The 286,433-nt window shown below is 38.7% G+C and overlaps 6 protein-coding genes and 1 long non-coding RNA gene across 18 annotated transcripts; 6 read left to right on the top strand and 1 right to left on the bottom strand.

Moving 5' to 3' along the window:
• The first annotated feature begins 39,161 nt into the window (after positions 1 to 39,161).
• Positions 39,162 to 48,665, top strand: LOC104110009 (uncharacterized). Of its 12 annotated transcripts, XR_011415307.1 has the most exons (10): positions 39,185 to 39,523; positions 41,144 to 42,807; positions 42,902 to 43,213; positions 43,297 to 43,402; positions 43,486 to 44,040; positions 44,132 to 44,548; positions 44,861 to 45,576; positions 45,673 to 45,774; positions 47,692 to 48,074; positions 48,378 to 48,665. XR_011415307.1 is itself a non-coding variant. In XM_070199648.1 (6 exons), exon 1 carries the CDS (start codon positions 41,027 to 41,029, stop codon positions 41,942 to 41,944), a length of 918 nt encoding a protein of 305 aa, XP_070055749.1. In that variant the 5' UTR covers positions 39,162 to 41,026; the 3' UTR covers positions 41,945 to 42,807; positions 42,902 to 43,213; positions 43,297 to 43,402; positions 43,486 to 44,040; positions 44,132 to 44,262; positions 44,323 to 44,548. The 12 variants fall into 12 exon arrangements, 5 of the variants coding, with proteins under 5 accessions (XP_070055749.1, XP_070055748.1, XP_070055746.1 ...); XR_011415308.1 differs by lacking the exon at positions 41,144 to 42,807 and having other exon boundaries at positions 39,198 to 39,455; XR_011415306.1 differs by having other exon boundaries at positions 39,198 to 41,453.
• Positions 48,666 to 96,440: 47,775 nt separating this feature from the next.
• LOC138908903 (uncharacterized) lies at positions 96,441 to 102,700 on the top strand. The gene is made up of 3 exons (XR_011415305.1): positions 96,441 to 100,085; positions 100,429 to 100,496; positions 102,331 to 102,700. It is a non-coding gene; the product is annotated as an uncharacterized lncRNA (long non-coding RNA).
• A 16,142-nt stretch (positions 102,701 to 118,842) lies between these two features.
• Positions 118,843 to 261,033, top strand: LOC104107399 (defensin J1-2-like). The gene is made up of 3 exons (XM_070199644.1): positions 118,843 to 118,857; positions 259,915 to 259,985; positions 260,660 to 261,033. Exons 2-3 carry the CDS (start codon positions 259,922 to 259,924, stop codon positions 260,827 to 260,829), a joined length of 234 nt encoding a protein of 77 aa, XP_070055745.1. The 5' UTR covers positions 118,843 to 118,857; positions 259,915 to 259,921; the 3' UTR covers positions 260,830 to 261,033.
• Positions 223,719 to 224,093, top strand: LOC138909352 (uncharacterized). Its single transcript, XM_070200546.1, has one exon. It carries the CDS (start codon positions 223,719 to 223,721, stop codon positions 224,091 to 224,093), a length of 375 nt encoding a protein of 124 aa, XP_070056647.1.
• An 8,881-nt stretch (positions 261,034 to 269,914) lies between the features above and the next one.
• On the top strand, positions 269,915 to 271,113 carry LOC104099318 (defensin J1-2-like). Its single transcript, XM_070199643.1, has 2 exons — positions 269,915 to 270,065; positions 270,739 to 271,113. The coding sequence occupies exons 1-2, from the start codon at positions 270,002 to 270,004 to the stop codon at positions 270,906 to 270,908; spliced, it is 234 nt and encodes a 77-aa protein (XP_070055744.1). The 5' UTR covers positions 269,915 to 270,001; the 3' UTR covers positions 270,909 to 271,113.
• Positions 271,114 to 274,227: 3,114 nt separating this feature from the next.
• Positions 274,228 to 274,654, top strand: LOC138908902 (defensin J1-2-like). The gene has a single exon (XM_070199642.1). The coding sequence runs from the start codon at positions 274,300 to 274,302 to the stop codon at positions 274,465 to 274,467; it is 168 nt and encodes a 55-aa protein (XP_070055743.1). The 5' UTR covers positions 274,228 to 274,299; the 3' UTR covers positions 274,468 to 274,654.
• A 4,338-nt stretch (positions 274,655 to 278,992) lies between these two features.
• LOC138909351 (uncharacterized) lies at positions 278,993 to 279,768 on the bottom strand. The gene is made up of 3 exons (XM_070200545.1): positions 279,634 to 279,768; positions 279,376 to 279,567; positions 278,993 to 279,076 (listed from the first exon to the last, which is right to left on the bottom strand). Exons 1-3 carry the CDS (start codon positions 279,766 to 279,768, stop codon positions 278,993 to 278,995), a joined length of 411 nt encoding a protein of 136 aa, XP_070056646.1.
• Positions 279,769 to 286,433: the final 6,665 nt, after the last annotated feature.

The raw sequence follows: 286,433 nt of genomic DNA, 5'->3' as shown, positions 1-286,433 counted from the left end.
TATAATACATCATATTATCATTTTTGGGCTGATTTTCATGACATCTTGAGCGCGAGAGACTGGAAAGGTTAATGACTGAGTGAGGCCGAGGGCCTAATTATGAGGATATTTATGGATCGGGGTGCACGCTGCAGCATGTTTCATTGATTTATGCCATGATTGACTTGATATAGCGCTTGGGCTGAAGGAGCCCATCCGGAGTCTGTACACACCCCCGGTAAGCGTAGGTACCTACTGAGTACGAGTGCCGAGTGTTGAGTAATTCTGAGGAATGAGTGATTGTGAGGAATGAGTGACTGTGAGGAAAGAGTGAATGGGAGAACTGAGTGACTGTTATTCTGAGAGGATGCATTGATTTCATTATTGTTGCATTTAAGTTGTCATATATCATTGTTTTGGAAATTTTTTCTAAAAGGCATTTTCTTCTGTCTCAGTCAAATTTGAAATGAAATTTCTATGAAATTTAAAAAATTGAACTTGAGAGCATGGCTACCCTTTTATGTTGGAAAGTAATGTGTTTGGACTTAGCTAAGAAACCCGTCACTACTTTCAGGTCCTTATTTAATATTGTTACTTAGTGAGTTGGTTGTCATCATACTATACCCTGCACTTCGTGTGCAGATCCAGGTGATCCTGGACACAGTGGATGTTAATGTTTTCACACAGTTGATTTTTCGGAGATTCAAAGGTAGCTGCTATGTTTCGCAGATCTTGTCTCTCCTTCCCTATCCTTTTGTTTATTGTATTTTGTCTCGGATTATTACAGACCGAGATTTCCAGACTTGTAATTTATAGATGCTTATGTACTCAGTGACATCAGGTGTTGGGAATATGTTTTACCTAGTAATTGTGGGATTTTCTCTTAAACTTAATTATTATTTTTCTAATATTTAAAAGAAGTTATGAGTTATTGATGTTGTTGGCTTGCCTAGTATCGGGATAGGCGCCATCACGACATGTATGATTTTTGGGTCGTGACAAGTTGGTATAAGAGCCTAGGTTATATATTTCTCAAGTCATGAGCAGGTTTAGTAGAGTCTTGCGGATCGGTGCAGAGATGTCTGTATTTATCTTCGAGAGGCTGTCGAACCCTTAGAAAAATTTCACTTCCTTGTATTCTATCGTGCGGAATTGATTCAGCTTGAAACATAACTCTTTGAATTCATTCCACGTATTTGTGTGCGCATGTGAGCGCTCAGTATCAGCAGTGTATCGCTGGCTTGTGATTCCATGAACAAGGTTCGAGATGAGTATTCTATGTTTTGTTGATGCTCCATTCTGGAGTACTTGAGGCCGGAGTTAGACCGCAGCTTAAGCTCGGTAGTTTCGGTTGTGAGAACCTGTGCAATTGGATTTATGTGTTCGGTAGTATTTCTATAAGTGTAATTTGTGGCTCGATGAGTGGTTGAATGACTATATGATAAGTATTATGTGAATGCAGGATGTGTTTATATGGGTTGAATGAGACAAATAAAGTTTACTTGTGACTCAAGAGTTTGCTATTGGGTACTTGATTCCTGTTTTGATGTGACGTACAATCTTGAGTTGTGAGTGCGTTGAGGGATCTGTCATGCTGTTTAATTATGGAGCGAAGTAGATTTTTATGTCGCGTTGATGAGTTCAAACTCAGAAATATTAAGTGATTCCGTGGTAATCGTGGTTGCGAAAGGGTATAACAATATGCCAACTTGAGGCTAAGCAGATGGGTTATCTCCTGCGGGGTAATCTACGTAGGTGTGTTCCTTATAATATTGAGTGGAGAATTTCTTTTCTACATCTAGGCGTATGTGTTGAGATTTGAATTTGAATCTGGTTGAGAAAGTTGACTTCACTATCACGAGAATAAATGCGAACTTAGCGGATGATTGAGGTATTTTATGGTGGGTGTTGCGTAAGCTTGAGAAGAATTTTCGTTGAACTGACTGCAATATTATGGTAGTAATAAAGTATGGGTATTGTGAGTTATTAAGTGTTTTGTTGTATGGCTTTGAGCCAAGTGGGGGAGCCTACTATTGACAATTCAATTTCATGGATATATGTTAAATTTTAGTTTTGGTATGAGGCATACTTGTAGGTTAGTTATGACTTGCAGAGGTGGAGATCAAGGATGACTCGGGTACGGAAATTTCTGCATATGGGTTACATTGCACTTTATGAAAATATATAAATTATGGAATGATTAAGTTGTTATTTTGAAGAATATAGTGCGCATGAAGTATGAATTTGATTGGTCATGTTAAGGCAAGGTTACTTCTTTGAGTGTTGATTGTGCTAAAGGAGCACGTGTCTTTCGACCCGTTTGGGCGGAGCAAATTAGATTTGAGTAGAGTGAATGATTCTCGAGAGGGTTCTAATGGATTCAAAATGTATATGTGGAAATTAAAAATATTTCGAATTTGTATATCACTAGAATCGGTTACTTATACTGGATGGTATCGGTATGTGCGATAATTCTATTTGACTATGAATTTTATATTTCAGTATAAGAAAGGAAAGAGGAACAATTTTAAATTCACATAAGGTCCTTAAGAGTGGGTGTCTCAGTTGTTGTATTTATGGATATGCTTAAGAAGAATACAATGGTTTATGGGACTTAGGGCAGTGCAATTTTATGTTAGGATGTCTTGTAGTGAGTTTTGGGTAAGGATCGTAGCGTTATGACAAGGAGAAGTATCAACTTGAGGGTAATTCAGAAGAAACTCAAAAAAAATAGGACAACTAGGTAGTAGGCTAGAGCAGTATGGTAATTGTATGTTCGCTTCTTTTGGGATAATTGTGATGTGGTGAGACTTTACAGATGTTTCGGTGGCAATATACTTGGATTTGGTGACCTGCATAGCTTGGTGGAGTTAGAGAAATTCGGTTTTGATAGCTTGGTTATGTGCAAATGGATTTGAAAGTGTTATTAATGGTTTCTACCATGGTTTAAACTAGATATTTTCTACCGACGTGGGAGACATGTTGTGCATTGTGAATTCCTCATGGATGAGAGAAAATATAAGGTTTCTAATTGACTGGGTATGTAATATACTGGTGACTCAGAGTTAATAATGAGATTTGTGTGCTTGTCACATGATGGCAATAATAGATATGGTGTGTTATGCGGGATTAAGACTTATATTTACAAGGTGGCAGTTCATTCTGGAAATCAAGACCACGAATTATAGACAGAATGATCGATTTCATATGTTTAAACGGATATTATAACTACTCAGTAATCCCTGAGAAGGGTGTGCATTACAAAAGGGGCATTGTGTTTTGACTTTCGGAAGTCATTGGTATTGCGATGCTCACCTGGTTAATAGACTGCTGATATTCCAATTATCTCTATGTGGAACGGGAGGAAATGTGAAAGTATTCCTCATGGGATGATCGTGCGTGAAAGATGTGTTAGTCATTCAAGTGCTGGAGCTGGGACCAATCACGGTGATTCCTATGTTCTATGAATGTGGAGACTGGGGGTTCTCAGAAGCATATTGTTTCAGGTTGCGGCCTGTTTGAGGTGAGTATTTTATTTTAACTCAGTGGAGGCACTAGTTTCCTTTGTGATGACTATGCGCTACGAGTGCGTATATATATATATATATATATATATATATATATATATATGTGAGGTTTGAGCCCATGTGCGAGCATCGGGGCAAGTATTCAGACTTGGGAAAATGTTTAGACCATGATATGCCTAGAGTTGACGGTAAAGCGTAAAGTTATGACGTTTCTCGTATTCGTACCCTTTGTCGAGAACTATCTGGGCTACACTTGAGGTTACAAAGAGGCTAATTCCCTTAATAAATTGGGTAGTTACTATTTCTGCATTAACTTGCCGATTTGAGCAGTGATAGCACATTTTGCACCTGCCTACTATATGGCGTGTTATTTATACCAGTCCAGGATCATGTGAATCTTATTTTATGTATCATTTACATGTGTACTTGATTGATTGCTCTTGTATGATATGCCGGGACTGGAGGCATGTGACCATAACATGTGATTTATATTATTGGCAAGTGAGTTGTCCGTGCAGATCTACATATTGGTATCAATGACACATGAGTTGTCTGTGTCGCACGCGAGTTGTCCGTGCAGTGAATGGGAATTTTATTTCTTTGATAATTTATCTGATTTTATTGCTTTCCTTCCTCTACGATAAAAATTACATCAACGACGTATTTAAGGAATTATGTACATGCGCCTACGGTTATCCTCTTCACAAAATTTGAGAAGTTGGTTGTAACATTGTAGTTGTGGTGGTACTTGTTGAACTTGCAATACGGTTCTCTTCCTTGAGACATCTCCCATAATTAGGTACACATATTGCGCAGTTGTGGCTGGAGTTATATTGATGTGGCGTGTCTGTAGGATAGTTGTGTTTAATAGTATAAGGTCATTGGACCTAGAATGGGTACTATCAAGTTTGATTACGGTATATTCGGGAGGATAATATTGAAAGTCAGCTTAGAAAATGATTATGGTTCTAGTTGGGGAGAGAGAACTTCATGACTTGCTGATCTGATAAGGGGTCATGAGATTTTCGCGTGTTTCTTTCATTATCAGCAGTGTACGAAGGTTTTGGAATGAGGGTTTGATTGATATGGGGTTTAATATCAGTACCAAGTTGGTTTTAGAGTAGTTACTGTGATCGGAAATGGCGCTACGAGTATGCAAGTGGTGTAGTATGTAATGTGATTGTATCAGTGGTTATGGTTATTGCTCGATGCAGCTTGTTCAGACTTATACAGTGTGACAATGTGAGATTCGGGTCCTGTAAGAAATTCAGAATGTTGGAAATTGAATTCCAAGATTTTCGGGCTAAGGTTAAATTAATGATTTTCAGTTATGTTGTGTTGTTAGGCTTACATAGAATATGGTGACGTGGGATCACCCCAGGTATGTGCGTGGTAAGGTGGAATAGTGATTCAAAGGTTTAGGAACAACTCTTAGAACGCAATTTACATCACAGTTTTGGATGGTAGTACCGCAAGAATTAGGTACACAGGTTCAGTTGAGTATAACATTTCACCCTCAGACGGACGGGCAGGCCGAGCGCACTATAGGATATGCTAAGCGCTTGTGTCATTGATTTTGGGGGTTCTTGGGATCGGCTTCTGCCCCTCTCGGAGTTTTCTTACAATAACAACTACCAATCGAGCATTCAGATGGCTCCGTATGAGGCTTTGTATGGGAGACGGTGTCGGTCTCTGGTGGGTTGGGTTGACTAGGCTATTGGGTACTAACTTGGTTTAGGATGCTTTGGAGAAGGTCAAAGTGATTCAGGAACGGCTTCGCACGACGCAGTCTAGACAGAAGAGTTATACCGACAGGAAGGTCCGTGATGTTTCTTACATGGTTGGGGAGAAGGTTCTGCTCAAGATTTCACCCATGAAGGGGGTGTTGAGGTTCGAGAAGAAGGGCAAGTTGAGCCCTCGGTATATTGGGTCGTTTGAGGTACTTAAGAAGATTGGATAGGTGGCTTATGAACTTGCATTGTCACCTAGTCTATCGAGTGTTCATCCAGTGTTTCATGTATCTATGCTCCGGAAGTATGTCGGGGATCCGTCTCATATTTTGGATTTTAGTACAGTGCAATTGTACGGTAATTTGACTTATGATGTGGAGCCGGTGGCTATTTTAGACCAGCAGGTTCGAAAGTAGAGGTCAAAGAACATAGCATCAGTGAAGGTACAGTGGAGAGGCCAGCTAGTCGGAGAAGCTACTTGGGAGATTGAGCGGGAGATGCGGAACAATTATCCACACCTATTTGAGACTCCAGGTATAATTCTAAGGCCGTTCGAGGACGAACGTTTGTTTAAGAGGGGGAGAATGTAACGACCCGAACGGTCATTTTGAGTATTACAACCCTGTTCCCCCATTTACTGCTCAATTTATGCTTTACAGTTGTTTTATGACTTAACGGGTTAATTGGTTTGGGTCTTGTGAGGTTTTGGAATGATTTGGAACTCTTAGTTCCAAGGTTTAGAACTTAAATTGAAAAGGTTGACTGGATGTTGACTTGTGAGTAAACGACCTCGGATTTGAATTCTGATTATTCCAAAAGCTCCGTATGATGATTTTGGACTTAGGAGCATGTCCGAAAAATTATTTGGAGGTCCGTAGTGGAATTAGACATGAAATGGCGAAAGTTAAATTTTTGGAAAGTTTGACCAGGGAGTTGACTTTTTGATATCGGGATCAGAATCTGATTCTGGAAATTTGAATAGGTTAGTTACGTCATTTATGACTTGTGTGAAAAAATTGACGTCAATTGGACGTGATTTGATTGGTTCCAGCGTCGTTTGTTGAAATTGAAAGTTTCAAATTCATTAGGCTTGCATCTATGTGATTCATGTTTTTGGTGTTTGATGTGATTTGAAGGCTCGACTAAGTTCGTATGATGCTTTAGGACATGTTGGTGTATTTGGTTAAGGTCCCGAGTGTCTCGGGTGAATTTCAGATGGTTAACAGATCAAATTCGGACTTAGAAGAAATATGGAAAATTTCTATCTTCTGGTGTGATCGCACCTATGAGAAATTGGCCGCAGGTGTGATGCCGCAGATATGGCTCATGTTGCACAGAAGCGGGAGGAGGGCGCAGTTGCGGGCGGGCGCGTAGGTGCGAGGGAAGTTTCCGTACTTGCGAAGGCGCAGATACGGTCCAAGGCTCGCAAAAGCGGAGGCATTTGGGCTAAATGACTTCCGTAGATGTGAAAATATGGCCGCAGGTGTGAAAGCACTAGGCAGTGTACAAAATAGAAGGGTCCGAGAATTTTTGACATTTCCAAAAGTGGGTGAGGCGATTTTTGAGCGAGAAATTAGGGGCAATCTTGAGGTAAGTCACTTGTGATCATTTCTACTCCATAATATGGAGTTATCATTGAATAATTCGACTAGATTACGTGTTTTGAAGTGTAAAGTAGAAATTTGGGCCTAGGGATTTGGAAATAAGATTTGATGATTTGGAGGTCGAGTTGACGTCAGATTTTGGTAAATTGGTATGGTTAGACTCGTGATTGAATGAGCTTTCGGATTTTATAACTCTTGTTGGGTTCCGAGATGTGGGACCCACGAGCGATTTTTGAGCTAAATTTTGGATTTTTGTTGGAAAATTAGTATTTTCTTATGAAATTAATTCCAATAAATTTTATTGACTAAATCGAATTATTTGTGGCTAGATTCGAGGCGTTTGGAGACTGATTCGCGAGGCAAAGGCATTACAGAATAAAGAATTACACGGCTTGAGGTAAGTAAAAATTCTAAATTTGGTCCTGAGGGTATGAAACCCCAGATTATGCGTTATGTGATTGGTTTTGAGGTGATGTATATGTTAGGCGACGGGGGTGTGGACGTGCACCGCAGGAATTGTGACTTGGTCAAATTCCATGAAATTGTGTAGTTGAATAATCTGTTGATACCTGTATATTCTCTATGTGTTAGAGAAAATTGAGCTGAAACTCGTATTAAAAATCATGCTTAGACATATGCTGTTATTATTAGTACCCACTGAGGTCATTTTTGTGGTTGAATTATATGTTAAAATTGTAATTTCACACTCAGTCATATTCATTCATTTCATATCATATCTTATTCTCTGTTGCTATTTATAATACATCATATTATCATTTTTGAGCTGATTTTCATGACATCTTGAGCCCGAGAGACTGGAGAGGTTGATGACTGAGTGAGGCCGAGGGCTTAATTGTGAGGATATTTATGGATCGTGCTGCACGTCGCAGCATGTTTCATTGATTTATGCCTTGATTGGCTTGATATAGCACTTGGACTGAAGGAGCCCCTCCGGAGTCTGTACACACCCCCAGTGAGTGCGTGTACCTATTGAGTGCGAGTGCCGAGCGCTGAGTGATTGTGAGAAATGAGTGAATGTGAGGTTGGAGTGAATGGGAGAACTAGGTGACTGTTACTCTGAGAGGATGCATTGATTTCATTATTACTACATTTCAGCTGTCATATATTATTGTTTTGGAAAAAAATTTAAAAGACATTTTCTTCTGTCTCAGTTAAATTTGATATGAAATTTTTGTGAAATTTTAAATGTTGAGCTTGAGAGCATGCCTACCCTTTTAAGTTGGAAAGTACTGTATTTGGACTTAGATGAGAAGCTCGTCACTACTTTCAATTCCTTATTTAATATTGTTTAACTACTGAGTTGGTTGTACTCATACTACACCATGTACTTCGTGTGCAGATCCAAGTGATTCCGGACACAATAGGTGTTGATTTTTTCACACAGTTAATTTTTCGGAGATTCAAAGGTAGCTGCTATGTTTTCCAGACCTTGTCTCTCCTTCCCTATCCTTTTGTTTATTGTATTTGATCTCGAATTATTATAGACCGGGTTTTCCAGACTTGTAATGTATAAATGCTCATGTACTCATTCACACCGGGTTTTGGGAACATGTTTTACCTAGTAATTGTGTGATTTTCTCTTAAACTTAATTATTATATTTCCAATATTTAAAAGAAGTTGTGGGTTATTGATGTTATTGACTTGCCTAGTATCAGGATAGGCGCCATCACGACATGTGTGATTTTTGGGTCGCGACAATATTTGAGTCGTAGGGGCTAGTATCATGTTTAAGCCATTCTGCTCCTTATTTCAGCTTTAGCAATTTATATTTTAACGTGTTTTCCCTACCCTTTTATGTGATCTCCATGTGTTCATGTTATTCTTTAGTTGAATATATAGCATATGCGTTTTTAACTAGTTAGAGAAATTAAGACAGGGAATTGCTTGTAGAGCCGGAAGTTTGGATTGAAAAATAAAATAAAATTAGTACTACGGTGTTTATTGTGTATTACTCGCTTATACTCGCTAGGAGCATGCTTAGTCCGGTAACACTGGGTATGCAAACTTTAGGCCCGTTTCTTTCGAGGTTAGAGGATTTTCCTTAGTTCGTTATTTTATAAGGAGAATACCCCGAAGTACATGTAAATGAAGGTCAAAGACAGGACGATACGAGGAAGCTAGAATAAAACTTTAGTATTTTTATTTCTTCTTTTATTTTCTTTCATTTAGGTGGGGACAACTTCAAACATCTTATGTGTTTATTTTCTTTTTGTGTGTTTTATCTCAATTAGAATATTCTTTAAAGACAACTTGATCATGTATACAACCGTACTTGTTTATTTAATTTTAATTTTTAGTTTTTAATTTCTTTTAATTTCTAAATATATTTTTCTTTGTACATTATTTATCTTTTATTTTTCTACCTTTATTTCTTGTGAGTCCATGTAAGTGCTCGTATATTTTATTTCTTATTTATTTTATTTTCTTCATTTAGCGTAACTATATTATTATTCTAGTTTTTGAAACTACACCTAATATTAGAAATAACGAGTTATAAACAAACTTGGTATATAATGAGTGATGTCACTAAAGTAGAAATTTATTGTTGAAATGGGGTTATAAACTTATTATGTTTGCTAATATTAAGTTGTATTGGAACTTATTTTTATTATGTTGGAATTTGACATATGTTAAACTATTTTTTTATTTTAAAATTATGTTATATTTATGTTTCCAATTTACTTGTTTTAGTAGTATTGGCTTGATATTTTACATTGCATGTTACTCATTTTTTAGTTAGAATTGATAGATTAGTTTTGTCAAATATTTAAATAATGTTATGTCATTATATTTATAAATATTAATTTATTTTATCAAACATGCATTTCATAATGTTTTTACAAAATGTATGCTATTAGTTTTTATAATTAATTAAACTAAATATTTTTGATTTGGAAAATATATATCAATTATTTTTACAAAATTAATTATAAATATATAATTACTAATTAATGTATATTAAAGAAAAAATATGCATCTTAAATACCACATATAATATCCTTTATACTTATAAAAAATTGTCACGACCCGAAATTTCCACCTTCGGACTGTGATGACACCTAACATATCACTTGTTAGGCAAGTCAATGTTAGAATAATATTATCTATTTTTAAAATAATTTTTATATCATTAATAATCAAGGAAACAAATGCGGAAGCAAAGTTTGAAATATAGTGAAATAATCCATAAAAATAACGGTGTCTAAATACCATCCCAGAATTTGTATCACAAGTGCACGAGCATCTAGAATAATTAAAAATAAAGGTCTGAATAAAATAAAGCTGTCTGAAAATAAACACACAGCCAAAGTAAAATAGACGGGGACTTCAGAACTGCGGACGCCATGCAGTTATATCTCAAGTCTCCTCTGGTAGCTGAAATCCGAGCAAGTCTATGGTACGCTGCTGGGACCAACTCCAAAATCTGCACAAGTAGTGTAGAGTATTGTATCAGTACAACCGACCCCATGTACAGGTAAGTGCTGAGCCTAACCTCGACGAAGTAGTGACTAGGCTAAGGCGGTTTACTTACATTAACCTGTACGCAATATTAAAGACAACAACAAATAATAAAAATAAAACAGGTAACTCATTTATAATAATTGAAGCCAACTCAACAGTCATAATCCATTATTATTTCAACCAATTCTGTTGCAGCGTGCAACCCGCTCTCACAATATATTCACATTCATTTCTGTTGCAGCGTGGAACCCACTCTCACAATATATTCCTTTTAATCAAGTCTGTCATATATTTATTTCAATCAAGTATATATATAGACTTTTAAATAAGTCTGTTGCGGCGTGCAATTCGATCCCCCAATATTGACTTTTAGATAAGTCTATTGCGGCGTGCAATCCGATCCCCCAATATTGACTTTTAAATAAGTCTATTGCGGCGTGCAATCCGATCCCCCAATATATATATATATATATATATACTTTTATTTCCGTTGCGGCGTGCAACCCGTTTCCCCAATATAATCTTAAATAACTCATAAATGTAATAAAATTTACTCCAATAAACACTACATCCAATGAGAAATTATTAAGTATCAAGGCACACAATAATTATAATTTATTTATGAACCAAACAATGACAAATAACAATTTATTATGAAAATCATAGAGAAAATAGACAGTTTAATATTTAATATACTAAATGTCAAGTAACAATTAATGAACATAATTCAAATAAGTATGTAGCAATTATTACAGGAATTTAAGAATTAATATTTGGCATAGAACAGGAGAGAAATAATTATTATAATAATTAATTTATAATTTTAAATAATTTATGATTTTTCAAGTAAGCAGACAAACAATTAATTTGACGACGTACAGACACTCGTCACCTCGCCTATACGTCGTTCACATGCAATTCACATAACAAATCATTTAAGTGTTCTATTCTCTCAAGTTAAGGTTAACCACGACACTTACCTCGCTTAGTAAATTCCAACCAATTACTCAACCACAACTTTTCCTTTTAAATTTGACTCCGAAAGCTTCAAATCTATTCACAAATAATTTGATATATTCAATACTAATCATAGGAATTAATTCCATAAGAATTTACAAATTTTTCGGATAAATATCCGAAATTTATTTAAATATTCGATAGTGGGACCCACATCTCAAATCCCGAAAAAACTTGGGAAATCCGAACACCCGTTCCTCTACGAGTTCAACCATATAAATATTATCCAATTCCGATATCCAATGGATCTTCAAATCTAAATTTCTCGTTTTTGGAAGATTTTAGAAAAATCTGATTTTTCTTCCATAAATTCACGGATTCATGATATAAACGAGTATGAAATTATGAAATATAGTCAATATAGGATAAGGAATACTTACCCCAATGTTTCCCGTGAAAATCACCCAAAATTGTGCCTTAACCGAGCTCAAAACGACCAAAATATGAAAATAATTTCGGACTCTTCGATATATACACTGCCCAGGCATTTCCACACCTGCGGTGCCTGGGCTCCCACATGCGAGAAACTCTCGCATCTGCAGAAAAGGGTCTGCCAGCGTATGTCCGCATCTGCGAGATTTGGTGCGCATCTACGGACACGCTTCTGCGAGAAGCTGTCTGCTTCTGCGAATGTGCGGGTGCGTGCAGATTTTCGCACCTGTAGACTTTTGTCCAGCCACGCTCGGACACATCTACGATCGAAGGCTCGCTTCTGCGAGCTCGCACCTGCAGTAAAAAATCCGCAGGTGCGATTATAATAGAAGGCAAAAATTCAGATTTTGTTTAAGTCCAATTTTTGATCCGATTTCAATCCGTATCACTCTCGGGGTACCCGGGGACCCCGTACAAATATACCAACAAGTCCAATAATATAATACGGACTTACTCAGGGTCTCATATCATGTCAAACAATGCTGGAATTATAATTCACACCCCGATTTGAACTTTGAGTTTTAAACTTTTCAATTTGTAAATCTCGTGCCAAAACATATTAAATGAATCCAGAATGACTTCAAATTTGGCACACAAGTCATAAATGACATAACAGAGCTGTTCAAATTTCCAGAATTGGATTCCGGCTCCGATATCAAAAAGTCAACCCCGTGGTCAAACTTAAAAATCTTTAACCTTTAAATTACTAGTTCCGTTAAATGGTCATAACTTGAGATAGGGACCTCCAAATTAAATTCTGGGCATACGCCTAAGTTCCAAATCACGATGCGGAGCTACCAGAACTGTCAAAACACTGATCCAGGTCCGTTTCCTAAAAATATTGACCAAAGTCAACTCAGCTGAGTTTTAAAGCTTTATTTCACATTTTAATCCATTTTTCACATGAAAACTTTCTGAAAAATTTTTCGGATTGCGCACGCAAGTCGAGGAATGAAAATGGTGCTTTTTGAGGTCTTAGAACACAGAATTACTTATTAAATTTAAAGATGGCATTTTGGGTCATCACATTCTCCACCTCTAAAATAAACGTTCGTTCTCGAACGGAGTTAGATAAGAAATACCTGAGCTAGTGAATAAGTGTGGATATTTACTCCGTGACTCGGACTCCCAGGTAGATGCCTCTACCGGTTGACCTCTCCATTGCACCCGAACTGAAGGATAACTCTTAGACCTCAACTGTCGGACCTGCCGGACTATAATAGCCACCGGCTCCTCCTCATAAGTCAAATCTTTGTCCAATTGGACTGAGCTGAAATCTAACACATGGGACGGATCACCATGGTATTTCCGTAGCATAGACACATGGAACACCTCATGAACCACTGATAAACTAGGTGGTAATGCAAGCGTGTAGGCTACTTCACCCACCCTTTCAAGAATTTTAAAGGGTCCGATATACCTAGGGCTCAACTTGCCCTTCTTTCCGAACCTCATTACACCTTTCATAGGTGAAACCCGGAGCACTAATCTTTCTCCAACCATGAATGCAATATCACGAACTTTACGGTCGGCATAACTCTTTTGCCAACACTGAGCTGTGCGAAGTCGATCCTGAATAATCCTGACCTTATCCAAGGCATCCTATATCAAATCGGTACCCAACAACCGAGCCTCTTCCGGTTCAAACCAACCAATTGGCGATCGGCATCACCTTCCGTATAATTCCTTATATGGAGCCATCTGAATGCTCGACTGGTAGCTATTATTATAAGCAAACTCCACAAGTGGCAAGAAATGATCCCAAGAACCTCCAAAGTCTATAACACAAGCGCGGAGCACATCTTCCAATATTTGAATAGTGCACTCTGACTGTCCGTCTGTGTGTGGATGAAATATTGTACTCAACTCCACCAGCGTGCCTAGCTCAAGCTGTAAAGCCCTCCAGAAATGTAAGGTAAACTGCATACCTCGTTCTGAAATAATAGACACGGGCACACCGTGAAGGCGGACAATCTCACGAATGTAAATTTCAACTAACCTCTCTGAAGAATAGGTAATTGCTAGTGGAATGAAATGTGCTGACTTGGTCAACCTATCCACAATGACCCAAACTGCGTCAAATTTTCTCAGAGTTTGTGGAAGCCCAATAACAAAATCCATAGTGATATGCTCCCACTTCTACTCAGGAATTTCTAATTTCTGAAGCAAACCACTAGGTCTCTGATGCTCGTACTTAACTTGCTAACAATTCAGACACCGAGCTACATATGCAACTATATCCTTTTTTCATTCTCCTCCACCAATAATGTTGCCACAAATCTTGATACATTTTAGCGGTACTTGGAAGAATAGAATACCTGGAACTGTGTGCTTCTTCAAGAATTAATTCACGAATCCCATCCACATTAGGCATACAAATACGACCTTGCATTCGCAGAACCCCATCTTCCCCCACAACAACCTGTTTGGCATCACCGTGCCGCACTATGTCCATAAGGACAAGTAAATGAGGATCATCATACTGCCTCTCTCTGATGCGCTCATATAGAGAAGAGCGAGCGACTGTGCAAGATAGAACCCCACTGGGTTCTGAAATATCTAACCTCACGAACTGATTAGCCAAAGTCTGAACATCTGCAGCTAATGGCCTCTCACCAACCAAAATATATGCAAGACTGCCCATACTCACAGCCTCTCTACTCAAAGCATTGGCCACCACATTGGCCTTTCCGGGGTGATACAAAATGGTGATATCATAGTCTTTCAACAACTCCAACCATCTTCTCTACCTCAAATTAAGATCTTTTTGTTTGAGCAGATACTGAAGGCTGCGATGATCAGTAAATACCTCACACGAGACACCGTAGAGGTAATGCCTCCAAATCTTCAATGCATGAACAATGGCTGCCAATTCTAAGTCATGAACAGGATAATTCTTCTCGTGAACTTTCAACTATCGCGACGCATATGCAATTACCTTGCCATCTTGCATTAATACTACACCAAGCCCAATGTGAGATGCGTCACAATATACCGTATACGATCCTGAACCTATAGGTAATACCAACACTGGCGCCGTAGTCAAAGCGGTCTTAAGCTTCTAAAAGCTCAACTCACACTCGTCTGACCATCTGAACGGGACACCTTTCTGGGTCAATCTGGTCAATGGGCTTGCTATATATGAAAACCCTTCCACGAACCGACAATAATAACCTACTAAAACCAGGAAACTCCGGATCTCTGTAACTGAAGTAGGTCTAGGCCAATTCTAAACAGCCTCAATCTTCTTAGGATCCATCTTTATGCCTTCTACCGATACAACATACCCCAAAAAGGCATCTGAGTCTAACCACAACTCACATTTTGAAAACTTGGCATATAACTGATTGTTCTTCAAGGTGTGAAGCACACTTCGAAGATGTTGCTCATGTTCCTCTCAACTGCTGGAGTACATCAAGATATCATCAATGAATACAACCACAAAAGAATCCAAATAAGGCTTGAACACCCGATTCATCAAATCCATAAATGTTGCTGGGGCGTTTGTCAACCCAAATGACATCACTAGAAATTCGTAATGCCCATACCGAGTTCGAAAAGCTGTTTTAGGGACATCAGATGCCCTAATCTTTAATTGATGGTAACCAGAACTCAAATCGATCTTCGAAAATACCTTGGCACCCTGAAACTGATCAAATAAGTCATCAATTCTTGGCAGCGGATATTTGTTTTTAATAGTGGCCTTGTTCAACTGTTGATAGACTATACACATCCGCATTGAGCCATCTTTCTTCTTTACAAATAATACTGGTGCACCCCAGGGTGAGACACTGGGTCTAATGAATCTCTGGTCAAGCAAGTCTTGTAATAGAAATGGGCTGAGTGCTCGAAGCCAAATCAATACAGAAGTCAATATCTCTGTCGGGTGGCATCCCCGGCAGATCTGTAGGAAATACCACAGGTTTAAATAAATTAAACTCTCATAAACTAGATAGAAAGTCAAAAATCAATACGGAAGTTCCCAAAACCAGGGTGTCACTGAGTACATGAGCATCTACACAACACACGTATGATAATACTGTCTATTAAAAGTTGAAACTAAATACATAAAGCTGAAAGATAGGGAGGGAGAGTCAAGGTCTGCGAATGCCAGGAAACTACCTCGAAATCTCCGAATGATCAAAATGCTCATATAATCCACACCCACCGTGTCCGGTAATACCTGGATCTGCATACAAAGTGCAGGATGTAGCGTGAGTACTACCAACTCAGTAAGTAACAAGATTAACTATTGGACTGAAACTAGTGAGGAGATAATTCAATTACAAAAAATATAATACAGGAAAATAGACATGCTTTCAAGTTCGACATTTAAGGCCAAAACAATTAATTCATGTCAACTTTAATTAAAACATGATATAATATCTCTCAAAAACTACATGACAGTGATATATACCAGTTGAAGTACACAATAATGAAATCAAGTGCATATTCTCAGAATAACAGTCACTCAGTCCTCCAATTCACTCCAACCTCACAGTAACTCATTCCTCACAGTCTCTCAATTCTCCAGTCGCTTGGCACTCGTGCTCGACACTCGCACTTAATAGGTATCTGCGCTCACTGTGGGTGTGCAAACTCCAGAGGGGCTCTTTCAGCCCAAGCACTATAATAAGCCAATTGTGGCATTAATCAATAAAATATGTTGCGGCGTGCAGTACGATCCCAATAAATATCCACATAATCAGGCCCTCGGCCTCATTCAGTCATCAAGCTCTCCAGTCCCTTGGGCTCTCAATAATCATGATAATCAACCCAAACAATGATGATATAATGTATCAATAAACAACAACAAAGACTGAGATATAATATATAAGTAAAACCTGTGACTGAGTAAAAAGTGGCAATCTAGCAGATAATTCAACATGTAACACGACCTCTGTGGGTCCCTACAGTATCAACACATAGCCTACGCATGATTTTTTAACATGATTTGCAGCTCAATTTCTATAACACATGGAGAATATACGGATTCCAATAGATTATACAACTATATAGTTCCATGGAATTGACCAAGTGACAATTACAATTGTGCACGCCCACACGTCCGTCACCTAGCATGTGCGTTACCTCAACACCAAGTAGATGACACATAATTTGAGGGTTCATACCCTCAGTACCAAGTTTAGAACTATTACTAACCTCAAATCATGAAAATCTCTACTCCAACACGTCCTTGCCTCACAAATCAGCCTCCAAAATGCCTCGAATCTTGCCACAAACAGTTCGATACAATCAACACGGGCTAAAGGAATCAATTCCATAAGAAAATACTAAGTTATTAATCAAAAATCAAAAAGTCGACCCATGTCTCGGAAATCAATTAAAATCAGAAAATCCGAAAAAGCATTCAACCAAGAGTCCAACCATACCAAATTTACTAAAATCCAACACCAAATCGACACCCAAATACCCAATTTTAACTCTCCAAATCCCTTGCCTCAACTCCCAAAATGACACTTCAAAACCACACAATCTACGTGGGGAATTCAATGGGAAAACAAAATTATTGAATAAATTTAACCACAAGTGACTTACCTCAAGAAAGCCCTCAAAAATCTTCCCAAAAATTGCCCAATCATGAGCTTGAAATGTCCAAAATGAAGAGAATCTTGGAAACCCTTGAATTTAAACACTGCCAAGTGCTTTCGCACCTGCGGGCCAAATATCCGCACCTGCGGAATCGCTTATGCGATAGAATTTCCGCTTCTGCGGAAGCCACTTAAGTCCACAGGGTACGCACCTGTGCTCCAGGTTCTGCACCTGTGGAAGCGCTTCTACAGCCCATGATCCGCTTCTGCGAAGACAGCCTACGCCCCCTTTCTCCGCATCTGCGGAGCCTTGCTCACACCTACGGGTTCGCAGATACGGATGAACCCTCGCTCCTGCGTCCTATCCCAGGCCAGTCCATCCTAGCCCCGGACCTGCACAACATGAGCCGCACCTACTGCATCCCACCTGCGACCAAGACCCTCGCAGGTGCGATCACACCAAAAGGCTCCCAGCTTCAACAATGCTCTAAGTCTCATTTCCGATCCATTAACCATCCAAAATCAACCTTAGGCCCCCGGAACCTCAACCAAACATACAAACATGTTCCAAAACATGATACGAACTTAGTTGAGCCCTCAAATTACATCAAACAACATCAAAAACATGAATTGCACCCCAATTCAAAGCCTATTGAAACTAAGGAATTCCAACTTCTACAAATGATGCTGAAACCTATCAAATCACGCCCAATTGACCTCAACCTTTTCACACAAGTCACAAATGACACCACAGACCTACTCCAACTCCCAGAACCTCATTCCGAGCCAGGTATCCATAATGTCCACTCTCGGTCAAACTTCTAAATTTTCAACTTTCGCCATTCCAAGCATAATTCAACTACGAACCTCCAATTCACAATCCGGACACATTCCTCAGTCCAAAATCACCCAACAGAGCTAACAGTACCATCAAAACTCTATTTTGGAGTGGTTTATACATAAGTCAACAACCGATCAACCTTTTTAACTTAAGCTTTCAACCTTGAGACTAAGTGTTTCAATTCATTCCGAAACCTCGTCGGATTTAAACCAACTACCCCGACAAGTCACATAACAACAATTAAGCAAAGAATGAACAGTAAATGAAGGAACGGGGCTGCAACTCTCAAAATGATCGGCCGGGTTGTTACATCCTCCCCCTCTTAAATAAATATTTATCCTCGAACAGGTCTGGAAATGTACCTGGAGTCTCAGATAGGCATGGATATATGCTCCATATCTCCTGCTCGGTCTCCCAAGTAGCATCCTTAACTGGCTGACCTCTACACTGCACCTTCACTGAAGCTATGTCCTTTGACCTCAATTTTAGAACCTGCTAATCCAAAATGGCCACTGACTCCACATCATAAATCAAATCACCATCCAACTAAACCGTGCTGAAATCTAAAACATGAGACGGATCGCCGACATACTTTTGGAGCATAGAAACATGAAATTCTGGATGCACACTCGACAAACTAGGTGGAAAGGCAAGCTTGTAAGCCACCTCTCCAATCCTTTTGAAGTACCTCAAACGGCCCAATATATTGAGGGCTCAACTTTCCCTTATTACAGAACCTCATAACACCCTTAGTGGGTGACACCTTAAGTAATACCTTCTCCCCAATCATAAAAGCAACATCACGAACCTTCCTATCGGCGTAACTCTTCTGTCTAGACTACGTCGTGCGAAGCTGATCCTGAATCAATTTAACCTTGTCCAAAGCATTCTGAACCAAGTAAGTACCCAATAGCCTAGCCTCACCCGAATCGAACCAACCTACCGTGGATCGACACTATATCCCATATAAAGCCTCATATGGATCCATCTGAATGCTCAACTGGTAGCTATTGTTGTAGGAAAACTCCGCGAGTGGCAGAAACGGATCCCAAAAACCCCTGAGATCAATGACCCAAAAACTCCAGGTACACAAGTGCGTAGCATGTCGTCCAATATTTGAATAGTGCACTCTGACTGTCCATCCGTCTCAGCGTGAAATGTTGTGCTCAACTTAACATGGGTCCCCAACTCTCACTATACTGCTATCCAAACTGCATGCCCCGATCTGAAATGATAGACACTGGCACACCGTGAAGGCGAATAATCTCGCGGATGTAAATCTCAGCCAACCACTATGACGAATAAGTAGTCTCAACTGGAATAAAGTGCGTGGACTCGGTCAGCCGATCCACAATCACCCAAATAACATCAAACTTCCTTGAAGTCCATGGGAGCCCAATAAAAGAACTTTAATGAAAGAATCTACAAGTATTTCAAAAGTATCAATTTACTATTCAGGTAAAAGTGAATACCATTTTAAAGACCCTTTTTTAGAGTTTTGCCAAATTTCTTTAGTAAAACTAATTATATCTCATGCGGAGCCAAATCATTCCCCTTCACAACTGTGGTGTAAGTTGTTAGATGTTCCTGTGGATCCGATGTTTCATCATACTTTGGAATATTCGGCATTTTGAATCTTTTTGGAATCAACTCCGGAGACGCACTGAGTTTGAATGACAATTGTATATACTTCATAGAATCTAGGCCCTTTAGGACAGGAGGTTCTCCCGGAATTCGTTCTATCCGAGCATGAAATTCTTTAGAATTTTGATCCATTCGTGCATTTATTTCCCTCATAAACCTCATGAGTTTGGCTTTAAGAGAATCATCTGCATTATTTTCATTTTCAGATCCACTACTAGGTCCACTTAGTTGATTGTTGTTTCTTCAAAACTTCCCCCGATAATGGTGTTACCGATTCTTGGTGCCGTTTGATTTATAGGGGCACCGGTAGGGACTCGAACTCCACCATTTGAATTATTTATGTAACGATCCGATCGGTCATTTTGAGCATTTGCACTTCGCTCAGTGATTTGAAGTCTCTAGTAGCTTCATGTGATGTATTATGACTTATGTAAATTATCAATTTTAGTTTTCAGATATTTTGGAATTGATTTAGAAGAATAATTTTCAACTAGGAAGCTTTAAGTTGTTAAAGATGACCAAGTTTGACTTTTGTGTATTTGACTCCGGATCGGAGTTTCGATGGTTCCGTTAACCAACATGGCCTGCTGTGGTGTGCAGCCTGATCCCATATAAACTTGAATTTTGGGGTATTTAACCCTGAGAACTATGTTATAAAAGATGTATTGAGGTGACACACATGCTAGGTGACGAGCGTGTGGGCGTACACTGAGAAAATCATGATTTTAGTCAACTATTGGACTATGACCAGACTTGTTTTATTGTTATATATTGTTACCTTAATATTCTCCCTACTTTTTTATTATATGATCTTTGAATCATGTTAGAAATCATGTTTAGTATATACGTTTATTCCGTTGGGACTTACTAAGGTCATTTTTACTGTTGAGTTATTTGCTTAAATTGCAATTACATATTCATTCATTGCATATAATATCTCATTCCCTGTTATCATTTGTTGTCACATGATGTTATCATTGTTTGGGCTGATTGGCATGAGATTTGTGAGCCCGAGAGGCTGGAGAGATTGATGACTGAGTTGGGGTCTGAGGGCCGGAGTGTGAGTGATATTGATGTTATCGGGCTGCATGCCGCATCAGGTTTTATTGATTCATTATGGGATCGGGCAGCACACCGCAGCAGGTTGAGTGATTCATGATGAGATGGGGTTGCTCACCGTAACATATTTTTTTTTCTTTATGATGGGATCAGGCTGCACGCCGTAACAAGTTTTATTTATTCATGATGGGATCAGGCTGCATGCCGCAACAGGCCATGTTGGCTTATATTAACGCTTGGGTAGGATCCACCCCTCATGAGTCTGACATACCAACAGTGAGCGCATGTACAGTACAGTGTTGAGTGATTGATCGTGATGAGTGGGAGTGCGAGACAGTGAGATTGAGTACTCTGAGAGTCTAAGTACATGATTTTATCATTGTGATGCATTGCATTTGACATACGTACATACTTGACATACACGTATATAGATGCATTTCCTCATGCTATACGATTTTATTGACACTTCCCATGCACATTGACATGTAGGCATATAGATGTACTTTTCTCATGCTTTCTAAGAATGAAATATCTTATCTGTTGTTGAAAGTTTTTGGGAAAAATCATAGTTTTCTGATATACTCATATTTTGGTGATTTCGATGAAAGATTTGGGTTTTAATGTTATACCTGAAAAGCATGCCTGCTTTCCGTAACTGTGAATGAGTTGAGCATCATATGTTTGAATTGTTACTTGTAATGCTTTTATTATTTGGTTACGAGTTGTTCTTGGCTATTTATGTTGGACTTTGACCATTTCCAAGCTCGTCACTACTTTTAAACTGAGGTTAGGTTTGTTACTTATTGAGTACATGGGGTTGGTTGTACTCATACTATACTTCTGCACCTTGCGTACAAATTTTGGAGCTGATGTTGCTGCGTATGGAGGGAGTTGCCATTGTTGATGTACCTGCGTTCCGGTTACAACTGCCTCTTGTACTTGGTAGCTTTAGATTTATAAATCTATTTATGTATATTTCGAACAGATGATGTATTTATTTTATACCAACTTTGTAAACTCTAAATCTTAGAAGCTCATGATTTGTACTACCAATCCTTGGGATTTTTGTATAAAAGCTCAGTTATTTCATCATTTATTTTCTCAGTAAATCTCATTTGAATTGGATTGTTGCTAATTGGCTTACCTAGCGGGTTGGTTTAGGTGCCATCATGACTAGTTATATTTTGGATCGTGACAAGTTAGTATCAGAGCTCTAGGTTCATAGGTTCTACGAGTCATGAGCAAGTGTCTAGTAGATTCTTGTGGATGGGTATGATGATGTCCATACCTATCTTCGAGAGGCTACATGGCATCTAGGATAAACTTCTTGTCTTTCTTTCCTTATCGTGCCGCATTGATTCATCTTGAAGCGTATCTCTTTGAATTCCTTCCACTCACTTGTATGCGTATGTGAGCGTTCGATATTAGTTGTGCATCAACGACTTGTGATTCCATGGATAAGGTGCGAGATGCGTTTTCTGAGTTTTAGTGATGGCCCAGTCTGGAGGACTTGAGGCCAAGTTTAGACCGCATCTTAGACTTGGTAGTTTCAGTTGTGTGAGCATGTGTTTTTAGGCTTATATGTCCGATAGTGTCCCTATGCGTGGAATTTATGGCTCGATGAATGGTTGGATGAATGCATGGAGGGTATGACATGATTGCGGTATGCGTTCAAATGTTCTAGATGTGGCGAGAAGAATTTGCTTGGGATGTGGAAAGGACTATATGATGCTTGAATTTGTTTGGATGTATTGTACAATCTCAAGTTATGATCGTGTTGAGGGATATTTCATGTTGTTTATTTGTGGAACAAAGTAGATTCTCATTTTTTGTTGATGAGTTCAAACTTAGGAAGATTAAGTGATTGCATAGTAGTTGTGGCTGTACAAGAGTATAGGGAGATGTCAGTTTGAGGCTAAGTAGGTGAATTATTACCTGCGGGGTAATCTACGGATGTGTGATCCTTATGATGTTGTGTTAAAGGTTTCTTTTCTTCCAGTGGGTTATATGTGTTGAGATTTGAGTTTGGATTGGTTGAGAAAGTTGACCTGACTGCCACGAGGATGAATGTGAGCTTAGCAGATAATTTGAGGCATTTTTATAGGTTGTGTTGCAGGAGCTTGTGAAGGATTTTGTTGAATCTCACTGCGGGATTATGGAAGTAATAAAGTATGGGTATTATGAGTTATCAGAAGTTTTATTTTATGGCTTTTAGCCAAGTGGGGGAGTCTACCATCAGCAATTAGATTGCATAGTTACGTGTGGTCTAAGGCATACTTGTAGATCGGTAATGACTTGCAGATGTTGGTGTCGAGGATGACTTAAGCAAGGAAATTTTTGGATGCGGGATGCATTTCCCCTTATGGATATACAGAGGTCTTGGAATGGTGTAGGGTGTTGTTCATGATGAATGTAATGTACTAAGAAAAGGTGTTAACACGGTTTCTTAGAGGTGTGGATTACTTCTTTGGGTGTTGCCGTGCTAATGGGGCATAGGTCGTTAGCCCCTTTGGTCGGTGCAATTGATATTTGAGCAGAATAGATGACTCTCGATAAGGTTCTAATAGATTCAAGATTTATACACGACAATAGAGAGTTTTTCGGATTTGTATATGGCTAGAATTTGAGATTTGCATTGGATGGTGTCGAGGCTCGCGGTATTTTGATATCATTATGGATTCAACATTTCAGTATCAGGATGGTAAAGGAAATAACTTTAGATTCATAGAATGTTTCTTTAAAGTATGTGTCTCGATTGTGGTACTTTTGGGGTGTTTAAGAGGGAATACAACAGCTTATGGACCTTAGGGCGGTGTGGTTTTATACTAGGATCTCTTGTATTGAGCTTTGGGTTAAGGATGGCAGTGTACCGGTAAGGAGGAGTGTAACTTGATGGCAATTCGGAAGGAATTCGGAGAAATAGGACACCTTGGTGGTATATTGGATTAGCATGGTAATAGAAATGATCATTTTTTGTTCTTACGATGTGCCGAGGCATTACAGGTGTTTTGTGGAAATATTATTGGGTTTGGCGGACCTGCGTGACTTGGTGGAATTAGAGGGGTTCAGTTCTAATGGTTTGGTTATGTGCAAATGGGTTTCGAAGTGTTCTTGATGATTTCTACAACAACTTAAGATGTATATTATCTACAGGTATGAGGGGTATGTGGCGTGCTGTGAGTTTCTCCTGGATGGGATCAAGTGGAAGGTTTCTAACTGATCGGGTATGTATTCTACTTGTGACTCAGAGTTGATTATGAGATTCTCATAATTTTCATATGATTGCATGATAAATGAGGTGTGTGGTGTGAGATTGGGATTTGCATGTGCAAGTATACAATTCAGTTTCAAAAGGAAGGTCATGAATTCTTAGACATCATGGGCAGTTCCGGATGATTATATGAATGCTATTACTACATATTATTTCCTGAGAATGGTGCACATTTCAGAAGGCGCATTGTGTCTTGACTTACAGATGCTTCATTGGTATTGAGGTGCTCGCCTTGTTGATTGACTGCTGATGTTCAGATTTTGCTCTGTGGCACGAAAGAATTATGGAAGTATTTTTTGTGGGATGATTGTGTATGGGAGATGTGTTATTCATTCGAGTGGTGGAGTTGGGATCGGCTATGGTTATCCATGTGTTCTATGGATTTGGAGACTGGGAGTTCTTAGAAGCAAATTATTTCTGGGTTGCGGACTGGGAAGATGTGGCCAAAGTTAGCTAGATAGTGATACGTGTTATGGTTAGATAATTGTGGACTTTTATTTATCCATTTGGGGATGATCGAAGTTGATTTGGGGCCCATGGGTAGGCCCAATGAGGATGTGCATTCTACACGGGGTCAGATTTGTTGACTCAGAACTGCTAGTGTTGAGGGGTGGGTCATTCGGTTAGAGTTGAACTTGTTTGTGTTCTAATAGGTTCTATGTGATACTCCTATATACTACGAGGGGTTACGATTAGTTGGTTACATGTATACATGATGTGTTTCTTTCATCATCAACAATATACAAAGGTTTTGAACGAGGTTTTAATTGATATGAGGCTTATTACCGGTACCAAGTTTATTTTTAAGCAGCTGGTGATTGAAAATTATTGCTACGAATATGTGAGTTATGTGGTATATCATATGATTTCATCTTGGATTATCGTTGTATCTTGATACAACTTGATCAACACAGTGTGCAAATGCGAGATTCGGGTCTTGTAAGGAATTTAGGATATTGGAAATTGGGTACCAAAGTTTTTGGGCTAAGGTTGAAGTAATGGTCTTTAGTTATGTTTTGTGGTCAGGCTTACATGGATTGGGGTGGCGTGGGATCACCCCCGGGTATGTGCATGGTAAGGTTACACAGTGATTTGACGGCTTTGGAATAACTCTTGGCACGTTCGAGGATGAACGCATGTTAAGTGGGGGGAAATGTAACGACCCGTCAAGTCGTTTTGAGCATTTGCACTTCGCTTGGTGGTTTGAAGTCCTGAGTAGATTCATATGATGTATTATTACTTGTTTGAATCGTCGGTTTTGATTTTCAGGTGTTTCAGAATTGATTTGGAAGAATGATTTTCAACTAGGAAGGTTTAAGTTGGAAGAGTTGACCAAGTTTGACTTTTGTGTATTTGACCCCAGATCAGAGTTTTGATGGTTCCGTTAGGTCCGAATGGTGATTTTGGACTTGGGCGTAAGCCCGAATTTGTATTTGGATAGTTCTAGAAGGTTTCGGTACTATTTAGCAAAAGTTGGCAATTTGAAGTTTTGGAATGTTCATAAGTTTGACCGAGAGTTGACTTTGATGATATTGGATTTCGATTGTGGTTCCGGGAATTGGAATAGCTTTGTTATGTCATTATGGACTTGTGTGCAAAGTTTGAGTTCATTCCGAGTTGATTTGATATGGCTTGACACGAGATTTGGAAGTTCAAAGTTCAAAAGTTTATTAAGTTCGATTTGAGGTGTGATTCATGGTTTTGATGTTGTTATGGATTATTTGAAGCCTCGAGTAGGTCTGTGTTATGTTATGGGACTTGTTGGTATATTCGGACGGGGTCCCTAAAGGCTCGGATGAGTTTCGGACGAGGCTCAGATTGTTTTTTATCATTTTGGCTAGGCTAGTTTAGTAGGGGTTCTGGTGTGACTGCATATGTGGAGCTAGAATAGGAGTTCACAAATGCGGAGGACTCAACGAATCTGTGATGGCGCAGATGCAGGCTTCTGAGTGCAAGAGCTGGACGTTGCGTAAATGTGCGAACTTTGTCGTACATGCGATGTCGCAGAAGCGAATATTTTGTCCGCATGTGCTAGGATTAATTTTTCATCTGTTTTCGCAGAAACGCATGTCATGTCGCAGAAGCAGCTCATTTATCGCAGATGCGAAAAGGTCTGGGCAGAATAGTTTAAACTCGAGAGTTAGTGCATTTTGTCATATATTGAGCTATAAACCTCGGATTTGGGCAATTTTCACCACATGAATTAGGGTAAGTATTTTATATTCGGTATTGATTTTATTCCGTGATTCCATCTTCGTCTTTGGCTCTTAATTGATGATTTCGAAAGATAAATTTTTTTTTTGGGGGGGGGGGGGGTGGGTTGTCTAAACTTTCATAAAGTGGATTTGAGTTTTGGACATCGATTCGAAATCAGATATGAGTGAAACTAGTATGGTTAGATTCGTAATTGAATGAGTTGTCGGATTTTGTGAGTTTTGTCGGGTTGCGAGGTATGGGCTCGGGTTTGACTTTTTGGTTGACTTTAGGCTTTTGATTAAAGATTCAACCTTTATCGATTGCGTTTGTTTCCTTTGACATTAATTGATGTTTTTGAGTTGCTTTTGGCTAGCTTCGAGTCGTTCGAAGGTCGGTACGCGCGGGATGACATTTCTAGAGTACTGTTTGGCTTGCTCGGTATTGGCTTCGGCTTGTTCGAGATAAGTAACATATCTAAACTTGGATTTGAGGATTATTTAACCCTGGGAAGTGTGTTATAAAAGATGTATTACGGTGACGTACATGCTAGGTCACGAGCGTGTGGGCGTACACTGAGGAAATCATGATTTTAGTCGACTATTAGACTATGATCGGACGTGTTTTGCTATTATATCTTGCTACCTCAATGTTCTCCCTATTATTTTGATTATATGAGTTGTGAATCATGTTAGAAATAATGTTAGAAATCATGCTTAGGCTATACGCTTATTCTGTTGGGACCCATTGAAATTATCTGTCACGACCCCAATTTCCCTCTGTAGGATGTCATGATGGCACCTAGTCTCTAAGACTACATAAGCCTAATATTTATGCAGAAATAACTGAAATGATGATTAAAGCCTCAATAACTCAACAACTAATATAAAGGAAACTCCGCAACTCAGTATATACAACTTCACAAAACCAGCCGAATACAAGTCACAAGCTTTATAAGATGGTACTAAACATCCCTATACATGAGTGTCTATAAAAGGATACAAAAATAAAATAGTGTAGATAGAGGGGAACTCCGAGGCCTGTGGACACCGACAGGTATACCTTGAAGTCACTAAACTGAGCTCACCTTACTGGTTCCTAGACTGGTAGGAGGTACCTTGATTTGCACAAAAAGATGTGCAGAAGCGTAGCATGAGTACACCACAACGGTACCCAGTAAGTGCCAAGCCTAACCTCAGTAGAGTAGTGACGAGGTCAGGTGAAGGTCCTACTGGAATAAATAAGAAATAGAACGAGTAGTTAATAGTGTAATGATAATAACAATGGAAATGAAACAAGTAAGGAATATACCATGATTAACTACACTGACTAAAGACTAATAATGCATCACGGAACAAAACAAGGGATGTGTCACGACCCAAACTAACCCCTGTCGTGATGGCGCCTATCGTGGACCTAGACAAGCCGACTCATTTCCAAAACAAACCAATATTTTTATTTCAAAGATAATTTCAATGCTATTTAACATAAAAAAAACCTTCGTAAAGGAGTACAAATCAAAACAAAAGTGTGAAAAAGAAAAGCCCGACATCGGGGTGTTACTAGTCATGAGCATCTACTACCATTTATCTGACAATATCAAGACTAACATAGTCTGGAGAATAGCTAAATACAACTAAAGGAAGATAAGAGGGAGAAGAGCAGGGGATGCGATCGCCAAGCAGCTACCTTGCTATCCCCGAGAAAATCTGCAACCAGAATAATCAATAATCGCTACCGTGCCCAACTACACCTGGATCTACACGCAAAGTGCAGGGAGTAACATGAGTACGCCAATTCAGTAAGTAACAACAATAAATAAAGACTGAGCAGTAGTGACGAGCAATAAAGCATATCAAGTTCATATCACAAAATTCAGTAAAATACAGCATGCTTTAAAATCAGTGTTTGAATCAAATCATCTCGTTTAAACCCGGTTCCAGTAAAAATCATTTAAAGATATTTTTCAACAATTTTTCAAACAAAGGCTCAATGCAAATGTTAGCAAAAATGATGAAATCATAAACAACCCCTCGGGCAAAACATCACTCCTATACAGCCCCTCGGGCAAACCTCACAGTCACTCATGCCTATCGGGCATACCTTACAATCACTCTTGCCACTCGGGCATACCTCACAATCACTCATGCCTCTCAGTCACTCAACACTCAGTAGGTACCTGCGCTCACTAAGCGTGTGTACATACTCCAAAGGGGCTCCGTCAACCCAAGCGCTATATCAAGCCAAATCATGGCATAAATCACTTAGGGCCTCAGCCTATATCGAACATGCTACAACGTGCAGCCCGATCCCATAAATATCCTCACAAATCAGGCCCTCGGCCTCATTCAGTCATAAACCTTTAAAGACACTCAGACATTTCAGTAAAAATAGGGATTCAACCCAAAACGACTTTTATATGCATCAAAATAGAGTTATAAAACTGAGTTATGCAGTAAATAAGTACAACCATGACTGAGTATAGATTTTCCAATCGAAAGCAGTGAGAGAATAGTAAGAAAAGGCCCCTAAGGGTCTAAATACCACTGGCACAAGGCCCAAAACATGGCATTCAACCCAATTTACATAAACTCTTTCTAAAACATATAAGTATCATATAGTTTCAACAAAATATGCAACTTCTCGTTGCTATGGGATGGACCAAATCACAATCCCCAAAAGTGCACGCCCACACACCCCTCACCTAGCATGTGCGTCACTTTAAAATAGTAAAATGATACGAAATCCGGGGTTTCATACCTTCAGGACTAGATTTACAATCATTACTTACGTCAAATCGGTCAAATCTCTACCCCACAATGCTCTTGCCTCTGGGCTCGGCCTCCAAATGCTCCAAATCTATTAACAATCAGTACAATACCATCAATATATGCTATTGGAATGAATTCCACAAGAAAAACTATCAAATTAACCCCAAACCCGAAATTGGCTCAAACCTGCCCCCCCCGGGCCCACATTTCGAAATCCGACAAAATTTACAAAATTTGAAAGCCCATTCACTCACGAGTCTAGTCATACCAAATTTACCAAAATCCGACAACAAAATCTCCTTCAAAACCTCAAAATTCCATCTCAAGAACTCTTCCACTTTTCCCCCAATTTTTCACCCTAAATCACAATTTAGATGATAAAAATCAAGATATAATCATGGAATTTAACTAAAACCAAGTGAGAAACACTTACCCCAATCTACTCCCTAAAAATCCCTTCAAATATCGCCTAAATCCATGGTCTCTAGCTCAAAATATGAAAAATGAATCCAAACCCTCGATTTTGGAATTTAACCCTACTGCCGAGTTTTTCCTTAATCGTGATCGCGGAAGAGTCCTTGCGATCGCGGAAGAGTCCTCGCGATCGTGAAGAATAACTTCGCCCCTTCAGAAATTTACTCTACGCGAATGCGTAATACCTCACGCGAATGCGATGCACTAACTGCTCAAACCTACACGATCGCATCCTACCTCACGCGATCGCGTAGAGAAATCACCTCACCTCTTCACCAGCTCGATACCTCTACGTGAACGCAACACTGGCCACGCGTTCGTGAAGCACAACTTCACACACTCACGTGATCGCGTCCTAAACTCTGCGATCGCAGAGAAAAACTCGCCTCTGCCCCAAATAAGCCTACGCGATCGCGGACTTGAACACGTGATCGCGTATAAGGAAACCAGAACGGTCATACCAGCAGATCAGCCATTTCGCAAAGTCCAAAAATGATCCGTTAACCACTCGAAACTCACCCGAGGCCCTAGGGACCTCAATCAAACATACCAACCAATCCTAAAATACCATACGAACTTATTCGAATCTTCGAATGACTCAAAACAACATCAAAACACAAAATTTCCCTTGGATTCAAGCCTAAGAACCTCTAAATTTCCAAATTCGGCAACGGATGCCGAAACTAATCAAACCACGTCCGAATGACCTCAAATTTTGCACACACGTCACAAATGACTCTACGAACCTACTCCAACTTCCAGAATTCCATTCCGACTCCGATATCAAATTTTCCACTTCCGACCGAAATCTCCAAATTTCCAACTTTCGCCAATTCAAGCTTAATTCCACTCCAGACCTCCAAATTACATTTCGGTCACGCTCCTAAGTCCAAAATCACCTAACGAAGCTAATGGAACCATCGTAATTAAGTTTCGAGATCGTTTATATATAAGTCAACATCTGATTGACCATTTCCAACTTAAGCTTCTACTTTTGAGACTAAGTGTCTCATTCCACTCCGAAACCACTCCGTACACGAACCAACTAACCCGGTATATCATAATATAGCTTAAGAGCATAAAGGAAATAGAAATGGGGGAAATGGGGCTATAAATCCAGAAATGACCGGCCGGGTCGTTACATCCTCCCCCTCTTAAATAATCGTTCATCCTCGAACGGGTCTAGAAACATACATAGAGTCTCGAATAGGCATGGATATCTGCTCTGCATCTCCCGCTCAGTCTCCTAGGTGGCCTCATCCATAGGCTGGCCTCTCCATTTCACCTTCACTGAAGCTATATCCTTTGACCTCAACCTTCGAACCTGCTAATCCAAAATAGCCACCAGCTCCACATCATAAGTCATATCACCCTCCAACTGAACCGTGCTGAAGTCTAAAACATGGGAAGGATCTCCAATATACTTTTGGAGCATGGAAACATGAAACACTGGGTGCACACTCGACAAACTGGGTGACAGGGCAAGCTTATAAGCCACTTCCCCTACCCTCTGAAGCACCTCAAAAGGCCCAATGAACTGGGGGCTCAACTTGCCCCTCTTACCAAACCTCATAACACCTTTCATGGGTGATACCTTCAGTAAAACATTTTCCCCAACCATGAAAGATACATCACAGACCTTCCTATTCGTATAACTCTTCTGCCTAGACTGCGCCGTGCGAAGTCGCTCCTGAATCAATTTCACCTTATCTAATGCATCCTAGACCAAGTCTGTACCCAAGAGCATAGACTCACCCGGATCAAACCATCCAACCGGAGATCTACACCTCCTCCCATATAAAGCCTCGTACGGAGCCATCTGAATACTCGACTGATAACTGTTATTACATGCAAACTCTGCGAGCAGCAAGAACTGGTCCCATGAACCCCCAAAGTCAATGACACAAGCATGCAACATGTCCTCCAATATCTAAATAGTGCGCTCGGACTACCCGTCCGTCTGAGGGTGAAAAGATGTGCTCAACGCAACTTGAGTACCTAACTCTCGTTGCACTGCCCTCCAAAACTGCGATGTAAACTGAGTGCCTCTATCTGAAATGATGGAAACTGGGACACCATGCATGCGAACAATTTCTCGGATGTAAATCTCAGCCAACCGCTCTGAAGTGTAAGTAGTACCAACTAGAATGAAGTGAGCGGACTTGGTCAGCCAATCCACAATAACCCAAATAGCATTGAACCTCCTCAAAGTCCGTGGGATCCCAACTACAAAGTCTATGGTGATCCGCTCCCACTTCCACTCCGGAATGCCTAATCTCTAAAGCAAGCCATCCGGTCTCTAATGCTCATACTTAACCTGCTGATAGTTGAGACACCGAGCTACAAACCCAACTATATCCTTCTTCATCTGCCTCTACCAATAGTGTTGTCTCAAATCCTGGTACATCTTCACGGCACCCGGATGGATGGAATACCGTGAGCTGTGGGCCTCCCCAAGAATCAACTCCCGAAGCCCAGCTACATTAGGCACACATACCTAGCCCTGCATCCTCAACACGTCATCATCACAAATAATCACATCCCTAGCATCACCTCTCCGAACCCTGTCCTGAAGAACGAGCAAGTGGGGGTCATCATACCGACACTCCCTGATACAGTCAAAAAGAGAAGACCTGGAGACCATACAAGCCAACACCCGACTCGGCTCTGAAATATCCAATCTCACAAGCTGGACTGCTAAGGCCTGAACATCCAATGCCAAAGGTCTCTCTACTACCGGAAGATATGCTAAACTCCCCAAACTCTCTGCCCGGCGACTCAAAGCATCGGCCACCACATTGGCCTTCCCCGGATGGTACAAAATAGTGATATCATAGTCCTTAAGAAGCTCCAATCATCTCCGCTGACGCAAATTAAGATCCTTCTGCTTGAACAGATGTTGCAGACTCCAGCGATCAGTATAGATCTCACGATGAACTCCATACAAATAATGATGCCAAATCTTCAAGTTGTGAACAATCGCTGCTAACTCAAGATCATGGACATGATAGTTCTTCTCATGGGGCTTCAACTGGTGCGAGGCATAGGCAATCACCCTACCCTCCTGTATTAAAACACAACTAATGCCTATCCTCGAGGCATCACAATACACGGTGTAAGAACCTGAAACTGATGGCAGAACTAACACTGGAGTTGTGGTCAAAACAGTCTTAAGCTTCTAAAAGCTCTTCTCACACTCATCTGACCACCTGAATGGAGCACCCTTCTGGGTCAATTTGGTCAAGGGCGATCCAATAGATGAAAATCCCTCCACAAAGCGATGGTAATAACTAGCCAAACCAAGAAAGCTCCTAATCTCCATGGCTGAGGACGGCCTAGGCCAACTCTGCACCGCCTCTATCTTCTTCAGATCCACCTGAATACCCTCACTCTACACAACATGCCCTAAGAATGCTACTGAACCGAGCCAAAACTCACATTTGGAGAACTTTGCATAAAGTTTCTCCTCCCTCAATCTCTGTAATACAATCATCAAATGCTGAGCGTGCTCCTCCTACCTACGAGAGTACACAAGGATGTCATCAATGAATACAACAACGAATGAGTCTAGATAAGGGTGAAATACACTGTTCATCAAATGCATGAACGCTGCTAGGGCATTGGTCATCCCAAAAGACATCACTAAGAACTCATAATGGCCATATCGGGTCCTGAAAGTCATCTTAAGAATATCTGAATCCCGAATATTCAGCTGGTGATAACCGAACCTCAAATCAATCTTGGAGAACACCTTCGCTCCCTGAGGCTGGTCAAATAAATCATCAATACGAGGCAAATGATACTTGTTCTTGACTGTGACCTTGTTCAACAGCCTGTAATCAATACACATTCTCGTGGAACCATCTTTCATCTTCACAAATAGAACCGGTACACCCCAAGGTGACACACTAGGCCGAATAAACCCCTTTATCAAGGAGTTCCTAAAGCTGTTCTTTCAATTCCTTCAATCCGCTGGTGCCATATGATACAGTGGAATAGAAATGGGCTGAGTGTCCGGCACCAAATCGATACCGAAGTCAATATCCCTATCAGGCGGCATGCCCGGCAAGTCTGCAGGAAACACATCCAGAAAATCACGTACCACCGAAACAGAATCAATGACATGAGTCTCTGCACTAACATCCCTCACAAAAGCCAAATAAGATAGGCAGCCCTTCTCAACCATACGACGAGCCTTCAAATATGAAATGACCCTACTTGGTACATAATCTATAGAACCGCTCCACTCAACCCTCGTAAATCCCGGCATAACCAATGTCACCGTCTTAGCGTGACAATCTAGAACAACATGACATGGAGATAACCAATCCATACCCAATATCACATCAAAGTCAACCATACTGAGCAACAAAAGGTCCACTTGGGTATCCAGAACCCCAATAGTCACCACACATGACCGATATACGCGGTCCACAACAATAGCATCGCCCACGGGAGTAGATACATGAACAAATAAAACTAAAGACTCACAAGGCATATCCAGAAAATGGGCGAAATACGAGGAAACATATGAATACGTGGAACCAGGGTCGAATAATACTGAGGCATCTCTGTGACAAACTGAGACAATACCTGTAATCATTGCATCTAAAGCAATAGCATCTGGTCTAACAGGGAGGGCATAGAAACGGGCCTGGCCACTCCCTGATCTGCCTCCCCCTCTAGGGCGACCCTAGTTGACTCACCTCTACCCCGAGCTGATTGGGCGGGTGGTGAAGTAACTGGTGCTGAAGTCGAAGGCTGACTCCTCTGCTAAGATAGACCTCCATGATGATGAGGACACTTCCTCCACATATGCCCAAACTCCCCACTCTAAAAAATACTCCCTAGTGCTGGTGGCGGAAACTGAAGGAAACCCCTAGCACTGGGATAACTGGTTGAAGAACCTGTCATAGAGGAGCCCTGAACTGGTGGAGCACGGGATGAACTCTGAGCTGGAAGGGCACTAAGTGATGAGTGGCCCTGATGAGAACTGTGAGAAACCATGTCCAGATGATGCACCACGGTGAAATGGCCGAGCTGACTGAGCTTGTCTGAAATGACGACCTCTACCGTGCTGAAACTGACCCCCAAAATGAGCACCACTGAATCCACCCTGTCCACGAGTCCTCTTGGCCTCCCTCTCAACCCTCTCCTGACCACGAACCATCTCAATCTATCAAGCAATGTCGATAACCTCATCAAAGGTAGCACTAGACACCCTCTCTCTGGTTATAAGTAACTATAGCTGAAAAATGAGACCATCAATAAACCTAATGATCCTCTCCCTATCCGTGGGAACCAACCAGATCGCATGACGGGCCAACTCGGAGAACCACATCTCGTGCTGTGTCACAGATATATCACCCTAGCAAAGCCGCTCAAACTATCTGCGCAGCTCCTCTCTGCGGGATCAAGGCACGAGCTTCTCCAAAAAGACCACGGAGTACTGCTGCCACGTAAGGGGTATTGCGCCAACGGGCCTACGTCTCTCGTAAGTCTCCTACCATCTGAGTGCAGCCCTGAAGAACTGAAAAGTAGTGAATGAGACCCTACAAGTCTCCAAAATACAAGCAGTATGGAGTATTCTCTGACACCTGTCCAAGAAGTCCTGAGCATCCTCTCTCTCCGTGCCACTAAAAGGTGGTGGCTGGAGTCTCCCAAACATCTCCAACCTACGCTGATCATCCTCAGGCATAGCAGGAACCTCATAATCTTATGCAGCTGCAATCGGCTGGGCTGGTAGTGCCTCCTGTGTCTGAAGTCCCTGAACAACCTGCTCGGGTGTGCGAGCAATGAGAGTCTGAGTGCCTCCCCCAGCCTGAGAAGTGGTTGCGGCCGTCGAGATAGAGACCGCTTGAGCAAGGCCGGTACACGCTGTCAGAATCTGAGCTTGGGCCTCTTGAAGGCATGGACTCACAATAGGCATAGGTGGTGCCTGAGCTGGTGCATCAACAACTGGAACATGTTCCTGACCTGGGACAATTGGTGGATCTGCAGGTACTGCCTCGGCTGCTGTACGGGCTGCACCTCTGCCCTTACCATGACCTCTAACGCAGCCTCGGCCTCTCGCGGCCCTAGCTGGTGGTATTGGTGGCTGGCTCTCCTGACCGGTAGCACAAATCCTCACCATCTGTGAGAGAATGAAACAATAGATGTTTAGTTACTAGAATCAACAGATTCGCACGACAAGAATTCAAGGATGTGGAGTTTCCTAAAGGTTCTGCAGCCACTCGAAGATAAATACAGACGTCTCCGTACCGATCCGCAAGACCCTACTAAACCCGCTCATGACTCGTGAGGCCTATGTAACCTAGGCTCTGATAACAATCTGTCACGACCTAAACTAATCCCTGTCGTGATGACGCCTATTGTGGAACTAGACAAGCCGACTCATTTCCAAAACAAATCGATATTTTCATTTCAAAGATAATTTCAATGCTATTTAACATAAAAAAAACCTTCGTAAAGAAGTTCAAATCAAAACAAAAGTGCGGAAAAGAAAAGCCCGACATCGGGGTGTCACTAGTCATGAGAATCTACTACCATTTGCCTGATAATATCAAGATTAACATAGTCTGGAAAATAACTAAATACAACTAAAGGAAGATAAGAGGGAGAAGAGCAGGGGATGCGGTCGCCAAGCAGCTACCTTGCTATCCCCGAGAAAATCTGCAACCAGAATAATCAACAACCGCTACCGTGCCCAGCTACACCTGGATCTACACGCAAGGTTCAGGGAGTAACGAGAGTATTCCAACTCAGTAAGTAACAACAATAAATAAAGATTGAGCAGTAGTGACGAGCAATAAAGCATATCAAGTTCATATCACAAAATTCAGTAAAATACAGCATGCTTTAAAATCAATGTTTGAATCAAATCATCTCGTTTAAACCCGGTTCCAATAAAAATCATTTAAAGATATTTTTCAACATTGTTTCAAAAAAGGCTCAATACAAAGGTGAGCAAAAATGATAAAATCATAAACAACCCCTCGGGCAAAACATCACTCATATACAGCCCCTCGGAAAAACCTCACAGTCACTCATGCCTCTCGGGCATACCTCACAATCACTCTTGCCACTCGAGCATACCTCAAAATCACTCATGCCTCTCAGTCACTCAGCACTCGGCGCTCACACTCACACTCAGTACGTACCTACACTCACTGAGGGTGTGTACATACTCCGGAGGGGCTCCTTTAACCCAAGCTTTTTATCAAGCCAAATCATGGCATAAATCAGTCAGGCCCTTAGCCTATATCGAACATGTTGTAGCATGAAATACGATCCCATAAATATCCTCACAAATCAGGTCCTCGGCCTCACTCAGTCGTAAACCTCTCAAGCCACTCGGGCATTTCAGTAAAAACAGGGCATTCAACCAAAAATGACATTTATATTCATCAAAATAGAGTCATAAAACTGAGTTATGCAGTAAACAAGTATAACCATAACTGAGTATAGATTTTTCAATCGAAAACAGTGAGAGGATAGTAAGAAAAGGCCCCTAAGGGTTCAAACAGCACTGGCACAATGCCCAAAATATGGCATTCAACCCAATTTACAGAAATACTTTCTAAAACATATAGGTATCATATAGTTTCAACTAAATATGCAACTTCACAGTTGCTACAGGATGGACCAAGTCACAATCTCCAACAGTGCACGCCCACACGCCCGCCACCTAGCATGTGCGTCACTTCAAAATAGTAAAATGATATGAAATCCGGGGTTTCATACCCTCAAGACTAGATTTACAATCGTTACTTACCTCAAACCGGTCAAATCTCTACCCCGCAATGCTCTTGCCTCTGGACTCGGCGTCCAAATGCTCCAAATCTATTCACAATCAGTACAATACCATCAATATATGCTAATGGAATGAATTCCACAAGAAAAACTATCAAATTAGCCCAAAATCCGAAATTGGCTCAAACCCGCCCCTAGGCCCACGTCTCGAAATCCGACAAAATTTACAAAACTTGAAAGCCCATTCACTCACGAGTCTAGTCATAACAAATTTACCAAATTCTGACAAGAAAATCCCCTTCAGAACCTCAAAATTCCATCTCAAGAACTCTTCCACTTTTTCCCAAAATTTTCACCCTAAATCATAATTTAGATGATAAAAATCAAGATATAATCATGGAATTTAACCAAAACCAGGTGAGAAACACTTACCCCAATCAACTCCCTGAAAATCCCTTCAGAAATCGCCTAAATCCGTGGTCTCTAGCTCAAAATATTAAAAATGAGTCCAAACCCTCGATTTTGGAATTTAACAATGCTACCCAGATTTTCCTTCATCGCGATCGCGGAAGGCGGAAGAGTCCTCGCGATCACGGAAGAGTCCTCGCGATCGCGAAGAACAACTTCGCCCCCTCAGAAATTAACTCTATGCGAACGCGTAATACCTCACGTGAACGCATAATACTAACTGCTCAAACCTACGCGATCGCATCCTACCTCACGCGATCGCATCCTACCTCACGCGATCGCATAGAGAAATCACCTCACCTCTTCACGAGCTCGATACCTCTATGCGAACGCCGCACTGGACATGCGTTCACGAAGCACAACTTCACACACTCACGCGATCGCATCCCAAACTCTACGATCGCAGAGAACAACTCGCCTCTCCCCAAATAAGACTACGCGATCGCGGACCTGACTACGCGATCGCGTATAAGGAAACCAGAAAGTTCATACCAGCATATCAGCCATTTTGCAAAGTCTAAAAACGATCCGTTAACCACCCGAAACTCACCCGAGGCCCCCGGGACCTCAACCAAACATACCAACCAATCCTAAAATACCATACGAACTTAATCGAACCTTCGAATCATTCAAAACAACATCCAAACACCAAATTGCCCTCGGATTCAAGCCTAAGAACTTCTAAATTTCCAAATTCGGCAACCGATGCCGAAACCAACCAAACCACGTCCGAATGACCTAAAATTTTGCACACATGTCACAAATGACTCTACGAACCTACTCCAACTTCTGGAATTCCATTCCGACCCCGATATCAAATTTTTCACTACTAACCGAAATCGCTAAATTTTCAACTTTAGCCAATTCAAGCCTAATTCCACTCCGGACCTCCAAATCATATTTCGGCTACACTCCTAAGTCCAAAATCACCTAACGAAGCTAATGGAACCATCAAAATTAAGTTTCAAAATTGTTTACACATAAGTCAATATCCGGTTGACTTTTTCCAACTTAAGCTTCTACTTTAGAGACTAAGTGTCTCATTCCACTCCGAAACCACTTTGGACCCGAACCAACTAACCCGGTATATCATAATATAGCTTAAGAGCATAAGGGAAACAGAAATGGGGGAAACAGGGCTATAACTCCCGAAACGACCGGCCGGGTCATTACAAGATGTTATGCCAAGGAAATGAAACAACCAAACACAAGTGAAACAATAGAGAAGTATCTACAAGAGTTACTATCGAGGTAGTGCCTCGTAGTATCAAATCACAAAATAATTTACAATCTTTTCTTATATCACCGTGGGAGAATTCACTACAAAAAAGGGTCAAATAGCGGCACTTAATTAGCAGCATTCATCGGTAACTCCCGCAGATTGTATCAAATTGTGGGACTTTCTCTAGCTGATGCAATTAATTATAATTTAGAGGGGGGATGGGGGATCTGGTACATTAAAAGCAAAAGAGCGCCAAGCTTCCAATTTTTCCCACTATATTTTTGTTTTCCTTCATTTGTTTCTCCCCCAAAACTTTTAGACCTCATTTTGCTTTCCCACTTTCCCGTCTCTCTCACTCTCTCTCTATAGTCTCCAAGCAGCAGCCTCTCTATTACAGTATTGAAAAAGCGTAGCAGTCAAGTTTTTCCAATTACAGTAATTTCTTCTTTTGTTTATTTGCAATTTGTCTTTCATCTTCTCCGATTCTAATTTTGTGTAACCAGGTATTTTTGTATTTTGTAAATTGCATGTGGGTTTTCACTTTATTTTTGTGTTATTTTGGGTATTCTCTGTTGGATTTGAGGTTTATCTATTTATTTGGAGTTTTTGGTTGATTTGGAGTTTCTATGTTGATTTTATGCAATTTATTAGCTTGATTTCTCAATAAACCTAGAATTTTCTGGCATGCAATCTGCTTTATTGCCTCAATATCCTAATGTATTTTTTTTATGCTTCTTTTTTCATGTTCTGTAATGTAAAAAACATTCACCAAAAAATTGATTTGTCTCTGTGTTTTTCAGTTTTGGTAAGCTTTTTCTCCATTATTTCTTTAATTACTGCACTGGTATGCCTAATTATAACCTTCATTTTACTTGATTCTTACATGTATGTTCATGGCAGATACCTAGGCACATGTATGTATAATTTTGGTTTTGTGATGATGCTCTATTTTTATTTTTCAGTTTGTTAATTAGTCAAGTGGCATATTTTTGTATAAAATGAGAATGAAGTTTTACTCTTTCTCCTTCTTGGTTTTAGATAGATTATTTTTTAGCATTACTATATTATTTTTTAGCATTACTATATTACTATATTATTACTTGTTAGAATATGCTAACATCTATTTTAACTCTATTAATCTCATCGTGCTTGATTTCTTTTCTTTTCACCGCTTCTAGAAAATGATTGTTTGTTTGTTTGTAAACTTTTGTGTTTCTATTACTATTTACATTTGTCATTTAATTTACTAATTGCGTCGACGAGCTTGCTATTTAATGCAAAAGGCTTGTTGTAATGTAGTCAATTAAGGAAAAATTAAGTAGCATGTTGTAGCATTCTCAGTTGATCTTATCATGCTAGATAATTAGTAGAACATTACCTTTACTTTTTGTTGTCTTATAAAGTGTTAAAATATGTCTCTAATCTTATGGCTTTGAAAATCTTGTAGGTAATATTGTTTCACACTAATCGTTTTTTCAATGGATAAGTCTTGGACTAGAATGTCGAGGAACACACATGAATATTTGCTTGGTTTGAATCAATTTATAGAATTTGCATTTAAGAATGGAGCTATAAGAGATATAATAAAATGTCCATATCCTAAATGTGGCTTTAGAAAGTGGAAGACTAAAGATATAGTATTTGACCATTTAGTCTGCAAATCATTCCCTCAAAATTATGTCACTTGGGTTATGCATGTGGAAATGAATGTGGTGCACAGTTCTAACAACATAGAGGTTACCAGTGATACAATACCTCCTGAAAATTCTATAGAATTATTGATTAATGAAGAATTTGGGGGCTTAAGATATGAGAGCATTGATGTAGGTCCGTCACAAGTAGTGAGAGAAGAAGAAGTCTTAAACGAAATGCCAGCTTCATATAACAAAGACTTTTTTATTTGCTTAGAGATGAAAATCAAGAACTGTACGAAGGGTCCAAGTACTCAAAGTTAAGAGTTTTTGTTAAAGTTATATCACATAAAGTGTTTGTCTAGGCTAAGTGACATGGTAATGACTATGCTACTATATCTACCTAGGGATGCATTTAAATTTGCAAAAATCCCTAATTATTTTTATGAGGCCAAGAATACCATTAATAAGTTGTGTCTTGATTATGTTAAGATCGATGCTTGTCCGAATGACTGCATGTTATGCTGGGAAGATGATATTGATAAGCAAAAATGCAAGTATTCTCACACTTCTAGGTGGAAGCCTGATAAGAAAAGCAACAAAATTTTTGTGTCTGCTACAGGTAAGAAGAAGCAGTCTGCTACAAATAAGAAGCAAAAGAAGAAGCCTGCAAAAGTTCTGCATTACTTTCCATTAAAATCAAGGTTACAAAGATTGTTCATGTGTTCTAAGACGGCAGAGCATATGAGATGGCATGCGGAGGATGGTAACAAAGATGGAATCATAAGGCATCCTAGAGACGGTGAGGCATGGAAGAGGTTTGATACAACGTTTCCTGAATTTTGTTCTGATCCTCAAAATGTTCGATTAGGCCTAGCTAGTGATGGTTTTAACCCTTTTGGGATGATGAGTACTAATTATAGCATTTGGCTAGTGATTTTGGTTCCATATAATCTTCTACCTTGGTTGTGTATGAAGCAACCAAATTTCATCCTCTCAATGATCATTCCAGGTCCATGTACGGCGGGGAATAATATAAATGTATACCTGCAACCCTTTATTAAGGAGTTGAATGAGTTGTGGAGTGAAGGTGTGAAAACTTTTGATTCATCAAAGGATGAAATGTTTAGAATGCGAAAAGCTCTTATGTGGACAATCAGTGATTTTTCTGGATTTAATATTTTATCTGGTTGGAACACACATATCGGTTTTGCATGTCCCTCTTATAATTTTGATACAGAACCTTGTCGACTTCGGCATAGTAGAAAGTGGTGCTTTATTGGCCATCGTTGATTTTTGGCAAGAAATCACAAATTTAGATTGATGAAGCTTTGCTTTGATGGAAATGTGAAAGAGAGGACCCCTCTAAATAAGTTATCTGGGTCCGACATTTTATAACAAGTGAAAGATATTGATATTACATTTGGAAAACCAGCAGAGTTGAATGATAAAAGAAAAAGAAATAGGCAAAAGAGTGTTGGGGAAGATGTAACTCAGCAATGGAGAAAAAAACCATATTCTTTAGTCTTCCATATAGGGAATTCAACTCATTGCGCCATAATTTAAACCCTATGCATATTGAAAAGAGTGTGTTTGATAATATTATATACTCTTTGCTAAATGATAAGAAAAATCAAACGATCATGTTAAAGCTCGAAAAGATCTACGAGATATGGGTATAAGGCGTGATCTTTGGCCAGACGAGAAAGGTGATTATCGGCTTACTGCTTTTACAATTCCAAAAGAGAAGAAAGTAGCTTTCCTAAAAACTTTAAAGAATATCTCAATGCCGGATGGTTACGCAAGTAGTATATCTCGTTGTATTGATCTGGATCAAAATCGAATCTTTGGATTAAAAAGCCATGATTGTCACATAATTATGGACTAATTGTTGCCGATTGCAATTCGTAATGTGCTTCTAAACCACGTTGTAGTTTTGGTAGAGTTTTCTTCCTTTTTAGACATCTTTGTCTGAAAAGCTTGAGCCTCTCGGGCCTAGAAAAGCTACAAGATTGGATTGTAATCACTCCTTATCACCTGGAAATGTTGTTCCCTCCATCATTTTTTACTGTAATGGTACACTTAACTGTCCATCTAGTGGATGAAGTAATACAAGGTGGCCTAGTACATTATCGGTGGATGTATTTTGTTGAAAAGTACAATATTTCTTTTTTGAAATTATTTTAATCGATCTTGTAATATTGTTTCAATGTAAATAGTTGTTCTAATACGATGCCTTTTTTGTTACAGATTCTTAGGTCATTTGAAGTCCCTGGTAGGAAATAAAGCACAAGCAGAAGGTTCTATAGCTGGAAGTTACATAGTTGAAGAAGCTCTAACTCTTTGTTCTCGGTATTTTGAGGATATTTAGTCAAGAGTAAATAGGCCTAAACGTGTAAGTGATGAACCAAATCATAGCAAGGCTTCTGAAAGGCCATCTATGTTCCCTCAACAAGGTAAATTTGTTGGAGGCTCCACAACATTCCCCATGACTCCTTTGGAGAAAACTCAAGCTCATCGCTATGTGTTACTCTATTGTGCTGCAGTGAAGCCATCTATTGAGTAAGAAATTTAATTTTATTTGATATATGAAATAAGTTTTAAGAGTAACGTGAATTTAATTAATACGTATAAATCTTCTTTAGTGAATTTAGGCAACACATCAAAAGCAGTTCAAGAGGGCGAAGACCTTCAACAACAGAGGTATAGAGAAGAGTCACTAAAGAGTTCTCTGATTGGTTTCCAAAGCGAGTGAGTGAATCGTATTAGAATGTGTTTTCATAGCTTTCTTATTTTAATTTATAAATTTTGACAAAATTATTTGTTGTATTTAGATTATGAATCCAGATATATCAGACACAATATCTGATGATATGAAGTTCTTAGCACAAGGTCCAGCGCCAAATGCAAAAAGATTCACGGCTTATAACATTAATGGATTCAAATTTTGGATTTTGTCTAGAGAACAAGGATTGCAAACTCAAAATAGTGGAGTTTTTCTTATTTCTGACACTTATTGCATTGCATCTAATGCTGATAGAAATGCGAGGCAAGCAGACTTACCATATTATGGGAAGCCGGAAGATATTATTGAGCTTAATTATTATGGCTGGTTCAAGGTTGTGCTTTTCAAATGCCAGTGGGATGACACTACTCGTGATAGAGGGTTCAAAAGAGATGTTTGGAATTTTAATTGTGTCAATTTTTCTAAATTGATTCACACCGGTGATAGTGAGGATCATGATCCTTATATTGAAGCATCTCAAGAAAATATGGCCTATGTTGATGATGAAAATGATGAGGATCATGATCGTGATGTTTTGTTTCATCTATGATAGTTCAATGTTTATATCATATGTTGAAGTGATCATAAAATATTCTATTTTTTGGTAACCTGTTCCTAGTATTTATTTTATTGTTCTCAGCATATTGATTGTATCTCAGTATTTATTTAATTTGCTTATCTTTTCTTAATTACAGATATAACGAAGACCAAGCATTGGCAGAACTTCAAAATGTCAAATCAGGGGAATGCACAACCAGCCCCGTCAGTTCAGGCAACAACAAAGCCGGCTTCGTCGGTTCCATCACAGTTTGGTTCGTCAGTTCAGGCAACAACAAAGACGGCTTCATCGGTTCAGGCTACATCACAGTTCGGTTTGTCAGTTCAGGCCACATCACAATTGGCTCCGTTGGTTCAAGTCGCATCACAACCGACTTCATCCTTTCCGTCCGCATCACAGCCGACTTCGTCCTTTCAGACCGCATCACAATCGACTTCGTCCTTTCAGGCCGTATCATAGCCGACTTCATCAGTTCAGGTCGCATCACACCCTGCACCATCTAGAAAGCATATTGAACGTGAGTCGATGCAACATTGGACTGTAGATGCTATAGGTAAACTTTCTTCTTCTTCTTCTTCTTTGCTAAAAGTTCCCAAATTGCTGCTGGTTTATTTTTAAATTTTTTTTTTCTTCTTCTTCTTCTTCTCTGCTAAATGTACCCAAAATGTTGCTGGTTTATTTTTAATTTTCTCTTATTTTTTCCTTTTTATCCTTCTTCTTCTCTGCCAAAAAATTCCAAAAGGGACTTATCACTTTTTCTCTCTTTTAACTTCCCACAACACTGGTACTAATGTAAAGTAACATATATATGTAATTATTTTTTTCTGTTTGTTTAAACTTGGCTTTTTTTAAATTAAAAATTCAGAAGAAAATAGGAAGAGGCTCAAAGTGAAAGTTAGGGATGTTCTAAATTTATCTGGTGAAGAGCGCATCGTGCTTGAATTCGATTACCTGGACGAACCATTTGGAGAAGCACAAGGCCTTCTTGCTGGCTTTTGTGGAATTTTGGCAACTGACTTCTCCTTATTTCCAATTCTCTTTGAGAAATGGTCAGATTTACCTATATCATACTTCGACCATGTATTTGATCTAAGTGTAAAGGTATAAGCTCTAATTCTTTCTGCTACACGTCTATTTTATTGTTGGACTTCATATTTGCATGTAACAGATAAGCTAACCAATGTTTTATTCTTGAAGCAACGATTTTGTTTAAGACAGTCGAGTCAGTTGCACGAGGTTATGTTTATAATTCTATTTGGAAAAAGTGGAGCGCGGATAGGCTAAACTTGTGGAGAGCATTCTATCCACTCAAAAGTAAAGCTCAGATTATGGAAAATATTCCGGCTGGGATTCCACGGGATCAGTGGACTTCGTTTGTTGATTACCATTTTAAAGAAATAATTTTGGTATTTATTTAATTACTTCAACTTGTATGTTTGATTATATTTAGTTATTTGTGTGATTGGCTTTCAAGTATTTTTTTTTGTAAGGAAATGTGCAAAAGGAATACTGAAATTCGAAAGAAACAAACATTTACATATAGGTGGCTCCAAACCTAACTCCAGAAGAGGGGCTGAAATGGTGAAAGATGTTAATTCATGTCATTTTACTTTAATTATTAAACTAACTTATGTAACTATTCCAGTTAAGTTATTCCGTTGGTTATTTTATTTATAGATGGTTGAGACTAGACGAAGGCCTGGACACGCACAACTTTATTTTGATACTCATAAGAAATAAGATGGAACATATGTGAATAAGGCGGCAAAGGAGATATGTGTAAGTTTGTTCTTTATCTTTGTGATTGTTGAAGGTTATTTTTTCTTTTTGGGTATGAAATCTAATATATGTATCTGTCTGATTCACTATTATTGTGTGTGTCAAAAGTACCAAATTGTGTTATAAATTGGTCGCAAATTCAGTTGGAATGTGCATTATGGTCTGGCACTTATTCAGTTGGAATGTGCATTATGGTCTGACAGTTATTCAGTTGAATCTCCCTCATTCTACTTTTCGGAAATAGCATCTCTCTATTCATCTGTCTTGTGGCTAATTCAAGTAGTTTCAGCTTCTTCCAGACTCTATATATGGTATTCCCATGAATGTTCTGCTCCCATATGTCTTGAACAACACCCTTTGAATTTTTCATGTTGCAACAGCACATTGAGTAATCGAAATAACGTAGAGATGTATTATTTAGCTATATTAGCTTCAATAATAATTTTGGTATGGTATGAGCATTCTAGATTGTGGTAAAATGCTTCCAATCTACTATACATTAGAAACTATTGGTCATTACAGAAAGCTCAATCTATTAAACTATAGGTTCTCTCTTCTGCATCTCTTTTATTACTCTAAGAGTATTAACTCCCTTTCCTATTGATTTGGCCAAGTTCAATATCTTGTATACGTCTTTGAAAGTTGATGGTGTCTGATTATTTTAGTCCATTCAGTCTATTATGTACTGAGAGGATAATATTAAAATCTCCTACAATAAGAAAGGATTCATTAATCATAGTACCTATCTGATGTGATAACACAACAAGAATAGCTCAGAAAAAAAGGAAATTTGTTTCAGAAGAACAAGAGACAGCCAATTGATTTCTCTTGTTCCATAAATATTAATTCACCATTAATCTGTTTTTGTGTATATTTCCTTCATTTCCATATTCTTGATTCACTCAGCTTCTTGCATTGAGGTAAAAAAAACTCCTTTTCTTTTTTATTGATTCTCTGTATTGGTTTCTTATGAAAATAATGGTAGTAGTTCTTGAAATTCTGTTTTTTGACTAGTTGGATGCATGATCTGTGTTTTGCAAACATATTCTTTTCTTAATGTATGTGTGTGTGTGTATTATGATCATTGTTTGAAATGGGGTGTCTGAAATTTTGTGTGTAATATATATTATGATATAGTTTATGAGGTGTTTAAGATGTTAGAATTTTTTTTTTTTGAAATTTGGTTCTTGTAGATTCTTTTTTGATATTTACCGATGGGTTGTAATGTCAAATAAGTCGTACACTTTTGTTTCTTTCTTTCTTGTTTGAAACATTCTCTGTTTTTTCTTGGAAATAACATTATCTTTTTGACCAGTCCAATTTTTTGTAAATCTCTTCTATTGTTTAATTATTACTAGTACAAGAGTTGGTTTCATAGTATAAAGGGTATTAGTACAGCTGCATAATTATTACTAGTACAAGAGTTGGAATTGCTGTGTGAATCCGTGCATGTATTGTGCCTTTAGGCAGATTACCCTCTTCACTAACAAACTTCATTACATGCTTTTCCCAGAATCTTCCACTACAAAATGCCTTCTCCCCTCTGCAAATATAAAAAGGAAAGGAAACAAGTTGTTAGTGTATGTTTAACTATTTACTGCTTCAGCTTGTGCAGCAATAATAGGTAGTTCCGCCGCAGAGTATTAAGTACTGATCTTGCTTATTCAAATGCAAAAGGAGTCAGTAAAATGAACTAGACCACCATATAGTTCTAAAAAATCATCATGTATCTTTTAAGTTCATTTTACTTACAATGAGACCTATAAGGATGAAGTTCTTTTTTGGTGTTGCTTTTGTATTTAGGTGTATTTTATAGTTTTAAAGTATCTGGCTTGATGCATTTCAGCAGCTATCTCTTTTTTGCTTGTCTTAGTGTGTATTTAGTTACTTATTAATATTGTGATAAATAATATTTAGGAAAAAATTGAACTTGCTTTGAGCCAAAGCACGGTGGATGAGTCTGGAGTTTCGCCGAATGCTGTTGTTGTTAAAGTGCTAGGAAAAGAGCACTCTGGAAGGGTAAGGTGCTTAGGATTAGGAGCTGTCCCAACAAAGTTTTTAAACATGCAAGACCTCGTTTTGGTGGTATGAATGCTTTAAGTAGTGATGCTTCATGTTTGAACCATTGCTAAGAGAACTTCAATAAATTGTTGAATGCTCACAACCAAAGCCAAGAGAACTACAAAGAAATAGTGAATTCACACAAACAAATGACGAATGCTTTCAAGGCATATATGATAATGAAAGAAGGGACAATACCAGAACAATTTACGGGGTTCTTTGCTTCTCCTCCTACAATGGTAAATAAACTTCTGGGTTTTTTTTCAACTGATATTATTTGCATCAGGAGCAACTGATATAAAAAAAACTAAAGATCTTCTTTCTCCGCACTTCTTTAGTGGATCGATTGTACTTTATTCATGTTGAAACTTTCTTGTTTCTGAGATTATAGTTATGTATGTGTACTGCTGAATTCCTAGTATCACGCATTTTAAAATTTTGACTAGTGAATAAAGTATGGAATTGGTTCAGATTTTTATTCAAGAAATAGCTCAAGTTATAATTAGCATTCAAAAGATCTTATTGTTTTATTTTGTTCGCAGCCAACAGATGCAACTAGTGGATCTCTATCACCCATGGACGCAAGAAGATCATCTGATGGCAGTAATTCAGGTGACAACAATTGAAGTTCTTTATAATTGAATATTAGATAATTAATTATGACAATGTAATTACGTGATTGGAGCGGATGTTAGAATGGCTAGGGTGAATATTTTATGTTAAAATTTAGTTTGAAAACTACTGAATTACTTTATATATGAAAGTAACACTTTTGTGATGCTAAATATGTTGATATTTCTAAGTGTTGATATATATATCTTTTTTGGTTAGATTATGGTGTGTACAGGTTCATAAGTAGATAATATTCAAAGTTCAATATTTGTAAAAAATGCAGTAAAAGAAATTAATACGTTCAATGAATTGCGTGGGTTTTGACCGCCGCACTTTTTGTATTGTTAAATAATTATTTCCTATGTTGCACAGGTTCAGACTGCCGGAACTTTTAAAAAATATAAATTTTTTAATAATTTAATAATCAATTTACGGTGGTTGAACTACCACAAATTAATTACTGCTAATTAATTAATGCAGTCGCGGTAGAACTACTGCAATTTGATTGCGGCGAGCCTTCTTGTAGGAGTTTTGTGAACCGCTGCAACTACAAATTACGGGAGTTACGGACCACTGTAATTTGTAAAAATAACTGTCGCAATTTGGCTTTTTTTTATAGTGATTGCATTTATTTTTGAAAATCATTTTCCCAAAATAGCTTCTCGCGTTTTAGATCACCTTATCACACCGCGTGGCCTCAAATAGTTCTCCTACTAGCAACACGCATATCAAGCCCACCTTATCTCATTGCATGCGTTTCAACCCCAAAACCTTATACAACCGCATGCATATCAATATCACAATATATCACAAATCGCACCTCAAGTACCTAATATCGCAACTTGCCAAGAAACCAACAACAATAGTGCTTTCACAACAAGTATCTCATGGCTCAACCATAACATGCACAAGAGTATCAACAATAATAACCGAAAGTGAGTAACTCAACAAGAATAGTGTTTCTCAACTCTGTAACTTTGCCTCAAAGTAAATTACAACCTTTATAACTCAATACCAATTTCAATAACAAGATACTCCAAGAATGACAACTTCAAATAAAGAATTCACGGTTAAATAATGAATAAGGAATGAAGGAAACAACAACTTCAACTAAACATGTAGAGCGATTAACAAGTAAGAGATAAGACAAGTAGAGCATGTGAAGATAGCCTGATGATGTAACATGTTAAGGTAACTCAAATAAGGAATGAAAGGAATCTACATAGCTGACATGGGTAATTTTCATATTTAGCCCGTGCACATACTTGCCAACTTGCGTACATGGCTTTCACACATCAAAATTATCACGAACAACACCAATCCTAAGGGCTAATTTCCCCACACAATGTTATGCAAGACACTTACCTCAAAACACACAAACTTAATCCACTAGTAGGTCTTTCCCTTGATTATCCAACTCCGAATGACTCGAATCTAGCCAAAATAACTTCATACCATAAATATAAACTATAGGAAACTATTTTTAACAATAAAGTTACGATCTTTACACAGAAAGAAAAAGTGAAATCACAAAGTCAATCAAGGCCCGCGTCTCGGAACCCGACCAAAATTATAAAATTCGAACACCCATTCGATAACGATTTCAACCATATAATAATCAATCAAATCCGACCTCAAATCGCCTTCCAAATCCCAAAAATTTTAGCCTAAGAAGTTTCACAAATATTTTTCCAAATTTCCAACTCAAAACACTAATTAAATGATGAAAATAACAATAGATTCGTGTAATATAGACAAAACCGATTTAGAATTTCTTACCCCAATGATTTACTTGAAAAACTCTCAAAAAAGAACCACAAACTGAACTCTCTAGGTCCAAAAATGGATAATGAATCAAACCCTCGAACTTAGGCCTTTTCTACCTAGTGAATCCGCATTTGTGGTCACCCAGTCGCATATGTGACGTCGCACCTGCAAAACATCCATCACAGGTATGGTTCCCACTAAAGTCCAGAGGTTCTGATTCTGCGGACAACTGCTCGCACCTGCAATCCTCCTTCTGCGGAGAAAACAACTGCACCTGTCGTCCTGCCCCAAAGCCTCTCTCCAAATTCTGCTTCTGCGGAAGACAAGTCTGCGCCTGCGGAGGCGCACCTACGCCCAAGTGTTCGCGCCTGTGAGCCCAGACTTGGGCAGCCTACTCGAGTTCTACGCTTCACCACTCGTACCCATGAGTCCTCACCTGCGACCAATCCCTCAGCAGGTGCGATTACACCAGAAGGGCTGATGCTTCAGCAACATGATCAAGTCCAATTTTTTTATCCAGTTTCAATCTAAATCACACCCGGCGCCCCAGGGGCCCCGTCCGAATATACCAACAATTTTCAAAATGTATAACGGGTCTACTCAAAGCCAAAAATCATATCAAACAACATCGATTCTACGAATCGCAACCCAATTCAAGTCTATGAAACTATGAACTTCCGATTTCCAAAACAAATGCCGATTCATACCAAAACAATCTCAATTGACTTCAAATTTTGTACACAAGTCATAAATGACATGGCGAACCTATTCCATCTTCCGGAATAAGAATCCGAACCCGATGTCAATAAAGTCAACTCCTGGTTAAACCTTTCAACCTCCCAAATTTTTAACTCTCCAACTTTCGCCAATTCATGATGAAACGACATACATACCTCCAAATCAACATCCGGACATGCTCCTAAGTCCAAAATTACCATACGGAGCTATTGGAACTGCCAAAACTCCATTTTGGAGTTATCTATATAAAAGTCAAACTATGGTCAACTCTTTCAACTTAAGGCTCCAACTTAGGGACTATATGTCCTATTCCACTCCAAAACTCACTCGAAACCAAAACAAAACACCCCCGACAAGTCGCGTAACCACAGTATAACATAGAGGAGATAATAAACAGGAGATTGTGGCTAAAATAATCAAAACGACCGATCATGTCGTTACATCATCTCTGTTGTTGAGTTATTTGCTTAAATTGCAATTACATTCTCTGTCATATTCATTCATTGCATACCACATCTCAGTCTCCGTTATCATTTTTTGTCACATCATGTTATCAATTTTTGGGCATATTGGCATGAGATTTGTGAGCCCGAGAGACAAGAGAGATTGATGATTATGTTGGGGCCTGAGGGCCAGATTGTGTGTTATAGATGGGATCAGGATGTACGCCACAACAGATTTTATTGATTCATGATATGAAAGAGATGCACACCACAACAAATTTTATTGATTCATGATGGGATTGGACTGCATGCCGCATCAGGTTTTATTGACATTCATGACTTCACATGCACATTGACATGTAGACATAGAGATGTACATTCCTCATGCTATCTGAGAATGAAATATCTTATCTGATGTTGAAAGTTTTTGGGAAAAATCATAGTTTTCTGATATACTCATATTATAGTTTACAAAGCTGGTGTGAAATAAAAATACGCCATCTGTCTAAAGTATACATGAATAAATTAAAAATTCTAAAGCTACCATGAACAAAAGGCAACAATGACTGGAACGTAGGTACATCTTCAGATTCACCTCCCGTGGTACGCATCTACATCAATTATCAAAAATCTGCACGCAAGGTGCAAAAGTGTAGTATGAGTACAACCGACCCCATGTACTCAATAAATAACAAGACTAACCTTTGGGCTGAAAGTAGTGACAAGATCTACATGTACAGTCCATTATAGAAATAACAATACAGAAATGTAGGCATGCTTTAAAGTTCAACAGTTAAACTCAGTACAAATAAAATAGATCAACTCTGAATGATATGAGGAATATGACATCTCTATATCTACATGCCAATGTACATGCTGTATGTGATGCAGCTCTATGGAAAATCTCATACACTCACAATCTCAATCGGTCAATCAGTAACATTCAGTCACATCTATATAAGGTCGTATATATACACATCAACTAACAATTAGTCAATCAGTATTGTATAAGGCCAATTCAGCCTAGGGGAAGATCCATCCCCAGATATAAATGATTCGGACAAGATCCATGTCCAGGGAAGATCTCAAAATACTCAATCACTCAGTAATGTATATGGCCAATCTAGCCCAGGGAAGATCCATACTGTATATATACACATCAACTGACAATTAGTCAATCAGTACTGTATAAGGCTAATCCAACGTAGGTGAAGATCCATCCACGTATATAAATGATTCAGACAAGATTCATGTCCAGGGAAGATCCATCCCTCAATATAAATGAACCGCACTCACTGTGGGGGGTGCAGACTCTAAAAGGGCTCCTTCAGCCCAAGCGCTATAATAGCCAGATCCATGCATAAATAAATAAAATATGCTACGTCGTGTAGCTCCATCCCATAAATATCACTCAAAATCTCCAGTCTCTCGGGCTCTCAGTGACATGAAAATCAACCCGACATGATGATATGATGTATCAATGAATGACAACAAAGACTGAGATATGATATGCAAATCATAGATGTGACTGAATATAAAATTGTAAATTTAAACAAGTAATTCAATAGAAATAAGACCTCTTGTGGGTCCCAAAAATATTGGCACGTAGCCTAAACATAATCTTTAACATGAGTCTCAGCTCGATTTCCTCTAACACGTGGAGGATATGTTGGTAATGACATGATTATTTGATTATGCAACTCCACAGAATCAATTAAGTCACAATTTATATGGTGCACGCCCACACGCCCGTCACCTAGCATGTGCGTAACCTCCAAACAATTCATAAAACACGAAAATCAGGGATTCGTACCCTCAGAACCAAGTTTAGAAGTGTTACTTACTTCGAACAAGCCGAATCTACTGCCGAACAAGCTAAACAATACTCCGGAAATTCCATTCCGCGTATATCAACCTCCGAACAACTTCCTATCTCCTCAATTCCAAGCCACACGATTAGAAACTAGTCAAACAACGTGCAAATTTATCAAAATATACTCCAATGCTTACAACTTAACAATTTATAAATATTCCCGACTCTTCTCGAAACGTCAGTAGTGGGGCCCACGTCTTAAAATCTGACAAAACTCATATAATCCGATAACTCATTCAATTACGAGTCCAACCATACTAGTTTCACTCAAATCCGACTCTGAATCGACATGCAAATCCCAAAAACACATTTTATGGAGTTTCTACAATTTTTCCCAAATTTTCATCTCAAAATACTAATTAAATGATGAAAATAATGATATATTCATGTATATTAACCAAATCCGAGTTAGAATCACTTACCTCAATGAATATCTTGAAAATCCCACAAAACATCGCCTCAAGTCGAGCTCCCAAAGTCCAAATATTAAATATTACTCTAACCCCCATTTATAAGGTACAACAATCTCATCTCCCATTGTGCTAGCCGCACATGTTTTGTGCGGTCCGCACATTGCAAGTTCCGCGACCGCAATCCATAGTCCGCACATTGCAAGTTCCGCGACCGCAATCCATATTGTGTGGCCGCATTTCAGCTGCCACTGCACTACTAGGCTTCAGTAAATTGACCACAACTTTCGTTACAAATGTCCAAATGATGAATGGTTTAACTTTCTGGAAACGAGATTCAAAGGACTAAAACTTTTAATTTTTGATTATATCCAAGTTTCTTATATATTAAAAGATATAATCTTCGGAATTCAGACCATCAAACCTGCAGATTCCCCTTTCTGCGGCCGCAAGAGGATTTCTGCGGTCCGCACATTTCTTCTGTGGTCGGCGCATTTCCTCTGCGGTTCGCACATGAGGCTTTGTCACCACTCCAAATTTTACACACAAATCATATATGATATAACGAACTTACTGAAATTTTCGGAACTACAATCTGAACCCGATATCATCAAAGTTAACTCCCGTTTAAACTTATGAACATTCCAAACCTTCAAATTTCAAACTTTTGCCAATTGGTGTCGAAACCTTCTAGAAATATCCAAATGAAATTCCGGGCATATGCCCAAGTCCAAAATCACCATTCGGACCTAACGGAATCACTAAAATCCCGATCTGAGGTCGAATACTAAAAAGTCAAACTTGGTCAACTCTTCCAACTTAAAGCTTCAAACATCAAATTCATTATTCCGAACTAATTTCGAAACACCTGAAAACCAAACCGACGATTCACACACGTCATAATACATCATATGAATTTATTCAAGACTTTGAATAGTTAAAAGGAGCTTAAATACTCAAAACAAACGGTCGGGTCATTACATTGTCCCCCCAATTAAACATACATTCGTCCTCGAACGTGCTAAGAGTTGTTCCTAAACCTTCAAATCTCTATTCCACCTTACCACACATATACTAGGGTGATCCCATGCCACCCTATTCCATATAGGCCTGACAACACAACATAATTGAAGATTTTACTTTAACCTTAGTCTGTAAAACTTAGAACCCAATTTCCAACATCCAGACTTTCTTACAAGACCCGAATCTCATATCTACACATTGTATAAGTCTGAACAAGCTATATCAAGAAATAACCATAACCCCAGATATAATAACATTACATACTACATAACTCGCATACTCGCTGCACTATTCCCGATCACAGTATCTACTCAAAACCAACCAAGTACTAGTATAAAACCCCACATTCAACAGAACCTCATTCCAAACCCTTCGCACACCTCTGATAATGAAATAAACATACAGGAACTCAGAACCCCTCACCAGATCAGCATGACATGGAGCTTCCTTCGTTCAACAAGTACCATAGCCAGTTATTTAAGCCGTATTCTAAATTATTCTCCAACACGCCGTAATCAAACCTGATAGTAACCATTCTAGGTCCAATAACCTTATATTATCAAACATAACTATTCCACAAACATGCGACACCAATATAACTCAAACCACAAATTGCGCAACCTATGTACCCAAAAATGGAAAATGTCTCAAAGAAGAGAACCATTTTGCAGGTTTAACAAGCACCACCACAACCGCAATGCTATTAGATCATCATATATAGTAGAACCAAGAGACACGAATCTAATAACGGTAACCAGCTCTCCTAGAGCACATATTAACATCAATCGCACGGACAACTCGCGTGCTATAGTATCAATATCTGGACTGGCAGGACAACTCACGTGCCAATAATATTAGTATATGGATCTGCATGGTCAACTCATGTGCCAATAACATAATCGGTCTAGCATGGTCACATGTCTCAAGTCCAAGCATATCATACACGAGCAATCAAATAAGTACACATGTATATGATAAATAAAATAAGACTCTTATGCTCCTGGAATGGTATAAATAACACGCCATAGAGTAGGCATGTGCAATGTGTTCTATCACAACTCAATTCGGCAAGTTATCGCAGAAATTGTAATTACCAAGTTTATTCAAGGAATTAGCCTCTTTGTAACCTCAAGTATAGCCCGGGTAGTTCTCAATAAAGGTACATATACAAGAAATGCTATAACTTTATGCTTAACAGCCAACTCTAGGTATATCATAGCCTAGGCATTCTTCCGAGTATGAATACTTGATCTGACACCCTCACATGGGCTCAAACCTCACATATATGCACACTCATAACGTGTAACTATCACAAATAATTAACGCAACTATTGCCTCCATTGAGTTTAAATAAAACACTCACCTCAAACAAGTCGCAACCCTGAAACAATATGCTTCTGAGAACTCCCAGTATCCAAATTCATATAACACGTGAATCGCCGTAACTGATCCCAACTCCAGCACTCGAATGACTAACACCCCTTTCATGCACGATCATCCCACGAGGAATACTTCCATAATTCTTCCATTCCACATAACAATAATTGGAATATCAGTAGTCTATCAACCAGGTGAGTACCACAATACCAATGAACATCCATAAGTCAAAACACAATGCGCCTTCTAAAATACGCTCCCTTCTCAGGGATTACCGAGCAGTTATAACATTTATCTAAATATCCGAAACTGACCATTGTCCAGAATTCGTGACCTTCCCTTTAGGAATGAACTGCCACCTTATACATGTAAATCTTAATCCCGCACAACATACCACATCTATCATGCCATTATGTGACAAGCACAAGAATCTCATTATCAACTCCGAGTCACTAGCAATTTACATACTCGGTTAGTTAGAAACCTTCTTTTTGCTCCTATATAGGAGAAAATCACAATACACAATATGTTCCTCATGCCGGTAGGACATATCCGGCTCACAGTATGGTAGAAACCATAAATAACACTTTGAAATCCATTTGCGCATAACCAAGCTATCAGACTGAATTCCTCTAAATCGACCAAGCCACACAGGTCACCAAACCCAAGAATATTGCCACCAAAACATCTATAAAACCTCACCATATCATAATTACCCCTCATAAATACCACAACCGAGACACCCACTCTGAAAAGACCTTATGTGAACTTAAAATTATTCTTTTACCTTTCTCATATAGGAATGTAGAATCCATAGTCATACAGAATTACTGCAAGTTCCGGCACCATCCAATGTAAATCTCAGATTCTCTCCACACACAAGTCCGAAAAAATTTTCAATTGCTATATATAAATCTCAAACCCATTAGAACCTTTTCGGGAGTCACCCACTTTGCTCAAATCTAAATTGCACCGCCCAAACAGGCCGAAAGACACATGCCCCATTAGCACAACAACACCCAAAGAAGTAACCCTGCTTAGCACCACAAATCAAATTCATACTCCATGCACACTACATCCTTCACAAATAACAACTCACTTATCCCATGAATTTCATATATACTCATAAAGCGCAGTATATCTCGTATTCAGGATTTTTCTTACTCAAGTCATCCTTGATCTCAATCTCTACAAGTCATAACTAATCCACAAGTATGTCTCAGACCAAAACCAATACAACACATAATAGTACAATCAAATCGTAGATAGAAGACTCCCCCACTTCGCTCGAAGCCATATAACAAAACATATTATAACTCACCATACCCATACTCTATTAATGCCATGCTACAACAATGAGATTTAACCGAATTCTTCACACGTTTATGCAACGTAGTCCGTATAGTACCCCAATTCATCTGCTAATCTTGCCTTTATTCTCGTGACGGTTAGGTCGACTTCCTTGACCATTTCAAATTCAAATCGCAACACATAGAACCTACTGATAGAAAAGAAACTCTCTACACGTAAGGTTCACCCATCTGTAAATTACCCCGCATGTGATAATCTGCCTGCTTAGCCTCAAACTGACATCTCTCTATACCCTTTTGCATCCACAACAACTACGTAATTGCTTAATCTTTCTGAGTCTGAACTCACAACAAGACATGAAAATCTACTTCGTTCCCCAATTAATCCACATGAAAAATCTTTCAACACACTCATAACTCGAGACTATACGTCATACCAAGACAACAATCTAGCACCCAATAGTCTTTTTTACATCTCAAGCAAACTATTCCCATCACAATCAAACCATCTGAACATATTCTGCAGTCACATCATGCTCATCATATAGCTATCCACCCACTCATTGAGTCACAAATTCCATTCTAAGGGATGCTACCAGACATATAAGTCTAAAAGCACGAGCTCATACAACCTAAATCCCCCGTGCTCAAGATACAGTCATAATCCAACCTCAAGTCCTCCAGACTGGCCCATCATCAGCACACAGAAATCACATCTCCCACCTCATCCATGCAATTCACAAGTCGACGATGCACGACTGATACCGAATGCTCACATGCGCATACGAATGCGTGGAAGGAATTCAAAGAGTTACGTTTCAAGCTGAATCAATGACGCACGATAAGGAAGGAAAGATGGGAAACTTATCATAAATTCCATGTAGCCGCTCAAAGATAGGTATGGACATCATCATACCGCTCTGCAAGACTCTACTAGATACTTGCTCATGACTTGTAGTACCTATGAACCTAGAGCTCTGATTCCAACTTGTCACAATCCCAAATCCAACTAGTCGTGATGACACCTAACCTCACCCGCTAGGTAAGCCAAATAACAACCATCCGATTAAATTAATATTTAACTGACTCTAATATACTTTCCAAGGACTGGTAGTACAAATCATGAGCTTCTGAGATTAGGATTTACAAAGCTGGTGTGAAATAAATATACGTCATATGTCTGAAGTATACATGAACAGATTAAGAAATCTAAAGCTACCATGAATAAGAGGAAGCAATGACTGGAATGCAGGTACATCTTCAGATCCAGCTCCCGTCGTACGCAGCTACATCAGCATCAAAAATCTGCACGCAAGGTGAAGAAGTGTAGTATTAGTACAACCGACCCCATGCACTCAATAAGTAACAAGACTAACCTTTGGGCTGAAAGTAGTGATGAGCACTACAGGTACAGTCCAATATAGAAACAACAATAAATAAATGTAGGCATGCTTTCAAGTTCAGCAGTTAAACTCAATATAAATAAAATAGATCAACTCTGAATGATATGAGGAATATGACATCTCTATCTCTACATGCCAATGTACATGTTGTATGTGATGCACCTCTGTGGAAAACCTTGTGCACTCACAATCTCATAACACTCAATCACTCAGTACTGTATATGGCCAATCTAGCCCATGGAAGATCCATCCCGTATATATACACATCAACTGTCAATCAGTCAATTAGTAGTGTATAAGGGCAATCCAGCCTAGGGGATTATCCATCCCCAGATATAAATGATTCAGACAAGATCCATGTCCAGGGAAGATTCTCAAAATGCTAAATCACTCAGTATTATATATGGCAAATCCAACTCAGGGAAAATCCATACAGTATATACACACATCAACTGACAATTAGTCAATCAATATTGTATAAGGCCAATCCATCCTAGGTGAAGTTCCATCCCTAGATATAAATGATTCAGACAAGATTCATGTCCAGGGAAGATCCACCCCTCAATATAAATGAACTGCGCTCACTGTGGGGGGGTGCAGTCTCCGGAAGGGATCATTCAGCCTAAGCGCTATAATAGCCAGATCCAGGCATAAATAACTAAAATATGTTACGGCGTGCAGCCCGATCCCATAAATATCACTAAAAATATCCAGTCTCTCGGGCTCTCAATGACATAAAAATCAACCCGACATGATGATATGATGTATCAATGAATGACAACAGAGATTGAGATATGATATGCAAATAATAGATGTGACTGAGTCCAAAATTATAAATTTAAACAAGTATTCAATAGCAATAAGACCTATGTGTGTCCCAAAAATATTGGCACGTAGCTTAAACATGATCTTTAACATGAGTTTCAGCTCGATTTTCTCTAACACGTGGAGGATGTATGGGTAATGACATGATTATTTGATTATGCAACTTCACAGAATCAATTAAGTCATAATTTTTATGGTGCACGCCCACACGCCTGTCACCTAACATGTGTGTCACCTCCAAATAATTCATATAACACGAAATTCAGGCATTCATACCCTCAAAACCAAGTTTAGAAGTGTTACTTATCTCGAACAAGCCGAATCCGCTGCCGAGCAAGCTAATATGTCACGACCCAAAATTCCACCACAGGCGTCGTGATGGCACCTAGTCTCTAAGACTAGGTAAGCCGATTTCCATTACATTTCGAAGCCCCCCTTTTTTTTATAATCAAAACCAATAGAGGAACAAATATAAATGTAACAACCTCCCAAGACTGGTAGTACTGAGTCACTAACTCTAACCGAATACATAAAATAATCTCAAGGATCGAATACTCAATACTGTTTGAATAATAAATAACAGTACAATAAAATGGAAAGACTCCAAGGAACTGCGACGACCAAGCAGCTCTACCTTGAATCCTTACGATCCCACTCTAACTCTGTCCGAGTCCGATATCCCCAATACCTGGCTCTGCACAAAAGTGTGCAGAGGTGTAGTATGAGTACACCACGGTCAGTACCCAATAAGTATCAAGACTAACCTCAGTGGAGTAGAGACGAAGTACAGTCAAGACACTCACTAATCTAATAACATGTGCAATATGATATACAAAATAATAGAAAACAAATAGCAGCGATAGCAACACAAATCAACTAGTGATTTAAACAGCAAGGCAATAGGAATACCGCAAATATTACTCAAACGAATAATAAATACAGGTACAACCAATTAATTAAGTCCTTTCAATATACATCTTTATCTATAAGTTTTTCAATAAAATTCTCTAGAATATAATCCTTTTCAATAAATATATTTCGAATATACTTCCTTCAAATAAATATCCTTCCATTATAAATCTTTCAAATAAATATCTTTCGAATATAATTCTTTCAAGTAAATATCTTTCAAATATAATTCCTTCAAATATACTTCTTTCAAGTTATTATCTTTCTAATATAATTCTTTCAAATAAATATCTTTCTAATATATTTCTTTCAAGTAAATATCCTTCCAATATAATTCTTTCAAATAAATATCTTTCAAATATAATTCTTTCAAGTAAATATATTTCCAATATAATTCTTTCAAATAAATATCCTTCTAATATAATTCTTTCAAGTAAATATCCTTCAAATGTAATTCTGTCAAGTAAATATCCTTCAAATATAATTCTTTCAAATAAAAGTCACCTTGTGACACCTCATTTAACTTTTCTGGCGTGAGAAATATATTCAACGTATCACATCAAATGGCACGGCAATTCCTTCGTGCACTTGTCTCATTCTCACCCAATACATATATGTAGATAAAATCAATTGGCACGGTAACACCCTTCGTGTATTCATATCTTTATCACCGTGCATACATATAACATTACCAACTAGGTGGGAGAAATACCAATAACAATAAAAAAAATAACGTGGAGGCACACAGGAAGCAACAACGACTACAAGTCACATAGAAAACATACGTGCACAATAACATCTCAAGATAACGGCATGAATGTATATACATCAAAACGATATCACAATATAATGTATGTCTCTCGTCCCCGCTGCACGAAAACACCCTTCGTGCCACGAATATATTATAATATAAAAATAATTGCACGGCATCACCCTTCGTGCTTTTACTCTCGTCCTCACCTGATAATATAAATGAAATAGCAGGGCATCACCCTTCGTGCTTTACACTCTCAATGGCACGGCATCACCCTTCGTGCTTTACACTCTCAAATGGCATGACATCACCCTTCGTGCTTTACACTCTCAAATGGCACGACATCACCCTTCATGCTTTACACTCTTCCTTACCAAGCATATGTATATCATTAACAAGCAAGGTAGGAAGCATAAATAACATCAAGGAGAGTGTTTAAACCACAACACGATACAACAATTCATGTCACAATTTTCCACTGACCACAACCAATTTTCAAATATGTAGTAGAATCAATAAATTTCTCAACAAATAGCCCAAGGCTCCACACAACATATAATAAACCTCAAAACAATCAACAGAGGTGGAAAATACTCAGTATAGGGCAACACCTTCATTAATCCAAATTCTTGATAATTATATTAACTCCTCAATTTAAACTTATTAATAAATGTTTGCAGATAAGGATTCCATCATGAATTTAATTCCAAGAAAAATATCAAGTCAACAAACACACGGAATTCACATAAAATCCAAGTGACAATAACACCAAATTATTATATAAAATACAAACTTGACAAATAAGGAACAAGGCGTGATAATTCAAGGATTTACTAATGCTAACAATTATCTAATTTAATACATAAGAATGCCTAAACTTTTAAACCAATAAAATTTGTACATATAAGCCCGAGTACGTACTCTTCACCTCGCGTACACGACTTTTCACATTTCACAAATTGCACATAAGACTCGATGCATAAGGGGTAATTCCCCCACTCGGGGTTAAGCAAGAAACTTACCTTATTGAAGTTATGCCGATATTCCAAAATCGCCTTCTTGCTTGAATTGAACTCCTGACAGCTCAAATCTATCTAAATTAATTGTACCACTTCATTAAAATTCATTGAAAATAATTCCGGATAATAAAATACCAACTTAAAATTTTATTCTAAAAAGTCAGCCTCGGAACTCGACAAAAGTTTTACGAAATCCGAACACCCATTCCGATACGAGTTCAACCATACCAAAATTATCAAATTCCGATAACAGATCGCCCTTTAAATCTTAAATTAAAGTCTAGAGGATTTCTACTATTTTCAACCCAATTCACTAATTTAGTGATAAAAACAATAATAGATTCATGTAATTTAACCAAAATCAAGTTAAGAATTCTTACCCCCAATGTTTTCCTTGAAAAACTCTCGAAAGATCGCCTCACCCGAGCTTCCTTGGTCCAAAAATGGAAGAATGAGACGAATTTGGACTTTATTCTGCTGCCCTCGCGTTCGCGATGAACAAATTCTCCAACAACCATTTTCAAACTCTTCTCAGACAGTCTCTAGTATAATGGTCATAATATTTTGTACCAAAACTCCAAATGACAAATGGTTTAACTTTATGTAAACTAGACTCAAAGGGCTATAACTTTTATTTGTTGCTCATCTCCTCATTCCTTATAGATTGCGAGATATAAGCTCCCAAAGTCAGCCCTGTGCAACAAAGATTTCCAAACTCTTCCCAGATAGCCTATAGTTTATCCACTATAACTTTTGGTACACAACTCCAAATGATAAATGGTTTACTTTTCTCAAAACTAGACACAAAGGTTTACAACTTTTATTTTTGGATCATCTCTAAATTCTTTATAAATTGCGAGATATGAGCCTCCAAAATTAGACTATTGCAATAGAGATTTCCTTCTTCGCGAACGCGAAGAACAAAGTCCCAGCAGCAAAATCCTTCTTCGCGAACGCGAGAGGCTCCTCGTGAATGCGAAGAACAACACCAGAACCAACAACCAGCAACATCAAGACACCCTAACTTGGTCCAGAACCACCCCGAATCAAACCCGAGGCCCCCAGGACCCCGTCCAATCGTACCAACCAGTCCCAATACATAACATGAACCTACTCGTGGCCTCAAATCACATCAAACAATATCAAAACCACGAATCTCACCTCAAATCAAAATCTACAAACTTTGAACTTTCAAATTCTATATCTTATGGGAAAACACATCAAATCAATCTGGAATGACTTCAAATTTCGCACACAAATCATAATTGACATAACGAAGCTATTCCAATTTTCAGAATCGGATTTCGACCCCGATATTAAAAAGTCAACCTCCGGTCAAACTTTTTAAAAATTCATCTTTCGCCATTTCAAACCTAATTCCACTACATACCTGCAAATAATTTTTCGAACACACTCCTAAGTCCATAATCACCATACTGAGCTATTGACATCTCCGGTCAACTCTTTACCTTTAAGCTTCTATATAAGGATTGTTCTTTTAATTTAATTCTGAATCTCCAGTAATTCAAATTCGACCACACCCGTGGGTCATAATACATATTGCAAAGCTGCTTGAGACCTTAAGTCACTGAACGTGGCATTAATTCTTAAAACGACAAGTCGGGTCATTACAAAACAATACTTCAAAAATTCCATTCCGCACGTATCAACCTCCGAACGCCTTCCTATCTCCTCAATTCCAAGCCAAACGATTCGAAACTAGTCAAACAACGTACAAATTTATCAAAATATACTCCAATACTTATAATTTAATAATTTATAAAAATTCCCTACTCTGCTCGAAAAGTTGGTAGTGGGGCCCATATTTTGGAATCTGACAAAACTCACAAAATCCGATAACCCATTAAATTACGATTCCAACCATACTAGTTTTACTCAAATCCGACTCGGAATCAACATTCAAATCCCAAAAATTTGTTTTATGAAATTTCTACAATTTTTCCCAAATTTTCATCTAAAAAAACTAATTAAATGATAAAAGTAATGATATGTTCATGTATATTAACAAAATCTGAGTTAAAATCACTTACCCCGATGAATTTCTTGAAAATCCCACGAAATATTTCCACAAACCGAGCTCCCAAAGTCCAAATATGAAATAATACTCTCTCTCTCATTTATAAGGTACAACAATCTGATCTCCCATTGTGCTGACTGCACATTCCAAGTTCCGCGATCGCAATCCAAATTGTTCGGACGCACTTCAGCTGTTACTGCATTACTAGGCTTCAGTAAATTGACCATATATTTCGCTACAAATGTCCGTATGATTAATGGTTTGACTTTCTAGAGTCTAGATTCAAAGGTCTACAACTTTTATTTTTGGATCATTTCCAAATTTCTTATAGATTAAACGATATAAGCTTCTGAAGTCAAACTAACAAACCTGCAGATTCCCCTTTCTGTGGCCGCAAGAGGATTTCTGCGGTCCGCACATGAGGCTTTGCCTCAGCACTCGAAAATGTGCCCCCGCACTCCAACTATTCCCAAACATCATTAGAGTGGCAAAATGCCCAAACGCGTTCAAAACTCGCCCCGAAACACATCCGAGCTACTCGGGACCCCATCCGAATATACCAAGAAGTCCCGTAACATAACACGGACCTACTCGAGGTCTCAAATCACATGTAACAACATCAAAATGACGAATCGTACCACAATTCAAACTTAAGAAATTTTTAAATCTTTCGATTTCCAACACTCGTGCCGAAACGTATCAAATCAATCTAGAATAACTTTAAATTTTGCACACAAGTCATAAATGACATAACAAACTTAGTAAAATTTTTGGAACCACAATCTGAACCCGATATCATCAAAGTTGACTCCCGGTCAAACTTATGAACATTCCAAACCTTCAAATTTCCAACTTTCTCCAATTGATGTCGAAACCTTCTAGAAATATCCAAATGAAATTCCGAGCATACGCTCCCAAGTCCAAAATCACCATCCAGACCTAACAGAATCCTCAAAACCCCGATCTGAGGGCGAATACTAAAAGTCAAGCTTGGTCAAATCTTCCAACTTTAAGCTTCAAACATGAAATTTATTCTTCCGAACTAATTCCGAAACACTTAAAATAGTTGAAAGGAACATAAATACTCAAAATGACCAGTCAGGTCGGTACAAATTAGATTAGGAATGAATTTACTCAGGACAACGTGGGCTTGGCCCTTGTAGAGTATAAAATGCGGGATGCGAGGCTAAGATGATTCGAGCATGTGAAGAGACGCGCAAATGCCCCAGAGAATGTGTGAGAGGTTGGCCTTGGCGAGTCTTAAGAGAGGTAGAGGTAGGCCAAAGAAGTATTGGGAGAGGTGATATACAACCGAGGACATGGCAATTGATAGGGGATGTGGAGGTCGAGAATTAGGGTAAATGATTAGGTAGTCGAGCATTTTACTTGTCCATACCAATAGAACTAGCATTAATCTTGTATTTCCTTATTCGTAATTTTCTATTACTATTACTTGTTGTTTATTTCGCTTCGATGTTCATGTTGGATTGTTGGTATTATTTCTTATTGCTACTGCTTCTTTTTTCATCTTCCTTTGAGTCGAGGGTCTATTGAAAATAGTCTCTCTAGCTTCTCAAGGTAGGGGTAAGATCCGCATACACACTACCCTACTCAAACCCCACTTGAGAGATTACATTTATTATGTTATTGTTGTTGTTGTTGAAATGAATGAGATACTTCTATTTTTAGTCAAATATTTTGTTTTTTAACCTTGCGAATGAAGAATTTCATGATATAGAACATCTTTTCGTTTAATAAACTTTATACAACGCAAATTCCGATTAGTGTTAGCAAATTCCGAATACATAGTTGATTTTAATTAAAAAAACATAACAATGACTCTTTTTGGTAAAAACATTGAAAAGGAAGAGATAAAAGTATACATTTATGGCTAGGTTAGGTACATGCGTTAGCAGTGGCAGAGACAGGATCTCCGCGAAGGGGTTCAAAAAAAAAAAAAGTTAAAAACAATTGTAGTTAGTGAGAATTGAACCTATGACCTTACAAAAATTTTGAAACCCCTTACCCGTTAAGCTACACCTTTGAGTTGTGTCAAGGGGATTCAAAACTTAATATATAGAGGTAAATAACAGATTTTGCCTTATATATACAATATTATTTTTCGGCGAAGGGGGTTCGGATTCCGCCCCTAAATCCGCCCCTAGTATACATATGACTCTTTTCTAGACAAAGAAAAACATAGACATCCTTTTCTTTGGGTATATAGGTAACCTTTTCACGTATGCTAGTACATCATGTGACTCTTTTATGGAAAAAAACATATATAACCTTTTAATTTTATGGTATATGGTAAGTCCACAGGGCGGAGCTGAAGCATTGAATACGCTTCTCGGGAACCCAGTAACTCTTACGTAGATCCTGTATTTATATTAAGAAATTTACTAAATATTTGTAAATATGTAACTGTGAATTCAATTATTATTGCATATTAATTTGAAACTACGGTAGGAAACCATAAGTCTCAAATCCTGAATCCGCCTCTTATGTTAACCTTTTTAAGTAAGTTAGTACTATACAACTCTTTTCTTGGAAATAACAGAAGATGTCACGACCCAATTTCACCTATAAGTCGTGATGGCGCCCAACACTACAGTTAGGCAAGCCAACCAATAAATTAAGCATATATTGATAAAATTTAAAATCAAGAAAATATAATAAAACCCAAACTCTACCAATGTATGTACCAAGATCTGGTGTCACAAGTGTATGAGCATCTAGTAGATTATACAAAATCACAAATATTGTCCGAAATAAAAATAGACAAAATGAAAAATACACAGAGAGACACTAGTAGCTGCAGAATGGCTCAAAAAGACAGCTCACCACTATGTCCCTGGATAGCGTGGGTGTAAGACAATAGGTCCCCCACTAGTACTTGCCTCAGGTCCTGCACAAAAGGTGCAACAAGTGTAGTATGAGTACGTAAACAACATGTACCCAGTAAGTATCAAGCCTAATCTTGAAGTGGTAGAGACGAGATGGCCTACTTTGACACTCAGTATGGGGCAATAATAATAATTGAAATACAACTAGGATATTTAAATCAGCATGATTTACAGAATTTACAATAATTAATATAATCAACGGAAATAATCAAAATTCTTCAAATGCAACAATTCTCAATATATTAATTCAATTCCTTCAATTCAAATAATTTTTAATTTATCAATTAAATATCATTTTCAGGAATAACAATTAATTATTTAACAAGCAAGAATAATAATTCATTAAATTCCAAGAATTTTCCAAATTATCAAATAGCTTCGCAAGCTAAAATAAGCTATTAAAGTATCGTGTAATTATTATTATTATTAAGCATGATTTCTGCTGAGGACGTACGGCCCGATGTAGAGTGTCGTGTACATTGCTGAAGGACGTGCGGCGCGATCCATAGATGCATCTATCCTGCCGAGGCGTTCGGCCCGCTCCATAAGAAAGGAGGACATTTTTTTATGTACCTCCGAAAGGAGAGTATATTTATTATGAGATAAATTCGGGAGGAAGAATAATTTCTTTTAACAATTAATTAATTTAAACAGAAAATCAAACATATAAATTTTCCATCCTTTAATATTTTGATCTAACAATTCACAATATATATATATATCAAATAATATTAATTAAACAAGGAATATAATTTACACAAGTAATTCATGCTTTGAGTCATAAACTACCCGGACTTTAGCATTGATAGTAGCTACGCACGGACTCTCGTCACCTCGTGCGTACGCAACCCCCGCAATTATCAATAAATATTCAATTTAATCCCTATGGGGTAATTTCCCCCTCACAAGATTAGACAAGAGACTTACCTCGTCTCAAAGTCCACTTTCGATTATCGCGTCGCGTAAAATTCTCAATTCAAGGCCGAAAAATTCGAAACTATTCAAAAGTTATATAAAATAATTAATATATGTTTAATATTTCGAAATTCATCTATTAAATAAATTATCCTATCCAAAATGGTAAAATTCTTAAAATTCACCCCGGGCCCACGTGCCCGAATTCTGGAATTTTTCAGATGGAAACGTTACCCATAATCTCAAGAATTCAAATATATAATTTCTACCCAATTCCATGATTATTTTCGTGGTTAAAATCTCATTTTTTATTAAAAAATCTAGATTTTTCACCTAAACCTTTGATTTCTAAGATTTACTAGTTATAATCTACTTATAATCTATGTATTTATCTCAAGGGGTGTAGAATTAACTTACCTCCAAATTGCTAATTGAAATCTCCTTTCAAAAGGCTCTCAAATCGCCCAAACATGGAACAAAATGGGCAAAAGTGGTGAATTCCCGTTCTTTTAAGCTTTCTGCCAAACAGGTCTTTCGCACCTGCGGAAGTTGGAACGCATATGCGGTTCCGCACCTGCGGAAAAATCCTCGCATGTGCGAGTTTCACTTGCCCGGCCAATTCTCGCATTTGCACACAATGCTTCGCACCTACGCGTTCGCAGGTGCACAAATCGTCCGCATCTGCGGTGGATTGCCCCTTCCCATTTCTGCTTCTGCGCTCAAAATCTCGCATATACAAGTGTTGTGCCTACGAGCTTCTGTCGCATCTGCGAATGTCGCACCGGCGACTGGCCAAGCGCAGGTGCGATTCTGACAGTAGCTGGGAGCTTCAGTTTTGGCTCCCAACTTCCAACTTCGTCCGAGCCTCGTCCGATTGACACTCGGGGTCCCCGTTACCCCTGCCCGAATATACCAAAAGGTTTAAAATCATAAAACGGACTTGCTCGAACTCTCGGAACGTGTAAAATAACATCAAATCTAAGAATCACACCCCAAACCAAATTGAATCAAACTTAAGAACTTCAAGTTCTTCAATTTACTTCCAATACGCCGAAACGTACTTAAACTATCCGGAATGACACAAAATTTTGCGTGCAAGTCTTAAATCACTATACGGAACTATTCCCAAACTCGAAATTCCAAACAGACTTCAATTTCTCAAAAACCTACTCCAAACTAAATTTAAATAACTTTAAACCTTCAAATAGTAAATTTGTACTATTAAGAGTCAAAACGCTCTTGGGTTATCCAAAACCTGATTCGGACATACGCCCAAGTCCGAAATCATCATACGAACCTATTGGAACCGTCAAATCCCGATTTCGGGGTCGTTTTCTCAAAATGTTGACCGAAGTCAAACTTGTCAATTTAAAGCTAACTTAAGGAACCAAGTGTTCCGATTTCAACCCAAACGCTTCCAAATCCCGAACCAACAATCCCCGCAAGTCATAAATTAATAAAAGCATGTTCGGGGAGTTTTATTTTAGTGAACGGGGTTCTAAAAGTTAAAATGACCGGTTGGATCATTATATTCTCCACCTCTTAAACAAACGTTCGTTCTCGAATGGGTTTAGAATAATACCTGGAGTGTTAAATAAGTGTGGATATTTGCTCCGCATGTCCTCCTCGGCCTCCCAAGTCACTTCCTCGACTGGTTGGCCCCTCCACTAGACCTTTACTGCAGAAATTGTCTTGGACCTCAACTGACAAACTTGTTTATCAACAATGGAAAATGGCTCTTCTTCATAACCCAAACTCTGATCTAGCTTAACTGTGCTGAAGTCCAACACATGTGATAGGTCAGCATGATACTTCCGAAGCATAGATATATAGAAAACCGGATGAACTCCCGATAGACTGGGAGGCAATGCAAGCTTATAAGCAACCTCTCCAACTCGTCTCAACACCTCAAATGGGCCTGTAAACCTTGGGCTCAACTTGCCCTTCTTTCCGAATCTCATAATCCCCTTCATCGGCGAAACCTTCAAGAGAACTTTTTCACCTACCATAGAGGATAAATCACGCGCTTTCTAATCCGCGTAACTCTTCTGTCTGGACTGTGCTATACGAAGTCGCTCTTGAATCAACTTTACCTTTTCCAAGGCATCCTTTACCAAATCAGTACCATATAACTTAGCCTCACCGGGCTCAAATCATCCGATAGGTGAACGGCATCGACGACCATATAAAGCCTCACATGGAGCCATATCGATGCTGGATTGGTAACTGTTATTATAAGAAAGCTCGGCCAAAGTTAGAAAAAGATCCCACTGACCTCCAAAGTCAACCACACATGCCCTGAGCATATCCTCCAAAATCTGAACTGTCCGCTCTGACTGCCCGTCGGTCTGTGGATAAAAAGCTGTGCTGAGCTCTACACGAGTCCCTAACTCACTCTGTATTGCTCTCCAAAAATGTGAAGTAAACTGAGGGCCTCTATCTGATATGATGGAAATTGGCATACCGTGCAACCGAACTATCTCCTGAATATAAATCTGGGCCAACCTCTCTGAAGTATACGTAGTCACAACAGAAATAAAATGTGCCGACTTGGTCAACCTGTCAACAATCACCCAAACTGCATCAAACTTCCTCAAGGTCCGCGGCAACCCAACTACAAAGTCCATGGTGATGCGTTCCCATTTCCACTCTAGTATAGTCATCTGCTAAAGTAGGCCACCTGGCCTCTGGTGCTCATATTTAACTTGTTGGCAATTTAGACACCTAGCTACATACTCAACAATGTCCTTTTTCATTCGTCGCCACCAATAATGTTGCTTCAAGTCACGATACATCTTAGTAGCACCTGGATGAATAGAATACCGAGAACGGTGTGCCTCCTCCAGGATCTTTTTCCTCAGTTCATCCACATTAGGAACACACAGACGATCCTGGAGTCGCAGAACACCATCTGCACCAATAGTAACTTCCTTGGCACCACCTCGTAGTACTGTTTCTTGAAGAACCATTAAGTGTGGATCATCATACTAGCGAGCCTTGATCTGCTCAAATAGTGAAGACTGAGCTACGACACATGCAAGAACTCGGCTGGGCTCTGAAATATCTAGCCGCACAAGTCTGTTGGCCAAGGACTGGATATCCAAAGCTAATGGCCTTTCTTCTGCTGAAATGAAAGCCAAACTACCCATACTCTCTGCCTTTCTACTTAAGGCATCTGCAACTACATTTGCTTTACCTGGATGATATAGGATAGTAATATCATAATCTTTTAGTAATTCCAGCCATCTGCGCTGCCTTAAATTTAGGTCCCTCTGCTTGAACAAATGCTGCAAACTGTGATGATCAGTATAAACTTCACATGACACCCCATAAAGATAATGCCTCCAAATCTTAAGGGCGTGAATAATCGCAGCTAACTCCAAATCATGTACAGGATAATTCTGCTCGGGGGGTTTCAATTGACGTGAAGCATATGCAATAACTCGCCCTTCCTGCATTAATACACAACCCAAACCAATGCGTGAAGCGTCGCAATACACTGTATACATTCCCGAACCGGAAGGTAACACTAACACTGGTGTTGTAGTCAATGTTGTCTTGAGCTTCTAAAAGCTCATCTCACAATCATTAGACCATCAGAACGGAGCACCCTTATGGGTTAATTTGGTCAAAGGTGATGCAATAGATGAAAGGCCCTCCACGAACCGGCGATAATAACCTGCTAAACCCAGGAAACTCCTAATCTCAGTAGCCGAAGTGGGACGATGCCAATTCTGAACTGCCTCAATCTTTTTGGGATCAACTTTAATACCTTCACCCGATACAATATGTCCCAAAAAATGCCAGACTCTAGCCAAAACTCACATTTAGAGAACTTAGTATATAACTTTTGTTCCCGCAATGTCTGAAGCACTACTCTCATATGCTGCTCATGTTCCTCCTTGCTGCGCGAGTAGATCAAAATGTCATCAATGAAGACAATGACAAACGAATTAATATATGGCCTGAATACCCTGTTCATCAGATCCATAAACGTTATCGGGGCATTAGTTAAACCGAAAGACATTACCAGAAACTCATAATGACCATATCCAGTACTGAAAGCAGTTTTTGGAACATCCGAATCTCGAATCTTCAACTGATGATACCCCGACCTCAAGTCGATCTTAGAGAACACCCTAGCACCCTACAATCGGTCAAATAGGTCATCAATACGCGGCAATGGGTACTTGTTCTTAATAGTGACTTTTTTCAATTGGCGATAATCAATACACATCCGTATTGTTACATCCTTCTTTTTCACAAATAATACCGGTGCACCCCAAGGCGATACACTCGGTCTGACGAACCCTTTGGCTAGTAACTCTTCAAGTTGTTCTTTCAATTCTTTTAATTCTTTCGGATCCATACGATATGGTGGGATAGATATAGGCTGAGTATCTGGAGCCAAGTCAATACAAAAATCAATATCACAATCAGGTGGCATACCTGGAAGATCTGAAGAAAATACATCAAAGAACTCTCGAACTACTGGCACTGAATCAATAGCTGGAGTCTCCGCAGTAGTATCCCGAACATAGGCTAGATAAGCCAAACAACCCTTCTCAACCATGTGTTGAGCCTTTACAAAAGAAATAACCCGATTAAATGAACTAACCGACGAACCCTTCCACTCCAGCCTAGGAAAAGATGGAATAGCCAAGATAACAGTTTTGGCATAGAACCGAGCTGGAGCGCCAACTGGCTGGCCTCCACCTGGCTGACCTCCACCTCTAGGAGGACCCCTATCCACCTGTCCTCCACATCTTGGTGGTCGGACTACTGGTGAAGCAACTGGTCCGGTAAGCATAGGCTGGTGACCCTGTTGTACTGTTCTACCCCAAAGCCTAGGGCAAAACCTCCGCATGTGACTGGGATCCCCGCACTCGTAACAACTTTTCAGTGCAATGGGTTGCTGACTAAGTGTCTGGCCATGGGGAACTGAATACCCACTGGGAGGACGCTGAATAGCTGGTGGGCGATAGGAACTCTCTGTATAGCACTGAGATAAAGTCGCACTGGAGCACCTCGAGGAGGAGTTGGTGATGGAAATGGGGGTCTACTGGACTGCCCCTCACGAACTGACCTCTGCCCACAGACGGAGCACCTCTGAACTCTCTAGAGTACCTGAACCACTTACCTCTCATAATCTGCTCTCGGCTCCACTGACGCACACCCTCAATCCTTTGGGCTATCTCCACAACTCGCTCATAAGAAGTACCCATCTCAACCTCTCGAGCCATAGTGGCCTGAATACCAGTATGTAAACCGGCTACAAACCTCCGCACTCTCTCTGCCTCAATAGGGAGTATCATAAGTGCATGGCGAGATAATTCAGAAAACCTCACCTCATAATCAGTCACTGACATCTGACCCTGCTGGAGCTGCTCAAACTGAAACCGTAACTCTTTCCTCTGGGAGGGTGGAATATACCTGTCCAGGAAGATAAGGGTGAACATGTCCCAAGTCATAGGAGGAGAATCTGCTGGTCTGCCAAGAGCATAATACTGCCACCATCAACGGGCTCTACCCTTTAGCTGAAAAGTAGCAAAGTCAACCCCATGAGATTCCAATATCCTCAAGTTGTGCAATCTATCCCTGCAATGATCAATGAAGTCCTGTGGATCCTCATGTCACTCACCCCCAAAGACAGGAGGATGTAGTCTAGTCCATCTGTCCAATAATTTCTTAGGATTGGCGGCTACAGCTGGCCTGGGCTCAGGTATAGCTACTACCACTGGCTGGGCTCCACCCACGGGTAGTGCACCCTGGGTCTGATATACAGCAGCTGCCTGTCCATGAGTCTGTGCGGTAGGGGTCTGTGCTCCCCTGCCCGCCTGAGATGTGGCTGGGTCTACCGAAAATAAACTGGCTTGAGTCATATTTTTTATGAACCGCAGCATACGACCCATGACATCCTGAAATCCCGGTGCAGATGTGAAATCCACTGGAGCTGGCTCTGCCACAGACACCTCATCCTGCTCTTTAATAATTGGATTCTCTTCTGGACCCACTGGCGGCATAACTGGAACAGTCCTGGGACATCCTCGCCCTCTACCACGGGCTGGAGCCCTCCCTCGGCCTCGGCCTCTGCCTCTAGCAACTGGGGGAGTAGCTCTTCCCTGGTTTGGAACTTCATTCGAGCGCGTTCTCACCATCTGTGAGAGAGAATAAGAGAAGGATATTTAGTACAACATTAATTGCACGATGGAATATGAAAAAAGGTAATTTCCTAACACCCTATAGCCTCTTGAAGATAAGTACAGACGTCTCCGTACCGATCCGCAAGACTCTATTAGGCCTGCTCATAACTTGTGAGACCTAAGTGAACCTAGTGCTCTAATACCACGTTGTCACGACCCTATTTCACGAATAAGTCGTGATGGCGCCCAACACTACAGTTAGGCAAGCCAACCAATAAATTAAGCATACATTGATAAAATTTAAAATCAAGAAAATATAATAAAATCCAAACTCTACCAATGTGTGTGCCAAGACCTGGTATCACAAGTGTATGAGCATCTAGTAGATTATACAAAATCTCAAATACTGTCCAAAATAAAAATAGACAGAATGAAAAATACAAAGAGAGACAATAGCAGCTGTAGAATGGCTCAAAAAGACAGCTCACCACTATGTCCTTGGATAGCGTGGGTGTAAGACAATAGGTCCCCCACTAGTACTTGCCTCAGGTCCTGCACAAAAAGTGTAGCAAGTGTAGTATGAGTACGTAAACAACGTGTACCCAGTAAGTATCAAGCCTAATCTCGAAGTGGTAGAGACGAGATGACCGACTTTGACACTCACTATGGGGCAAAAATAATAATTGAAATACAACTAGGGTATTTAAATCAACATGATTTACAGAATTTACAATAATTTATTTAATCAACGAAAATAATCAAAATTCTTCAAATGCAACAATTCTCAATATATTAATTAAATTCCTTCAATTCGAATAATTTTTAATTTATCAATTAAATATCATTTTCAGGAATAACAATTAATTATTTAACAAGCAAGAATAATAATTCATTAAATTTCAAGGATTTTCCAATTTATCAAATAGCTTCGCAAGCTGAAGTAAGCTATTAAAGTATCGTGTAATTATTATTATTATTAAGCTCGATTTCTGCCGAGGACGTACGGCCCAATCCAGAGTGTCTTGTACACTGCCGAGGGACGTGCGACGCGATCCATAGATGCATCTATCCTGCCCAGGCGTTCGGCCCTCTCCACAAGAAAGGAGGACATTTTCTTATGTACCTCCGGAAGGAGAGTATATTTATTATGATATAAATTCGGGAGGAAAAATAAATTTTTTTAACAATTAATTAATTTAAACAGAAAATCAAACATATAAATTTTTCATCCTTTAATATTTTGATCTAACAATTCACAATATATATATATAAAAAAAAGAATATATATATATTAAATAATATTAATTAAACAAGGAATACAATTTACACAAGTAATTCATGCTTTGAGTCCTAAACTACCCGGACTTTAGCATTGATAGTAGCTACACATGGACTCTCGTCACCTCGTGCGTACGTAGCCCCCGCAGTTATCAATAATTATTCAATTTAATCCCTATGGGGTAATTTTCCCCTCACAAGATTAGACAAGAGACTTACCTCGTCTTAAAATTCACTTTCGATTATTGCATCGCATAAAATTCTCGATTCAATGCCGAAAAATTCGAAACTATTTAAAAGTTATATAAAATAATTAATATATGTTCAATATTTCAAAATTCATCTATTAAATAAATTACCCTATCCAAAATGATAAAATTTCTAAAATTCATCGAGGGCCCACGTACCCGGATTCTGGAAATTTTCGGATAAAAACGTTACTCATAATCTCCAGAATTCAAATATATAATTTCTACCCAATTCCATAACTATTTTCGTGGTTAAAATCTCATTTTTTATAAAAATCTAGGTTTTTCACCTATACCTTTGATTTCTAAGATTTACTAGTTATAATCTACTTATAATCTATGTATTTAACTCAAAGGGTGTAGAATTAACTTACCTCCAAATTGCTAGTTGAAATCTCCTCTCAAATAGCTCTGAAATCCCCCAAACATGGAAGAAAATGGGCAAAAATGCTGAATTCCCGTTCTTTTAAGTTTTCAGCCAAACAGGTCTTTCGCACCTGCGGAAGTTGGAACGCATATGCGGTTTCGCACCTGCGGAAAAATCCTCGCAGGTGCGAGTTTCACTTGTCCGGCCAATTCTCGCATTTGCGCACAATGCTTCGCACCTGCGCATTCGCAGGTGCGCAAATCGTCCGCATCTGCGGTGGATTGCCCCTTCCCATTTTCGCTTCTGTGCTCAAAATCTCGCATATGCGAGTGCCACGCCTGCGAGCTTCTATCGCATCTGCGAATGTCGCACCTACGACTGGCCAAGCCTAGGTGCTATTCTCACAGTAGCTGGGAGCTTCAGTTTTGGCTCCCAACTTCCAACTTGGTCCGATCCTCGTCTGGTTGATACTCGGGGTCCCCGGGTTCCCGCCCGAACATACCAACAAGTTTGAAATCATAAAACAGACTCGCTTGAACTCTCGGAATGTGTAAAACAATATCAAATCTAAGAATCACACCCCAAACCAAATTGAATCAAACTTAAGGACTTCAAGTTCTTCAATTTACTTCCAATACGCCGAAACGTACTTAAACTATCCGGAATGACACGAAATTTTGTGTGCAAGTCTTAAATCACTATACGGAACTATTCCCAAACTCAAAATTCCAAATGGACTTCAATTTCTCAAAAACCTACTCCAAACCAAATTTAAATAACTTTAAACCTTCAAATAGTTAATTTTTACTATTAAGCGTCAAAACGCTCCTGGGTTATCCAAAATTCGATTCGGACAAACGCCCAAGTCCGAAATCATCATACGAACCTATTGGAACCGTCAAATTTTGATTTCGGGGTCGTTTTCTCAATATGTTGACCGAAGTCAAACTTGTCCATTTAAAGCTAACTTAAGGAACCAAGTATTTCGATTTCAACCCAAACGCTTTCAAATTTTGAACCAATAATCTCCGCAAGTCATAAATTAATAAAAGCATATTCGAGAATTTTTATTTTAAGGAACGGGGTTCTAAAAGTTAAAATGACCGGTTAGGTCATTACAGAAGACATAGATAATATTTTCCTCTTGTTACACAGGTACCTTCTTACATATGTTAGACTCTTTTCTAAGTAAAAAAAATAAAAAATTTAACATAAATAAAAAGTAAGAGATAAAGACAGATAGTTGTGGCTAACTTACTATGGTTTTCTTCGTCACTGAATAATGGTTACTTTTCAAATTTTACTCGAAAAATGAAAATTCTAAACGAAGAAAACTGCGGACATCTTCTTGGGTGGAAAAATATACTTTAAGAAGAAACCGATATTTGCACTAATTTTACATTAATTAATTAGAAGAAAACGAGGTTTGAAATACGAAGTTAATAATACATTAGTTCACATTCAAAGTTTGTAATTATTAAAGGAGAGATTTGTAATAAGTATATAATAATAATAATAAGAACAACAACGTAACAACGCCTGATGTCCCGATTAAAGTTGGGGTCGTCGATATGAATTTTCACCTCTTTCTTTAGCTTAACACATATCATCTCAAAATAAAATAAGAATAGTGATAAAAATAAGTTAAAATAAAAATAAACTGCATAAAATATAAGCGGTAAATATAAATAGATAGTCATATGGTCATTCTAAAAGATTATGGCATGAACCGAAATATATGGAGGAAATCTGCCAACTTTTTGTAAAGAGTAGGAGCATTAGAAGTTTCTAAAAGATTAGTCATATGGTATTCTTCTTCTTCTTTCGATAATGGGTTGCTCTAGTGGTTAGGACCCTCCACTTCCAACCAAGAGGTTGTGAGTTCGAGTCACTCAAGAGCAAGGTGGGGAGTTCTTAGAGGGAGAGAGCCGAGGGTCTATCGGAAACAGCCTCTCTATCACAGGGTAGGGGTAAGGTCTGCATACACACTATCCTCCCCAGATCCCACTGTTCGAGTCACTCAAGAGCAAGGTGGGGAGTTCTTTGAGGGAGGGAGCCGAGAGTCTATCGGAAACAGCCTCTCTATCCCAGCGTAGGGGTAAAGTCTGCGTACATACTACCCTCCCCAGACCCCACTAGTGGGATTATACTAAGTTGTTGTTGTTGTTGTTGTTGTCTTCTTCTTATTCTTCTTCAAACACCCTCAAAATTGAGATATAAATTCTGAAGAATATTTTCAATTGTTTGCAACAACACCCAATCCAAACAAACAATAGTTTTTGAAAACCCAAATTCGAATTCAAAGCTTCGCAGCTTTTTAATAGCTGTCAATGGTGGAGAATCAAATACCTTCAAAATTTATTGATTGTCAATTTCAATTCAAATACCAAATTGTTCAACATGAAAAGGAAATTGCTAAGTTAAAACCCTATATTATAACAATTGAAATTCATTGATAAATTTTCTGGGGGGAAAGAAGATGAAAAGCAGAGAAAAACGAAGGAAGAAAATTGGGGAAAGAACAAAGTAGGAGAGAAATGTCGAGAGAGATAGAGAGATGAAGAGAGAGAGAGAGAGAGAGAGAGAGAGAGAGAGTAGGGATGAGGATTCCCTATTCAATTCCTAATATAAATGGAGACTCATTTAAAACTATTTTGTATATAATTGATAAATTGTATATGCCCATATAAGTTAAAGATTGATTAGGGAGGGTAATAAAGTTTCATATATAGTATAGGAATGTAAAAATCCCTAGAAATAACCCCTACAAACAATAACAGTAACATAGGGTACATTTTCCTGTACTAAAATTAAGATATGCTTAGTTGATACAGTCAAACGTTTCTATAACAGTCTCGTTTGTTCCGATATTTTTTTATTGCTATAGTGAAGTGCTGTTATAAATGACATATATTATAACGTAACATAAAAATCGGTTCCGACAAAAAATTGGCTTTTATAGTGAATGGTTGTTATATAAAGATGTTGTTATAGAGAGGTCTGACCGTGAGATTAAATTATAATTTGCTTAAAGTTGATAGACCAAAAGAATAATTCAAAGCAACATATGCTAATTAAGTGGAAACAGTCTAATTATGATTTTCATTGAGAGGTTTATTTTTTATTTTATTATTACTCTCAATTTAGCAAATTTATTATGGTCCAAAGATGTTTATAGTAATGGTTCGGTTTGTTGGTTTGTATCTATATTCTTTAGGTATGATTATGACACCTTTCTAATATATATACAGTAATAGATGGAGGATCTTTGATATTAGGCAATGCTACCTTACTAGTTTTTGCATGTTTGTTTTGTATGTATCTATTTTGGTTCATAGATGTATAGTAAGTAACTTTTTTTTGGTTTGTTGGTTTTTATGTATGTTCTTCGATACCAGTCGTCCTATGATTATGACTCTTTTCTAATATACTTCCTCTATCCCCATTTATACGGTTGTGATGACCCAAGATATCATCTTTAAAGTTAATAATTAATTTTGTGTTCTAAGACCTCTAAAAAGCACTATTTATCATTCTTCGACTTGCATGCGCAATTCGTAAAATTTTCTGAAAAGTTTTTATGCGAAAAATGAATTAAAATGTGAATTAGAGCTTTAAAACTCAACTGAGTTGACCTTGGTCAATATTTTTAGCAAACGGATTCGGATCAATATTTTGATAGTTTCGGTAGGTCCGTATCGTTATTTGGGACTTGAGCGTATGCCCGGAATTAAATTCCGAGGTCCCTAACCCGAGATATGGAATTTTGAAGAAAAATTAAAAGTTTAAATGTAAATAGTGATCGGATGTCAAATTATGTGCAAATAACCCCGGAATAAAATTTTGATGATTCCAACAGCTCCTTATAGTGATTTTGGACTTAGGAGCGTGATCGGAATTATATTTAGAAGTACATAGATAAATTAGGCTTAAAATGGCTAAAATAGGAATTTAAAGTTTGAAAGTTTGACCGGGGAGTTGACTTTTTGATATCGGGGTTGGAATCCAGTTCTGAAACTTTTTACAGTTCTATTATGTCATTTATGACTTGGGTACCAAATTTGAGGTCAATCGAACTTGATTTGAAAGGTTTCGACATCGAATGTAGAAGTTGGAAATTCTAAGTTTCATTAAGCTTGAATTGGAGCATGATTTGTGATTTTAGTGTTGTTTGATGTGATTTGAGGTTTCAAATAAATTCGTATGATGTTTTAGGACTTGTTGATGTATGGGGTTGAGGCCCCGAGGGCCTCGGGTGAGTTTCGGATGGTTAACGGATCAAAATTGGGACTTAGCTGTTGCAAAAGTTGCTGCAATTTTTTTGCTGGAAATGCTGTCAAAATCGGGTTGCCTGTCAAAATCGGACCCCCTGTCAAAATCAGACTCCCTGTCAAATCGAGCTTCCTGACAAATCGAGCTCCCTGACAAATCGAGCTCCCTGACAAAATCAAGCTCCCTGATAAATTGAGCTCCCTGACAAATCGGACTCCTTGAAAAATCGAGCTCCCTGACAAATCTGTAAGTTATAAAAACAGGGGATACGAATCGAGCTCCCTAACAAATCTGTAAGTTATAAAAATAGGGGACTTCGTCCCATTTGCCCTTTTGACGAATTGGAGCTTGAGGAGAGGTGATTTTGATATATTTTCAAGGAAATTTTTTGGGGTAAGTGATTCTAACTCGGATTTGGTCAATATACACGAATATATCATTGTTTTCACTATTTAATTTGTGTTTTGAAATAGAAATTTGAGAAACTTTTAGAAATCTCATAGAAATGAATTTTTGAGATTTCGGTGTTGACCCGGAGTCGGATTTGAGTGAAACTGGTATGGTTGGACTCGTATTTAAATGGGCTATCGGATTTTGTGAGTTTCGCCGGATTCCGAGGCGTGGGCCCCACGGGCGATTTTTGAGCTAATTTCGAATTTTATTGAAAAATATAGTATTTCTTATGAAATTGATTCCTATAATTTTTGTTGACTGTATCGAATTAATTATGACTAGATACGAGTCGATCGGAGTTAAAAATCGAGGAAAAAGCATAATACTTGATTAAATTGGAGCAAGTCGAGGTAAGTGACTTGTCTAACCTTGTGTGGGGGAAATTTCCCCTAGAATTGATAATTGTAATGTGTGAAAAGTCGTGTACACGAGGTGACGAGTGTGTACACGGGCTAAATGTAAAAGATTAAGTTTTAAATTGTGTAGATCACTGTTGCGCATTAATTAAATTATTTCATTTTGTTATATTCTTCATTATTGATTTAATGTTTATATTTTAAATTTTCTTGACCTTTTCCTGCTAATTGTTTTATCTGTTTAGTTGGAACTTAGTTTCTTTTATTCTGTGCATTATTTGGAGGTTGATTTTTTTAAAATTAAATATTATTAATATGAAGTATTTAACATTTTAAATTTGATATTGAAGCAACGTATTAAAGATTTTGAAATATTATTTTCCTGAATTATTTACTCCTGAATATGTTTGTAAGATTTTCGTACTCATTGTGATGGAGCAGTGAGCTCTTTATTGTGGAAAACTATTATTGTTGAATTATTTTGACATGAGCCGTGAGCTCTTTATTGTGAAAAAAATATTATTGTTGAATTATTTTGACATGAGCCGTGAGCTCTTTATTGTGAAAAAATATTGTTGTTGAATTATTTTGGCAAGTTAAATTATTTGAGAACTTGAGGTGCAAATGGTGATATATTGTGATATTGATATGCAAGCGGTGGTATAAGGTCTGGGTATTGAAACGCATGCGGTGAGATAAGGGTGGCTTGATACGCGTGGCTAGTAGGGGGAACTACTAGAAGTCATGCGGTGTGATAAGGATGGCTAAAACGCGGGATGCTATTTCGGAAAAAATATTTTCTTTCAAATAAATTGTGAAGGCACCCGCGGTGAGATAAGAAAATGAGATATTGTAAATTTATTTATGATTTGGGACTACGAGGCAGTATCTCGGGAGTGCTCTTGTTGATATTGATTTATGGCCGCAGTTTTCTTTGATTATTGTTGTGATTTTCTTAAAGTTGAATAGAATTCTATTTTATTTCTACAAGGTATTTATTTGCCATTATTTGGTGTAATTAAATGTGACATACTACTTGATTCATTTTCATTGTCATTTTATCTTATAATATTGTTTAAACATTTTACCATGCCATTATTTATTCTCCAGTAGGGCCTGACCTGACCTTATCACTACTCTACCGAGGTTAGGCTTGGCACTTACTTGGTACTGTTGTGGTGTACTCATACTACACTTCTGCACATCTTTTTGTGCAGATCCAAGTACATCTTATCATACTAGGCACTAGTAAACTAGCTGTACGAGGAGACTTCGAGGTATATCTGCCAGCGTCCGCAAACTCCGGAGTCCCCTTCTATCTTTCTATGTTGTCTTCCTTATTTGCTTTAGACTCTGATGTATAGAGACATAAAGAATAAATTTTTAGAAGCTTGTGACTTATTTCTACCGGGTTTTGGGAGTTGAAATTGTTTGAATTGTAGTTTATTTATTTCAGATATTTATTATTATTCTGCATTGATAGACTTACCTAGTCTTAGAGATTAGGTGCCATCACGACATCCTACGGAGGGAATTTGGGGTCGTGACAATGGCGGAATTCAAATTTCGAAAGTCTGACTGATTTTTGTTTGATCGCAATTTTTTAATATCTTTTAAATATTATGAATTGTTAATTGTTGTGATTTATAGTACTTTTTAGGAAGTTTCCAAATGTATAAAAAAAAGTTCAAAAACTTTAAAGATTTTATGTCTGGATTCACGATCAAAATTAAAAAATTTGACTTTCCAAATTTGAGCTCAATCACATATATTGGGACGGAGGAAATATAAAATAGGCGGAGGATTTTGGTATTAGGCATTGGTTTCATTGATACTTCTTTCGTTCTAACTTATGTGAATCTGTTTGACTGAACACGGAGTTTAAGGAAAAATGAAAATTTTTGAAATTTGTGGTCCTAAACAATTCAAAAAGGGACGAGAGTATTTGTGGGGTTATAAAATCTTCTCATTAAGGGTAGAATTATAAATTTAAGCAAAATTATTTCCAAATTTAGAAATGGATCATTTTTTTTTGAACGGACTAAAAAAAAAATAGGTTCACGTAAACTAAAACGGAAGTAGTAGTAATTTAAGACATAAACAAGCTAGTTGGTCTAGTCTGGCTCATTTAAGTAGCCTAGGGGTGATTCTTGTTCAAATTCGAACTGAGTCGATTCTTTAAATTCCTTTGTTTATTTTATATTTTTAATATTATTACCAATTCATCATACTAATGTAATGTAAACAAACCATGTGGATATAAAACATGAAAAAGGATCAAATTCTATTTAACTTAAAATGAAATATGAAATAAGAAATTATGAATTGAAACGCTATGAAAGCATGTAAGTCAGCAAAATGATTAGATCAAGTGCTAAGAAATCACGTGTGCAACTTGAGGCACGAGTTGTACTTCTTCTCTGTTGTTAATTTAATTAATTGTCGAAACTAAATTAGATTAGATCAACTTAATATTTTAATTTGAAATGTAAATATTCAGAACATATATAAAAAACACTATAAATTGCAATTCTTCACAGGTTAATATGATAAAAAAAAAATACATTATAAAATATAGATCAAATTTTACATAGTTTAAATTGCAAAAAACAAAAAGTGACATAATTTAAAATAGGAGGAGTATTTTTTACTTTATGTGCCTAATGTCTTATTTTAGTTTGTCCTTTTGCAATTAGTCATTTAAGCATGGAAATTAACGGATAGAGAATAAAGAGGTATGGATCACACTCCATGTTTTAAAAGGAGGGGGTGAGGCGAGGTATTTTACCTCTGCCGAGGCGAGGCGTAAGCCCTGAGACATATGGCGTAAGTTCCACGGATCTTTAAAAGTTACTAATTTCAAGAATTTTAAAATAGTATAAAATAAAAACTAATTATAAAAATTACATTAAAATCATAAAATTATAATTAAATAATCTATTTAAAATATTTATAAATTATAATTCAACTATGAATAATACGAAAAGTATGACATATATCATAATATGCAAATTAGCTGCAACGTCGTTACAACTCAAACATCAAAAGTAATGTATTCGATGCGAAATCTTATATGTATCTCTTAAGGAGTAATGAATCTTGAAAGAATTTCGATATTATAATTTGATATTGTTTTTAAATACTCCTTTTATTTAATATGCTATTTGAAAAAGATTTTATATAAAAACATAATTCACAATTTAAATATAATTCTCTAGTATCGTTTATTTTTAAGTTTCAACAAGTTAATAAAGTGAAACATAATTCACCATATTATACCATGATAACTAATTATTTGTAAATAGTTACTAGCTAATGCTGGGCTATTAAATTAATAAGTATTGTATCTCGTAAACGTGAAAAAAATATTTAGGAAAATAATTATAAAAAATATTATGGACTATTATATAATAAAGACATAACAAAAGTTAATAAATAAATACTTTTGAATGAAAGATTTATTTAAAATTTACTATCATAGCAGTCTTGGTGGATAACATGCAATAATTTTATTTTAATTATGACATAAAATGTCACGACCCAATTTCACCTGTAGGCCGTGATGGCGCCCAACACTACAGCTAGGCAAGCCAACTAATAAATTAAGCATACATTGATAAAATTTAAAACCAAGAAAATATAAACCCAAACTCTACCAATGTGTGTGCCAAGACCTGGTGTCACAAGTGAATGAGCATCTAGTAGATTATACAAAACTCCAAATACTGTCTGAAATGAAATAGACAGAATGTAAATATAAGAAGAGACACGGGTAGCTGCAGAACGGCTCAGAAAGGCAGCTCACCGCTATGCCTCGGGATGATGTGGGTATGTGATGATAGGTCCTTCAGTAGTACCTGTCTCAGATCCTGCACAAAAAGTGCAGCAAGTGTAGTATGAGTACGTAAACAACGTGTACCTAGTAAGTATCAAGCCTAATCTCGAAGTGGTAGAGACGAGATGACCGACTTTGACACTCACTATGGGGCAATAATAATAATTGAAATACAACTAGGGTATTTAAATCGACATGATTTACAGAATTTACAATAATTTATTTAATCAACGAAAATAATCAAAATTCTTCAAATGCAACAATTCTCAACATATTAATTAAATTTCTTCAATTCGAATAATTTTTAATTTATCAATTAAATATTATTTTCAGGAATAACAATTAATTATTTAACAAGCAAGAATAATAATTCATTAAATTTCAAGAATTTTCCAATTTATTTATTTTCATCACAAGCTGAAATAAATTATTAAAGTATCGTGTAATTTTTATTATTAAGCACGATTTCTGCCGAGGACGTACGGCCCGATCCAGAGTGTCGTGTACACTGCCGAGGGACGTGCGGCGCGATCCATAGATGCATCTATCCTGCCGAGGCGTTCGGCCCGCTCCACAAGAAAGGAGGACATTTTCTTATGTGCCTCCGGAATGAGAGTATATTTATTAAAAGATAAATTCGGGAGGAGAACAATTTCTTTTAATAATTAATTGATTTAAATAGAAAATCAAGCCTATGAGATTTCCATCCTTTAATATCTTTATCTAACAATTCACAATATATTCATATATATCAATTATTATTAATTAATCAAAGAATACAATCTATACAAGTAATGCATGCTTTGAGTCCTAAACTACCCGGACTTTAGCATTAATAGTAGCTACGCACGGACTCTCGTCACTTCGTGCGTACGTAGCCCCCACAATTAGCAATAATTATTTAATTTTAATCACCTATGAGGTAATTTCCCCCTCACAAGATTAGACAAGAGACTTACCTCGTCTTGCTCCAATTTAATCCACTATAAGGCCTTTTTCACGATTATCCAACTCTGTCTGGCTCGAATCTAGTCAAAATAATTCGATACAATCACTAAAAATTATAGAAATCAATTTCATAAGAAAATACTACATTTTAAATAAAAATCCCGAAATTAATTAAAAATTTGTCCGTAGGGCCCATGTCTCGAAATCTGGAAAAAGTTATGAAATCCGACAATCCATTCAATTACGAGTCCAACCATACCAGTTTCACTCAAATCCGACTCCGAATCGATACCGAAATCTCAAAAAATTCGTTTTTATGAGATTTCTAAAAAGTTCCCAAATTTAAGTCTCAAAACACTAATTTATGGTGAAAACAATGATATACTTGTATATGTAGACCAAATCCGAGTTAATATCACTTACCCCAATATTTTTCCCTTGAAAATCTGTCAAAAATCGCCTCTGCTCAAGCTCAAGTTCGTCAAAATGGCAAATGGGACGAATGTCCTCTGTTCTTATAACTTACAGCTCTGTCCAGTTCGATCAATGAACTCGATCAGGGGAACTCGATCTCAGGGAGCTCGATCTCAGGGAGCTCGATCAAGGAGCTCGATCTCAGGGAGCTCGATCTCGGGAGCTTGATCTCAGGGAGCTCGATCTCGGGAGCTCGATCTCAGAGAGCTCGATCTCGGGGAGCTCGATCTCAGGGAGCTCGATCAAGGAGCTCGATCTTGGGAGCTCGATCTCAGGGAGTTCGATCTTGGCCCTCGAGCCTTGCCTTCGATCGTGGCTTCGATATTGAGCCTCGTCCCTGGCTTCGACTCAGGCCTCAATCGTGGGCTCAATATCTAGGTTCGATCTCTGGCTCGATCACAGCCTAGAATATACAGCAGAAGGGAAAATTGCAGCAACTTTTTAAGTCCAACTTTTGATCCGTTAACCATCCGAAACTCACCCGGGGACCTCAACCACATATACCAACAAGTCCTAAAACATCATACGAACTTAGTCAAATCTCTAAATCACATCAAACAATGCTAAAACCATGAATCATACCCCAATTCAAGCTTAATGAAACTAAGAGTTTTCAACTTCTACATTCGATGTCGGAACCTATCAAATCAACTCCGATTGATCTCAAATTTTACACACAAGTCATAAATGACATAACGGAGCTATGAAAATTTTTGGAACTGGATTCCGACTCCGGTATCAAAAAGTCAACTCATCGGTCAAACTTCCAAATTTATATTCTTGTTATTAGCCATTTCAAGCCTAATTTAACTACGAACTTCCAAATAAAATTCTGAACACGCTCCTAAGTCCAAAATCACCATACAGAGCTGTTGGAATCATCAAAATTCTATTCCGATTTTACCCCCAAACACTTTCAAATCCCGAACCAACTATTCCCGCAAGTCATAAATCATTACAAGCACCTACGGGAAGTTTTATTTTAGGGAACGAGGTTCTAAAAGTTAAAATGACCGGTTGGGTCATTACATTCTCCACCTCTTAAACAAACGTTCGTGATCGAACGGGTTTAGAATTGTACCTGGAGTGCTGAATAAGTTTGGATATCTGCTCCACATGTCTTCCTCGGCCTCCCAATTCGCTTCCTCGATTGGTTGGCCCCTCCACTGGACTTTTACTGCAGAAATCCTCTTGGACCTCAACTGGCGAACCTGTTTATCAACAATGGCAATTGGCTCCTCTTCATAACCTAAGCTATTATCTAGCTGAACTGTGCTGAAGTCTAACACATGCGATAGGTCGGCATGATACTTCCGGAGCATAGATACGTGAAAAATCGGATAAACTCCCTATAGGCTGGGAGGTAATGCAAGCTCATAAGCAACCTCCCCAACTCGTTTCAACACCTTAAATGGGCCTATAAACCTTGGACTCAACTTGCCCTTCTTCCCGAATCTCATAATTCCCTTCATCGGCGAAACCTTCAAGAGAACTTTTTCACCTACCATAAATGATATAACACGTATTTTCTGATCCGCGTAACTTTTTTGTCTAGACTGTGCTGTACGAAGTCGCTCCTGAATCAACTTTACCTTTTCCAAGGCATCCCTTACCAAATCAGTACCATATAACTTAGCCTCACCTGGCTCAAACCATCCGATAGGTGAACGACATCGCCGACCATATAAAGCCTCAAATGGAGCCATCTCGATGCTGGATTGGTAACTGTTATTATAAGCAAACTCGGCCAAAGGCAGGAAACGATCCCACTGACCTCCAAAATCAATCACACATTCCCTGAACATATCCTCCAAAATTTGAATTATCCTCTCTAACCGTCCATCGGTCTGCGGATGAAAGGCTGTGCTGAGCTCTACACGGGTCCCCAACTCACTCTGTACTGCTCTCCAGAAATGTGAAGTAAACTGAGGGCCTCTATCTGATATGATGGAAATTGGCACACCGTGCAACCGAACTATCTCCTGAATATAAATCTGGGCCAACCTCTCTGAAGTATACGTAGTCACAACAGGAATAAAATGTGCCGACTTAGTCAACCTGTCAACAATCACCCAAACTGCATCAAACTTCCTCAAGGTCCGCGGCAACCCAACTACAAAGTCCATAGTAATTCGTTCCCATTTCCACTCTGGTATAGTCATCTGCTGAAGTAGGCCACCTGGCCTCTGGTGCTCATATTTAACTTGCTGGCAATTTAGACACCTAGATACATACTCATCTATGTCCTTTTTCATTCGTCGCCACCAATAATGTTGCTTCAAGTCACGATACATCTTAGTAGCACCTGGATGAATAGAATACCGAGAACGGTGTGCCTCTTCCAGGATCTTTTTCCTTAGTCCATCCACATTAGGAACACATAGACGATCCTGGAGTCGCAGAACACCATCCGCTCTAATAGTGACTTCCTTGGCACCACCTCGTAGTACCGTCTCACTAAGAACCATCAAGTATGGGTCATCATACTGGCGAGCCTTGATCTGCTCAAATAGTGAAGATTGGGCCACCACACATGTAAGAACTCGACTGGGCTCTGAAATATCCAGCCTCACAAGTTTGTTAGCCAAGGACTGAATATCCGAGGCTAATGCCCTTTCCTCTGCTGAAATGAAAGCCAAACTACCCATACTCTCCGCCTTCCTGCTCAAGGCATCTGCAACCATATTTGCTTTGCCCGGATGATACAAGATAGTAATATCATAATCTTTTAGTAACTCCAGCCATCTGCACTGCCTTAAATTTAGATCCCTCTGCTTGAACAAATGCTGCAAACTGCGATGATCAGTATAAACTTCACAAGACACCCCATAAAGATAATGCCTCCAAATCTTTAGAGCGTGAACAATCGCCGCTAACCCCAAATCATGTACTGGATAAGTCTTCTCATGGGGCTTTAGCTGACGTGAAGCATATACAATAACTCGCCTTTTTGCATCAATACACAACCCAAGCCAATGCGTGATGCGTCGCAATACACTGTATATATTCCCGAACCAGATGGAAACACTAACACGGGTGCTGTAGTCAGTGTTGTCTTGAGCTTCTGAAAGCTTGACTCATAATCATCGGACCATCGGAATTGAACACCCTTCTGGGTTAATTTGGTCAAAGGTGCTGCAATAGGTGAAAAACCTCCACGAACCGACGATAATAACCTGCTAAACCTAGAAAACTCCTGATCTCAGTCGCCAAAGTGGGACGATGCCAATTCTGAACTGCCTTAATCTTTTTGGGATCAACTTTAATACCTTCGCCCGATACAATATGTCCCAAAAATGCTACAGACTCTACCCAAAACTCATATTTAGAGAACTTAGCATATAGCTTTTATTCCCGTAATGTCTGAAGCACTACTCTCATATGCTGCTCATGTTCCTCCTTACTGCGCGAATAGATTAATATGTCATCAATGAAGACAATGACAAACAAATCATTATATGGCATGAATACCCTGTTCATCAGATCCATAAATGCTGTCGAGGCATTAGTTAAACCGAAGGACATCACCAGAAACTCATAATGACCATATCTAGTCCGAAAAGCAGTCTTCGGAACATTCGAATCCCGAATCTTCAACTGATGGTACCCCGACCTCAAATCGATCTTAGAGAATACCCTAGCACCCTGCAACTGGTCAAATATATCATCAATACGCAGCAACGGGTACTTGTTCTTGATAGTGGCTTTGTTCAATTGGCGATAATCAATACACATCCGCATTGTTCCATCCTTATTTTTCATAAATAATACTGGTGCACCCCAAGGCGATACACTCGGTCTGACGAACCCTTTGGCTAGTAACTCTTCAAGCTGTTCTTTCAATTCTTTCGGAGCCATGCGATACGGTGGGATAGATATAGGCTGGGTATCTGAAGCCAAGTCAATATAGACATCAATATCACGATCAAGTGGCATACTTGGAAGATCTACGAAAATACATCGAGGAACTCCCGAACTACAGGCACTGAATCAATAGCCGAAGTCTCTACAGTAGTATCCTGAACATAGGCTATATAAGCTAAACAACCCTTCTCAACCATGTGTTGTGCCTTTATAAAAGAAATAACTCGATTAAATGAACTAACAGGAGAACCCTTCCACTCCACCTTAGGAAATGCTGGAATAGCCAAGGTAACAATCTTGGCATGATAATCTAGAATAGCATGATATGGGGATAACCAGTCCATGCCCAGAATAATTTCAAAATCGGTCATCTTAAGCAATAAGAGATCTGCTCTAGTTTCATAACCACAGATTGTAGTAATACAGGACCGGTAGATCCAGTTCACAATAACAGAATCGCACACAGGAGTGGACATATAAACAGGAGTACTCAAGGACTCACGAGAAACACCCAGGAATGGAGCAAATAGAGAAGACACATATGAATACGTAGATCCTGGATCAAATAATACTGAGGCATCTCTGCCACAAACAGAAATAATATCTGTAATCACGGCATCTAAGGCCTCTGCATCTGGTCTAGCCGGAAAAGCATAGAACCGAGCTGGAGCGCCAACTATCGGCCTCCGCCTGACTGACCTCCACCTCTAGGATGGTCTGTACCCACCTGTCCTCCACCTCTGGGTGGTCGGACTACTGGTGGAGCAACTGGTCCGGTAAGCATAGGCTGCTGAACCTACTGTACTGGTCTACCCCGAAGCTTGGGGCAAAACCTCCGCATGTGACTGGGATCCCCGCACTCGTAATAACTCTTCGGTGCGATGGGCTGCTGACTAAGTGTCTGGCCCTGGGGACGTGAATACTCACTGGGAGGACTCTGAATAGCTGGTGGGCGGTAAGAACTCTCTGGGATAGCACTGAGATAAGGTCGCACTGGAGCACCTCGAGGAGGTGGTGGTGCTGGATATGGGGGTCTGCTGGACTGCCCCCTCACGAACTGACCTCTGCCCCCAGATGGAGAACCTCTGAACTCTCCAGAGTACCTGAACCGCTTATCTCTCATAATATGCTCTCAGCTCCGCTGACATACACCCTCAATCCTCCGGGCTATCTCCACAACTCGCTCATAAGAAGTACCCATCTCAACCTCTCGAGCCATAGTGGCCTGAATACCAGTATGTAAACCGGCTACAAACCTTCGCACTTTCTCCGCCTCAGTAGGAAGTATCATTAGAACATGGCGAGATAATACAGAAAACCTCGCATCATAATCAGTCACTGACATCTGACCCTGCTGGAGCTGCTCAAACTGAAATCGCAACTCTTTCCTCTGGGAGGGTGGAATATACCTGTCCAAGAAGATACAGGTGAATCTGTCCCAAGTCATGGGAGGAGAATCTGCTGGTCTGCAAAGAGCATAAGACTGCCACCATCTACGGACTCTACCCTCTAGCTGAAAAGTAGCGAAATCAATCCAATATCCTCATGTTGTACATACTATCCTTGCAACGATCAATGAAATCCTGTGGATCCTCATGTCGCTCACCCCCGAATACAGGAGGATGTAGTCTAGTCCATCTGTCCAATAGTTTCTGAGGATCGGTGGCTACAGTTGGCTTGGGCTCAGGTGTAGCTGCTGCCACTGGCTGGGCTCCACCCATGGGTAGTGCACCCTGGGAGCCTGCGCGGTAGGCGTATGTGCTCCCCCGCCCGCCTGAGATGTGGCTGGGTCTGCCGGAAATAAATCGTCCTGAGTCATATTGTCCATGAATCGCAGCATACGACCCATGACATCCTGAAATCCCGGTGCAGATGTGAAGTCCACCGGAGCTGGCTCTGCCACATGCACCTCACCTCGCTCCTCAATAATGGGATTCTCTGCTGGATCCACTGGCGGCATAACCGGAATAGTCCTGGGACATCCTCGCCCTCTACCACGGGTTGGAGTCCTCCCTCGGCCTTTGCCTCGGCCTCTAGCAACTGGGGGAGTAGCTCTTCCCTGGTCTGGAACTTCATTCGAGCGCGTTCTCACCATCTGTGAGAAAATAAGAGAAGGATTTTTAGTGCTACATTAAGTGCACGATGGAATGTGAAGAAAGGTAATTTTCTAACACCCTATAGCATCTCGAAGATAAGTACAGACGTCTCTGTACCGATCCACAAGATTCTATTAGGTCTACTCATAACTTGTGAGACTTACGTAAACCTAGTGCTCTGATACCATGTTGTCACAGCCCAATTTTACCTGTAGGTCGTGATGGTTCCCAACACTACAGCTAGGCAAGCCAACTAATAAATTAAGCATACATTGATAAAATTTAAAACCAAGAAAATATAAACCCAAACTCTACCAATGTATGTCCCAAGACCTGGTGTCACAAGTGAATGAGCATCTAGTAGATTATACAAAACTCCAAATACTGTCTGAAATAAAATAGACAGAATGTAAATATAAGAAGAGACACTGGTAGCTGCAGAATGGCTCAGAAAGGCAGCTCACCACTATGCCTCGGGATGACGTGGATATGTGATGATAGGTCCTCCACTAGTACCTGTCTTAGATCCTGCACAAAAAGTGCAGCAAGTATAGTATGAGTACGTAAACAACGTGTACCGAGTAAGTATCAAGCCTAATCTCGAAGTGGTAGAGACGAGATGGCCGACTTTGACACTCACTATGGGTCAATAATAATAACTGAAAAATAAAACTAGGATTTTTAAATCAGCATGATTTACAGAATTTACAATAATTTATTTAATCAGCGAAAATAATCAAATTCCTTCAATGTAACAATTCTCAATATATTAATTGAATTCCTTCAATTCAAATAATTTCCAATTTATCAATTAAATCTCATTTACAGGAGTAACAATTAATTCCTTAACAAGCAAGAATAATAATTCATTAAATTCCAAGAATTTTTTAATTTATTTATTTGCTCCACAAGCTGAAATAAATTATTAAAGTATCGTGTAATTTTTATTATTAAGCACGATTTATGCCGAGGACGTACGGCCCGATCCAGAGTGTCGTGTACACTGCCGAGGGACGTGCGGCGCGATCCATAGATTCATCTATCCTGTCGAGCCGTTCGGCCCGCTCCACAAGAAAGGAGGACATTTTCTTATGTGCCTCCGGAATTAGAGTATATTTATTAAAAAATAAATTCGGGAGGAGAATAATTTCTTTTAACAATTAATTGATTTAAATAGAAAATCAAGCCTATGAGATTTTCATCCTTTAATATCTTTATCTAACAATTCACAATATATTCATATATATCAATTATTATTAATTAATCAAAGAATACAATCTACACAAGTAATGCATGCTTTGAGTCCTAAACTACCCGGACTTTAGCATTAATAGTAGCTACGTACGGACTCTCGTCACCTCGTGCGTACGTAGCCCCCACAATTAGCAATAATTATTTAATTTTAATCACCTATGAGGTAATTTCTCCCTCACAAGATTAGACAAGAGACTTACCTCGTCTTGCTCCAATTTAATCCACTATAAGGCCTTTTCCACGATTATCCAACTCTGTCTGGCTCGAATCTAGCCAAAATAATTCGATACAATCACTAAAAATTATAGGAATCAATTCCATAAGAAAATACTATATTTTTAATAAAAATCCCGAAATTAATTAAAAATTTGTCCGTAGGACCCACGTCTCGAAATCTGGAAAAAGTTATGAAATCCGACAACCCATTCAATTACGAGTCCAACCATACCAGTTTCACTCAAATCCGACTCCGAATCGATACCGAAATCTCAAAAAATTCGTTTTTATGAGATTTCTAAAAAGTTCCCAAATTTAAGTCTCAAAACACTAATTTATGGTGAAAATAATGATATACTTATATATGTAGACCAAATCCGAGTTAATATCACTTACCCCAATGTTTTTCCCTTGAAAATCTATCAAAAATCGCCTCTGCTCAAGCTCAAGTTCGTCAAAATGGCAAATAAGACGAATGTCCTCTGTTCTTATAACTTACAGCTCTGTCCAGTTCGATCAAGGAACTCGATCAGGGGAACTCGATATCAGGGAGCTCGATCTTGGGAGCTCGATCAAGGAGCTCGATCTCAGGGAGCTCGATCTTGGGAGCTCGATCAAGGAGCTCGATCTCAGGGAGCTCGATCTTGGGAGCTCGATCTCAAAGAGCTTGATCTCAGGGAGCTCGATCTCAGGGAGCTCGATCAAGGGAGCTCGATCAAGGAGCTCGATCTCAGGGAGCTCGATCAAGGCCCTCGAGCATTGCCTTCGATCGTGGCTTCGATACTGAGCCTCGTCCTTGGCTTCGACTCAGGCCTCGATCGTGGGCTCGATAGCTGGGTTCGATCTGGGGCTCGATCACAGCCCATAATATACAGCAGAAGTAAAAATTGCAGCAGCTTTTTAAGTCCAACTTTTGATCCGTTAACCATCCGAAACTCACCCGGGGCCCTCAAGATCTCAACCAAATATACCAACAAGTCCTAAAACATCATACGAACTTAGTCAAACCTCTAAATCACATCAAATAACGCTAAAACCATGAATCATACCCCAATTCAAGCTTAATGAAACTAAGAGTTTTCAAATTCTACATTCGATGTCGGAACCTATCAAATCAACTCCGGTTGACCTCAAATTTTACACACAAGTCATAAATGACATAACGGAGCTATAAAAATTTTCGGAACTGGATTCCGACTCCGGTATAAAAAAATCAACTCATCGGTCAAACTTCCAAACTTATATTCTTGTTATTAGCCATTTCAAGCCTAATTTAACTACGGACTTCCAAATTAAATTCCAAACACGCTCCTAAATCCAAAATCACTATACGGAGCTGTTGGAATCATCAAAATTCTATTCCGGGTCGTTTTCTCAAAATGTTGACCGAAGTCAAACTTAGCACTTTAAGGCCAACTTAAGGAACCAAGTGTTCCGGTTTTACCCCAAACACTTCCAAATCCCGAACCAACCATTCCCGTAAGTCATAAATCATTACAAGCACCTACGGAAAATTTTATTTTAGAAAACGGGGTTCTAAAAGTTAAAATGACCGGTTGGGTCATTACATAAAATACTCTCAACTTAATGATTAAGAAAAAAGTAATTGTGAATAGTCAACGATTTATTAAGAAACTTTGAGGATTTACAAGGTTAGTTACACACAATTGCATAAAGTTCTATTAGGCGAGTCCAGTACGCTGGGCGTTGGGCGAGTCCAGGGCGTAAGCCCCGACAGTCGAGACGTAAGTCTCACGAAACTAGCCCCACACATAAGTCTAGGGGCGTTTTATGAGTGCTCCACCTGGGACGAGCCCTGGGCAAGTTCCAATTCTGCCTTTTAAATCATAGATCACACTCCACTTTCCCTACTTTTCTTTCTCGAATTGAATTACACTTGCCGATTGGTTCAGAAGTCATCGATCATATCTTCGTTCTTCTTCCCCAACCACCCTTCCCTCCCCTCCCCCTCCCCCCTCCCCTCCTTTTGGTCTTTTTCCTTACAAATTTGGTCTGAAGCTTCCTTTATTGTTGCACTCAGTCCTTATTATTTGTTTTCTAAGATTTTTATATATTTATCAAGAAAAGTACTTAATAGTATTAATTATAAGAGTTACTTGGCTAAATTAACTTTTATATCCTTCTCAAATTATTCTTTATCTTTCCTTAGATTTTTTAGATCACTAATCTTAAGGTACGCGCGTTGCGCGTGTATATTATTTCTAATAAGTAAATTGTTTTTTAAAACCTCATAGACATTACGTGAAAGTGTAAAATAAAATAAAAGTGTAATATGATAAATTGAAAAGTTGAAACTTTTGTTCAGTTAGAAAGTAAAGAGATTGCATCAACTCTTCAAATATTATATAACTTTTAACTCAAGGAAAAATAAGAATCTTTTAACTATTTTTGACAATTTATAATCTAAAGATAGACTCATGTTGTGCCAATATTCGACCACGAATAACTAAAATATAAAGCACTTAGATTCAAAGAGAGATATTAAATTAAGAGCGAAACATTTTGGGATTGCACACAAATTTCTCATACCCTACGGTTTGCAAGTAGATGATGTTGTGAATAAGACTAATCCAGTTAGGATTATTGAGCCAGGATCTAATTTAAGAGAAAGCCCAAGGACTAAACGATCAAATATAATATCGGGCAGTTATATTTGGGATCCAGTGATATGTAGGCATGCGAATACTGTTCAGAAAAATGTCTGAGTCCTCGTTACGAGTCTAACTTCTCATTCCTTTCTTTGGTTCTATTCTATCTTACTTACTTTTGCATTTTGTTTTTCATTACTATTGTTCTATTTCGTTGAGTTGTAATGGTTAGATACTACCATCAATATAATCTGTATTAAGTTGTTACATTGGTACTTTCATGAAGAGGTGTTCAATCGAGGACCAAATATTTCAGACTATCGGCGATTCAATTAAGGTCACGAAGGATTAATGATCTAAGGATTTGGATGAAATTCGTTCACTGCTACATGAGTTAGTTGGAAACCTTGCGACAAGTAAGCCCACTCCGGTGGAATTCCGACGATTCTGTGACGAGAATCCAGAGTCCTGGATTTCTCAGGCTGAACGATACTGTGCATTCTATGGAATTTCAGAAAACAACAAGTTACTTTTCGCCTCGTCCTATCTCGATGGAGAAGCTTTAGACTGGTACCGATGGCTCTTCCAGAATAAGCAACTGGTGGATTGGGAATATTTTATTGCGAAGGTGCGAATTCGTTTCCGTCAAAAGGGACTAGAATCAGTCAAAGGACGCTTGGCGAAGCTCCGACAAACAACTACTGTGTCTGAGTACCAGAGTCGTTTTGAGGCTATTTTAGCCTCCTACAGAGGCAAAACGGAAGCATGCAAGGTGTTCGATGAAATGTTTGAAAAGGAGATCGATCGTAAGCATAGCATGGATGTTGGTCGTTTGGCACAGGAAATTTCGGGGAACACCAACGGCCAAGTAGTCAACATTAGTTGTCTTTCAAACGTAACTACCTTACTCCCTATAACACCTATGGAGTCTACCTTCAAGGATGGAAAGTCCAAGGAGGAGAGCGATGTGAAGGTGCTAGTCGAAGGCTCAGTTCCTGCGGTTCAACAGCAGCTGACTGCTGCTAGCCTAATCAAGGAAGCTGCAAATATCGAACAAGAATTGGTTCCAGAGCATTTTTGCCCAATCTTACGGCATCTCGCTCACAGGACGGATACAGAACATCTTAAGAAAATCCTGTCGAAACATTTGGAGTATATTATCAAGTCTCAGGTTCCAAGTCTTCAATCTCTTACCAACCAAACTATGACTGAGCTAGAAATTGAGTTGAGCCCTCTTAGAAATCACATTATCACGGCACCAAGGATAAATTCCAAGACCTTAACTCTAAGATTCTATTCAGAGTATGTGGTTTCTAACTCTATGACTCATGTGTGGGATCCAGGATGGCAATGGCGTATGTATTTCTCCATTTTTCTATTGATTTTACATTGGTAATTGCTACTTCTTCAATTTTTAATCTCTTTGATATTTACTTAGAAAAGAATAACCAGAAAAAGGAAAGAAAGAAGATGGAACTGTTTGTGTTCTCTTATCACTGCATGAGTGACATATAAAGATGGGTGCCAAGTCTTGCTTGATGCCTGTGCATTGGATCCTAAAGACATGGGTAACTTGGGAATTTATTTTTTTCATCGTCCCTCCCTTATTTTCTCTCTCTACAATACCTATGAAATCATTCACATTCAAATTGCTGGTTCAGAGACTAGGGACATATTAATGAAGGCATTTAAAAGTAACAGTGATGATTCTCAAGTTGAAGCTTTAACGCTTTCTTGTTTTAGCTTGCACTCAACAGAAAATGACTTGGTATTGGTTCCAGTTGAACCTTTGTGGTCTTATTTTATAATTGTAGGTAGTCACACCTTGTCCAATGGGCTGTATGTTGTCTATGGCTACATTGCATCCACATGTCCTTCAATTGCAAGGGAAGAATATACACTAGTCTTAGATGAATATTTGGATGTTAAACATAAAGTTTTGGTGGAGAACTTCACATGGTCAATAGTTTCACAACATGATTTCAGTACTACTCTTGATTGCGAAACTGAGATTTGTTACATGGTGCTTGTTGGAATGAATCATATTGCACTGCTTGATGCTGTTATTGGGTTCCAGAACTATGATGCGCAATTTGACGAGATTCAAACTAGTGTTCGCGGGCCTGTGGAAATAGTAGAAAGAAATGGTGATGAGCATTTAGTTAAAGTCGTGTATGCCAACAACTGGTCCCCCATGATTTGTTTACGTGGACTTATCATTCATTTGTTTGTTGGAAGAAAAAGTTGGTATACTTATATTGTTACTATAGGTGATGTTGGGGTGTTACAATATTTTGAATCTGTGGTGGTGGCAGATATTGGAGCAATATTGTAACGACCCGACTTGTCGTTTTAAGAATTAACTCCCCGTTCAGTGACTTAAGGTCTCGAGCAGTTTCACAATATGTATTATGACCCGCGGGTGTGGTTGAGTTTGATTTACTGAAGATTCAGAATTAAATTAAAAGAACAATCTTTATTTAGAAGCATAAATGGAAAGAGTTGACCGGAGAGTTGATTTTTGAGTAAACGATCTCGGATTCAAATTCTCATGGTTCCAATAGCTCTGTACGGTGATTTTGGACGTATGAGCGTGTCCGAAAAATTATTTGAAAGTCCGTAGTGGAATTTGGCTTGAAATGGCGAAAATAAAATTTTTGGGAAGTTTGGAGTTGACTTTTTGATATCGGGGTCGGAATCTAGTTCAGAAAATTTATATAGGTCGGTTATGTCATTTATGACTTGTGTGCAAAATTTGAGGTCAATCGGACGTGATTTGATAGGTTTCGGCATTAAATGTAGAAGTTGAAATTTCTTAGTTTCATTAAGCTTGAATTGGGGTATGATTCATGGTTCTAGCATTGTTCGATGTAATTTGAAGTTTCGATTAAGTTCGTATGATGTTTTAGGACTTGTTGGTATGATTTGACGGGTCCCGAGGGGCTTAGGTGTATTTTTGGATCATTGGTTGAAAGACTAGTAAAGTTAAGAAATTTGGGAGTTTGACCATGGTAAATATCGGGTCAAGATGACCTCCTTTCAGTGTTTTGAGTGCGCGAGCAGATCCGTAGCATGTTTTATGATTGAAATTCATATATAGTTTGTGTCCTGGAGGTTTCAGATGAGTTTCAGGGTGGTTTCAGATCATTTCTGAGAAGTTTGAGTTTGCTGGTTTCTTGTGAAACACTGTTCATTCACAATTCCGAACCATTTATGGCAATTGTGAAAACACTGTTCATTCGCAATTGCGAACAATTTATGGCAATTGCAAAAACACTGTTCATTCGCAATTGCAAACCATTTACGGCAATTGCGAAAACATTGTTTATTCGCAATTGCGAAAAAACTGTTCATGTGAGGTACTGTCCATTCGCAAATGTGAAGTTTTTGTCTGTAAATGCGAACCTGGGCAGAAACTTAAGGATTGAAAATATGTCATTTCTTCATTTTCGATTGGGATTTTTGGAGCTCGATTTTTGGGCGATTTTGAGGATTTCTTCACGACTTCGACTGGGGTAAGTGTTCTATATCCTAAAGTGATTATATTTCATGAATCTATGATTATATTCATCGTTTAATTCGGATTTAAATGGAAGAAATCAAGATTTTTACAAAATCTTCCAAAAATAAAAATTTAAGATTTGGTGGTCGAGTTGTTATTAGAATTCGATAAAATTGGTATGGTTGAACTCGTATCGGAATGTGTGTTCGTATTTCATGAAAATTATGTCTGGTTCCGAGGGGCGGGCCCCGCGTTCACTTTTGTTGACTTTTTGGAATAAAATTTTAAGTCGACGTATTATTATCCGGAATTGTTTCCGATGAATTTTAATGAAGTTATACAATTAATTTGGATAGATTTGAGCTATCCGGAGGCCAATTCAAGCAAGAAGGCTATTTTGGAATATCAGCCTAACTTCAAAAAGGTAAGTGTCTTGCTTAACCTCGAGTGGACGAATTACCCCTTAGGCATTGAGTCTTATCTGCCATTTGTGAAATGTGAAAAGCCGTGTACGCGAGGTGACAAGTACGTACTCGGGCTTATACGCGCAAAATTCATTGAAATAAAGTCTTAGGCATTATTGCGTAGTAAATTGAGAAATTGTGGAAAATTATTAAATCATCTGTTTGCCATGCCTAAATCCTTATTGTTGAATTTGTTTTTATATGATTATTTGATGTGATTGCTACTTGAAATATTTATGATATTTCGTGAGTATTGTTGGTTTAATATTTCTTGGAAATTAATTCCAATATGCATCTTCTTATGCAAATAATTAATTTAAGCAAGCTTAAGAATAAGTGTTAATATAATTATCTAAATTTGCATTAATGAAGGTTTTGCTTTATGCTGAGTAATTTCTATCTCAATTGATTATTTTTGGGTGTTATATAAATTGTGTGGAGCCTTGGGCTATTTGTTGTGAAAGTAATTGATTTTGTTATATCTTTGGAATTTGGTTGTGGCCATTAGGCAAATTATGATATGAATTGATTTTATTATATTGTCGTGTTAATTTTCTATGTAAATTATTGTGTTGTGTGAGTTACTATTTTGGGGAGATAAGGGTGGCATTTCACCGTTGATATTATATGGGTATATGGGTGGCATTTCACTATTGTTGTGTTTGTTGAAATATTGTCTGGGCGGAGCGATAAGGGTGGCTATAGGAGCGATAAGGGTGGCAATAGGAGCGATAAGGGTGGCTATTGATATTGTTTGGGCGGAGCGATAAGGGTGGCAATAGGAGCGATAAGGGTGGCTATTGTCAGGGACGATATGTGATGATGTGGGGTTGTGGTGTTGATAATTTTCATGTGATGTGATTTTCTTGTATTTATTTCTATACCTTGTGCAACTTGTCTTGGTGTTGATAAATTGATAACAATCTGATTTATGTTGAAATTGAGAGCCTGTGGCTATTGCCAGGCGGATTATAAAATGAAATGTGGGCATGAGGTGCCGTGAGTAAATAATGAGAATATTTGGCACGTGAATTGTTCGTGCAGTTGTGATATGAAATGTGGGCACGAGGTGCTGTGATAAAATGATAATGATAATTAGTACGTGAATTGTCCGTGCAGTTGTGATATGAAATGAGGGCACGAGGTGCCAGAAAAATATGATGATTTAATTATGGGCACGAGGTACCGTGGAAATATGAAAATGGGCTGAGACCCGTGTTTACAAAAAATATAAAAATGGGCTGAGACCCGTGTTTTTATGATTATGAAATGAGGTGTCACATAATAACTTTTTAATTGAAAGAATTATATTCAAAATATTTATTTGGAAAGATTTTTAATTTGAAAGTATTATATGAAAGAATTTTATTTGAAAGATATTTATTTGAGGAAATTGTATTTGAAAAAATTTATTGAAAGAATTATATTTGAAAAATAATTATTTGAGAAAATTATATTTGAAAGAGAGTTATCTGGAAGAATTATATGTGAGACATTTATTTGAAAGAGTTAATTTAATTGGGTGTACTTGTGTTTATTAATTGTTGAGTGATATTAATGGTATTCTTGTTGTCTGCTGTGCATATCACTGGTTGTTCCATGTTGTCCTATTGTTATTTGTTTCCTATTATTTTGTATATTATATTGCACAAGTTATTAAACTAGTGAGTGTTTTGACTGTACCTCGCTCTACTCCATTGAGGTTAGTCTTAATACTTATTGGGTACCGACCGTGGCGTACTCATACTACACTTCTGCACATTTTTGTGCAGAGTCAGGTATTGAAGATATCAGACTTGAGCAGAGTTAAAGCACGATCATAAGGATTCAAGGTAGAGTTGCTTGGCCGTCGCAGTCCCTTGTAGTCTTTTTATTTCATTGTACTGATAATTTGTAATCAAACAGTATTGTATATTCGGTACTAGTGATCATTCCATGTATTCAGTTAGAGTTCGTGACTCATTACTACCAGTCTTGGGAGGTTGTGTATTGTAATTATTTTCGCTGTTAGATTTAATTCAAAAAAAAAATAATTTCAAAATGTAATGGAAATCGGCTTACCTAATCTTAGAAACTAGGTGCCATCACGACGCATGTGGTGGGATTTTGGATCGTGACAAATATTCTCGGCAATGGAAATTATTTGTATGTTGCAGGTTCTTTATCAAGATATGGCTCTTTTTCTATATACCCTTACAACTATTGTTATGCTCATTAGTACACTGGTCTTTGGCTTCTTGACCAAATCACTTGTTAGCCCTCTACTTTCTTATCGTGACAGTACTAAGAGTATAGACAGAGAACCAAGCATCTCAAAAGATAGGCCCTTGTAATGGCAGAATCTGCAACAATTACCTTTCTATGCGCAATGGATGTTTTCTCATGTTGTTTGAAAGACTTGTATATGCACTCCATTCCTACTGGAGGCTCAATGCTCGCTTACATCGGGCCAATATTTGGTGTGGGACGTCTTGCTAGCCGTGTTCCTAACTCGAACCTTGAGGACAAGGTTCTTTTTGAGGAGGGGAATATTATTGTGAACAAGACCGGTCCAGTTAGGACTATTGGGCCAGGACCTAATTTAAGAGAAAGCCCAAGGATTAAAAAATCGAATAGAATATCGGGGAGTTATATTTGGGATCCAGGGGGTATGCAGGGCATGCGAATACTGTTGAAAAAAATGTCTGAGTCCTCTCCTCCTCAATTCTGAGTCTAGCTTCTCATTCCTTTCTTTGGTTCTATTCTATATTACTTAGCTTCTGCATTTTGTATTTCCATTACTATTGTTCTACTTCGTTGAGTTGTAATCGTTAGATACTACCATCAATATAATCTGTATTTTGAAATTGTTACAGATAATCAACAAAATCTGCAAGTGAAGTTAAAAAATTCCACAAATAAACATTGAAGCTAACCAAGCTAATCAAATTCTATACAAAAAGTTGAAAGGTCGAATCATTAAGTTCGAGCAAATAAGTAGTTTGTGAAACAAAATGCTTTTGAACTATATTTAAATACTTCAATCAAATTGTACCCACGTGTTCATTTAAATGATGCAAATAAGTGCAATAGGAGGAAGAGAAATATGAAGTTAAAAGAAACTTGAAGATATTCAAAGCATAAGCGCCGAAATCTCATAAACTTCTAAAAGTCATTGTCTTTTCACATGTTGCGTCTAACAAAAAGTATATAATTACAAAAACCTTTTACCTACATAAATAATTTTCTTTTTATTACTTGAATGATGTATCTAATCATCACTCATTCTTTAATATTTTCTTTTCTTATTTACTTAAGATATGTTAAGAATATTGTTATACTTTGAGTGCATTCTTTGTTTATTGTCAATTCTTCGATCTTCTGTGTGTTTGATTATTTGCATTCTTTTCCTTTTTCCTTTTTTTTTCCTTTGTTGCAAATAGACAAAATATATATGTATAATCAGTATGATTCTTTCCCCTTCTTACGGTATATTGGAAGAAGACATATTCAAGGGAAAAAAGGAAGGAAAAATTAACATAAAATAAAAAAACTGAAGAAAATTAAAATATAATAGAGGATTGATGGTACCTTTTCGAGAAATTTATAGTGAATTCAGTAGCAGCACAATGCCTTTTTTCCCTCTTTCTTCACTGTTGCAAACTCCAACAATGGAAAATATGAATTTAGTGGCTTCTTACAAAGGTGTTGGCAAACTTCTTTAAATGGATTCATGTAATGAGTTGATAATTGCACTGAAGTGCTTAACCAAGCGTCCATGGAGAATTGAGAATAGGTGTAACGTAAATTTAGAAAGATTCCATGTAACGACCCGAGTTGTCATTTTAAGAATTTACGTCCTTTAGTGACTTAAGGTCTTGAACAGCTTCGTAATATGTATTATGACCCGCGGGTGTGGTCGAGTTTGATTTTCGGAAGATTCAGAATTTAATTAAAAGAACAATTCCTATTTAGAAGCTTAAATGGAAAGAGTTGACCGGAGAGTTGACTTTTGAGCAACTGACCCCAGAATAGAATTTCGATGATGGCAATAGTTTCGTATGAAGATTTCAGTCTTAGGCGTATATTCGGATTTGGATTTGGAAGTCAGTAGGACAATTCGACGTATTTTGGCGAAAGTTAAAAAATCGAAGATTTTTGGAAAGTCCAACCGAATAGTGAATTTTTGATAACGAGGTCGGATTTCGATTCCGGAAATTGAAATAGCTCCATTACGCCATTTATGACTTGTGTTCAAAATTTGAAGTCATTCGGATTGATTTGATACGTTTCGGCGCAAAATATAGAAGTTGGAAGATTTGAAAACTCAAAATTTTATTCGATGCTCGATTCATAATTTCGGCGTTGTTTGACGTGGTTTGAAGCCTCGACTAAGGTTGTATTGTATTTTGGAACATGTTGGTATATTTGGTTGAGGTCCCGGGGGTCTCGGGTAGATTTAAGAAGGTTAACGGAGCATTTTGGACTTGAAAGAAGCTGCTGGAAAATGGCAACAACTGTTGGAATCGCACCTGCGGAACTATGGGAGCAGGTGTGACTATCGCAGAAGCGAGATGAAGCTCGCAGAAGCGCAATTGGCTGGGCAGGACTGAGGTTGCAGGTGCGAAGAATTTCCCGCACCTGCGTAACCGTAGAAGCGGAAGCTCTTCCGCAGGTGCGAGAGGACGGTTGCTAGTGGACGACGCAGAAGCGAGCTCGCAGGTGCGACAAATTTGCCCGCAGGTGCGAATCTGGACAGAATCATTAAGGACCAAAATTGGTCATTTTTCCATATTTCGATTGGGATTTTGGAGCTCGGCTTTTGGGCGATTTTGGAGGAGTTGTTCATGACTTTGACTTGGGTAAGTGTCCTATATCCCAAAGTGTTTATATTTCATGAATCTATGATTTTATTCATCATTTATTTCGGATTTAAATAGAACAAATTAAGATTTTTGCAAAATCTTCCAAAAACGAAATTTCAAGATTTAGAAGATGATTTGCTATTGGAATTCGATAAAATTGGTATGGTTGAACTCGTATCGGAATGAATGTTCGGATTTCATAAAAATTATGTCAGATTTCGAGAGGCGGGCCCCGCATTGACTTTTAATTTTTTGGAATAAAATTTTAAGTCGACGTATTATTATCCGAAATTATTTTCGATGAATTTAAATGAAGTTATACAACTAATTTGGATAGATTTGAGCGGGTCCGGAGGTCAATTCAAGCAAGAAGGCAAATTTGGAATATCGGCATAACTTCAAAAAGGTAAGTGTCTTACCTAACCTCGAGTGGGAGAATTACCCCTTAGGCATCGAGTCTTATGTATCATTTGTGAAATATGAAAAGCCGTGTACGCGAGGTGACGAGTACGTACCCGGGCTTATATGTGTAAAATTTATTGAGTTAAAGTCTGGGGAATATTGTGTAGTAAATTGGATAATTGTTGGCATATATTTAATCATCTAATTACCATACCTCGAATCACATTTATTGAACTTGTGTTTATACGACAATTCGATGTAATTATTACTTATATATTTATGTGAATTCCGTGAGTTCGATGGTTTGATATTTCTTGGAATTTAATTTTATTATGAATTTTTTCTATGCAAATAATTAATTAAGTAAGTTTAAGAAGAAGTGTTAATATAATTATCTAAATTTGAATTAATGAAGGCGTTGCCCTATGCTGATTATTTTCTATCTCTGTTGATTGATTTTGAGGTTTTATATACATTGTGTGGAGCCTTGGGCTATTTGTTGTGAAATTAATTAACTTTATTATATCCTTGGAATTGGTTGTTGCCATTGGACAAATTGTGATATGAATTGATTTTGTTATGTTGTCGTGATAATATTTCGTGTAAATTATTGTGTTAATTGAGTTATTATTTTGAGGATATAAGGGTAGCATTTCATTGTTGATAATTTTCATGTGATGTTGTGATTTTCTTGTGTTTATTTCTATACCTTGTGCAACTTATCTTGTTGTTGGTAAATTGATAACAATTTGATTTATGTTGAAATTGAGAGCCTGTGGCTATTGCCAGGCAGATTATAAAATGAAATGTGGGCACGAGGTGCCGTGAGTAAATAATGAGAATATTTGGCACGTGAATTGTTCGTGCAGTTGTGATATGAAATGTGGACACGAGGTGCTGTGATGAAATGATAATGATAATTGGCACGTGAATTATCCGTGTAGTTGTGATATGAAATGAGGGCACGAAGTGTCGGGAAAATATGATGATTTAATTATGGGCACGAGGTGCCGTGAAAATATAAAAATGGGCTGAGACCCGTATTTACGAAAAATATAAAAATGGGCTGAGACCCGTATTTTTATGATTATGAAATGAGGTGTCACATAGTAATTTTTTAATTGAAAGAATTATATTCAAAATATTTATTTGGAAGGATTTTTACTTTGAAAGTATTATATGAAACAATTTTATTTGATTGATATTTATTTGAGGAAATTATATTTGAAAAGATTTATTGAAAGAATTATATTTGAAAAATAATTATTTGAGAAAATTATATTTGAAAAAGAGTTACCTGAAAGAATTATATGCGAAAGGCATTTATTTGAAGAACTTGATTTAATTGGGTGTACTTGTGTTTATTAATTGTTGAGTGATATTAATGATATTCTTGTTGTCTGCTGTGCATATCACTGGTTGTTCCATGTTGTCCTATTGTTATTTGTTTCCTATTATTTTGTATATTATATTGCACGGGTTATTAGACTAGTGAGTGTCTTGACTGTACCTCGTCTCTACTCCATTGAGGTTAGTCTTCATACTTACTGGGTACCGACTGTGGCGTACTCATACTACACTTCTACACATTTTTGTGCAGAGCCAGGTATTGAAGATATCGGACTTGAGCAGAGTTAAAGCGCGATCATAAGGATTCAAGATAGAGTTGCTTGGCCGTCGCAGTCCCTTGGAGTCTTTTCATTTCACTGTACTGTTAATTTGTAATCAAACAGTATTGTATATTCGGTCCTCGTGATCATTCCATGTATTCAGTTAGAGTTCGTGACTCATTACTACCAGTCTTGGGAGGTTGTGTATTGCAATTATTTCCGCTGTTAGATTTTAATTTTTAAAAAAATGGCTTTAAAATGTAATAGAAATCGGCTTACATAGTCTTAGAGACTAGGTGCTATCACGACGCCTGTGGTGAGATTTTGGATCGTGACAAATATTCTCGGCAATGGAAATTATTTGTATGTTGGAGATTCTTTATCAAGATATGGCTCTTTTTCTATATACCCTTACAACTATTGTTATGCTCATTAGTACACTGGTCATTGGCTTCTTGACAAAATCACTTGTTAGCCCTCTACTTTCTTATCATGCCAGTACTAAGAGTATAGACAGAGAACCAAGCATCTCAAAAGATAGGCCCTTGCTTGTAATGGCAGAATCTGCAACAATCACCTTTCTATGCGCAATGGATATTTTCTCGTGTTGTTTGAAAGACTTGTATATGCACTCCATTCCTGCTGTAGGCTCAATGCTCGCTTACATCGGGCCAATATTTGGTGTGGGACGTCTTGCTAGCAGTGTTCCTAACTCGCACCTTGAGGATAAGGTTCTTTTTGAGGAGGGGAATATTGTTGTGAACAAGACTGATCCAGTTAGGATTATTAGGCCAGGACCTAATTTAAGAGAAAGCCCAAGGATTAAACAACCGAATAGAATATCGGGGAGTTATATTTGGGATCCAGGGGGTATACAGGGCATGCGAATACTGTTGAGAAAAATGTCTGAGTCCTCTCCTCCTCAATTCTGAGTTTAGCTTCTCATCCCTTTCTTTGGTTCTATTCTATATTACTTAGCTTCTGCATTTTGTATTTCCATTACTGTTGTTCTACTTCGTTGAGTTGTAATCGTTAGATACTACCATTAATATAATCTGTATTTTGAAATTGTTACATATGATCAACAAAATCTGCAAGTGAAGTTAAAAAATTCCACAAATAAACATTGAAGCTAACCAAGCTAATCAAATTCTATACAAAAAGTTGAAAGGTCGAATCATTAAGTTCGAGCAAATAAGTAGTTTGTGAAACAAAATGCTTTTGAACTATTTTTAAATACTTCAATCAAATTGTACACATGTGTTCATTTAGATGATGCAAATAAGTGCAATAGGAGGAAGAGGAATATGAAGTTAAAAGAAACTTGAAGATATTCAAAGCATAAGCGCCGAAATCTCATAAACTTCTAAGTCATTGTCTTTTCACATGTTGCGTCTGACAAAAAGTATATGTATACGGTCGAAATAGATTTCGGCCTTAGCATGTCCGATCGAGTTCGAACGATGATCAATCGAAGTAAGATTCCAAAAATGGAATAAACAAACCTCGAACCCGGGGGGCGATCCAAGTCGAGTTCGACATCGTTGTCGAGCTCGAATCCAAATCGAACTATGATGCAGAGTAAATCTATCATGCTTATAATCTAGAGACCAACCAACATTGACCCTGAATCAATTCGAGAGCTCGATCCAGAATCGGGCTTGAGCCAAGACCGGGAGCTCGAGTCAAGATCGAGCTCAAACCAAAATCGAGGGCTCTAAGCAAGATCGAGCTCGCAGACAAAACTCGTTGTAATCCCACTAGAGAGAATCTTGGCAGAAATTGTGAAAAACCTGATTTATCATGGGTCTCCCACTGAATGTTTATTTTATTATGCTTAGAGCGAAGTCCCTCCACTATAAAAGGGCATGGTTACTATTTCTGTTGAGGAGGGTTTTTTCCAGGCTTATATTGTAATAATAACACTATATTCTCCCATAGTAAAGAATCATTCTTGGAGGCTTCTTAAATTGTTTCTATTTGTTGAGTCCTAAGATTCATTTTTCTTTACAACCTTACCTATTTCACATTCTTCGCAATCCATGTTTATATTTCTATTTATCCATGCAATTTGTATTAAATTGTGCCACATATCCTTGGAACTATGTATAAATTCAACTCTATCCATTTTTCGGGTAAACAGTTTGGCGCCCACCGTGGGACCAAGGGTAACAGTGGTTGTTTGATACAAATCTACAATACGCACTAGTTTACAACTTCAAATCAGCAATGACAAACCCTTGATTGATGGTTTTACCTATCGACCACGAAGCCGGCCTTCAAGATGAAACCAACAACTTGACACCCAGGGCCGGAAGGCGAATTAACTATGTCACCGAAACTCAAGTCGAAGTACTGCTAGATGTCAATTCACAAGTGGCTCTTGAGGCGAACCAACGTTCCGAACCGAAAAAAGCATTCGGGGCAGTACTCGATCCGTAGCTCGAGACACCCATAACGTGGAGGAGATCGGAGTCAGCTTACAGATGATCTTCGAGATGTTACAAGCCTAGCAAATAGCGATATCTCAGTTGCAGAGCCAAACTCAGGTACAAAGCAGGCCGGAGTCCAATCCGCTTCGAGAAATCACCCACAGAACGGAACCAGCCATAGTGAAGTCAAATGAGCAAGAATCAGGGACTACCCCCGAAATTACTAAATTGCTCGAGGAACTCACAAAACGAGTTGAAGCCAACGATAAAAAAGTAGAAACATATAATTCCAGGGTTGATCAGATCCCGGGAGCTCCACCAATGATAAAATGGCTAGATTCGAAAAAATTCATTCAAAAGCCTTTTTCCTCGAGTGTAGCCCCAAAACCAATCCCCAAAAAATTTCGTATGCCCGAAATACCCAAATATAACGAAACGACCTACCCCAACGAGCACGTCACTTCTTACTCGTGCGCCATCAAGGGCAATGATTTGGAAGATGATGAGATCGAATCTGTATTGTTGAAAGAATTCGGTGAAACCCTGTCAAAGGGGGCAATGGTATGGTATAATAATTTACCATCTAACTCTATTTGCTATGCTTGCAGATTACTTCGTAAAAGCATATGCCGGAGCCATAAAGGTCGAAACCAAAAAATAGGACCTGTTCAAGGTAATACAAAAGGATAACGAGATGCTAAGAGAGTTCGTATCCCGTTTTCAAATGGAATGAATGGATCTGCCACCAGTCACAGACGATTGGGTTGTTCAAGCTTTCACTCAAGGCCTAAACGAGCGGAGCTCAATGGCTTCACGGCGGCTGAAGCAAAATCTGATCGAGTACCCAGCTATCACTTGGACCGATGTGCACAATCGATATCAATCCAAAATAAGAGTCGAGGATGACCAGTTGATTTCTAGGTCCGTTACGAAAAGAACTACCATGCAAAAGTCGACCAGAGATCGATACCAGCCATATATCGTAAATGATACTACTGCCGAGTATCCGAGGCCTCTTTAAAATCAACCTCGTATACTGGGGGGCTTTTTCATTGAACGCATCTGTGATGATTATCACGTTTGGTGCAAAGGAAGTTACTTCGTTATTTCGTGACAAACAGTGTCTTATCATGAAACGTTGTAAGAACCAAATGGTCAAAAAGAACCATGCTTATGTAGTTGGCCCGAGCCTTGACGCAAAACATGAACACATGTATAATGACTTGCAAAGAAATCCTTCTTCTTTACCGATATTCTATGTTTAAGATTTATTATACAAACAGGATCGAGTCCGAGCAAGCACTCGCTCGACCACTAAGCCTACGGGCTACTTTGACTATTATGCCCACGGGTTGTATTACATCGAGTTCGAATCATTCACTCGACTACTAAGCCTACGGGCTACTTTTATTTCGAGTTCGAGCAAGCACTCACTCGACTATTATGCCTATGGGCTATATTACACCGAGTTCGAATCATTCACTCGACTACTAAGCCTACGGGCTACTTTTATTTCGAGTTCGAGCAATCACTCACTCGACCATTAAGCCTACGAGTTGCTTTGACCATTACGCCTATGGGCTGTATTACATCGAGTTCGAATCATTCACTCGACTACTAAGCCTACGGGCTACTTTTATTTCGAGTTCGAACCAGCACTCACTCGACTATTATGCCTACGGACTATATTACACCGAGTTCGAATCATTCACTCGACTACTAAGCCTACAGGCTACTTTTATTTCGAGTTCGAGCACGCACTCACTCGACCATTAAGCCTACGGGCTGCTTTGACCATTACGCCTACGGGCTGTATTACATCGAGTTCGAATCATTCACTCGACTACTAAACCTACGGGCTACTTTTATTTTGAGTTCGGGCAAGCACTCACTCGACTATTATGCCTACGGGCTATATTACACCGAGTTCGAATCATTCACTCGACTACTAAGCCTACAGGCTACTTTTATTTCGAGTTCGAGCAAGCACTCACTCAACCATTAAGCCTATGGGCTGCTTTGACCATAACGCCTATGGGCTTTATTACATTGAGTTCGAATCATTCACTCGACTACTAAGCCTACGGGCTACTTTTATTTTGAGTTCGGGCAAGCACTCACTCGACTATTACGCCTACGGGCTATTTTACACCGAGTTCGAATCATTCACTCGATTACTAAACCTACGGGCTACTTTTATTTCGAGTTCGAGCAAGTACTCACTCGACATTAAGCCTACAGGCTGCTTTGACCATTATGCCTACAGGGTGTATTACATCGAGTTCGAATCATTCATTCGACTACTAAGCCTACAAGCTACTTATATTTTGAGTTCGGACAAGCACTCACTCGACTATTACGCCTACGGGCTATATTACACCGAGTTCGAATGATTCACTCGATTACTAAGCCTACGAGCTACTTTTATTTAGAGTTCGAGCAAGCACTCACTCAACCATTAAGCCTATGGGCTGCTTTGACCATTACGCCTACGGGCTGTATTACATTGAGTTCGAATCATTCACTCGACTACTAAGCCTACGGGCTACTTTTATTTCGAGTTCGAGCAAGCACTCACTCGACTATTATGCCTACGAGCTATATTACATCGGGTTCGAATCATTCACTCGACTACTAAGCCTATGGGCTACTTTTATTTCGAGTTCAAGCAAGCACTCACTCGACCATTACGCCTACATGCTACATTATATCGAGTTCGAATCATTGTATCAACTAATAAGCCTAAAGGGTACATCACTTCAGGTTCTCGCTCGATTATAGAGGCTACGAAGTCCAAATTTGACTAAGTATGGATGTTTTCACAAAAAAGAAGCAAGTCGGCAAAATTGTCTATATACAAATTAGTCTACATGATTGATTACAACATAAAAATTAAGGACTAAGCTTCCTGGTCATCCTCAGGAGTGGTCTCTTCTCTATCAGGCTCCCCTCTAGTTCTCGGATCCGCTCTCACTCCCATCATAATCATCATTGTCATCATCATCGCCATCGAAAACCAGGGCTTCAACATCGGCTTCAAGTTCTTTGGCCCTTTTTATCTCTTCAGTGAGATCGAAACCACGAGCATGGATCTCCTCAAGGGTTTACCTTCGAGATCGGCACTTAGCAAATTTGGCAACCCAATGTGCTCGAGCATCGGCGGTCTCGGCTGCCTCTCTTTCTTGGACCTGGGCAGCTTTAGCATCAGCCTGATAGACGGCCATGAGTGCATCTGCATCGGCCTTTGCCTTGTTGGCATCAGATTCGGCCTTTGCAAGTACAGAGGCTAACCGAGCCTCGAGCTCCTCTATTCTTCTTTCTTGAACCAGGCCTTTTTGATTCATTCTTTGAAGTTAGGTTTCGGCCGATGATAACTGAGCTTGAGCAGTTTCTTTCTCTGCAGCAAAGCGGTCCATAGCTTCTTTCCACTGCAAAGACTCCACTTTTATCACGTCGATCTCCTCACGAAGCTTCTCGATCATCTCAATTTTTTGCTACAACTGTGAGACCGAAAAATCAGCCATCCTTCCTGTATCAAGCCCATAGGTTTTTAAAAGTATCATTACCTGCTCAGACAAGTTGTCTAATCTCGATAATCCTTGGCCAACTCAGCTCGGAGGTCTTTTATTTCCTCTTGTCTCTGCCCTAAGAGAAGTATTAGGGATTTCCTCTCATCAGTAACCCATTGAAGGTCAGCCTCATATCGACGCAGCTCGTTTTGGGACCGAGAACATGTTTCTTGATGAACTGCCACTGCCTACAAAAGAAACAGGAAACGAAGTTAACGAAAAGTAAACATGAATATAATACCAACAAAATAATTTTAAGACTTACCTGATTCAAAGCGTGCCGCACCCCATGAAAAAGATCTGGTTCATCACCAGTACCGGCAACGTCCTTGACACTGGTAGCATGTCATGAAAGGGATCCTCTCTATCGTGAGGCCTGTCTAGATTGAGGTCCCCTAGAGCTTGAGCGTCCCGAATCACCCCTTCAGAAAAAAAATGGGAAATGTGGGAGAATCTTCGATTGCTGCTGTCCCAAAAGAATCACCTGGAGTATTCTCTTCGGTTCGAAGGGATTCGAGGGCCCTTTCAGACATATCCCCCATCCGTCGGCTCCGATGAGATGAATCTTCAATCTCCGATAATTCGGGGATTCCACCCAAAGGTTTCTCCGGTATATCCTCAGTTCGAGGCGGAGCCTCATGAAGCGTCATCGATCCAGCAGCCGATGGGGCATCGGTGGTTCTCTTCGTTCGGGCCGCCAGCGCGGACCCATTGTTTTCTTCTTCTTCATCATCTTCATCCCTTAGATGCAGAACTGATTCCACGGTCAAATGAATGGCATTCTTGTTCGGCTTACGAGCCGTCCTCTTCTTCGATTTTGGATCTTCGAGAACGGTGGCTCTTTTCTGTTTATTTTCCTTCATCGGCTTTGGGACAGAGGACAAGGTTTTTTCCTCGTTGGACAAGGGCCTCAAAACCACATCTTTACCCAGACCTGCATATGGAAAATTTTGTTAAGATATTCGAAAACTACCTCGCTCGAACTATTAAAGAGTATGAGAAAGGGGCTTACCATGATTTTTGGCCTCCCACCGACCCTTTGACAAATCGCGCCATGAGCGCTCAGCGTATGTAGAGGTCGAGACAAGAGCTCGTACCCAGTTATTGAGATCGGAAACTATTCCGGGCATCCAGGAAACCGCTACATCACAAAAAGAAGAGTGTCGATTGGAAAAGAAATGAAAGAACAAAATAGAAGCAATATCAGGATCACACTTACGTTTCATATTCCACTCCTCGGGAAAGGGTATCTTTTCGGTCGGAATCAGGTCCGAAGTCCTCACTCAAACGAACCTGCCCATCCAACCCCGATCCCTGTCCTTGTCAATACTCGAGAACAGAGCCTTGGAAGCCCGACACTGAAGTTTTATTAACCCTCCTCGAAAAGGTTAAGGGCGATACAATCAGATAAGATGGTCGAGGGTGAACGACATCCCCTCGATTTTGCTCACGAAATATCGGATCAGGACAGCGATCCACCAAAAAGAAAGATGGACCTGGCCTAGGGTTATTTGATATTGACGACAAAAGTCAATAATAACGGGATCGAGGGGACCTAACGTGAAAGGGTAAGTATACACATTCAAAAATCCTTTCACGTAAGAAGTGATATCTTCGTCAGAAGAAGGAATCATTATTTCTTTTTTATCCCAATTGCAATCTTGCTTTAGCTGTTGGAGGTGCTTCTCGGTTATCGAACATATGTACCTCGATACTGGTTCACATCGGCCAGGGACCGATGAGCCTTTATCGACCTTAAAATCAGAAGTAGGGACGCACGCCACGGGAACACACTCCTCAGGCCGTGGTTCTGCCGGTGTATCATCGGCAGCACATTGTGAAGATGAAGCCTTCTCCTTCTTAGAAATGGTTTGTGCCGTTTTCGCCATTTTCGAATTCAAAGGTGAGAAATAGAGGAAAGTGACAAAGATTTGGTAGAATTGAAGAGGGGCTTTTGCAAAAAGAAATCACAGATTTACGGGTAAGTTAGCGAATACGAAAAAGGACTTGAGAAATTTGGAAGATAGAAGATGTAAAAGTGGTAAACGACAAAAGAAAGGGTTATTTGTAGGTTCAAGCGAAGGCAGTTCAGTATCAGCGGTGGCCGACCACCGGCTGACATGCATTAAATGCCTTGAAAGACTAAATCGACGGAACAACTATCACATACGTCATGGTCAAACCCGATGGAAACGTCAGGTTATAGTCCGATCGAGCCATTAAGAAATCATATCGTTTCTCACCACATTCTTTCTGAGGAATGAGAGGACTATCTGTATATGGTCGAAATAGATTTCAGCCTTCGCATGTCCGATCGAGTTCGAACGATGATCAATCGAAGTAAGATTCCAAATATGGAACAAACAAACCTCAAACCTCGAACCCGGGGGGCCGATCCACGTCGAGTTCGACATCGTTATCGAGCTCGAATCCAAATCGAACTATGATGCAGAGTAAATCTATCATGCTTATAATCCAGAGACCAACCAATATTGACCCTGAATCAATTCGAGAGCTCGAGCCAGAATCGGGCTTGAGCCAAGACCGGGAGCTCGAGTCAAGATCGAGTTCAAACCAAAATTAAGGGCTCTAAGCAAGATCGAGCTCGCAGACAAAAGCCGTTGCAATCCCACTAGAGAGAATCTTGGCAAAAATTGTGGAAAAACTGATTTATCATGGGTCTCCCACTGAGTGTTTATTTTATTATGCTTAGAGCGAAGTCCCTCCACTATAAAAGGGCATGATTACCATTTCTGTTGAGGAGGGTTTTTCCAGGCTTACATTGTAATAATAACACTATATTCTCCCATAGTAAAGAATCATTCTTGAGGCTTCTTAAATTGTTTCTATTTGTTGAGTCCTAAGATTCATTTTTCTTTACAACCTTACCTATTTCACATTCTTCGCAATTCATGTTTATATTTCTATTTATCCATGCAATTTGTATTAAGTTGTGCCACATATCCTTGGAACTATGATAAATTCAACTCTATCCATTTTTCGGGTAAACAATATATAATTACAAAAACCTTTTACCTACATAAATAATTTTCTTTATATTATTTGAATGATGTATCTAATCATCACTCATTCTTTAATATAATCTTTTCTTATTTACTTAAGATATGTTAAGAATATTGTTATACTTTGAGTGCATTCTTTGTTTATTGTCAATTCTTCGATCTTCTGTGTGTTTGATTATTTGCATTCTTTTCCTTTTTCCTTTTTTTTTCCTTTGTTGCAAATAGACAAAATATATATGTATAATCAGTATGATTCTTTCCCCTTCTTACGGTATATTGGAAGAAGACATATTCAAGGGAAAAAAGGAAGGAAAAATTAACATAAAATAAAAAAACTGAAGAAAATTAAAACATAATAGAGGATTGATGGTACCTTTTCGAGAAATTTATAGTGAATTCAGTAGCAGCACAATGCCTTTTTTCCCTCTTTCTTCACTGTTGCAAACTCCAACAATGGAAAATATGAATTTAGTGGCTTCTTACAAAGGTGTTGGCAAACTTCTTTAAATGGATTCATGTAATGAGTTGATAATTGCACTGAAGTGCTTAACCAAGCGTCCATGGAGAATTGAGAATAGGTGTAACGTAAATTTAGAAAGATTCCATGTAACGACCCTAGTTGTCATTTTAAGAATTTACGTCCTTCAATGACTTAAGGTCTTGAGCAGCTTCGTAATATGTATTATGACCCGCGGGTGTGGTCGAGTTTGATTTTCGGAAGATTCAGAATTTAATTAAAAGAACAATTCTTATTTAGAAGCTTAAATGGAAAGAGTTGACCGGAGAGTTGACTTTTGAGCAACCGACCGCAGAATAGAATTTTGATGATGGCAGTAGTTTCGTATGATGATTTCAGACTTAGGCGTATGTTCGGATTTGGATTTGGAAGTCAGTAGGACAATTCGACGTATTTTGGCGAAAGTTGGAAAATAGAAGATTTTTGAAAAGTTCGACCGAATGGTGAATTTTTGATAACGAGGTCGGATTTCGATTCCGGAAATTGGAATAGCTCCATTACGTCATTTATGACTTGTGTTCAAAATTTGAGGTCATTCCGGATTGATTTGATATGTTTCGGCACAAAATATAGAAGTTAAAAGATTTGAAAACTCAAAATTTTATTCGATGCTCGATTCGTAATTTCGGCGTTGTTTGAAGTGGTTTGAAGCCTCGACTAAGTTCGTATTGTATTTTGGGACATGTTGGTATAATTTCTTGAGGTCCCGGGGGCCTCGGGTGGATTTAAGAAGGTTAACGGAGCAATTTGGACTTGAAGGAAGCTGCTGCAAAATGGCAACAGCTGTTGGAATTGCACCTGCGGAACTATGGGCGCAGGTGCGACCATCGCAGAAGCGAGATGAAGCTCGCAGAAGCGCAATTGGCTGGGCAGGACTGAGGTCGTAGGTGCGAAGAATTTCCCGCACCTGCGTAACCGCGAAGCGGAAGCTCTTCCGCAGGTGCGAGAGGGCAGTGGCTAGTGGACGACGCAGAAGCGAGAATTTTCTCGCAAAAGCGAGCTCGCAGGTGCGACAAATTTGCCCGCAGGTGCGAATCTGGGCAGAATCATTAAGGACCAAAATTGGTCATTTTTTCATATTTCGATTGGAATTTTGGAGCTCGATTTTTGGGCGATTTTGGAGGAGTTGTTCACGACTTTGACTTGGGTAAGTGTCCAATATCCCAAAGTGTTTATATTTCATGAATCTATGATTATATTCATCATTTATTTCGAATTTAAATGGAAGAAATCAAGATTTTTGTAAAATCTTTCAAAAACGAAATTTGAAGATTTAGAAGATGATTTGTTATTGGAATTCGATAAAATTGGTATGGTTGAACTCATATCGGAATGGGTGTTCGGATTTCATGAAACTTATGTTGGGTTTCGAGAGGCGGGCCCGCATTGACTTTTCGGAATAAATTTTTAAGTCGACATATTATTATCCGGAATTGCTTCCGATGAATTTTAATGAAGTTGTACAATTAATTTGGATAGATTAGAGCGGTCTGGAGGTCAATTCAAGCAAGAAGGCAATTTTGGAATATCGGCATAACTTCAAAAAGGTAAGTGTCTTGCCTAACCTCGAGTGGGGGAATTACCCCTTAGGCATCGAGTCTTATGTGCCATTTGTGAAATGTGAAAAGCCGTGTACGCGAGGTGACGAGTACGTACCCGGGTTTATATGTGCAAAATTTATTGAGTTAAAGTCTTGGAAATATTTTGTAGTAAATTGGATAATTGTTGGCATATATTTAATCATCTAATTGCCATACCTCGAATCACATTTATTGAACTTGTGTTTATACGACAATTCGATGTAATTATTACTTGTATATTTATGTGAATTTCGTGAGTTCGATGGTTTGATATTTCTTGGAATTTAATTTCATTATGAATTTTTCCTATGCAAATAATTAATTAAGCAAGTTTAAGAAGAAGCGTTAATATAATTATCTAAATTTGGATTAATGAAGGCGTTTCCCTATGCTGATTATTTTCTATCTCTGTTTATTGATTTTGAGGTTTTATATACATTGTGTGGAGCCTTGGGCTATTTGTTGTGAAATTAATTGATATTATTATATCCTTGGAATTAGTTGTCGCCATTGGGCAACTTGTGATATGAATTGATTTTGTTACATTGCCGTGATAATATTTCGTGTAAATTGTTGTGTTAATTGAGTTATTATTTTGAGGATATAAGGGTGGCATTTCATTGTTGATATTATGTGGGTATAAGGAAGGTATTTCACTGTTGTTATGTGTGTTGGGATTATAATCATAATTCAAGCCTTTTTTTATAAAGATATAATTTAATACACGTGTCGAAACCAAAAGTGAAAATAATTTTAAGAACCTCCCAAGACTGGTAGTAATGAGTCACGAACTCTAACTGAATACATGAAATGACCGCAAGGATCGAATATTCAATACTGTTTGAATAATAAATAACAGTACAATAAAATAGAAAGACTCCAAGGAACTATGACGACTATGCAGCTCTACCTTGGATCCTTGCGATCCCACTCTAACTCTGTCCGAGTCCGATATTTTTAATACCTGGCTCTGCACAAAAATGTGTAAAAGTGTAGTATGAGTACACCACGGTCGGTACCCAGTAAGTATCAAGACTAACCTCAGTGGAGTAGAGACGAGGTACAGTCAAGAAACTCACTAATCTAATAACCTGTGCAATATGATATACAAAATAATAGAAACCAAATAGCAGTGATAGCAACACAAATCAACTAGTGATTTAAACAGCAAGGCAACATGAATACCGTAAAATATTACTCAAACGAATAATAAACACAGGTACAACCAATTAATCAAGTCTTTTATCTATAAGTTTTTCAATAAAAGTCTCTAGAATATAATCCTTTTCAATAAATATATTTCGAATATATTTCCTTCAAATAAATATCCTTCCATTATAATTCTTTCAAATAAATATCTTTCGAATATAATTCTTTCAAGTAAATATCTTTCAAATATAATTCTTTCAAGTAAATATCTTTCAAATATACTTCTTTCAAGTAATTATCTTTCTAATATAATTCTTTCAAATAAATATCTTTCTAATATAATTCTTTCAAGTAAATATCCTTCCAATATAATTCTTTCAAGTAAATATCTTTCAAATATACTTCTTTCAAGTAAATATCTTTCTAATATAATTCTTTCAAACAAATATCCTTCTAATATAATTCTTTCAAGTAAATATCCTTCAAATATAATTCTTTCAAGTAAATATCCTTCAAATATAATTCTTTCAAATAAAAGTCACCTTGTGACACCTCATTTAACTTTCCTGGCGTGAGAAATATGTTCAACGTATCACATCAAATGGCACGACAATACCTTCGTGCATTTGTCTCATTCTCACCCAATACATATATGTAGATCAAATCAATTAGCATGGTAACACCCTTCGTGCATTTATATCTTTCTCACCGTGCATACATATAACAGTACCAACTAGGTGGGAGAAATGCCAATAACAATAAAAGAAGTAAAGTGGAGGCACACATGAAGCAACAACGACTACAAGTCGCATAGAAAACAAAGGTGCACAATAACATCTCAAGATAAAGGCATGAATGTATACACAACAAAACGATATCACAATATAATGTATGTCTCTCGTCCTCGCCTGCACGGAAACACCCTTCGTGCCATGAATATATGATAATATAAAAATAATTGCACGACATCACCCTTCGTGCTTTTACTCTCATCCTCACCTGATAATATAAATGAAATAGCACGGCATTACCCTTCGTGCTTTATACTCTCAAATGGCAAGGCATCACCCTTCGTGCTTTACACTCTCAAATGGCACGGCATCACCCTTTGTGCTTTACACTCTCAAATGGCACGGTATTACCCTTCGTGCTTTACACTCTCATTCGCATGATAATATAGTTCAAATGGCACGGCATCACACTTCGTGCATTACACTCTTCCTTACCAAGCACATGTATATCATTAACAAGCAAGGTAGGAAGCATAAATAACATCAAGGAGAGTGTTTAAACCACAGCACAATACAATAATTCATATCACAATTTGCCACTGACCAAAACCAAATTCCAAATATGTAGCAGAATCAATAAATTCTTCAACAAAATAGCCCAAGGCTCTACAAAACATATATAAAACCTCAAAACAATCAACAGAGGTGAAAAATACTCAGTATAGGGCAACACCTTAATCAATCCAAATTCTTGATAATTATATTAACTCCTCAATTTAAACTTATTTATTAATTATTTGCAGATAAGAATTCCATCATAAATTTAATTCCAAGAAAAATATCAAATCAACAAACACACGTAATTCACATAAAATCCAAATGACAATAACACCAAGTTATTATATAAAATACAAACTTGACAAATAAGGAATGTGGTGTGATAATTCAAGGATTTACTAATGCCAACAATTATCTAATTAATACGTAAGAATGCCTAAAACTTTAAAATAATAAAATTTGCACATATAAGCTTTAGTATGTACTCGTCACCTCGCGTACACGGCTTTCAAATCACACAATTTCCACATAAGACTCGAGGTTAGGCAAGATACTTACCTTATTGAAGTTATGCCGATATTTTAAAATTGCCTTCTTGCTTGAATTGACCTCCGGACAGCTCAAATCTATCCAAATTAATTGTACCACTTCATTAAAATTCGTCGAAAATTATTCCGGATAATAAAACACCAACTTAAAATTTTATTCTAAAAAGTCAGCGCGGGGCCCGCCCCTCGGAACCCGACAAAAGTTTTATAAAATCCGAACACCCATTCCGATACGAGTTCAACCATACCAAAATTATCAAATTCCGATGATGGATCGCCCTTCAAATCTTAAATTAAAATCTAGAGGATTTCTACTGTTTTCAACCCAATTCACTAATTTAGTGATAAAAACAATACTAGATTCATGTAATTTAACCAAAATCAAGTTAGGAATTCTTACCCAAATGTTTTCCTTGAAAAACTCTCGAAATATCGCCTCACCCGAGCTTCCTTGGTCCAAAAATGGAAGAATGAGACGAATTTGGACTTTATTCTGCTGCCCAGGGACTTGTTCTTCGCGTTCGCGACCCTTACCTCACGTTCGCGATGAACAAATTCTCCAACAACCATTTTCAAACTCTTCTCAGACAACCTCTAGTATAATAGTTATAACCTTTTGTACAAAACTCCAAATGATAAATGGTTTAACTTTCTGGAAACTAGACTCAAAGAGCTATAACTTTCTTTTGTTGTTCATCTCCTCATTCCTTATATATTGCGAGATATAAGCTTCCAAAGTCAGCCTTGTGCAACAGAGATTTCCAAACTCTTCCCAGACAGTCTGTAGTGTATCCACTATAATATTTGGTACACAAATCCAAATGATAAATGGTTTACCTTTCTGAAAACTAGATACAAAGGGCTACAACTTTCACTTTTGGATCATCTCCAAATTTCTTATAGATGCAAGATATGAGCCTCTAAAGTTAGACTATTGCAATAAAGATTTTCTTCTTCGCGAACACGAAGAACAAAATCCCAGAAGTCAAATCCTTCTTCGCGAACGTAAGAGGCTCCTCGCGAATGCGAAGAACAACACCAGATATCAGCAAATCAGCATCCAAAGTAGCCCAAAATGATCCGAAACACACCCGAAACACACCCGAAATACACCCGAGGTCCTCGGGACCTCAACTAAACATACCAAAGCATCCCATAACATCATACGAACTTAGTCGAACCTTCAAATAACCTTCAACAACACCAAAAACACGAATTACACACGAATTCAAGCCTAATGAACTTAGAAATTTCTGAATTCCATAAATGACGTCGAAACCTTCCAAACCACGTCCGAATGACCTCAAATTTTGCACACAAGTCAGAAATGGCACAACGAAGCTATTCCAATTTCCAGAATCGGATTCTGACCCCGATATCAAAATATCAACCCCCCGGTCAACCTTTTTAAAAATTCATCTTTCGCCATTTCAAGCCTAATTCCACTACAGACCTCCAAATAATTTTCCGGACACGCTGCTAAGTCCATAATCACCATACGGAGCTATTGATATCATCAAAATTCCATTCCGGAGCAGCTGTCTCAAAATTCAACTCTCCAGTCCACTCTTTACATTTAAGCTTCTAAATAAGGATTGTTCTTTTAATTTAATTCCGAATCTTCAGTAATTCAACTCGACCACACTCGCGGGTCATAATACATATTGCGAAACTACTCGAGACCTTAAGTCATTAAACGAGGCATTAATTCTTAAAATGACAAGTCGGGTCATTACATTCTCCACCTCTTAAACAAATGTTCATCCTCGAACGTGCTAAGAATTATTCTGAGGTTACCAAATTTGAGATAAGCCTGACAACACCATCTCAATTGAGATTATTTCTTTTATCTATATTTGTAAACTTTAAGACCAATTTCTTACACTCCAAACATTTCCAAAAAGCCTGATTTTCACAACAACGCATGGTATTAGTCTCAACTGGCTATAGCAACTCGTGCCTACACACACATCAATTTTCTTTATAGTGTTAAGTACTTCGAAATTTTTTCGGGATGTTACATTCTCCCCCACTTAGGATCATTTTTCCTTGAATTAGAAGTAGAGTCCTGTCACACCCCGAACCAGGGGGCGAGACCGGCACTCGGTGCCTCACCTATCCTTGCGTACCAACTTGCGACTAAGGGACTCTGAACATATGATGTCATACTTTGGCCATGGGCCACATTGCAAGACAACTGCGAATGCTGAATAAATATCAATATAAAACTGGGCCAACAAGGTCGTCATAATTACTACAGCTGACAAACCAATCAAATATACATACAAGGCCTACAAGCCCAACATGCTGTACTAATTGACATGATATGTCTACAAGCCTCTACTGGTGGATATACTGTGATCAGAACAGCTTCCCGACCTACTCATAACATATATACATTTATACACAATATGTACATTAAGCTCTAGACTCGGCAACTCCAAAAGGCATGGAGCTTACCGATCAAGCTGAACTCGGGCAACACTTAATGAGGAGGTATACCCGTCTGTCTGTCTGAACCTGCACGCATGAAATGCAGCGCCCCCAGAAAAGGGACGTCAGTACGAAATAATGTACCGAGTATGTAAGGTACTATACTGAAAGCTGAAACTGAACTGATAATATAATAACTGAAAGCAACTGCAAGTCAATGATAATCTGAAGATATGCTTACCTGCTGATACTTACTCAACTCTCTCAATATAGTAAGTAAAATAGTTGTCCGGCCTTATAAGATTCGGTATATATATAATTGCTCTGCCGTAGTAGGCTCGCTCATAGGCACTCGGCCATACTAGGCTCTGTATCTCGGCTAACTGAGCTCGCTCATAGGCGCTCGGCCACAGTAGGCTCGATATATAACTTACCATCTGATCAGAGGTTGCCCAATAGGGGCCTGCCCATCGATTATAGCTCGATGGTAATGAAAATACTGTAATACTGCATATATAGGCTCTCTGCTCTCTTGACTAGAACAAGACAATACTCAACTGAATATGAAGTCCCGATAAGGAGAATATTGTAACTTACGAGACTAGGAAAATATACATAAATTTCGGAATATGAATTTCTCTTTATGTCTAGTTATCAAACGCATGTAATTACGTGATCATGCCAAAATGAAGGAAGGGATTAAACTTAACATACCTGAGCCGATTCTCTTGACAATTCCTCTAACACACGTTAATTGCGATAAAATACGGAACAAGTCGTATGAAAAGCTTGAAGCAATCACGTTGCTTAGGCAAAGAAAACTTGGCCGAAACCTTTCCTTAAAACTTTTGCAACAACGTTGCTATTTGGAAATAGAATTAACGTTGCTAATGTTTCTTGGATTAGAAAGTGATTTTGAATAGTAACGTTTCTATACTTGGCTGAAACTTCTCTTAAGAAATAAGAAAATAACGTTTAACCTTTGTTGGATTTCTTTCTTGAGAGATTGAAATGTTATCCTCCAAAAAGTGAATCAAACGAAAGGAAATAACTCTTATATTTCCTTGATTTAAATACTGCCACCGTAACTATCCCTTATCCAAGACTCATTTTGGATTCATGCCACCTATTTAGTAAATGTAAGAGTCACAAGGTGTTTAAGGAAAAAGCTGCCACGTTAATCTTTATCCCAAAGATTTTAATTAATTAGCCAATTTTCCACCAAAAATCATTAATTACCCCAATTATCCACATAGTTAAGAATTATCTCAACTTACTTGAAATACTACTTAGTTTTAATACACATTATATAACTTAGTATCATGGTCATGGGGTACCTTGTATGGTACTAGTCCATAAATATCGGGTATTTTAGCTCGGGCCGTATTTTATCCCCACTCGAGGTTAGGCAAGATACTTATCTTATTGAAGTTATGCCGATATTCCAAAATCGTCTTCTTGCTTGAATTGACCTCCGGACAGCTCAAATCTATCCAAATTAATTGTACCACTTCATTAAAATTCATCAAAAATAATTTCGGATAATAAAATACCAACTTAAAATTTTATTCTAAAAAGTCAGCGCGGGGCCCACCCCTCGAAACCCGACAAAATTTTTACGAAATTCGAACACCCATTCCGATAGGAGTTCAACCATACCAAAATTATCAAATTCCGATGACGGATCGCCCTTCAAATCTTAAATTAAAGTCTAGAGGATTTCTACCATTTTCAACCCAATTCACTAATTTAGTGATAAAAATATTACTAGATTCATGTAATTTAACCAAAAGCAAGTTAGGAATTCTTACCCCAATGTTTTCCTTGAAACACTCTCGAAAAATCGCCTCACCCGAGCTTCCTTGGTCCAAAAATGGAAGAATGAGATGAATTTGGACTTTATTCTGCTGCCCAGGGATTTGTTCTTCGCGTTCGCGATGAACAAATTCTCCAACAACCATTTTCAAACTCTTCTCAGATAGCCTCTAGTATAATGGTTATAACATTTTGTACAAAACTCCAAATGACAAATGGTTTAACTTTCTGGAAACTAGACTCAATGTGCTATAACTTTCATTTGTTACTCATCTCCTCATTCCTTATTTATTGTGAGATATAAGCTTCTAAAGTCAGCCTTGTGCAACAGAGATTTCCAAACTCTTCCCAGATAGCTTATAGTGTATCCACCATAACTTTTGGTACATAACTCCAAATGACAAATGGTTTGCCTTTCTGACAACTAGACACAAAGGGCTACAACTTTAATTTTTGGATCATCTCCAAATTCCTTATAGATTGCGAGATATGAGCCTCCAAATTCAGACTATTGCAACACAGATTTCCTTCTTCGCGAATGCGAAGAACAAAATCCCAGAAGTCAAATCCTTCTTCGCGAACGCGAGAGGCTCCTCTCAAACGCGAAGAACAATACCAGATATCAGCAAATCAACATCCAAAGTAGCCCAAAATGATCTGAAACACACCCGAAACACACCTGAGGTCCTCGGGACCTCAACCAAACATACCAAAGCATCCCATAACATCATACGAACTTAGTCGAACCTTCAAATCACCTTCAACAACACCAAAAACACGAATTACACACGGATTCAAGCCTAATAAACTTAGAAATTTTTGAATTCCACAAATGACGTCGAAATCTCCCAAACCACGTCCGAATGACCTCAAATTTTGCACACAAGTCAGAAATGGCACAACAAAGCTATTCCAATTTCTAGAATCGGATTCCGACCCCGATATCAAAAGTCAACCCCCTGGTCAAACTTCCCAAAAATTCATCTTTCGCCATTTCAAGCCTAATTCCACTACAGACCTCTAAATAATTTTCCGGACACGCTCCTAAGTCCATAATCGCCATACGGAGCTATTGACATCATCAAAATTCTATTCCGGAGCAGTTTACTCAAAAGTCAACTCTCCAGTCCACTCTTTGTATTTAAGCTTCTAAATAAAGATTGTTCTTTTAATTTAATTCTGAATCTTCAGTAATTCAACTCGACCACACCCGTGGGTCATAATACATATTGTGAAATTGCTCGAGACCTTAAGTTATTAAACGAGGCGTTAATTCTTAAAACGACAAGTCGGGTCGTTACATAAGGGTGGCTATAGGAGCGATAAGGGTGGCTATATGAGAGATAAGGGTGGCTATAAGAGCGATAAGGGTTGCTATTGATAATGTCATGGCGGAGGGATAAATGAGGCTATTATCGGAGTGATAAGGGTGGCTAAAGGAGAGATAGGGGTGGCTATTGTCAGGGATGATATGTGATGATGTAGAGTTGTTGCGTTGGTGATTTTTATGTGATATTGTGAGCTTCTTTGTGTTTATTTTTGTACTTGTGCAATTTGTCTTATTTTTGGTAAATTGATAGTAGTTTGATTTATCTTGAAATTGGGAGCCTGTGGCTATTGCCAGGCGGATTGAAAAGAAATGTGGGCACGAGGTGCCGTGAGTAAATAATGATGATATTGGCACGTGGGCACGAAGTGCTGGGGAAAATATGATGGTTTTATTATTGGCACGTGTACTGTCCGTGCAGATGTGATATGAAAAATGGGCACGAGGTGCCGGGAAAATATGATAATTTAACTATGGGAATGAAGTGCCGTGAAAATATGAAACGGGCTGAGACCCGTATTTTTATGATTATAAAATGAGATGTCACATGGTGACTTTTAATTGAAAGAATTATATTCAAAATATTTATTTGAAAGGATTTTTATTCAAAAAGTAGTATTTGAAGGAATTGTATTTGAAAGATATGTATTTGAGGAAATTATATTTGAAAAAGATTTATTGAAAGAATTATATTTGAAAGATATTCATTTGAGGAAATTATATTTGAAAGAGAGTTATTTGGAAGAATTATATGTGAAAGATATTTATTTGAAGAACTTGATTTAATTGGGTGTACTTGTATTTATTATTTATTGAGAAATATTAATAGTGTTCTTGTTGCCATGCCGGGCATATCACTGGTTGATTTGTGTTGCCCTTATTGTTATTTGTTTCCTATTATTTTGTATACTATATTGCACAGGTTATTAGACAAGTGAGTATCTTGACTGTACCTCGTCTCTACTCCACTGAGGTTAGTCTTGATACTTACTGGGTACCGACTGTGGTGTACTCATACTACACTTCTGCATATTTTTGTGCAGAGCCAGGTATTGGAGATATCGGACTCGAACAGAGTTAGAGTGGGATTGCAAGGATTCAAGGTAGACCTGCTTGGTCGTCGCAGTTCCTTGGAGTCTTTTCATTTTATTGTACTGTTATTTATTATTCAAACAGTATTGAGTATTCGATCCTTGAGATCATTTCATGTATTCAGTTAGAGTTCGTGACTCAGTATTACCAGTCTTGGGAGGTTGTTATATTTGTAATTATTTCTGCTGTTAGTTTAAAACAAAATTGGTTGAATTGTTATAAAATCGGCTTACCTAGTCTTAGAGACTAAGTACCATCACGACGCCTGTGGCGAGATTTTGGGTCGTGACAAGTTGGTATCAGAGCTCTAGGTTCATAGGTTAAACGAGTCACGAACGAGTCTACTAGAGTCTTGCGGATCGGTACAGAGGCGTCTGTACTTATCTTCGAGAGGCTATATAACTGTTAGGAAATTTCCACTTCTTTCATTTCTGTCGTGCGAAAATTGTTAAATTTGGAATTTGAGCCTTTGTATCTTTATTCTCTCACAGATGGTGAGGACACGAGCTACCGGGTCAACTGACCAGGCACCCACGCATTCTGTAGGGCCGTAAGAGGCCGAGGCCGAGGTAGAGGCCGAGGAAGGGCACCTACCTCGACTAGAGCACCTGTTAGAACATCAGTTGAGGAGCCGCCAGTTGCTCCAATTGGGGGACATGAACCAGAGGCACCTGTTGTTACACATGGACTTCAGGAGACTTTAGTACAGTTCCTAAACATATTTGGTACATTGACTCAGGCAGGATTGATCTCCGTTTCACCAAATATTTCACAGGTTGGGGGAGGAGTTCAGACTCCTACCGCTCGTATTCTAGAGCAGCAAATTCACTTTGGTCAAGTTCTGGGTGTAGTACCGGTACAACCTGTTATTCCGATTTAGCCTGAGGTCATGCCAGGGGAATCAGAAGTAGAACAAAAGAGACTTGAGAGGTTTAAGAGGTATAGTTCACCTACTTTCAGTGGCACAGCTTCATAGGATGCCCAAGGATTTCTAGAAAAGTGTCACTGTATTCTCCGCACCATGGGTATTGTGGAAGTGAGCGGAGTTGCCTTTACTATATTTCAGTTGTCAAGCGCAGCGTATCAGTGGTGGCAAGTTTATTAAGAAGGTAGACCAGCTGATGCAACACCACCAACTTGTGCTCAATTTTCAGAAATATTTTTGAAAGAGTTTGTTCCCCAGACTCTCCGAGATGCGTGGCGCACAGAGTTTGAACGGTTGCGTCAGGGCACTATGGCAATGTCAGAATATGCTATTAAATTCAGTGAGTTGGCCCGTCATGCACCTATCTTGGTACCTATAATCAGAGAGCAAGTTCGCAGATTCATTGAGGGGCTCGATTATGATCTTAAAATATGCATGGCTCGAGAGTTGCAAACTGATACTCCATTTCAGCAAGTAGTGGAGATTGCGAGGAGGATTGAGGGTGTTCTAGGTAAGATATTGGAGTATAAAGAGGCCAAAACGTCTCGAAGCTCTGGAGAGTTCAATGGATTTTACTCATCGGCTATGACCCATTATGGCGGAGGCTCGAACAGTCGGCCAGCTCATTCCGCACATAAGATTACTCAGGGTACTCCAGTAAGTTCTTATAGTGCACCACCGACACGAGATTTTTATAGTGGTTATTCTAGTTATCTGGCACAGACTCAGTACGAGCAGCCGTGACCTCAGAGGGGTTGTTATGAGTGTGATGATACTAGGCATATCATGAGAGATTGTCTTAGACTTGAGAGAGGTGGATTTCATCAGAACACTCAGGCTATGGGCCCCAATGCAGTTAATACTCCACGTACACAGCCAGTTACAGGTGGAGGACAGGCGGGTAGAGGGAGCCCTAGAGGGGAAGACCCAGCCCGTTGATATATTTGCTCTGGTATGGCAGAGGCCACTACACCAGAGAGTGTCGTTACAGGTATGATCCTAATTTGTTATAAAAAGGGTATTTTCCCTTAATTTGATTCGGTTCTGAATATTGAGGTGAGTCCTCCTGTTATGCTCCACTTATGGGTGAGCTTCATAATTTTGTGACCCACTTATATGTTTATCCCTGTTGGAAGATTAGAAGATGTGAGCCCGTGTCTGTCATTTTTATTTTTGGGCACCATTGAGGGCTATAAGTCCAAAAGTAATTTTTATTATTCATTACAATAGGTTTGATGTGTTTCAGAATAATTGATTCCAATTTTATGAATTATATGCACTACCGGTATGAGGGTTCATTATGTGCTATGAAAAATGTTTACGAGATTTATTAAAAAGAAGAAAGAAAGGAAATTGAAATTTCAGTTGGCACAATGTGCAAAATAGTTGTGATTCGGAGTTGAGGATGAGATCCTCGTATTTTTTATATGATGTGAAATATTTAAACTGGGCTACAAGCCGCAGTGGAAGTTATATAAGGACGAGGTCCTTGTGGTGAAATATTTATGAGTTTAATTTCTCCCTTTGTGAAGTTTAATTTGTACTATAGTACTAATAGGGAGTTATGCTTGATAGGCTTACGTGATAATTCTTTTTTGTGTTTCTGTGCCATAATTGTGCTATAATTATTGAGTTTTAGACTACGAGGTGAGTGCCCAGGTGGCGTTAAATGTGACTAGTTAAGTCGTGTAAATAGTTATGAGGTCTTCATGCCTCACATTTTGCTGTCAGTGTTGTGAAAATTCGAAACGAGGTTTTGGTTAATATGAGGTTAATTGGTGATGTTATAATCGATTATGAACAACTATTAAGACCAGAGATGTGGTGATGGATATACATATGATGTGCTTCATGTACTGATATCATCATGATAATGTAGTGCTTGTAATGCTGAGATTAGCGTTATTGATATATACATTGTGGTGCTTTGTGGGGTTGTGGATGTGTTGTTAGGAGTTATTTTGGTGTTACTCTGGCAGGTGGATGGGCCCAATTACAGGGGAGACTCTGCCAAAATTACAGAAGAGATAAGTTGATGTGTGCGTAGGCACGAGTTGCTATAGCAGTTGAGACTAATACTGTGCGTTGATGTGAAAATCGGACTTTTTTGAAAATGTTTGGAGTGTAAGATATTTGGTCTTAAAGTTTATGAATATGGATAAAAGAAATAATATCAATTGAGATGGTGTTGTCAGGTTTATCTCAAACGCGGTAATGTGGGATCAACCGTAAGTATATGTATAAAAGTAAAATCATCAATTTGGTAACCTCAGAATAATTCTTAGCATGTTCGAGGACGAAAGTTTGTTTAAGAGGTGGAGAATGTAACGACCCGAGTTGCCGTTTTAAGAATTTACGCCCCGTTCAATGACTTAAGGTCTCGAGATACTTCGTAATATGTATTATGACCCGCGAGTGTGGTCGAGTTTAATTTTCAGAAGATTTAGAATTTAATTAAAAGAACAATTCTTATTTAGAAGTTTAAATGGAAAGAGTTGACCGAAGAGTTGACTTTTGAGCAAACGAACCCGGAATAGAATTTCGATGATGGCAATAGTTTCGTATGATGATTTCAGACTTAGGCGTATGTTCGGATTTGGATTTGGAAGTCAGTAGAACAATTCGACGTATTTTGGCGAAAGTTGAAAAATAGAAGATTTTTGAAAAGTTTGACCGAAGGGTGAATTTTTAATAACGAGGTCGGATTTCGATTCCGGAAATTGGAATAGCTCCATTACGTCATTTATGACTTGTGTTCAAAATTTAAAGTCATTCCGGATTGATTTGATACATTTTGGCGCAAAATATAGAAGTTGGAAGATTTGAAAACTCAAAATTTTATTCGATACTCGATTCATAATTTCGGCGTTGTTTGATGTGGTTTAAAGCCTCGACTAAGTTCATATTGTATTTTGGGACATGTTGGTATAATTGGTGTAGGTCTCGGGGGGCTCGGGTGGATTTAAGAAGGTTAACGGAGCAATTTGAACTTGAAGGAAGCTGCTGCAAAATGGCAGCAACTGTTGGAATCGCACCTACAGAACTATGGGCACATGTGCGACCATCGCAGAAGCGAGATGAAGCTCGCAGAAGCGTAATTGGCTGGGCAGGACTGAGGTCGCAGGTGCAAAAAATTTCCTGCACCTGCGTAACCGCAGAAGCGGAAGCTCTTCCGTAGGTGCGAGAGGGTAGTGGCCAGTGGACGTTGCAGAAGCGAGAATTTTCTCGCAAAAGTGAGCTCGCAGGTGTGACAAATTTACCCGCAGGTGCGAATCTGGGCAGAATCATTAAGGACCAAAATTGATCATTTTTCCATATTTCGATTGGGATTTTGGAGCTTGGGTTTTGGGCGATATTGGAGGAGTTGTTCACGACTTTGACTTGGGTAAGTGTCCTATATCCCAAAGTGTTTATATTTCATGAATTTATGATTATATTCATCATTTATTTCGGATTTAAATGGAAGAAATCAAGATTTTTGCAAAATCTTCCAAAAATAAAATTTCAAGATTTAGAGGATGATTTGTTGTTGGAATTCGATAAAATTGGTATGGTTGAACTCGTATCGCAATGGGTATTCAGATTTCATAAAAATTATGTCGGGTTTCGAGAGGCCGGCCCGCATTGACCTTTGTTGACTTTTCGGAATAAAATTTTAAGTCTACATATTATTATTCGGAATTGCTTCCGATGAATTTTAATGAAGTTATACAATTAATTTGGATAGATTAGAGCGGTCTGGAGGTCAATTCAAGCAAGAAGGCAATTTTGGAATATCAGCATAACTTCAAAAAGGTAAGTGTCTTGCCTAACCTCGAGTGGAAAAATTACCCCTTAGGCATCGAGTCTTATGTGCCATTTGTGAAATGTGAAAAGCCGTGTACGCGAGGTGACGAGTACGTACCCAGGCTTATATGTGCAAAATTTATTGAGTTAAAGTCTTGGACATATTTTGTAGTAAATTAGATAATTGTTGGCATATATTTAATCATCTAATTGCCATGCCTCGAATCACATTTATTGAACTTGTTTTTATACGACAATTCGATGTAATTATTACTTGTATATTTATGTGAATTGCGTGAGTTCGATGGTTTGATATTTCTTGGAATTTAATTTCATTATGAATTTCCCTATGCATATAATTAATTAAGCAAGCTTAAGAAGAAGTATTAATATAATTATCTAAATTTAGATTAATGAAGGTGTTACCCTATGCTGATTATTTTCTATCTCTGTTGATTAATTTTGAGGTTTTATATATATTGTGTGGAGCCTTGAGCTATTTATTGTGAAATTAATTGATTTTATTATATCCTTGGAATTGGTTGTGGCACTAGGTACCGTGAGTAAATAATGATGATATTGGCACGTGAATTGTCCGTGCAGTGCATGAAGTACCAGAAAAAATATGATGGTTTTATTATTGGCATGTGAACTGTCCGTGTAGATGTGATATGAAAAATGGGCACGAGGTGCCGGAAAAATATGATGATTTAATTATGGGCACGAAGTGCCGTGAAAATATGAAAAGGGCTGAGACCCGTATTTTTATAATTATAAAATGAGGTGTCACATGGTGACTTTTAACTGAAAGAATTATATTCAAAATATTTATTTGAAAGAATTTTTATTCAAAAAGTAGTATTTGAAGGAATTGTATTTGAAAGATATTTATTTGAGAAAATTATATTTGAAAAGGATTTATTGAAAGAATTATATTCGGAAGATATTCATTTGAAGAAATTATATTTGAAAGAGAGTTATTTGGAAGAATTATATGTGAAAGATATTTATTTGAAGAACTTGATTTAATTGGGTGTAGTTGTATTTATTATTTATTGAGCAATATTAATAGTGTTCTTGTTGCCATGCCGGGCATATCACTGGTTGATTTGTATTGCCCTTATTGTTATTTGTTTCCTATTATTTTGTATACTATATTGCACAGGTTATTAGACTAGTGAGTATCTTGACTGTACCTCGTCTCTACTCTACTGAGGTTAGTCTTGATACTTACTGGGTACCGACTGTGGTGTACTCATACTACACTTCTGCATATTTTTATGCAGAGCCAGATATTGGAGATATCGGACTCGAACAGAGTTAGAGTGGGATCGCAAGGATTCAAGGTAGAGCTGCTTGGTCGTCGCAGTTCCTTGGAGTCTTTCCATTTTATTGTACTCTTATTTATTATTCAAACAGTATTGAGTATTCGATCCTTGAGATCATTTCATGTATTCAGTTAGAATTCGTGACTCAGTATTACCAGTCTTGGGAGGTTGTTATATTTGTAATTATTTTCACTGTTGGTTTAAAAAAAATGCCTTGAATTTTTATAAAATCGGCTTACCTAGTCTTAGAGACTAAGTGCCATTACGACGCCTGTGGCGTGATTTTGATTCGTGACATTCCAAGTCTTAGAATAAAAAGGTGACACTCTTTTGATTTTCAAAAGAACTTTTAAACCTAAATTTTTTAGTGACATATTTTTACTTGGAATTCATGATGACGGTAGTATTGGTTATAAAGGAAACCTAAATAATAAATAATATAACATGACAGGAATTAATAGATACGGACTAAACAAACCAAATACAAATACAATCGAAAAGTAAATTAATTCTGATGGCTTCATAGTTAATTGAATAAGAAAAGTTTTAAAGCGAATAAATTACGACGACTTCATAATTAGTTCAAATAAGGAAAACTTTTATAACTAAAAATTTGGCTGATTTTAAAGTCCAAATATTTAAAAAAACAAAGTTAAATAACTGTTTTGTCCAGTGTAAACTCTATTTTTAAAGGGTAAAAAATACTAACGACATTTTCTTAAGGGCATTTATGCTTTTAATATAGTATATACTAGTCTTAGAGTACGCGCGTTGCGCGTGTACCCCGAATCATGAGTAAAGACCTTTTGACAATCACATAAATATTATTAAAAAAATTATAAATTAAAATATAGTATAATTTTATACAATAGTGTAAGTTCCTAAAAATAATGAATGTTGATTCTATTTAGCTAATTCTATAAAGAAGTCCTCATATGTATTATAGTAATTCTTATACCTGAATTGTTGTTGGTTTAGAAGTCCAAGCAAAGGAGGCATAGTGTGTTAACTTGTGTTAACATTGCTCACAATAATATTTCAGTTCATATATAATCCTTAATCTCTTTTTATAGAAAACAACGTAAATGATAAGTTGGAACGTAATTTTTGAATAAGCTTTTTCAACTTAACTTCAAATACTATTTTTTTCTTCTTCAAATATCACCAAATTATATTCAACATCAATTTCCAAACTAAATAAACTTTAGTTTTATCTATTATTCATCGTAAAATAATAGTATTTTATATGTTATTTTGAAGAAATAGTATACAACTGAGAGATAACATGGTCTGTCAATATTACAATGATATATGTTTATCCATAAATAATTATTTTTGAGTTATAATAATCTTAATTTAGAAAACAAATTCACATTAAAATAATTTTACAGGGAAGTAAGGACGGTTCTTTTCTTACATGGAATTAAATGAACTTGACACTTTCCAAGAACGAATTAAATTGTGTTCAAGATAAAAATATAATACTTACAATTAAAGACGTAAATAAAAAGGGATAAACACTTAGATTAAATGCCTAATCCAAACAACTTGTACAAAATTTATTTGTACATTAAGTCAGAAATGCAAGCATCAAATCCATGAAACAAGAACTTACATGTTATGAAAATCTGGCACAAAAGTTTTTAAGATAAAAAGTACAGTCATTAAATTACGAACACCAAAATAAAAATGTATTAATTTGTAATGACCCGACCAGTCATTTTGAGTAGTACAAACCCTTCCCCCATTTACTTCTCAATTTATGCTTTGCAGTTGTTATGTGACTTGCCGGGATGATTGGTTCGGGCCCGGTGAAGTTTTGGAATGAATTAGAACACTTAGTTCCAAGGTTAAAAGCTTAAGTTAAAATAGTGACCGAATATCGACGTATGTGTAAACGAACCCGGAATAGAGTTTTGATGATTTCAATAGCTCCGTATGATGATTTTGGACTTAGGAACGTGTCCGAAAAATTATTTGGATGCCCGTAGCTAAATTAAACTTGAAATGGCGAAAAATAGAAATTTAAGTTTGAAAGTTTGACCGAGGAGTTGACTTTTTGATATATGGGTCGAAATCCGATTCTGGAAATTGAAATAGGTCCGTTATGTCATTTATGACTTGCGTACAAAAATTGAGGTCAATCGGACTTAATTTGATAGGTTTCAGCATTGAATGTAGAAGTTGAAAATTTTTGGTTTCATTAGGCTTGAATTGGGGTATGATTCGTGATTTTAGCATTGTTTGATGTGATATAAGGTTTCGACTAAGTTCGTATGATGTTTTGGGATTTGTTGGTGTATTTGGTTGTGATCCCGGGGTCCTCGGGTGAGTTTCGGATAGTTAACGGATAACTTTTTGGACTTGGAATGCTGCTAGAATTTTCTGATGCACTATCTGGTTTCCTTCATCGCATTCGCGAGAGGAGTCTTGCGTTCGCGAAGAGGAACTGAAGGGGAGCCAAGATTTGCTCTTCGCGTTCGCGAAAGAGAGGACGCTTTTGCGGAGAGTTGGGGCAGGTTGTGCATCGCGAACGAGAGAGGGTGGTCGCGTTCGCGAAGAAGAGAGAGAGCTGGGGTTGGACCAAATGCGCTGGCCTATGCGATCGCGTGAGAGGCTTCGCGTTCGCGAAGGCCTGAGGTTAGTAAAGCATCGCGTTCGCGAAGAAGAAATTTGGGCAGCACAATTTTGTGCTTCACGAACGCGAGGGACCTGTCGCGTTCGCGAAGAAGGAATGCCTGGACAATATTGTGTAGCACAGTTTACTTGTTTATTTTATCTCAGTCTCTATTGTTCATTATTGATGCATCATATCATTGTTGTTTTGGCTGATTTCATGATTATTGAGATCCCGAGAGACTAGAGAGATTTATGATTGAGTGAGGGTGAGGGCATGATTGTGAGATATTATACTATAGTACGTGAGTTGTCCGTGCAGCACGTGAGATGTCCGTGCGAATCCAGATACTATACTATAGCACGTGAGTTATCCGTGCAGCACATGAGTTGTCCGTGTGGATCTATATATTATACTATAGTACGTGAGTTATCCGTACACCACGTGAGTTGTGCGTGCGGATCCAGATATTGATACTATAGTACGTGAGTTGTCAGTGCAGCATGTGAGTTATCCGTGCGGATTATAGCACTTGGGCTGAAGGAGCCCCTCCGGAGTCTGTACACACCCCCAGTGAGCGCATGTACCTACTGGGTGCGAGTGCCGAGTGTTGAGCGAGTGGGAGGACTGAGTGACTGTTTCTCTGAGAGGATGCATTGATTTCATTATTATTGTACTGTAGTTGTCATATATCCCTGTTTTGGAAAATTTTTGTAATGACCCAACCGGTCATTTTGACTTTTAGAACCCCGTTCCCCTAAATAAAACTCCCTGTATATGCTTTTATTAATTTATGACTTGCGGGGATGGTTGGTTCGGGATTTGAAAGTGTTCGGGTTGAAATTGGAACACTTGCTTTCTTAAGTTGGCCTTAAAATGCTAAGTTTGACTTCAGTCAATATTTGGAGAAAATGACCCCAAAATAAAATTTTGATGATTCCAACAGCTCCGTAGTTAAATTAGGCTTGAAATGGCTAAAATAGAAATTTAAGTTTGGAAGTTTGACCGGGGTTTTGACTTTTTGATATCAGGGTGCGAATCCAGTTCTGAAAATTTTTATAGTTCCGTTATGTTATTTATGACTTGCGTGCAAAATTTGAGGTCAATCGGACTTGATTTGATAGGTTCCGACGTCGTTTATAGAAATTGAAAGTTTTAAAGTTCATTAGGCTTGAATCTATGAGTGATTCAAATTTTTAGTGTTGTTGGATGTGATTTGAAGAATCGACTAAGTTCGTATGATGTTTTAGGACTTGATGGTACCTTTGGTTGAGGTCCCGGGGGCCTCGGGTGTGTTTCGGGGTTAGTTTTGAGCGAGTCCGGGCATTTCGGCACTCTGATATAGTTCTGGTAGTTTTGGGGGTGCGGACCGCACATTTTGGGGTGCTGAGGTGAAGGAGAGGTGAGGACCGCACATAAAAGTGTGGACCGCAGCAGAAAATGCGGACCTCAGAAGAGGGGCGCGGACCGCACAATTCTGTCCGCGGCCGCACTCCAGGGAATTCTGCAGATTCGCCGATCCGAATTTGTAAGCTTATAGCTTTTGATCTACTAGGAATTGTGAGATGATTAAAAATCAAAAGTTGTAGTTCTTCGTATCTAGTTTCCAGAAAGATAAAGATATTATAATTTGGACATATGTAGAGAAAGTTATGACCAAAATACTAAGGCCTGGCAGTGCTGTCACTAAAAGGATGCGGCTGCACCATTTTTGTGAGACCGCATGAGCTGGGATGTGCGGCCGCACTTGGAATTGTGCGGACCGCACATTGGGAGTTCAGAGGTGTACTATTTAAATGAGGTTTAGGGTATTATTTCACATTTTGGACCTTGGGAGCTCGGTTTGTGGCGATATTTCGTGGGGTTTTCAAGAAATTCATCGGGGTAAGTGATTCTAACTCATATTTGGTTAACATATATGAATATATCGTTATTTTCATCATGTAATCAGTATTTGATATAGAAATTTGGGGGAAATTGTAGAAATTTTATAAAACAAATTTTTGGGATTTGAACACCGATTCAGAGTCGGATTTGAGTGAAATTAGTATGGTTGAACTCGTAATTGAATGGGTTGTCGGATTTTGTAACTTTTGTCGGGTTCCGGGATATGGGCCCCACAGGCTATTTTTGAGTTAAATTTCGGATTTTTATGGAAAATTTGTATTTTTCTTATGGAATTAATTCCAATAAATTTTGTTGACTGTATCGAATTAATTATGACTAGATTCGAATCGATTGGAGTTGGAAAATCGAAGAAAAGGCATACTACTTGATTAAATTAGAGCAAGTCGAGGTAAGTGGCTTGTCTAACCTTGTGTGGGGGCAATTTTTCCTAGGAATGGTATTGAAGTGATAAATTAAAATATGTTGAAAGTCGTGTACACGAGGTGACGAGTGTGTACATGGGCTAAATGTGAAAAATTATGTCTTTAAATTGTGTAGATCATTGTTGCATATTAATTAAATAATTTTACCTTGTTATATTCTTCATCATTTATTTAAATGTTTATAATTTAAATTGCTTGACTTTTTCCTGCTAATTGTTACCTGTTTAGTTGGAACTTGGTTTCTTTTATTCTGTACATTATTTGAAGGTTACTTTTCTTTAAATTAAATATTATTAATACGAAGTATTTGATATTTTTAAATTTGGTATTTAAGCAACAAATTAAAGATTTTGAAATATTATTTTGTTGAATTATTTATTCCTGAATATTTTTGTAAGATTTTTGTACTCATTGTGATGGAGCTGTGAGCTTTTATTTGTGGAAAAAAAATATTATTTTTTATTTATTTGGCATGAGCCGTGAGCTCTTTATTGTGAAAAATATTGTTGTTGAATTATTTTGGCAAGTTGAATTATTTGGGCACTTGAGGTGCAAATTGTGATATATTATGATATTGATACGCATGCGGTGGTATAAGGTTTGGGTGTTGAAACGCATGCGGTGAGATAAGGATGGCTTGATACGCGTGGCTGGTTGAAAAACTACTAGAAGTCATGCGGTGTGATAAGGATGGCTAAAACGCGGGATGCTATTTCGAAAAAAATATTTTCTTTAAAATAAATTGTGAAAGCTCCCGCGGTGATATAAGAAAATGAGATATTGTAAATTTATTTATGATTTGGGACTACGAGGCGGTATCTCGGGAGTGCCCTGGGTGATATTGATTTATGGCCGCAGTTGCCTTTGATTATTGTTGTGATTTCTTAAAGTTGAAAAGAAATTCTGCTTTGTTTCCACGAGGTATTATTTGCCATTATTCTGTGTAATCAAATGGTGACCTACTACTTAATTCATTTTCATTGTCATTTTATTTTATTATATTGTGAAACATTTTACCATGCCATTATTTATTTTTCAGTGGGGCCTGACCTGACCTTGTCACTACTCTACCGAGGTTAGACATGACACTTACTGGGTACCGCTGTGGTGTACTCATACTACGCTTCTGCACTTCTTTTTTTGCAAATCCAGGTACATCTTATCAGACCAGGCATCATAAACTAGCTGTACGAGGAGATTTCGAGGTATATCTGCCAGCGTCCGCAAACTCCAGAGTCCCTTTCTATCTTACTATGTTGTCTTCCTTATTTGCTTTAGACTCTGATATATAGAGACATAGAGAATAAATTCTTATAAGCTTCTGACTTATTTCTACCGGGTTTTGGGAGTTGCAATTATTTGAATTGTAGTTCATTTGTTTCAGATATCTATAATTATTCCGCATTGATAGGCTTACCTAGTCTTAGAGACTAGGTGCCATCACGACCTCCTACAGAGGGAATTTGGGGTCGTGACAAGTTGATATCAGAGAACTAGGTTCATAGGTGTTATGAGTCACAAGAAGATTTAGTAGAGTCTTGCGGATCGGTTTGGAGACGTCTGTACTTATCTTTAGGAGGCTATGGAACTGTTAGGAAAATATTCACTTCTTTGATTCCTTATCGTGCACAATTGTTGAATCCAAAGTTCTAAACCATTATCTTTCTATTCTCTCAGAGATGGTGAGGACACGCACAACTGGATCCGATGATCAGACACTCGTGCTCCCGGTTGGAGCCGCAAGAGGCCGGGGTCGGGGCAGAGGCCGAGCCAAAGGCCGAGGAAGACCATGTGGTGAAGCCAGAGCACCTGCACGAGCGGCTGCACCAGTGCCACCAGTAGCTCTAGTTGGGGAACAGGCACCCGAGATGCATGTTACTACTCCTGCACTTCAGGAGACTCTTGCCCAGTTTTTGAGCATGTTTGGCACTTTAGCTCAGGCAGGGTTAATTCCACTTGCTCCTGCCACATCTCAGGCCGGGGGAGGAGCAAAGACTCCCGCCGTCTGTACTCCAGAGCCACAGGCCCAAGTTGACCATGCCCCAGAGGTTATACAAGTGCAGCCAGTTGTCCTAGTTCGACTTGAGATTAGGACAGCAATTTCAGAGAGGGAGCAGCTCAGGCTTGAGAGGTACAAGAAGTACTACCCTCCCACTTTTAGCGATTTAGCTTCAGAGGATGCTCAGGGTTTTCTGGAGGAATGTCACCGTATCCTTCGTACTATGGGTATTGTGGATTCCAGTGGGGTTTCTTACACGGTATTCCAGTTTAGAGGAGCAGCCTACCAATGGTGGCAGGCATATGAGTTGGATAGTCCCGCTAAGGCGTCTTCACTCAATTGGACTCAATTTTCAGATATGTTCTTAAGGGAGTATGTTCCTTAGAGTCTTAGAGATGCATGGCGCGCAGAGTTGGAGCAGCTGCGCCAGGGTTCTATGACCGTGTCAGAGTATGCGGTCCGATTTAGTGAGTTGGGTAGGCATGCACTGGCCTTAATTGCTACTGTTCGAAAGCGGGTTCGCAGATTTATTGAGGGTCTCCACCCTAGTATCAGATTCAGTATGGCCCGAGAGCTAGAGATGGATATCACATACCAACATATGGTGTCAATTTCTAGGAGATTGGAAGGTATGCAGACTCGGAAGAGGGAAGAAAGGGAAACTAAGAGACCCCGAGATTCTGGCACATATTATAATTCTCGTGCCCCAGTTGTAGCCCGTCATGGTAGAGGTTATGTGAGCTATCCTATTCATTCAGCACTTCCAGTTTCCAGTGGTGTTCCGGCTACTCCCAGACCTCAGGTTCCATATTATGCACCGCCAGTGTCTACTGTACCTCCTGTACAGGGTGCTTTCAGCGGACAGTCTAGTCGATCAGGCCCGAGCTAGTCCCAGCAGCCACGTCCTCCGAGGGCTTATTTTGAGTGTGGTGACACTCGTCATATAGTGAGGGATTTCTCCAGATTTAGGAGGGGTGCACCTCCACAGATTTATTAGGCCCCACTTATTCCACAGGGCCCTCAGACTTCTCAGGACATGATTACTGCACCAGTTGCCACTCCACCTACACAGCCAGCCAGAGGTGGAGGTCGGGTAGGTAGAGGTCGCCCTAGAGGGGGAGGTCAGGTCAGATATTATGCCCTTCCTGCTAGGACAGATGCCGTTGCATCCGATTATGTTATCACAGGTATTATTCCGGTCTGTCATAGAGATGCATCAATCTTATTTGATCCAGGCTCCACTTATTCTTATGTGTCATCTTATTTTGCCCCGTATTTGGGCGTATCACGTGATTCCTTGAGTTCTTCTATTTATGTATCTACACCCGTGGGTGAATCTATTATTGTGGACTGTGTGTATCGGTCATGTTTAATTGTTATCAGTGGTTTTGAGACCAGAGCTGATTTATTATTGCTCAGTATGGTGGATTTCGATATTATTTTGGGCATGGACTGGTTGTCTCCCTATCATGCTATTCTTGATTGTTACACTAAGACAGTGACGTTGGCTATGCCAGGTCTACCATGGCTATAGTGGAGAGGTATCTTGGATCATGTTCTTAGCAGGGTTGTTTCATTTCTTAAAGCTCAACGAATGGTTAAGAAGGGGTGTGATGCGTATCTGGCCTATGTGAGAGATGTTAGTGTTGATACTCATACCATGGAGTCAGTTCCTATAGTAAGTTATTTTCCTGATGTATTTCCAGCAGATCTCTCGGGTATGCCACCCGACAAGGATATTGATTTTGGCATTGATTTGTTATCGGACACTCAACCCATTTATATTCCACCATATCGTATGGCCCCAACATAGTTGAAAGAATTAAAAGAACAATTACAGGAATGACTTGATAAGGGCTTCATTCGGCCCAGTGTATCGCCTTGGAGTGCTCCTGTCTTATTTGTAAAGAAGAAGGATGGTTATATACGGATGTGTATTGATTACCGCCAGCTGAACAAGGTTACAGTGAAGAACATGTATCCATTGCCATGTATTAATGACCTATTTGATCAGCTTCAGGGTGCTAGGGTATTCTCTAAAATTGACTTGCGTTCAGGCTATCATCAGTTGAAGATTCGGGAGCCAGATATCCCGAAGACTGCTTTTAAGATGCGCTACGGTCATTACGAGTTCCTTGTGATGTCTTTTGGGCTGACCAATGCCCCAACAACATTTATGCACTTAATGAATAGTATATTTCAACCCTATCTTGATTCTTTCGTCATTGTGTTTATTGACGACATTCTAGTGTATTCCCGGAGTCGGGAAGATCATGAACAACACCTGAGGACTGTGCTTCAGACTTTGAGAGAAAATAAGTTATATGCAAAATTTTCAAAGTGTGAATTCTGGCTTGATTTAGTGGGATTTTTGGGCCATATAGTTTCGTGCGAGGGGATCAAGGTAGATCCGAAGAAGATTGAAGTAGTGCAGAGTTGGTCCAGACCGTCCTCAGCTACGAAAATCTGGAGTTTCCTTGGTTTAGCAGGGTATTATCGCCGATTTGTAGAGGGTTTCTCTTCTATTGCTACATCTATGACAAAATTAACCCAGAAGGGTGATCTGTTCAGGTGGACCGAGGAATGTGAGGAGAGCTTCCAAAAGCTCAAGACAACCTTGACTACAACCCAGTATTGGTATTACCTACAGGTTCAGGGTCTTATATTGTGTATTATGACATGTCGCGTATTGGTCTCGGAGTAGTGTTGATGCAAGACGGTAGGGTGATTGCCTATGCGTCCAGACAGTTAAAGGTACATGAGAAGAATTATACGGTCCATGACCTTGCGTTAGCAGCTATTGTTCACTCCTTGAAGATTTGGCGGCATTATTTATACAATGTCCATTGTGAGGTCTATACTGATCACCGGATTCTACAGCATCTGTTTAACAAGAAGGATCTTAATTTGCGGCAGCGGAGATAGTTGGAGTTGCTTAAGGATTATGATATCACCATTCTCTATCATCCCGAAAAGGCCAATGTAGTGGCTGATGCCTTGAGTCGTAAGGTGGAGAGTTTGGGCAGCTTAGCATATTTACCGGTAGCAGAGAGGCCTTTAGCCTTTGATGTTCAGGCCTTAGCCAACCAATTTATCAGGTTGGATATTTCCGAGCCGAAATGAGTTTTGACTTGTGTGGTTTCTCAGTCTTCTCTTTATGATCGTGTCATGGAGCGTCAGTATGATGACCCCTATCTGCGTGTCCTTAAGGACACAATTCAGCACGGTGATGCTAAGGAAGTCACTATTGGAGATGACGATGTATTACGGATGCAGGGCAGGCTATGTGTGCCTAATGTAGATAGTTTGCATGAGTTGATGCTCCATGAGGCTCACAGTTCACGGTACTCCATTCATCCGGGTGCTGCAAAGATGTATCGGGACTTGAGACAACACTATTGGTAGAGGCAGATGAAGAAAGACATAGTAGAGTACGTAGCTCGGTGCCTAAATTGTCAACAAGTGAAATATGAGCATCAGAGACCGGGTGGATTGCTTCAAAAGTTAGGGATTCCATAATGGAAATGGGAGCGGATCACTATGGATTTCGTTGTTGGGCTCCCACGGACTCAGAGGAAGTTCGATACAGTTTGGGTGATTATGGATAGGTTGACCAAGTCAGCTCATTTCATTCTTGTGATGACTACCTATTCTTCCGAGCAGTTGGCTCAAGTCTATATCCACGAGATTGTCAGACTTCATGGCGTACCGGTATCTATCATCTCTGACCGGGGTACACAGTTTACCTCACGGTTTTGGATACTGTACAATGAGAGTTGGGTACTCGTGTGGAGTTGAGTACAACATTTCACCCTTAGAAGGACAGGCAGTTCGAACGCACTATTCAGATACTGGAGGATATGCTTCGTGCGTGTGATATATTTTGGGGGTGCTTGGGATCAGTTCTTACCACTTGCACAATTTGCTTACTACAACAGTTATCAGTCGAGCATTCAAATGGCTCCGTATAAGGCCTTGTATGGTAAGCGGTGCCGGTCTTCGGTGGGTTGGTTTGAATTGGGTGAAACTAGACTATTGGGTATAGACTTGGTTCAGGATGCCTTGAAAAAGGTTAAATTGATTCTGGATCGACTTCGTACCGCCCAATCTAGATAGAAGAGTTATGCAGATCGGAAGGTTCGTGATGTTGCATTCATGGTTGGTGAGCAGGTCCTGCTCCGGGTTTCGCCTATGAAGGGTGTGATGAGGTTCGGGAAGAAGGGAAAGTTAAGCCCTAGGTATATTGGGCCTTTTGAGATTCTTGAAAGAGTTGGAGAGGTGGCTTACACACTTGCACTACCACCTATATCCGGTATTCCATGTTTTTATGTTCCGGAAGTATCACGGTGATCTGTCTCATGTGTTAGACTTCAGTTAGGTTCAGTTGGACAAGGATCTATCTTATGTGAAGGAACCAATAGCTATTTTGGACAGGCAGGTTCAAAAGTTGAGGTCAAAGAACATTACTTCCGTGAAGGTTTAGTAGAGAGGTCATCCGGTCGAGGAGGCGACTTGGGAGACGGAGCATGATATACGCAGCTATTATCCTCATCTTTTCACCACTCCAAGTATAATTCTAAACTCGTTCGAGGACGAACGTTTGTTTAAGAGGTGGAGAATGTAATGACCCAACCGGTCATTTTGACTTTTAGAACCCCGTTCCCCTAAATAAAACTTCATGTATGTGCTTTTATTAATTTATGACTTACGGGTATGGTTGGTTCGGGATTTGGAAGTATTCGGGTTGAAATCAGAACACTTGTTTCCTTAAGTTGTCCTTAAAATGCTAAGTTTGACTTCGGTCAACATTTTGAGAAAACGACATCGGAATAGAATTTTAATAATTCCAATAGCTCCGTATGGTGATTTTGGACTTAGGAGCATGTTCGGAATTTTATTTGGAAGTCCGTAGTTAAATTAGGCTTGAAATGGCTAAAATAAGAATTTATGTTTGGAAAATTGACCGGGGAATTGACTTTTTGAAATCGGGGTCCGAATCCAATTCTGAAAATTTTCATAGCTCCGTTATGTCATTTATGACTTGCATGCAAAATTTGAAGCCAATCGGACTTGATTTGATAGGTTCCGGCGTCGTTTGTAGAAATTGAAAGTTTTAAAATTCATTAGGCTTGAATCTATATGTGATTCGTGTTTTAGTGTTGTTGGATGTGATTTATGGACTCGACTAAGTTCGTATGGTGTTTTAGGACTTGATGGTACCTTTGGTTGAGGTCCTCGGGGCCTCGAATGTGTTTCGGGGTGAGTTTTGAGCGAGTCCGGGCATTTCGGCACTCTAATATTGTTCTGGCACTTTTGGGGTTACGGGCCGCACATTTTGGGGTGCTGAGGCGAAGGAGAGTGCGGACCGCACATAAGAGTGTGGACCGTAGCAGAAAAGTGCGGACCTCAGAGGAGGGGCACGGACCGCACAATTCTGTCCACGGCCGCACTCCAGGGAGTTCTGCAGATTCGCCAGTCCGATTTCGTAAGCTTATATCTTTTGATCTACTAGGAATTTGAGATGATTCAAAAACGAAAGTTGTAGCCCTTCGTGTCTAGTTTCCAGAAAGAAAAAGAAGTCATCATTAGGACATATGTAGAGAAAGTTATGACCAAAGTATTAAGGCCTGGCAGTGCTGTCACTAAAAGGATGCGGCCTAACCATTTTTGTGCGACCGCATGAGCTGGGATGTGCGGCCGCACTTGGAATTGTGCGGACCACACATTGGGAGTTCAGAGGTGTACTATATAAACGAGGTTTAGGGTATTATTTCACATTTTAGACCTTGGGAGCTCGGTTTGTGGCGATTTTTCGTGCGGTTTTCAAGAAATTCATCGGGGTAAGTGATTCTAACTCATATTTGGTTAACATACATGAATATATCGTTGTTTTCATCATGTAATCAGTATTTGAGATGGAAATTTAGGGGAAATTGTAGAAATTTCATAAAATGAATTTTTGGGATTTGAACACCGATTCAGAGTCGGATTTGAGTGAAATTAGTATGGTTGAACTCGTAATTGAATGGGTTGTTGGATTTTTTCACTTTTGTCGGGTTCCGGGACGTGGGCCCCACAGGCAATTTTTGAGTTAAATTTCGGATTTTTATGGAAAATTTATATTTTTCTTATGGATTTAATTCCAATAAAATTTGTTGACTGTATCGAATTAATTATGACTAGATTCAAATCGATTGGAGTCGGAAAATCGAAGAAAAGGCATACTACTTGATTAAATTGGAGCAAGTCGAGGTAAGTAGCTTGTCAAACCTTGTGTGAGGGCAATTTTTCCTAGGATTGGTATTGAAGTGATAAATTAAAATGTGTTGAAAGTCGTGTACACGAGGTGACGAGTGTGTACACGGGCTAAATATGAAAGATTATGTCTTTAAATTGTGTAGATCATTGTTGTATATTAATTAAATAATTTTACCTTGTTATATTCTTCATCATTTATTTAAATGTTTATAATTTAAATTGCTTGACCTTTTCCTTCTAATTGTTACCTGTTTAGTTGGAACTTGTTTTCTTTTATTCTGTGCATTATTTGAAGGTTACTTTTCTTTAAATTAAATATTATTAATACAAAGTATTTGACATTTTTAAATTTGGTATTTAAGCAACATATTAAAGATTTTGAAATATTATTTTGTTGAATTATTTATTCCTGAATATTTTTGTAAGATTTTCGTACTCATTGTGATGGAGCCGTGAGCTCTTATTTGTGGAAAAAAAATATTATTGTTGATTTATTTGGCATGAGTCGTGAGCTCTTTATTGTGAAAAATATTATTTTTGAATTATTTTGGCAAGTTGAATTATTTGGGCACTTGAGGTACAAATTGTGATATATTATGATATTGATACGCATGCGGTGGTATAAGGTTTGGGTGTTGAAATGCATGCGGTGAGATAAGGATGGCTTGGTACGCGTGGCTAGTAGGGAAAACCACTAGAAGTCCTGCAGTGGGATAAGGATGGCTAAAACACGGGATGCTATTTCGGAAAAATTATTTTCTTTAAAATAAACTTTGAAGGCTCCCGCGGTGATATAAGAAAATAAGATATTGTGAATTTATTTATGATTTGGGACTATGAGGCGGTACCTCAGGAGTTCCCTTGTTGATATTGATTTATGGCCGCAATTGCCTTTGATTATTGTTGTGATTTCTTAAAGTTGAAAGTAAATTCTGTTTTGTTTTCACGACGTATTATTTGCCATTATTCTTTGTAATTAAATGGTGACCTACTACTGGATTCATTTCCATTGTCATTTTATTTTATTATATTGTGAAACATTTTACCATGCCATTATTTATTTTTCAGTAGGGCCTGACCTGGCCTCGTCACTATTCTACCGAGGTTAGGCTTGGCACTTACTGAGTACCGCTGTGGTGTATTCATACTATTCTTCTGCACATCTTTTTGTGCAGATCCAGGTATATCTTATCAGACCAGGCTTCAGTAAACTAGCTATACGAGGAGATTTCGAGGTATATCTGTCAGCGTCCGCAGACTCCGGAGTCCCTTTCTATCTTACTATGTTGTCTTCCTTATTTGCTTTAGACTCTGATGTATAGAGACATAGAGAATAAATTCTTAGGAGCTTCTGACTTATTTCTATCGGGTTTTGGGAGTTGCAATTGTTTGAATTTAGTTCATTTATTTTAGATATCTATTATTATTCTGCATTGATAGGCTTACCTAGTCTTAGAGACTAGGTGCCATCACGACCTCCTACGGAGGGAATTTGGGGTCGTGACAATTTTTGAATGATATTATCTCCTGTTTTCGTCAAACCTGATATGAAATTACTGTTTGGGCCTTAATTGTTGAACTTGCAAGCGTGCCTACTTTCTTATGTTGGAAATTACTGTAATTGGACTTAGCTGAGAAGCTCTTCACTACTTTCAGCTCATTATTTAGTATTGTTACTTGTTGAGTTGGTTATACTCATACTACACCTTACACCTCATGTGCAGATCCAGGTACTTTCGCACACTGGGATTGCTAGTTCTCGAAGTTTTTTCTGTTGGAGATTATCGAGGTAGCTGTTTGACGTCCGTAGAACTTGACTCTCTTTTCTTTCAATTTTTGTACTGTTCTAATTTTTTAGACAGTGTTTTTAGCAGTCAGACTTTGTTATCATTTAGATGCTCATGTACTCAGTGACACCGAATTTTGGGAGTGTATTTATATCCAGTATTTGTGGGATTTTCTCTTCAACTTAATTATTATGTTTTTAGTATTTAAAAGAAATTATGGGTTATTGATGTTGTCGGTTTGCCTAGTATTGAGATAGGAGACATCACGACAAGTGTAATTTTTTGGTCGTGACAAGTTGGTATCAGAGCCTTGGTTACATAGGTCTCACGAGTCATGAGCAGGTTTAGTAGAGTCTTGCGGATCGGTACGGAGACGTCTGCACTTATCTTCGAGAGGCTGCCAAACCCTTAGGAAAAAATTCACTTTTTTATATTCTGTCGTGCGAATTTGTTGATTCCGGAAACTAAATCTTTATTATTCTATTCTCTCAGAGATTGTGAGGACACGTACTACCGGATCAGACGGTTAGCCACCAGTGCCACCAGTTAGGGCCGCGAGAGGCCATGGCCGTGGTAGAGGCCGAGGCCGAGGCCGAGGTAGAGGTCGAGGTGTAGCTCGTAGAGCAGTTGGAGCAGCACCTGTAGCATCACCAGTTGCTCCAGCTCAGGAGTAGATTACAGATATAGCTGAGCCGACAGGACCAACTCAGGCACCAGATGTGCCCATTGTGATTCCAGGCCTTCAGGAAGCTTTGGCCCAAATATTGACAGTTTGCACTGGCCTTGCTGAAGTAGTTTCGGCTCAAGCCACACTTGCCATTTCTCAGGTCGGGGGAGGAACTCATACCCCTGTTGCCCGTACTCTAGAGCAGGTAGTGCAGGAACTTCGGATACCTGGGGAACTACCAGCCCAACCAGTTGCAACTGCTTAGGCCCAGGTGGTCCCCATTATGGCAGATGATGAATAGAGGAGACTTGAGATATTTGGAAGGCTTCGACCTCCATCATTTAGTGGTGCTGAGCCAGAGGATGCTTAGGGTTTTCTGGATAAGTGCCAGCGGATGCTTTAGACAGCGAGTATTGTGGAGAGCAGTGGGGTCTCATTTACTACTTTTCCGTTATCTGAGGCTGCCTTCAGATTGTGGGAGGCCTATGTGAGGCGCAGGCTAGTCGGTGCAATACCACTTACATGGCAGAAGTTCTCGGTTCTCTTTTTGGAGAAGTTCACGCCACAGTCTCGTAGGGAGGAGCTGCGCAAACAGTTTGAGCATTTTTGACAGGATGGCATGTCTGTGACCCAGTACGAGATGAGGTTTTCTGAGTTGGCTCGTCACTAATTTTGGTTGGTTCCCACTGACAGGGAGAGGATTAGGAGGTTCATTGATGGCCTCACGTATCAGCTGTGGTTACTTATGACTAGGGAGAGGGTATTTGGTGCCACTTTTGATGAGGTGGATGACATTGCTCGGAAGATAGAGCTGGTCTGTAACCAGGAGCGTGGTGAGAGGGAGGCCAAGAGGCCTCGAGGTTCAAGCGGTTTCGGTGGGGTACCTTCTAGGGGACAGTCCTACCACAGTAGGGGTCGCCCTTATAGGCCTGCTCAAATGAATCGTCTAGCTCATTGTGGTGCATCACCTAGCCACTGTTCTTATAGTGCTCACTGAGGCCAGTCTTCATTCAGTGCACTACCAGTGCAGATTTCTCACCATGCCTCATCCTCTCAGGCTTCTACAGGTAATTCCTCGGGTTATCAGGAGCAGAAGTTCCGTCAGATGAGGGGTTGTTTCGAGTGCGGAGTATTGGGTCATATCAAGAGAGATTGTCCTAGGCTGTTGAGTGGGGCTCCACAGCAGAGTTCTCGGCCGACGGCACCAGCACCAGCAGTTACACTACCCACCTAGCCAGCTCGGGGTGTGGCTCAGTTAGCTAGGGATCATCCAAGAGTGGGAGGCTGATTAGGTGGCGCTCAGGCCCGATCCTATGCTTTTCCTGCCAGGCCAGATGCGTTGCTTCAGATGCAGTGATCATAGGTATTGTCTCAGTGTGCCACAAGGAAGCTTCTATATTATTTGACCCTGGTTCTACTTATTCGTATGTATCATTTTACTTTACTCATATATTGGATATGCCCCGTGAGTCCTTAGTTTCACTTGTTCATGTATCTACGCTGGTGGTCAATACTATTATTGTGGACCGTGTGTATCTGTCGTGTGTGGTAACTATTGGGGGATTAGAGACTAGAGTTGATCTTTTATTGCTCAGTATGGTTGATTTCGATGTAATATTTGGTATGAATTGGTTGTCTCCATGTCATGTTATTCTGGATTGTCACACAGAAACTGTGCCGGATGTGCCGAAGGTTGAATGGAGAGTTTCTCTAGATTATGTTCCCAGCAGGGCAATTTAACCAACGTGTGGTTGGGAAGGAGTGTTTGTCATATTTGGCCTTTGTGAGATATGTTGATGCAGATACTCCTACTATTGATTCGGTACCGATCGTGCGAGACTTTCCAGATATTTTTCCTACAGACCTGCCGGGTATGACACCCGACAGGGATATTGATTTCGGTATTGACTTGGTGTCGGGCACTCAGCCCATTTCTATCCCTCCGTATCGTATGGCACTAGCTGAATTGAAAGAGCAACTTCAGAAACTTCTTGATAAGGGGTTTATTAGGCCTAGTGTGTCACCTTGGGGTCTATTAGTTCTGTTTGTGAAAAATAAGGATGGTACTATGCGGATAGCATCGATTACAGGCAGTTGAACAAAGTTACAATCAAGAACAAGTATCCTTTGCCGCGTATTGATGATTTGTTTGACCAGCTTCAGGGAGCGAGGGTATTCTCCAAGAGTGTGAAGAGAGCTTTCAGAAGCTCAAGACAACTTTGACTACAACCCCAGTATTGGTATTGCCTACAGGTTCAGGGTCTTATACTGTGTATTGTGACGCATCGCGTATTGGTCTCGACGTAGTGCTGATGCAAGACGGTAGGGTGATTGCCTATGCGTCCAGACAGTTAAAGGTACATAAGAAGAATTATCTCGTCCACGACCTTCAATTAGCAGCTATTGTTCATGCCTTGAAGATTTGGCGACATTATTTGTATGGTGTCCATTGTAAGGTTTATACCGATCATCAGAGTCTACAACATCTGTTTAAACAGAAGGATCTTAATTTGCAGCAGTGGAGGTGGTTAGAGTTGCTTAAGGATTATGATATCACCATTCTCTATCATCCCGGAAAGGCTAATATGGTGGCCTATGCCTTGAGTCGTAGGCGGAGAGTTTGGGCAGCTTAGCATACTTACCGGTAGCAGAGAGGCCTTTAGCCTTGGATGTTCAGGCCTTGGCCAACCAGTTTGTCAGATTGGATATTTCTGAGCTGAGCCGAGTTTTGGCTTGCATGGTTTCTCAGTCTTCTCTTTATGATCGTATCATAGAAAGTCAATATGATGACCCTTATCTGCTTGACCTTAAGGACACAGTTTAGCACGGTGATGCCAAAGAAGTCACTATTGGGGATGGCGGTGTATTACGGATGCATGGCATGCTATGTGTGCCTAATATACATGGTTAGCGTGAGTTGATTCTCCAAAAGGCTCATAACTCGCGGTACTCCATTCATCCAGGTGCCGCGAAGATGTATCAAGATTTGAGGCAGCACTATTGGTAGAGGTGAATGAAGAAAGATATAGTTGGGTTTGTAGCTTGGTGTTTAAATTATCAATAGGTGAAGTACGAGCATCAAAGATCGGGCGGATTGCTACAAAGACTTGAAATTTCGGAGTGGAAGTGGGAGCGTATTACCATGGACTTTGTAGTTGGGCTCCCACGGACCTTGAGGAAGTTTGATGCTGTTTGGGTGATTGTAGATCGGTTGACCAAGTCCGCGCATTTTATTCCAGTTGGTACTACTTAGTCTTCAGAGCGGTTGGCTAAGATTTATATCCACGAGGTGGTTCGCCTACACGGTGTGCCAGTGTCCATCATTTCAGATCGGGGCACACAGTTCACATCACAATTTTGGAGAGCAGTGCCGCTTGCAGAGTTTGCTTACAATAACAGTTACCAATCGAGCATTCAGATGGCTCCGTATGAGGCTTTATATGGGAGACAGTGTCGGTCTCCGGTGGGTTGGTTTGAGCCACGTGAGGCTAGGATATGGGTACTGATTTAGTCCAGGATGCTTTGGAAAAAAGTTAAAGTGATTCAGGATTGACTTCGCACGGCGCAGTCTAGAAAGAAGAGTTATGCCAACCGGAAGGTCCGTGATGTTGCTTACATGGTTGGGGAGAAGGTTCTACTCAAGATTTCACCCATAAAGGGTATGTTAAGGTTCGAGAAGAAGGGCAAGTTGAGCCCTCGGTATATTGGGTCGTTTGAGGTGCTTAAGAAGATTGGAGAGATGGCTTATGAACTTGCATTGCCGCCTAGTCTATCGAGTGTTCATCCAGTGTTTCATGTATCTATGATCCGGAAGTATGTTGGGGATCCGTCTCATGTTTTGGATTTCAGCACACTGCAGTTGGATGGTAATTTGACTTATGATCTGGAAATGGTGGCCATTTTAGACCGATAGGTTCGAAAGTTGAGATCAAAGAACATAGCTTCAGTGAAAGTGCAGTGAGGAGGCCAGTCAGTTGGAGAAGCTACGTGGGGGACTGAGCGGGAGATGCGGAGAAAATATCCACACCTATTTGAGACCCCAGGTATAATTTGAAACCCGTTCGATGATGAACGCTTGTTTATGAGGGGGAGAATGTAACGACCCGACGGTCATTTTGAATATTATAACCCCGTTCTCACATTTACTGCTCAATTTATGCTTTACAGTTGTTATGTGACTTGCCGGGTGATTGGTTCGGGTCCGGTGAGGTTTTAGAATGAAGTGGAACACTTAGTTCCAAGGTTTAAAGCTTAAGTTAAAATAGTGACTGGATGTCGACTTATGTGTAAACGACCCCGTAATAGAGCTTTGATGATTCCAATAGCCCCGTATGGTGATTTTGAACTTAGGATCGTGTCCGAAAAATTATTTGGAAGCCCGTAGCTAAATTAGGCTTGAAATGGCAAAAAATAAAAATTTAAGTTTGGAAGTTTGACAAGGGGAGTTGACTTTTTTGATATCGGAGTCGAAATTCGATTATGGAAATTGAAATAGGTTCGTTATGTTATTTATGACTTATATGCAAAATCTGAGGTCAATCGGACTTGATTTTATAGGTTTCGGCGTTGAATGTAGAAGTTGAAAATTCTTGATTTCATTAGGCTTGAATTGGGGTATGATTCATGGTTTTAGCATTGTTTGATGTGATTTGAGGTTTCGACTAAGTTCGTATGATATTTTAGGACTTGTTGGTGTATTTGGTTGACGTCCCGGGGACCTCGGGTGAGTTTCGGATGGTTAACGGATAACTTTTTGGACTTGGAATGCTGCTGGAATTTTTCTGATACACTATCTAGTTTCCTTCATCGCGTTCGCGAAGAGGAACTGAGGGGCAAGCAAGATTTTCTATTCATGTTCACGAAGGAGAGGACGCGTTCGCGGAGGGTTGGGCAGGTTGTGCATCGCAAACGCGAGAGGGCAGTCGCGTTCGCGAAGAAGAGAGGGAGCTGGGGTTGGACCAAATGCATTGGCCTACGCGATCGCGTGAGAGGCTTCACATTCGCGATGGCCTCAGGTCGGTAAAGCATCGCGTTCGCGAGGCTCCCTTCGCGTTTGCGAAGAAGAAATTTGGGCAGCACAATTTTGTGCTTTGCGAACGCGAGGGACCTGTCGCGTTCGCGAAGAAGGAATGCCTGGACAGAAAGTTTAAGTTCTGAAAATGAAATTTTTTGATGAATTGGAGTTCGAGAAGTGGCGATTTTCGGGAGATTTTAAAGAAAAATAAAGGGGTAAGTGTTCTTAATTCAATATTGGTCAAATTACCCGAATCCATGGTTGTTTTTAGCATTTAATTGATTTTTAACATTTATGTGTTGGCACTGTAGGGACTCATGGAGGTAGTGTACATGTTGAAGTATCTGCTAAATTGTTGTTTTGTACTCAGTCAGAGTTTACTTGTTTATTTTATCTCAGTGTCTATTGTTCATTATTGATGCATCATATCATTACTGTTTGGGCCTTAATTGTTGAACTTACAAGCATGCCTTCTTTCTTATTCTTATGTTGGAAATTACTGTAATTGGACTTAGCTGAGAAACTCGTCACTACTTTCAATTCTTTATTTAGTATTGTTACTTGCTGAGTTGATTGTACTCATACTACACTCTGCACCTCGTGTACAAATCCAGGTACTTTCGGACACGGCGGTTGCTAGTTCTCGGAGTTTTACTAGTTGGAGATTATCGAGGTAACTGTTTGACGTCCGTAGACCTTGACTCTCTTTTCTTTTAGTTTTTGTACTGTTCTAAATTTTTAGACAGTATTTTTAGTAGTCTGACTTTGTTATCATTTAGATGCTCATGTACTTAGTAACACCGGATTTTGGGAGTGTATTTATATCCAGTATTTATGGAATTTTCTCTTAAACTTAATGATTATGTTTTCAGTATTTAAAAGAAATTGTGGGTTATTGATGTTGTCGGCTTGCCTAGTATTGAGATAGGCGTCATCACGACATGTGTGATTTTTGGGTCGTGACATAATTGAACATGTGAATGCAAAATTTAACTATTAATACAGATATATTAATTCAATTCAACTACTAATACAAATACGTGAAGGAAAATTCAACTATTAATACAAAGAAAGAGAACATGAGAATCCTTAATTTGATGATCAAAATATAAAATTTTAGCCTCTTTCATTGAAGTATTCAAGTATATAATTTGAAATAGAAAAGAATTTATATGATATAAAATTGCGTGTAGTTCAAATAGTATATATATATACACATATATAAAGATTCCTAAACCGAAAAGGTGTGCAAAGTGCTCGATGTCACCTACTATTTTTATAAAGAATTAATCTAAAAAAAAAAAATTAACCGAAAAGATTCCCCTAAATCTAAAGAAAATCTAATATTCCGAACCAAAACTTTTCTAGTTTTAGTTGAAAGTGCAAGGAGAAATTTAATACTCCACGAAAATTTTCTACTTTTAGTTAAAATTATTTGAAATTCAATAACTAAAGGAATTGAAAATTTTACGTTTTATATATTAGGAAAATAATTAATGAGCTTAATAGTTGTTAATGAGCTTAAATATTAGAAAATAATGAAATGACTATTTTATCCAATGTAAACTCTATTTTAAAAGGACAAAAAAAGCGAACGATATTTCGTTAAGGGCCTTCGTGCTTTTAATATAACTAGTTTTAGTGTACGCACTTTGCGCGTGTTTCCCAATGAGTAATATTGATTAAAAAGTTACATAAATATTATTCAAAATTATGTTTAAATTATAAAATAGGAATGTAAGCTCCTAAGATTGATGATTATCGATCCTATATAACTAACTTAATAAACGAATTTTGTTTTCTCAAATTCACTTCAAACTGTCATAATTTATTAGTTCAAATTCACATGTATCCATATTTCCTTTTTAGTTTCAGCAAGAACATATAGCCCTTAAAGATTTAAGAGTTTTTCTAAAGATATTTTTGAAAAGTTATTCTCAAATTCATTCGAAGAGACATAAATAGAGTTAATTAGCTATAAATTTATTACAATTCTTCAAAAAATTTCAAATAACACAATATATTAATTGTACATGAATTAATTATTTTTTAGACTTAATTGTATATGAAATAATTATTTTGTACAGCTACAGTAAGAATTTTAAAATGCATATTTAATTCCTTTGCTCTCAACAATTTTACGTGCTTCATGTACTTTCATTGAATATATTTTTATGTTTTCTCTTTGGTGATGATGTAATAAAATATGATCATCACGTTAAGCGTCTAAATATTACTTATATGGATTTGTTTTCAATTAGCACAATTTATATAAGGTAAAATGCTAATGGATTTTAAAGTCCTAAATATTAGGACTTTTACCTAGTTTAATAAGGAAAGATCTAATAAATAAAATTTGAGTTGATTCTAAATTCTTAAATATTAGGAAAGTAATTTAAATTATAATTTTATCCAATGCAGAATATATTTTTAAAGGGTCAAAAAGGCGAACGATATTTCGCTAAGGGCCTTCGTGCTTTTAATATAATATAGATATAGATAGATAGATTAAATGTAGCAAGAATAGATTTGAAAGGAAAAAATAAAATAATCCCTTACTAGTTTCCTAAAGTACCGGAGTTAGTAAAATGTTTATGACTTTATAACTTGTATTAAATAGGCTAAGTATCTAGATGGCCCCTTGTAAGATAAACATATAAATTTATAGAGTAACCAATTAGACACTTTAACTCGACAAAAAATGTGTCGCTTGAACACTATTTGATGTGGCTATTGCGTATCCAGTAATTAATTTTGAGCATGTGACTATCTTGTTTTAACTGCTACTCCGTTCATTTTATGGAGTATTATTTATGGAGTATTATTTTTCATTTTATATCTAACCATTTCCGGCGAGCACCTGTCCGAAAAAATGGCTAGTCCGGCTAAAAGAAGTAGAAAAATGGTCCTCCGTTCTTGCCCTCTGTTTACCCCTAAAACAAGTAACAATTAATATTGTACGCAGTTTAAAGGATGCGTGATTTAATTTAACACGAATGATCTAAGAACAAGAAATAATTAAATTAAAGAAAAATAAGGCAACAACAACAACAACAAACCCAGTAAAATCCCACAAGTGGGGTCTAGGGAGGGTAAATTGTACGAAGACCTTACCCCTACCTAATGAAGGTAGAGAGGTTGTTTCCGAAAGACCCTCGGCTTAATAAACGAAAACAAGGCGATCAAACCAGATATGATGGAACGATTAATCATGACTTTAAGTTTGAATGTTGAAACCGGTTTCGAACGAGCCCTTGAGATGAGCTCGGTTGCAACTAAAGAAAAAGGACAACTGAATCTTTGAAAACAAAAATATACTTAATTGCTTTGATATGCGTGCCAACAGTGGGTAAAAAATAAAAAGGTTCTTCCCTTTATATAACAGGGGAGTTTCAATTCTAGTACAAGTCTAAATAAGGTAAAAATCATTTTCTTCTAGTGAAACATGATCCGCTGTTGATATCGGGCAAGATTCACGCCGTAATATCCGGTTGATGGCAAATATTTCGGCCCCTCGTTTGTCCTCTCTAACTGTCTTCCCTTTAGCCTCAATTCTTTATATTTCTTGAGCTCGAGTCTTCCAATGTTTGGCCACGTCAGATTTTTGGTGTGTCATTCGTCCCCCCTCCCCCCCCCCCCCGGAACTCAAATCTGCGGGAACCTTCAACTTTACCCGAGCCTGCATCAAACCACATTGTCTCTCGTTCCTTCATCGGAAAATCGAGGATAGCTTTATCCCCGATTTTACCCGTACATAGATTGTCCCCTCACCCCTCACTTCTTAGAGAGTAGATTTATAGGAATGATGAGAAGTGACTAATTTACCCCGGTTCCTTCCTTCATACGCCATAAACAAGTTGACGAGATGAAACATCTCATCAGTCACGTTGTTTTGACTTCTGACACATGTCAGCTGCCGGTTGACCATCCTCGGTAGTTACCTAATGCATAACGTCACGCATTCATTATTCTCTTCCTATAAAAGCTTCGGTTTCCAATTTTTATTTTTTTACTTTACGATTTCGAATCTTCTTGAGTTACCCTCCAATTTTTTATTTGTTCATCAATCTTTCAAATCTTCATAAATTGTTCTCCACATCTTCATATCTTCAAACCTTCATACTTTACCTTCAAATCTTCATACCAGATCTTCAAATTTTCATATCAACCTTTATATTCCCAGATCAAGATGGCTAAAACCTCAAAACCGGCGCCTCAAAACACTGCTCCTTCAACATCAACCTCGGTCGCAGGCACCGAGGTAACCCATTCGGCAGCAGCCCCGAAACTTTCTCTTACAAAATTTATCCCCGGAGGCTGCTCTATAGATAACGATTTTAAGGTCGAAAATTCCTCCTAACAAGGAGACAAAGGTGAGGAGGCGTGGAGGTATATCTGCTCAATCGCCGAGAAAATGCTCCAAGTGGTCCGGGAGGACTACAAATGGGAAGGCAAAAACGTAGACGTTCCCAGTTCTGATGAGGACATCACGATGCACGTGGAAGGATATTTATGCGTTTATATGTATCCCTTTGCGCTCGGTCCGATGGACACGATAGTTCTTTACTTTTATAAGAGGTATGAGATCTGCCTCGGGAAAATCCACTAATCATTTTAGAGGATCGTGACCCTTCTCCATCACTTTGCCAATAACATGGAGGATCCCCGGTTCACGATCAACCATCTGCTCCGCGTTTACATCCACTGAATCTTTCGACGGGTGTTAATCAAGCTTACGAGGGGCAAAGAAGGCTCCTTTCTCCTGCATCGACGAGGACAGGGATCGAGGTTGGCAGGGGAGGTTTGTTCAGATAAAGACCGAAGACCTCATTCCCTCCGAGTTCTTGCCGTTCCCCGATAAGTGGAACTCAAAACGTAAGTTTGTTTCCTTTTAATTTACTCCTTTAAATTTACCCCTATTTTCTCATTGCTCATTTTTCTGATATGTAGTTGTCACCCGAGTCCCCAATACGGTCCCTCATTTTAGGGAGTGGGTCGAGGGTATCTGCAAATAACTCATCTATCCCGAGCGTGAGTGGCGTAAGTTTTCCAAAGGCAAGCGGGAGACTCGTTCCCACGGTGAGTGTCCCTCTTCTTTTGGTTGAATTTCCCTCTAAGTCATTTTCATTTCATCGTTATTTTGACTAAGTCTTTTCCTTCCATAGGTTTGCCCACGACCACCAAACTCTGGATAATTTTCAAGGCCATGTCTTCTTCTCTGTCTAAAAGACTCTCCGCCTCGCTGCTGCGAAGAAGGAGGATAAAACAAAGAAGAAGAAAATGTCCCTTGACTCCTCGGATGCTCCTTCTAAGACCAAGAAAAAGAAAATGATAGTAGTCAGGGTTAGAAAAAGCACCAATAAAAGTTCCAGTGCCAGGGTCCCAGACCCTGAAGCTCCTTAGCGGCTTAGGGACTTTCCCGAAGATGATGACATGGAATTCGTCGTTCACCAAGTGAGCGACACCACGCAAGAGCTAGTAGCCCCGGAGGGGGCAATCATATGGATGAATCCCCTTTAGCTCGGGAGCCCAAGAAGGAAAATGTGGTCACCGCTTCTTAAGAAGCCCCTTTGGAATCGAGAATAATGGTTCTCGAGGATGACATCATCATCCATATCAAAAAGTCTCCGTCCTGGTTGGAGACCGCTTTAAATGAGGCTCAAGCTGTTGAAGAAAATCCAACTGACGCGTCCCGGGCTATGGATGAAGCCTTCAATTCATTTTTGGGTGTGGACGTCGATGTGCTAGAGGACTACTCTGGTTTTGGCCACCTGGAGATCCCGAAGAGGGTCGTATAATTGGGGTTAAGTGGGCCGAGTTCTAGCTCAAAACTCAAAAAGCAATTTCCCTCCCCAAGTGTGGACCCTGATCTGAAGAAGACGGTCATATTCACAGTCTCAACGGATGCCAACATGATGCTTGGGCCAGTCAGAGTGGCCAAGTACCTCCATTCCTTGGTGACCAAAGAGGACCAAGTGAAAATGAACGAGGTAGACGCCCCGAACCTCTTCAACGAGGCCCAACAGACGTTGGATATGGTATGCTTCTTTTCTTCGTATCTTTATAGAGTTCTTTCTACCTTAGCGGCATTTTAATGATTTTCCTTTTTTTGTGTCCAGGCCTCGGTACTTCACCATGAGAGATTTCACCGGGCCAGGATGGAGGTGAGTCACCTCGAGTTCGACCTCAAGGAGCAGGTTAGGCAAAAGGACATGTATAAAGTTCTTTGTGAGCAAAAAGATAAAGTGTTTAAGGACCACTCCATCCTCCAAGCCGAGCTTAAAAAAGCTCAAAAGGAGGCCTCGAAGATGAAACAGGAACATGCCCTTCTAGTTGAAATGGAAAGAGTGATTAAGATCCATAACGAGAGGTTAAACGCAGATGCTAATGCCGCAACCTCGCAGGTCCAAGAGAAGATATCCTTGATCGACCAACTTAGGTCCGAAATGGACGAGGTCAAAGCCTCAGCTGAGGAGTTGAGGGGAAAAATGGATCTCCTGGCATCGGAGCGGGATGCCACCAAAGAGGACCTGGCATTGACCAAAGTACATCTCCGAGTGATGAGATAAAAAGCTGACATATGGTCTCGGCTTAATGAGGAGCTCCGAGGAAAACTCGAATAGGTCGTTACAGAACGGGATACTCTCGGACAAGAATACACTGTGCTGTCGTTACAGAACGGGATGCTTTCGGCCAAGAATACACTTCGCTAAAGTCCAAATTAGAGGCGGTTTTGAATGAGGCCTCTCAAGCTCAGGACATGCTGGCCTAGTACAAGAATGATGTATAGGTAGCTGAAGCCCGTGTCATAACAAAGGCCGAATATGTGTGATGACCCGAATGGTCATCTTTAAATTTAATATTCATTTCTATGATCTGAGACTTCGAATAGTACCATTCAGCTTTCTTTGACTTGCATGCGCAGTCCGTAAATTATTCCGAAAAGTTTTTATATGAAAAATAGATTAAAATGTGAAATAGAGCTTTAAAACTCAACTGAGTTGACTTTGGTCAACATTTTGAGTAAACGAAATCGGATTGCTGTTTTGACAGTTTTGGTAGGTCCGTATAGTGATTTGGAACTTAGGCGTATACCCGGAATTTGATTCGGATGTCCCTAGCTCAAATTATCGCCATTTAACGGAAATTAAAAATCTAAAGGCTAAAGATTTCCAAAGTTTGACCACGGATTTGAATTTATCGATATAGGACTTGGATTGAGATTCCAAGAGTTGGAATAACTCTGTTATGTCATTTATGACTTGTGCACCAAATTTAAAATCATTCCGGATTCATTTAATATGTTTCGGCTCGGGTTTTGTAATGTGAAAAGTTTGAAAGTCATAAGTCCGAATCGAGGAGTAAATTATAATTTTGACGTTATCTGAGACCCCAAGTAAGTCCGTATTATGTTATAGGACTTGTTGGAATATTTGGTTGAGGTCCCGAGGGCCTCGGGTGGATTTCGGATGGTTAACGAAGCTTCGCTTAATTTGGATATTCTAGAATGTTTCGACGTCGTTTCTTCAAGAATAAGTGGTATCACATTAAGCAAATGAGCTCCAAATTCAGTTTCAATTGAAGCATTAGATCCGTATTGAAATTTCGGAGTCATAGCCTAAAAGAATCATTGAATTCGAACATCGTATGAGAGAGTTATGCCCATTTCCGTGTCGGAAAATATTTTCCGTCGTCGTCAGCGTCCAGGGTAGCGTGGGGCGCTGGGACTTCTGAAGTTCTGGAAACGGTGCCACATGCAGCACCCCACGCCACAACTATGGCGCCCCTGACATAAAACCCCCATAAAACGGCGAGTTTAGCCATTGTTACTCATTTTTGAGTTTTGAGTCTTGGATTTAGGCGATATTTGGGCGATTTTTACGGGAAAACATTGGGGTAAGTGTTCCTTATCCTATATTGATTATATTTCATGATTCCATACTCATTTACATCATGAATCCGTGAATTTATGGAAGAAAAATCAGAATTTTATAAAATCTTCCAAGAATGTAAAATGAAGATTTGAAGGTCAATCCGATGTCGGAATTCGATAATTTTTGTGTGGTTGAACTCGTATCGGAACGGGTGTTCAGATTTTGTTAGTTTTTCTGGGATTCGAGACGTGGGTCCCACTGTTACTGTTTAAAATAAATTTAGATTTTAATCCAAAAAATTAGTAAATTCATATGGAATCAATTCCTACGATTCGTGTTAAGTATATTGAATTGTTTGTGACTAGATTTGAAGCTTTCAGACACAAATTTGTGAGGCAGAGGTTTTATTGGAATCTTGAAATTGATTGCGAAACGAGGTAAGTGTCGTGGTTAACCTTGACTTGAGGGAATAAAACCCTTGAATTATTTGTTACGTGAAATTCATGTGAATGATGTATAGGCGAGGTGACGAGTGTCTATACGTCGTCAAATTAATTGGTTGCCTAATTATTTGAAAATCATAAATTGTTTTAAATCATGAATTAATTATTATATTAATTGTTTCTCTCATATTCCTCGCTCAATATTATGCCTTGAATCCATGCTATAATTGCCACATGCTTAATTGATTTATGTGACTTAATTGCTACTTGATATTTAGCATACTAATTATTAAATTGCCTATTTCCTCCTTAATTTTCATAATTAATTGCTACTTGTCATCACTTATTTCTAAATAAATCATAATTATTGTATGTTTGTTATCTTATAATTTCATATTAATTGTTGCATTTATTGGAGTAATTTCTTTTATAAGAATTGATAAATTATATTAAATGAGGAGCGGGTTGAACGCCGCAACAGAAATAAAAGTGAATATATTAGAGGAGCGGGTTGCATGCTGCAACAAAATTGATTGAAATGAATATATTGGAGGAGCGGGTTTCACGCCGCAACAGAATTGAATGAAAAGATATATTGAGGATCGGGTTGCATGCCGCAACGGGATTAAATAAAAATAAATATATTGTGGGATTGGGTTACACGCCGCAATGAAATTGAATATGAATATATTGTGAGATTGGGTTGCACGCCGCAACAGAAATTGATTGAAATAATAATTGTTTATGACTACCGAGTTGGCTTCAACTGTTGAAATGAGTTACCTGTTTTATTTCTATTATTATTTTTATTATTATTGCGTACAGGTTAATGTAAGTGACCTCCCTTAGCCTCGTCACTACTTCGTCGAGGTTAGTCTCAGCACTTACTGGGTATATGAGGTCGGTTGTACTCATACGACACTCTGCACTTCTTGTGCAGATACCAGAGTTAGTCTCAGTGGCGTACAATAGATTTGCTCGAATTCATCTATTCGCAGGAGACTTGAGGTATAACTGCATGGCGTTCGCAGTTCTGAAGTCCCCTTCCACTTTATCGTAGATGTGTATTTCTTTTAGACAACTTCATTTTTATTCAGACCTTTATTTGTATTATTCTAGTAGCTCATGTACTTGTGACACCAGTTCTGGGATGGTATTTAGACATCGCTATTATTATAGATTATTCACTTTATATCAAACTTTATTTCCGCATTTGTTTCTTTGTTATTAATTAATTTAAAATTATTTAAAAATGGCTAATATTATTTTAACATTGGCTTGCCTAGCAAGTGAAATGTTTGGCGCCATCACGATCCCGAAGGTGGGAATTTCGGGTCGTGACAATATGTGAAGTGGCTATCTTGGAGAGAGACTCTCGAGGATATCCAAGCCCGGTGAGTTAACCTAGCGGCCGAGATACTAACCCGATGGTTCGGGCAGCGAGTCGGGCTCCGATGAAGACCAAGTAGGAAATGCCTTAGCTTATTTTTATTTTTTTTGTTGTAGCTACATGTTTTGTATTTTGGGGCCATTTCGTAGTACCTCTGCAAATACATTTTGGTAAATATATAAAAAAATTCTCTTCGGCTCCATATTGTGTCCTTTACTTTTTTGTACTTGCTTATGTTTTAAGACTTAAGATGTATAACTTGCGTTTTGGACTTCATAATATGCCATCGATGTCTTAACATAGAATTTGACATCGCTTAAATTATTCGTTCTCCCAAGGCTCGGATGAGGCCTGAAATAAATAATAACTCCGAATTGTTTTGAATTCGGAGGACTCGATATAAAATGAAGTCTTTACTAAAATATTCGAGTGATTTAACCTAACACAAATATTGTTTGCCGAAGGGTGGCTCTTTTAATGTCCGTAGTTCGAGACCTACTAGCTTGATTGGTTTGAAGTAATCTTTCATGGATTAAAAATGTGTAAGGACCTTACTTCTTTTATGCACGAACTCAGGCGTCTCTGAGCTGTTTATAAGTTGTGACCGAAGTTCTATTGGAATCAAACCTTCTGCGCCGTAGACTAGAGAGAACGGTATTTCACCGGTACTCGACTTCGAAGTTGTTCGATATGCCCATAGGACTCGGGTAAAATTTCTTTCCACTTTCATTTTGAGTCGGTCAATCTCTTCTTCAGGTTCTGCAGTATAATTTTGTTTGTTGACTCCGCTTGACCGTTCGCACTTAGGTGGTAAGGGGTCGATAGAATCTTTTTAATTTTGTTGTCATCAAAGAACTTATTGACCTTACCGTCGATGAACTATCTACCGTTGTCACACGTGATCTTGATGGTATCCGTAACCGGCATATCATATGATCCCAGATGAAGTCGATGACCTCCTTTTCCCTAACTTTCTCGAACGCTTACGGTTCAACCCACATGTAGAAGTAATCAGTCATAAGTAAAATGTACTAGGCTTTGCCAGGTGCCCACGACAAAGGACCCATGATGTCCATTCCCCATTTCATGAACAGCGAAGGGGAAAGGACCGGGTGAAGCATCTCCCCCGGTTGGTAGATCATCGGGGCATGACTTTGACACTCGTTACACTTTAGAACAAAGTCTTTTGGATCCTTTTCCATCTCGTTACAATAATAACCGGCCCTGATCAATTTTTGAACCAATGATTCCGCTCCTGAATGGTTTTTGCAAGTACCTCGTGGACTTCCCTCATTACTTAATCGGTCTCCTCGGGGCCCCAGCACCTCGCTAATGGCTCGAAGAATGATCTTCAGTACAATTTTTCTCCAACCAGGCTTAACCTGCCAGCTTTAGTTCGAAGGGTCCTTGATTCTTTGGGATCCGATGGAAATTTTCCCTTTTGAAGGTAGTCTATGTATTTGTTTCTCCAATCCCAAGTTAAGCTTAGTGAGTTTACCTCGGCATGACCTTCCCCTATCATCGAGCTCATCAATTACACCATCGCTCCAGAATTGAATTCATCTGAGTCGATTAACAATACTAGATTAGCCAACTTATCGGCCTCGTTATTCTAATCTCGGGGTATATATTGTAGGGTCCACTCCTTGAACTGATGTATTGTCACTTGCAACTTATCCAAGTATCTCTGTATCTGGTCTCCTTTTACTTCAAATGTCCCATTAACTTGGTTAACAATTAGGAGAGAATCGTACTTGGCTTCGATCACCTTAGACGCCAGGCTCTAACCAGTTCTAGACCTGCAATCATAGCCTCATATTCGACTTTATTTTTAGTCTATTTTACAGTTCTAATAGATTTCCTTATTACATTACCCGTGGGAGCTTTAGTGTGATTCCTAACCCAGACCCTTTCACATTGGAAGCATCGTTCGTGAGTAGGGTCCAGACCCCCGAGCTACTCCCCGAGGTAAGTAATAATTCTTTCTCGACCTGGGAGATCAAGGCCGGTGTGAAGTCGATCACGAAGTCTGCCAAAATCTGAGACTTTATAGATGTTCGGAGCTTGTGCTCAATATCGTACCCGCTAACCTCTATGACCCATTTTGCTAGCCGACCTAAAAGTTCAGGTTTATTCATAACATTCCTTAGCAGATACGAGGTTACGGCACATATAGGGTGACACTGAAAGTATGGTTTTAGTTTCCTAGTTGCGCTTAATAAGGCAAGCACTAATTTCTCTAAGTGTGGATACCTCGTTTCGGCATCACCTATGGTTCTACTAACATAATAGATAGGAAACTGCGTACCTTCTTCTTCCCAAACCAAGACAACACTTACCGCCACCTCAAAGACTGCCAAGTAGAGGTATAATTGCTCGTTCGATACAACAAATGAGGACTTGATAAGTATTTCTTGAGTTCTTCCAAAGCCTTTTGGCACTCCGGGGTCCAAGAGAAGTTGTTCTTCTTTTTTAGTAATGAGAAAAATCAGTGTCTCTTCTCCGATGACCTCAAAAATAATTGACCCAATGCGGCTACCCGCCCGGTCAACCTCCGTACCGCCATGACGTTATCAATCACGATGATATCTTCTATGGCCTTTATTTTACTTGGGTTGATCTCTATTTCTTGGTTAGATACCATAAAAACCGAGGAATTTGCCCGAGTCGACTCTGAAGGCACACTTCTCCGGGTTCAGCTTTATGTTGTGTTTCTTTAGTATGTCAAAATTTTCCTGCAAATGTTTCTGTCACGACCCCATTTTCCCCTCCGCAGGACGTCGTGATAGCACCTAGTCTCTAAGACTAGGTAAGCCTAACAATTTGCGGAATCAATGAATAATAAACTGAACTCCAATCTCAATACGTGATATATAAATATAAAACTGCCATTCAATAATTACAACTCCCAAAACCCAATGGAAATAAGTCACAAGCTTCTAAGAGCAAAAACTAAGTATCTCTATACATCAAAGTCTAAAGAAAAAAATAAGGAAAACAACATAGTAAGGATAGATGGGGGGGCTCCGAGGTCTGCGGACGCTGGTAGATATACCTTCCCATCATACCAGATACCATGTGGAGGTCTGCAGTCCAACTCACGGGTGTTTGGTCTGATGGGAAGAACCTGGATCTGCAAAAAAAGATGTGCAGAGTGTAGTATGAGTACGCCACAACGGTACCCAATAAATGCCAAGTCTAACCTCGGTAGAGTAGTGATGAGGTCAGGTCAGGGCCCTACTGGTTTAGAAAGAGAAGTAAGGTAGAAGATATAATAATGTTTGGAATGACTGAAAATTTAACAACGGGAAACCTCAGAAAATAACTGCTCAGCAAATAGAGGAAAACAACAGGGGCACTCCCGAGGTACCGCCTCGTAGTCCTAAATGTAAATATGCATGACATGGGGGATCTCCCGAGGTACCGACTCGTAGCCCCAAAGTAAATATGCAGTACATGTGGGTCTCCCGAGTAAATGCCTCGTAGTCCCAAAGTAAATATGCAGTACATGGGGATCTCTCGAGTAAACGCCTCATAGTCCCAAAGTAAATATGAATTACAGGGGGATCTCCCGAGTAAATGCCTCGTAGTCCCAAAGTAAATATGCAGTACAGGGGGATCTCCCGAGGAACTACCTCGTAGTCCCAAAGTAAATATGCAACAGGTAATTGAAGGAAGCACGAACTTTCAGCAAGAATCTTAGAGTTAAAGATTTAATTCAAATCAAGGAAAACAGGTAATTTAACTAAGCATGTTGCACAAATTGCAAGTAAGAGTTAAGGCACGTAGATATGCGATACTAGGCAAAACATGATCACTACATATACTAAGGCAACTCAGTTAATGTATTTTAAAAGAAGAAAACTCAATTAAAGAAATTCAAAAGATGACAAATCAACAAGAACCGAATTTTCCATATTCAGCCAGTGTACGCACTCGCCACCTCGCGTACACGGCGCTCACATATCACAAATTGTTACAACAGTACCAAATCTTAAGGGGATTTTTCCCACACAAGGTTAGATAAGTCACTTACCTCAAATCTCGCTCAATCAATCTATAAGGATACCTTTCCCTCAATTTTACGACTCTGAATGGCCCAAATCTAGCCAAAAGAAATTACATCTCATGAATAAACATACAAGAAACTAATTTAATTAATAAATTTATGACTTTAGCAAAGAATCAAAAATTCGGCCCAAAAGGTCGACCTGGGCGCAGAACTTGGAATTGGGTAAAAGTCATAAAAAACGAACACCCACTCGACCATGAGTTCACCCATACCAAAGTTACCAAAAACAGACATCAAATCGCCACTCAATTCCTCAAATCAAACTCTCCAAATCCCTAACCTCAAACTCCCACATTCCACCTTAGACACACACAATCTAGGTGAGAAAATCAATGGGGAAACAAGATTATTGATCAAAAATAAGCACAAGGGACTTACCTCAAGAAATACCTCTAAAATGCTCTCAATAAATAGCCAAACCTGAGCTCAAAATGTCTAAAATGAGCAAAAATCGCGAACCCTTGCATTTAAGTGTTCTGTCGAGCATTTCCACTTTTGCGGTCCAAAATCCGCTTATGCGGTAATGTCTCTGCATCTGCGGAGTTCACTTAAGCCCCCACGTTCTGCACCTGCACGCAAATCTCAGCATCTGCGGATGCGCTTCTGTGGTCCCTCGCCCGCTTCTGCGGAAGCCTTGGCTTCCCCAGCACCCTTACTCACTTCGCTTCAGCGATCACTCCTTCGCAAAAGCGTCTTCGCTTCTGTGGTCTTCCTGTCACATCTGCGACCACTGGCCATTTCCCCTAGCCCCGCACCTGTTTACCGTTGCTCGCTTTTGTGGGCTCGCACCTGCGGTCAATCTTGTGCATGTGCGATTACACTAGAACCAACCCAACACCAGAAATTCTTCAAAGTCCAAACATTATTCGTTAACCATCCGAAATTCACCCGAGGCCTTCGGGACCTCAAACAAACATACCAACAAGTCCTAAAACATCATACAGACTTATTCGATCCCTTAAATCACATTAAACAATGCTAAAAACTCGAATTGCGCATTGATTCAAGCCTAATAAACTTTAAAGTTTCAAACTTCTACATCCTACGCCGAAACCTATCAAATCAAGTTCGACTGACCTCAAATTTTACACATAAGTCATAATTGACATTACAGACCTATTCCAACTTCTGGAATAGGAATCCAACCCCGATATAAAAAGGCCCACTCCCAATCAATTTCTCAAAAATCATCCCATTTCTAACTTTCGCCAATTGATGCTAAAATGACCTACGAACCTCCGATTCAACATTCGAACACGCTCTTAAGATCAAAATCACCCTATGGAGCTATTGGAACCGTCAAAACTCCATTCTAGAGTCATCTTCTCATAGTTCAAACTACAGTCAATTCCTATGACTTAAACTTCTATTTTAGGGACTATGTGTCCTATTTCACCCCGAAACCAAAAACAAATCCTCCCGACAAGTTACGTAACCACAAAATGAAGTAGAGGGAGCAATAAATAGAAGTTCGGGGCTACTACTCTCAAAACGACCGACCGGGTTGTTACAGTTTCAAATGGTCCTTTGCTCATAGGGACTTAACTAACATATCATTAATATAAGCCTCCATTGATTTCCATTTCTGTTTCTCAAACATTTGGTTTACAAGGCGTTGATATGTGGCACCGACATTTATTAAACCAAAAGGCATCACGTTATAATAATAGGTGCTGAATTTAGTTATGAATGAAGTCTTCTCCTGGTCGCCTAAGTCCATCCGTATTTGGTTGTATCCGGAATAAGCATCAAGAAAACTCAGTGACTCGTGCCCATTCGTTGCATCAAACATTTGGTCGATGTTAGGCAAAGGAAACAAATCCTTCAGCTATGCCTTGTTCAAGTCCTTATAGTCTACACACATTCTAAGCTTGTTTCCTTTTTAGGTATGACTACTACGTTAGCTAGCCAATTCGGGTATTTAACCTCTTGAATGCAGCCTATTTTTAAGAGTTTAAATACCTCATCTTTGATGAATGCATTCTTGAATTCGGAACTGTGGTCTCCTCTTCTATTTGACTGGGTGGAATTTCGGATCCAAGCTCAATTTGTGAGTTGTTACCTACGGCGGGTTCCCTGTCATATCTAAGTTAGACCGGGAAAAACAATCGGTATTAGCTTTAAGAAAATCAATGAGTTTTTACCTAAACTTGGTGGTTAATCCCACCCAGGTATACATTTTTGCACGGTAGGTACTCGATCAATATGACTTGTTCCAGTTTCTCGATCATCGATTTGGAGGCATCGATATCATCGGGTGCCATGAAGGATCTCGGGACCCCGAAGTCATCTTCCTCATTCATTGAGTATTCCTTCTATTTCTCCGGCCCGTTCGGGGTCAGGATCGGTGATGCTATTTGGTGCCTTTCCCTTCGGCCAGTCCCCCACTTTTTGATGTCCGGGCTTATTTCCTCGACATCGAACATCTCCTTTGCGGCGGTTGTTCCTCGTGGACCGTTTTGATTCCACATGGGGACGGAAATTTCAACTCTTGATTCAAGGTTGACGGCACCGCCCTCATGATGTGGTCCTATGGCCTCCTAAACAAGGTGTTGTATCTCATATCCCCTCGATTACATAGAACTTTATCTCTTTGGTAGTTCCGACTGTGTTGACCGGTAGGGTGATTTCACCCTTCGTTGTCTCGCATGCCATATTGAACCCTTTCAATACTCGAACTACTGGTATGATCCGATCCAACAGCCCTAGTTGTTTCACGACCCTCCATCGGATGATGTTAGCCGAGCTACCTGGATTAATTAATACTCGTTTAACTCGAGATTTATTAATATGTATAGATATTACTAGTGCATCATTGTGAGCTTGAATGATGCACTCGGCGTCCTCGTTGCTGAACGAGATGGAACCCTCCAGAACATAGTCTCGAGTTCATTTTTCTCTTATGATAGAAACCTTGGTGAGTTTTATCATTGATCCCTGTGGAAAGTCTACTCCTCCAATGATAATGTTAATCACATGTTGAGGTTCTTCTAAATCGATTTGTTTGTTAGCATTCCTGATTTTGAAATGTTTTTGGGCCCGCTCACTTAGGAATTCCCGAAGATGCTCGTTGTTGATCAGACAAGCCACTTCTTCCCTTAGTTATCTACAATCTTCGATTCTGTGACCGTGAGTACCGTGATATTTACACATCAAGTTGTGATACCTCTGTGCGTGATCAGACTGTAGTGTCCTTGGCCATTTGGTCTCCTTGATGCGGTCGATGGTCGACATTATACTCGTTGTATCCACATTGAAGTTATACTCTGATAATCTCGGGGCATCTCTACCTCCGGGTGATCTGTCGAAACTGTTATCTTTGCCAAACCTCGATTGTTTGGACCCTGGTTGCTTCTCCTATCATTCTTGGTCGGGTGGCGATTGGATCCTTTTCCTCTTCTATCCAAGATGTATTGCTGGTATCGATCTCGATGTGTCCTCGGTTCTTGATCCACAATTCTTTTAGACCTGCCATTCACTCTATTGGGGAAAACAGACCCCAAAGGGGTCCCTAGCTGATCGTCCTCGACTCTGATCTTTGACTGGTACCTGTTGTGGACATCGGCCTAGGTGACTGCAGAATATTCTACCAAGTCTTGCTTCAAATGGTGAGAAGCAATGAACTTCAGGGGTTGAGCCCCTGAGTAAACGCCTGAACGGTCCAATCATCTGCGACCAGGGACAGGTCCATTCGTTCCATCTAGAACCTCGATACGAATCCCTTAAGCATCTCGTTGTCCCTTTGCTTGACTTTAAACAGGTCCGATTTTCTCATTTCAACTTTGATAGCCGGCATGGGCTTTAACAAAGACATCTGCAAGCATAGCAAACATATCAATAGTATTTAGTGGTAAGTTATGGTACCATATCATCGCTCTCTTGAATAAGGTTTCCCCAAATTTCTTCAGCAACACCGACTCGATCTCGTCGTCCTCGAGGTCATTGCCTTTTATTGCAAACGTGTAGGAGGTCACATGCTCGTTTGGTTCTGTGGTTCCATTATACTTGGGCATATCGGGCATTCTGAATCTTTTAATAATTGGTTTCGGTGCTGCACTCGGAGAAAAAGGCTTTTGAATGAACTTTTGGAATCCGGTCCCTTCAATATTCGAGGCACTCCCAGAATTTGATTGACCCTAGAATTGTAAGTTTCCACCTTCTTGTCATTTGCCTTTATCTTCTTTTTGCCAGATTCGACCCGTTTTGTCAATACTTCGAGCATTTTCATCACTTTGGAAGTTTCCCCGGGTTTGAACCCGTCTGGTTCTGTGACAATCTAATCTTCTCTCCGAGTATCTTCTCCAACCCGCTCAAGTTCGGCCGTGTTCTGTGTATTTTTGACTCTGCAGTTGTGCTATTGCTACTTGCTGAGCTTGTAACATTTCAAAAAATAAATGTAAGCTAACTTCATCACCTCCCCCTTCGAACGCTTCTCGAGCCGATGGTCGGGGTGCCCTGTGAATGTTGTCTTGGGGATCAGTCGGTAGGTCGATATTGATAGCAACTTGTGAATTGGAATCGATTGAGTCAGCGATTGGAATGCCATTAGGGTCAACAGGGGGCACGTTGTTGCTTGGTACCATGTTACTATTTTCACCGTGGTGGCCTGACTCGGCATCAACATTCAAATGAGCAGACTGAGAATTGACATTTTAAATAAACCTGAAATCAAACTTCATAGAGCAAGTATAAAATAGGGTGTGTTATAGAGATTCATTAAATCACGACTATTATCCTTTGCCCCACGATGAGCGCCAAACTGTTTACCCCTAAAACAAGTAACAATTAAATTTATACGCAATTTAAAGGATACATGATTTAATTTAACACGAATGATGTAAGAACAACAAATAATTAAATTAAAGGAAAACAAGACTATTAAACCAAATATGATTAGGGGTACTTATCAGGCGAATCATGCGGTTATTTTTGCTTAACGGTTTGGCTTATCGGTTATCGATTTATAAATATAGTAGTCCGCTAGCCATCCAATAAAATATCGGGCAGATTAGTATCAGATTAATGATTAGCGAACGGTTATCGGGTGATTTATCGGCTAAACCAAATAGACAATAAAAGAGAAGTAGACAACTAGAAAATTTGTCATTTTCCACAGAAATCATGTGTTAGACTGTAAAGACAACTTCTTTTTACCCCGCCCTTTGATTTCTTTTCGGTAATTACAACTAGTTCAACCAGAAGATCCATCAAATAATTAGTTGCTACATCATCCAAGCTCTTTCCACCAATTACTTGACAAAAATTCTTCAACAACCTTAGTTAGCTTAGTAACGGAGTTTCCTTACCCTCCAGGAATGCTAAATAAGAAGCTAAGCATTATTTCAACTAATCTGGTAAGTATTTGTGGGTGTTTATTTAATATGAACTAGTTCATGTTTACTACCAGTTCTGTTATTTTTGTTAGTTTTTTTGCTAATTCTTGTTAGTAGTCAACCATGCCAATTCTAGTTATTAGTCACTGTAGGAGGGGTGCTTATCGGCCGCTAGTGAGATTTGGTAAATTAGTGATTTAGATTTTAGGCCTTAGGGTTTCAAAAATTACTTTATATACATAGGGATACAAGTATAAATATAAAAAAAATTAACGGGTTAACAGTTTATCTGATAAGGAAATTGAGTAATCCGGCCCAAACCGTTAAGCCGTTAATTATAAAATGTCAATCCGTTCACCAACCGTTAACCCGATACTAATAAGCCAATAAGCTATTTTTTCGGTTCGGTTAGTGGTTACGGTTCGATTTTGAACAACCCTAAATATGAGGGAACAATTAAGCCTGGCTTTAAGTTTGAATGCTGAAACCGGTTCCGAACAAGCCCTCGAGATGAGATCAGTTGCAACAAAGAAAAGAACAACTGAAAAATACTTTGAACAATAACTAGAAGACAAAAATAAACTTTATTGCTTTGACATGCATGCCAATAGTGAGTAAAAAATAAAGTTGGGGAGTTTCAATCCTAGTACAAGTATAGATAAGGTAAAAATCCTTCTCTTCTAGTAAAACATGATCCATAATTGATATCGGGCGAGATTCGCGCCGTAATATCCGGTTGATGGCAGATATTTCAACCCCCCGTTCGTCCTCTCTAATTGTATTCCCTTTAGCCTCGATTGTTTGTTTTGCTTGAGCTCGATTCTTCACATATTTGGCCATGTTCGATTTTTGGTGCGTCATTCGTCCCCCCAGAATCTAATCTGCGGGGAGCCCTCGACTTTACCCGAGCCCGCGTCGAACCACGTTGTCTCTTATTTCTTCATCGAGAAATCGGGGGTAACTTTATCCCCGATTTTACCAGTTCACACTCTCTCCTACGCAAAAATTCTGCACTCAAGATCCATTTTTGTTCTTTCCCTTAAATCTACATTTTCCTTTCCCCTATCAAAGCCTAAACGAGAACCAAAATGAATGAAACCTACTTCAGATTCAAACAGACAGATTACAATAAATCTCAGAAAGGAAAAGGTCCAAATAATACCCTTGAACTATGCAAATTTGAGCGGATTTACCCATCATTAATATTTTGGCACACACATGCTCCTGCCGTCCAATACTTTCTACAAATATGCCCTTATTTTAAACAGTCCCATGTGGAGGGCATATTTGGTCCCACACGCATACTTTGAGAGCATGTGTGGCCCATTAAAGTTCTTAAGTTTTTATGCTATTGGGTTGTCTTGTTTTGTTCATGACAACGTAATGAAAGTTTGTAATGATAAAATATCTGTCAAATCAATTGCTTTTCTTATGTAAATCTTAAATACGAACAAAGAAAAGAAAAGTGTATAAAAACCTAAATCATTTTGTTGGAAGCGAAGCTTATACGACCAATTTAAGAGGTTTCTCTCCCAACAAATAGTTCGGGTATTTATACACTTGGCTACTCTAGACCATGGTTCTCTTTTTTCCTAAGCAAAGTGTATCATGCTTTGTTTGTATGGAGCAAGTAATTTATTTTTTGTTATTGAGTTGAAATTCGGCACATTTGATTGATATAGTTGATTTATTTATTACCTATGATGGCTAGACTTGTCTATTGTATTAGTTTTTATTGTTGTGATGTCGAGAGTAACTATCTTAATGGTGTTTTGAGGCATATGAGGCCGTGAAGATATTTATTGATATAAGTGTTCCAACAAATGTTTTAAATTTTTTTACACTTTGCTTCTTTTTTTCGTATTTAAGATTTTGTAGAAGGAAAACAATCCACTTGTTATGATAAATTTCATTATATTGTCATGAACCAAACAAGATAACTTAAGAAATTTGGTGGGCCAAATACACCCTCAAGATATGCGTATGAGACCAAATATGTTCTCCCTCCATATAGGACCGTTTAAAATAAGAACATATTTGGAGCAAGTATCAAACGACATGTCAGGATATATTTGTGCCAAAGTATTAATATTGAACTTCAAACTTAAAAATGAAAACCCAAATCAAAATGAAGAAACTAAAGCTTTATTAGAGATTAGTTTCTTTGTTCAATTGTTTTATTAGCAAATGCAAGTTAAACTATGCTAAAGATAAAAGAGTTTTGTGCCTGATATCCAAGTCAATCGAAGTGCCTGTAGAAGAAGTGAGGGAACGAGGTTTTCTAGTATCGAAGACGAATAAGGGGATGGTTAAGGGGAGGGATAGGGAATTAGTTTTGTCTTTTCCTTCTTTTTTATAGTTATATAGTACTCTCTCCGTTTCAATTTATGTGAACCTATTACTTTTATGTGACACAAAATATATGTCACTACAAAAAAAACTGAAATTAGCTACTAACGTCGTCGCTAATCTGTCGCTAAATCACCCGTAGCTAGAAGAATTTCTTGATAATCTGTCACTAATCCGTCGCTAAATGAGATTAGCGGTGAATTTTTTTATTTAGCTACATAATTTGTCCGTTGCTAAAATCAGATTATTTAGTAGTGTATCTCATTTTACATCACAAATTCAAAAGTCTTCTTTTTTCTTAAATTTCGTGCACAGTCAAATATGTTCACATAAATTGAAACGAAGCGAGTATATAACTTATATTTTCCATTTACTCCTTTCAATTTACACGTATCATTGTATTATTGATCACTTGACACGTCAGTAGAAAGTGTGTTTCACGCACTTGATCTTATGAACATACGTGTTTAAAATACACACTGGGGCCGAGATCAAGTGTTTGACTAGTAACTCTGTTAAGTTTACATATTTTTATCTTACTTTCAAACCAAGTTTAAGGAGATATCTAGGTGCTTAGCCTATTAGTAATACTAGTTTTAGAATACGTGCAACGCATATATACAATTCGTCAATTAGTATAAAACGTGCAAAAAGAATACTTTATTGAAAAATAGCAATTGATGTTAAACTAAAGATATTTGTTCAAATGATCAAAATGAATATTATTACATTAATACAACAGTTGAATTAAATATCTTCAAAATATATAAAGATGATGAATTTAGTTGAATTAGTTATATAGTATTTGGAGTTTAGAGATTTTATTATGATTATTATATAAGATATTTAATATATTATGTTATATCTCAGGCAACATCTCTTTTATTAATGTTATATTCATAATATCATAATACCGGAAAATAATAAATTAGTTAGTACTTAATTGACTGTGCACGAAACATGTTTTTTTAATGCAACTAAGCGCATAGGCTTCGAGTTGGTATAAATAAAGTATAAAAGGTTTATGCTAATTTGTCACGACCCAAAAATTTTACCACAGGCGTCGTGATGACACCTAGTCTCTAAGGCTAGGTAAGCCGATTTCAGTTACATTTTGTAGCCATTTATTTTTTTTTTATAGAAACTAATAGTAAAAATAATTACAATATACAACCTCCCAAGACTGGTAGACTGAGTCAGGAACTCTAACTGAATACATGGAATGATCACGAGGACCGAATATACAATACTGATTGATTAAAATTAACAGTACAATGAAATGAAAAGACTCCAAGGGACTGCGACGACCAAGCAGCTCTATCTTGAATCCTTACGATCCCGCTTTAACTCTTCTCAAGTCTGATATCTCCAATACATGACTCTACACAAAAATGTGCAGAAGTGTAGTATGAGTACACCACAGTCGGTACCCAGTAAGTATCAAGACTAACCTCAATGGAGTAGAAATGAGGTACAGTCAAGACACTCACTAGTCTAATAACCTGTGCAATATGATATACAAAATAATAGGAAACGAATAATAATAATAAGAGCAGGATAAAACAACCAGTGATATGCACAACAGATACCAAGAATACCATTAATATCATTCAACAATTAATAAACACAATTACACACAATTAAATTAAGTCCTTCAAATAAATGTCTTTCACATATAATTCTTCCAGATAACTCTCTTTCAAATATAATTTTCTCAAATAATTATTTTTCAAATATAATTCTTTCAATAAATCTTTTCAAATATAATTTTCTCAAATAAATATCTTTCAAATACAATTCTTTCATATAATACTTTCTAAGTAAAAATTCTTCCAAATAAATATTTTGAATATAATTCTTTTAATTAAAAAGTCACCATGTGACACCTCATTTCATAATTATAAAAATACGGGTCTCAGCCCTTTTTCATATTTTCACGGCACCTCGTGTCCATAATTAATTCATCATATTTTTCTGGCACCTCGTGCCCTCATTTCATATCACAACTGCACAGACAATTCACGTGTCAATTATCATTATCATTTCATCACAGCACCTCGTGCCCACATTTTATATCATAACTGCACGGACAATTCACGTGCCAAATATCCTCATTATTTACTCACGACACCTCGTTCCCACATTTTATTTTATAAACCGCCTGGCAATAGCCACAGGCTCTCAATTTCAACATAAATCAGATTGTTATCAATTTACCAACAACAAGACAAATTGCACAAGGTATAAAAGTAAACACAAGAAAATCATAACATCACATGAAAATTATCAACACCACAACCCCACATCATCACATATTGTCCCTGACAATAGCCACCCTTATCGCTCCTATTGCCACCCTTATCACTCCTATAGCCACCCTTATCACTCCTATAGCCACCCTTATCGCTCCGCCCAGACAATACCAATAGCCACCCTTATCTCTCCTATAACCACCCTTATCGCTCCGCCAAGATAATATTCCAACAACCACAACAGTGAAATGTCACCCTTATAACAACATAATATCAACGGTGAAATGCCACCCTTATCTCCCCAAAATAACAACTCACACAACATAACAATTTACACGGAAAATTATCACAGCAACATAACAAAATCAATTCATATCACAATTTGCCCAATGGCCACAACCAAATTTTAAAGCTACAACCAAGTCAATTAATTTCACAACAAATAGCCAAAAGCTTCACACAATGTGTACAACACCCAAAAATAATCAATAGAGATAGAAATTACTCAACATAACGCAAAGTCTTCATTAAATTCAAATTTTCAATAATTATATAAACACCTCTTCTTAAGCTCATTTAATTAATTATTTACAGAGGGAAAATCCATAATGAAATTAAATTCCAATAATTATCAAACCAACAAATTCACGAAATTACATAAATAATCAAGTAACAATCACATCAAAATGTCATATAACAACAGATTCAACAACAACAAGGATTTAGGCAGGACAATTAGATGATTAAATATATACCAACAATTATCCAATTTACCACACAATATGCTCACGACTTTAACTCAATAAAATTTATACATATAAGCCTGAGTACGTACTCGTCACCTCGCGTACACGGCTTTTCACATTTCACAAATGGCATATAAGACTCGATGTCTAAGAGGTAATTCCCCCACTCGAGGTTAAGCAAGACACTTACCTTTTTGAAGTTAGACCGATATTCCAAAATAGCCTTCTTGCTTGAATTGACCTCCGGACAGCTCAAATCTATCCAAATTAATTGTATAACTTCATTAAAATTCATCGAAAATAATTCCGGATAATAATACATCGACTTAAAATTTTATTCCAAAAAGTCAACAAGAAGTCAACGCGGGACCCGCCTCTCGAAACCCGATAAAATTTTTATGAAATCCGAACACCCATTCCGATACGAGTTCAACCATACCAATTTTATCGAATTCTAATGACAAATCGACCTCCAAATCTTAAATTTAAACCAAGAGGATTTTCTAAATTTTTCAACCCAATTCACTAATTTAGTGATAAAAACAACTATAGATTCATGTAATTTAACCAAAATCAAATTAGGAATTCTTACCCCCAATGTTTTCCTTGAAAAACTCTCAAAAAATCGCTTCACCCGAGCTTCCTTGGTCCAAAAATGGAAGAATGACACGAATTTGGATTTTATTCTGCTGCCCAGAGGTTTGTTCTTTGCGTTCGCGAGACTCCCCTCGCGTTCGCGATGAACAAATTCTTTATAAATTATTTCAAACTCTTCTCAGACAACCTCTAGTATAATAGTCATAACGTTTTGTACAAAACTCCAAATAATGAATGGTTTGACTTTCTGAAAACTAGACTCCAGTGCTATAACTTTCATTTGTTGCTCATCTCCCAATTCCTTATAGATTACGAGATATAAGCTTCCAAAGTCATCCCTGTGCAACAGAGATTTCCAAACTCTTCTCGGATAGCCTATAGTGTATCCAGCATAACATTTTGTACACAACTCCAAATGACAAATGACTTACCTTTCTGAAAACTAGACACAAAGGGCTACAACTTTTATTTTTAGATCATCTCCAAATTCCTTATAAATTGCGAGATATGAGCCTCTAAAATCAGACGACGAACAACAAAATTTCCTTCTTCGCGAACGCGAGAAACTCTTCGCGAACGCGAAGAACAAAGCCCTAACAGAAAAATCCTTCTTTGCGAACGTGAGAGGCTCCTCGCGAACGCGAGGAACAACACCAGAACCAGCAACTAGCAGCATCAAAATATCCAAACTTGGTCCGGAACCACCCCTAATCAAACCCGAGGCCCCCGGGACCCCGTCCAATCGTACCAACCAGTCCCAATACATAACACGAACCTGTTCGAGGCCTCAAATCACATCAAACAACATCAAAGCCACGAATCATACCCCAATTCAAGCCTAATGAATTTTGAAATTTCAAATTCTATATCTTGTGCAGAAACACATCAAATCAATATGGAATGACTTCAAATTTTGCACACAAGTCATAGTTGATATAACGAAGCTATTCCTATTTCCAGAATCGGATTCCGGCCCCGATATCAAAAAGTCAACCCCCGGTCACTCTTTCCAATAATTCATCTTTCGCCATTTCAAGCCAAATTCCTCTACGGACCTCCAAATAATTTTTTGGACACGCTCCTAAGTCCATAATCACCATACGGAGCTATTGACATCATCAAAATTCCATTCCGAAGTCGTCTTCACACAGTTCCGACTACGGTAAAAATCCTAAGACTTAAACTTCCGTTTTGGGGACCAAGTGTCCAAAATCACTTCAAATTATACGGTAACTGTATTCAACCACACACGCAAGTCAATACACATAATAAGAAGCTGCTCAGGGCCTTATGCCGCCAGGCGGGGCTTAAATTCTTAAAACGACAAGTCGGATCGTTACATAATTATCGTGTAACGAATAAATAATTTTTTTATTTTTTGGACAATACAAAAATAAAATCTAATTTTATTTTATTACGATTCTAAAATAAATATTTTATGTAGAAAAATGAGGTTAAGTTACTTTATAACAAAAGATATTAAAAATTTAAATACGTGTTCTGCTCTTTTCTTTTCTTGGGTTTAGTCTAACATTAATTTTTTTTATTTAAATATTTATATGTATGTTTTTAGCATCTGAAATTTGTTCTTTGTAACTTAAGTACATAGAATTCTTACTTGTTCATTTAAAGGTCATCAAAATTATAAATACGATAAGTGCACCTCTTCTTATGCAAAAATATTGACTAGATTCTTATTGGTCTAAGTCTAAATTCCTTCTATACTAATTCATCCAAGACCAAATAAAAGTTAACACTACCTTAAACTCATTCCGAATAAACTCTGCCACTAACAATTTTGAAATTTCAAAATCAAGTTCACTGAGGACAATTTTCATATTTATAGTTATTTTAAAGTTCCAAGTATATTTTTCATGACCCGAAATTCCAACCTTCGGACCGTGATGGCACCTAATATTTCACTTGCTAGGCAAGCCAACGTTAGAATAATATTATCTATTTTTAAAATAATTTTCAAATTTATTAATAACAAAGAACAAATGCGGAAGTAAAGTCTAAAATGTAGTGAGTAATCCATAAAAAAAATAACGGTGTCTAAATACCATCCCATAATTGGTGTCACAAGTGCACGAGCTTCTAGAATAATACAAATAAAGGTCTGAATAAAATAAAGCTGTCTGAAAATAAACACACAGCTAAAGTAAAATAGACGGGGACTTCAGAACTGCGGACGCCATGCAGTTATACCTCAAGTCTCCTCTGTTAGCTGAAATACGAGACTAAAAACTCAAAAATGAGTAAAAATGGCTAAGACCCGATTTTATGTATTCTGCCCAGCATTTTCGCATCTACGGGCTATATTTTCACACATGCGGTCACGCATTTGCGAGAAAAATCTCGCATTTGTGAAGTGGGGCTGCCAGGTGAGGTTCCGCATCTGCGGACATTTCTATCGCACCTATGATGTCGCAGAAGCGATCTCTTCCGCAGAAGCACTTTAGCCTTCGCAGAAGCGGTCGTGCATATGCGCCCCATTTCTCCACAGAAGCGACGCAACAAGCTAGTGCCCAGGTCGCAGAAGCGACCAGCTTCTCGCATATGCGGTTACGCACCTGCGATCACCATTGCGCAGGTGCGATTACACTAGGTTCTGCCAAGAACCTGCTGCTTTCAACATGCTCTAAACTATCCGAATTTCATTCGAAACTCACCCGAGCCCCTCGGGACCTTATCCAAATATCCCAACAAGTCCCATAACATAGTACGGACTTACTCGGGGTCTCAAATCACATCAAATAACATTGAAATTGCAATTCACACCTCGATTCGAACTTTGAGTTTTAAACTTTTCAATTTGCAAATCTCGTACCAAAACATATTAAATGAATCCGGAATGACTTCGAATTTGGCACTCAAGTCATAAATGACATAATGGAGTTATTCAAATTTCCATAATTGGATTTCGGCTCCGATATCAAAAGGTCAACCCAGTGGTCAAACTTGGAAATCTTTAGCCTTTAAATTACTAGTTTCCGCTAAATGGTCATAACTTGAGCTAGGGACCTCCAAATTAAATTTCGGGCATACGCCCAAGTCTTAAATCATGATACGGACCTACCGGAACTGTTAAAACACTCATCCGGGTTCCTTTGCTCAAAATATTGACCAAAGTCAACTCAATTGAGTTTTAAGACTCTATTTCACATTTTAATCCATTTTTCACATAAACACTTTCCGAAAAAATTTACGGACTGCGCATGAAAGTCGAGGAATGATAAATATTGCTTTTCGAGATCTTAGAACACAGAATTACTTATTAAATTTAAAGATGACATTTTGGGTCATCACATTCTCCACCTCTAAAACAAACGTTCGTCCTCGACTCAAACTCCCAGGTAGATGCCTCTATCGGCTGACCTCTCCATTGCACTCGAACTGAAGGATAACTCTTAGACCTCAACTGCCATACCTGCCGGGCTAGAATAGCCACTGGCTCCTCCTCGTAAGTCAAATCTTTGTCCAATTGGACTGAGCTGAAATTTAACACATGGGACGGATCACCATGATATTTTTTCGGAGCATAGACACATGGAACACTAGATGAACCGCTGATAAACTAGGTGGTAATACAAGCCTGTAGGCTACTTCACCCACTCTTTCAAGAATTTCAAAGGGTCCGATATACCTGGGGCTCAACTTGCCCTTCTTTTCGAACCTCATTACACCTTTCATAGGTGAAACCCGGAGCAATATTCTTTCTCCAACCATGAATGCAATATCACGAACTTTACGGTCGGCATAACTCTTTTGCCTAGACTGAGCTGTGCGAAGTCGATCCTGAATAATCTTGACCTTATCTAAGGCATCCTGTACCAAATCGGTACCCAACAACCGAGCCTCTCCCGGTTCAAACCAACCAACTGGCGATCGGCATCGCCTTCCGTATAATGCCTCATATGGAGCCATCTGAATGCTCGACTGGTAGCTATTATTATAAGCAAACTCAGCAAGTGGCAAGAAATGATCCCAAGAACCTCTAAAGTCTATAACACAAGCGCATAACATATCTTCCAATATCTGAATAGTGCGCTCTGACTATCCGTCTATCTGTGGATGAAATGTTGTACTCAACTCCATCCGCGTGCCTAACTCATGCTGTACAGCCCTCCAGAAATGTGAGGTAAACTGCGTACCTCGATCTGAAATAATAGACAGGGGCCCACCGTGAAGGCGGACAATCTCACGAATGTAAATTTCAGCTAACCTCTCTGAAGAATAGGTAACTGCCACTGGAATGAAATGTGCTGACTCGATCAACCTGTCCATAATGACCTAAACTGCGTCAAATTTTCTCTGAGTCCGTGGGAGCCCAACAACAAAATCCATAGTGATACGCTCCCACTTCCACTCAGGAATTTCTAACTTCTGAAGCAAACCATCAGGTCTCTGATGCTCGTACTTAACTTGCTGACAATTCAGACACCGAGCTACATATGCAACTATATCCTTTTTCATTCTCCTCCACCAATAATGTTGCCGCAAATCTTGATACATTTTGGCGGTACCTAGAATAGAATACCTAGAACTGTGTGCCTCTTCAAGAATTAATTAACGAAGCCCGTCAATATTAGGCACACAAATACGACCCTGCATTCGCAGAACTCCATATTCCCCCTCAGCAACCTATTTGGCATCATCGTGCCGCACCGTGTCCTTAAGGACAAGTAAATAAGGATCATCATACTACCTCTCTCTGATGCGCTCATATAAAGAAGACCGAGCGACTGTGCAAGCTAGAACCCGACTTGGTTCTGAAACATCTAACCTCACGAACTGATTAGCCAAAGTCTGAACATCTGCAGCTAATGGCCTCTCACAAATAGGAATATATGCAAGACTGCCCATACTCATAGCCTTTCTACTTAAAGCATCGGCCACCATATTGGCCTTTCCGGGGTGATACAAAATGGTGATATCATAGTCTTTCAACAACTCCAACCATCTTCTCTGCCTCAAATTAAGATCCTTTTGTTTGAACAGATACTGAAGGCTACGATTATCAGTAAATACCTCACATAAGACACCGTAGAGGTAATGCCTCTAAATCTTCAGCGCATGAACAATGGCTGCCAATTCTAAGTCATGAACAGGATAATTCTTCTCGTGAACTTTCAACTGCCGCGACACATATGCAATTACCTTGCCATCTTGCATTAATACTGTACCAAGCCCAATGTGAGATGCGTCATAATATATCGTATACGATCCTGAACCTGTGGGTAACACCAACACTGGCGCCGTAGTCAAAGCGGTCTTGAGCTTCTAAAAGCTCAACTCACACTCGTCTGACCATCTGAATGGGACACCTTTCTGGGTCAGTCTGGTCAGTGGGCTAGCTATAGATGAAAACCTTTCCACAAACCGACGATAATAACCTGCCAAACCCAGAAAACTCCGGATCTCTGTAACTGAAGTAGGTCTAGGACAATTCTGAATAGCCTCTATCTTCTTAGGATCCACCTTTATGCCTTCTACCGATACAACATGCCCCAAAAAGGCAACTGAGTCTAACCAAAGCTCACATTTTGAAAACTTGGCATATAGTTGATTATTCTTCAAAGTATGAAGCACACTACGAAGGTGTTGCTCATGCTCCTCTCGACTGCTGGAGTAAATCAAGATACCATCAATGAATACAACCACAAAAGAATCCAAATAAGGCTTGAACACCAGATTCATCAAATCCATAAATGTTGCTGAGGCGTTTGTCAAACCAAATGACATCACTAGGAATTCGTAATACCTATACCGAGTCCGAAAAGCTGTCTTAGGGATATTAGATGCCCTAATCTTCAACTGATGGTAAACAGACCTCAAATCAATCTTCGAAAATACCTTGGCAGCCTGAAACTAATCAAAAAAGTCATCAATTCTTGGCAGCGGATATTTTTTTTGATAGTGGCCTTGTTCAACTGCCGATAGTCTATACACATCCGCATAGATGCATATTTCTTCTTTACAAATAATACTGGTGCACCCCAGGGCGAGACACTTGGTCTAATGAATCCCTGATCAAGCAAGTCTTGTAACTGGTCTTTCAATTCTTTCAACTCCGGCGGGGCCATACGGTATGGTGGAATAGAAATGGACTGAGTGCCCGGAGCCAAATCAATACAGAAGTCAATATCTCTATCGGGTGGCATCCCCGGCAGATCTGCAGGAAATACTTATGAAAATTCACGAACAACTGGTACTGAGTCCATAGAAGGAACATCCGCACTGGGATCACGAATATAATCCAAATAGGCTAGACACCCTTTCTCTACCATACACCGAGCTTTCATATAAGAAATAACCATGCTGGCAGAATGACCAGGAGTTCCTTTCCACTCTAACCGAGGTAACCCCGGCATAGCTAGGGTCACTGTCTTGGCATGACAATCCAATATAGCATGATAAGGGGACAGCCAATCCATACCCAAGATGACATCAAAATCTACCATATCAAGAAGTAGAAGATCCACACTAGTCTCAAGATTACCAATAGTAACCAGACACGAATGATAGACATGATCTACTACAACAGAGTCTCCCACCGGTGTAGACACACACACAGAAGCACTCAGAGAATCACAAGGCATAACCAAATATGAAGCAAAATAGGAGGACACATAGGAATAAGTAGATCCTGGATCAAATTGAACTGAAGCATCTCTATGACAAACTGGAATAATACATTTGATCACAGTATTAGATTACTCGGCCTCAGGCCTAGCTGAAAAAGCATAAAATCGGGGCTGGGACCCACCACTCTGAATTGCACCCCTGGGACGGCCTCTAACTGGCTGGCCTCCACCCCTAACGGTCTGACATCCAACTCTAATGGCCTGATCTCCACCTCTAATGGCCTGACCTCCACCTCTAGCTGCCTGACCCCTACCTCTAGCTGGCTGAGTAGGCGGTGAAGCAACCGATGCTGGTATGATGGCACGTGAGTCTTGCCGAGATTTGTTACTCGCCAATCTAGGGCAATACCTCCTGATGTGACCAATGTTCCTACACTCATAACACCCATCCTGATGCCGTGGCTGCTGAAGCTGAAGCTGAAGCTGACCCAAATGGGCCGGATAACCACTGTAGTAACTCTGGAGTGGCGGTGCACTGATATGAGTTGAATGTGCACTGAATACTCGCTGCCCAGAGTAAGGCATAATAGGACTGTGACTCCCTGAAGCACCGTGATATGCATGAAGTGCTGAATGAAACGGTCTAGGAGGATGACCCCTACCAAAATTACCCCTGCCTCCAGACGAGGCACCACTGAAACCATCAAACTGACGAGGCCTCTTATCAGACCTCTACCTCTCTCCTATGCAAGAACCATCTCGATCCTCCTCGCGACATTAGCAGCCGCTTGAAAAGAAATCTCACTTCCGGTTTTCTTGGCCATCTGAAGCCTGATAGGGTGAGTGAGTCCCTCAATAAGCCTCCTCACTCTCTCTCCCTCCGTAGGTAGTAAAAGGAGACCATGACGAGCCAAATCCATAAAACGGGGACTCGTACTAAGTAACAGTCATACTGCCCTGATGTAGATACTCAAATTGCTTGCAGAAGTCCTCTCTCAATGTTATAGGAAGGAACTTCTCCAGAAATGGCTTAGAGAACTGCTCCCAGGTAAGTACAGGCGATCCAACTGGTCTAGTCAATGTATAATCTCTCCACCACCTCCTGGCGGAACCCGCCATCTGAAATACAGCAAAATCAACCCCATTGGTCTCAACTATACCCATATTCCGCAGCACCTCATGGCAGCGTTCAAGATAATCCTGTGGGTCCTCAGAAGGTGTACCACTAAAGTGAACTGGAAAGAGCTTAGTTAACTTATTCAGTCTCAATAAGGCCTCAAAAGACATGTCGGGCCTATCACCGGTCTGTGCCGCAACAACTGGCAGAACTACCCCAACTGGCGGGGCTGCTGGAGCCTAAGTCTGGGGAGCCATCTGCTCCGGAGCAGGAGTAGTAGGAGTTTGTGCTCCTCTCCCATCCTGTGAGACGGTTGGTGCCACTGGAAATGTACCATTCTGGGCCACGCCCTCCATAAGACTCACCAAACAGACCAAAGCGTCCTGAAGCACTGGAGTAGCTATGAATTCTTCGGGGACCTGAACTGGTCCAGCTGGTACATTCTGAACTGGAACCTCCTCCTGAAGGTCTACCTGAGGTTCTACAACAGATGCAGCTGCTCGAGCTCTGGACTGAGCTCTACCTCGGCCTTTAGCACGACCTCGGCCTCGACCTCTACCCCTGGCCATAGTTGCCACTGGGGGTTCTGGACCCTGTCCATCGGTAGAGGTATTACGTGTTCTCACCATCTGTGAGAGAATAAGAAAAGAAAGGTTCAATCATCGATGATAGAATAAAATCGCACGACAGAATAAGAAAGAAGTGATATTGTTCCTAAACTTCATAGCCTCTCAGAGAAAAGTACAGACGTCTCCGTATTGATCCTTCAGACTCTACTAAGCTTGCTCGTGACTCGTGAAACCTATGTAACCTAGTGCTCTAATACCAACTGTCATGACCAGAAATTCTCACTATCAGACCGTGATGTCGTCTAACATTTCACTTGATAGGCAAGCCAACGTTAGAATAAAATTATCCATTTTTAAAATAATTTCCAAATTTATTAATAACAAAGAACAAATGCGGAAGTAAAGTCTGAAATGTAGTGAGTAATCCATAAAAAAAATAACGGTGTCTAAATACCATCCCATAATTGGTGTCACAAGTGCACGAGCTTCTAGAATAATACAAATAAAGGTCTGAATAAAATAAAGCTGTCTGAAAATAAACACACAGCTAAAGTAAAATAGACGGGGACTTCAGAACTGCGGACGCCATGCAGTTATACCTCAAGTCTCCTCTGTTAGCTGAAATACGAGACTAAAAACTCAAAAATGAGTAAAAATGGCTAAGACCCGATTTTATGTATTCTGCCCAGCATTTTCGCATCTACGGGCTATATTTTCACACATGCGGTCACGCATTTGCGAGAAAAATCTCGCATTTGTGAAGTGGGGCTGCCAGGTGAGGTTCCGCATCTGCGGACATTTCTATCGCACCTGCGATGTCGCATAAGCGACCAAACGACCGCAGAAGCGGACTTTTCCGCATAAGCGCTTCAGCCATCACAGAAGCGGTCGCGCATGTGCGCCCCATTTCTCCGCAGAAGCGACGCAACTGGCCAGTGCCCAGGTCGCAGAAGCGACCAGCTTCTCACAGATGCGGTTGCGCACTTGCGATTACCATTGCGCAGGTGCGATTACACCAGGTTTTGCCAAGAACCTGCAGCTTTCAACATGCTCTAAACTATCCGAATTTCGTCCGAAACTCACCTGAACCCCTCCGGACCTTATCCAAATATTCCAACAAGTTCCGTAACATAGTACGGACTTACTCGGGGTCTCAAATCACATCAAATAACATCAAAATTGCAATTCACACCTCGATTCGAACTTTGAGTTTTAAACTTTTCAATTTGCAAATCTCGTGCCAAAACATATTAAATGAATCTGGAATGACTTCGAATTTGGCACTCAAGTCATAAATGACATAATGAAGTTATTCAAATTTCCAGAATCGGATTCCGGCTCTGATATCAAAAAGTCAACCTCGTGGTCAAACTTGGAAATATTTAGCGTTTAAATTACTAGTTTATGTTAAATGGTCATAACTTGAGTTAGGGACCTCCAAATTAAATTTCGGGCATACGTCCAAGTCCCAAATTAATATTTCGGACCTACCGGAACTGTCAAAATACTGATCCGGGTTCGTTTGCTCAAAATATTGACTAAAGTCAACTCAGTTGTGTTTTAAGGCTCTATTTCACATTTTAATATATTTTTCACATAAAAACTTTCCGAAAATTTTTACGAACTGCGCACGCAAGCCGAGGAATGATAAATATTACTTTTCGAGGTCTTAGAATACATAATTACTTATTAAATTTAAAGATGATATTTTGGGTCATCACAATATTTGTTTATTTAAAGTTTAAATATCAGTTATAGTTACAAATTTACATAGTATGAATGTAGATCAAATTATTTTTAAAATTAACATTACCACTAATAATTATGACTTCTAAAGTTATACATAAAGTTAAATCAAAACTCTTTAAAAATAAAAAGGCAAAAAATTAACATGCATTGGTGATGTATTTTAGGTAATCAATTATTGAAAGTATTTGTAAAAGAAAAGGATACTAACAATTATATGCATCAGAGGCTAAGAATACGCATTAAACTCCAAAAGTATGTTTAAAGTTCACAAGGATATAATATTGGTTTAAGGAAAGAATTGAAGTAAAGTAACTTTTAATTGAATTTGAAGTCATAAATATTAGGACCTTCTATGTAGTTTAAATAAGAAAAAAAAAATTAAAAAAATTAGTTGATTTTGAACTTTTAAATATTAGAAAAATAATTAAATAACCGTTTTATCTAGTATGAAATCTATTTTTAAAGGGTAAAAAACGCGAACAACATTTTACTAAGAGCCTTCGTGCACATGTACCCTATCTTATTGAGTAAATATTTTTTTTTAAAAATAAATCATGAATGCTAGTATATGAGAAATTGTGTTTGAGGGATAAAATAAAATGCATATGTTATTTTTCAAAAGGATGAATATTGATTACTCAATAAAGAAATAAATTGTCTTATAGAAGTCCTTCAACTTAAAATTTGTTTCAGTTTTATAATTTTATCACTTTATTTTCATTTTTAGCAAGAATACACAAGCCTTGAAGATTTAAAAATGTTTTTTGAAATATATTTCAATAGTTATTTTCAAGTTCATTTTAAAGAAACAAATAGGGTGTTATGACCCAAAATGTTATTTTAAAATTTAATAAGTAATTCTGTGTTCTAAGATATCAAAAAGTACTATTTATCATTCCTCGACTTGCGTGCACAGTCAGTATAATTTCCGAAAAAGTTTTTGTGTGAAAAATAGATTAAAATGTGAAATATAGCTTTAAAACTCAATTGAGTTGACTTTGCTCAACATTCTGAGCAAACGGACTCGGATCAGTGTTTTGAAAATTCTCGTAGGCCCGTATCGTGATTTGAGACTTGGGCGTATGCCCGGAATCAAATTTCGAGGTCCCTAGCCTAAGATATGGAATTGTGATGAAACATTAAAAGTTTGAAAGCTTAATGATTTTTGAGAACTTAATGATGTTGGATTTATTGACACCAGGTACGTATTTTAGTTTCGGAGCCCGGTATAGGTCCACTAAAATATTTATGAGTTGTCTGCCAAATTTGGTGAGAAAAGGAGTTGATTTGACGTGATTCGGACGTTCGGTTGTAAAAATATAAGTTTTAAAGTTTTTTTGAAAACTTCTAGGTGTTATTTTGGCGATTTGATCACGCTAGCAAGTTCGTATGAGGTTTTTGGACTTGTGTGCATGTTTGGTTTGGAGCTCCGAGGGCTCGGGTGAGTTTCGGATAGGCTACGGGATGATTTTGAACTTAAAAAATCTGGTTTTTCTGCAACTTCAGGCTTCTGGTATTTCCTTCATCGCGTTCGCGAATGTACTATCGCGAACGCGAAGAGCAAACTGGGCTGGATGAATTTTCCTTCTTCGCGAATGCGAAGATTGGGTCGCGAACGCGAAGCTATGGGGACTTTACCCTTCGCAAACGTGACCAGCTCAATGCGAACGCGAAGCTTTAGAGACCTGGGGGAGGGGTCAATCGTCCTCCTACGCGAACGCGAGCACTGGCACGCGAACGCGAAGGCCAGGGGGGAAAATCCTCCGCGAACGCGAAGGAGGACTTGCGTACGTGAAAGCCACGGGTTGCTACTCATCGCGCACGCGACAGGCCCTTCGCGAACGCGAAGAAGGCCTAACGCCTGTGACTTAAAACAGAACCAGAATGGGATTTTTCCCATTTTTCACAAACCCTCAATTAGAAACTCGGTTTAGGGGCAATATCAAAGGATTGTTTCACGATTTCGAACTGGGTAAGTGTTCTTTATCATAAAATGATTGTATTTCATAAATCTAAGTATATATTCATCATTTATTTCGTATTTAGATGGAAGAAATTGGAATTTTTGTAAAACTTTCCAAAAACGAAAAAATTTAGATTTGAAGGTCCATTTGACATCAGAATTGGATAATTTTTGTATGGTTGGACTCGTCTCGGAATGGGTGTTCGGATTTCATAAGTTTTTTCGGGATTTAAGATGTGGGTCCCACTATCGAATATTTAAATAAATTTCGGATTTTTATCTGAAAAATTAGTAAATTCATATGGAATTAATTCTTATGATTCGTATTGAGTATATCGAATTGTTTGTGAATAGATTTGAAGCTTTTGGAGACAAATTTAAAAGGAAAAGTTGTGGTCGAGTAATTGATTGGAATTTGCAAGGCGAGGTAAGTGTCGTGGTTAACCTTGACTTGAGGGAATAGAACCCTTAAATTATTTGTTATGTGAAATGCATGTGAACGACGTATAGGCGAGGTGACGAGTGTCTATACGTCGTCAAATTAATTGTTTGCCTACTTACTTGAAAAATCATAAATTGTCTTAAATCATGAATTAATTATTATAATAATTATTTCTCTCCTATTCTTTGTCAAATATTAATTCTTGAATTCCTGCATTAATTGTTACATGCTACTTGAATTATGTGTCTTAATTGTTATTTGACATTTAGCATATTAAATATAAACTGCCTATTTTCTCCCTGATTTTTATAATAATTTGCTATTTGACATTGTTTGTTTCATAATTAAATCATAATTATTGTATGTTTGTTGTCTTATAATTTTATATTAATTGTTGTATTTATTGGGGAAATTCCTTCTATAAGAATTGATAAATGAATATATTGGAGGAGCGAGTTGCACGCCGCAACATAATTGATTGAAATGAATATATTGGAGGATCGGGTTGCACGCCGCAATAGACTTATTAAAAAGTCCATATTGGAGGATTGGGTTGCACGCCGCAACAGACTTATTTAAAAGTCTATATATACTTGATTGAAATAAATATATGACAGACTTGATTAAAATGAGTATATTGGAGGAGCGGGTTACACGCCGCAACAGAATGAAATATTAATATATTGTGAGAGCGGGTTGGACGCTGCAACAGAAATTGATGGAAATGATAATTAGTTATGACTGTTGAGTTGGCTTCAATTATTATAAATGAGTTACCCGATTTATTTCTATTATTTGTTGTTGTTACTAAAATTGCGTACAGGTTAATGTAAGTGATCCGCCTTAGCCTCGTCACTACTTCGTCGAGGTTAGGCTCAACACTTACTAGTACATGGGGTCGGTTGTACTGATACTACATTCTGCACTTCTTGTGCAGATTTTGGAGTTGGTCCCAGCGGCGCACCATAGACTTGTTCAGATTTCAGCTACCAGCAGAGACTTGAGGTATAATTGCATGGCGTCCGCAGTTTTGAAGTCCTCGTCTATTTTACTTTAGCTGTGTGTTTATTTTCAGACAGCTTTATTTTATTCAGACCTTTATTTGTATTATTCTAGAAGCTCGTGCACTTGTGATACCAATTCTGGGATGGTATTTAGACACCGTTATTTTTATGAATTATTCACTACATTTCAGACTTTACTTCCGCATTTGTTCTTTGTTATTAATAAATTTAAAAATTATTTAAAAATTAGTTAATATTATTCTAACGTTGGCTTGCCTAGCAAGTGAAATGTTAGGCACCATCATAGTTCGAAGGTGGGAATTTCGGATCGTGACATAGGGTCAATCAAATGAAAGAAGACGGTTTTTTTTTGTTTGTTGATATTTTTGTTCCATTTTAATCAATAAAAAATACTACTAAAAAGTCTTCTTTGAGCGAGCTACTTCTCTATCTTTTTGGGTATCTATAATAAAACGATTTTTCTTAACTTTCTTTTGAATTGAACACTCACTACTTAGTACATGTCAATTAAAAAAATACATACTCCCTCCGTTTCAATTTATGTGAACCCATTTGATTGGGCACGGAATTTAAGAAAAGAGAGAAAACTTTTGAACTTGTGGTGTAAAATGAGGCACATATATTTTGTGTGGCTATAAATCATTGCATAAAGGTAAATTGTTTCCAAATAAGGAAAGAGGTCATTCTTTTTGGAACGGACTAAAAAGAAAATAGGTTCACATAAATTGAAACGGAGGGAGTATTAGTTAATTATATATGTTGATCATGTTTCTATTGCTATGACAGAAACATAGTAAATTGTTCATGATTTCTCACCGAATTTAAGATGAAGACAATATACACCACTCATCAATTATTTACATAATCAATTTAATTATAATAATTATATCTAAGCATTAATTGATAATATATTACAAATAAATTTTAACTTGCTATCACAAGTTACAGTTCACTATAGTATAAAAAATACTTATATTGTTAGTATACATTGTGTAGCCATATCACAATCACCTATACATTAATAAAAAGGCTATAATAAGGTGTTGCATATCTCTCTTTTTTCAAAATGGTAGAAGAGTTTTTGAGCTAGTATAAAAGGAAGAAATATGTAATTTAATAGATGCACTTTTGTAACTCTAAGTATAACTATATATATTTGCATGATTAGGAATAGGAGACACAGATTTAATTGCACAGGATGGAAAAAAATAATTAATGGATAATTAGTATTTGGTAAATTTTATATATTTATCATTTATAATTGTAGTAAGTTTTAATGAATAAATTTATTAATAATCTAATTAATTTAGTCTAAAATAATTAAATTAGCTATAACAAAGTAAGAAAGGAAATAGACAAAAACTTGGGAGAAGCAATATATTCTTACGTCTCGTGTTCAGGAAAATCAAAGTCACCCATAAGGAAATAAAGCTCTTTTATATATATCCTAAAATTTAGGACATTTTACCTTTTTCAAATAAGGCATGTTTTGATAAGCAAACTTTTAATTGATTTTAAAGTAGTAAATATTAGGAAAATAACTCAAATTACAATTTTGTCCAATATTAAATTTATTTTTAAAGGGTAAAAAAGGCGGACGATATTTCGCTAATGGCCTTCGTGCTTTTTAATATTTTATATATATATATATATATATATATATATATATATATATATATATATATATATATATATATATATATAGTACAAACAACTTTCTGATGTTGTTAAAAGAGTAACTTAGCCTCGGGCTCTCGGTATATTAAATAAAAGATCTTTTGCAATATCATTGTAACATTTATGAACACACAAGTGAACATTGAGAAGATTCAATTTCCAATGATTATTATGTTTAGACTTTAAATTTTTGAATTACTGTGTCAAGATTCCCTACGGGCTACGACTGTCCGAGTAATATATCAATACTAGTGGATATGCCCATTTATTCATTTTTAACTCACAACTATTTGTATATATCAATTTTTAACTCACAACTATTAATAATTTGTATTCAGTTCTCAGTCAAATCCCGAAAAATTTTGCTTGTTGCTATTTCAATTTTTCCATCACTGAAAGTAACTATTATCATAAGCAATCTCATTTAGAAGTCATTTCACCTAAAAATGTAACTTCAAAAAATATCATAATCAATATCGGCGAATGTTATATTCAGCGCTGAATACATATGCAAGGACGTATAAAACACTTCCTCACAATTTCTTCTTTATAGACCAAAAGAAATAGGCACTATGTCCATAGATTAGACATGAAAAGATACAATCAACACTAAATATGGGAAACAATATTATTTCTTTGATCATCATCCCAAATACACGACAAAGTAGACATAGCTACAACCAGATCAATCAACTGCAAAATAATTAGCAATCATGACTACGAAATGGTGCAGAGAGATATCCTAATACATAAATAAAATATAGAAAATTCATATCTTGAGTTTGGAGTTCTATAATCTATAGATATTCTGCATAGTAACCTTGAAGGAGGATAGAAAAGGCATAGAAATGAAAAGCTTTCTCTTAAAAAATGAGGCCGAGATTGGAGGCAAGGCTTGTGCCTACGTAGAAATATTGGATACTCTGGAATAAACTGAGCAATTTTCAGAAACAGATCTACAACCCCTGCCTCACTGGTAAAAGTTTATATGTTGAACGCCTAGCCATTTTCCGACCACTCAAGAATATCTCTGCAGATAAGCTCCTGTGCAATAGAATCGAATTAACAACAATCATTTTACATAGAAGCCATAAGCATTAGAAAGTAAAAGAATAGATGTTCAGAAGTTCATAAGATAAATTGTTTAGAGAATAGCCAACAAATTGCAGCGCAAATATAAGAGCTCAAGCTTGAACGAAGTAAATAGGTCCTCCATATTGCACCAGAAGGAAAATGTATTAAGATCTTATGAACTACAGAAGAAACATACAATGGATCATCAAATATACTCATAAATCAGATCAGGCAATTCAAGAACTGTAAGAGATATCCGCAAAAGAAAATATTATAGTAAATATTTAAAGTTATAATTCTCAAGATTTGAGAGGAAATACAATATATCAAACTTAAGAACACCTATGTAAGCCAAAGATGATATTAAGAGCAGAGGATTTTTCGATATATATATAGATATTTTAATCTCCCGCACTGCACCCAAGGGTGTGGCCTAGTGGTCAATGAAGTAGGTGAGAACCATGAAGTTTCAGGTTCAAATCCCAGCGGAGGCAAATACTAGGTGATTTCTTCCCATCTATTCAAGCCTTGGTGGATAGAGTTGCTAGTGGGAGGTGGTAAGTATCCCGTGGAATTAGTCGAGTTGGGCGCCCGGATACTACGGTTATAAAAAAAAATATTAATCTCCCGTACTATATTCAACACAAAGAGAATATTGTTAGCCAAATTTAAGTAATAATAGATGTGAATTCAGTGTATCCAAGGAAAAGTAGACTCATTTCAACACAAGAATGGTCATGAATACAATACGATAATTCCTAAATACTGGATGGAAACTAAGAAAAGGTACAAAACTATTTCTTGAATCTCAATATTCATCACTGCCAAACACTATTTATAAATAAAACTAAAAAAGAAAGCTAAGGCCATCAATGTTTTAATTTCTAGAAGGCAATCAGGTCCTTCTAATCTACTAATGAAAAGGATAATAACTGCTAGATTTTGCCTATATATTAAGAGGGCAGATAACACCTAATGCCACAAACTTTCACATTCCTTTGGAACAGAACCAAACACACACACAAAAAAAAAACTATGGGTGAATCTGCAAACAATAAAGCACGTAGGAATATTGTTGAGATCAAATAAGTAAAGATTGGGTTGTGGAATGAAGGAAATCTTGTAGAAGAACCTTGTAACTAAATTTGCACACCTAATGTTTGATAAAATGCTCAAATGAGCCGAAACCATGAAAATCTTCCTAATTATGGTTCACTTTTGTTATGCTTCTAAATAGATTGAAGTTTCTAGAATTTTCGGAACCTCGTAGTAATGTAAGGAAGGCTCAAGAAAGATTGGAGCCGTCCGGAGGTCAATTCAAGCAAGAAGGCAATTTTGGAATATCGGCCTAACTTTAAAAAGGTAGGTGTCTTGCTTAACCTCGAGTGGGGGAATTACCCCTTAGGCATTGAGTCTTATGTGCAATTTGTATAATTGAAAATCATGTACGTGAGGTGACGAGTGTGTACTTGGTTTATATGTGCAAATTTCATTGATTAAAAATCCTTAGACGCCCTTATGTATTAAATTGGAAATTATTGGCACTTTTTAAATTCTCCATTTGTCATGCCTAGATCCTTGTTTGTTGAAATTATTTTTACATGATGATTTGGTGTGATTGCCACCTTGATTTTTATGTAAAATATTATTTTGTTGAGTTGTTCACTTCCGGATATTTTGTTAAGATTTTTGTGCACATTATGGTCGAGCCATGGGCTCCTTATTGTGGAAAATCAGGTATTGTTGATTTTTGTGGCAAGTTGTGATATTTGAGCACTTGATGTGCAATCTGTGATAATTTGTAATATTTGAGCACTTGATGTGCAATCTATGATAAGTTGTAATATTTGAGCACTTGATGTGCAATCTGTGATAAGTTGTAATATTGGAGCACTTGATGTGCAATCTATGCTATGTTGTAATATTTGAGCACTTGAGGTGTAGTTTATGAGATGTGATATTGGCACATTATATTATGGGAGTTATGTTCGGGTGTTTGCACGAGGTTTCTGCCGTGCTATTATTATTATTGATTTATGCACATGCGGCGTGACAAGGCGGGCTATATATATATATATATATATATATATATATATATATATATATATATATATATATATATATATATATATATATATGTATGTATGTGTGTGTATGTGTGTGTGAGTTTGTGCATGTGGCGAGACAAGGTGGGAATATTATTATGCACGTGTGGCGAGACAAGGCGGTCATCTACTTTACTATTGCACATGTGGCGAGACAAGGGGAGCTATGTCGGGGATTGATTTGTGATGGCCTGGGGGCATTGTTGTTGTTGCATATTTATTTTAGGACTATGAGACGGTACCTCGGGAGATCCCCTGTTGAGCACTTACTTCGGAACTATGTTTGCACTTGCCCTTTGTTATTTTGTTTTTCCGTAATTTATAAATTCTTGTATTTTCCGTGATGTATTATTTGACTTAATATTCAGTATTTTGTATTTCTTGATGTATTGTGTTGACCTTGACTTTTTCGTATGAGACTTTGAGGATTTATATTTTTGGGTTGTACTTATTTTTTTTACGATTGAGTTGTTTTAAATAAAAGAAAATTTCCAGTATGTTTAATTTAATAAATTTTATATCAAATTCAGTAATTTATCTGATGCTTTATTTTAAAGGAAATGTCATTTTTCCTCTCTCAAACGATTTCTAAAATAAACTTATATTTTTGTTAATTTCTTAATTGATTTAAAGATTTTAACTTTACTTTATTGAAAATAAATTGATCTTACGGGTCTTATATACATTGATATTTTGGTACGTGAGTTGTCCGTGCAGTTATGAAAATAATATGGGCATGAGGTGCCGGGAAAAAATATGATGACTTTATTATTGACACGTGAGCTGTTTGTGTGATGGTGATAGAAATATGGGCACGAGGTGTCATGAAAAATATGAAAGTGGACTGAGACCCGTAATTTTTATGATTTGAAATGAGGTGTCACATGGTGACTTTTACTTGAAAATATAATTATTCAAAAAAAGTATATTCAAAAGATATTTATCTTAAAGAATAATATGTGAAGGATTTATATATGAAGGACTTGACGTATTGATTGTACTTGTGTTCCTTGTTCGCCTGAGCAATAATTATGATGTTCTTGTTGCCTTGTTGTTATATCACTGGTTGAATTGTCGTTATCATTGCTAGTTATTTTCCAGTACTATTGTATACTGATATATTGCACATGTTATTAGACTAGTGAGTGTCTTGAGTGTACCTCGTCTCTACTCCACTGAGGTTAGTCTTGATACTTATTGGGTACCGACTGTGGTGTACTCATACTATACTTCTGCATATTTTTGTGCAGAGCCAGGTATTGGAGATATCGGAGTTGAGCAGAGTTTAAGCGGTATCATAAGGATTCAAGGTAGAGCTGCTTGGTCGTCGCAGTCCCTTGGAGTCTTTTCATTTCATTGTACTTTTAATTTTTAATCAAACAGTATTATATATTCGATCCTCGTGATCATCCCATGTATTCAGTTAGAGTTCGTGACTCAGTACTACCCGTCTTGGGAGGTTATATATTTTTATTTGTTCCGCTGTTAGTTTTGATTACTTATTTAATTCAAAAAAAAGGCTTCAAAATGTAATTTTAATCGGCTTACTTAGTCTTAGAGAATAAGTGCCATCACGACGTCTGTGGTGGGATTTTGGGTCGTGACAAGTTGGTATCAGAGCTCTACGTTCATAGGTTCTACGAGTCACGAACGAGTCTAGTAGAGTCTTGCGGATAGGTACGGAGACATCTTTACTTATCTTCGAGAGGCTATAGAACTGTTAGGAAATTCCCACTTCTTTCATTCCTGTCGTGCAAAATTTCCTGCACATACTGCTAGGGCTGCAAGAGGTCGGTGGTGTGGTAGAGGCCAAGGCAGAGGTCGAGGAAGGGCACGTGGCGCGACTAGAGCACCTGTCAGGACAACAGTTGAGGAGCCGCCAGTAGCTCCAGTTGGGGGACAGGAACCAGAAGCACCTGTTGTTACCCCTGAACTTCAGGACACTTTAGTACAGTTCCTGAGTATGTTTGGTACATTAACTCAGGCGATATTGATCTCTGTTGCACCAAATATTTCTAGGATTAGGGGAGTGGCTCAAAATCCTACCACAACTCTAGAGCAACAGGTTCATGTTGGTCAGGTTTCGGGTGTAGTACCGGTACAACCTGTTATTCCAGTTCGGCCAGAGGCATCATAAGAAGAACAAAAGAGACTTGAGAGGTTTAAGAGGTATAGCCCACCTACTTTCAGTGGCACAACTACAGAGGATGCCCAAGTATTTCTAGAAAATTATCACTTTATTCTCCGCACCAGGGGTATTGTGAAAGTGAACGGAGTTGCCTGTACTACATTTCAACTATGAGGTGCAGCGTATCGGTGGTGGCAAATCTATGAAGAAAGTAGACCAGCCGATGCAACACCACCGACTTGGGCTCAATTTTCGGAAATGTTCTTGAAAGAGTTTGTTCCCCAGACTCTCCGAGATGTGTGGCGTACAGAGTTTGAACGGTTGCATCAGGGCACTATGACAGTGTCAGAATATGCTATCAGGTTCAGTGAGTTAGCCCGTTATGCACCTATCTTGGTTCCTACAATCAGAGAGCGGGTCCACAGATTCATTGAGGGGCTCGATTATGATATTAAAATATGCATGGCTCGAGAGTTGCAAATGGATACTCCATTTCAACAAGTAGTGGAGATTGCGAGAAAGATTGAGGGTGTTTTAGGCGATGAAACAGAGTCTAAGGAGGCCAAAAGGTCTCGAAGATCTGGAGGGTTCAGTGAATTTTACTCTTCAGCTAGGACCCATTATAGCGGAGGCTCGAGCAGTCGGCCAGCTCAGTCCTCATATTAGATTACTCGGAGTGCTCCAGTAAAAATTTTTAATGCACCACCGGCACGTGATTCCTATAATGGTTATTTCAGTTATCCGGCACATACTCAGTATGAGTAACCGCGACCTCAGAGGGGCTGTTATGAGTGTGGTGACATTGGAAATATTATGAGAGATTGTCCCAGACTTGGGAGGAGTGGATTTTATCAGAACACTCAGGCTATGGACCCAAATGCAGTTACTACTCCACGTACACAACCAGTAGAGGTGGAGGACAGACGAGTGGAGGACGCCTAAGAGGTGGAGATCCGAACCATTATTATAAATACTATGATTTGACTGAGGCCGATACACCAAATTGTGTCATTACAGGTATGATCATGATTTGTTATAAAAAGGATATTTTCCCTTAATTTGATTCGAATCCGAATATTGAGGTGATTCCTCCTATTATGCTATGCTTATAGGTAAGCTTCAAAATTTTGTGAACCACTCACATGTGTATCCCTGTTGGGAAGTTTGTTGATGTTAGTCCGTGTCTATCATTTTTATTTTTGTACATCATTGAGGGCTATAAGTCCAAACGTGACTTTTTATTTCTCACTACTGTGAGTTTTGATGTGATTTCGGAATAATTGATTTTAATTTTATGAATTATATGCCCTACCGGTATGAGGGTTCATTATGTGTTATGAAAAATGTTTACGAAATTTATTGAAAAGAAGAAAGAAAGGAAATTGAAATTTCAGTTGGCACAATGTGCAAAATACTTGTGATTTGGAGTTGAGGACAAAATCCTCGTATTTTTATATGATGTAAAATATTTAAATCGGACTACAAGTCGCAGTGGAAGTTATATAAGGACAAGGTTCTTGTGGTGAAATATTTATGAGTTTAAATTCTCCCTTTGTGAAATTAAATTGTACTATAGTACTTACAGGGAGTCATGCTTGTTAGGCTTATTTGAAAATTCTTGTATGAATTTCTCTGTGCATAATTTGCCAAATTCGTGTTGTAATTATGGATTTTTAGCTTACGAGGTGAGTGCCCAGGTGGCATAAAAATGTGACTCCTTAATTTGGGTAAATAATTATGAGGTATTCATGCTTCGTGTCTCGTTGTTAGTAAGGTGGAGGGTTGGAACGAGATTTTTGTTAACATGAGGTTAATTGGCAATGTTGTAATCGATTATGAACAACTATTAAGACAAGAGATATGGTTATGGGCGTACATATGATGTGTTTCATGTCCAGATATCATTATGATAATGCAGTACTTGTAATGCTGAGATTAGTGTTATTGATATATACATTGTGGTGCTTTGTTGGGTTGTGGATATGTTGTTAGGAGTTGTTTTGGTATTGCTCTGGTAGGTGGATATGCCCAATTACATGGTAGACTTTGCCGAAATTTCTGAAAAATTTGGGAGTTAGTAAAATTTGGGGGATTGAGACGTGCAAAAGAATAGATAAGTTATGTTATGTGTTTGAGGGCAGACTCTACTTCTCATTCAAGAGCGAATGATCCTAAGTGGGGGAGAATGTAACACCCCAAAAAAAAAAATCAAAGTACTTCAACACTATCAAGGAAGTTGATGTATACATAGGCACGAGTTGCTATAGCCAGTTGAGACTAATACCATGCGTTGATGTGAAAATCAAGCATTTTGAAAATGTTTGGAGTGTAAGAAATTAGTTTTAAAGTTTATAAGTATGGATAACAGAAATAATCTCAACTGAGATGGAGTTGTCGGGCTTATCTCAAATGTGGTAACGTGGGATCAACCGTGAGTATATGTGTAAAAGTAAAATCATCAATTTGGTAACCTCAGAATAATTCTTAGAACGTTCGAGGACGAACGTTTGTTTAAGAGGTGGAGAATGTAACGACCCGACTTGTCGTTTTAAAAATTAGCGCCTCGTTCAGTGACTTAAAGTCTCGAGCAGCTTCGTAATATGTATTATGACCCGTGGGTGTGGTCGAGTTTGATTTACTGAAGATTCGGAATTTAATTAAAAGAACAATTCTTATTTAGAAGCTTAAATGGAAATAGTTGACAGGAGAGTTGACTTTTGAGCAAACAACTCCGAAATAGAATTTTGATAATGTCAATAGCTTCGTATGGTGATTTCAGACTTAGGCGTATGTCCGGATTTGGATTTGGAAGTCCGTAGGACAATTCGACGCATTTTGGCGAAAGTTGAAAAAATAGAAGATTTTTCGAAAGTTCGATCGAAGGTTGAATTTTTGATAACGAGGTCGGAATCCGATTATGGAAAATGGAATAGGTCCATTATGTCATTTATGACTTGTGTGCAAAATTTGAGGTCAATTGGACTTGATTCGATAAGATTCGACATTGAATGTAGAAGTTGGAAATTTCATAATAGACTAAAGTTTCAAGTGAGTTCGCACAAGACCTAACTTCAAATGATCATAACTCTCATGATACAAAGTTTTATATGGTGTATTAGCTATAAAATGAAAGATCTTTGAGTATAGTTTCTAACTCTTCAAACCGTTCATCATTTGGACACTCCTACTAGAAGTTATGACCAAATTACCAAAGGCTGAAAAAATACGATTCTGCGATCGCAAAATCGTTATGCGATCGCGAAACTGCTTCTGCGACCGCAAAACTGGTCGCAGAATGGACCAGAACAGCCCAATTCTGGGCACCGATTTTGTGATCAATTGTGCGGCCCGCATACCCATTCAGCGGTCCATTATGTGACCGCAGACCTGCTTTCGGAGGGGTAATTTTTCTATTTTTATAACCCGACCCCATTTTGATAAATAGGCTTTGGGGCTTATTTTGGGGTATTTTTCTGAGGGTTTTAGAGAGAGGTAAGAGCATTTTAGAGAGAGAATGAGGGAACCTAACATTCTAATCATCCAATCTTCAAGAATCAAGGAAGCTAATCACAAGATCTTTATCTAAGAGGTAAGATTCAACCCCTAGTCTTCAATTTCGAGTTTGGGGATAAAAGATTGGTGATTGGGAGTATGATTCTTGGGTGTAAGAGTATTATGTATATATTCTTGTACCATAAGGTTTGTAGGAATATTGTTGAGATCAAATAAGTAAAGATTGGGTTGTGGAATGAAGGAAATCTTGTAGAAGAACCTTGTAACCAAATTTGCACACCTAGTGTTTGATAAAATGATCAAATGAGCCGAAACCATGAAAATCTTCCTAATTATGGTTCACTTTTGTTATGCTTCTAAATAGATTGAAGTTTCTAGAATTTTTGGAACCTCGTAGTAATGTAAGGAAGGCTCAAGAAAGATTGGAGCCGTCCGGAGGTCAATTCAAGCACGAAGGCGATTTTGAAATATCGGCCTAACTTCAAAAAGGTAGGTGTCTTACTTAACCTCGAGTGGGGGAATTACCCCTTATGAATTGAGTCTTATGTGTAATTTGTGTAATTGAAAACCATGTACGCAAGGTGACGAGTACGTACTTAGTTTATATGTGCAAATTTAATTGATTAAAAATCCTTAGACGCCCTTATGTATTAAATTGGAAATTATTGGCACTTTTTAAATCCTCCATTTGTCATCCCTAGATCCTTGTTTGTTGAAATTTTTTTTACATGATGATTTGGTGTGATTGCCACCTTGATTTTTATGTGAAATATTATTTTGTTGAGTTGTTCACTTCCGGATATTTTGTTAAGATTTTTGTGCACATTATGGTCAAGCCATGGGCTCCGTATTGTGGAAAATCAGGTATTGTTGATTTTTGTGGCAAGTTGTGATAATTGAGCACTTGATGTGCAATCTGTGATAATTTGTAATATTTGAGCACTTGATGTACAATCTGTGATAAGTTGTAATATTTGAGCACTTGATGTGTAATCTGTGATAAGTTATAATATTGGAGCACTTGATGTGCAATCTATGCTATGTTGTAATATTTGAGCACTTGAGGTGTAGTTTATGAGATGTGATATTGGCACATTATATTATGGGAGTTATGTTCGGATGTTTGTACGAGGTTTCTGCCGTGCTATTATTACTATTGATTTATGCACATGCGGCATGACAAGGCGGGCTATATATATGTGTGTGGGTGGGGGGAGTTTGTGCATGTGGCGAGACAAGCTGAGAACATTATTATGCACGTGTGGCGAGACAAGGCGGTCATCTACTTTACTATTGCACATGTGGCGAGACAAGAGGGGCTATGTCGGGGATTGATTTGTGATGGCCTGGGGGCATTGTTGTTGTTGCATATTTATTTTAGGACTACGAGGCGGTACCTCGGAAGATCTCCTGTTGAGCACTTACTTTGGAACTATGTTTGCACTTACCCTTTGTTATTTTGTTTTTCCGTAATTTATAAATTCTTGTGTTTTCCGTGATGTATTATTTGACTTAATATTAAGTGTTTTATATTTCTTGATGTATTGTGTTGACCTTGACTTTTTCGTATGAGACTTTGAGGATTTGTATTTTTGGGTTGTACTTATTTTTTATGATTGAGTTGTTTTAAATAAAAGAAAATTTCCAGTATGTTTAATTTAATAAATTTTATATCCAATTCAGTAGTTTATCTGATGCTTTATTTTAAAGGAAATGTCATTTTCCTCTCTCAAACGATTTTTTAAATAAACTTATCTTTTTGTTGATTTCTTACTTGATTTAATGATTTTAACCTTACTTTATTGAAAATAAATTGATCCTGCGGATCTTATATACATTGATATTTTGGTACGTGAGTTGTCCGTGCAGTTATGAAAATAATATGGGCATGAGGTGCCGGAAAAAAATATGATGATTTTATTATTGACACGTGAGTTGTCTGTGTGATGGTGATAGAAATATGGGCACGAGGTGTCGTGAAAAATATGAAAGTGGACTGAGACCCGTAATTTTTATGATTTGAAATGAGGTGTCACCTGGTGACTTTTACTTGAAAATATAATTATTCAAAAGAAGTATATTCAAAAGATATTTATCTTAAAGAATAATATGTGAAGGATTTATATATGAAGGACTCGACTTATTGATTGTACTTGTGTTCTTTGTTCGCCTGAGCAATAATTATGATGTTCTTGTTGCCTTGTTGTTATATCACTGGTTGAGTTGTCGTTATCATTGCTAGTTGTTTTCCAGTACTATTGTATACTGCTATATTGCACAGGTTATTAGACTAGTGAGTGTCTTGAGTGTACCTCGTCTCTACTCCACTGAGGTTAGTCTTGATACTTATTGGGTACCGACCGTGGTGTACTCATACTATACTTCTGCACATTTTTGTGCGGAGCCATGTATTGGAGATATCGGACTTGAGCAGAGTTTAAGCGAGATCGTAAGGATTCAAGGTAGAGCTGCTTGGTCGTCGCAGTCCCTTGGAGTCTTTTCATTTCATTGTACTATTAATTTTTAATCAAACAGTATTATATATTCGGTCCTCGTGATCATCCCATGTATTCAGTTAGAGTTCGTGACTCAGTACTACCCGTCTTGGGAGGTTGTATATTTTTATTTGTTCCGCTGTTAGTTTTGATTACTTATTTAATTCAAAAAAAGGCTTCAAAATGTAATTTTAATCGGCTTACTTAGTCGTAGAGATTAAGTGCCATCACGACGCCTGTGGTGGAATTTTGGGTCATGACAAGTTGGTATCAGAGCTCTAAGTTCATAGGTTCTACGAGTCTCTAGTTGAGTCTTGCGGATCGGTACGGAGATGTCTTTACTTATCTTCGAGAGGCTATAGAACTGTTAGGAAATTCCCACTTCTTTCATTCCTGTCGTGCGAATTTATTGAATTTGGAATTTGAGCTCTTGTATCTCTATTCTCTCACAGATGGTGAGGACACGTGCTACCGAGTTAGCTGAGCAGGCATCTGCACATACTGCTAGGGCTGCAAGAGGCCGGTGGTGAGGTAGAGGCAGAGGCAGAGGTCGAGGAAGGGCACGCGCCGCGACTAGAGCACCTGTCTGAACAACAGTTGAGGAGCCGCCAGTAGCTCCAGTTGGGGGACAGGAACCAGAAGCACCTGTTGTTACCCCTGAACTTCAAGAGACTTTAGTACAGTTCCTGAGTATGTTTGGTACATTAACTCAGGCGGGATTGATCTCTGTTGCACCAAATATTTCGAGGATTGGGGGAGTGGCTCAAACTCCTACCACAAATCTAGAGCAGCACGTTCATGTTGGTCAGGTTTCGGGTGTAGTACCGGTACAACCTGTTATTCCAGTTCGGCCAGAGGCATCATAAGAAGAACAAAAAAGAATTGAGAGGTTTAAGAGGTATAGCCCGCCTACTTTCAGTGGCACAGCTAGAGAGGATGCCCAAGGATTTCTAGAAAATTGTCACCGTATTCTCAACACCAGGGGTATTGTGGAAGTGAACGGAGTTGCCTATACTATATTTCAACTGTCAGGCGCAGCGTATCGGTGGTGGCAAATCTATGAAGAAGGTAGACCATCCGATGCAACACCACCGACTTGGGCTCAATTTTCGAAAATGTTCTTGAAAGAGTTTGTTCCCCAGACTCTCCGAGATGTGTGGCGCACAGAGTTTGAACGGTTGCATCAGGGCACTATGACAGTGTCAGAATGTGCTGTCAGGTTCAGTAAGTTTGCCCATCATGCACCTATCTTGGCTCCTACAATCAGAGAGCGGGTCCATAGATTCATTGAGGGGCTCGATTATGATATTAAAATATGCATGGCTCGAGAGTTGCAAACGGATACTCCATTTCAACAAGTAGTGGAGATTACGAGAAATATTGAAGGTGTTTTAGGCGATGAAATGGAGTATAAGGAGGCCAAAAGGTCTCGAAGATCTGGAGGGTTCAGTGGAGTTTACTCTTCAGCTAGGACCCATTATAGCAAAGGCTCGAGCAGTCGTCTAGCTCAGTCCGCACATCAGATTACTCGGAGTGTTCCAGTAAGATTTTTTAATGCACCACCGGCACGTGATTCCTATAATGGTTATTCCAGTTATCCAGCACAGACTCAGTATGAGCAACCGCGACCTCAGAGGGGCTGATATGAGTGTGGTGACACTAGGCACATTATAAGAGATTGTCCTAGACTTGGTAGGAGTGGATTTTTTCAGAACACTCAGGCTTTGGACCCAAATACAGTTACTACTCCACGTACACAACCAGTAGAGGTGGAGGACAGGCGGGTGGAGGACGCCTAAGAGGTGGAGACCCGACCCGTTGTTTTAAATACTATAATTTGGCTGAGGCTGATACACCAGATGGTGTCGTTACAGGTATGATCCTGATTTGTTATAAAAAGGATATTTTCCCTTAATTTGATTCTGATCCGAATATTGAGGTGATTCCTCCTATTATGCTATGCTTATGGGTAAGCTTTGAAATTTTGTGAACCACTTACATGTGTATCCCTGTTAGGAGGTTTGATGATGTTAGCCCGTGTCTATCATTTTTATTTTTGTAATTTCAATCGGCTTACTTAGTCTTATAGACGGAGTGTCATCATGACGCATGTGGTGGGATTTTGAGTCGTGACATTAAGTCCCTGCGAGCAGAGGACTATTTGAAATATTTGCAAGAAATCTTTTACATACTGAAGAGATACAACATGAAGCTGAACCTAGAGAAATGCGCGTTCGTTGTCGGATCTGGGAAATTTCTTGGATTCATGGTGTCCAACTGAGGGATTGAGATCAATACTGATAAAATCAAAGCTATAGAAGACATCACCGTGGTGGACACTGTCAATGTCGTTTAGAGGCTAACCAGGCACAGATCCGCCCTGGGCCGATTCATATCGAGGTCTTTCGATAAGAGCCACCGGTTTTTCTCATTATTGAAGAAGAAGAAGAATAACTTTTCTTGGACCCAGGAATGCCAAAAAGGTTTGGAATAACTCAAACGGTACCTTTCAAGTCCACCCTTGCTCCATACTCAGAAGGCGGATGAGCAGTTGTACCTGTACTTAGCGGTATCCGAGGTAGCGGTAAGTAGAGTCTTAATCTGAGAAGAGGAAGGTACACATTTTCCTATCTATTATATTAGTAGAACTCTAGGCGAGATCGAAACAAGGTATCCTCACCTAGAAAAATTGGCGCTCGCTTTGCTAAGCGCCTCCAGAAAGTTAAAGTTGTATTTTCAATGCCACCCCATATGTGTTGTAACTTCTTGCCGACTAAGGAATATTATGCACAAACTCGAGCTCTAGGGCCGGTAGGCCAAATGGGCCGTAGAAATTAGTGGGTACGATATCGAATATCAACCCCGAACAACCATCAAATCACAAATTTTGGCAGACTTCGTAACCGACTTCACGCCAGCCTTAAAACCCGAAGTCGAAAAGGAATTGTTGTTAAACTCAGGGACTTCCTCGGGGGTCTGGACACTCTTTAGGGATGGTGCCTTGAACACAAAAGGGTCTGGACTCGGCATCATGTTGAAGCCGCCTAAGGGTAACGTGGTTAGGCAGTCTATTAGAACTGTGAAATTGACAAACAATGAGGCTGAGTATGAGGTCATGATTACGGGTCTCGAATTTTCTAAAGGCCTTGGGGCTGAGGTGGTCGAAGCCAAGTGTGACTCCTTCTTTATGGTAAATCAAGTCAATGGGACGTTCAAAGTAAAGAAGGAATGAATGCGAAGGTATTTAGACAAATTGCAGGTAATGTTGCATCGATTCAAGGAGTGAACCTTACAACACGTACCCCGATATCAGAATAGTGAAGCCGATGCTCTGGCTAGCTTGGGATCATCGGTTGATGATGACAAATTCAGTTTGGGAATGGTCGTACAGCTCATGAAATCGATAGTGGAGGAAGGCCATGCCAAAATAAACTCAACAAGTTTAACTTGGGATTGGAGAAACAAATACATAGACTATTTTAAGATTGGGCAGTTGCCCCTGGATCCTAAAGAATCGAGAGCTCTACGTACAAAGGCGACCAAGATTAGCCTATCTGAAAGGACTCAGTTCAGAAGAACATTCGATGGCCTGCTTGCCATATGCTTAGGACCGGGACATACCAAATATGTTTTGAGAAAAGTCCACGAAGGCACCTTCGGAACCCATTCGGAGGAAGAGTCTTTGGTTCGTAAGATAATCAGGGCCGGCTATTACTGGATTTACATGGAGAAAGATGCAAAGGACTTTGTACGAAGATGCGACGGCTACCAAAGACAAGCACCGATGATCCATCAACCCGGAGAGCTACTTTATTCGGTCTTATCCCCACGGCCGTTCATGAAATGAGGAATAGACATCGTCGGTCCCCTACCGTGGGCACCTGATAAGGCTAAACTCATACTGTTTATGATCGATTATTTCTCTAAATAGGTCGAAGCTCAAGCGTTCGAGAAAGTATGTGGAAAAGAAGTCATTGACTTCATTTGGGACCACATAATATGCCAGTTTGGGATATCTGCTGAGATCGTGTGTGATAATGGGAAGCAATTCATCGGCAGCAAGGTAAACAAATTTTTCGAAGATCACAAGATCAAAAAGATCTTGTCAACCCCTATCACCCTAGTGGGAATAGACAAGCAAAATAAACAAACAAGACCATACTTCAAAACCTAAAGAAGAGATTGACCGATGCCAAAGGGAAATGAAAGGAAATTTTGCCTGAAGTCTTTTGGGCATACCGTACAACCTAAAATCCAACACCGATGCCACTCCATTTTCGTTGGTCTACGGTGCCGAAGCACTAATACTGGTCGAAGTGGGAGAACCGAGCCTCAGGTTCCGATATGCGACTGAATAATCAAACGGTGAGGCCATGAGCACGAGCCTGGAACTATTGGATGAAAGGAACGAGGCTTCCCTAGTCCGGTTGGCCACCCAGAAACAACATATAGAAAGGTACTACAACCGAAGAGCCAACCTCTGACACTTCAATATCGGGGACTTGGTGTTAAGAAAAGTAACATTCTAAGTGGGTTGCTCCGATGGTAAGTGCCCTCCACTTCCAACCAAGAGGTTGTGAGTTCGAGTCACCCCAAGAGCAAGGTTGGAGTTCTTGGAGGGAAGGATGCCGAGGGTCTATTGGAAACAGCCTCTCTACCCCAGGGTAGGGGTAAGGTCTGCGTACACACTACCCTCCCCAGACCCCACTAGTGGGATTATACTGAGTTGTTGTTGTTGTTGTACCGTTAAAGGCTCGTACAAACTCGAAGCAGGAAACGGTGCACAAATACTGAACAACTGGAATGTGACGCACTTAAAGCGGTACTACTTCTAAGGTACGATCTCGTCTACCTTTTTATAATATTATGAATCGGACTAACACTTACATGCAACATCCAAGGGAGAATGTGACTATTAGGTGTGAAAGCACGCATTGCACTCTTTTTCCCTTGAACCGGTTTTGTCCCAAATGGGTATTCTAGAAAGGTATTTAACGAGGAAAACGTAAATCGTGCTAACTTAGAATCGAAGACCGGTTTAAAATCAGAGTCAATGGTCTCACCAACAATATTCTATCCCTCTCAAGATCGACCTCAAATACTGGGGTCCATCACCCTCGGGTCAAGCTTCTCAGTAAGGAAAAAAGGAAACTTTGTGCTTGAACAACCTAAACTCGGTGGTTAGGATTTATTGTAAGGGCCAAACGGTCAAGTGAACCGTGTCCCCGTAGGCCACCTTAGCCATAATACAAGCTTTTGCACACTTTCAATCATGTACTTTACACACAGAAATGAAAGAAAGTTTTCACCTTGCTATTACGTATTTTTTTTCCTTTTAGAGCATCAAGCCTAAGGGCTATCCTTGCCCGGGGACTATCAAGCCCAAGGGCTACCCCGACTCGGGGACTATTGTCCGATATAAGTTCGGACAACTCGGATCATCAAAATCCGGAGGCACAAAACCTATTAGGTAGTGCCTAAACTTAAAAGGCTACGACCGCCCTAAAATACAGCTCAGAGACGTCCGAAGCCCATAATCAAAACATAAGGCCTTCACTAAAAATTCAAAACCTGCCAAAAGGTTACCCTCGGCAAAAGCATCGTCCAAGAACACTTAAGAATTTTTGGAAAACTTCTAGTCACTCCGAGTTTTCAACCTTGGAGTAAATAAAAAATCGCATCGTAAACAAACGACTTAGTTCTACATTTGATTCTATGCTAAGGCATCAGAAATATTTGCAAGAACTAAAATTGTGAAAAGATGCTAAACAAGTTGAAATTGCCAAAAAAGGAAATTTTATATTCCGGAATATCTTTACAAAGGCCCAAAAAATGACCTCAAAATGAACAAAAAAATATGTACACAGCACAAAAATAAAAACTTCTAAGGCATTCACGCCTGATCTTCATCGGAGCCCGATTCGTCACCAGAACCATCGGGGATTTCGGATCCTTCGGAACCCTCGGAGGCCTCCGCACCTTGGGCTCAGCTTGTTTTTTCTCCTCTGCCTCAAGTATTTTTGCCTCCTCAATCTCGGCAGACAAATCAAAGCCTTGGGCATGGATCTCTTTGGGGGTCTCTTTTCGAGATAGTCACCTCACATATTCGGCATTGGTCTTCAGGCGGGCCTTGGCTGCTTCGACATCGGCCTTGTATTCGGCCACTATCTCTTCAACTTCGGCCGAGGTTGTCTCCAACTTGGACATCGTTGCTTCGGGTTTTTTACCAAGGGCGTCCAGTTCTGTGATGGCCGAGCCCAGCTGTGCTCGGAGATCCTCATTTAGTTAAGCCCGTTTATCAGCTTTCTCCTTTGCCACCTGAAGTTGAACCTCTACCGAAGACAGCTACGCCTGGATAGTTTCCTTCTCCAAGGCCAGCAGATCTATCTTTCTCTTCCACCCATCGACCATGACTTTGATCTCGTTCAGCTCTTTTTGGAGTTGGTCGATCTCGTCCATCTCCTTTCGGAGCCACTAAGACCAGTTCCTTATTTCTAACTTCAAAGACCTTTACCTTTTCAACCAAGTCGGCATGCTCCTGCCTCTGGACTGATGCTTCTTTCTAAGCCCTATCCAGCTCGGCCTGAAGGTCCTTAATGACCCCCTCTTGTTACTTACTGAGGAACTTGTACGCATCCCTTTTCTAAGCCGCTCCTTAAGCTCAAGCTCGAGCTGGTTGACCTCGACACGGTACCGTATGAAGATTTCATCATGAAGAACCTAGGTCTGCAAAATAAAGAAAGTCGTGAGAAATACCCAAACCTAAAGTAAAATTCAAAAAGATATATTGACGCCTTGCCCGGTTCAGCGCCTGCTGTGCCTCGTTTAAAAAACACGGCACATCCACCTCATTCATTTTCCTGGTCCTCCTCGGTCACCAAGAATCATAGGTAACTGGATACTCCCAAGAGAGCAGATAAAACCCGGGCATCCTCCTGAATAGTGAAGATAACCAATCTTTTGCGATCAGGGGTCCACACTCGAAGCAGGGAACTGATTTATCAATTTTGGGCCCGAACTCGGCCTACCACCTTCCGACGATGTATCTTCTAAAGTGACGAGTCCATACCATCAAAAAAGAAATGAAGGGGGTCGTCCGTGCCATGGATCCCTTTATTGTACTTTCCCTTTCCTGCTTGGGCCTCATCGAGCATGGACTCGGTGTAGGAGGACGTTGCCGCAATTTCTATTATATCGGGCGCTTCCTTCGAAGCAGAGCCGGTGTCCTGAGGAGTCCCACCCCGGGTCTCCATATCAACCTCTCGAGTATGAGATAGGTCGGCCTCACGAGTCTCCTTTTCGGATGCCTCCTGCTTCCCGAGAAGGGTTGTTCCATGGGCGACGAAAATGAGGTCTTCTTTCATCTCGTCCCTGAGTCGGAGAAGAGAATCAGAGTATGACACCTGGGAGCTAGATCTCTTCCTAGGCTTGCAAGCTGCCCTCTTCTTTGGTTTCGCCTCAAGACCCGGGGAGCCCGAATGTTTTCTTTTCTTTTTCTTCTTTTCCTCCGAGGAAGCCCCAGGCTGTCCCGAAGTGGAGGGATCGATATGCAAGGATACGTCCTCGTCCCCTTCCAAAGGACTAAGCTCGGTGGTCTTAGGCAAACCTATAAATAAATATAAAATAAAAGAGGAGAAGACATTATGTTGTGGGCTAAAAGACAGGATAACAATTGATTAGAGTGGAACCTTACCATGAGAACGAGCCTCCCATCGGCCCCTCGACAACTTGAGCCATGAGCGCTCAAAGTTAGATATCTGTTTTGCAGATGCCTTCAATCCACTCCTTAAGCAGGGGGGGCGCATTTGGAACCCCGGGCATCAGCTGCACAATCACAAGAGTGAATGAAAGGGAGGAAAATGAAGGAAATTTGACATTTAAGGAAAAGCTATACATACGAGATACATTCAACTTCTCAGGGAATGACATAAACTCGGGAGGGATCAAATCTGCAATCTTCAACCAAACGAAATGTCTCTCCCAGCCCCTGTCTCGGTCTTCGTCAATGCTCGAATAGGGGGTCTTGCTGGCCCGATGAGTAAGCTTGATTAGTCCCCCTCGGAAAATTCGGGGACTGTATAAATGAAGTAAATGGTCGATGGTGAACCGACAAGATTCGGTCTTATTCACGAAGTACCAAAGTCACGATCCTTCATAGGGATGGGTGGATTTGCCTGAGGCACACCTCGTACCTCATGAAAAGTTCCAAAATAACCGGGTCCACCGGGCCCAGCCTGAAGGGGTAAGTGTAAACACTTAAGTATCCCTCCACGTGGGTAGTAATAGCATCCTTAGGCCTGGGGACTACCACGTCCTTACCTCCCCAATTACAGTTCTCTCGGACCACGGGAATGACATCTTCGGTCACAAAGCATATGTACCTTGATACTCCTTCACCCCGGTCCTGCTTGGACGAGGGTTTCTCAATATTTAAGTCATATGCAATAGAACAACCCCTGAGAATAAATAATTTGTAATTGAACAACCCCCAGGAATAAACATTTTCAAAGGGGGTTTAGGAGCCAGTTCAGCGGCTGTCAACTCGGTGGAAGTCACGTCGGGAGCAGCCACCTTGAGGACAACTATTTCAGGATCGACCACCTCAGTACCAGCAGCCGACTGTAAAGATGAAGAGGCATCCTGTTGGAAACTGACTTGGAAGTTTTATCCATTGTTGGTTGGTAAATTTTGAAGATTTGAAGAAGAAGTATGGAGGTTTGGAAGAACAAGTTTGAAGGCTGAACAACGGGATATGAAGAATTTTAAAAAGATCTGAGCAAGAGTATAAGAACTCTTATGAAGATTTGAAGATCAAAAGATGAAGGTATGAAGGTTTGAAAGAAGTTGATGATAACTAGGAAGCTCGAAGGTAAAAGCTTGGTCGAAAAGTAGAAATGGAACAAAGGATGGAAGCTTTTATAGGAAAGTAGGAGACGCTTCGCATTCGGGGGAAGCCAACTGATCATTGACACTTGTCCGAAGTTAGAACGACGCGACTGATGGGACGTTTTGGCCCCTTCGTCGTAATGTACGGAGAAAGGAACAATGGAGCATCTATTATTTTCCATCATTTTGGCAAACCTACTCTCTGAGAAATGAGAGGACTATCTGTATATGGGTAAACCCGAGGCTAATGAGTATCCCGATTTCCCGGTGAGGCAAATGAAGCAAGTACATGACTGCAAGGAATCAAAATCGAACTCAAGAGCCTCTCACGTTAAGAACCCAAAAAAAACACCTGCCCTCGGAAACATCAAGACCATGCCCCAGGTTTGGTTCGAGTTCCATGACCTCGGAGAGCATTACCAAATTGTCGCGCATGATTAACGAAGGGCCGTGATATCCGTCTCCAACCAAATATCATGGCGTTAATCTTGGCCCGTATCGGTGGTGGATCAGCGATTAGCGAAAAGGAAGATCTTTACCTTTCTTAGAATTGTACTTAGGGTAAAACTCCCCTACTATATAAAGAGAAAGCTGATTATTCATTTGGGACACTGTAACATGCATATCAAGGCAATATACATTCGTTTTCTCTGTTTCTAAAAAGGTCATTCAAAGTTCTTGATATTATTCATCACTCTTTATAAGTGTTTGGCTCCGAACCGAAGGCAGATTACCTGCTAAGCTTATAGTCAATCCTTGATCCAACATTGCTACTGGTTTGACATTTTATTCCGTCTTTAATTTGCTTATCTAACATCATTAATCCTTTGTATTGAATTAGTCTACATATCCTTAAAATCGCGTATAAATTCAATTGTTATCCATTTTAAAGGGTAAACATGGTTAATATAAATTCTCTCTTTCTGTTGTACTCATTAAAACTCTTTTCCTTTTCACTATGAAATAATTTTTCATTTAAGGTAAATTAAAAGATCTTTAAAACTAGAGATTATTTAGATTTCTCACTTATCCTTATGCAATTATGGTGATACAGAATATAATGACTCCAAGACAATTAAAATTTTGGGGATTTTTTCCTTCATATATAATATTTTAAACCTATTTACTAAAATTATCCTAATTTTGTATATTACCCACCCTAAACAAGAATTACTTACAAATTATATATAATTTATTATTAGTGCCTTAAATTAGGGGATTTAGTTACGCTCATTTCCTATTTTCTCTTCACTCCTCCTTCAATAAGACTCCTTCCAGTTGTGTATTACTTATTTTAAGCCATAATTAGCGCAACTCTTCACTCTCTTTGCCGCCTCCCTCCTAAATAGAAACCAATATCAGTTATTCATTTTCAAGTTATGCCAACTTCAAGTCATCACTTCCATCATTTCCAACTTCAGGGCCATCATCAAGAATCAGAATAGCAAGTTCGTAGCAGCATATTTGTAATGACCCAACCGGTAATTTTGACTTTAAGAACCTCGTTCCCCTAAATAAAACTCCCCATATATGCTTTTATTAATTTATGACTTGTGGGGATGGTTGGTTCAGGATTTGAAAGTGTCCGGGTTGAAATTGGAACACTTTGTTCCTTAAGTTGGCCTTAAAATGCTAAGTTTGACTTCGGTCAACATTTTGAGAAAACGACCCCGGAATCGGGATTTGATGGTTCTAATAGCTCTGTATGGTGATTTTGGGCTTAGGAGCGTGTTCGAAATTTTATTTGGAAGTCCGTAGTTAAATTAGGCTTGAAATGGCTAAAATAGGAATTTAAGTTTGGAAGTTTAACCGAGTAGTTGACTTTTTGATACCGGAGTCGTAATCCAGTTCCGAAAATTTTCATAGCTCCGTTATGTCATTTATGGCTTGTGTGCAAAATTTGAGGTCAATCGTACTTGATTTGATAGGTTTCGGTACCGAATGTAGAAGTTGGAAATTTTAAGTTTCATTAAGCTTAAATTGGAGTATGATTCGTGGTTTTAGAATTTTTTGATGTGATTTGATGTTTCGACTAAGTTCGTATGATGTTTTAGGACTTGTTGGTATAATTGGTTGAGGTTCCGAGGGGCTCGGGTGAGTTTCGAATGGCTAACAGATCATTTTTGGCCTTTGGGGATTTCTAATAGCTGCTCGTATTTTATTCTAATTTCCTTATACGCGATTGCGTAAGTCAGTTTGTGATCGCGTAGGGTAATTTGGGCAGAGGTGACTTTGTTCTACATGACCGCCTGAATGGGGTTACGATCGCGTAGGCTTAATTGGGCAGTTGGAAATTTGTTCTATGCGATCGCGTGGGAACATCCGCGATCGCGTAGGTTTGAGCAAGTTGTGCTATGCGAACGCGTGGCTAGGGCCGCGTTCGAGAAGAGGAACAGAGGGAGGAGCTGAGCCACGCGCTCTTAATGCTTCACGATCGCGTGAGAAGGTTAGTGATCGCATAGGTTTGCGGAGCCAGTGCTTCGCGATCGCGTAGGTTTGCGGAGCCAGTGCTTCGCGATCGCATAGAGTTAATTTTGGCAGTGTTGAAATTGTGCTTCGCGATCGCGTAAGGAAGTTCGGGATCGCGTCGAAGAAATCACTGGGCAGAGAGTTTAAGATCTGAAAATCCATTTTTACCGATTTAGAGCTCGGATTGAGGCGATTTTTGGGAGATTTTCAGAGAAAACAACGGGGTAAGTAGTTCTTAACTCAATATTAGTTAAATTATCCGAATCCATCACTGTTTTTATCATTTAATTGGTGAATTAAGTTGGAAAACCCTCTTGTATATATTTGAGAATTTGAGGGCCGAATTGTTATCGGAATTTAGTAATTTTGATATGGATAGACTCGTGGTTGAATGGGCGTTCATATTTCGTAACTTTCGTCGGATTCCGAGACATGGGCCCCACAGACAATTTTTGAGTTAATTTCAAATTTTTATTGAAAAATATATTATTTTCTTATGAAATTGATTCCTATATATTTTAGTGATTGTATCGAAATATTTTGGCTAGATTCAAGCCATACAGAGTTGGATAATCGAGGAAAAGGCATTCTAGTGGATTAAATTGGAGCAAGTTGAGGTAAGTCTCTTGTCTAATCTTGTGAGGGGGAATTTACCCCGTAGATGATTAAATTAATAATTGTTGCTAATTGTGGGGACTACGTACGCACGAGGTGATGAGAGTCCGTACGTAACTACTATTTATGCTAAAATCCGGGTAGATTAGGACTCAAATCATGAATTATGTATGTAAATTGTATTCTTTATTTAAATAAATTATTTGAAATATATTGTGAATTGTTAGGGAAAGTTAGTAAAAGATGGAAATCTCATATACTTAATTTTCTATTAAAATAATTTATTGTTAAAAGAAACGATTTATCCTCTCGAATTAATCCTATAATAAATATACTCTCCTTCCGGAGGTACATAAGAAAATGCCTTCCTTTCTTGTGGAGCGGGCCGAATGCCTCGGCAGTATAGATGCATCTATGGATCCCGCCACACGTCCCTCGGCAGTGTACACGACACTCTAGATCGGGACGTACGACCTCGGCAGAAACCATGCCTAATAATAATAATAATTACCCGATACCTTGATATTTTAAATTGCAGTTTGTGAATTTAATTAATAGATTGGAAATTGTTGCATTTGAAGAAATTTAATTATTTCTGTTGGTTAAATAAAATTATTGTTAACTCTGTGAAATATGGTTATCTAGCTATTCTATTTTTATTTCAATTATTATTATTGACCCTTAGTGTGTGTCAAAGTCGGCCGTCTCATCTCTACCTCTTCGAGATTATGCTTGATACTTACTGGGTACACGTTGTTTACGTACTCATACTACACTTGCTACACTTTTTGTGCAGGTTCTGTAATAGGCACTAATGGAGGACCTATCATCGCACACCTACGTTATCGAGAGGCGTAGTGGTGAGATGCCTTTCTGAGCCATTCTGCAGCTACCAGTGCCTCTTGTATTTGTATTCTGTCTATTTTATTTCAGATAGTATTTAGAGTTTTGTATAATATTCTAGATGCTCATACACTTGTGACACCAGGTCTTGGCACACACATTGGTATAATTAAGAGTTGCTTTATTTTTCTTGGTTATTTTAATTTACTAAATCTTTTCATATTGTCTAAATTAAGTAAGAAGATTTTAATTACTTGGTTAATTTTTAAAGAATTGAATATGGATTTAAATTACTAGTTGGCTTGCCTAACTGTAGTGTTGGGCGCCATCACGACCTATAGGTGAAATTGGGTCATGACAACATGATATCAAAGTACTAGGTTCACGTAGGTCTCACAAGTTATGAACAGACCTAACGGAGTCTTGTGGATCGGTACGGAGACGTCTATACTTATCTTCGAGAGGCTATAAGGTGTTAGAAAACTACCTTTCTTCATTTTCCATTGTGCAATTGATGTAATACTAAGTATCTTTCTCTTATTCTCTCATAGATGGTGAGAACGCACTCTAATGAGGTTCCAGACCAGGGAAGAGCTACTCCCCCAGTTGCTAGAAGCCGAGGTAGAGGCCGAGGGAGGGCTCCAGCCCGTGGTAGGGGACGAGGATGTCCCAGGACTGTTCGAGTTATGACTCTAGTGGGTCCAGTAGAGAATCCCATTGTTGAGGAACAGGGTGAGGTGCCTGTGGCAGATCCAGCTCCGGTGGATTTCACATCTGCACCGGGATTCCAGGATGTCATGGGTCGTATGCTGCAGTTCATGGACACAATGACTCAGGCCGATTTATTTCCGGCAGACCCAGCCACATCTCAGGCAGGCGGGGGAGCACAGACTCCGACCGCACAGGCTCATGGGCAGGCAGCTGCTGTATATCAGACCCAGGGTGCACTACCCATGGGTGGAGCCCAGCCAGTGGCAGCAGCTACACCTGAGCCCAGGCCAGCTACAACTGCTGATCAATAGAAACTATTGGACAGATGGACTAGACTACATCCTCCTGTCTTTGGGGGTGAACGACATGAGGATCCCCAGGACTTCATTGATCGGTGCAGGGATAGACGGTACAACATGAGGATATTGGAGTCTCATGGGGTTGACTTTGCTACTTTTCAGCTAGAGGGCAGAGCCCGTAGATGGTGGAAGTCTTATCTTCTTGGCAGACCAGTAGATTCTCCTCCCATGAATTGGGACAGGTTCACCCGTATCTTCCTGGACAGGTATATTCCACCCTCCCAGAGGGAAGAGTTGCAGTTTCAGTTTGAGCAGCTCCAGCAAGGTCAGATGTCAGTGATCGATTATGAGACTGAGTTATCTCAGCATGTACTTATGATACTCCCTACTGAGGCGGAGAGAGTCCGGAGATTTGTTGCGGGTTTATATACTAGCATTCAGGCCACTATGGCTCGAGAGGTTGAGACGGGTACTTCTTATGAGCTATTCGTGGAGATAGCCCGGACGATTGAGGGTGTGCGTCAGCGTAGCCGAGAGCAGGTTATGAGAGATAAGCGGTTTAGATATTTTGGAGAGTTTAGAGGTGCTCCGTCTAGGGGTAGAGGTCAGTTCGTAAGAGGGCAGTCCAGCAGGCCCCCGTATCCAGCACCACCGCCTCCTCGGGGTGCTCCAGTGCGACAGTGCTATACCAGAGGGTTCTTATCACCCACCAACTATTCAGGGTTCTTAGTCAGCAACCTATTGTACCTAAGAGTTGTTACGAGTGTGGGGATCCCAGTCACATATGGAGATTCTGCCCCACACTTCGGGGTAGACCAGTGCAGTAGGGTCAGCAGCCTATGATTACAGCTAGGGGTGTTCATAAAAATCCAAAAAAACGATCAAAACCGAAAATCGAACCAAACCGACTAAAAAAACCGATACCTTTTAGGTTTGGTTTGATTATGGTTTTAAATTTTAAAAACCGATCAAATTTGGTTTGGTTTTGGTTTTAATAAAAGAAACCGTAAAAACCGAACCAAACCGACTATAAAAGTAGCTATTTAAATTTATTATTACACCTATATATATATGTATATTTTTATATAAAGTTTCTAAAATTTTATGGTACATATTAGTCATTTGTATTTTTAGTCTAGTTCTTTGCTATTATAATAATCTAATTCTTTGCCTTCTAGTTTGATTGGTAGTTTTCTTTTGCTAAGTACAATAATTTATTTCATGTTAAAAATAATCAATTTTTAATTGAGTACTTAAATTATTCATCACTATTTGAGTCAATTATCATCAATATATCTTGGTAAATGATAGATTTGTCAAAGAGCAATTAGTTTGATAGCGTTACGTTGAAAATGTAGTCCTCGGAATATGTGTTTGGTAGTGTATGTCTCATACCGACTTAATTTGTTTGGTTTGGTTCCAATATTTGAAAAATTGACTTACTTGGTTTGGTTTTTTTTTTAGGAAAAAATCGACCCAAACCGAACCATGAACACCCCTAATTACAGCACAAGTTGCTCCACCAGTCATCCGACCACCAAGAGGTAGAGGACAGGTAGGAAGGGGCCGTCCTAGAGGTGGAGGTCAGCCAGACAGAGGCTAGATAGTTGGCGCTCCAGCTCGGTTCTATGATTTTCCTGCTAGACCAGATGAAGAGGCCTTAGATGCCGTGATTACAGGTATTATTTCTGTTTGCGGCAAAGATGCCTCTGTATTATTTGATCCAGGATCTACATATTCTTATGTGTCATCTCTATTTTCTAATTTCTTGGGTGTTTCTTGTGAGTCCTTGAGTACTCCCGTTTATGTGTCCACTCTTGTGGGCGATTCTGTTGTTGTGAATCGGATCTACCGGTCCTGTATTATTACATTCTGTGGTTATGAAACTAGAGCAGATCTCCTATTGTTTGAGATAACCGATTTTGAAATTATCCTGGGCATGGACCGGTTATCTCCATATCATGCCATTCTAGATTGCCATGCCAAGACTGTTACCTTGGCTATTCCAGAATTTCCTAGGATGGAGTGGAAGGGTTCGTCTGTTAGTCATTTAATCGGGTTATTTCTTTTATGAAGGCTCAACACATGATTGGGAAGGGTTGTTTGGCTTATCCAGCCTATTTTAGGGATACTACTATAGAGACTCTAACTGTTGATTCAGTGCCTATAGTTTGAGAGTTCTCCGATGTATTTCCTTCAGATCTTCCAGGCATGCCACTAGATCGTGATATTGATTTCTGTATTGACTTGGTTCTAGATACCAACCCTATATCTATACCACTGTATCGCATGGCTCCAAAAGAATTGAAGGAGTTGAAAGAACAACTTGAGGAGTTACTAGCCAAAGGGTTCGTCAGACCGAGTGTATCGCCTTGGGGTGCACCGATATTATTTGTGAAGAAGAATGATGGAACAATGTGAATATATATTGATTATCATCAATTGAACAAAGTCACTGGTCACTATTAAGAACAAGTACCGGGTGCCGCATATTGATGATCTATTTGACCAGTTGCAGGGTGCTAGGGTGTTCTCTAAGATTGACTTGAGGTCGGGATACCATCAGTTGAAGATTCGGGATTCGGATATTCCGAAGACTGCTTTCAGGACTAGATATGGTCATTATGAGTTTCTGGTGATGTCCTTCGGTTTAAATAACGCCCCGGCAGCGTTTATGGATTTGATGAACAGGGTATTCAGACCATATATTGATTCGTTTGTCATTGTCTTCACTGATGATATTTTGATTTACTCGCACAACAAGGAAGAGCACGAGCAGCACATGAGAGTAACGCTTCAGACGCTGCAGGAACAAAATTTGTATACTAAGTTCTCCAAATGTGAATTCTGGCTAGAGTCTGTAGCATTTTTGGGGCATATTGTATCGGGCGAGGGTATTAAGGTTGATCCCAAAAAGATTGAGACAGTTCAGAATTGGCATCGTCCCACTTCGGCTACTGAGATCAGGAGTTTTCTGGGGTTTAGCAGGTTATTATCGTCGGTTCGTGGAAGGTTTTTCATCTATTGCGCCACCTTTGACCAAATTAACCCAGAAGGGTGCTCCGTTCCGATGGTCCAATGATTGTGAGGTGAGCTTTCAGAAGCTCAAGACAACATTGACTACAACACCAGTGTTAGTGTTGCCTTCCGATTCGGGGATGTATACAGTGTATTGTGACGCTTCACGCGTTGGCTTGGGTTGTGTATTGATGCAGGAAAGGCGAGTTATTGCATATGCTTCACGTCAGCTGAAGCCCTACGAGAAGAATTATACGATACATGATTTGGAGTTAGCTGCGATTGTTCACGCTCTTAAGATTTGGAGGCATTACCTTTATGGGGTGTCTTGTGAGGTTTACACTGATCATCATAGTTTGCAGCATTTGTTCAAGCAGAGGGACCTAAATTTGACGCACCATATATGGCTGGAATTACTGAAAGATTATGATATCACTATCTTGTATCATCCGGGCAAAGCAAATGTAGTTGCAGATGCCTTAAGTAGAAAGGCGGAGAATATGGGTAGTTTGGCTTTTATTGCAGCAGATGAGAGGCTATTAGCTTTGGATATTCAATCCTTGGCTAACCAACTTGTCAGATTGAATATTTCAGAGCCCAGTCGAGTTCTTGCATGTGTTGTAGCTCAATCTTCACTATTTGAACAGATCAAGGCTCGCCAGTACGATGATCCACACTTAATAGTTCTTCCAGAAATGGTACTACGGGGTAGTGTCGAGGAAGTTACTATTGGAGCGGATGGTGTTCTGCGACTCCAGGATCGTCTATGTGTTCCTGATGTGGATGGATTGAGGAAAAAGATTCTAGAAGAGGCACACAGTTCTCAGTATTCTATTCATCCAGGTGCTACGAAGATGTATCGTGACTTGAGGTAGCATTATTGGTGGCGACGAATGAAAAAGGACATAGTTGAGTATGTAGCCAGGTGTCTAAATTGCCAGCATGTTAAATATGAGCACCAGAGGCCACATGGCCTACTTCAGCAGATGACTATACCAGAGTGGAAATGGGAACGCATCACTATGGACTTTGTAGTTGGGTTGTTGTGGACCTTGTGGAAGTTTGATACAGTTTGGGTCACTGTCGACAGGTTGACCAAGTCGACACACTTTATTCCTATTATGACTACGTATACTTCAGAGAGGTTGGCTCAGATTTATATTCAGGAGATAGTTCGGTTGCACGGTGTGCCAATTTCTATCATATCAGATAGAGGCCCTCAGTTTACTTCACATTTTTGGAGAGCAGTATAGAGTGAATTGGGGACCCGTGTAGAGCTTAGCACAGCCTTTCATCCGCAGATCAACGGGCAGTCAGAGTGGACAATTCAAATTTTGGAGGATATGCTCAGGGCATGTGTGATTGACTTTGGAGGCCAGTGGGATTATTTCTTGCCTTTGGTCGAGTTTGCTTATAATAACAGTTACCAATCCAATATCGAGATGGCTCCATTTGAGGCTTTATATGGTCGGCGATGTAGTTTGCCCATCAGATGATTTGAGCCTGGTGAGTCTAAGTTATATGGTACTGACTTGGTGAAGGATGCCTTGGAAAAGGTAAATTTGATTCAGGAGCGACTTCGTACAGCGCAGTTCAGACATAAGAGTTACGCGGATCAGAAAGCGCGTGATTTATCATTTATGATGGGTGAAAAAGTTCTCTTGAAGGTTTCGCCGATGAAGGGAATCATGAGATTTGGGAAAAAGGGCAAGTTGAGCCCAAGGTTTATAGGCCCATTTAAGGTGTTGAGACGAGTTGGAGAGGTTGCTTACGAGCTTGCCTTGCCTCCCGGTCTATCAGGAGTTTATCCGGGTTTCTATGTATCTATGCTCCGGAAGTATCATGCCGACCCGTCACATGTGTTAGACTTTAACATAATTCAGCTAGATAATAGCTTGGGTTATGAAGAGGAACCAATTGCCATTGTTGATAAACAGGTTCGCCAGTTGAGGTCCAAGAGGATTTCTACAGTAAAAGTCCAGTGGAGGGGCCAACAAGTCGAGGAAGCGACTTGGGAGGCCGAGGAAGGCATGCGGAGCACATATCCACACTTATTCAGCACTTCTGGTGCAATTTTAAAACTCGTTCGAGGACGGACATTTATTTAAGAGGTGGAGAATGTAATGACCCAACCGGTCATTTTGACTTTTAGAACCCCGTTCCCCTAAATAAAACTCCCCGTATGTGCTTTTATTAATTTATGAGTTACGAGGATGGTTGGTTCGGGATTTGGAAGTGTCCAGGTTGAAATCGGAACACTTGATTCCTTAAGTTGGCCTTAAAATGCTAAGTTTGACTTCAGTCAACATTTTGAGAAAATGACCCTGGAATCGGGATTTGACGGTTCCAATAGCTCTGTATGGTGATTTTGGACTTAGAAGCTTATTCGGAATTTTATTTGGAAGTCCGTAGTAAAATTAGGCTTGAAATGGCTAAAATAGGAATTTATGTTTGGAAATTTGACCAGGGAGTTGACTTTTTGATACCGGAGTCGGAATCTACTTCCGAAATTTTTATAGCTCCGTTATCTCATTTATGACTTATGTGCAAAATTTGAGGTCAATCGGACTTGATTTAATAGGTTTCGATATCGAATGTAGAAGTTGGAAATTTTAAATTTCATTAATCTTGAATTGGAGTATGATTCGTGGTTTTAGCATTGTTTCATGTGATTTGAGGTTTTGACTAAGTTCGTATGATATTTTAGGACTTGTTGGTATAATTGGTTGAGGTCTTGAGGGGCTCGGGTGAGTTTCGGACGTCTAACAGATCATTTTTGGCCTTTGGGGAATTTGTGATAGCTGCTGGTATTTTATTCTGATTTCCTTATACGCGACCGTGTAAGTCAGTCTACGATCGCGCAGGGTAATTTAGGCAGAGGTGACTTTATTCTACGCAATCGCGTGAATGGGGTTGCAACCGCATAGGCTTAATTGGGAAGCTGGAAATTTGTTCTATGCGATCGCGTGGGAACGTCCGCGATCACGTAGGTTTGAGCAAGCTATGCTATGTGAACGCGTGGCTAAGGCCGCGTTCGCGAAGAGGAACGAAGGGAAGAGTTGGTCTACAGGCGCTTAATCCTTCGCGATCGCGTGAGAAGGTTCGCGACCGTGTAGGTTTGCGGAGCCAGTCCTTCGCGATCGCATGAGACAATTTGCGATCGCGTAGAGTTAATTTTGGCAGTGCTGAAATTGTGCTTCGCGATCGCGTGAGGAAGTTCGCGATCGCGTCGAAGAAATCACTGGGCAGAGAGTTTAAGTTATGATTTTGAGCTTGGATTGAGGCGATGTTTGGGAGATTTTCAGAGAAAATAATGGGGTAAGTGTTCTTAACTCAATATTGATTAAATTACCTGAATCCATCACTGTTTTTATCACTTAATTGGTGAATTAAGTTGAAAAAGTTTAAAAACCCTCTTGGATAGATTTGAGGATTTGAGGGCCGAATTGTTATCGGAATTTAGTAATTTTAGTATGGATAGACTCGTAGTTGAATAGGCGTTCATATTTCGTAACTTTCGCCGGATTCCGAGACGTGGGCCCCACGGACGATTTTTGAGTTAATTTCGGATTTTTATTGAAAAATGTATTATTTGCTTATGAAATTGATTTCTATAAATTTTAGTGATTGTATCGAATTATTTTAGCTAGATTCAAGCCATACAGAGTTGGATAATCGAGGAAAAGGCATTCTAGTGGATTAAATTGGAGCAAGTTGAGGTAAGTCTCTTGTCTAATCTTGTGAGGGGGAATTTACCCCATAGGTAATTAAATTAATAATTGTTGATAATTGTGGGGGCTACGTACACACGAGGTGAAGAGAGTCTGTATATAGCTACTATTTATGCTAAATTCCGGATAGATTAGGACTGAAATCATGAATTATGTATGTAAATTGTATTCTTTATTTCAATAAATTATTTGAAATATATTGTGAATTGTTAAGGAAAGTTAGTAAAAGATGAAAATCTCATATACTTAATTTTCTGTTTAAATTAATTTATTGTTAAAAAAAATTGTTCATCCTCTCGAATTAATCCTATAATAAATATACTCTCCTTCCGGAGGTATATAAGAAAATGTCCTCCTTTCTTGTGGAGCGGGCCGAACGCCTCGGAAATATAGATGCATCTATAGATTGTGCTGCGCGTCCCTCGGCAGTGTACACGACACTCTGGATCGGGCCGTACGACCTCGGCAGAAATCGTGCCTAATAATAATAATAATTACACGATACCTTGATATTTTAAATTGCAGTTTGTGAATTTAATTAATAGATTGGAAATTGTTGCATTTGAATGAATTTAATTATTTCTGCTGGTTAAATAAAATTATTGTTAACTCTGTGAAACATGTTGATTTAGATATTCTATTTTTATTTTAATTATTATTATTGACCCTTAGTGAGTGTCAAAGTCGGTCATCTTGTCTCTACCTCTTCGAGATTAGGCTTGATACTTACTGGGTACACGTTGTTTACGTACTCATGCTACACTTGCTGCACTTTTTGTGCAGGATCTGAGATAGGCACTAGTGGAGGACCTATCATCGCACACCCACGTTATCGAGAGGCGTAGTGGTGAGCTGCTTTTCTGAGCCGTTCTGCAGCTACCAGTGCCTCTTCTTGTATTTGTATTCTGTCTATTTTATTTCAGACAATATATAAAGTTTTGTATAATCTACTATATGCCCATACACTTGTGACACCAGATCTTGGCACACACATTGGTAGAATTAAGATTTTCTTATTTTTCTTGGTTATTTTAATTTACTAATTTATTTCATAGTGTCTAAATTCCTGCAAGTAAGAAGAGTTTAATTACTCGGTTAATTTTTAAAGAATTTAATATGGATTTTAATTACTAGTTGGCTTGTCTAACTGTAGTATTGGGCGCCATCACGACCTATAGGTGAAATTGGGCCGTGACAATATTGTAGCGCAACTCCAATTTTTCTTTTTAAAAAAAAAAACAATTACGCTAATAGTTAATTCGGAAAAGGGCCAAATATACCCATTTACTTTCGAAAATGGTCTAAGAATACCCCTCGTTATACTATTGGGTTTTCTATACCCCTGCGGTCATACTTTGAGTTCAAATATACCCCTCATTTAAACGGAGGGATATGTGTTATCGTCCTGTTGGTCAATTTTAAATATCTCCTAATTAATTAAAAAAAATTATTACCCATACCCGAAAAATAATTTTCTAAAGCAATATTTTTTTTTTGTAAAAACTAGAAAAAACTGAATTTGTTTTTACTAAAAACTGAAAAAAACTGCTTTCAAAAAATCTGAAAAATATTTTCTAAAATAATATTTTTGTAAAAACTGAAAAGCAATTTTCTAAAGCAATGTTTTTGTAAAAACTGGAAAAAACTGAATGTTTTTTTACTAAAAACTGAAAAAATTTAAAATATTTTTTTCCAGTTTTTAGAAAAATATTGCTTTAAAAAAAACTGATAAATAATTTCTAAAGAATTGTTTTTATAAAAACTAAAAAAATTAAAAGCAATTTTCTAAAGCAATGTTTTTGTAAGAACTGAAAAAATAAATATTTTCTTTTTTTTTTAGTTTTTAGGTAAAAAAAAATTAGTTTTTCCAATTTTAATTGCTTTAGAAAATTGCTTTGCAGTTTATTTTCAGTTTTTACAAAAATATTGTTTTAGAAAATATTTTTTAGTTTTTTTAAAGCAGTTTTTTTGTAAAAACTGGGAAAATAATATTTTTGTTTTTTCAGCTTTTAGTAAAAAATATTTATTTTTTTCAGTTTTTACAAAAATAAAATTGCTTTTCGGGTATGGGTAATGCTTCTTTTTAATTAATTAGGAGATATTTAGAATTGAGCAACAAGACGATGACACGTGTCCCTCCGTTTAAATGAGGGGTATATTTGAACCCAACGTATGACTGCAGGGGTATAGATAACCCAATAGTATAACGAGGTGTATTCTTAGACCATTTTAGAAAGTACAGGGGTATATTTGGCCCTTCGCCGTAGTTAATTTAGCATGTGCAATCATATCAGTTACTTATGAATTACCATTATCAGTCACTATTGCTGCTATAATATTCAAGTTTTTCAGTTTAAACAAACATGAATCAGTGCACGTGAGTCAATTTGAATTTATATGAATCAGTGCATATGAGTCAATTTGGAATTCATTCCCTACTTTTCTTTCTTTAACAAATCGAGTAAGAATAAAATAATATATGGTACAACAACATACACATTAAAAATAAATTTCGTACAAATTTAATACAAATTTGATATATCTATAACAATGCACATACTAAAAATAAATTTTATACAATTAATTTTATATAGTTTATTTATAACTTATCTACAACTTTCACACATCATTCTTACCCAGTTAAATACAACTAAAATATCATACAATTTAAATATAATTTTCATACAAATTTCATACAATGTCTTTTGTATATATTTTGTATGTGGTGTGTTCTTTTTCGTCTCTGAAATTCCAATCAAAACGTCCTCGCTTAATACAATTTTGATGTATATATCAACAACTTTATGTAAAAAGATAGTATTTATAAATTAAATATAAATTTTATATAACGACTCATACATTATACAACTAATTTTCAACTTTCATACAATATTAAAAAAAATACAACTATAAATAAAATACAACCAAATACAACTTTTCTTTTTGGTAATTATCATATTTTATTACCAAAGCACGAAAGTTACAGCTCAAACAAAAATCACTAAGTCTGGACATCTTCCCAGGCCTTAGTATCACCAAAAAAACTCCCTATACTACCTACTGACTATCAGTCCATTTTGTATCAATTGTATGTGCTGCCAGTACTTCATCTTTTGCTCATGGATAGAAGTTTAACTCTTCAAGACTTCTTCTTATTCTTGGCATCATATAGCCCCTTCCCCATATCATTTGTATAATTTGCTTTATCATTATCCATACTTGACTTTGCTGAGCTCTGAAAATTATGTGATTTCGTTCCTGCCACACATAGTAGACACAACCCGCTAGAGCTATTCTATATATCTCAGCATTTGCTGATCTGCCTTTTGCATTACTGTATGCACATTCTACTTCTTGACACCACTTCATAGCTTGCCTATTGATACCCATCCATTGCAGTAGTTTCCTCCATATTGATGCTGCAAAAGTGCATTTGAAAAATAGGTGCTCAATGCTTTCCTCTTCTATATTGCACAGAGGATACAATGGCTCATTAGTCACCCCCCCCCCCCCCATCTTGCTAGTTTGTCTCTTGTATTCAGCTTGCCCAGGATAGCCAAATATAGAATGAAAGTCCATTTTGGCATTCCACCATTATTGCATACCAGTTTCCTCCAAGGCATCTTCTGTTGTTCACTTCTTAACTGCTTGTATATGCTATTGATGGTTATGTACTCCTTCTCAAATATCTCTGTCATGTTAACACCAGCATCTAACATGTATTGCTTTGCCTTCAATATCTTTTTCACCAGCCATGAAGCTTGCTTGGGCTCAATATGTCTTATATCTCTGCCTTTCCCATAGAAAATATGAATCCACTGTACCCATAACCTCTCCTTTTTTTGAGCTAAATTCCATAACAGTTTACATATGGAAGCCTTGTTCCACAATGCTATGTCTAGCAAGTTCCATCCCTCAGTAGCTTTTGGTTGACACAATTTGTCCCATGCAACTGAAGCTCTTTTTGACATATCAACACCCCCAGACCATAAGAGCTTTCTGCATATCGATTCTATGAGATGGATCACCTTCTTTGGGAAGACAAATATTTGGGACCAGTAAATTTGGATTGATAACATGACACTCTTGATCAATTGAAGTCGACCAGTATATGAAAGAAACTTTGCAGTCCATGATGTTATTCTGCCAATCATCCTATCTAACAATGGTTGGAACTGTATGATTGACATCCTTTTTGTGCTTAGTGGGACTCCTAGATATCTTATAGGCAGTTCTCCTTTTGAGAAACTAAGTTTATCCATAACAATATGTTGCACTGCTAAGCTCACACCACCAAAATATATAGAGCGCTTGCTCTTATTTTCTTTCAAACCTGACACCCTAGAGAACTCCATGAAACAGTTATAGAGCATTTGGATAGATACTTTATCTCCTATACAGAACAACAATAGATCATCAGCAAACCCCAATTGGATAATTTGTAATTTCTTACATCTTGGATGGTAATTGAGATCTGGCTGGTTCTTCAGTGTTCTTAGCAACCTGCTTAGGTAATCCATGGCTAAGACAAATAGGAATGGAGACAGTGGATCCCCCTGTCTTAGCCCTTTTCTTGCTGGGAAAGGACTTGTAGGCCTGCCATTTATCTGGATAGAATAAGACACAATAGTAAGACATTTCATAATCCATTGCACAAATCTGGTAGGAAAATTCATTGTCATCAGAATCTGCTTCAGAAAACATCATTCTAATGAATCATAAGCTTTTTGCATGTCTAGTTTAATCATACATCTTGGAGTTATCCCCTTCCTCCAATATCCCTTCACTAATTCATGGCTTAGTATAATGTTATCAGAGATAATCCTTCCTGGCACAAAGGCAGCCTGACTTACATCAATAAGGCTATCCATAACCATTTGCATCCTTGTAGTGAGCACCTTTGATATTACCTTATACAACACAGTACAATAAGAGATTGGTTTGTACTCTTTAATTGAACTTGGATTTTTAACCTTTGGGATAAAAGTCACAACAGTGCAGTTGATTGGCTTATATATCTCCTCAGTGGCAAAGAAATATTTTGTTACATTAATCACATCTTCCCATATAATCGACCATGCTTTCTTAAAGAAAAAAATATTGAAACCATCACATCCTGGGGCTTTATTTTCGTCTATGTTCTTCATTGCAATGCAAAGTTCCTCTGTGGTGATTGGCTCTATTAGCTTCAATTGTTGTTCTCTTGTCAGCATTGGACCATTTCTCATTATTTCTCGATTAATCATAGGCATTTGTTCAGCAGCATTCCCCAGTAGTTCTTTATAAAATCCCACTACTTCCTCCTTCACCTCTTGTTCATTTTGCAGCAGCTTGCCATCTTGATTCATAAGAGATTTGATACTATTCATAGAAGTTCTATTCTTCAGACATGCATAGAAGTATGCACTATTTGAATTCCCAAGCTTTAACTATTGTGTTCTTGATTTTTGCCTCATAATACTTTTCTCTATCACTCCCCATTTTTCTAATTTACCTCTCAGCTCCTTCTCAGTATCAAACAGAGATGTTTGGTGATCTGGATCCTGCATTTTCTCTTGTGTCTCTTGTAGTTGCCTTCTAATTATTTGGACTTTCTCTCTAACCCCTTTGAACTCCTCAGTATGCAACTTCTTCAATTCATATTTTACCAGTTTAAGTTTCTATCACACTTTCTCCATTCCTTGCCACTTATTAGATGTACTCCATGCCTTCTCCACCACTTTTAAGAACTCTGGATTTTCAGCTACATAATTATAGAATCTGTATGGCTTTGGACCCCCCTGTCCTGTTTCATCAAAATGAATACTCAGAGGAGTGTGATTAGATATGAAAGGATCCATCACTATCACTTCCATTTGTTTCATTGTAGTCATCCATTATGTATTGACTATGGATCTATGTATTTGCTCCACATATGGTTGTTTGTTCATGTGTATTTCCTCCCTATATATTTTAGTTCATTCATGTTATTGTTCAACATGAAATCCCTAAAGTCCCTTATTTCCACTTCTTGCACTGGGTTGTCACGTTTCGTGTCTTCAACTCCCAATATTGCATTATAGTCTCCCATTGCAATCCATGCCCCATCAGTTCCATTATGAATCCCTTCTAGTTCATGCTATAAGATTTTCCTATCTTCAATAGTATGTAAGCCATATACTGCTGTAAAGTAGAACTGTATACTGCCTGCACCAATAGTCACCTTTCCATGTATCAGTTGATTGCTCTTCCACATTTTACTAAATTGAATGATGTTAGGATCCCATATTACCCATATCCTTCCTTTGCCATTTCCATCATAGTTGGTAGCCCAACTCCAACCTGCTGCAATCTTCTTCATTATCTGCTTTCCTTTTACTTCAGTAACTTTATACTCTACTATAGCCATTAGGCTTATTTTATTTGTAATAATAAATCTACTTAACTCATTTTGCTTGAAACTCTTATTGAGGCCTCTAATATTCCAAGCTACTATTTTCATATCTGAGTAAACAGAGTTTGCACTACCTCAGTGTTCCCATTCCTACTACATTGACCTCTCTTAACTGGTCTTACTTGATCTGATTGCTGCTGGTGCTCATTCTGCTTGTTGAGGACAGTAACGCCATTTGTTATGCTCATACTTCCATCATCAATTACATGTGTTATTTTTGCTGTTGATTTTCCTTTAACTTCCTGCCATCCTTCATTGCTATATGTTTCTGCTTGCTTTCCCTCTTTAGTGTTTGCTTTCTCTATATCTTTCTCTTTTCCCTACATTTGACATGTTGCCCCTTTGACTTGCCACACTTTCTTCTGCATATTGATCCTCACAGTTTTTGAATTTTCCTACTGCCTTATCTCTTTATAGCAATGCGCAATCATCAAACATGTTTCACAGTATTCTGGTTTCCACATATAATCCACCCTTTGACTAAATTTCCTTCCATTTGGGTCCTGCACCTTGACAGCTACAGGAAGTGGCACTGTTACATCTATTTCTACAAGTATTCGAGCATATGATATCCTTTCCATTTTAGATGTACACTCATCTACGTACAAAGGTGCCCCTAGCCCACTCCCAATCCTACTCAGAGAATCAGCACTCCAGCAATTCAATGGGAGATTTGGCAAAGTGACCCACAGTGGAATAGTTTTAAATTTTCATCCTTGAAATTAAAGTCAAGTGCCCCGCCTTTTGTGATTATAGGTTTATTGCCAATAGTATGAGGTCTAGAATACAGAATCGCATCTCTATCATCCATATTAGTGAATTTTATAACAAAATATCCTTCATTATGGTAGAATATCATAGGTTTTGACAAAAAATTCCATTGGCTAGCAACAAACCTTTCCAGAGCTCTGATCGTAGGTGTGGTTCCTACTACATATACTATTATAGCATTCCTCCATTTCTCTGTTTCCTTCTCCACCTCATTTTTCAATAATTCCACTATAGTTTCCTCATTTTGCATTATTGGAGCCACAAAGCTGAGATTCATGCCTCTCAATCCGAAACGGTTATTACCCACTAGATTTGCCCATGTCTTATTCTCAGGTCCCTTCACCTGTGGTTCCTCCAGTACCTTCTGTATTTCTGTCACCTTGTCATTTTCTTGTGCCTTGTGGTCCTTCTGTGGAAGTTCACCACTTACATGTGCTGAAACCACTGATTGAGGAGTTCTTTTGTTCTGATTACTGCTCGTTTGCATAATTCCAGTGATAATTGCACCGGAGAGTGGTGTATTAGATCCACTCCTCCGATTTGGCAAGGTTGGCCAGTCTGATTCCTCTTCGTTTCCTTCGCCCTCCTTGCATGCATCTGTTACACCAATCCTTTTGGCTATAGCCTCAATGGACATTGCCGTCTTGTTATTTTGATTCTTCGCCGACCTTCCTCTGGCCATTTTCAATGGTTGAGCACGGTAAATTCACTATCGTTCTCTAGAGAGAGAAAGTAGAGAGAAGCGAGAGCTGTTTAGGTGGCGCCTAACACTACAGCTAGGCAAGCCAACTAATAAGTCAATCGTATATTGGTTAAACTTTTATTCCAAGAAAATAATAAAATACCAACTTCTACCAATGTGTGTTCCAAGACCCGGTGTCACAAGTGCATGAGCATCTAGTAGATTATACAAAACTCCAAATACTGTCTGAAATAAAATAGACAGAATATAAATATCAGAAGAGACACTGGTAGCTGCAGAACGGCTCAGAAAGGCAGCTCACCACTATGCCTTGGGATGACGTAGGTATGTGATGATAGGTCCTCCACTAGTACCTGTCTCAGATCCTGCACAAAAAGTACAGCAAGTGTAGTATGAGTACGTAAACAACGTGTACCCAGTAAGTATCAAGCCTAATCTCGAAGTGGTAGAGACGAGATGGCCGACCTTGACACTCACTATGGGTCAATAATAATTGAAATAAAATTAGAATATTTAAATCAGCATGATTTACAGGATTTACAATAATTTATTTAATCAGCGGAAATAATTAAATTCCTTCAAATGTAACAATTCTCAATATATTAATTAAATTCCTTCAATTCAAATAAATTCCAATTTATCAATTAAATCTCATTTACAGGAGTAACAATTAATTCCTAAACAAGCAAGAATAATAATTCATTAACTTCCAAGGATTTTCCAATTTATTAATTAGCTTCGCAAGATGAAATAAATTATTAAAGTATCGTGTAATTATTATTATTAAGCACGATTTCTGCCGAGGACGTACGGCCCGATCCAGAGTGTCGTGTACACTGCCGAGGGATGTACGGCGCGATCCATAGATGCATCTATCCTGTCGAGGCGTTCGGCTCGATCCACAAGAAAGGAGGACATTTTCTTATGTGCCTTCGGAAGGAGAGTATATTTATTATAAGATGAATTTGGGAGGAGAACAATTTCTTTTAATAATTAATTAATTTAAACAAAAATTAAGCATATGAAAATTTTATATTTTTCTACTTTTCATAACAATTCACAATATATACATCAATTATTTTAATTAATAAAGAATACAATTCATACAAATAATTCATGCTTTGAGTCTAAACTACCCGGACTTTAGCATTTATAATAGCTACGTACGGACTCTCGTCACCTCGTGTGTACGTAGCCCCCGCAATTAGTAACAATTATTCAATTTTAATCACCTATGAGGTAATTTCCCCCTCACAAGATTAGACAAGAGACTTACCTCGTCTTGCTCCAATTTAATCCACAATTTTGCCTTTTTTACGATTATCCAACTCCGTCTATCTCGAATCTAGCCAAAATAATTCGATACAATCACTAAATATTGTAGAAATCAATTCTATAAGAAAATACTACATTTTAAAGAAAAGATCTCGAAATTAATTAAAAATTCGCCCGCGGGGCCCACATCTCGGAATCCGGCGAAAGTTATGAAATCCGACAACCCATTCAATTACGAGTCCAACCATACCAGTTTCACTCAAATCTGACTCCGAATCGATACCGAAATCTCAAAATTTCGTTTCTATGAGATTTCTAAACATTTCCAAATTTCAATCTCAAAACACTAATTAAATTGTGAAAATAATGATATACTTGTATATGTAGACCAAATCCGAGTTAGAATCACTTACCCCAATATTTTTCCCTTGAAAATCTGCCAAAAGTCGTCTCTGCTCAAGCTCAAGTTCGTCAAAAATGGCAAATGGGACGAATGCCCTCTTTTTATAAAACTGCCCAGCAGCCTTCGGAACTGATCCTCGATCGCGGCTTCGATCACATGCTCGAGCCTGGACCTCGGTCATGGCCTCGATCAGGGCATCGAGGTTGGGCCTTCGATCATAGCCTCAATCATGGCATCGAGCTTGAGCCTTCGATTGTGACCCTCGATCTTGGGTCTCGATCCTGGCCCTCGAGCCTTGCCTTCGATCATGGCCCTCGAGCTGGACCTTCGATCATGGCCCTCGAGTTGGACCTTCGATCATGGCTTCGATACACTAGCTCGAGCCCGTACCTCATCAACCCTGGGCTCGATACCTGGGCTCGATATCTGGCTCGATATCTGGGCTCGATCACAGCCCAGACTGTCCAACAGAAGAGAAAAAATTGCAGCAGCTTTTTAACTCAAATTTTTGATCCGTTAACCATCCGAAACTCACCCGAGGCCCTCGGAACCTCAACCAAATATACCAGAGAGTCCTAAAACATCATACTAACTTAGTCGAACCTCTAAATCACATCAAACAACGATAAAACCATGAATCATACCCCAATTCAAGCTTAATGAAACTAAGAGTTTTCAACTTCTACATTCAATGTCGGAACCTATCAAATCAACTCCGATTGACCTCAAATTTTATACACAAGTCATAAATTATATAACATAGCTATAAAAATTTTCGGAACTGGATTCCGACTCCGGTATCAAAAAGTCAACTCATCGGTCAAACTTCCAAACTTAAATTCTTATTTTTAGCCATTTCATGCCTAATTTAACTACGGACTTCCAAATAAAATTCCAAACACGCTCCTAAGTCCAAAATCACCATACGGAGCTGTTGGAATCATCAAAATTCTATTCCGGGGTCATTTTCTAAAAATGTTGACCGAAGTCAAACTTAGCACTTTAAGGCCAACTTAAGGAACCAAATATTCCGGTTTCACCCCAAACACTTCCAAATCCCGAACCAACTATCCCCGCAAGTCATAAATCATTACAAGCACCTACGGGAAGTTTTATTTTAGGGAACGGGGTTCTAAAAGTTAAAATGACCGGTTGGGTCATTACAAAACATCTTCAAAATTTATTGATTGACAATTTCAATTCGAACAATCGAGCCAACAACAACAGCCCAGTATAATTCCACTAGTGGGGTCTAGGGAGGGTAGTGTATACGCAGACCTTAGCCCTACCCTGGGGTAGAGAGGCTGTTTCCGATAGACCCTCGGCTCTCTCCCTCCAAAAACTCCCCACCTTGCTCTTGGGGTGACTCGAACTCACAACCTCTTGGTTGGAAGTGGAGGGTGCTCACCAGTAGAGCAATTCACTCTTGTCAAACAATCAAGCCAAATAATTAATATCCATCTACTGCTAACCCTCCATCGGAACACCACCAACAAAATAAAAAGGCTAGAAAAGCTCCTAACTCAAGTCATGGAAAAATTAATCCCTTTCTTCGCCATTATTAGAGAAAATTATGAGCTTTAGAAGAAAAAAAATCTTGTAGAATCGGTGTAGAAAGATGGTTGATTTCAATGAGAGAAAGAGGAAAATCTTTTAGAAAGAACTGTGATTGTGGTTTGTATGAATAAGAAAGGTATTGTGAGTGTTTATAGGGATTTAATAAATTAAAAGGTTACAATCAAGGGATACTTATTTAAAATTAATTTGTATATAATTAATAAATTGTATATGACCATGTAATTAAGTTAAAACTTGATTAAGGGGAGTAAATAAATTTCATATGGAGTATAGATAGGTAAAAATCTCTACATTTTATTCATCTAGATGAATGCAATTTCTTTCTAAATTGTTCAATTCTTTTGATCAACAAATCAATTTTTCAAGAAGGGTTGAATGTTTTGAGTAGTAAGAAGATGAATTGAATTTTTTTGAAAAAAGGGGAGCTTCTTTCACTTTTAGCCCGCGCCAGAAACTATTTATATTGGGTAACCGAAAAAGTGTATAAAATTTGTATAATTTTGTATATATACAAAAAAATAATATTTTTTGGATATTATTTTGAGAGCGACTATACAATGTCATTTTTCCAAAAAAAACAAAAGGAATGTCCCAATATATTGATAGCCCGCACATTTTTGTGTATTGGGCTGAACTTGACAATCACAAATGTAAAGGTCCAATCACGGGATTTGGCCCAAGTCTAACAAAGTTTATATTAAAACTTTACTTCAACACAAACAAGAATAATGTGTTCTAGGATTGCATTGAGCATTCTAATTTCTTCAAAGTAACAGCACTGAAGGCATGACTTGGACATTTAAAGTCAGGAGAGCATTGCCGGCAGAAGCGACGAGAACACTGATGCAAACCTACAAGATTTTCACATTGACATAAATTAATATATTTTTCAAAATAAATACTAATTTGGGTTAAAAGTTACTTCAAGAAACATACTTTAGAATATGTTTGTTGGGATTCAATTTACACACCCGGTATTGTCAAGACCCAAAATTCTAACCTGTCGTGATGGCGCCTATCGTGGTACTAGGCAAGTCGACATTTAAAATATTCCAACACTTTTAATAGAAAACAAATTTAAACAGTTAAAACAATAAAAGCTTTCATAAACGGGATAGAAATCCAAAATACAACGAGAAAATTCCCAACATCGGGGTGTCACTGAGTACATGAGCATCTATACATCACAAGCCCGAAAAATACTGTCTATGATAATCTGAAACTAAATACAATAAGTTGAAAGATAGGGGAGGAGATACAAGGTCTGCGAAGCGTCAGGCAGCTACCTTGAATCTCCAAAATATCAACTGCGCGAAGAATCAACACCCACTGTATCCGAAAATACCTGGATCTGCACACGAAGTGCAGGGTGTAGCATGAGTACAACAAACTCAGTAAGTAACAAAACTAAATAATGAATTGAAAGTAGTAACGAGCTTCACAGTTATAGTTCGATTACAGTGATTTTAACATAAGAAGGTAGGCATGCTTTCAAGTTCCACAACATAAGGGCATTTCATATCAAGTTCAACTGAAAGAGAGTGTAATTTCTTTCAGAGATTTCAAGACAGTGATACATGGCAGCTAAGTGCAACCACAATGAAATCAAATGAATCCTCGCAAGGCAACAGTCACTCTATCACGACCCAAAATTTCCCACCGACGGGACCGTGATAGCGCCTAACATTTCACTTGCTAGGCAAGCCAACGTTAGAGAATCATTAAACCAATTCCTTATTCCCATTCAGTAATTAACAATAATTAATTAAGATAAAATATAATAAGTGCGAAATATCATAAAACTGTATTAATCACTGCCACCCGGATCTGGAGTCACAATTCACAAGCATTCTAGAATTTACTACAAGTAATAGTCTGAAAGAAATACAACTGTCTGAATGAAAGAAAACAGTAGGGCATAAAAGATAGACGGGGACTGCAAGGTCTGTGAACGCCGACAGATCTACCTTGAGTCTCCGGACAGCTGACTAATAACAAAATCTCGATCAACCTGAGCCAGTATCAAAATCTGCACAGAAAATGCAGAGTGCAGCATCAGTACAACCGATCCCATGTACCAGTAAGTGTCGAGCCTAACCTCGATGAAGTAGTGACGAGGCTAAGGCAAGGCACCTACAAATCAACTTGTACAATTTAACAGTGTATATACAAATAACAAAAATTAAGAACTAAACAGGAATTGTCAGGAGGGGAACATACTGAGGGGAATACAAGATAAAGAACTACAACGGAATGATCACCGGAGCAGTCAATATACCATGAATCAACAGGAATAATGAATACAGTAAGGAAAAATGCACGGCATCGCCCTTCGTGCTTTTACTCTCCATCTCACCATAAAATTAATAGAAATGGCACGGCATCACCCTTCGTGCATTAACTCTCATATCATGGTACGACATCACCCTTCGTGCATTAACACTCACAATATGGCACGACATCATCCTTCGTGCATTAACACTCACAATATGGCACGGCATCACCCTTCGTGCATTAACACTCACAATATTTCACGGCATCACCCTTCGTGCATTAACACTCACAATATGGCACGACATCACCCTTCGTACATTAACACTATCCCTTACCATAATGCAATGCATAAATAACAACATGGAGATAGAATAACAAGTACAAACCTTACTTCAACATTTGGTTCCATAATATCAATCTTAACTTTGAAATAAAAACTCAATTATCACTAGAAAATCCGTAAACATGATAAGAACGATAAATTGAACAACACTAGTATAACACGTAGCAATTTGGCATAGGAATGAGACAATATAAGAAAAACAGAGAAACATGGAAAATAGGTAACTTGGCGGCGCATAAGTACTCGTCACCTCACATATACGCCGCTCACATGGATTTCACTTAGCAAGTAATCTAAGGTTCCTAATTCCATCAAGTCAGGGTTAGACACAACACTTACCTCGCTCCGAATGCCATTTAATTCTCAATCACAGCTTTTCCTTTGGGATTCACTTCCAAACCACTCGTATCTATTCAAAAATGACTTAATAATATCAAATACTGCTAAAGGAATCAATTATATTGCATAAATTAAATTTCCCAAATTTTCCTCCAAAAAGTCAAAAAATCGACTCCGGGCCCGCTTGGTCAAAACGCGAGGTTCGGACCAAAATCCATTTACCTATTCACCCCCGAGCCCTAATATATAACTGGTTTTGGAATCCGACCTCAAATTGAGGTCTAAATCTCCAAATTTCCGAAATTCCTAGTTTCTACCCTAACCCTAATTTTACCATGAAAACTCTAGATTTTAGGTTGATAATTCAAGAAATGTAATTGGTAATTGAAAGAAAATGGTTTAGAATCACTTACCAACACTTTGGGGAAGAAAATGACTCTTGAAAATCGCCTCTACCCATTTGGTTCCTGAAATATGTTGAAGAAATGGCTTAAACCCGTGTTTGATTCTGTTTTATGCACTGGGCGACAGTGTGCATCGCGTTCTCTAGGCCACTGTCACGTTCGCGAAGGGTACTGGCTGCCAAGCCTTCGTGTTCGCGAGATCCTACTCGCGTTTGCAATGGTTACTCCTCACTGGCCTTCACGTTCGCGAGGCATTGCTCGCGTTCGCGATGAAGGAACGACCAACCCTCCCCCAGGTGTGCCTAACAATACTCGTTCGTGAGGAGCTGGTCGTATTCGCGAAGGGTAACGCCCCCATCGCTTCGCGTTTGTGAAGAAGAAAACTTCAGCTGCCCAGTTTACTCTTCGCGTTCGCGAGAGTACCTTTGCGAACGCGAAGAAGGACATGCCAGAACACCTGCTGCAGCAAAATACCAGATTTTCAAAGTCCAAAACATCTCGTGGTCTATCTGAAACTCACCCGAGCCCTCAGGGCTCCAAACCAAACATGCACACAAGTCTAAAAATATCATACGAACTTGCTCGCGCGATCAAATCGCCAAAATAACACCTAGAACTACGAATTTAGCACCAAATCAAATAAAATTCTCAAGAACACTTTAAAATTTCTATTTTCTCAACTGGACGTCCGAATCACGTCAAATCAACTCTGTTTCTCACCAAATTTCACAGACATGTCTTAAATATCATAATAAACCTGTATCGGGCTCCGGAACCAAAATACGGACCTCATACTAACAATTCCAAATATCAATCAATTCTTAAAAAAAAGTAATTTCCAAACTTTTAATTTTTATCAAAAATTCATAACTCTAGCTAGGGACCTCCGAATTCGATTCCGGGCATACGCCCAGGTCCCATAATTCGATACGGACCTACCAGGACCGTCAAAGCATGGATCCGGGCCCGTTTACCAAAAATATTGACCGAAGTCAACTAAAATTAACTTTTAAGGCAAAAAATTTTATTTTCATTAGTTTTCAACATAAAAGCTTTCCGGAAACCTGCCGGACTGTGCACGCAAATCGAGGAGGGTAAATGAGATTTTTAAGGCTTAAGAGCGCAGATTCGAGTTCTAAAACATAAGATGACCTTTTGGGTCATCACACACTCAGCCCTCCCATCCACTCAGCACTTGGCACTCGCACTCAATAGATACCTTTGCTCAATAGGGGTGTGGGCAAACTCCAGAGGGTCTCCTTCAGCCCAAGCGCTATAATCCGTACGGACAACTCACGTGCTATAGTATAATATCTGGATTAGTACTGACAACTCACGTTCTGCACAGACAACTCACGTGGTATAGTATGATAACTCACAATCAGGCCCTCGACCTCACTCAGTCATCAATCTTTCTAGTCTCTCGGGCTCTCAGTAATCATGAAAATCAACTCCAACAGAAATGATATAATGTATCAACAAGGAACAATAGAGACTGAGATATAATAAATAAGTAAGACTGTGACTTAGTACAAAATAACAATTTAGCAGTTAATTCAACATTTACACGGCCTTTATGGTCCCTATAGTGCCAACACATCGTCAAAACATGATTTCTAATATGATTTGTGGTTCAATTTCTCTGCTACATAGAGAATGTATAGATAACAATAGATTAAGCAACTACACGGTTCCACGGAATTTGACCAAGTCGCAATTCCCACGGTTCATGCCTACAAGCTCGTCACCTAGTATGTGCGTTACCTCAAACCAAATGTATGACACGTAATACGAGGTTTCATACCCTGAGAATCAAATTTAGAACTGTTACTTACCTCAATCCGAGCAACTCTCTACTCCAATACACCATTGCCTCGCGAAACGGCCTCTGAATGCCTCAAATATGGCCATGAACAATGTGATATAATCAATACGGGCTAAAGGAACCAACTCCATAAGAAAATTCTAAGCTATTGATCAAACCCCCAGGCCTACGTCTCGAAATTTGATAGAAGTCCCGAAACCCAAAAGTCCACTCAACCAAGAGTCTAACCATACCAAATTTATCAAAATCTGACACGAAATTGTCACTCAAATCCCCAAATCAAACTCTCCAAATCCCTAGCCTCAAACTCCCAGTTTACACCTTAAATACACACCAACTAGGTGGAAATATTAATGAAGAAGAAATATTATAACATATGAGCACAAGGGACTTACCTTAAGAATCCCCTTGAAAACCCTTTAAAAATCGCCTAAACCGTGCTTGAAAATTTTGAAATGAAGCCAAAATCGTTAACCCTTGTATTTAACTTTCTGTCCAGTCTTTCCGCTTCTGCGAACACTTAATCGCATCTGCGGTGTCGCAGAAGCGACCAAAATTCCATTTTTGCGGTGAACCACTGGAGATGGGCCTCCGTTTTTGGGGTTCTGGCCTCGCATCTGTGCAACCGCACGTGCGGAACTCCTCATCGCACATGCGCGCCCTCTGCTTCTGTGCCCTACACGCCGCATCTATGACCACGCAGGTGCGGAAATAACCTCGCACCTGCGACCTCTTCTCACTTCCTCCCTAGCTGCTTCTGTGGCTCCCTTCTCACTTCTGCAAGATTGCACCTGCGATCCCCACTCCGCAGGTGCGATTACACTAGAAGCTGGTGAGCTTCAGCATTCCCTCAAACTTCAAGTCGATCCGATAACCATCCGAAATAACCCCGAAGCCCCCGGGACCTTAACCAAATATACCAACGGGTCCTAAAATATGATACAAACTTAGGCGGGCCCTGAAATCACCCTGAACAACATCAAAAACACGAATCACACATAGGTTCAAGACTAATGAACTTTGAACTTTCAATTTCTACAAACGATGTCGAAACCTATCAAATCACGTCTGGTTGACCCCAAATTTTGCACACAAGTTACATTTGACATTACGGACTTACTCCAACTTCCGAAATCGGAATCCGACCCCGATATCAAAAAGTCCACTCCCGGTCAAACTTTCCAAAAATTCCGACTTTCGCCATTTCAAGCCTAATTCCACTACGGACCTCCAAATCACAATTCGGACATGCTCCTAAGTCGAAAATCACCTAACGGAGCTAACGAAACCATGAAAACTCCATTGCGAATTTGTTTACTTAAAGATCAACATTCGGTCAATCATTTTAACCTAAGCTTTCAACCTTGAGACTAAGTGTCTCATTTCATTCTGAAATCTCACTGGACCCGAACCGACTACCCCGATAATTCACACAACAGTTATAAAGTACAAAATGAGAAGTAAATAGGGGGAATGGGGCTATAACTCTCAAAATGACCTGCCGGGTCGCTACATCCTCCCCCTCTTAAACAAACGTTTGTCCTCGAACGGGTCTAGAAACATACCTGAAGTCTGAAATAGGTGTGGATATCTGCTTTGCATCTCCCGCTCGATTTTCCAAGTAGCCTCCTCAATTGGCTGACCTCTCCACTGCACCTTCACTGAAGCTATGTCCTTTGACCTCAACTTTCGAATATGCCATTCTAAAATGGCGACCGGCTCCACATCATAAGTCAAATCACCGTCCAACTGAACTGTGCTGAAATCCAAAACATAAGACAGATCGCCGACATACTTCCGGGTCATAGAAACATAAAATATTGGATGCACACTCGACAAACTAGGTGGCAAGTCAAGCTTGTAAGCCACCTCCCTGATCCTCTGAAGTACCTCAAACATCCCAATATACCGAGGGCTCAACTTGCCCTTCTTCCCGAACCTCATAACACCCTTCATGGGTAACGCCTTGAGCAGTGCCTTCTCCCCAACCATGTAAGCAACATCACAGACCTTCCTGTCGGTATAACTCTGTTGTCTAGACTGCGCCGTGTGAAGCCGCTCCTGAATCATCTTAACCTTGTCCAAGGCATCCTGGACCAAGTCAGTACCCAATAGCCTAGTCTCACCAGGCTCAAACCAACCCACCAGAGATCTACATCGTCTCTCATACAAAGCCTCAAACTGAGCCATATGAATGCTCGACTGGTAGCTGTTGTTGTAGGCAAACTCCGCGAGTGGAATAAACTGATCCCAAGAACCCCCAAAATCAATGACACAATGTGTAGCATATCCTCCAATATCTAAATAGTGCGCTCGGACTGTCTATCCGTCTGAGGGTGAAACGTTATGCTCAACTCAACCTGGGTACCCAACTCTCACTGCACGGCTCTCCAAAACTACGATGGGAACTGCATGCCCCGATCTGAAATGATGGACACTGACACGCCATGGAGGCGAACAATCTCTCGGATGTAAATCTCGGCCAACCGCTCCAAAGAATAAGTAGTCCTAACTGGAATGAAGTGCGCAGACTTGGTCAGCCGATCCACAATCACCTAAATAGCATCGAACTTCCCCGAAGTCCGTGGGAGTCCAAGTATAAAATCCATGGTGATCCGCTCCCATTTCGACTTTGGAATCTCTAACCTCAGAAGCAATCCGCCTGGTCTCTGATGCTCATACTTCACCTGCTGACAATTGAGGCACCAAGCTACAAACCCTACTATATCCTTCTTCATTCTCCTCCACCAATAATGTTGCCTCAAGTCTTGATATATCTTCGCGGCACCCGGATGAATGGAATACCGCGAATTATGGGCCTCCTTAAGAATCAACTCTTGTAGCCCATCTACATTAGGCACACAAATCCGGCCATGCATCCTCAATACTCCATCATCCCCAATAGTAACATATCTGGCATCACCGTGCTGAACCGTGTCCTTAAGGACCAGCAAATGAGGGTTATCATACTGGCGCTCTCTGATGCTATCATATAAAGAAGACCGAGAAACCACACAAGCTAGAACCCGACTAGGCTCCAAAATATCTAATCTCACGAACTGGTTGGCCAAGGCTTGAACATCAACTGCAAGAGGTTTCTCACCATCAGGAATGAATGCAAGGCTACCCATACTCACTGTCTTTCTACTCAAGGCATCAACCGCCACATTGGCCTTCCCGGGATGATATAGAATGGTGATATCATAGTCATTTAGTAGCTCCAACCATCTCCGCTGCCTCAAATTTAGATCCTTCTGTTTGAACAAATGTTGGAGACTCCGATGATCTGTAAACACCTCACAAGACACACTGTAGATAAAATGCCTCCAAATCTTCAATACATGAACAATGGCAGCTAACTCCAAATCATGGACAGTGTAGTTCTTCTTATGAGGCTTCAACTGACACGAAGCATAAGCAATCATTGTACCTTCCTGCATCAAGACACACCCAATACCAATCCGAGAAGCATCACAATATACTGTATAAGAACCAGAAGCTGAAGGTAGAACTAACATTGGAGTTGTGGTCAAGGCAGTCTTGAGCTTCTGAAATCTCTCCTTACACTCATCCGACCATCTGAAAACAGCACCCTTCTGGGTTAATTTGGTCAAAGGCGATGCAATAGACGATAAACTTTCCACGAAGCGATGATAGTAACCCGCCAAGCCGAGAAAGCTCCGAATCTCCGTAGCTGAGGACGGTCTGGGCCAACTCTGAACCGCATCTATCTTCCCCGGATCAACCTGAATCCCCTCACTGGACACCACGTGCCCCAAGAAAGCCACTGAGCTAACCCAAAACTCACATTTGGAGAACTTATCATAAAGCTTCTCCTCCCTCAACCGCTGCAACACAATCCTCAAATGCTAGGCCTCCACATAGTACCATCCTTCTTTTTCACAAACAGAACCGGTGCACCCCAAGGCGACACACTAGGCCTTATAAACCCCTTATTAAGGAATTCATGAAGTTGCTCCTTCAGATCCTTCAACTCAGCCGGTGCCATACATTAAGATAGAAAAGAAATGGGCTGAGTTCCTGCCACCAAGTCAATACCAAAGTCAATATCCCTGTCGTGTGACATGCCCAACAGGTCTACAGGAAACACATCTGGAAAATCTCGCACCACCGGAACAGAATCAATAGAAAGAGCATCAGTACCCACACCCCTCACATAGGCCAAGTAATATAAGCAACCCTTCCCAATCATCCGTTGGGCCTTCCAATATGAAATCACTCTGCTGGGGATATAGTCTAGAGAACCTCTCCACTCAACCCTTGGCAACCCGGAATTGCTAACGTCACGGTCTTAGCGTGACAATCCAGAACAGCATGGCATGGAGACAGCCAATCCATACCCAAGATCACATCGAAGTCCACCATACTAAGCAATAAGAGATCAACTCTAGTCTCCAATCCCCCAATAGTCACTACACACGACTAATATACACGGTCCATAACAATAGTATCACCCACTAGCGTAGATACACTAACAGATAAAACTAAGAATTCACGGGGCATAACCAGATAATGAGAAAAATATGATGATACATACGAATAAATGGAACCATGGTCAAATAATGCAGAGGCATCCCTGTGGCATACTAAGATAATACCTATGGTCATTGCATTGGAGGCAACAACATCTGGTCTGGCAGGGATAGCATAGAATTGGGCCTGACCGCCACCTGATCGGCCTTCCCCTTTACGGTGACCCCTAGTAGACTGCGCCCCACCCCAAGCTAGCTGAGTGGGTGGTGTAACTGCTGGTGCTGGTGCCATTGGCCGAGGCCTCTACTACGGAGCTCAAAAACCTAGGGCAATCTCTATTGATATGACCAAAATCTCCGCACTCGAAATAACCCCTCCTCTAACGGAACTACTGCTCCTGATAACCCGAGGAACTGCCTGTAGAAGCCTAAGTGGGAGAGGCATGGTGAGAACTCTGCGCTGGTAGTGCACTGAATGAAGACTAGCCTGAGTGATCATTGTAAGAACCGCGGCTAGTTGATGTACCACGATGAGCTGGACGAGTTGTCTGAGCAGGCCTATAAGGACGACCCCTGCTGGGGTAGGACTGCCCCCAGAAGGTACCCCACCGAAACCACCCAAACTTCGAGGCCTTTTGGCCTCCCTCTTACCACGCTCCTGGCTGCGGACCATCTCTATCTATAGAGCAATGTCAACCACCTAATCAAAAGTGGCACCAGATACCCTCTCCCTAGTCAAAAGCAATCATAGCTGATACGTGAGTCCATCAATGAACCTCATGATCCTCTCCCTATCATTGGGAACCAACCAAACTGCATGGCAAGATAACTCAGAAAACCTCATCTCGTACTGGGTCATAGACATGCCATCCTGCCAAAGCTGCTCGAACTGCCTACGCAGCTCCTCCCTGGCGAGACTACGGCACGAACTTCTCCAAGAAGAGAACGGAGAACTCCTGCCAAGTAAGTGGTGCTGCACCGACCGGACTGCGCCTCTCATAAGACTCCCACCATCGGAAGGCAACCCTAGAAAACTAAAAAGTAGTGAACGAGACCCCACCGGTCTCCAGAATACCTGTAGTACGAAGCATCCACTGGCACTTATCCAAGAGGCCCTAGGCATCCTCCAACTCAGCACCGCTAAATGATGGAGGCCGAAGCCTCCCAAATCTCTCAAATCTCCTATGCTCATCATCGGCCATAACTGGGACCACCGGGGCCTGAGCAGCTACAACCGTCTAGGTGGGTAGTACCTTTGGTGTCTGAAGTCACGGCATCGCCTACTCTGGAGTACGGGCAGCGGGGGTTTGAGTACCTCCCCCAGCCTGAGAATTGGCTGGTGTGGCCTGAGCCGAAACCACCTGAGCAAGACCAGTGCAAACTGTCAATATCTGGGCCAACGCCTCCTGAAAGCCTGGAATCACATTGGTCGCAGCTGGTGTCTGAGCTGGCCCTACTGGATCAACTACATGTGGAACCTGCTCCTGAGCTGGAGCAACTGGTGATCTGCAGGTGCTACTGTACGAGCTGCACCTCTGCCCCTACCGCGACCTCAGCCTCTCGTGGCCCTAGCTGGTGGTACTGGTGGTTGTCCATTATCCTCACCATCTGTGAGAGAATAGAATATAGAAGTTTAGTTACCGAAAACAACAAATCTGCAAGACAAGAATACAAGAATGTGAAATTTTCTAAGGGTTCGGCAGCTTCTCGAAGATAAGTACAGATGTCTCCGCACCGATCCGCACGACTCTACTAAACCTGCTCATGACTCATGAAACCTATGTAACCTAGGCTCTGATACCAACTTGTCACGACCTAAAATCCTAACATTTCGTGATGGTGCCTATCGTGGTACTAGGCAAGACAACATTTAAAATATTCCAACAGTTTTAACAGAAAATGAATTTAAATAGTTTAAACAATAAAAGATTTCATAAACGGGATAGAAACCCAAAATACAATGCGGAAATTCCCAACATCGGGATGTCACTGAGTACATGAGCATATATAGACCACAACCCTGGAAAATAGTGTCTGTGATAATCTAAAACTAAATACAATAAGTGGAAAGATAGGGAAGGAGATGCAAGGTCTGCGAAGCACCGGGCAGCTACCTTGAATCTCCAAAAGATCAACTGCGTGAAGAATCAACACCCACTATATCCGGGAATACCTGGATCTGCACACGAAGTGTAGGGTGTAGCGTGAGTACAACCAACTCAGTAAGTAACAAGACTAAATAAAGAACTTAAAGTAGTGACGAGCTTCACAGTTATAGTTCAGTTACAGTGATTTTAACATAAGAAGGTAGGCATGCTTTCAAGGTCGACAATTAAGGTCAAACCAGTAATTTCATATCAAGTTCAACTAAAACAGAGTGTAATTTCTTTTAGAGATTTCAAGACAGTGATACATGGCAGCTAAGTGCAACCATAATGAAATCAAATGCATCCTCTTAGGGCCACAGTCACTCAGCCCTCCCATCTACTCAGCACTCGGCACTCGCTCTCAATAGGTACATGCGCTCACTGGAGTGTGTGCAGACTACGGAGAGGCTCCTTCAGCCCAAGCGCTATAATCCGTACGGACAACTCACGTGCTGAACAGATAACTCACGTGCTATAGTATAATATCTGGATCCACACGGACAACTCACATGTTATAGTATGATAACTCACAATCAGGCCCTCTAACTCACTTAGTCATCAATCTTTCCAGTTTCTCGGGCTCTCAATAATCATGAAAATCACCTCCAACAGAAATGATATAATGTATCAACAAGGAACAATAGAGACTGAGATATAATAAAGAAGTAAGACATTGACTGAGTACAAAACAATAATTTAGCAGTTAATTCAACATATACACAAAGTCTAAACATGATTTCTAACATGATTTGTGGTCAATTTCTCTACTACATGGAGAATGTACAGATAACAACAGATTAAGCAACTACACGGTTCCACAGAATTTGACCAAGTCGCAATTCCTACGGTGCATATCCACACGCCTGTCACCTAGCATGTGTGTCACCTCAAACCAAATGCATGACACGTAATACGGAGTTTCGTACCCTCAAAACCAAATTTAGAACTGTTACTTACCTCAATCCGAGCAATTCTCTATTCCAACACAGCCTTGCCTCGCGAAACAACCTCTAAATGCCTCGAATCTGGCCATAAACAATGTGATATAATCAATACGAGCTAAAGGAACCAATTTCATAAGAAAATGTTAAGTTATTGATTAAAATCAAAATTGACTCAAAAGTCGGCCCCCGGGCCTATGACTTGAAATTCGATAAAAGTCACAAAACTCGAAAGCCCACTCAACCACGAGTCTAACCATACCAAATTTATCAAAATCCGACACCAAATTGTCACTCAAATTCCCAAATCAACTCTCCAAATCTCTAGCCTCAAACTCCCAATTTATACCTTAAATACACACCAACTAGGTGGAAAAATCAATGGGGAAGCAATATTATTGATAACAAATGAGCACAAGGGACTTACCTCAAGAATCCCCTCGAAAAACCTCTCACAAATCGCCTAAACTATGCTTGAAATAATTGAAATGAAGACAAAATCGTGAACCCTTGTATTTAACTTTCTGTCCACCCTTTCCGCTTCTGCAGACACTTAACCGCATCAGAGGTGTCGCAGAAGCGACCAAAATGCCACTTCTGTGGTGAACCACTGGAGCTGGGACTCCGCTTCTGCAGTCCTTGCGTCGCATCTGCGCAACCGCAGGTATGGAACACCCCATCGCACCTGCGTGCCCTCTGCTTCTCTGCCCTACACGACGCATATGCGACCACGCAGGTGCGGAAATAACCTCGCACCTGCGACCTATGCTCACTTCCTCCCTGGACGCTTCTGCGGATTCCTTCTCGCTTCTGCGAGATCGCACCTACGATCCCCACTCCGCATGTGCGATTACAACAGAAGCTGGTGATCTTCAGCATTTCCTCAAACTTCAAATCAATCCGATAACCATCCGAAATCAACCCGAGGCCCCCGGGACCTCAACCAAATATACAAACGGGTCCTAAAATACAATACAAACTTAGTCGGGCCCTCAAATTACCCCAAACAATATCAAAAATACGAATCGCACATAGGTTCAAGCCTAATGAACTTTGAACTTCCAATTTCTACAAACGATACTGAAACCTATCAAATCACGTCCGGTTGACCCCAAAGTTTTCACACAAGTCAAATTTGACATTACGGACTTACTCCAACTTCCGGAATAAGAATCCGACCCCGATATCAAAAAGTCCACTCCCGGTCATACTTTCCAAAAAATTTGGCTTTCGCCATTTCAAGCCTAATTCCACTACAGACCTCCAAATCACAATCCGGCCACACTTCTAAGTCCAAAATCACCTAATAGAGCTAACGAAATCCTCAAAACTCCGTTCCAGAGTTGTTTGCTTAAAGATCAATATCCGGTCAATCATTTTAACTTAACAATTCAACCTTGAGACTAAGTGTCTCATTTACTTTTGAAATCTCACCGGACCCGAACCGACTACCCCAACAAGTCACATAACAGTTATAAAGTACAAAATGAGCAGTAAATGGGAGAATGGGGCTACAACCCTCAAAATAACCGATCGGGTCGTTACAGGTATAAGTCCGTAATTTGATTCTCTTAGTACTAAATATGGACATATTTTTATTTTTAGGGTAGTATAATATATAACTCTTATATAGAACTTTCAACTCATAAGCAATCAACACCCTCTGTCTTTGTAGGATTTTCCTTAGGACAAAGTACTAGCAAGTCTCTAGCTATAATCCTTTTAAAAACAACTCTTCGATCTTCCTCTAGAGTGACAGAATCTCCGAAGTTGTCACACCTCCTTTTTAATCCAATTTTATTAACAATGTTAAGCTGTATGAGTTAATAGGGATTATTTTACTGTTTCAGAGTCACCGCTTGAAATGGAGCTTTTTAATGTTCCAAGTCACCTTATTGAATTCTTAACTAAAAGAAAAATGATTCCTTATTTATGGTCTTAAAAAATATAAGATTGAGTAAAGAATTTTGTTAACCTGGGAAGGCATTAGGCACCCTCCGATCCCCTATTTTAGCACATCGATTGTATTGACTTATATCTGGCTTAAATTAGTTCTTAGATGTATTGTATTTTATTAGTTGTGATTTGCCTCTTATTGCTTGGTTATTAGAATTTTTAAAGTGTTTTGAACAAGTTATGTGAATACGTCCCTCGCCTTTTTATGTACTATGATCACGTTGTAGACAATTAAAATTTTATCAAATTTAAATCCATAAGATATTTGGATTTTACCACAAATTAAATATATATTGGTCCAATTAAGTAATATGGACTGGTATAATTGGGTTTGTTTTTAAATCCAATTAAATTAATTTAATTAAAGGTCAAATAAACTATTGGGCTAGCACATTAGTTGATTTTCTATCAAATGAGTCAGCCCATGAGCCTCAAGTTCAATGGCCCAGCAGGATTTTCTTGGAGGCTACTCCACCCCATACCTATATGAAGGGGTCACATGAGAAGGCTAGATGATCAATCAAGTAAGCAGAAGAAAAGTCTAAAGAAGCTCTGAAGAATAGCATCAAGGCGAACTCAAGTCATAGACAGACGACTTCAAATCTTTCGTTCGTGATAACCCAACACCAAATCCTGGTTCGTGACGACCATCAAATTATTCGTGACGTACCACAAATCTGAAATCTGTCAAGTTCAAGATCAAGCTCTCAAGCTCTTGAACCATCGTTCGTGACGAGAAGAATCAGAGGACTACATCTCTTTAGATTTGAGATATTTTAGATATTGTAACCCCATCACTTGAAATCGAATATAATATTTGTCGCCATATTTCTTGTTTTGATTATTATTTTTCAGGAGCGAAATTTAATTGTTATACTCGTTATTGAGATGTAGTTAATATTGCTATTTCCACCATTTGTACCGTGTTGAGTCAGCTATGTAGTTATGTGTAGTTAGTTGTATAGTTAGTTGTATCTCTAGTGGTATTACAGTTGTCATACGTGTACATATATACACAATATAATAATGAAAAAGAGTAGAGTTCCACTTTACAGTTCATTTCATTCTCTTTCTATTCTCTCAGATATTTTACTCTCTCATAACTCTCGAGAATCACCATTGAAGCTTCTAAGCAAGCTTCATCTCTTCCTCATTATGATAATCTCAATATGGTATCAGAGCCGGTAGAATGTATTTGCTCAAAATCTACCGGAATATTTGTGTCTTGTGATCTCTTTTTCTCCGTCGCCTGCTAGGGTTTGGATTCGTGATTCTGATCTGCAATTTTTGTACAAATTGAAGAGTTTTCCACAAAATTGATATGTCTACTTACTAAATCGGTTGACACATTCATCAATTTCATCGATTAGAGCTCCTCACATGGTTGTCGATCAAATCGAAGAATTCACGCCCAATACGAGCAGAAATGACCAACCAGTTATCAATGTCAGCAGTCCTTTATACATTCACCCTTTTGATAGTCCCGGAGTGATGCTAGTGTCGGTTCCATTTGACGAAATTGGGTATAGGTAATGGAGAAGGACTATGTTGTGAGGCCTATCAGTCAAAAATAAATTAGGGTTCATAAATGGGGAATGTAGGAAACCTACCCCAATTCACCTCAGTTTTATCAATGGGAGAGATGCGACGATATAGTAATGTCCTGGATCCTTAATTCCCTCGCAAAGGAGATTTCTGACAGTGTTGAGTATGTTAATGATTCAATCGAGCTATGAAGGGAACTGGAAGATCGATAAGATCAAACAAATGGGGCAAAGCTGTATTAGATTCAAAAGGAGATCAATGACCTTGTTTAGGGCTCCTTAGACATCACTGCCTACTATACACGAATGAAATGATTGTGGGAAGAACTGAACACCCTAAGTGCTAAATCTTAGTGCAGTTGCGTTTGCACGTGTGGATCAAAGGAGACTATGCGTAAGGTAGAACATGATCGACAACTCATTCAATTTTTGATGGGCCTGAATGAAGTCTACACAATAGTACGAAGAAGCATTTTGATGATGAAACCTATACCATCCTTGGCACATGCCTTCTTCTATTGATACAAGAGGAGAAACATAGGGAATTCAGATCAAACAATCAGTTAAATCTCGAGTGTGCTTCACTACATGTGAATGCCACATCTTCACAACATCCAAAATCCACTCGGAGCCAGGAATTTCAAAACACATTATACTGTAAATAATAGGGGCCGTCCATTCTGTGATTATTGAAAAAGTCTAGGCCACACAAAGGAAAAATGTTATAAGCTACATGGGTATCCCCAAAGCAATTCATACAACAATCAAAGCTTCAATCGCATCAGCACTCAACAATTCAATCAGGGTAACAATTCAAGTCAGATTCAAGGTCATAAGTTCTATAGAGGAAAAGGAGTTGTGGCAAATGTACATGGACTCCCAACTGATCTACTCCATGAGAACGAAGATGATCCAACCCTGCATGATGAGAATTAAAATGTTAGCCTGAAAAAGGAACAATATGGGCAAATAGTGAGTTTTCTGCAACATTTCCATACAGGAAACACAAGAGGACCTCCCAGTAATGCCAATATAACTAATAGGGATGTCAACTTTGCAGGTATTGTAGTCTGTACTTCTTCTATTGATTTTGAGAAATTTATCATGCAAATGTTTCGAATCAAAGACTGACTTTTGGATCATAGAATTAGGAGATTCTAACCATATGACCTTCACTAAAACTACACTTAGTAATATCACAACACTGCCATATCCTCTATTGATAAGTTTACCAAATGGATATAGGGTGAAAGTGCTTGAATTTGGATATGTGATACTCAATACTGAAATTATCTTACACAAAGTCCTTTATGTTCCATCTTTCAAGTACAGCCTGATTTCTGTCCATTCACTTGCAGTACATCTTAGGTGTATTATGTTCTTTACTGATGCACTATGTCTGTTCCAGGCCCCTTAGTGAAGAGGCCTCAGGCGATTGGTAGTAGCAAGAAGGGACTATACCACCTATGTTCCATGTGTCTAAAGGGTAAAAGTGCTATTTCAAATGCTAATATGTCAATTTATTGTTGCAATTGTTCTTCTTCAGCTAGTGTAAATAGTGCAGACTTCAGAAGTCTTGCTCATTCACATCTTCACTCACCAGATGTAAATACTTCCATTCACAATAATAAGAACGAGTCTTCAATTTTGTTTGATAAGCATGATGTAAATCTCTTGTGGCATAATAGGTTTGGTCATGTTCCCTTTGTAAAAATGAAAGGAATATCCTCCATACCTGTAAATTTCTAACCTAAACAACCCTTCATCTGTTCCATTGGCCCCATGGCTAGACAAGGCAGACTCCCATTTCCACAAAGAGCTAGTACCTCCACTCAGATATTTGAATTCCTGCATATTGACATATGGAGTCCCTACCATGTCACTACCCAAGATAACTAAAAATTCTTCCTCATATTAGTGGATGATTTTAGCAGGTCCACTTGGACCCATTTATTAAGCAGTAAAAGCAATGCTCTACAAGCCCTTAAAGCTTTTGTAACAATGATTGAGAATCAATTTAATACCTCTATAAAAACTATCAGATCTAATAGTGGACTGGAGTCTATCAGTCATGAAACCACCACATTTTATCAATCCAAAGGTATTATTCATCAGAAAACATGCTCTTATACACCACAATAAAATGGAGTAGTAGAAAGAAAACATAAATATCTCCTTGAAACTGCTAGGGCACTTATGTTTCAATCCAAATTACCAACTATATATTAGGGAGAATGTATTTTAACAGCCACCTACCTAATTAACAGATTACCTACTACCTACCTGAATAACAAATGCCCTTTCAAAATCTTATATCACAAGAAATTCAATTATTCTCACTTGAGGAGTTTTGGTTGTCTTTGCTACCCTACTGTGCCTAAGGTGCACAGGGACAAATTTGAGCCCAGGACAACTCCTCATGTTTTTATGGGCTATTCTTTTGGGACAAATGGTTACAAAGTGATAAGCCTAGCCGCTAAGAAGATACATATTTGTAGAGATGTAGTGTTCTATTAAAATGTCTTTCCTACTACTCTAGCTTCTAAGGATGTTTTCCTGTACAATGTCTTCAAATCAATTTCCTTTCCTACTTACATTGAGAATGACAGTCCACATCATAGTGTTCAAAGTTCCGCAGGTATCACATCTCCAGGTGTGCATCAACACCCTGAATCCTCTCTTGTTAATGACACTTCAATACATATATCAGACACCTCATTCCCCTATGTTACTATCCCTGCAGCTTCATATGAAGCTACCAATTATCCTTCACCTACATCTGCCCAATCAGAAGTACCTATACTCAGAAAATCGAACAGAACACACAAAACTCCCACTTACCTCAAGGATTATATTTGTACCTTGCCTAACACATCTCAACCCGCTATTTCTTAGTGTTTACCTTCTTTAAATGTACTCTTCTCCAATCATAATCATATCACCCCTGATGTCTTGTGTTCTGAGAGTCAGCACTTGGTGACAAATGTTTGTCATGATGGTGAGCCATCCTCATATGGAGAAGCAACACTTACTCCTGCATAGGAAGCAACCATGACACATGAATTTGAGGCACTTCATGCAAACCACACTTGGGACTTAGTACCCTTGCTAGTATGAAAACAAGCAATAGGTTGTAAGTAGGTTTATAAAATCAAGCATAAATTGAGAGATTTAAGGCTAGATTAGTGGTGAAAGGTTATACTCAACATGCAGGGGTTGACTATACAGAAACCTTCTCTCCTGTTGTCAAGATGAAAACAGTTAGAGTTTTAGTCATTATTGATGTGAAGAAAGGTTGGGATATATTTCATCTTGATGTAAACAATGCATTCCTCCATGGTGACTTATATGAAGAGGTATATATGGAGGTTCCACGAGGTCTTCTGATTGATAAATTTGGTTTTCACAAGATGGTCTACAAGCTAAATAAGTCTTTGTATGGGTTGAAACAATCCAGTGGACAGTGGTATGCCAAGCTAACTGAAGCCATGTCATCAATGGTGTACAAGCATTTTGAAAATGACTATTCACTCTTCTACGAGAAAACCTCATCCTCCACTATCTTTGCAGGTCACTATGTTGATGATATTATCATCACTGGTACTGATTCAGTGAAGATATCCAACTTAAAGGCATTCCTTGACAAGCAGTTCAGAATGAAGGACCTAGAGAGACTTCACTACTTCTTGGGTGTGGAGGTTCTTTACAAGCCAAATGGTGTTATCATCTCTCAAAGTAAGTTTACCTTGGATTTGTTAAAGGAGTATGACTGCTTTACCTACAGCAATTTATCTTCCCCTCTGGATCCTACTTTGAAATTGAAGGCTAATGAATATGCATTTTTCTCCCATATCCCACATACTACAGAAAACTAGTGGGCAAACTGAACTTCCTAACTAACACCAGGCTGGATATAGCCTACAGTGTGCACCTTCTCAGCCAATTTATGCAGGCACATAAAGATACACACTTAACTGTAACTTTTCATCTTCTCGGGTACCTCAAGAATGATCCTACATTAGGGATATTTTTCTCCTACAGCACTGATTGCTCCATCTCTGCTTACTGTGACTCAGACTGGGAAGCATGTCGTGACTCTAGGAGATCTGTCACTGGTTATATTGAGCTAGTGGGAGATATCCCTATCAGCTGGAAGTCCAAGAAATAAGAGACTATTTTTTTGTCCTCAACTGAAGCTAAATACATGTCCCTCAGAAAGGTTGTTGGGGAACTAGTGTGGCTAAACAGGCTGTTTGAAGAGCTCACTATCCCACAGTCCAGTTCCATTGCTGTCTTTTGTGATAGCCAATATGCCATCCACATTGCTCACAATCCTGTGTTCCATGAGCGGACAAAGCATATTGAAATCGACTGCCACTTTGTAAGGAACAAACTTCAGGAGGGCCTGATCTCTCTCCACCATGTAGCCACTACTGACCAATTTGCTTACATTATTACTAAAGCCCTCACAAGAGTTAAGCACTCAGTTGTTCTTGCCAAGTTGGTTGTGAGGTCCTCCCATCCAACTTGGGGGGAGGGGGGGGTGGTTATTGAGATGTAGTTAATATTGTTATTTCCACCATTTGTACTGTGTTGAGTCAGCTGTGTAGTTATGTGTAGTTAGTTGTATAGTTAGTTGTATCTGTAGTGGTATTACAGTTGTCATACGTGTACATATATACACAATACAATAATGAGAAAGAGTAGAGTTCCACTTTACAGTTCATTTCATTCTCTCTCTATTCTCTCATATATTTTCCTCTCTCAGAACTCTCTAGAATCACCATTGAAGCTTCAAGCAAGCTTCATCTCTTCCTCATTGTGATAATCTCAATACACATCATGCGAAGGTGTGCTAATCATGATTTCAAAATATAAAGAAGTGAACACACGAATATATTAAAAGAATTCAACCTATATGTATACTATATATACATTACAATTTGCCATGCAATGTAATTTCGGCAAGGGGATTCGGATTCCTAGCTCCGCTGCTGCCGTAGCCCAAATTATTCTCACGAGTCACGACCGACAGGCAGGAGCTTTTAGGAGTCTCAAAGTAACACCTATTTCACACTTTGTCAAGCAATAATCACAAGCACATCATATCAAACATGCAGATCCGATCCCCATACCTTTACAAGCATTCGGAAAAAGAAAAACAATGGCCTCTAAAGTGAATATTCACACGTTCTTGGTTTTCCCTTTTAGCACTTTAATGTTTCTTTTAGTTTTTCTTATGGTGCTAAAGGAAGAATTGTGCTATATATAATGCAATTATTCAGTCCCCAAACATTTTAATAAAAGCTAAAAAGTTGTCATGATATTCATAGGTGTATATGTTTTCTTCTTTTACCTTTATTTTAGATCATTCAAAGTAACCCCCCCCCCCCCCCCCCGGTTCAATAATTCACTTTAGACTGCTGTCTGCTCATACCTTAGAATACTATATATATATACCTAGTTTATTAATGGTCTCTTCACTCTTAATTTCCAGTGATCTTGATCTTCTCTCTCTCTAATTACACTGTGATAGAAAAGAGATGGCTGGCTTTAAGAAATTGTTTGCAACTGTTTTCCTTATGCTGATGCTGGTTTTTGCCACTGGTATTTTCTTTTACTTGTTTGGTTTTTTATTTTAGAACTAGGTTATATATATTGGCTCAGAAATGTTTGTCGTAATGATGTTTAGATAGCTAGGTAGATTTACTAAAAAATATGTACTATATTTTATATGAGGGTATTTGATAAAATACGAAATTTAACAAAGAATTAAAAACTTTTAACACATAAAAAAAATATTCTTATAACTTGTGGTTTAAGATGATATGTTGTTAACGAATAAATAAGAATCTATTTAAATTAAACTAAAAAATTTTCAGAAATGTGTCATTTTTCTTTAAGTAAAACAAAAAGAAAAAAGTGCCATATAACATGAGGTAGAGTGTATAATTTTTCTAAGTATTCTATAAAATCAAGAATAAAGAAAATAGCCTGTTCTTTTGTCATGCTTTCCATCAGTTGTGGAAATATGCCGTCTCAAAAGCATAAGTGGTAAAACTCTTTTAAGATTTACGTATATACACTACACTCATAGTGTAAATACTTTTTAATTATCAGAGTAATAATTTAACATGTGGTAATAAATTGTCTTTCTCATTTTCAACTAACTAATTTCACTTATAATGAATAATTATCTAACGGTTTTTTTTTTAGATAACGAGACAGTGCAAAGATTCATTTACATGTGTCATACTTACGTACTGATATTTCTTGTACAGAGATGGGAACAATGGTGGCTGAGGCAAGGACTTGTGAGTCCCAAAGCCACCGATTCAAGGGTCCATGCGTAAGGAAGAGCAATTGTGCTGCTGTTTGTCAGACAGAGGGCTTTCACGGCGGCCATTGCCGGGGCTTCCGCCGCCGTTGCTTCTGCACCAAACACTGTTAAGATCCAATGTGATCCAGTCGTTCCTCAGATTCTGCGTATAACGTGGAAGCTTAGTGCATCAGACTGTCGTTTATTAATTTTTTTTCTAGAATGTTTCTGAGAAATGATGTGTCTCTTTTTTTTTACGTTGTCATGAAAATAAGAAAAAACCTCAAGTGTACTCAGGAACTGATCTGATTCTGAAATTTGATGGTTTTTGTGTCATTGTGTGCGAATTGTTATTAGCCATTTTTGTTGGAAATGTTTGTCCATTGTTTAACCCAAAAATAGATTTCTCGGTCAAAATTAAAATCAAGAAGAAATCGGATTACTAATAACCAAGATTTACTTCACTTTTCCTGTGATTTGAAGAATAAAGCAAGGAATGGAAATAATTGACATGGAATGAAAATACGAAATAGATTGATAATCACTCCCAAAATTGCGATAAAACCCTTGAGAATAAAGTAAAGAATGATTGCATAAATTTTAATCACTTAGATGATCTTTCAAATGAGGTTTCAGTCCTTATATAGGAACATACAATTATAACGGTTTTCTTACTTGATTCGGGCTCACTAATAACATTAATTGCCTTGATTACCTGTTACCATATACAATTGTAACGGAAATATTTATGGATGACAATTTCTCGTAACCGTATCAATTTCCCTTCCTTATTTATGATGGGTTCGTGCATCTTCCCTTCTTAATGGTCTTTATTCATTCCGCTCATGTTTCTCCTTTTACAGCTGTCAGGCCCGGTTCTTTTCTCAGTGTAACCCCATGGATGTTCTTCCCGTGCTTCTTCGCATTCTTTAACTTGTCTAATTAAGAATGTCAGTTAATGTTATATTGATGATCCACGTACCATGCCCTGTCACCTCGATGATAATTCACATGTCATGCCTTTTTCCCACTAATACAGATAGTTCCCTTCTTTCTGAATATTCTCAATTGAATATTCGGGAAGTGGTAAGTATTTATGACGGAAATTCTTTGCCGCCGTTTCTCGAGTATCATAATGCTCTTTTCAGAATCGATGAGACGTACGTCACAAACGTTTAATGCCCATGCCACGTGGCTTAATTTGATTGGTTCTGCAGTTTTTCAGCGCTTTTTAAGGGTTTTTCTGCAGCTGCATCAATCTCGAAGTGACGATTCTATTATGACACTTCATAATGATCAACCTTGATGACGGTAGCCTCTCCTTATAATCATAATTCAGTGGCCTTGGCTATTTGGTCTCCTCGATACGACCGATGGTCGACATTATACTCGTTGCATCCACATTAATTTATTCTCTGATAATCCCAGGGCATCTCCAACCTGGGTGATCTGTCAAAATTGTTATCTTCGCCAAACCTCGGTTGTTAGGACCCTGGTTACTTCTCCTATCATTCCTGGTCGGGTGGAGATTGGATATGTTTCCTCTTCTATCTAAGTTGTATGGCTGGTATCGATCTCGGTGTGGCCTCGACTCCTGATCCACAATTCTTTTAGACTGGTCATTCACTCTATTGGAGTAAACAGACCCCAAGAGGGCTCCTAACTGATCGTCCTCGACTCTGATCTTTGACTGGTACCTGTTGTGGACATCGGCCCAGGTGACCGCATGGGTATTCTATCAAGTTTTGCTTCAAATCTTGAGAACCAACTGAACTTTAGGGGTTGAGCCCATGAGTAAATGCCTGAATGGCCCAAATATTTGCGACTGGGGCAGGTCCATTCGTTCCATCTTGAACCTCGATATGAATCCCTTAAGCATCTCGTTATCCCTTTTCTTGACTTTAAACATGTTTGATTTTCCCGTTTCAACTTTGATAGCGCCGGCATGGGCTTTAACAAAGACACCTGCAAGCATAGCAAACATATTAATAGAATTTAGGGGTAAGTTATGGTACCCTATTATCACTCTCTTGGATAAGGTTTCCCCAAATTTCTTCAGTAACGCCGACTCGATCTCGTCATCCTCGAGGTCATTGCCTTTTATTGCAAACATGTAGGAGGTGACATACTCGTTTGGATATGTGGTTCCGTTATACTTGGGAATATTGGTCATTCAGAACCTTTTCATAATTGGTTTCGGTGCCGCACTCGGGGGAAAATACTTTTGAATGAACTTTTGGAATCTGGTCCCTTCAATATCGGAGGCACTACCGAAATTTGATCGACCCTAAAATTGTAAGTCTCCACCTTCTTGTCATTTGCCTTTATCTTCGTTTTGCCAAATTCAACCCGTTTTGTCAATGCTTCAAGCATTTTCATCACTTTGAAAGTTTCCCCGGGTTTGAACCCATCTGGTTCTGTGACAATCCATTCTTCTCTCCGAGTATCTTCTCCAATCCGCTCAAGTTCGGCTGTGTTCTGTGTGATTTTGACTCTGCAGCAATACTATTGACACTTGTTGAGCTTGTTACATTCAAAAATCAAATGTAAGCTAACTTCATCACCTCCCCCTTCGGGAACTTCTCGAGCCGATGATCGGGCTACCCCGGGAATGTTGTCTTCGGGATTAGTCGGTAGGTCAGTATTGATAGCAACTTGTGAATTGCCGTTGACTGAGTCAGTGATCGGAATGCCTTTAGGGTCAACAGGGGGCACGTTGTTTCTTGGTATCACATTATTATTTTCACCGTGGTGGCCTGACTCAGCATCAATATTCAAATGAGAAACTGAGAATTCGACATTTTAAATAGATCCTGAACTCAAACTTCAAATAGCAAGAATAAAATAGGGTATGTTACAGAGATTCGTTAAATCACCACTATTATCCTTTGCCCCACGGTGAGCGCCAAATTGTTTACCCCTAAAATAAGTAACAATTAAATTTATACGTTGTTTAAAGGATACGTGATTTAATTTAACACGAATAATCTAAGAACAATAAATAATTAAATTAAAGGAAAATAAGATGATTAAACCAAATATGATTAGGGGTACTTATCGGGCGGATTGGGAGGTTATTTTCGCTTAACGGTTTATCTTATCGGTTATCGGTTTATAAATATAGTAGTCTTCTAACCATCCAATAAAATATCATGTTGATTAGTATCGGATTAACGACTAGCGGGCGGTTATCGGGCGATTTATCGGCTAAACCAAATAGACAATAAAAGAGAAGTAGAGAACTAGAAAATTTGTCATTTTCCACATAAATCATGTACTACATTGTAAAGACAACTTCGTTTTACCCCGCCCTTTGATTTCTTTTCGGCAATTACAACTAGTTCAACAATAAGATCCATTAAATAACCAGTTGTTACATCATCCAAGCTCTTTCCTCCAATTACTTGACAAAAAATCTTCAACGATCTTAGTTAGATTAGTAACTGGAATTTCCTTGCCCTCCAGAAATGCTAAATAAGAAACTAAGCATTATTTCAACTAATCTGGTAAGTATTTGTGGGTGTTTATTTGATATGAACTAGTTCATGTTTACTACCAGTTCTGTTATTTTTGTTAGATTTTTTGCTAATTCGTGTTAGTAGTCAACCATGTCAATACTTGTTATTAGTCACTGTAGGAGGGGTGCTTATCAGCCGCTATTGAGATTTGATAAATTAGTTTTAGATTGTAAGCCTTAGGGTTTCAAAAATTACTTTATATACATAGGGATAAAGTATAAATATAAAAATTCTTAACTGGTTAACAGCTTATCTGATAAGAAAATTGAGTAATCTGCTCCAAATCGTTAAGTTGTTAATTATAAAATGTCAATCCGTTTACCAACCGTTACCCCGATAACCCGATATTAATAAGCCATTTTTTCGATTCGGTTAGTGATTACGGTTCGATTTTAAACAATCCTAAATAAGATGGAACAATTAAGCATGGCTTTAAGTTTGAATGTTGAAATCGGTTCTGAACAAGTCCTCGAGATTTGCTCTGTTGCACCTAAAGAAAAGAACAGCTGAAGAACACTTTGAACAATAGCTAAAAGACAAAAATAAACTTTATTGCTTTGATATGTACGCCAATAGTGGGTAAAAAATGAAGTAGGGGAGTTTCAATCTTAGTACAAGTATAAATAAGGTAAAAATCCTTCTCTTCTAGTAAAACATGATCTGTAATTGATATCGGGCGAGATTGACACCGTAATATCCGGTTGATGGCGAATATTTCAGCCCCTTGTTCGTCCACTCTAAATGTATTCCCTTTAACCTCGATTTTTTATTTTGCTTGAGCTCGATTCTTCCCATATTTGGCCATGTCCGATTTTTGATGCGTCATTCGCTCCCCCAGAATCTGATCTGCGAGAGCCCTCGGATTTACTCAAGCCCGCGTCGAACCACGTTGTCTCTCATTTCTTTATCGAGAAATCGGGGGTAACTTTATCCCCGATTTTACCCATACACACTCTCTCTTACGCAAAAATTCTCCACTCAAGATCTATTTTTGTTCTTTCCCTTAAATCTACATTTTCCTTTCCTCTCTCAAAGCCTAAACGAGAACCAAAATGAAGAAACCTACTTCAGATTCAAACAACCAGATTACTATAAATCTCAAAAAGGAAAAGGTCGAAATAATACGCTTGAACTATGCAAATTTGAGCGGATTTAACCATCATTAATATTTTGGCACAAACATGCTTTTGTCGCCCAATACTTGCTACAAATATGCCCTTATTTTAAATAACTACATGTGGAGGGCATATTTGGTCCCACGCGCATACTTCTTGAGCATGTGTGGCCCATTAAAGTTTTTAAGTTTTTATGTTATTGAGTTGTCTTGTTTTGTTCATGACAATATAATAAAAGTTTGTAATGATAAAATAGCTGCCAAATCAATTGCTTTCCTTATGTAAATCTTAAATATGAACAAAGAAAAGTAAAGTGTATAAAAACCTAAATTATTTTGTTGGAAGCGAAGTCTATACGACCAATTTAAGAGGCTTCTCTCCCAACAAATAGTTTGGGTATTTGTACACTTGGCTTCTCTAGACCATGGTTCTCTTTTTTCCTAAGCAAAGTGTATCATGTTTTGTTTGTATGGAGCAAGTAATTTATTTTTTGTTGTTGAGTTGAAATTCGGCACATTTGATTGATATAGTTGATTTATTTATTACCTATGATGGCTAGACTTGTCTATTGTATTAGTTTTTATTGTTGTGATGTCGAGAGTAACTATCTTAATGGTGTTTTGAGACATATGAGACCATGAAGATATTTATTGACATAAGTGTTCCAACAAATATTCTAAATCTTTTTTACACTTTGCTTCTTTTTGTTGGTATTTAAGATTTTGTAGAAGGAAAACAATCCATTTGCTAATGAATTCCATTATATTATCATGAACCAAACAAGATAACTTAAGAAATTTAGTGGACCAAATATGTTCTCAAAATATGTGTGTGAGACCAAATATGTCCTCTCTCCATATAGAACCGTTTAAAATAAAAACATATTTAGAGCAAGTATCATATGACAAGGCATATTTGTGCCAAACTATTAACATTGAACTTCAAACTTAAAAATTAAAACCCAGGTCAAAGTGAAGAAACAAAAGCTTTATTAGAGATTAGTTTCTTTGTTCAATTGTTTTATTAGCAAATGCAAGCTAAACTATGCTAAAGAGAAAAGAGTTTTGTGCCTGATATCGTCAATCGAAGTGCCTGTAGAAGAAGTGAGGGAAGGAGGTTTTCTAGTATCGAAGACTAAGAAGGGGATGGTTAAGGGGAGGGGAATTAGTTTTGTCTTTTCCTTCATTTTTATAGAACAAAAGGTCTGGGCCGAGATCAAGTGTTTGACTAGTAACTCTGTTAAGTTTACATATTTATCTTACTTTCAAACCAAGTTTAAGGGGCTATCTAGGTGTTTAGCCTATTAGTAATATAGTACAAACAACTTTCTGATGTTGTTAAAAGAGTAACTTAGCCTCGGGCCCTCGGTATATTAAATAAAAGATCTTTTGCAATATCATTGTAGTAACATTTAAGAACACACAAGTGAACAATGCGAAGATTCAATTTCCAAGGAGTATTATTTTTAGTCTGTTTACAATTTGAATTATTGTGTCAAGATGCCCAATGACTCTAATTTCGAAGTTTTGATGTTAAAAAGGTCGAATTCACCACATGCAATAGATATTCAACATGATAATTAGGTTCCATTTCCTTAAAAAGTATCCGAAAAATCTCCCAAATTTTTCTAAATTATTTTTCTAGTTTTTTAATCTATATATCCAAATATATATAATACAGTAATAATTATGTATTTGTATATCACAATGTATAACATAATAATAATAATAATAATAATAATAATAATAATAATAATAATAATAATAATAATAATGTGTATATAAAAAAGTACATCAAAATTTTATTTTCCTTCTTTGTATAATATATTTCAGATTGAAAACTCAAGTTTTAAGACGAGTCCACATGTGTATCCCCCATTGTATCTCGTGTATATCTACATGTACATCTGTGATATCTCATGTATATCATGTGTATCTGTATATATCCATGAAAATCTGTGTTATATACACGATATACAATGTAATATACATATAGGTCCGTAAAAACCTGTGTGTGATATACACTAATATTCACTATATACAACATGATATACACATGTCGCTGTTGGATTTTTAGATATGATTTTTTTACCTGAAACCAGTCTAAATCACTTCTAATCTTACTCAAATTTTGTATATAGCCCCGTATGGGTATTTTCAACCAATTGCAATCACACTCACTCATTCAATTTAACAAGAGAGAGAGAGAGAGAGAGAGAGAGAGAGAGAGAGAGAGAGAGAGAGTTGAACTTTATTTTTTTCCTATTTTTCTCTTAGTTTTTGCTTCTGATTTTTTCTAATGTGAGATCAACCTTACCTTTTTATTCTACTAATTTTTTTTATATAATTTACAATAATTTTTACTAAATCATGAGAGAGAAAGAGGAGAGATGGAAGAAGAAATATAAGGAGAGAAAGGGAGAGGGAAAAGAAAAAGATACGTAGGTTATAGGTGAAAATAAATAGGAAGTAGATTTTCTAAAATTTGGCTATACAATGCCAAAGTTTTTGGGCTTCTACTGACCAAACTAAATTTAAGGCCAATAAAATGCAAATTATATTAATGCATTGTTATGCTGTGTCAATAAGAATGTGTTAGGATTGCGTTTAGCATTTTAATTGGGCTTCTTTCACTTTTAACTCACGCCATAAACTATTTATATTCGATAGTCGAAAAAGTATATAAAATTTATATAATTTTTGTACTCTCTCCGGTCCACTTTAATAATTTTTTTTTTGTGGTCCACAATATTTAATTTTTCATATATCAAGAAGGAATTAACATCTTTTTCCCAAAGTTGCCCTTGGAGTAAAGAGCCTAGGAGTATTTGTTGTATTTTGAATGTACAAATTAAGGTTAATATGGTTAATTTTATTGATAATTAATGCTAAAAGATGGATTCCTTAATATGTGTAAACAACCAAAAAATCAATTAAAATAGACCGGATGGAGTATATAACATACAAAATACAAAATGTATATATATATATATATATATATATATATATATATATATATATATATATATATATATATATATAAAAATATTTTTTGGCTATTATTTGGAGAGCGGCTATACAATGTCATTTTTCTATTTTAATTTCTTCAAAAGTAACAGCCCACCGGAGGCATGACTTGGACATTTAAGGTCCGGAGTGCATTGCCGATCGAAGAGACGAAATCACTGGTGCAAACCTACAAGATTTTCACATTGACATAAATTAATATATTTTCCAAAATAAATACTAATTTGCTGTAAAAGTTACTTCAAGAAACATACTTTAGAATCTGTTTATTGGGATTCAATTTACACACGCGGTATAAATCAGTATTTTGATTCTCTTAGTACTAACTATGTACATATTTTATTTTTAGGGTGGATTGTGTAATACATAGCTCTTATATAGAACTTTCAACTCATAAGCAATCAACACCCTCTGTCTTTGTAGGATTTTCCTTAGGAACAAAGTACTAGCAAGTCTCTAGCTATAATCATTTTAAAAACAGAACTCTTCTATCTTCCTCTAGAGTAGAGTGACGAAATCATCGGAGTTGTCACACCTACTTTTTAACCCAATTTCGTTAACAGGGTTAAGCTGTAAGAGTTTTTTCAATTGAATTGATCGTTTTAAATAGAAATTATTTTACTGTTTCGGAGTCACTGCTTTAAATTGAGTTTTTTGGAGTTCCAAGTCACCTTATTGAATCCCTAACTGAAAAAAAAATGACTCCTTATTTATGGTCTACAAAAATAAAAGACCGAGTAAATAATTCTTTTAACCGGGGGAAGGTGCACTTTAGGCACCCTTCGATCCCGTATTTTTAGCACTTCGATTGTATTGACTTATATCTCGCTCAAATTAGTTCTTAGATGTAGTGTATTTTATTAGTTGTGATTTGCTTCTTATTGCTTGGTTATTAGAACTTTTAAAGTGTTTTTAATAAGTCATGCGAATATGTCCTTGCCATTTTTATGTGTTACGAATGTGCGATAATTATGACTTCAAAATATAAAGAAGTTAACACACAAATAAATTAAAGAAATTTGACCTATATATTGTATATACATTAAAATTTGCCATGCAATATAATTTCAGCAAAGGGAATTCGGATTCCTAGCTCCGCCGCTGCCGTAGCCCAAATTATTCTCACGAGTCACGACCGACAGGCAGGAGCTTTTAGGAGTCTCAAAGTAACACCTATTTCACACTTTGTAAAGCAATAATCACAAGCACATCATATCAAACATGCAGATCCGATCCCATACCTTAACAAGCATTCAGAAAAAGAAAAAAAAATGGCCTCTAAAGTGAATATTCACACGTTCTTGGTTTTCCCTTTTAGCACTTTAATGTTTCTTTTAGTTTTTCTTATGGTGCTAAAGGAAGAATTGTGCTATATATAATGCAATTATTCAGTCCCCAAACATTTTAATAAAAGCTATAAAGTTGTCATGATATTCATAGGTGTATATGTTTTCTTCTTTTACCTTTATTTTAGATCATTCAAAGTAACCCCCCCCCCCCCGGTTCAATAATTCACTTTAGACTGCTGTCTGCTCATACCTTACAATACTATATATATATACCTAGTTTATTAATGGTCTCTTCACTCTTAATTTCCAGTGATCTTGGTCTTCTCTCTCTCTAATTACACTGTGATAGAAAAGAGATGGCTGGCTTTAAGAAATTGTTTGCAACTGTTTTCCTTATGCTGATGCTGATTTTTGCCACTGGTATTTTCTTTTACTTGTTTGGTTTTTTTATTTTAGAACTAGGTTATATATATTGGATCAGAAATGTTTGTCGTAATGATGTTTAGATAGCTAGGTAGATTTACTAAAAAATATGTACTATATTTTATATGAGGGTATTTGATAAAATACGAAATTTAACAAAGAATTAAAAACTTTTAACACATAAAAAAATATTCTTATAACTTGTGGTTTAAGATGATATGTTGTTAACGAATAAATAAGAATCTATTTAAATTAAACTAAAAAATTTTCAGAAATGTGTCATTTTTCTTTAAGTAGAACAAAAAGAAAAAAGTGCCATATAACATGAGGTAGAGTGTATAATTTTTCTAAGTATTCTATAAAATCAAGAATAAAGAAAATAGCCTATTCTTTTGTCATGCTTTCCATCAGTTGTGAAAATATGCGGTCTCAAAAGCATAAGTGGTAAAACTCTTTTAAGATTTACGTATATACACTACACTCATAGTGTAAATAATTTTTAATTATCAGAGTAATAATTTAACATGTGGTAATAAATTGTCTTTCTCATTTTCAACTAACTAATTTCACTTATAATGAATAATTATCTAACGGTTTTTTTTTAGATAACGAGACAGTGTAAAGATTCATTTACATGTGTCATACTTACGTACTGATATTTCTTGTACAGAGATGGGAACAATGGTGGCTGAGGCAAGGACTTGTGAGTCCCAAAGCCACCGATTCAAGGGTCCATGCGTAAGGAAGAGCAATTGTGCTGCTGTTTGTCAGACAGAGGGCTTTCACGGCGGCCATTGCCGGGGCTTCCGCCGCCGTTGCTTCTGCACCAAACACTGTTAAGATCCAATGTGATCCAGTCGTTCCTCAGATTCTGCGTATAACGTGGAAGCTTAGTGCATCAGGCTGTCGTTTATTAATTTTTTTTCTAGAATGTTTCTGAGAAATGATGTGTCTCTTTTTTTTTTACGTTGTCATGAAAATAAGAAAAAACCTCAAGTGTACTCAGGAACTGATCTGATTCTGAAATTTGATGGTTTTTGTGTCATTGTGTGCGAATTGTTATTAGCCATTTTTGTTGGAAATGTTTGTCCATTGTTTAACCCAAAAATAGATTTCTCGGTCAAAATTAAAATCAAGAAGAAATCGGATTACTGATAACCAAGATTTACTTCACTTTTCCTGTGATTTGAAGAATAAAGCAAGGAATGGAAATAATTGACATGGAATGAAAATACGAAATAGATTGATAATCACTCCCAAAATTGCGATAAAACCCTTGAGAATAAAGTAAAGAATGATTGCATAAATTTTAATCACTTAGATGATCTTTCAAATGAGGTTTCAGTCCTTATATAGGAACATACAATTATAACGGTTTCCTTACTTGATTCGGGCTCACTAATAACATTAATTGCCTTGATTACCTGTTACCATATACAATTGTAACGGAAATATTTATGGATGACAATTTCTCGTAACCGTATCAATTTCCCTACCTTATTTATGATGGGTTCGTGCATCTTCCCTTCTTAATGGTCTTTATTCATTCCGCTCATGTTTCTCCTTTTACAGCTGTCAGGCCCGGTTCTTTTCTCAGTGTAACCCCATGGATGTTCTTCCCGTGCTTCTTCGCATTCTTTAACTTGTCTAATTAAGAATGTCAGTTAATGTTATATTGATGATCCACGTACCATGCCCTGTCACCTCGATGATAATTCACGTGTCATGCCTTTTTCCCACTAATACAGATAGTTCCCTTCTTTCTGAATATTCTCAACTGAATATTCGGGAAGTGGTAAGTATTTATGACGGGAATTCTTTGCCGCCGTTTCTCGAGTATCATAATGCTCTTTTCAGAATCGATGAGACGTACGTCACAAACGTTTAATGCCCATGCCACGTGGCTTAATTTGATTGGTTCTGCAGTTTTTCAGCGCTTTTTAAGGGTTTTTCTGCAGCTGCATCAATCTCGAAGTGACGATTCTATTATGACACTTCATAATGATCAACCTTGATGACGGTAGCCTCTCCTTATAATCATAATTCAGTGGCCTTGGCTATTTGGTCTCCTCGATACGACCGATGGTCGACATTATACTCGTTACATCCACATTAATTTATTCTCTGATAATCCCAGGGCATCTCCAACCTGGGTGATCTGTCAAAATTGTTATCTTCGCCAAACCTCGGTTGTTAGGACCCTGGTTACTTCTCCTATCATTCCTGGTCGGGTGGAGATTGGATATATTTCCTCTTCTATCTAAGTTGTATGGCTGGTATCGATCTCGGTGTGGCCTCGACTCCTGATCCACAATTCTATTAGACTGGTCATTCACTCTATTGGAGTAAACAGACCCCAAGAGGGCTCCTAACTGATCGTCCTCGACTCTGATCTTTGACTGGTACCTGTTGTGGACATCGGCCCAGGTGACCGCATGGGTATTCTACCAAGTTTTGCTTCAAATCTTGAGAACCAACTGAACTTTAGGGGTTGAGCCCATGAGTAAATGCCTGAACGGCCCAAATATTTGCGACTGGGGTAGGTCCATTCGTTCCATCTTGAACCTCGATATGAATCCCTTAAGCATCTCGTTATCCCTTTTCTTGACTTTAAACATGTTTGATTTTCCCGTTTCAACTTTGATAGCGCCGACATGGGCTTTAACAAAGACACCTGCAAGCATAGCAAACATATTAATAGAATTTAGGGGTAAGTTATGGTACCCTATTATCACTCTCTTGGATAAGGTTTCCCCAAATTTCTTCAGTAACGCCGACTCGATCTCGTCATCCTCGAGGTCATTGCCTTTTATTGCAAACATGTAGGAGGTGACATACTCGTTTGGATATGTGGTTCCGTTATACTTGGGAATATTGGTCATTCAGAACCTTTTCATAATTGGTTTCAGTGCCGCACTCGGGGGAAAATACTTTTGAATGAACTTTTGGAATCTGGTCCCTTCAATATCGGAGGCACTACCGAAATTTGATCGACCCTAAAATTGTAAGTCTCCACCTTCTTGTCATTTGCCTTTATCTTCGTTTTGCCAAATTCAACCCGTTTTGTCAATGCTTCAAGCATTTTCATCACTTTGAAAGTTTCCCCGGGTTTGAACTCATCTGGTTCTGTGACAATCCATTCTTCTCTCCGAGTATCTTCTCCAATCCGCTCAAGTTCGGCCGTGTTCTGTGTGATTTTGACTCTGCAGCAATACTATTGACACTTGTTGAGCTTGTTACATTCAAAAATCAAATGTAAGCTAACTTCATCACCTCCCCCTTCGGGAACTTCTCGAGCCGATGATCGGGCTACCCCGGGAATGTTGTCTTCGGGATTAGTCGGTAGGTCGGTATTGATAGCAACTTGTGAATTGCCGTTGACTGAGTCAGTGATCGGAATGCCTTTAGGGTCAACAGGGGGCACGTTGTTTCTTGGTATCACATTATTATTTTCACCGTGGTGGCCTGACTCAGCATCAATATTCAAATGAGAAACTGAGAATTCGACATTTTAAATAGATCCTGAACTCAAACTTCAAATAGCAAGAATAAAATAGGGTATGTTATAGAGATTCGTTAAATCACCACTATTATCCTTTGCCCCACGGTGAGCGCCAAATTGTTTACCCCTAAAACAAGTAACAATTAAATTTATACGTTGTTTAAAGGATACGTGATTTAATTTAACACGAATAATCTAAGAACAATAAATAATTAAATTAAAGGAAAATAAGATGATTAAACCAAATATGATTAGGGGTACTTATCGGGCGGATTGGGAGGTTATTTTCGCTTAACGGTTTATCTTATCGGTTATCGGTTTATTTTCAGAAATGTGTCATTTTTCTTTAAGTAAAACAAAAAGAAAAAAGTGCCATATAACATGAGGTAGAGTGTATAATTTTTCTAAGTATTCTATAAAATCAAGAATAAAGAAAATAGCCTGTTCTTTTGTCATGCTTTCCATCAGTTGTGGAAATATGCCGTCTCAAAAGCATAAGTGGTAAAACTCTTTTAAGATTTACGTATATACACTACACTCATAGTGTAAATACTTTTTAATTATCAGAGTAATAATTTAACATGTGGTAATAAATTGTCTTTCTCATTTTCAACTAACTAATTTCACTTATAATGAATAATTATCTAACGGTTTTTTTTTAGATAACGAGACAGTGCAAAGATTCATTTACATGTGTCATACTTACGTACTGATATTTCTTGTACAGAGATGGGAACAATGGTGGCTGAGGCAAGGACTTGTGAGTCCCAAAGCCACCGATTCAAGGGTCCATGCGTAAGGAAGAGCAATTGTGCTGCTGTTTGTCAGACAGAGGGCTTTCACGGCGGCCATTGCCGGGGCTTCCGCCGCCGTTGCTTCTGCACCAAACACTGTTAAGATCCAATGTGATCCAGTCGTTCCTCAGATTCTACGTATAACGTATGAGGAATGATGTGTCTCTTTTTTTACGTTGTCATGAAAATAAGAAAAAACCTGAAATGTACTCAGGAACTGATCTGATTCTGAAATTTGATGGTTTTTGTGTCATTGTGTGTGAATTGTTATTAGCCATTTTTGTTGGAAATGTTTCTCTATTGTTTAACCCAAAAATAGATTTTTCGGTCAAAGTCAAAATCAAGAAGAAATCAGATTACTCATAAACAAGATTTACTTTACATTTCTAGTGATTTGAAGAATAAAGCAAAGAATGGAAATAATTGACAAGGAATGAAAATACGAAATAGATTGATAATCACTCCCAAAATTGCGATAAAAACCTTGAGAATAAAGTAAAGAATGATTGCATAAATTTTAATCAATCAGATGATCTTTCAAATGAGGTTTCAGTCCTTATATAGGAACATACAATTATAACGATTTCCTTACTTGATGCGGGCTCACTAATGGCATTAATTGCCTTGATTACCCGTTACCATATACAATTGTAACGTAAATATTTATGGCTGAGGATTTTTCGTAACCGTATCGATTTTCCTTCCTTATTTATGACGGGTACGTGCATCTTCCCTTCTTAATGGTCTTTATTCATTCCCCTCATGTTTCTCCTTTTACAGCTGTCAGGCCCGGTTTGTTTTTCTCAGTGTAACCCCGTGGGTGTTCTTCTCGTGCTTTTTTGCATTCTTTAACTCGTCTAATTAAGAATGTCATTTATCGCTATATTGATGGTTCACGTACCATGCCCTGTCACCTCGATGATAATTCACGTGTCATGCCTTTTTCCCACTAATACAGATAGTCCCCCTACTTTCTAAATATTCTCAACTGAATATTCGGGAAGTGGTAAGTATTTATGACGAGAATTCTTTGCTGTTGTTTCTCGAGTATCATAATGCTCTTTTCAGAATCGATGCGACGTAGGTCACATCCATTTAATGCCCATGCCACGTGGCTTAATTTGATTTGTTTTGCTATTTTTCAGCGCTTTTTAAGAGTTTTTCTGCAGTTGCATCAGTCACGAAGTGACGGTTCTATTATGACACTTCATAATGATCAACCTTGATGACGATTGCCTCTCCTTATAAATATTTCATCTCTCTTGATTTCTTGAAATCCTCTTCCTCTTCTTTATATCCATCTCCTTAACCTTGCATCATACTCCTCTATCTTCCCACTATATTTTCTTTGTAAAATATGTCTTTTTCAATACCAGATCCTCGTAAGGTCGTGATCGTCGATGAACTTGCTCCTTCTACTGCCCCTACTAGGAGTAGGGGGTGGTAGACTCCGCAATCTTGGTTCATTAACCACTTGCTGTTCTACTCCTCAAAGTAGTTCTGTCAAGCCGTCTCCTTCTAGGTCTAAAGCTTCTTTAAACCCTAGATCTTCTTCTAAGAGTAGAGATCAGAACGAACCCATGCGTGAACCTATAGTTTCTGAGATTGTTCCTCAATAGTTTTCTTTTGTGTCAGATCGTGAAGCCATAAAAATCAAGTTTCTTCTATAGCTTCCCTTAATCCTACTGAACATTATCCAAGTTTGATCACTCCAGGGCTTCTTTCTTTAGTTCAATGTGAAAGCCATTGGAAACCAGATTTCCCAGTTCTGATTCCTGGTGCCAACCAAAGAATCACTTCTTACCATACTATTTTTTTCTTCGTTTACACCTATCCTTTCACTTTTAGGGTTTAAACCCCCCCCCCACCTCCCATTTACCCAGTGATCATCTAGTTCTATCGCTATTTCAATATTTTCTTTGGTCAAATCGGTCCAATCGTGTGGAGGGCAGTGGCATGCCTTCGTTATTTGTCGGATTTGGTTTTCGCTCCTTTTATCTTCCATCACTTACTTCACCTTTATTCTTCAAAATTGTTTCTTGAAGCTATCTTTTCTCTCGTGGCTGGAAGTAAAAGGATTTTAGTCAGGCCCAAGGATGATCGTGATCACCGCTGGAAGGCCCGATTTGTTCCTGCCCTCACCAGTAGATTAGTGGGTGAAGAAAATATGCTTTTTCCAGAAAAATGGAACCTTGCACGAAAGTTTTTTTCCCTCTTTTTCTACCTTTGATGTTTGAGTTCCTTTACATAATCATATATTTATTTTTTCAGCAACCATGGAAGTCTTCGAAGAAATTCCTGACTTCCGTGCTTGGGTAGAAAAAATATTGACTGCTGCTCCCACGGACTAAAGCAGGAATTTCTTCGAAGACTTTCACAGAAATTTGGTTGGAAAGTGAAAACTCAAGGTACTTTTTATTCTCGTAGTTTTTTTCCTTCTTTACTTGTTCATGTATAACTTTTTTATCACTCCTTTCCTATTAGGGTTTGCCATTCATGGCATCAGTCCGGCATCTGTTCCCTCAATCATGCTTTCTATGAGTTCTGCACAAGAAAGAATTTTGAGTGCTTCTTCCTCAAAGAGAAAAACTACTGAAGCTCGTGGGTCTGATGATGACAAGGATGCTGAAGAAGGTTCCTTAGTGAGAAAACCGCGTGTTAGAAGACGCGTGGTTTCAGATGATGAAACCCCTGTCTCTCATGATCCCCCATCAATGTTCAATACCCTTCAGACTCATTGATGAGCCAAAGAATGTTCCTTTAGAAATTTCTGATTAAGACGCTGGTAATTTAGTCAAGCCCCCCCCCCCCCCAAGTCCTATTGAAAGGTTATTCGCCCATGGCTTTGAGGGTGAAGAATGTCTCAGGCCTATTTCCGAAGAGCTGCCACTTGCTTCTCTTCCAGTTTTATCCACTGTTATCCCCCATGTGTCTTTGCCTAGCGTTGCACCAATGGTTGCCCAAATAGTTGCTCCCATTGCTGCTCCTCATGTAGAAACTGAGCCTTCTAGCAGTAGGCGGGATATGAAAAAGGTTGTAATTAAAGTCCCCGAGGGAGGGAATTTGTTAAGAAAATCTGGACAAGCTGATGTGTAGCTGAAGCCGTTGTTAAGACCCGCGGAAAAGAAGAAGTTAGAGGGTCACAGTTCTTTGACTTTAATGAATGACATCGTTCATTCTTCTCTTAAGTTATAACTTTACTTATATTTCTTTCCTTCCTTTTCCTCATTCGTAACTCCTCTTATTTTGCTTTTTTGTAGATTAATTTGATAGGCTTATGAAAAGGATCTCTTGGACTGACCAGCAATTAATTGAGTTGCGCACCAAGGATGATAACTAGAGAGAACAATTTGAAGGACTTCAGTTTGAGAAGGACGTTCTTCCAGAGGAGAAAGGAGCTTTGGAACAACAACTGAGGATGGTCTCCATTGAGTTAGCGGTTTTAAAAGATTCTTCCAGTCAAGTCGAGAAGGACAATGATAGATTGGAATCCTTATTTGCTGAACAACATTCCAAGGCTACTGAAGAGATAAGGAGTTTGAAAGAGCTACTTAATTAAAAGAGGTTTACATGGGTGATATAGTTCAGATGCTTACCCAAGCTCAAGAAGACCTCCTTGCCTCTACAAATAAAGTTCAGTTCCTGAAAAGTTCTTTCGCTCCTTTGAAGACAACTTATGAAGCCTCGAAGATAGAAAAAGAAGGATTAAAAGCTGAGAACGAGCAGTGGGAGAAGGATTATGAAGCCCTCGAAGATAAGTTATCAGTGGATGTTAGCTGGGCTTTTTTGAACATTCTCTTTGAGACTTTAACTGAAGCCAGTCAGGAGGGTTTTGACCTTAATGCTGGGATTGCTAAGGCTAAAAAAATAATTGAACAGACTCAGCAACGTTAAAGCTTTTCCACGCCTGAAGACGAAGGTTCTAAGGGTGATGGAGATGGACTTACTCCTTGTGAAGCTGATGTTCAACCCTCTTCTTCTCAAGTTGATCCTACTTCTCCCGTTGATAATGCTCCTTAGCTCTCCCCTTTTCCCGGCTTTTTGCTGAAAGTGTTTGTTGGTTTTTAGTTGGAATTCCTTGTGTTTTTTATGTTTGGACAATTTTTAGAAGGTTTTGCCGCCCATGTTCTTTGGGGTAATGATATAAATATCTTTATTGTTTTTGCCATATTATGCTTTCTGCTCTTTTAATTTTTGAGCTTATTTTCGCACTTAAAATGCTTTAATATACCGTGACTTCAATATGCACGAGTTTTTATAAAAGAGGTCCCTTTTATATAAATGACACTGATGAAGATGACGTCTCATCTTCATATTAATGCAAAGATATGAAACATGAAATAGATATAAAAAAAAGAAATAATTTGAGGAAGTTTTATTTTTTGAACTCTCAAATGAATAAATTTGTACATCATTTTCATAACTGTTTTCATTGTAGCAGGTTTACAAATTCGGGTCTATCTTCCCGAGACTAAATATATGGCCTTAACCTAGAAGCTCTTGGGAATATCTTGCATTCTTTTTGCGAGTTTGAACTCATTTGAAAACTTTTCAAGGGTTTCTTCAAGGTTTTAATTCAGGATAAACTATGCCCTTGGTATATATATATTTCTTCCCTGTGTAACATTCTATATGCATAGTCCCCCCAATGTTGGACTATTGAAGTATGAAATCTCGAACACTGGATCAACTCCTTTCTTTTGGTCCTTTTCCTGAAAAAGAAAAATAAAAAACGGAACTCGCAGATAACATTTTAGATGATGACTGAATAACCCTTTTTTCATCAGAAAAGTTGTAACCTCGACTGGGAATATTTCAGTATTCCGCGTGTCTTTCAGGTCTAATATCATCATTCGTTACGGGCCATATTTTTGCCTGACATCTAAAATAGTTAGTAAAATTCAAATGAATGAAATAAAATCGAACTTGCATGATACCTGACCGTGGGTATTAACTCCATCTAGAAGTAATATTTCTTCAGATGGACTGCATTCCAGTTTGACGGTAACACCTTTCCATCCATGATTTCCAACTCGTATGCTCCTTTTCCAGCAATGCCTCTAACCCTATATGGGCCTTCCCAATTGGGACTCAATTTTCCTGCATTTGCTGTTTTTGTTGACCGGAACACCTTTTTGAGGACGAATTCTCCAATCTTAAAGTACCTCAAATTGTCTTTCCTGTTATAATATCGTTCAATCATCTGCTTTTAAGCCACCATTCGAATTAATGCTGCTTCTCTCCTTTCTTCTATCAAATCCAAGTTTACCCGCAACTCTTCCTCATTTTGTGCTTCAATGACATGCGTGTATCTTGTGCTTGGTTCACTTATCTCCACCTGAATCAAAGCTTTTGTTGTGTATACAAGTGAAAATGGAGTCTCACCCATACTAGTCTCTTCCATTGTTCGGTAAGCTTAGAGCACCCCTGGTAATACTTCCGACTATTTGCCTTTTGATTCCTCTAATCGCTTCTTTAAGTTATTGATGATAACCTTATTTGTCGACTCAGATTGTCCGTTGGCCGCTGGGTGATAGGTGCGGAAGTAATTCGTTTAATCTTCCAACTTTGAAAGAATTTGGTGACTTTCGCGTCTATAAATTATGTGCCATTGTTGCATACAATCTCCTTTAGAACTCCAAATCGGCATGTAATATTTCGCCAAATTAAATCCATAACTTCTTTTTCTCGAACTTGTTTAAATGCACTTGCTTCTACCCATTTTGAGAAATAATCCGTTAAAACTAACAAAAACCGTACCTTTCCTTTAGCTTGAGGCAAAGTCCCTACGATATCCATGCCCCATTTCATGAAGGGCCATGGTGAAATAACAAAATGTAATAGTTCCGCCGATTGAAGCATGTTATTGCCATATCGTTGACATTTATCGCACCTGGCTACGAAGTTTTCTGCTTCTTCTTTCATTTTTGGCCAATAATATCCTGCCCTTATTAATGTTTTCACCAACAATCTTCCCCCGACGTGATTTTCACAATTCCCCTCATGTACTTCTCTCATTACATATTCTATTTATGATGGTACGAAGCACTGTGCTAAAGGTCCACCAAATATTTTACGATATAGATTTCCACGAATTAAGCAGTACTGGGCAGCTTTCAGCTGTAACAATTGGGATTTCTTCTTATCTTCAGACAAGATTCCATACTGCAAAAGGTTCACAAATTCGTTTCTCCAATCCCAAGTTAAATTATTAAAATTTACCTCACTCTTGGTTTGATCGAGTGCTGAATGAAACAAATGTACCACAATAATATTTTCTACATTTGTTGCATCTACGACAAATGTGAGATTTGCCAACGCATTCGCTTATGCATTTTCCTCCCTGGGGATTTGCACGACTTTCCATGTCTGAAATTGTCTAAGAAATTATCATACCTTTCCGAGGTATTGTTGCATTCGTGTCTCTTTCGCCACGGAAGTCCCCTGCATTTTATTAATTACCAGCCGCGAGTCACTTTTGATCATAATTTTCTCGATACCAAGCTCCCGTGCCAGCTCTAGGACTGCAATCAGAGCTTCATACTCTGCCTCATTGCTAGTCTTATGACTTCACCCGATGGTGGAATTAAAATAATACCCAAACCTGCTCCTTTAACATTTGAGGAACCGTCAGTAAATAGGGTCCAAGTCCCCGGATTAGCTTCGGTGAATACTTATAGTTCTTTTTCTACTTCAGAAACTAGGTTCGAGCTAAAATCCGCTACAAAATATTCTAACACCTACAATTTTATTATAGTTCTAGGCTGGTATATGATATTATACTCACGGAGTTCTATTGCCCATTTAGCTAATCTACCTGATAATTCCTGTTTATGGAGTATGTTCCTTAGTGGGAAAGCAGTTATAACAGAAATAGGATGGCACTGAAGGTAAGGTCGTAACTTTCTTGGTGCCATAACTAAAGCTAAATAAAGTTTTTCAAGGTGGGGATACCGTGTCTCAGCATCTAGTAAATATTTAATAACATAATAAATTGGAGATTGTTTACCTTTATCCTCCCGTACCAATATCGCGCTTACCGCTACTTCTGACACAGCGAGGTAAATGAGCAATCTCTCTCCGTCTTTTGGTTTGGATAACAGAGGTGGATTCGATAGATACGCCTTTAGGTCCTTCAAAGCTTGTTGGCACTCGTCAATCCATTCGAACTGATTTTGCTTTTTCAATACTAAAAGGAATTTAAAACTTTTTTTTGCTGACTTTGATATAAAGCTTCCTAGAGCTACTATCCTGCCTGTTAACCTTTGCACTTCTTTCTTACCTGTGAGTATATCTAGTATTTCCTCAATAGCTTTGATCTGTGTGGGATTTATTTCAATACCTCTGTTAGAAACAAGAAAACCTAAAAACTTACCTGAAGCCACGCTAAATGCGCACTTTTTCGGGTTTAACTTCATGTTGTAATTGCGGAGAATCTCAAAGGTCTCAGACAAATGTTGAAAATAATCCCCCGCTTGTGTTTACTTAACCAACATATCGTCTATGCAGACTTCCATGATTTTTCTCAAGTGTTCTTGAAATATTTTAGTCATCAATCTCTGATATGTGGCTCCAGAATTTTTCAGGCCAAATAGCATGACTTTGTAATAGTATGTCCCCTTGTCTGTGATAAATGAAATTTTTTCCTCATCTAGAGAGTCCAATTTTATCTGGATATAACCTGAATATGCGTCTAAGAAACTTAAATGCTCATGACCTGTAGTAGAATCAATTAATTGATCTATATGTGGTAAAGGAAATGAATCTTTAGGACAAACCTTATTTAAGTCAGTATAATATACACAAACTCACCATTTTCCATTCTTTTTTGGAACCACTACGTATTAGCTAACCAGTCAGGGTACTTTACCACTCGTATTGAACCAATTTTCAAAAGCTTTTGTACTTTATCCTGGATCACTTGATTTTTGAAGGACCCTCGCTTTCTTTTTTTTGTTTGACAGGTGGGTGTAATGGATCCTCATTCAACTTATGAGTCAATACCTCCGGCGGTATACTTGTCATATATGAATGCGACCAAGCAAAGCAATCTGCGTTATTTAGTAAAAATTCAATCAACTTACCTTTCATCTCTGGGCTCAAATTTGCTCTGATGTGCACTTTTCCGTCTGGCCAATGGACAAATAGTATTACAGCTTCGAGCTCCTCCGAGGTTTTTTTAATGTTCTCATTTTCTTCTGGCTCATGAATCACATCAGGTCTTGAGCCGACATCAGTCTGCCCTTGTGTGTTTTCAGTTGAGGTATGACATCATTGTCCTCCACTGAATTTTGTGATTGCTATTTCGCATCCGCATCATTGGCTATTGTATTTGCAATCACCACCGAGTTAATTCTTCGTGAAGCTTGTTGATCTCCACAGATTTGTCGAATTCCCCACTATGAAGGGAATTTCATAACTTGATGCAACGTGGAAGGGACAACATCCATATCGTGAATCACCTGGAAATTTGTATCTTTGATGGCCCCTTCTGCAAATGTGGCAAATACTATTTCTTCTTTTGTAACAATGCTTGAATTATCAAACCCATACAAAGGACCGTGCTTTTGGTATGACCTTTCATTAGCTTGCATTTTGTTTACCACCCTCAGTAAAATAATGTTCACTGAGCTACCTCAATCAATCAAAACTCATTTTACATTAATATCAATAAGAAGGGATATTTTACCAGTGCATCGTTGTGAGGGATCATCAAGTCATCCGCGTCTTCATCGTCAAATGTTATACTGTCGGCATTCAAGACTTGGCGGACTCTCTTTCCATGGGTGACAGTAACTTTTGATGTCTTTTTCGCGGCTGTGTATGTTACTCCATTGACCTCGTCTCCTCCAGTTATGACGTTGACTGTTCTCTTTGGTGATGGAGGTTTTGGGGCTCTTGTCTATTCTTCCTGTATAATTGTCTCCCTTTCTCACTGAAAATGTCGGTAAGATAGCCTTGCTTCAATAAATGTTCGACCTCTCCTTGCAAAAGCCTGCAATATAATGTTCTATGGCCATGATCATTACGAAACTCGCACCAAAAATCTGGGTTTCTTTTGTTTGGATCTGATCTCATTTTCTTCGGCCATCGCACCTTATCACTCATACCTCATAAAACAGCCACCAATTCGGAGGTGCTAATGTTAAAGCTATAATCCCCTATCCTTGATAGTGTGCTGGAATCATTGCTCCGGGCATCCCGTTCCTCTTTGAATATGGATAAAGAACTCGCATCTTTTTGTCTTGATCTTGAATCAAACCGTACATCCTTCTGTTTAGATAAAGAGTTTCGCCCCGCAGGTCTCATGTATGGCTCGTATCTGTTTTTACCGGACCTTCTCTCTAATTTTGAGCGTCTCTAACCTGGTCTTTCTTCAACCCTTGGATGTGCAACCGTATCTTCTTCTATCCGTAGCTTCGTTCTGTATCTATTATACACATCGTTCCAAGTTGTTGCAGGGAATTCTTGCAAACTTTCTTTCAACCTCCTCGTGGCTTCCGAACTTTTCTTATTTAAGTTGCTTGCGAATTCCATAGCGGCCCAGTTATCAGGTACTCGTGGCAACATCATTCTCTCTCGTTGGAATCTATCTACGAATTCCCTGAGTAGTTCTATACTCCCTTGTATAACCTTGAAGATGTCTTCCGTCCTTTTTTCCACTTTTTGAGCCCCCGAATGCGCTTTTATAAATGAATCTGCAAGCTCAGCAAAAGAATCAATGGAATTTTCAGGTAAAAGAGAATAGCATGTTAACGCTTCTTTTGTGAGTGTTTTGCCAAACTTTTTAACCAAAACTAATTCGATCTCCTATTTGGTTAAATCATTGACTTTCACGTTGGTAGTGAACGCGGTTACGTGACCCCGAGGGTCAGTCGTTCCATCATATTTGGGAATATTAGGCATTTCAAACCTTTTGGGAATTGGCAAGGGTGCTGCACTCGGCTTCCAAGGCTGTTGTGAATATTTGTCAATATCCACACCTTTGATCACATGAGGTACGCCAGGTATTTTCTCTATATGCTCATTTTGCTCCTTCAGTTGTTTCTACAAAGTTAACACTAAACTTTATAAACTAGAATTATTCGGTGTGCCTGACCCTCAATCGCGAGATTCATTGGGAATTTCTCCGCTTCCAGAGTTATCAAGCCCCGAACGCAGGTTCTCCAAAGTTGTTGTATTAACTGGCGGAGGAGTTTGCGCTGCATCGGGTAATACTCTAACAAAAGCATGCAGTGCACTGTTCACATGTTTTGCAATTAATTATTTTAAAGCATCATGCTCCACAGTTTGGTCGTCTCCATGCTGATCATCAGTGCGCGAAACACACCTTTCAGGTGAACTCTCGCGGGATTGCTGAAGAGATCCCGTAGGTGTGTGATGTGGTGGAGTTCTACCTTGTTGGTTCAGCTGGTTGTTCTCGTTAGAGATTGACATATTTGATCGTTAAAGATGAATTTTGAAAAGTTCATAAATTATCAAATTCCCAGTAACATAACCAATTTTATTTATCCCAAAAATAGATTTCTCAGTTAAAGTCAAAATCAAAAAAAAATCGGGTTACTGATAACGAAGATTTACTTCACTTTTCCTGTGATTTGAAGAATAAAAAGCAAAGAATTAAAATAATTGATATGGAATGAAAATACGAAATAGATTGATAATCACTCTTAAAATTGCGATAAAATCTTGAGAATAAAGTAAAGAATAATTGCATAAATTTTATTAATCAATCAGATGATCTTTCAAATGAGGTTTTAGTCCTTATATAGGAACATACAATTATAATGACTTCCTTACTTGATTCGGGCTCGCTTATGGTATTAATTGCCTTGATTACCCGTTACCATATACAATTGTAATGGAAATATTTATGGCTTAGAATTCCTCGTAACCGTATCGATTTCCCTTCCTTATTTATGACGGGTTCGTGCATCTTCCCCTCTTAACGCTCTTTATTTATTCCGCTCATGTTTCTCCTTTTGCAGCTATTAGGCCCGGTTCTTTTCTCAGTGTAACCCCGTGGGTGTTCTTCTCATGCCTTTTCGCATCCTTTAACTCGTCTAATTAAGAATTTCATTTGTCGCTATATTGATAGTCTACGTACCATGCCCTGTCACCTCGATGATAATCCACATGTTATGCCTTTTTTCTACTAATACATTTATTTTGTAAAGTAACTTGTTTATGATCTCCTGTTTGGTTCAACAAGTGGAGAACTCGATAATCCTAGCTTGTTTCGTTTGATTTTTTACATACCTACTACTCCCTCCAGTACACAATAAGTGGCCATTTTGCCCTTTTATTTTGGTCCAAAATGAGTGTCCAATTTCATATTTAAGAAGGAATTAATTTTATTTTTTCAAAATTTACCCTTATTTACATATTCAAATGTGTCAAGGTAACAATTAATAAATATTAATTTAGTAAATACATCTTTTTTTTCTCTAGGAGTTCGTATTTCCTTAATGGGTGTGCCAAAGGTAAAATGATCACTTATTGTGGACCAGAAGGAGTATAATTCTGTTTAAGATTTTTACCTTCCTATACTACATATGAAATTTTATTACACTTCCTTATCAAGTTTTAACTTAATTACATGGCCAAATACAATTTATCAATTATATACAAATTAATTTTAAATGTGTATCCCTTTATATTAGGAATTGAATAAGAAATACGTTATTTCTCATCCATATTCTCTCTCTCTCTCTCTCTCTCTCTCTCTCTCTCTCTCTCTCTCTCTCTCATGCGCTCTCTCTCTTTCTCTCTCTAACTCTTCTGTCTTTCTATCTCTCATTCATGTTGCATAATTGGTGTTCAAGATTGTCAATCAATAACTTAGCAATTTTCTCATTCATGTTGCACAATTGGTGTTCAAATTGAAATTGTCAATCAATAAAGTTTGAAGGTGTTTGACTCTCCACCATTGACAACCATTAAAAGCTTTGAAGCTTTGAATTTAAATTTGAGTTTTCAAAAACCATTATTTGTTTGGATTGGGTGTTATTGCAAATAATTAAAAATATTATTTGGAGTTTATATCTCAATTTTGAGGGTGTTTGGTGA

This window comes from Nicotiana tomentosiformis, chromosome 4 (genome assembly GCF_000390325.3).
Source record: "Nicotiana tomentosiformis chromosome 4, ASM39032v3, whole genome shotgun sequence".
NCBI classification, from domain to species: Eukaryota; Viridiplantae; Streptophyta; class Magnoliopsida; order Solanales; family Solanaceae; genus Nicotiana; species Nicotiana tomentosiformis.
This window is presented reverse-complemented; position numbering and strand designations above follow the sequence as displayed.

Coding starts and splice junctions, on each gene's coding strand:
- LOC138908902 (XM_070199642.1), top strand. CDS start 274,300: ATGGGAACAATGGTGGCTGAGGCAAGGACTTGTGAGTCCCAAAGCCAC.
- LOC138909351 (XM_070200545.1), bottom strand. CDS start 279,768: ATGGAAGAGACTAGTATGGGTGAGACTCCATTTTCACTTGTATACACA. Junction 279,568..279,633: donor AAAATGAGGAAGAGTTGCGG/GTAAACTTGGAT, acceptor GCTTAAAAGCAG/ATGATTGAACGATATTATAA. Junction 279,077..279,375: donor TGGAAATCATGGATGGAAAG/GTGTTACCGTCA, acceptor TTTCTTTTTCAG/GAAAAGGACCAAAAGAAAGG.
- LOC104110009 (XM_070199647.1), top strand. CDS start 41,027: ATGGTAATGACTATGCTACTATATCTACCTAGGGATGCATTTAAATTT.
- LOC104107399 (XM_070199644.1), top strand. CDS start 259,922: ATGGCTGGCTTTAAGAAATTGTTTGCAACTGTTTTCCTTATGCTGATG. Junction 259,986..260,659: donor GATGCTGGTTTTTGCCACTG/GTATTTTCTTTT, acceptor TTTCTTGTACAG/AGATGGGAACAATGGTGGCT.
- LOC138909352 (XM_070200546.1), top strand. CDS start 223,719: ATGGGTAGTTTGGCTTTTATTGCAGCAGATGAGAGGCTATTAGCTTTG.
- LOC104099318 (XM_070199643.1), top strand. CDS start 270,002: ATGGCTGGCTTTAAGAAATTGTTTGCAACTGTTTTCCTTATGCTGATG. Junction 270,066..270,738: donor GATGCTGATTTTTGCCACTG/GTATTTTCTTTT, acceptor TTTCTTGTACAG/AGATGGGAACAATGGTGGCT.